We start from the raw sequence: 228,814 nt of genomic DNA, 5'->3' as shown, positions 1-228,814 counted from the left end.
CAGATACAAAACCTTTTAGAAATGCAAAAAATATTTCTACAGATGCAAATGAATAAATAAATCCAGATGCAAAACTTTTTTACAAATGCTAAATATATTTGACGGATGTCAGTGTGGAAAGGTTACTGCAGATCTTGGCTTAGGGGATGACCATGTAACAACTAAGTCTTAAGAATGTTGTGGTGGTGTGAGTAGGCTACAGGCAATGGATTTAATTAGTGGTTTTATTCTCCATTCTTGTATTCCGTCTATGGCATTATATGTCTATTTATTTTGTTAATCCTTTCCATTTATCTCTCACTTTTCTTTTTTTCCGTTACGTTGATATACCCTGACATTGACTCACTGACCAGTAGGTGGCGGTATGTACCTTCTCCTCAGCTGGCTGTGCTCGGCTAATTAAATCAAAGTAATAACTTTCCTTAGGTATCCCAATTTGAACTGAAAATGCCTAGTTCTTCGTAATTATTGTCTTGTTTGGACGGTTGTTTATATTTTAGTTTATTGTTATGAATTTTATTATTGTGTGTGTGTCGTTTATAACAAACAACCTTACGTTTTGTTGCAGGCACAAATACACTATTGTACTGTAAGATAAGTAGTAGATACTCATCTTTCATTCATTATTTTACAGTGATCATAATGTGTAATACGTTTCATCTATACCCCTGTGTCTTACACTGAGAACACAGGGACAACATATTTCCCTGGAGCAAGGCCGTAGCCATGGAGTCAACATCGGGGGGGACTAATTAAATTTTTTTATGATCATTTCAGACAGCGTGCGTGGTTGCCTGTCGTAGCGTAGCACATTTATATTTTTATATCAATAATATATATGGGGGGGAGGGATGTGTGTCCCCCCCATATATATTATGATTAGGGCCTTGCCCTGGAGGCCTGAAGAAAGTGGTTCACCACCCTGTATATTACAGTCTGGCCATTTATAAAGCACTACAGTGATGCTGGTGATTTATGTTACTGTGATCAATATGTATAACAAGTTTCCTCTATAAATCAGTCTTTTACACTTAAAACACAGGGGAAATATATTTCCCTGGAGGCCTGAAGAAAGTGGTCCCCCCCTGTATATTACAGTCTGGACATGTATAAAGCACTACAGTGATGTTGGTGATGTATGTTACTATGATCATTATGTATAACAAGTTTAATCTATACACCAGTCTTTTACACTGGGAACAGGGGGAACAGATTTCCCCGGAGGCGCGAGGAAAGTGGTTCCCCCCCCTGTATATTACAGCCTGATGATTTTGGACGCAAAACAGTGATGCTGGTGGTACACACTATATTACTAGTGTGTGTCTAGTGTCACTAGATGGATTAGCACTAGCTGTTACAGACTGTGAAAACAGGGACTGACTAACGATTGATTGCAATACAACTTACTATACTACTGTATTTTAGTGCAAATTAACTAACCAACATCAATAAATGTACCTTATGCTCATGGAAAGTAGGTAGAGTACACAATTAGCTAACACACGCGATAAATCACATTCAGCTCAACCAAGCAACAAGAGGAAACATGATGATTTTGCGCATGCGCTAGAAAGGGGGAACAGGGGAACTGAATTCTCCAGAACAACAGCAGGAAATGGTTAATCTTTTTGGAGGGGTGTTGAGTTGACAGACAGTAGAATGTAATTAATGACTTATTAAGTGATCTGACAGCCCACCTTTTTATCTTATCACCTCAAGTGGAATGTCTGAGCATTGGTGGGAGCTTCAGATGGTGCACATAAGACAGAAATGGCAAGGGAGGGGAGAAATTACAACATTAATGTGTCATAGAAAAGGGGTCACAAACAGAATACAAATAATATAGTTAAAGTGCACATAGACTAGTTTGTCAATCATGAAGCCTTCTACTAATTATTCACTACTTTATGGAATGGTTTTGGTGGTAATTTTTAATAGTTTTAAGCATAACAATCTGTCTACCAACATTATGGTTTTAGAGTTTTGTATGTTTTGCCACTTGATGGTGCTGTGCAGCAACTCTGATAATTTAATGGACTGTGGACTCTTGTGTCCATCCTATGGTATTGTGGTTGTATCTGCTTTTTAACAAATGCTTGATGTAATTCTGAACATTCTTTTAATTCTTTTAATTTGAGCTCTTTATACATTATATTTTCCTATCCGTCAGTGGTTTGTTGTACCACCATGTTGTCTATTTATGTTGATTCATTTTTATTGTTCTTCTCTTAGTGAAAGATTAAAGAGTTGTAACCCAGTGTATCCCTAATTCATTAAGAATGTGTAGAAGTTATTTCTTTGACATTTGGTATGATTTTTTATCTGACCAAGTTAAATTGATAGAATATTGAAACAGGTGGTGCCTTTTAAATAGTAAGCAACATGAGTTTTAGCAGTGTGTGGTCGGTATTAATGACTCAATTACAGTCCATCGGTTAAGCCTGTTGTCTCTATTGATACCAGCTGTTGCCATACCAGAAATGAAGAGACACATATTTTAGTACGAACAGATGCAAATTTCAAATTGCAAATGGAAGTTCTTCAACAATCCTAGAATAACATCAATGATATAATAATGTTATGAGATGTTAAAGATATATTCAAACTTTTATTTTCCTATTTTTTTTCTGTGATCCTTTTACCAAATTTTGTGAAAACTGTGGTCGAGTGTAATGGGGAAATTACATAATTTACACATAATTCATCTTCTTAGCACACATAGCTTATGTTATAGGGTTTGAACAGTCCGTTGGAGTATCTGGACTAAAATGCCAGAACTAAAGATTAGAATTATGGAGATAGAACTCAGTAAAGGTAACATCAACCAGTTCTTGTTTTGGTGAAGGACTACCATATTCAATTCCCATTAGCACCGTGATAAAGTGTTTAAACTATCTGTTGTCTTATTGCTTTCAAATTCAATGGACACAATGTGTAAATCAACATTTATTCTCTTTCAGATGGGGAAAAAGCGATGAGGTCATGTGCAAGCTCTCTTTGTGTTGACCTATGGTCCAAGCCCGATTATTAAAGAGAGGATCTTGGCAGCTGATGCAGTGGAGTAACCCCCTTGGCCCCCAGTCCTGAACCGAGAGAGAGGGAGGCCAATTTGCTGTTCACTGTGATGAAGCAGAGAGAGCAAGAGATATATATATATATAGAGAGAGAGAGAGAGAGGAGAGACAGAGGGAAGTGGGAGGCAGAGAGAGAGGCCCAATGCTGTCCATTGCATAGAGGGCAAGACAGAGGGAGAGAGCGAGAGGAGAGCTGGGTAATCTGTTGCAGTGTAAACACTGGCCTAGAAAAGCCCTGGAATGTCTCTGCAGTGGGAGTTAGAGGACGAGGTCAGACGGAGGCCAAGGCAGGTGGTATACATCAGCCCAAGAGTTGACGTCTCAGCACTAACTTATCCAAACAAGAGACAGGCGGTACACCAGGCCGCTCGTAGAGTAGGAGGAGGAAGATAAGGAGGAGTAGGAAGAGGAGGAGGTAGAGGAAAAAAGGAGGAGTGTAGAGATGGAAAGACAAGGACGGTGGTACAGAGCAGTCTGTTTTAATCCGGGCTTCCCTGTTTTTCCCTCCTCTATCCCAGATTTCACTAAACAGACGTTAGCATATGAGGCTAAACATGAAAGGGGACTATTGCCATATCAAAGCCCTTGAGCTTGAAATCCGCACTGATCTTGTGAACTCCGGCCACAAATCACTCCCAGCAGGTTTAGAGATGGTTTATACTGCGCGTCAGCACAAGAGATACAGCATCCTGGGCAGGCTGGAGGAATGTGGCATACAAGATGATCTGTTTCTCCACTGCCTTCTGGAGTGCTAACACTGGCCTATACACTGTCTCCTGAAGAAACAAACTTGCTCTTCAAACATCTTGCATTCTCTGTCACAGCAGTTGATCAGATATTTACTAATATGCACTAGCATGCACTAGCATAATAAGAGTCTGGTAAAGTCATATAAAGACTAGTTAGGATAATCTGGATTTAAAAAAAGGAGCCATTTTGTTGCCAAATCTCATAGAATTTGTAGTACTTTCAAGGTTGGTGGCCAACTGACAAGGTTGGTGGCCAACGTACCAGATAAAAAAAACTATGATGTGTCCAGTTTATAGGAACAAAAGCAACAGATAACAGAAACATGGAATTAGCTAACACTTTCTGTTCCAAATACCACATTTTTGTTTTCACATCATTTTGAAATGCACATAAAATAACTTTTTTCTTTGTATTTAACTTTGAAAGAATTACAGCTTATGTAACTCTCTTATAATATTTCTCAAATCAAGACTGACTTTTGGTTCATATTGATTCTAATTTACCATAAATGGGAATATTATTTCCATAGAAGTCATCAGTAATTACGAGCCTCTGGACTTGACCTAGTATGGAGTTGTATTAAGGGACTGTTTATACTGGCACATAATAACAGGTTGCATTGTGGGGAATCTTTTCAGAGCTTGGTGGAGAAAGAGGTGCTCTGTTCTTGTCTTGTTATGGCCAGGCAGAAACTTAAACTGAACCTTCATTGTATTCATTGTATCTGTGATTTTAGTTGAAAGGATAGGCTGAGCATTTTACATTATGCACTAATTGGTATTTTAGCTAGGACTGGTAAATATTTACGTATAAAATTAAATACAATAGCCAGACTGACTCCATCTCTCAGTTTATTTCTTACTTAGAACATACAGTTCTTCCTGCGATGCTAGTCTGTTTCTGCTCTCTGCTCCCACAGCTTGTCACCCATCACCAAATAAGGCAATGATGTAGCTACATGAGTTTCATGTGAAATTAGTCAGGTATTGTCGTGAGGCTGGAAATGTTAGAGAGACATTGTGAGTTTTGTCATTTGCCAAAATAATAATGATGATATGCCTTATGTCTGAAATGAACTGAGTGCTTTAAACTACCTACATCTTAATAAGTAACAGCACATAATGTTCTCAACATCAGAATTGTGTGTGCTGTCACTACAATTTAAAAGATAAACACATAATACTAAATACCATTGCAACTTAAATCAGTTTGATCATTTTAGATTTAAGTACACCATGACAGATAAAGACAAGTTGAGTATCCAGACTTTCATTAAGATGGTAGAGAGATCGTATACAGTGCAAGTGCATGCCTTCCTGTTTATGCTAATACTAGCTTGTTTTCCCAAATAATTACAGTCCAACTTAACCTTCCTGCATGCGTAAATCTTTTTATGCGACCCCTTGACCTTTTACAGTACAAAATCACAAGGGTTGATAGACTCTTCCTTGTCAACCTAATATCCTTTTTCTTACTGGTTGGTAGCTCTAATGGCTTGAGAGAGCGATCACTCACATGATACAGTACTTGTGCAGAACACAAGTCATCCAGTTTAAATGTTTTCTGACGTGAGACTTGATGCAATATCTACTGCATGTTGGACTTAAGAAGAGTAGGGTAGACCCTTGAATAACTTTCTCACAGAGTTTGCAGCAACGAAAACAGCAAATTTTTTATTCTGTTTGACTGTTGAGATTGTAATAAATGGGGTTCTGGTTCTCACAAAGGCTATGTTGCATCCTAAGACCTAGAACTATAGACATAAAAATTGTCAACACCTACTAGATTGACAGTTTAGAATGTTTACAAGTAGAACTTTAATTCAGGTGTTTCTCACCTTTTTGATTGTTTTGCTCTTCTACTGTACATTAACAGATTCCTTCACCTTGAACCGTTCATCTGTAGCTGTACTCTGTGGCTCTCAGCCCTTTGCTGTAAGATATTTTCTTCCTGGTTTATCACAGTTTAGAAACACTCACATATTTAAGGAATCCTGGATATGTACAGTATATGTAGTGTATTTCCTTCACAATCTCTTCACAGATATTTTCTGCAAAAATGTCCATTACAGTAGATAAACTATGGTTGACTATGATGCTGCGGAGACAATGACATTTTTGCACAAGTACAGTGAGACAAATCTTGTCAAAATGGTATCTGGTAGTTGTGGATGATCAAATCAAAATTTGTCTTTGTCTCTGATATTTTATATGGTAACTTTACCAAACTTTGACAACTCCTTGAGGGACGTGTAGCATTCAAACTCTTTTCTATGGCTACAAATGTAAATATATTTACGACTGGAATTTTAGACTGAACTAGAAAACTGTGTTGACAAAGGCAAACATTTCAAGATCCAAGCCTGTCAAGAATAGGAAGCTGCAGATGCATTAATACTGTAGATTGTCACAAATGGGTTTATTTAACTCACTCCAGTAAACAAACAGGGGTTACATTTACATTTAGTCATTTAGCAGACGCTCTTATCCAGAGCGACTTACAGTAAATACAGGGACATTCCCCCGAGGCAAGCAGGGTGAAGTGCCTTGCCCAAGGACACAATGTCAGTTTCCATGACCGGGAATCGAACTGGCAACCTTCGGATTACTAGCCCAATTCCCTCACCGCTCAGCCACCTGACTCCCTTGAGTTTCTTCTTTAGGCTCTGTATGAGTGTGCACACACATGCATGTTATTATGCCTCGTACATGTTACCATCCCAGTTAAGGGGAAAGTTTGAGAAAAAGTAGCAATTACACCCCCCCACATCCATTGTCTCAACTAGCTCATCTTCCATTTGGCCCTGAAAAGTACTCCCCAGTACCTCAGTCTGTTACATTTTTGATTAGCAATGGGCACCACACACACACCGGGTGGCATCTAAATTATGCAATGTCAGCATCCTCTTATGGGCAAAAGTAGAGTTTGGTCGAGTTGTTAGAGAGAACACGTCATGACAGGCCCATGCAAAGGGGGAAGGTGGGCATGAAATATTGATGGTGCTAAGTAAGTCTCAGCTGCAGGAGCTGAGTGGAGGTGATGGGGGACGATGTAATGGTGCCAGCCCATAGGCCGCCCACGGGTAATGCACTTCAATACGCCTCAGGAATGCTCCCTCCCCTCTTGGCCCACTCCACATCACTGCTTGTTAGTTGCAAGAACACCAGCCTCAACACTCATCACCCCCTTACATCGCTATAAAAATCTACTTGCAAGACTTTAGTTAGTAATAGTTCTTGTGAAACAACAGAGGTCACTTACAAAACATCTCAGAAGTCAAATGTAATTCTATATCAGACAATGAAGTACTTCTTCTTCTTTTTTTACTGGAAGTATCTGGACCTCGTTTCACCCATAATGTGAAATATACATTGGCGGGTAACTCTAGCTCAAGGTTTGGTACAGAGTGCTAGTTTATTTAATAGCCTCCACAGATTGAACAAACAGCACTTGTAATGAAACAAACAGTAATCTAATGAATTTCAAAATGGCTGCTTGTGTTTCACTTCCTGTACACTGCATCCCGTAATCCAACGGCCTACTCTTTTCTTTCAGACTGCAGGGAATCCCAGAGGACCCAGCTAGGCTGAACCAGTCGTCTAACCAGGTTTAATATTTGATGAGATTAGTTCTGCTCACTGGTTCTGCAGTGTTACTTCGGTTCAGTGCTTCACAGACCTAAATTGAGATACTGGTATTCAGATTGCTTTTCTGTTGTATGCCACGCCATATGGTCTTTATCCTTATCAAATGAAAACTTTTGTTGACAGTTTTTTAAATTAATTTTCAAGAATGCTGATAGTGGCCAGGGACATAGGTTTGTTTAAAAATGTGGGTTGGACAGCTTTTTATAATAACTAAGACTAACTCTATCAAATAATCATTAAATAAGATTTTCTTTAAGTGTGCCGTTTTCAGTAATGGTCTGTATAATTAAACCTACGCCCCTGATTGTGTTATGAAGTTGTCAAGTACCTAAAGCATTCAGTTGTAAGACAAGTTGACTCTAACTTTGTCTAGTTTGTTGTTGTGTTTAATTTTGCTTTTTAAATTTCCCTGCAACCTTAGCGGAAAGCACAAATTCCAAAACCTAGTGTTTGAGGATGAGATAGTAGACCAAGATGAGATTTGTTTATTTCGAGCAGATTGATTTACTCTGTCTAAGTGGTGTAGGACTGTGTCTTACTGCCACTATGAAGTTCTTGTTATTGTCCATTAGTATCAGAGGTTTGTAAGACAGATCAGAACAGGAGGCAATGGGTTAATCGTGTGTTTGGGTTTTAGCTGTTTGATTGATGTTTCACTGACACAAACCTTCAACATTGACTCCAGAGCTCCAGACTTGTAAAAGAAGAGGAAGGGATGGGTTTTTTTACATATAAAGTGGACCTAGTAAATGTCTATGTAGCCTTGCTAAAAGCAAACTAAGTAAAAGCTTTGCCACACCACATAAACAATACAAAATATGAAGTGGGATGAGTGGGGACAGCTTCTTGGTTGATTTACCTACATTTTAAAGCAGCCTTTTTTGTACTTGTTGAAACAATTGACTGGAAACATTGTCAAATTAACTACACAAGTACTGGACCTGAAGTAGGCTTACTTCCAATGGGAAACCCTGGGATAGAGTCAAAATGTCTTGTCCTTAGATTACATGACAATACCCTACATCCTTACATGGTAAGGAAACCAAATTATCTTCTGACAGGATCACACTTCGATAATATCATTACTCTCCGGTCTCTTGCAAGGCAGTCCAGTAATAACATCAACACAAACACTGCTAATTCTACACATATTTTGGGGGACCATGGCAACATCCAAAAGACATCTGACCTTAAGCAAAATGTCCTAATGCAAAAAGGAAAGGCATAAGGGAGAAATCCAAAATGTAGCTATGAATGTTTTTAAGATGTAGGTAATCAAGGAAAGGTACAAAATTATACATTTTCATATTACTTTAATACAATTCTATTTTCAGTGTCTTTGCCCACATTTTGAACTTTGTGTTATCCTGAAAAAGATAAATACATTAAAAACATAACACATAAATGAGCCTGTTGGTAGTTTTTGTAGTGGTTTCATGCCAGAAAGATGGCCAATGATAGAGTGGGTTATGTTTATAAACACAGAAAAGTATCCTTAAGTTGTCCAAATGTGATTTAATTACATGGAACAAGATAGGGCTGCCTCAAACCTTGAGAGCTATGCTGTTTGAGGGCGTTTCAATCACTGACTGCTGCGATTCTTATCCAAAAGAACTTCCTGTCTTTGAAATTACGAGGCTGGCAGTATGCCATGGGCCCGTGCCTGCTTCCCTCATAACAGCCATGTAACAACTGAGCATAAACATGCTGACGTCAGTGAGCGGTGGTTCACAATTACAGAGTCCCAAAAGAACAGGTTTCCTCTGTTTTCCTTTGAGTTCTCTCATTTGGTATCTGGAGAGATTTTTCATTTACAGATGGGGGAGTCGCAAGGATGGTGGTTCAGTTGTGTCATGCAGCTAATGTCATGTGTCTGGTTAAACCATCTTGTTTAGTGATACCAAGAATGAAGACTTGTGTAATTCAGCAATATGTACTACTTCTCTTCCTTCACACACACGACACATCCCACATACACACACATTCCAAAGCCCCTCCCCTTGAGAAACTGGCAGCAGGGTTGTAGATTCTACTAAGATTTCTTTTTGGGAATGTGTTGCCCTTTGATTGAAATAGCATTCCCCACTTTCCACGCACAAACAGGAAGTAAAGCCAATGAGGAGGACCGTTGCAAAGACAGGATGTTGCGAAATGGGTTTTGTTTGCACAGAATCTACTGTTGTTTTGTTATATTTCATTGCAAACATTTTTCAGTTGTTGTACTCTGAAAAGTTTTGTTTTTGTGTCATCCCGCAACTTCAAACCAAATACTTATCCTTTGTATTTGGTGCATAAGTAAGTGTGTGTAAATTATTTTGCAATGTCAAAGGTTGAGTTCATACAATACACATTTACCCAATGTTTACCCAATGTTTTAACTTGGCCACTTTGACCATGTTTTTCTCCAGATAATATGATCTCCCATCTATTCTACTTTTTAGATTCCATGTGAGAATTTGTCCTATTTTCACTCATCCCAAAGGACAGATTTTCTCCTTAAGCATTTCCTGTGCTGTTAGATGTTAGGAGTATTTACCATGGTGAGTTCCACGGTCGTTCCACACTCCATGATCTTTCTTTGCTAACTGGTTGAAAGGAAAGAAAAGGGAGTAACGTGAAAGGAATCTGTTGTTCTCTCTCTGTTTTACTGTATGCATTTTAGATAGTCACAGTAGTCCTCTGGATCTCATACTTTAGCTAGGACAGAGTTGAGGATAAAGCTAACATTGTGACAATTTTGCCTGTCATATTCCAACCCGGTTGTTGAATTTCTTTCTTAATAAAACAATAAACACAGTCAATCTTGGAACAGGCTTTGTTGTCATAGGGGAAAACAGAACAGCACTGAGGCTGAGAGGGGTTGGAGGCAATGAACTGAAGTTAGTGACTTTGCAAAAGGTTTTGCATCTCAAGAATGTGAAAGATGGCCAAGATGTCAAAGACTGCTGTGGTCTCTCAGCTGTGATGTGGACCTGATACAGCTGGGTGTCGTGTTGATGTGAGAACCAGGAGATTTTTACAAATGTTTAATTTTCTCATCTGCCCCATGTGACAAAGAGGACATTCAATAATGTATTATGTATGCAGCAATAATTGTATTTTATTTAGAGTAAATCTTAATCTAAAGTGACAATGTAGCTAGAGTACTTTGAATACAAAACTCTTACATCCACTTTTGAGACTTATGGCTGCTTTGTGATAGGCCATATCTATCCATCTATAGATAGCCAGTAATGGTTTTGGTCTCGTCTCTTTAGTTATCTAATGTTCTCTAAAATGACAGTGGCAAGCTGTCAAACCAGCAGCATGACCAGCTATATTAGCCATACATCGCCCGATGCTAGAGAAAACCTCTGATTACCCACAAGTATCCTTCAAAACATCAGAAAGGGATTTAGTGCAACTCTGTGTGGGTGAGAACTTCGGTTTCCTTGGACTTCCAAATGGATGTTTAGCCCTACCACAGAGGACACTGGGAACACAAGCTAAGTGCTTTAACGCTGGGTGATGCTAAAACGATGGGACAGGCTCAGTGTGGCGTGCAACCTAAGAGTGCTGTGTGAGGTGACTTATGGGACAATGGGGCCGCTTTCCGCAAATAAAACATGAATCTTCTCAAGAGCCTCTGAACTGTATGCCCAGGCTTTGTGTAGGGTGCTAGAAAAGAATAAAGAGACAAATCTGACTGAATGATCTTTAAAGGTTTCAGTATTGAGATCGCAGGCTTTAATCTGATGTTTCCATGACAGTTCTTACATCAGGCACATGTTTCAGAGCTGTGGTTGGAATCACACGAGAGTTCCTGGGTTCAGATTATGAGTTTGTCAATCTGTGGACATTGTCAAACTGGCTTGATGGTAAAATGAGGTTTGAAATTCAAGACGCATTGTGTTCCTCACATACCTAATTTGGACTATATGGACTTTTGAATGGACTAATTGAAAGGCAATGAAGTTAACCTATTCTTTGTCAGTACATTTTCTTTCTAAAGTTCAGTATTTAACTACACAAGGTGACTTGGACAATGCTGACAAGGAACAAACATCTGAGTTCAACCTTCAGAGTAAGCCAGTTCATATACATCAGTGTATTTATGCCATAAAATTCAGATATTTAAAATTATTTTTTAAATGCACAAGGAAACCAAATCTCACATTTATATTGTAATTTATCTTTTGTCAAATGTTATTGAAATTCTTTCCTTGGTCTGGTGCCAGTCAATTTGTCCCAAGTCTAATGCCTTCAATGTAATCAAGAATGTGTCAAACTGTCATAGTATTGTGTATGTGTGTGTATCCTTATCATCATACATGGTGATCCTTGTCTAGAACCCCAATTGTATAGGAGTCATGCAACATCCTACTATAACAAACAAAAACTTTGCCAATGTTAATGAATCACTGAATACTTAGCAATGGAGTCAATATTTTATAGCCAGTGAGTTTTGCTGCAATGATAGAGCGTAATGTACGCCCTATGTCCTCTTGACCTCTTAATTGGTAGTTTGAACCACAGTATACAATAACTGATTAGAATTAGCCTTGAATACAACTGATTCAAGGCTGGCAATTAGCGCTGATTTCTAAGTATCAATCATAATCATTTCCATAACAAGTTTTGATCTGTACCCTTCACTGTTCAGCATCTAGAATAGACTGTATGTAGACAGAAAGTATTTTTCAACTTTGCAAACGTAATGAGGCTGAAGAATCGACTGTGTGGAAGAAGTGCAGTGAGATGGAAGACCCTTGGAGGACTGCTAAAAGCAAGGCCTTGACTTCTCCAGATCCTCCTCCCTCCCCCCCCCCCCCCCCTCCCCCCCCCAACCCCTACCACCTAGCAGCAATCTATTAGATATTCACTGCCAAATGGAGTCCGGAGAAATAAGCTGTTGTTGAATAGATATTTTCCTTCTTGAGGTTTTGGAATCAAATCAATGTACATTTTCCACTGACGGAGCATCAGAAATATCAAAGGCAATTCTTATATATATGATTTATCTCTGTAGTTTTCACTTTCATTAAATCATATTAGGACAGAGTAGCTTAACAATAGGTTGTGGATCCTGTTTATGGTTGTCATAAGAAAAGATGTAGGTTTTTATTAATTACATTTCATAATAATAAAAAATAATAACAGAGACTGACAAAACATTCAACAAAGTTATATTACTAGGTAATACATGTCTGACATGTTCAAGACATGCAATTATGTGACTCACTAAATCCCTTTTTTTGTTGTATGGACAATTATCATGACTATATTCAATACATCAAGTATGAACTCAATACTGGTCTCATAACGTTTGACTCCTCCTTCTACAGTGGTACAATAATTTTGTTTGGCTCTCTGACACTAAAATGTCTACACATAAATATCTGGCCCATGGGATTTATTTGACCTATTTTTAGCACATAACTCCCAGATGCACAATAAACATTGTCAAAGACTGAGGGATACAAATCTTTGCTAAATTTAGACTTTACAAAAAAACATGCCAAATGTTCTGAAATGACAAAATATTTCTTTCGTCCAGTAGCCTACAGTTTTTCAACTAACTGTTACTTCTGCACAAAGTCAGGAAACTGCCTGCTATTTGAGATTCTGTCAAGTCCGGCTGAGGAATACAGCACACTGGGCATCCTTCCAGCACAAGACCTAAGTATACCACATTTCTTTTGTTCTTGTTTTAACCTAATTTTCAGCAACCGCATTTCTATTGAACTCTTCTAATACAAAAGATAACTTGAACTAGGCCTACTTACCTACGCTATAATATAAGAGGACTTAAAATCATACATTGTGAGAGTAACACTTGATCACATCCTTTTCCACAGTCAGGATGTCCAAAACAAAATGAGATGGTTTCATTTGATATCATTTGTTTGATTTCGTTTATTTCATAATTTCGTTTATTTATGTAGCAAGGCTATGTCTAATTTATGTCATGTTAATTGTAGGTACATTACGTTTAACATTGGTGTTATATTGTATTATTACCATAATTATTTTATAAACGAAATATAGAGCGGGGGCAGACAAAATAAAAAATAAAGATGTTTCACAAACGAATCCCCGTAGCCAATTGTAGAATGGCCCTTTTAGCCCCTAGATTTTGACGGTATTCAGAATTCAAAAAACATTGCCCCATATTTGTCATCTTATATTTTCCGTTCACATTGTTAAAATTCAACGAATGTTACACAATTCCAAACTGCAAGAACTATCAATCTAATGTTACAACATCCAAATCAGTAAATCATGCTATGAAAGTTTCACGTGTTTCATAATGAAACATAAACAATCGTTTGGATAGGCTACAACAAAATGTAGCCCCATAAACAAAACGACTGGCCTGATTTGAAAACTCCAATCTCAGTGTTAGGCTATTGTTGCATTACATTAAAGAAGAAATTTGATTAAATCATACTATATCCTACAACGTGAACGTCAGAGGAGTGTTCTTTTTCAGGCCTAGCAAAAATATATAAAAAACAAAAGAAATGCGAAGGCCTAGGAAAGGTTTTCTATTGGCTCATTGGGTCCCATAGAAACGATGATGAAGTTATGAAGGGGCTGGGTTTTGTGCCAGCTGATGCGAATCTTGAGCACGATTACAGCTCACAGAAGGCTGGAACATAATTGATGTCCTAATTGAAAAGCAAGAGAACAACGACGGATTCGAGCTCCAATGAAAAAGTTTACTTGTTCGCCCACCAGAGTCCCATTGCAACGACATTGATGTGAGCAGAGGGGTATTCGCGCACTTCTTTTCCCCTCTTCACCCTCACAGTGCACTTACCCACTTTCTCACTGTTAAGTTATAGTTTTCTTTTATGAATGATTCTCTCTCGCAACAATACATCCTTGGATATCTCCTCTTTAGCACGAACTCACTTCGGCACATCTTTCCTGAAGTTCAAACGCCACCAAGAATTCCTCTGCAAACGCACTTGGGGAAAATATCCAACAAGAAAAAACTTCACTTTTTCTCCAACTGTAGCTGAAGCTAGTCTCAAAATGAGCCTTAAATCAGATTCCGAGCCGAATAACAACGTATCCATTGAGGAAGAGGTAAGAGCGTTTTTAATAACATTAAGCCAGTTAATGTATTGTGGAGTTAGTGCTGGTTTCTTTGGTTTGGAAGTCGTAATGGAAAAGATTCTTTCTTTTGCTATACGACAGCGTAAAAGTTGGCCAATTATCTACAGTCATGTTTGAGAGCAGTCGTTACCAAAGGGCATACTATGGTTAAAAGGGTGTGCCTTCTAAAGCTCCCGATCTTATTAAACATTGTTTGGGCAAATAATTGAACGATTTAGGCATTGCGTGTGAATTAAAACCCGTTATTTAAAGTCTAGTGTGTAACATTTTTTTCACGTTTAACTATGGCCATACTTGTATTGGAGTTGAAGCGTTTGTATTGTCATTGACAGTCTTTTACCTAAGAATCTAGGCTATTGATAGGCTACTAGTCCTTTTCCTACTGAACGGTCACCGTGTCTGTAAGGCAAATGATTGGTCAAATAATGTATGACTGATCACTTGAATTTAGTTGACTTATTCCTTGCACGTAATTTTGACGAGACTAGGCTTGTGACGCAGTGTGCTATCTTTCATAGGCCTATAGTTTGCTTGTAGGATAGACACCTAATGAATACATCCTGAATTGCTATACATCTGCAATGCCCCATGAAGTCATTGCATTTTCTCATTGTGTCATCGTGGATAAACTCCTGGCCCTACCAAACCGCATTCTCTGCTGCACTAATATCTTACTGCGTGAGATTGACAAGTTCAACGGGTTTGCATCCTTCTGTGATGGGGTTACAGCACACAATACGTGTCGATTTGTATAGGGTCCCATGTATCAGCTGCGAGCCACCTGAAAAATGCCGTAGCGCCGTCGTGATCGGGCGCGGGTCAAAGGAAGGAAATTGTGTCATGCTGTGCGCTGTTGTCTACCGCTGTTCCTCTGGCAGTCCATTGTACTCTGTAGGCCTTCCTGTCGAGGAACTAAACCAATGGTCCCGTCTCACTCCTGTTTATTTCCTCTGCCACAGTAACACTTTCAGTCCATGTTTGTGTCGATGTTAAATCTATAACTTTGGTTGTATCTGATAAGTGTCGTCAACTGATGGAAGTGCGCAGCATTCCAAAAAAACTCAAAGGGGTCATTACTGAAAGGGACACGCCACTCAACATTAGTTGGTCCCAGTTGGTTATGATTTGTGTTTCTATTTGGATCCACAGGGCCTCTTGTGATTGCAAGAAACAATTTCTTAGTTGGATATTCCTAAGTGGTTTAAAGGCCTACATATTACCGAGTGCAATTTTTTATATATTTTTTTTGCTGATCAGGTGGCCTCTTGAGTTAAATGTAATTTATATTTCACACAATTTGTAAATAATTGATTTTATATTGTTCCAAATGTGTCCATGTGAAGGTTTATAGCGCATTACAGAATACATTTTGGTTTTCAGGTACGGACACTGTTTGTCAGTGGCCTTCCAGTGGATATCAAACCTCGTGAGCTTTACCTGCTGTTCAGACCATTTAAGGTAAGCCCAATGTAGCACTATTTTGGAGAAGATGCAGGCAACTATCCTTGAATGCAGTACATGACAGAACAGTGTGCTTCAACAGCTCCTTTGTCAAGACTTTCAAGTTCCAATTATCCTTTTTTCGATAAAACGTTATGCATCGTTTCCCCATCACCATGAATTTGTTACCAGATTATAAATTTACTCCGTCCCTTTCCCTTTTAAAACGTGAATATAAAAAAGAATGGAAAATGCGTATTTCAGTAACTTTAGCTCTACAAAAGTTTGACGGAAATCTACAAGAGCACAGTAACTCCCCATTGTGCGACGTCGGTAAATGTCCAAGGTATGGATGATTTTGTGCATCAGTCATAAATCGCTAGCTATTTACATAATGCTGAGAAGGCTGCATCGCTGTTTGTAATTTAGACTCACAATCCAATTCCATGAAGTATCCCCATACCAATGCCCCAAACATATCCAAATTGGAAGTGTATCCCTTACACATGGATGCCCCTGTGGAATGTGTAAATGAGTAGCTCAGCTATTGGCCAACCATCCCAGTGACCTACCTCCCTGTCCGCGAGAATACAATTTGTCAGTTTCTGGTGAATGGGGCCAAACATGGGCATTGTAAAAAGTACAATATAAACACATGCCGTTATGTTGGCAGTCTATTCCAAGTTCCTTGAGTTAGAAGTCGCATCATATTCTAGGTACAGGATATCTAAAACTAGTTCTTGTCTATAACATTTCATTGATGACTTGTCTATTAAAGGTAGATCCTAATCTTCTTACCCTAACAATGTTCTGGACATCATAATGCTGTTTTCTTGTCCTGCAGGTAAATGTCAGTTCTGGGATCTTTTTAGATATATATATATTTTTTTTTAAGAAGTATAAGTTGGCAGGATTTGACAAGGTTGCTTATGATTGTTAGACCATTTAGTTACATTTAGTGTAGATTTCAGTAAAAATAAATATTTTAATCCACAGCAGTGTCATTTAAATGTCCATGGTTGTTAATCAGTCTGTCCGCCGCCCCCCCCACACACACACACACACACACACACCATTCATCAGTACTTTTGTCAGGCAATAACTCGCTGACACATCGTAGGAATTTAATTGTGCCTGCACTGTAATTCAAGTCTCGGTAACCATGTTGGGAGAAACCCCTCCCTCTTCCAAGACTATTGTTTCCAATTTGCCCCATCAACACACAATGAAATGGCTAACATGCTCTCTGTGTCTGCTCGCCTGCTTGCCTTGCTGCCCCCTCCCCTTAAGATTAGCAGACACCATGTTGGCAGGTTTCTCCTCATATGGCAAGATGGGTTCATTCCCCCCTGCCTCTCCGCATGTGACTTCATGCTGCTTAATTGGATATATTTTCTCTTCGCAGGGTTATGAAGGTTCACTGATTAAGTTAACGTCAAAACAGGTGAGACGCTTTCCGTCCTTGTAGTGCAGCAACTTCAGGGTTTTATTCAGAGAACTTCACATGTATTGACGTGACTATTTGCATGCAGTTTTTTTTGCTACTTATGTATACAACACATGACATGGGTTTCTGTGCCTTCTATGATGTTGAGGTGTGCCGTTACAATGCCGTAGTTTAATGTAAATGTTTCTTCTCTCTTCCAGCCTGTTGGATTTGTGACCTTTGACAGTCGTTCTGGAGCTGAAGCTGCGAAAAATGCATTAAATGTAAGCCCCATGTTGCTGTGAACGTTCACTCGAATCACCATTTCCTTATTGAGGTCGTCTCCTGCAAGTCTGAAGCCAACGGTGCAGGATCCTCCTTAAGTGTTTGTCATGTTTTGTAGTTTCAGAGTTATTTCTGTAACAAGGGATGGATGGGGGATCACTGACCAAATTTCTCTCGTCCAGTCACTCAAAACCAACTATTTTGTCTCTCACAATTCAAGGGCAGGGCCATTTTTGGAAACTGAGACCAGAATCCTGTAGACTTACGGTAGTTTACTTTAACCTTGGTACACGTCTTTCATAGTCTGGTATTAATAGCCTTCCTAATTTGCAAACCACTGCTTAGCCTTAATTCTGTATAAAGACACATTGGTAGAGTTTTTGAACACGTGTCCTGTAGTGTGTGTGTGTGTGTGTGTGTGTATATATATAACCTCTTTGTCACTACTTGGCCACATTGGCAGTATCTAACACTTCTCTCAAAGCCTAGCTCTCCTTAAGTGAGCATCACTTCCTAGACACATGAGTAGTCACACACAGACACGCACACTGAGATATTCACCTGCATGTGGGCACAATGCTTAGGGCACAAAAAAGCAGGGTCAACCACACACACACCACCCAAGAGTCTTATCGACTCTTCCCTTTCCTAGTCTCCTTTCCATTTTAAGAACTGCAGTCAATGGAGTTCTAGCAGTGGAAGCAATGAGTGGAAATCAATCCATGTGCTGTACCCCTCATTTTCATGGGTAAAGGAGACAACTTGGTTCAGATACTTCATAAATGCCTCCTCCTAACCTTCCCTTTAGTCAGAGGAATCGTGTGTCTGACACAATTGGAGTGGTGAAAACAATTTGAATGAACTTGTTCTCTTTCAATCCAATAGCGTGCAGAACAGTGGTTGCCAAACGGAAGTATGGATGCATTTCCTAAGTATTAGAACAGGGCCTAGGAAAGGGGGGGGAGCTATGTAAGACTGAGATACAGCCACAGTCTCATCCCACCTCCCTTACAATACTGTGCCCCCCTCATGTCTCTCCCACCCAGGGCATCCGTTTTGACCCCGAAAGTCCCCAGACCCTGCGCTTAGAGTTTGCTAAAGCCAACACGAAGATGGCAAAGAGTAAGCTGATGGCCACACCGAACCCCACAAATATCCACCCTGCTCTAGGAGCTCACTTCATTGCACGGGACCCATGTAAGTGTACGGCTGCACCCCTTTAGGCTCTCACCCACTCTCACCTATGCAGTGCCGATCCTCAGTTCCCCTCAGTGCACCCATCGCCTCTGCAGGCCTGTTTAGGTATATTATAAAATAATTAAAAAAAACACTAGGGCAAGAATAGAACCCAAGAGCTAATGAAATAAAACTAACTCACATTCCACATGCATGTCATCCTTTCTGCAAAGAAACCCTTTCTGCATTATTTCCGACATGGAGTCTCCACCATTTCACATAGATGTCTCCCCCACTTATTTGCGCTCTCACCTTCCTGGTCCACCATTAGTTTAACATGGGATGCCACGTGGCTGGTTTGTAGTAGTGTAATATGAGGGGGGGGAAAGTACATTTTAATTGAACTGAAAGCCAGGGAGGTTTCAGATTTTAGCAAGGTACACCTTACCTGTTTCTTCAGTCTAGGCAATCTAACTTTTTCTAAGCCTCAATCTCTCCTTTCGCATCCTCAACAAATGTCAGCTGTTTGCATAAACAAATTGGCCTTTGTTGTTGTTGTTTTTTTGTTGTTTTTTCTCATTTTTCCCTTGTGCGCTCCAGATGACCTGACAGGGGCAGCCCTGATCCCGGCATCCCCTGATGCCTGGACTCCATACCCTCTGTACACCACAGAGTTGACCCCTGGGCTTCCCCATGCAGCCTTCACCTACCCAGCGGCTGCCGCCGCTGCTGCTGCCCTCCACGCCCAGGTGAGGGACCAACCGGTGTGTCTCCCCTCTTTTTCTATTCCATATGTAGCCCTAGAGTGCAGGCATGTTGGTCGTTTATCTTTGGTGCCACCGCAGTGGAGCCTGCACGAAGGAATGCAAGGTATTAATTTGGACCAGTTGTCAGTCATGACTGTCGTCACTGGAGGTGCCAACTTGCTGTCCACAACCTTGGCTGGAACATATGCTGTCTGTGTTGGAAGACAAAGAAGAAAAGGCTGCTAATTGCAATCCGGTGAAAGATTCCCAATATGCAGTGAATTCTCACTGAGCCCCTCTCTTTCCTAAGCTATGGATAACGTTCTATTACCTTACTTGATGGTTAGTGTTGCACTTTGAAGGACAACATAAAGTTTACCAAACAAGAATTTGAAGGCTCAACAAAATTGGGTCCCTTCCAACAACAACAACCAGTAGCATGTAAACAAAGTTAACTGATGCTGACTTCCATTATGTAACCAGGCTTGTAGCACAGCTATGGTATGGAAATGCTTATTGTTTAACCCAACGGTTACTCAGTGGCAATGAAGGCAATTGTGTAAATGTGGTTACTCAGTGAAAGTGGGTACTTTCCTAATGTCTATGCTTGTTAATTACTACACCAGCATTGTCTCCCATTGGGGCGCTATGTGACCCACATTCCGATTCCACAATAACCAGGGCTTATTCAGACTCCATCTAACCAACGCTTTTGATCTTCCACAATGTTCCGCTAATTCAAACTTCTCAATAGAGCGAGTATGTAAAACTTGGCTCAATTTATAAGCACATTTGTTTTCCGCATGCCAATAATATCCAAGCAACCAACTGCAGCCACGGTGTGTGTATATATTTGTTTTCTTTACTCCAGATGCGTTGGTACCCTACTCCCTCTGAGACTTCCCAGCCTGGATGGAAGTCCAGACAGTTTTGTTAATCTAGTAAGTTACCAAAACATGTACGTTTTTATTCTTATTTTTGCATGTATTAATTTAGCTGTTCCACTGAAGTCATACGGCAACCTCAGTCATCTGTGTGTGTGTGTGTGTGTGTAGGGAATGCAACAAGGAAGACATTTTAATGACGGAATGGTAATTAAATAATGAGAATGTCTTTCCCTTTTTAGACCTCCATCGGAACCAGATCTTCATCCAGTTGAAGAGAGGTTTGCCAAGCTCAAAATTAATCAGGTTTATTTAATGGACAAATATAAACATCCAGTATTTATCTCCTCTGGATATCTTCCTCGGGAAGTGAGAACTGAAACCATCTCACCGTTGACAGCCTGAGCGTATGATTCCTTTTTGGCAACTATTACGGTACAGTTTAGCACTTAAAAAAAAATCTAAAATCTAAAAACTTGCTCAAGTCTATGGATTATATTTGCTGTGTAAGATGTGAGTTAAAACATTATTAAGCTACTACTTCCATAGGTTGTCATGGCTCAAGAGGGAGGTGTCATGAGTGGAGTCATTGCATGTATTTTGGCATGAATTAGAACGAAGAGTTCTGTGTATCCTTGTTTCTTAGTGCTTGTGTTGCCTCTTTACCTGGGCTAAACAATGAAGCCCTTTTGTTTTCCTGTACAGTATATACCTGTTTGGTCTTGCTTCTGTGAAAGCTAGGCTGTTGTGAAAATGGCTTATCTTGCATGGAATTTGTGAATGCATCCCTTTGACAATCCCGGTCTTGCCCAAAATATTAATATTAACATCAGTTAAGAGTATATATGAGGAAAAAAGTACAAGTATTTTTGTACTTTTTCTTTTGCGTGATGTATATTTATGCATTTTGTGCAACTAAATGATGAACCTGTATAAGTTGGGTGTTTAGTCGTCCTTTTGTGTTATTTTGATCCTATAATCCTATTGAAGTAGTATAAGTGCAATTGTATTTGTCTAAATGGGGAGGGGAGTTGGGGGTGGGGCAGTGGTATCTTTGTTAAAGTACTGAAGTGTGCAGAATGTGTCCCATGTGCCATTCTGACTGCTAAAATGAGATTGCTGTCAAATGCTGATCTTTTCAGAATGTGAAACTGGACTACAAACATGAAGGGTTGTTTTGGGGTGCCATTTTTGAAATGGGTGGAAGGGTTGGATTGGAATTTCAGTTTGTGGTTTAGAACCTGTTTGTCTTTGTATCTGCTGTGCATAGGATGTAAAAAATATTCTCATCTTATGAATTAAACAAGCAAGTGAATGCATTTTATGTTTACGTTTTCATTTTTGAAGGGCTGGGCAGGGTGTTATTTTAAATAAAATGTAGTACTCACTTTGTTTATTTCTCAGGCCCAACCTTTTAAGGAGTGAGTTATTTTTCCAAAACGGAAGCTAGCTAGTTTGTTAGCTTCCGTTACCTAGCAACCTAGCATAATACTCGTAGCAATGCTACTACCTGCTAGTGTTACTTGTTAGCCTAATTGTAAATTTTGAAGCCATACTATAGCGTTTGTCATATAGTTTTTGTCTATCAGAAAATAGTCGGTTGGAATGTTCAGAATCACGTGTGACGCTACTCCTTAACGGGTTAAATATTTCATTCAAACACCCATGCTGATCTAGCATATATCCTATACAATCTGGACAGCTGTTTTTAAATTGCATTACATGTGAATTATTAACGTTATTACTGCATTAGTGTCGTTTTCCATCATGAGCAGAACTGACCATATACTCTGCCCTCAAGTGTAAGCAGTTCTGCTTAACCAACCATTATGACCTCTCAGGAGACTCTTAAGTGGTCAATTTCAATAGGAATAGCTGCTTAATTATAGTGGGTGGTTATGCTTACTAACTTGGCAAGGTTCAGTGAATAATGAACTGAATTGGTAACTTAAATGTCCCCAAGTTCAGAGCTTTGACCCTTACCTTATCTTGCAAGGGAGTAAGCCTATGATAATCCTATAGTCCGATATCTGATAGTCACCTATGTACAACTATATTCAAGGCACTAACACTGGACAATGCTTAAAACCTTGTCACATTTTAAGAATGGCAAAGCTCATGTTTATCAAGGCACTAGCACAAAACACTTCAGTCAGGAGAACTTTGAGGCCAAAATGGTTATCCCAAAGAATAGCCTACTTTTAATCATAAAGAATGGGCTACCTTTTTTGAGAGGTGTATTTGTCTTTGAAGAAAAGAAAGGCAACATAACTTTCACACCAGGAATGAACTGACAGGAAATCAATTAGACCTGCCGGGACGTGCAGGCTATGGATTAAAGACAACCGTGTTCCTGCTGTCATTTTAAATCGACAAGCAAACTTTGAGTTGAGCGCAAGGAAAAGCGCAACTGCACAACATATGACCAGTGCAGTCATACACATCAAACGGTAAAGCGAATGGCAGACTGGATAGGATATGCAAACACTGACATCTGTAAGATAGTGATTGTCTTAAAAATGACACAGAATAAAATGTTGTAGGCTACAATAAATCTATTTACTTAGTAGTATAGGCTGAAGTAGCTATAGTGGCCTAGTAATAGGCTAATCGCTTTGGATAAAAGTGGCTGCTAAATTAAAGACATAAATGTATCTTATTCAGTGAACGAATATTAGCCTACATATGAAAAGATAATTTGCTCAAAATACATTATTGTTGATATTTCCACACTACTAGCCTACTTGGGAGCTACTACTATAAATTAAAGTGAATAGGCCTACTGGCATTGATCAAGTGATGGCATCTGAAACGCTAAATAGGCTAATGTTAAGATTAATATTTTGAGATCTATTTTTTGTCAATATTTGTTTTGAAGATTCAGATTTTGGTATTAGTTGGGTGTTTTATTTGATTAATGGTTCATGATTAGAAAACGAAATCACGCCATTCAGTTGTCGGTTTTGTTAAGGACTATTTTAGGTAAAGCGGATACCGCATCGTGAGATGCTAGGCAAACCAAATTTGTTGTTTTGGGGAGGGCGGGCTGTTTAGAAGCGGATTGAAAGTACCCTGCACACAAATGTTCGAAGGACAATCTGTACAGGGTTGTTAGTTATAGGCCTACCCACAACCCAAAAATAATTAATCCCGTAAAAATTGACGCTAAACTCAGTGGCGGTCCTAGCACATTTCATTTAGCGCCCCGGACAAGGGGCAAGGTTTACACCTCCCCCACCATATGACGTGTCGCGGTTGGCGCCCTCTGCTGGTAGTGCATTTAAGTCTCAAGGATAACAGGAGGGTTAATTTAATTTGATGCATTTGGGGAATTGCCGCCCCCCTCTTTATGCCGCATCGGGCGCCTGCCTGGTTCGCCGGTGCCCAAAACCGCTACTGGCTAAACAACACCACCGTTTCAATAAGAGGCTATATTTTGCCCCCTCTTGAGGCGTGCTAGTTAATCACCATTTAAGCCACCTGCCACTTCCTCATTGTCCACAAGGATGCCTCCTTGTGGACAAATTAAAGAAGACTATTTTGAAGGCCTGACTGGCGTTTGAAGTCGCAATGAACGTTACATAGGCTACACTCTAAAATTAGTAAAGTCTCATTTTAGAGCTCCTCGAGGGGTCTCTGTTTAATTTGATTTGTTTCAGATATAGCAGCCAAGGCCAGTGTGTGATGTCTACTGTCACATGAAGTGGTTTCACAATCAGAAGACGCCTGTAAAAGAAAAGCCTAAACTTTAGAGCCATTTCCGTGACGAACCTGCAACACGTCAAAACGCCCAGTCTATCGAAGTCAATGTGCAGGCCTACACTCCAGCACAGCATGTGGCGGTAATGTGCCAATAACTGTGGAGGCCACCCTATTTTAAACATCCCTAAAGAAAGACGTGACAGAGGTGACGAAGGAAGCTGAAAACGATGGGATGATAGGGGTAGGTCGTTCATGAACTAGTTGGCTCTACATATATGCTAGGCCTAGCCTCGCTATAGGCTAAATATGTATTTATGTGGTGGGAGTTGTTTTCAATAAAGACGGTTGTAGATGAGAATAGTGTAGGAAGGCCATGACTGGCATTACACTCCAGCACAGTAGGTGGCGGTAGATGCAACTTAACGTTGGATTCGATCCACCAACCAAAACTCAAGAACAAAGTTCTAACAGGAAGAAAAAGGAGGATTGGAGCGATTTGTAGTTGTGTTTGACAGTCTTGATGCAACTCGAATTGAAAAATAATGCAGACGGTTGAACGAAAAAGACGAACCAGTGCAGCACAACCAACATTAAACCATAGGTTTGGATATTTAACATACACATTATATTAATCACTGGTTGAACTACACTTTGTTGAATGTAGGCTGTGCCCGGTTCACGAACTAGTCTGCACATGCCACAATGCGAATATAAAAAAACTAACATGATTCCATCCAAGTAAGACCCGAGTAGCCTATAGCTAAAACTAATAAAACGAATGCATAATTATAAATATTACAAACATTTATGCCAGCCTTGCATACTAACCGATTATAAAGGAGTCACAAATTTGTAAAGAGAATTTGGTGGTTAATCTTGTGCCCAGTTTACAGAAAAATTCCAATATAAAGTGGTTAATGGAATATTATTTTACATACCCACGTTTATTTTAAATACCCACAAACACAAAGCCTACTGTTGTAGTCCATCACGTGTCTCGTCCTCAACAGCAAATCGGGGGCAAAGGAAAAATGGGCATCGGAAAAAGAAAACTTCCACTTTGACATATGGTTCTGCCTGATGTTACAGAACTGGGTACTGGACTTCGGAAGGCCTATTGTTATGGTATGATCACTTCTCTTGTTTGTGTTCCAAGTTGATGTGGTGTGTATTGCTTGACCATATGGTTGTAACAGTAATAATGGTAACCAGAGTGTGTAACGTGTTTGTATTTTATATTTAGATTATCCTTCCTCTGGAGTGGTTTCCTCTAAACAAGCCTAGTGCTGGGGACTACTTTCATATGGCTTACAATGTCTTAACACCCTTCCTACTATTAAAGGTACAGTAAGACAAGGTCTATGTGTGTTTGTGTTTGGTTAAAGGACATGCCTTTGTTTTGTGTGGCTGAAATATAAAGAACAAGTCTAAACATGACTGGAGCACATTGAGGTTCATAATCACGAGACTAGTGTAACGGAGTGAGAACCGTGAAACTCGCTCCTCAGGTATGTAAGAGGCCACCCGTGTCAAAGAAGAGGTAGCTTTTCTTTGGCGTAGTTGGTAGTGGTCGCGCTTGACAAGTCGGAGGCCGAGCGTTCGAATCCCGTGAGTGGCAAACTACCGAGTCAGATGGAGCGTGGCTACGGCTCTTACAGACCCGTCACACTAGCAACACCAACCAGACCAACACCACAAACTCAGTGAGATTAACTGATCCTAAATGGAAGAGCTTGATGATGGTTCACACTTAACTAAAGCATTATTATATATTATAATCATTATTCAGTATAATTTAGGATGTCTTGTGTTATGACTATCTCCTGACCTGCGAACTTGTGGAATACAGAAAATGATTAACTCCCTCAGGTCCTTAACAGGAATGAAAAGTCAAGTGACAAGGTGAAAATACCCCCGCTTTGTTCTCGTGACCAGGGAGTGGGGTCTATCCATTTCACAGGTCATAAAATGGACAATGAGGCTCATTTAGTACTGTAGTTCTTTCCCTAGCCTATGTCCTGGAGCCTGGTTGTTTTTGGAGGCAGGTCAGGTCATGTTGAGCTCATAAACAGCTACTATGGTGAAAAGAACACTATCTGTGACTTACACATTTAATGTATGATTTACCGATTGGAATAAATAAATGAATGTGTTTTCTAGTGTGTGAAATATGTACACTTACGTTTCCTCTCACCAGCTGATAGAGCGCAGCCCCAGGTCTCTCCCACAATCGTCAGTTTACCTCTGCATCATCACATTTGTCATGGGCGCCAGCATCCACCTGGTGGGAGACTCCATCAACCATCGCCTCATCCTGAGTGGCTACCAGCTTCACCTGTCAGTCAGGGAGAACCCCATCATAAAAGATCTCAAACCCACCTCGTTGGTAGGTGTCAACAATTTTTAGGTCTACCTTTTTTGGAGGTTTTGTGCCTTTATATACATTTCTCTCTTTATGTTTAGTACGCATAATTTATTTGAGATATTTTGTCACTTTTGCCTTTTTATGTTTTCTCTCTTTTAGATTGATTGTTTTGAACTGCTTTATTATTACGATGAACAGTTGGGACATTTAATGTGGTATGTGGATGAAACTATTTTGGTGTCACATATGATAGAAGTAGATTTTGGTTGTCTTAAAAAAATAATAAATAAACTGCGCTTTCTGCTCCTTCCTGTAGGTACATTCCCTTTTTCCTTATACTCTTCCTATACTTCACTGGTTGCTTCACTCAAATCAAAGAGGAGAAGAAAATGCCCTTGTCTGGTTGGCTGTTACTCTGGCCCAGTGCTCTCTACTATTGGTCAGTTTCCTCCTCACATCCTCCTTTGCCTCTACTCCATCATCACAAACGTCACAATAATTATAGAACGGTTTAACCACAGCATTGGGTTTTGAATCCCTTAACTGTAAACTTGACAGTTGTTCAGTTCTGTAATAATAATGGAAAATATATTACCATGGTACCAGCTTTGTGTTGACTTATATGTGTATACATACAGTATCATCATCGCATGTAAATGCATAAAATGGCATCGAAAAAATCTGATAGATGTAGCTGATCTCTAGTTTGAAGGCCCCTTTCTCTGCATCAGCTCAAATGGTGATAACTCAGCTTTCAGGAGGCCAAGAAATACTATTTGGCTCCCTTATATTTTTTAAAGCATCTTGGCTTCTTATCGTCCTCACATCTGTCCATCATTAATCCATCATTCTTTAATCCCATCAGGTATTTGGTTACAGAGGGCCAGATCTTTGAACTTTTCCTTCTCAGCTTCCTTGCCATGGGTGCTTTGGTGGTGCACCGATGGCGAAAAGGCTCAAGCTTGGACAGCAACGGAGAGTTTCTGTTTTACAGTTTCTTTCTTACCATGGGCCTGGTGGCGGTATGGGTAACCTACCTGTGGAACGACCCAGTGTTACGCAAGAAGTACCCTGGGCTCATCTATGTTCCAGAACCCTGGTCTTACTACACTCTATACATTAAGGACAGCCGTTGAAGGAAGGAAGGTAGCCTGTGAGCTTTAGCATTTTTTTTAATGATCTGCCTGTTTCAGGGAGTATGATAACCACTGGCCTCGGTGCTAGATTATGTACAATTTGGTTTGATATTTCATTTTAGGATGATTAAGTGAAATTTTTTCAGCACATAAAGTAAAAAAGGTAAATGGCTAAAGTAGATAATTCATTGTAGACCTAATGGCTGTCTTCCTCTTTCTTCACAACGATCAAATGGTAAAAACAGCTAGGATACGCAATTATTATGTCATCTTATTTCTCTGTCTTAAATGTAGAAGTGGTCGTTATAAAGTATATGATACAAGTCTGCTAATGTTGATGTTCACATCCTTTTTCATTCCAGTTGCACTATTTAATTGCAAGTGGAATCTGGCTTGACCATCACTGAATCGTATCTGCCCTATTTGTCACAAAGTGCTTTAATGTTAACTGAGATTCAACCCAAACCCAGTGTTATTTTGTTATTCTTTTTGAGTAGCTATAAGCCATGAGTGGCCAACAATGTAGTCTATTCCAGTGTTTCTGTAAAACGTCCTGTTGCACTCCAAAGACATGCAAAGGTCAGAGATACTTGAACATATTCATATTAAATGATCAAAGTTTTTTTGTGTTATGTTTTATAATAAATACAAACATGCCACTTTTGTGTCTTGGTTTTTCTGAATTTAATAACTAATATCTAACCCATTCATAGATCATTAGAGTACATATAGTGACAATGTCACAAATTGCAACTACCTCAAAATTAACTCTGTAGTCAGTTAATTATGTGCATGGAATGGTATCTTGAGCCCATGAACCCAGCCTGTAAGGTGTTAACAGTACAAACTGGCAGCAGTGACTGTTTTCAGGTACCTTGATACTAACGGAGCAAAGTCTCAATGGGACAGCATATCTGAACATTGTTGCTGCTAAAATGAATCCCCTCCTGGTAATAGTTTACCTTTCATGAATAGGTCCAGTAGGATAATGCGCTATAAAGCAAAGAATGTAGAAAGTTTAATTTACTTCAGTTGAAATGCACATTCCCAGACAAAATGCTTTGGATGAGATGGAGCCGGCTGTTCACAGCATGAATGTACCGCCGCCCAATCTGTAGCAACCTCGTTATGCTGTCACATCAGCACTGACGATCAACTCCTTGGAATGTTTCGGATACTTTGTAGAACCAGCTCTGCAGACTATGGCTGTCCTGAAAGCAAAGATGGTCAGAAGTTGACAACATATATACTATGAAAAACACTGTGGTGTGCATCGTTGCCAAGTCCCTCTTACTTTGGATGTCATAAGACCATAAATGGCTGGTTTTATTGGAGGGTGGGAAAGCGTAATATGGCACTGGGAAGGCTGTAATTTGGTTTCCACAGCAACAGCCATTAGATTACGCATTCAGGAGGTGGACTTTGGAATCTGCACAGGTGAGTCACATCATTACAGGAAGCGAGAGACACAGCTCAAGACATGGTAAGAGAATTCTACGATTATCAATGTGATTTTCACAGTGAAGAAATAATAAGAACAAATAATAATACTGTCCTGTGAAATTGTTCCAAATTGTGTCTATTTTGCAGGCTAAATTCCTCACACAAACTCAAATTAATGGTGAGATGAGTTTTGTTGCATGCTCCTTTCACTTTGGGTATTTGAGGGCTATGTTAAGTAACAACAACTTTAAAATAGAATATCCAGTATTGTAGTCCTTAATAATAAATTATTTGTATAAAGATCTATACAACACGGAATATGTAATAAACTGAACACCTCAATCCTACACAGAGTGATAATGTAGTGTGCTATCCACCCTCCTAACAGAGTTCAAGGAATGTTTTTCCTTGTATGACAAGAAGCGTAAGGGAAAAATAGAAGTCAAGGACCTGATCACAGTAATGCGGTGTCTGGGCACCAGTCCGACCTTCAGCGAGGTGGAGCGACATTTACAGGTCCACAAGATAGGTAGGTATTCATTGTTTCGAACAATACATGCCCCTGCACTGCATATGGTAATCATCTCAATACTCTGAAATACTCTTCTCATATTTAGCTATTGAAACTAACATAAATAGGGGATACAAAAAATTATGACTGTGTTCAAGATCTGTCCATTAATACCAAATGTGTGAGGTATAGGGTAAGGCTTTACAATGTGCTATCTGAAGCCTTAAGGCAAAGGTTAAAATTAACACAGTAATTGTTCACAATAAAGCATTTAGATAACTACCTTAGTATTCCAGGGTGGAAGCACAAAATGCAACTCTGAGGAACACCAAAAAGAACCAATTGTTTATCTTAATCAACGAAGACCGTTCAGCCTACCCCCAAAATGTCCATACAAATATTAAAATGAAGTATATTCTTCATTTTGTCTAACTTTCCATCCAGTTCTGAGGGTTCTATGGCTGATGACTTTATAAGTAAATCTCAAATTAAAAAAATAGCTTCAGAAGGGGGAAGGAACACATATATAAAGCAATCAACACATTTACAAAACCACTTGAATTGGCAAAGCATGGCAAGTTGACATTAGGCTGATTCCTGTCCATTATTTTCACAGAGCACAGGACCTATGAGTTGTTTTGGAATTGCTCACATGTTCGTTTATCATTTTCTCTGCGTGAACACATCATGGAAAATGTGGCCATTGAGAAAAACAAGATTAGTGCAATTACCTAGGCCATTTATATTCGAAGAAAACATGTATTTAGTGTCTCTCAGATGCTCATAATTGTTAAATCATATACGTATTTATAAGAAATTGGGAGAAGGGCTTTACAATATACTATGTCCACTTTCCAAGTTAGTGCAATTTAACAAAACCTACCATGTCCTCCTAAGCACTTTTCTCCATCAGGCTCTGGCCCACTTTATCACAGCTTCATTTCATGGATGGTTTGTCTGCTGTTCCAACTCAACTTTGGGGCTTTTGAAGAAAGACCTTTAACACAAACACAGTCACACATGTTCTTTTTATTTTGTCCAATTCCACTTTGTATTATACATTATAGAGTTATTGTGGCAATAAAGTGCAGATGCTCAACTTGAATGAACAATGATATGTTATGTCCACATAGATTGAGTATAATGACGGATCCTCAACCATCAAAAAGCATCCTAATTCCACAAGTGGTTTCTCTTGTTCTTCCCCAGATAAAAAAGACGAAGTGGACTTCTCCACCTTCCTCACCATGATGCACAGGCAGATCCAGCAGGAGGACCCCAAGGCAGAGATCCTGGAGGCCATGAGGATGACAGATAAACAGAACAAGGGCTACATCCAAGCCTCTGAGCTACGATCCAAGCTCACTAAGCTTGGAGAGAAGCTAACAGATAAAGAGGGTAAATACAATTTTATGAAGCCAGAACGTAAACTTTTTTATTGTTGTAGAAATTGAGAATGAAAGCACCTTTACTGGAGCTCTCTAGTACCCTGGCTAGGCAATTTACTTCCTGAAATGTGATAGATCAGGCTCCCAGGGGTCATTTTCTACAATACTGAATGTATGAACATCCAATGGACATTAGCCTATTTGATGTTGCTAATGATATTTTCTTGGCTGTTCTTATCAGTTGATGATCTTTTCAAGGAGGCCAATGTCAAGTCTAATGGGAAGGTGCACTACAAAGAGTTCACCAGGATGGTGACTCTACCGCCAGTTGACTATTGAGAGCAGATATGATCTGCCCCTCTTAATCATCATGGCGACACTAGCAATGATGGAGTCGTATAGTCCATTCACTGGTCATCTATTAGTATGGACCATCCACCAACTAAAATGTGTGCATGCAGTATTTATGATCTTATTTTCAGAGGGGGTGTTCTGAGATACAATTATTGTTAATGTATTCACTCTGTTTTGATAAACACAATTTACAAAATATAACTGAAATAAAGGGTTTTGTTTTGATTCATTATTTATCTACAGATGCGCTAATACAGTAGAATTAGTTTCATGAAAGTAATTGCACTGAAAACTATTTCGACATCTAACATGAATATACTCATACAAGATTGAAACTTTATCTGGACTGTGGGTAAAATGTGCAGATTAACTGAGTGTACTTACAACTTCTACTTCTCTCTGTTTTGATTAATTACACACAAAACTGGATCGTGCGCTCAGAGCTGCGCATTCGGGTGTTGAATTGGAACTAATATATTTTAATTCAGGTTGCTTAAATCCTGGAAAAGCCAGTGTTTTGTCGGTTCAGTCTTCACCAAGAACAAGAGGCATATAGGATACTATTTATCCAACAGAATAATACTTACTCCAAAGTATTAATGAAGATAATGTTAAACTGAAACCACTGATTGATAAAGAAACACACATTTTTGATCAAATAAATCATAAGAAAATAAAACAATTCATAGATGTTTCTCCGCATTGCTAGCGTAAATAACTTTCCCAATATTGTCTTTTGCGTCTTTAGGCACATGAAACATCAGTCCTCACAAAGGCAAAGTTACAAAGGCGCATTGGAGTTGGCTATGCAGTAACACCAAACTCAAATCAATAAAGTCTTTATTACAGTTCACATTACAGACATAGCAATTTATTTTTTACATGCCTACCATATACATTCAAATAGGCTACTAGGTTTCAAACAATATACCACAAAATTAACACCTTAAAACTAAGCTTCCATAAAATTATCGGTCAGTGATGTTGACCAAACGGGTTATTAGCTATCTGTAGCATTTTGCAAGAGACTTGATGTCCCTATAACATTAAAAGTTTTTTTTGCGCAGGAAAATAATTAAACCCATTTGGTAGCCTAACCTTTACATAGATGTGTAAAGGTAACCAGAAATCATTAGATCCAGATTACGCAGCTCTGGCAATACACATACCCCAAAATATGGGCAGTTAATGCGTCAAATAAAGACTATCCAATCTAAGTATTTGATATCAACATTCACTTTGCTCAACTGAATTGCTTGCGAGTAGCCTTTTGGCAGTTGATGTGGTTTAGAATGTTTAACGTCTGGCACAAATACAGGTCCCAGTTTATGCGCATCGTGGTTTTCCGTTAATGTTCCTTGAAAGCGCGCTTGAATCACCTTTAGATGTGCGGGATGATGTTGGAGGCGGGTAAGCCTTTTCTGTCAATAATGGAAAGTCGACATTGTTCTGCATCTATGACGTTTAAAGCGATAACCCCTTGGGTGCCATCGCACGGCGGGTTAGAGGAACCCGAGAACGTGCGTATTGCGCAGACCTTAGAGGTAGCTGGAGACGACATTTTCCAAAACAAGTCCTTGAGCATCTTTCTAAACTCCCGTCGCATGAGACAATATAATACTGGGTTCAAACAGCTGTTGGCGTGCGCAAGGCACACAGTCACAGGGAATACATAGGTGTGGACCATGTAATAAGACTTGTCCCAATAAACTGCGTTGAATTTGACCAAGACGCCCCAGAAGGTGATGGCATGGTTTGGCATCCAGCACAAAAAGAAGGATAGAACCACGATGGTGACGGATTTGGTCACTCTCGACCTCCGCTTTGGGTTATTGTTGTTATTCATGCTTCTCAGACGGATGAACCGTAGGAGCATCAGATAGCAAATACAAACAATTAGCATTGGTATGACGAAGGCTATGATAATCTTCTGAATGTGGTAGAGCGCTAGCCAGTCGTGGCCCTCTGGGAACCGGAGAAGGCAGAGTTTCTCCCCAGCTACAACAGTCACAGTAGAGAAAATTGTCGTTGGCGCTGTGGCGACAGTTGCCGAGACCCACAATATTGCACAGATCCATTTGACTGAACACGATCTCTGTCTGACTCGGTTCTTCAGGGCAGAGGCGACAGACCAGTATCGAGTCACACTCATTGCAGTCAAGAAGAACACGCTTGCATACATGTTCATAACGGTGACCGACAGAATGATTTTGCACATGGCGTCTCCAAATGGCCAGCTGAAATCAAGCGCAGTGTCCACTGCCCAGAATGGTAGTGTCAACACAAACTGAAAGTCCGTTACAGCCAAGTTGATAATGAAAAAGTTAATACTTGATTTCTTTCTACCCTGTCTTAACCTCATGAGGAAAAATACTAAGAGGTTGCCCACTAAGCCTACTGCGCACACCACAGAGTACACAACAGAAATAACTATCCTAAGAATAGGGGTGCCATCTGCGGTCACATCAATATCCTCAAGACTGCCGAATTTGTCCTCGTCCAAAGAAGTCATGTTCAGTATCCCGCTCCCATTGTGGTTGAGGATCTCGCCCATCTTCACTGATAGGTAAACGACAACAGGTGCTTCGACTAGCACTTGGTCGTTAACCGATGGCATATCAAAGTCAGCATACAGTCTTCCCAACTCATGCCACACCAGTTATCATGGTGCGACACATGTTACTTGTATCATGTAAAGTCGAGGTAGTAAAGAACCTCTAGTCTAATTTCGTGTCGTAATTTTGGAAGGTTTCGTCTCTAAAACAGGAGACTGAAAACGCAATGAGAGCTAGATTAGGGTTTTATACAAGTGTGCGTTCGGAGTGCCCTCCCCCGCAAAGTAAGGATTGGTTTACAGAGAATTGACTGACGTTTTGAAGAGCACGGTGGGTAAACTGTATGGTTATGTGGGAAAATGGTAAGGCACACATGTCAACTGTAAGAAACGTCATTACAAATAGCAACATGATTAAAAAACAGTATCAAAGGCGGCGCTAAAGAGGTGTATTCTTTCTTTTTTTGTGTTACATGTGGGAGTAGCTGCTGTAAATCTCGTCTGTCTATAACAAGTCTAATTTCCCTGCATGGATATGATGACGAGATCTCCTGGAGAACTTTCTCTTCCGCTAGAGGGGGCAACAGATTGGACACTAGTCAATCCCTCGAGCACCTATAGTTCTTAACCTAAGCATGCGTTGACTGATGCACCTCGTAATTATGCCGTGTAGTTCTTACAAACAAGATAATATTGTCAATATCTAGATTAAACACATAACCTTGATGAGGATGGCCCGATATAAAATGGGGTTGAAAGCCGCAGTAGCTCGTCTAAAATATGCAACATTATTGACATTGTCAGTACACGTGTTTTCATTCAAACAGACAACCATAGAAAGCTAATTTTGTTTAATTTCCCCAGACTCACATTGAGAAACTTTCACATTGTTCTCTGAAGTCAACCCTCCCACTGCTTTAGAGGGCGGTTCTTCAGCTAAGTTTGGCTTTGTAAAGAAAGTTCTGAGCTGTCATGGGCTGCTTGAAGATACCGATGGATGGAAGAGGGGACAGAGTCTGGTCAGCAAATAACACAACCTGGTTAACATTCTTGGAATGCAAAAGACGCAATTGACAAGCTGTGCAAAAGGGAGAACAATGTCTCAAACTAATGAAGTTTGGTTGGGTAGTCACCATTTCTCGTAATGTTTATATTTATGGTGACCGAAGGACAGTTATTTATTGCTCATGGAAAGTATTTAGAGACATTTGTTTTTTCGTGGGGAAGTAATAGGTAAATGTTTCGTTTACAATCGTTCCACCAAGATGATTTACTTCTACCGCGGCCTTCAAGCTCGTGCACAAACTCTATCTCCGCTTCACTTTTTTGTCGCAGCGTTTTTTTTGTCGGTCATTGAAAACAACCCAAGTTTGGGATTTAACCAAGAGGCTGGTAAGTCAACGTTGTGAAATTCATGTTCTAATTCCTCGGCTTTAGGTTTAGTGGAAGATGTTGAGGTTTGTCTTTTGTGGTTGTGAAACAAAGCTGGGCTGTTGTACAGCCTCTTTTACAGCACATTCAATATTCTCAAATTCTCTGTAATGCTTGAGATTGGAGTAATTCTTTCTCAACAATGTTTTTTGGATACGTTGTCGATACAGTAGGCTAGGTCGTTGTCTCTAACATTATATGAGACATGCAGTAGTATTTTGTGACTGTCAGGCTACCAGTCAACCGAAGGACATATTAGCACATCCCTCTCGAGGCCTTAGGTAGTTGTTGATAGTCATGTATCACGCCTGTACAGCCCAATTACACTGCACACGGGATTATGAGAATGACATGTTCCACCTAGACTAGTTTAATGTGTTGTGAGAACCATACAACAGGAAACATACGCGCTTCTGTAATATCGAATAACACAACTCCCATCTGTATTCAAAATGAGAAAACCACCGGTATGACCTCAATCATAAAATAATAAGTTACACGACCTGCATATCTTTTTAACAAAGAACATGACAATGGGAAATGCAGCTAATGCATACATACATTTGAAGCCTGATTGTATGCAAGGACCCATGTATTTAGAAGGAGTTTGAACTTATTGCTCTTTGTCTCATTTAGGAGGGGTTTGTATAAATGTTTTCAGCAAAATTCAACATAAGAGTACATTACAGCTTTCAGAGGAATCACTGGGTATATCATTTCTGACTGTAATTCCCAGATTCTCCCTCATTAGTTTGAGCGCAAAGCCAAATCAGTCTTCTACTTTTGGCCTCTGCTCTATACTTTCTTGACAGACAACCGGATTATTAAAAAGAGAGGATTTGGAAAAACCTTAATGCACAAGATTCAAACTCTTATCACTTTTTAGTGAGTAAGCCAGCTTGTTAGTCCCCTCTATCCGGCCCAGCCCCATCCCATGTTGCAGATGACCTCTTTAAAATGTCTCCACAGTCTAGAGATGTACCCTCGGGATAGGTGGCACGGCTCCTACAAAACCAACCATAGCAAGTGTTTTTGGAGAGGCGAACTATGCTCCATTAGTTTGTTTAGGGCTGAAAGGGTTTTGGGTCACGGAGAAGACTGCATAGCACAGCATTGACACAATGGCACCCCTACAGGAACCATGAAACAAGTCCTACACATCCTTGTAGAAAAGTGCCCCTGTCCTGACATAGAGCTACTGCACAGAAAGACCTACCAACATGATGTGCGAATGTCCAGCATGAAAGTAAACAAAGTGACAATAAACTGTACATCGTAGGCTGTGTTGTAATTTGCCTGCAAGGGTTTAACCTCCCATATGTGCTTCTGTATGGACAAAGTGAAATGTATGCAAGTGTGTGTTGATGCACATACATGTATTTGTGTAGAAAGAGAGATGACTCATCTTAGCACAGCAAGATGTGCTTGTGTGTTTGCGACTCATTAAAAAGATCTGACTCGCACTCCACTCAAAAGTGAGCTGAATACTGAATGATACCAGAGAAAGTTGAACGGCGCATTCAAATGACTTTCATGGATTGCAAATACACTCAGAACCCCCACAGAGAACAGAGATACACAGCCATTTTGTAGTGGCTGAAGTGGCTTTTTGTGTGTATTTGCATGAAAGTGCTGTGTTTAGTCATATGAATGACTGCCTCTGTAGATTACCAGTCCCAAAATTCTTTCCATTCCTTCAACACTATTGTTTGTGTGTGTGAGTCTGCGTGCCTGCGTGAGTGCATGCAAACTGCTGTATTCAATGCTTGTATTATTGTGTGTCTGGTAAATGGTCAGTGGAAGGAAACATCGCTTGTGCGTACATACATACATAGCTATGTGTGTGAACTGACTCACTGAGCTAGCTCTGTGGACCCCCTCCTCTCTTTGTTAAAGCTTGTGCTGCTGCAATCACACTTGTTGCCATGACAATGACTCGCGCCGGGTCAAGATGAGCATACAAAGAGGAGGGGCTGACAACTGTGACCAAACATGAGATGTTCCTGCCAACCATGGACTTGCATGTGCACAGTGCATTTCGATTGACTTACTGTCAATATTCCCAGCTGAGATAGTGGCACAGGATCTCAAGCCAAATTTATCAGAGTTGGAAAACCTGCAGGATATGCAAAGCTTTTGGAACGTGTATTCCCTATATTGTTTTTGAGACCAGTTTAGATTCACTGTCCAACCCTTGTATTAATCTCTTATGGTGTTTTTGTGTGCACACCAGGGGTCACACTACTGAGATCTGTGCCATGTGAAACACCTCTTCAGTAATGCTCAATAATGTCATTACATTTACATTTATGCATTTAGCAGACGCTTTTATCCAAAGCGACTTCCAAGAGAGAGCTTTACAAAAGTGCATCGGTCGCTGATCATAACAACGAGATGCCACAAACATTGCGGGTAGCCAAACATGAAGCATACATTCTGAAAACTAAATAAGTCCCAAAGGGAAGAACCACAAGAGCATGTAGTTGAACAAGTTACAGTTAAACAATTAAACAACATGAACCTCAACAAGTGCAAGGGTGTACCTGTGGAAAAAAGCAAGCAACAAAAATATATTACACCGCAAGTACAAAAGTTCAAGTCAGTTACAACTAACTAACAAGAGCAACAAGTCTTTCAATAAGAGTCATTGTGATCCTGGAGGAAACATCAGGTCCAGCCAATCATTCCTAAGTACTGTTGTACTCCCGGAACAAGTGCGTCTTGAGCCTTTTCTTTAAGGTGGGGAGACAGTCAATGTCTCTGATGGAGGTGGGGAGTTGATTCCACCATTGGGGGGCCAGACAGGAGAAGAGCTTGTGTTGGGACCGGGCGCTCTTGAGCAGTGGGACCACCAGACGGTTGTCACAAGAAGACCGTAGGTGGCGGATGGGGGTGTAAGGCTGGATCATAGACTTGATGTAGTCGGGTGCAGTCCCGTTCACCGCTCGGAAGGTCAGTACCAGGGTCTTGAATCTGATACGGGCTGTGATGGGAAGCCAGTGGAGGGAGATGAGGAGTGGGACATGGGAGCGTCTGGGTAGATTGAAGACCAGGTGGGCTGCCGCATTCTTAATCTTCTGGAGGGGGCGGGTTGCGCATGCTGGGAGACTGGCAAGCAGCGAGTTGCAGTAGTCCAACTTTGAGAGGACAAAGTCGGTGGTGCTTGGTCATCCAGGCGGAGATGTCTGTGAGGCAGGCCTCGATCCTAGCTGAGATGCACATTTGTCTGAGCTTCCCATGGTAGTGTAGATACTAGGCATATGATGATGTCCAGACGGTTTTGTCTATATTTCTCTCATGCTTGTTTATAAACTCAAAGTCAATTAGTGGACAACGACCACACATCCTTCTCCTCTCTCTCTCTCCTTCCCACAGAGAGTTTTCTGAGGGAGCTCCAGCAATACGAAGTAGTTCACCCTTCTAGAGTGGATGCCAAAGGTCACTTCCTGTCCAACTTCCTGTTCCACCATGCTGGCCGGATACAGCGGCGGGAGGCCCCAGGGGATCCGGGAAGCTTAACGCGTGTGTTCTACAAATTGCAGCATGACGGCCACAATCTGCATTTCAACCTCACCCCTAACCCACACCTGCTGGCTCCTGGCTTTCTGACGGAACGCAGGTACGGTGGCTTGGAGGGCGCCAAAATACGTGGCCAAGGCTCTTTGCTGTGCCACCTTGCCGGAGAAGTTTGGGATGAGGCGTCTGTGAAGGGGAGTGCAGCAATAAGTACCTGTAATGGCTTGGTGAGTTTATGTACTGACTGATAATGTGTCAATGAGTGAAGAGGATGTAACCAGTCGGATGACACAAACAGGGCCTAAACGTCTTTGTCCAAACAGATGGGGATATATTTAGATATCAGTGTTAGTCTCACGTGGAACCCCGTTTCAAGCTATGAAATAATCAAGACACATTTATATTAAATCATAAATGTGAATCCCAATTTGTGATGGAATTTATAAGCTAACATATAATATAATAAACATCCTAAATATACAAAATAATAAACAATACAGTATACTAAACCTATAATACACGTAATATCCTACACTAACCTTATAACCTATACTAACCTAGAGACAAGTAGGGTACAATTAGTGCAATATTGCTGATTGTGCAACCAGTAGCTGAAAGTGCAACCAGTAGCTGAAGTGACAGTGTGTAAAGTGACTAGTGTGAGTGTCGACAGTGTATCAATGTCCACATCAATGTTCATTGAGAAGCCTGATGGCCCTTGGAAAGAAACTGTAGTCCAGTATGCGTGTGCGAGACCGAATGCTTCGGTATTGCCTGCCAGAAGGCAACGGGGTAAAAAGACTGAAGTGGTAACAGTCTTTTAGAATCCTGCCAGCTTTCCTGAGGCATCGTGTGTGGTAAGTGTCCTGTAGGGCAGGGAGCTTCCTGCCGATGATGAACTCAGCAGACCGGAACACACTACATAGAGCCTTGCGGTACCTGTCTGTGCAGCTCCCATACCACACTGTGATGCAACCAGTCAGTATGCTCTCTATAGTGCATCTGTAGACGTTAGTGAGAACGACTGAGTCCCTGCCAAACTTCTTCAGTCTCCTCAAGAAGAAGAGGCGTTTCCGGGCCGTTTTGACCACCTTGTCTGTGTGAGCAGACTAGGTTAGATCATTGCTGATGTTCACCCCGGGGAACCTGAAGCAGCTGACCTTTTCCACTTTGGATCCGTTGACGTGAAGGGGTCCATGCTTCTCCTCCTGCCGCCTCCTATAGTCCACAATCATTTCCTTAGTCTTGCTGATGTTGAGAGAGAGTTTATTGTCCTGACACCATGATGTCAGTGTATCAACCTCCTCTCTGTAGGCTGACTCGTCACTGTCAGAGATGAGGCCCACAATGGTTGTGTCGTCAGCAAACTTAACAAGGGGGTCTGAACTGCGTTGCCGCACAGTCATTCATGAACAAGGAGAACAGGAGAGGGCTGAGCACACAGCCCTGGGGGGTGCCTGTGTTGGTGATCAGTGTGGATGAGGTGCAGTCACCAATTCTCACCACCTGTGGCACATTAAAAAAGCGCCATTGTGTCCATAATCAGCAAAGCGCTTTCATTGCGTTTTATTGATATTATTGAAATTACATAGTTATGTTTACAGTGATTTATTGGGGACAAATCATATTTTTCCCAGGATGGGGAGGTTGTCCCCCCCCCCGGGATTTCCGCCTATGGCGGTGTGCATCGTCAGGGTGATGGCATTGTCTGTAGACCTGTTGGACTGGTAAGCAAACTGCATAGGGTCCAGGGTGGGAGGCAGCGAGGAGCAGATGAATGGTTTGACTAGCCGCTCGAAGCACTTCATGATAGCAGAGGTCAGTGCTATCGGGCGATAGCCGTTCATGCAGGTGATCTTGGTGTTCTTGGGCACAGGGACAATGGTGGCGAGGGTTGATCTTTTTGAAGCAATGCCTCACCTCAGCTACAGAACATTGATGTAAAGTATGATGAAAAAGGCACCATCTTAAAATGTGTCCTGGAGCATACCGCTGCTTTGAACTTGGGATGAACTCTGTTGTTCTATTAAGGTTGGTGTCTGAATAGTGGATTTTACTTGCTGCAAAAGCCTTGTAGTTATTGCCTGTTTTTTTTGCAATCTCTAGCATAACTTTTATTTTTCATACACCAATTGAATGTTAAGCTATTGCATCAAACTATACACTCTAATCCTCTTTTGGTGCTCAGGACATCACCTCTGTGTGTCAAGGATGTGTGGCATCAGTTATTACTGTCAAATCAGGTTCCATTGTAAAATAAGGGGCCCGTCTCTCTGTGATGCAGGTTTACAATAAAGCGTGTCTATCTGTGTGAATGTGTGCACGTACCAGAAAAAAGCCTTTCATTCTGCTTCATTTAGCAACTAAAGCTCAACTCAAATGAAACGATGTACGACGTGTGCAATTGTCTACATGGTCGCTCTGTTTATATCTCCTTGCCAATATTATCATCAGAGGGTGATTTCAGAGAGTGTCAGATGAACGTGCCTCATACAGAGCAAGGGTATAAACTAAAAACGTGCAATTTACTTCTCTTTTAGTCTTAATTCCATATCACATGCTATTATTATTGCTTTGTTGTGTGATTCTAGTACATTTAAAAAGTGTTTGTGCTAAGGATATGTGTTTACCACACTCGCACATCGTTATCAGAAGGGCATTGTGAAACAATGAGAAAAACTAAAACAACTGAAGCCTGCATGTTCCTGAGCCATTCGTCCATTCCTGTCAGAAGTGCACACTAAGGTTCCCTGCACCCACAGGGTATACATGTTTTAGTTCTTAAGATTAAGCTTGCCCCTCAGCTGTGAGGAACCAAGGTTGGATACTGTTTAACAGGATCTCGGGGGAAAAACTGCAAAGAGATGAGAGATTGAGATGGAATTAATCCTTAAGAGTTGACTGGCATAGCATAGCATGGCACTTTGAAATAGGCTGCACCAACCAATCCTCTGTGCTCCTTATTAGTATAGGGTATGCACAGTAGAGACACTGACATCTCTTTTCATGGGGCCACTATGATGTAAAGATTTTATGATATACCAGTAAAAGAACACTGGTACCTACACATTCAGGGGAAAAGAAAGGAAACATGAATTGTTATATTATCTGTTGCTTCATTAAGGAAATGTGACTTTTAGAACTTTCCAGTTGCCTGCCCAGCTCATTCTCAAGGGTTTAAGAAAAGAAGACTAAATGAATGGTGATGATCAAATGTAATTTTGTCGTATCATACTACAGCCTATCTTTGCCGCAAGGGTACTATAACTTCTTTGTTGCGCCCTGGTAGTGTAGATTAATACTTCTTATCCTCTATGCAGACAAAAGTACATGGTCTTTATTTAATCTTACAGTCATTGAGGGAATGTAGGATATTCTTATTAATATTATTTGAATACCACATTGGAAACTCAGATCTCTGATTTGGAACTCAGGATGTTTCTGGACTCTGTTTCAACATCCATTTGCACATTTTATCTTTACTCATGATGCATGACTATGTTAAACATATGGTCTGCATCTCTCTGTATCACTAACCGTCTCTGGAGGAGAGAATCCCTTACTGAATTGCTCCTCTCAAGGTTTCTTACATTTTTTGTTGAGTTTTCCTGTGAGTTTTTCCTTGTCTTCTTTTAGGGTTTAGGTTGGTGTAGGTGCAGTTCCGTACATCTAAATGGGCGTATGTGAAGGCCTCTGACATTGCTTGTAAATGTGGTCGCCCATGTAAAAAATTGTAGTTGGATGTAATGACAGGTCATGGCCCTGTAATTTTATAAATGTCCACACGGTTGGTGCAAGTAAAAAAAAAAGAAGAGTTATGTTCCAATTTATTCACTGTGTTATGACTCAATTTCTCTGTCCGCCTTTGGTCCCTGTGAGGCAGAGAAAATTATGCTAATAATAGTAATTTAATGAGTATAATACTGTATTCTATGGGTATTTAATACGCAGCTGAATGAATTGCCTTTTATTTCTTCTATTCATTTTGACATCTCTCCCATACTGTAGAATGTGCAAAAACACACGTCTGTGTGTAATGGGCTTGATATGTTTCTCATAACAAAATATTTTGAACCCCACTCCCACTTAATACTAAACTCCTCAAAAAAAAGTTAAGAAACGTTATTTCGGTCGATTATTCCTCCCCTTAAATAATACCAATTGGTATTGTATTTCATATCGTTGGAAAGCCTGATTAGTCACCTTTACAACGAGGTACTACTTGTAAGGATCGTGCATTCATGGAATGAGCAACACAGCTAACCGTATGGCTAGTGACCTAATTTGCCAAAATCCCACGCAATATTCTTCTGTTGGTATTCACTCTCGTTTTGAGTTGCTTGGTGGATTGGATGAACTCTCCCACAGTAATAAGGAAAAAACAACACATATTGGCCATTTTTACACTTTATTCATTTTACACTGTCAGGGACCTCAGTAGCGTGTGGAAGATCCATACGCAGCCACAACAGCTTGGCACCTCCTCCTCATGCTGGTCACCAGCCTGGTCACACACTGCTGTGGGATGGCCTCCCATTCCTCAACCAGGAATTGTCACAAGTCAGACAACATGTCTGCGTTGGTCACTCTGGCACGTACAGCACGCCCAAGCTGATCCCACTTGAAGCTCAAAATGAGCGTGAATACCAACAGAAAGATAATGCAGGGGATGTTGGCAAAAAGTTTGGGCCGCTACCCACACGGGTACCCACACATTGCTCATTCCACGAATGCACAATCCTTACAAGTTGTAAAGGTGACTAATCAGGCTTTCCAACGATATAATCCCAATACAATACCAATTGGTATTATTGAAGGGGAGGAATAATCGACCGAAATAACATTTCCAAACCTTTTTTGAGGAGTTTATGTTGTTCTCATTTCAGAGCAATCGAACCTTGCATTTCAAAATAATCTACGTTATCAATGTTCTTAGAATTTTCATTATGTCTAACAGCAACCAAATTTGATCCCCTCTTCCTCTCTGTAGACCGGACTGTTTAAGCTGACCAATGATGAATTCTTTATCCGCCCATTGGAGCAGTCCAGCGATGACTCAGGCAGGCCACAAGCCCACGTTATCTACAAACGTCATGCCTCCTCTGCCTTCAGTCATATTGTACAGTCCTTATCTGGAGAGCAGGCTTTCAACAGTACCTGTGGTGTCAAAGGTGAAACATACAATTACGACTTCAATGTGCACCCTCGATTGGATCTCAGTCAATTATTGTTTGTCTTTCTTGTCAGTTTGGTTGGCTGACCATTGGTTCCTTGGCACCAGGCAAATTCAAGCACTGCTAAAACACTTGTCAAAAGATTTTTATTTACCAAGAGCAATCCTAAATGTGACTCCAGAGGCAGAAATTGGATCTTTTTCAATCATATAACACACATTATCTTAAGGGACAGTAATTAGACAGTATAACTGAGCAGGTCAAATCATGAATCCTACCTCTGCAGTACCAATCCTAGTCATGTCTGTGAATATATTTTTTAAATTAAGACTATTATCTTAATGATTCCACATGCTCCCCTGATCTCTTTGAGAATATTTGATTAGCACACACTCAATGAAAAAGCACCCAGGCAGTTGGCTCATTACTTGTACAGCTGAAAATATGACGACTTAATTTAGCCTGAAACGAAGAAAAACACCCACAAGGTGAGACTCTGACATTGATTATTCAAGTGAAGCCTTTGCAGCTGGAGCTGAATGTAAAAAAAACTATAACATACCGCCGTAGGCTATTTCTTTGACTTACAAATTGGTTCTTGATTCTCTTTTCTATGAGGACAGAGAATAGGTCAGTTGGATTTCTTGAATATTCCACAAATGGCTTAGGATGGTTGAACTGGTTTGGAGGTTTGTCCGGTTTAATGCATTTTTATGGAAGAAAACAATTGCATAAAGGAATTTCCTACTTGAGTGTAAGGGATTGTTCTGGGATGAGACAGCCACCGTCTCTATGAGTGAGGTTGTGCATGTAGCATCTAATAGGGTGCCTAAAAGATGTTGGCATCTGTACTTATACTGTCTGTGGCTACACAGCCTTTAATACACAGTTTTCTGAAGAGGGTTCAGCAGACATGTACAACACAACTTACAAGACAGGGCTTGTGACCAGAAAATACCCTGTAGCACCCCATACTGTACACATACATTGCATGATCATCCAACATCTGACACCACACAATAATCCTGACTGTGCTGCTTATACATGAATGTCCCTGTTGGGGTCTCCTCCCCAGATCCAGATGTCGCTTTGGAGCGTTTTGAGAGGCAAAGGGAGCGCTGGGAACGGCGCCAGCGAAGGAGGAGGAAGATTCGCCAGCGCTCCGTCAGCAGGGAGAAGTGGGTTGAGACTCTGGTGGTGGCTGATGCCAAGATGGTGGAGTACCATGGAAGCGGGGGCGTGGAGAGCTATGTCCTGGCCATCATGAACATTGTGAGTTGCCAAGTAATATTAGCGCTAGCCAAGCCACTATGATTGTAGTTACTAATACTGTTTAAATGAGTGTGCAACCAAGGAAGGGAGGTTTCATTCCTTTTTCACATCCAATCACGTCTTATCTACAAAACCGATGGAGATGCCAGAAGAGGTAAACCATGATGTTTTCAGTGGTGATATTCCTGAATATTTAGTCAAGGAAGGATTTTAATAATTGATTTGAGAGTTGGCAGCCTAGTTAATGCATCATTATGTTATTGGCACCCAAATATCTTTCTCTCTCTCTCTCTCTCTCTCTCTCTCTCTCTCTCTCTCTCTCTCTCTCTCTTTTTCTCTCTCTCAAGTGTGAAAACAGCGTGTGGCAAAATATGTCTGGTGAATCTGATCCATCCTCTGATCTCTGATCCCACATTATTCATATGACCTTGTACCCATCAGAAGTCCCATTATACCTACTAAACATTCAACTATACCTTCTACAAACCTCACTGTCTATCTGAACTGTTCTTTCTGTGAGTTCACAATATATATATATATATATATATATTTTACCTTCATACAAATCATTCAAGATTCTACAGAAGTCACACACTGTAAGAATTTCAACTTGACAAATTGTAGTGCCCATTTTGATGTGTGTAAGTGGGGTCATTGACTTTCCTCTCTTGCCAAAAAACATGGTTGTAGCTGTAATTTACATGTTATCAGAGCATGATTAGATATATTCCTGGCAGATCTACTTTGTCTGTAATCTGTTACACCCCATCCCTTAACAACACACACAAGTATCCACACACGCAAACACACACACATACTTACTCTCATTTGTTAGGACAGGGGTATGCTCGATTTGTATTGGAGCTGCCTTCCAACTGTAACCTTCATACTCCCTTGTTCTAAAAGACAACAGCTTTCTGCCCATTGACCCTTGTGTTTTTACCACTTCCTGGATGGAGGCCAAGCTGAAGCCAGCTGACCTCTTCCATTGTCAGAACATTAGCTGCTTTTTCCAAAACACAGTGTGCTTGGTCTGGCCACAGCTGCTTGAATGGTCTAGCAAAGGATGCAATCTCAGGAAAGAAGACCGCATGGCATAGTATTCTCACGTTAGTTGGCTTCACAAAAAATAATACAGAAAGGAAGCAGCCTTTATCCTCCCCATCCTCCAATATCTTTTGTTTTTCAGCCCCCTGCATCTCCCCTTTGAACTTGAAAGCTTCAAACCTGTGTTTTGGTTGGAAACTGTAGCATATGGTTTGCAAACTCCAAACAAACAGAAATGGCATCATCTTCCTCTGGGCCAACCACTCTTTCATTGTCTAAGGATGTTGATCCAAAATGTGGAACTGTCAAAGGGGTTAACAATTTTATCAGGATGTTCGTGTCTCTGGAATGATCCTGTGGGCAAACCTAGCACCCACCTTGCAGGTTGAATAAGATAGTAGTGAAAGTCAAATGAAAATGGTGTCCTCATATTTTCTCGTATGATGGTTTGGTCTATAACTACAGTTTTCAAGAGATTCAAATGGGGTCATATCGACCTAAACACAGACACACTACGATACAAGTATACATGGGGAGTTACATTTATGCTCATGCTGTAGAATAAGTAAAATGTAAGCATAGCCACTATTGCTACGAAACAGGAGTCTTTTCACAAAATACTTTTAAGCTACAGAGTTGTCAAGGTGACCTGCGACTGTTATTAGAGGTCTGCATTTCCCTTTATTTTGTATACAGTAAGGCTAGGAAATAATGTTTTTCCAGTTCATGAAAATTATATATTTTTTATTTGTGGGGGTTGTGGACGTCTGTTAAAAGGCTTAAAAAAAATATGGTGGAGAAGTTGGGTCGGCACAATGCCTTTTCAACTGAAACCACAGTGCTTTCTGTTCAGTTTGTACGTTTCATCTTTTTAAACGGTCTTTTCTCCAGTTGAAGGCTGAGGAGTCTTATAGATAGACAGCATGCTGATGAATGACTTCCATTATACATTGTTTTGAAGCTATGCTGGTCTCCAGTGTCTCAATGACAAAGCCACTGCACAGACAATGTGGTGTGGACACATTTACAAATCAACGAGGACAATGTTTGGAATTTGACCCTGATGTTGGTGAAAATGTTGTTAAAAGTCAACGCGCATTTAAAAAGTTGGTTTTCCTTTACATGGCACCTAAAGTAGAGAAAAGTTTATGTTGTTATTTAGAAGAACCGAATAGATGTATGTTTTATGTGTTATAAGAAGTAGCAGCATTACTTTTCAGTTTTTAATATTATAGATTCAAGTCTTACATACTAATATGTACTCCAGTTTAATGTTAACTTTTACTCCTAAGATTGAACAGAATTGGAACTCACAGAACCAGGACAACTTTGCAAACTGAAAGACATAGAGAAAGACATAAAAAATCTTCTTCACAATCTTCTTCGGAGCTGAATGTTTTCAGTGCATGTTGCTTATCCCTTGTGTAATCTTCGGGTCATTCTGAGCCATCAGTCATTGTGACCCACCATCGTATTGCGACAACTTTACCGCATACAAAAACAAAGTGAAGCATTTTCTTTTAACCGTTGGGCTGTCTCAGACCCCCAACATTGCGAAGGTTAAAATAAAATTATTTTTATTTGTTTTTGTATTGGGTAAAATTGGGTAAACACAACGATGGTTCGTTATGAACCTTTGGGTCATGTGACCCGAAGGCAGCACAAGTGTTAACCTTCTGTGGTATGACTTATTGCCTTTTGACATTATTGTTTCCTAAACTTGTGTAGAACTTTGGGGCCTTGGAGTCCCCACAGGACTTTTGTTTAAGACTGAACTCACCTTTTTTATTTCATGACATTTTAGAAATATCCAATATATAATAGCTAAACTTGACACTCCTCAGCCCTTTGCCTCTATAGAAAGATAAGTTACAGAGAGCTGACCCTGTACAATCTCCCCTGCCTCAAGGGCATACCATCAGCAGCCTCTTGTTTGCATATGTTATTTAGGCTTCAAGGTGTTCTCATTCCTCATGTGCACGACTGCCACTCTGAATAGGGAACGTATTGTGTGATGGTTTGACTTCAAATACAGTAGCAAGGAGGGGCAAGGAAACCTTTCTCTGATGAGATTGGAGTTATATAATGAACCACTTAAAATGCAAGCGCTAAACCAGGCAGGCAACAGCACATTAGCAGTCCAGGGTGTTGTAACCTCCTCGTCGAGTGAAGGGAGAAGAGTAAGCCAGTACTCGGCCACTTAACGAGATGAACTCTCTCTTCTGTTCAGCAAGGCATCTTGCCATCCATGTGTTTGTATGTCTGTGTCTATGCATGCGTGCGCATCTGTGTATATGATCACATCTCCAAAACCATCAAGGTTTTGAATATTGGAAGATTCAGTTGAAGATTCTTTGTGAAGATGTTATTAAACGAGACTTGGAGTGTTATTCAATTTTACATTTGAAAAGAGTCCAAACAAATGTCTGCAGAAGTGAAGTGTATGAATATATATATATAATATTATATAGTATACGTATATATGTTGTTTCAAGGGGAATTTGTAAGTGGGGTGTGTGTGTGGAGGGGGGGGGGTCTTGGAGCAGCACCTTGTCTCCCCCTCGATCTTTAATATGACTCATCATCTTTTTGGTAAGCAGCACACTGTCTTGAATCAATAGTTTGCCTTTCAAGAGTTTGTGTAATGATATTTGTAAACCCTTTGCGTGGACTTGAATTGAATGAAGCCTTGTACTTTCCTGCACTGCATATCACTTGCAACCCATGGGATGCTCTCATGAGATCCATCGATCACATTCATCCCACATTTTTATTCAAGCGTTTAAGTCTGAGATGAGGCCTGTTCACTTGAGCAGCACATCTTTTATTCACCATTCAGTAGAATTGAAACCTTTTACGTAGTCCTAATAAGTACTGTTTTCTGTTTTTCCTGTTAGAAAAATGTTCTCACTGTACAAATGCAATCATATGAATTGCTATTTTTATTTTTTTTAGGTGTCTCTGATTTTTCGTGATGCCAGTATTGGCAATGCCGTCAACATTGTGGTGGTTCGTCTCATACTGCTGGAGAAGGATGAGGTAAGAGCAGTTTGCAGAAACGCACCATGCAGTGATCATTTTTGACGTGGTGATCAAAGATGGAAATTGATCCAACTTGTGTTGTGAAGCCAAAAGTGTTTCTCAATTTTCAGAAGCTAAACATTGCCTGGTTTTCAATACACCTAAGCCTAATATTTAAAGTGAATTTACACCACATTATTTGTTTGGATGGTATAAAATCCTGGGAAGAGGCCCCGGGGAAGACCCAGGACACGCTGGAGGGACTATGTCTCTCGGCTGGCCTGGGAACGCCTCGGGGTCCCCCAGGAAGAGCTGGTGGAAGTGGCCGGGGAGAGGGAAGTCTGGGCCTCCCTGCTTAGGTTGCTGCCCCCGCGATCCGACCCCCGGATAAGCGGAAGATGATGGATGGATGGTATAATTTTCTTATTTCTTGAGAATACAGTATAGTATACAGTATACATTATAGTATACAGTATATAATACAGTATATTATACAGTATAGTCAACATCTCATAACTTTAGAGAACCTTACAATTCAAGGCTGCTTTGATAGCTTCACAGTAAAAACTACAAATTGACTGGAATTAACAAATTGTTATTTTTTCTCAGATTGGCCTGACCATAACAGTTCTCACAGACGCAAAGAGATGGCAACATTTCCATGTTATTCTTTTGTTTCTAAAACACTGTCAGATTGACATTTCCTACTGGCTCATGTTAGAACCTTTCTGTGATTAATGTTTTTGTAGTCCCACATTCAGCAAACAGGAGATTCCTGTGCATATACATGAACTGGTAACACTTAACGTTGTTGCGTGGGATGAAAGGCATTGCGTAATCACATCATCCACGCACCCTGTACAGTACATGGCATGGAGATGATGCTTTCATCTACCGTGACCTACATTAACTTGTGAAGTTGAAAGACCTCAGCTGACCTCACACATACACACACACACACACACACACACACACAGTCAGTCAGTCAGGCGACCAGCAGGCAGGAAGGCAGGCAAGCACACCTACTGGACACATAGTAAAAGTAACTAAATCCCTGCACTACCCAGAAGAGAACTTCTGAAGTTCTTTCCAGACCAACTTATTTATGTTATTTTACAATTCAAAGTCAAAGAGAACCATACAAGTATCTGTCATTTTCTTTTTACCAGAGAGCAGTAATGCTTTCTTACAAGTGACAAAGCCTGAACAAAAAAGTAAAGCCAGGCTATAAATTTAAACACTTTGTGAAAGTATTAATGCTAATTATATTTTGCCAGTCATTTATGCTTCGTGCTTCATGCCCTATGAGTTATTATTCATTTCTGAAAACTAAACATGTATAAATTATAGTCTTACCACTTATCCAGTACCCAGTATTTCCATTTGTCATACACACTACAAGGACATGCTTGTGCTTGACAGGAGGAACTGAAGATCACACATCATGCTGACAACAGCCTGAGTAGCTTCTGTAAGTGGCAGAAACGTCTCAACATGAAGGGAGATGAGCATCCAGTACATCATGATGTAGCTGTCCTGCTCACAAGGTACAGAATGACATTGTCTTTTTAAGTCAACTTTAGCAACCTACCATTCAACTTCCCATTCACTTAATTCACCTAAAAAATGTATGTACCCTTTCTTTTTAATGTGGTTCCCTTGACTGTCAATGAGTTACAAATGACGTCTTTCTGAAATGGACTTGAGACAAGTAATTACAAGGAATGAATTGAGACAAGTTCCAGAGAGACATTCCAGCCCACACAGAAGATGGCCTCACCACTCCCTCACCTTTTGAGTATCCTAAGGCAATTGTTATTTTTCCATGGAGTGCTCAGCTGTCCTTGTTAACGTCACCTTGGTGTTTTATTCTGTAGCATTCCTGTTCATTCTACTAGGATTGCACTGAATCCTTTCCCCCATGGTAAACAGGATTGATGAGTAGTACTCTCATTCAGTTATTATGGGTGTTTACATTTGATAGGAATATATAGTTATATATAAAAACACACCCTGAAATCAAGCCATGTCCCCCCTATACAATTACAGAGTGGTTTTGTACTGGTATATCGTCTTCTCTTTCTTTGTGCCTATTTTCCTTTCTCTCTTTCTCTGTTATCCTTGCATGCTTACTCTCCCTACCTAATCTAGCAACCCACTCATGGCCGCTCATTAACTGACTGCTTGTTTGGTTTGATGCACGAAAGCAATTGAAGTCTCTCAAATTTTAGAAACATAAGGTAAAGGAAGTTCCAACAGTGTAGTCGACATTTCTTAACCTTTTTAGATGATACAGAGAGACAGAGATTGTCTTTGCCATGTCTGGATCTTGATTGGTTGTAGCTGTTTAATCCAACCATCTATCTTTTGATGTTTGTAGGTACACGTTTTTGTGCAATTTTGTTTTATTACATCTTGACTCATAAAAGGAGGTATCATACTACTGCACACATTTGAAAGTCTCTAAAACACATTTTAGAAGTGTTTGCAAATGTGTATATATATTACAAAACATAACTGTCTCTACAGCACTCCATCAGTCAGGCATTGGGATCATATAGTATAGTGACGGGTCATAATGAAGCCACTTCTGAGTAAAAAGCATGTTACAGCTCACTGTGAGTTTCCCAAATGTTTTTTTGTTGTTGATTAAAGCATAAGTAAAAGCATAAGGTGGACTGAAAAGACACATCTGGTTTAAACCAGGTACCATTCAGGAGCTGGATAGTACTATGCCTACGGTGAAGCAAGGAGCTGGCAATCTTGTGGCAGGGACTGGGAGAGTGTTCAGAAATTAGATAGTGAATGGTAGATAGTAAGATGATAAGATTCCCCTTTTAATATTATCCTCATACTCCCTCTCGAGCACTTCGGTCAGCTGACTATCACTCTGTACCCCTCTGCAAATTGAAAACCATCTTCTCATGCACACATCCTAAACTGTGAAACTCACTACCTGTTTCCATCAGAAATGCTACTTGGTAATTTTAAGAATTTGTTTAAAACGTACCTTTTTAATCAAGCTTTTAATTGTTCATTTAATTTTTGTCTGTTCTTATTGTTTTGTATATTATGTTTCATGATTGTAATTTTTACTCTACTGTAGAACCTTGAGTGCAAGAAAGAGCCATTATAAATACAATTTATAATCATTAATATAATTATGATCTTCTCGTGTCCTACATCTTCTTTTGTTCGCCATCATTTCTTGTTCTCTATCATCCTTTGTCATCTATCCTGTTTTTGTCCTTTCTTCATACCTTGTACTTTTTCACCCACTGACAGAAAGGACATCTGTGCAGCCATCAATAAGCCCTGCGAGACTCTGGGTCTGTCTCACGTCGCGGGCATGTGTCAGCCACATCGCAGCTGCAGCATCAGCGAGGACACGGGTCTGCCACTCTCCTTCACCATCGCCCATGAGCTGGGACACAAGTAAGGTCACTTCGCTCACCTTAGAATACAGATGCACATGCACAAACACGCACACTCGCAACTTGTACATGTGGTCACATGTACATGTGATTTCATATCCTCTTTTCAATTGATGGACCCTGTGTTTAGTAAAATAGTAAACACAATACTAAACCTTTGTGTTTAGTAAAATACTAAACACAATACTAAACCTTTGTGTTTAGTAAAATACTAAACACAATACTAAACCTTTGTGTTTAGTAAAATACCAAACACAAATTTCCACTGGTGTCGTGTACATCGTTAAATCATTCTTTCAGAAACCGAGTGTTGGGATCATGTTGTTAAATATTGGGATATTACATTTGTGAGCTTAGTAAGTGTTGTACTATTAGTGTTCAAAGAGCATTTCATATAGTATGGCATATGTTTCATGTTCCTTGAGGGTTTAAGTTGATTTAGGTACAGTTCAATGGACATCCTTAAAGCCCTCTGTAAAATTGCTTGTTAAAAGGGCTATACAAACAAAATGTTATTAGATCTAATCAATCAAATATATATAATGCATTAAGTCTTCATATGCAAGCCAAAATGGCATGTTGCAGAATGCGCTATGAGAAACCACATTAAAATACCAAGTATATTGGTGGGGGTGTCTGCACATTTCAGATGTTACGCAGAAATAATTTGTTCAGGTTTTCCAATATGTTAAATACTTAAATTATAACTACACACTAGTTTGTTTATAGTAATTAAACAAACAAGCTTAATGTGGTTAGTGTGCAAATAAGTCATGCAGAGCCACCAAGCAACAATTTTATTCAGACATTTCTGCCTATACAAGAAAAACAATTATACCACCAAAATGTCTTCATGTTATCGTCTCTAATGTGACTGTTAAAATAGATCTTTAGAACAAAAACACCTGAAAAACATGTCAGTCATCTGTCAGATATTTGAAGATGTGTAAAATTCATATCCCACTCACTGTCTTGGCTTGGAAATCCAGATACAGTCAACTCAGGAATTATTGACACCCCTGGCAAAGATGAGTAAAAGTTGTCAAATGTCATAAAATGAAACCTTTTTATAATTTAGTTTAATGTCACATTGAAAAAAAGGAGAACAATCTTTCAGTTCCACAATTATACTAACATGTTGCACTAAAAGTTCCCAAATCCAACCAGACAGGTGAAGTTTTAGTATAAAGAAATCCCTCAAAACAACCATTAGACGGATAGATTACAGCCCTCTTAGTGCAGTGTAGAGTAGTAGACAACCCAGTTTTTAGACACACATTCCAAACACTTAGTGTATTCCATATATGATACATTTCTCATACATGAGTCATTCTTTCTGCAGCACATCATTCACTTTGGTGTGCCACAACACTGCAACAGGTGCTTTCATTTTCAGAATTGCTGAAATACAATTATTTTGGATCAAGTATTAACTACTTTTTACAATAACCATTAAAGCAAGGCCTACAGACCTTTTGCACAGCAGCAATTAAATCTATGTTGGAAATAAATTCAATTTAGACTACTCGTATTGTATAAATATTGTACCTAATGTATAGACTGTTTCTGAAGCTCAACTCAATTCAACTAGAAATTATCGGAGACTGAACTGACTCTGACCTTATTATTTAGAAAAAGAGCTTGATCACTTCCAACTAAGAGCTTAGGAGCCCCTGTGTCCTGGCATGCTATAAACCTTTGTAAATGTATTACTTGTGAGGCCCCCTTTAACGATCAATTGTAAAGGGCATGCTCCAGTGCCCATAGGGGATAGTGACATTTAGACATTTAGTCATTTAGCAGACGCTCTTATCCAGAGCGACTTACAGTGAATACAGGGACATTCCCCCGAGGCAGGCAGGGTGAAGTGCCTTGCCCAAGGACACAACGTCAGTTGGCATGACCGGGAATCGAACTGGCAACCTTCAGATTACTAGCCCGATTCCCTCACCGCTCAGCCACCTGACTCCCTTCTAGTGACTCCCTCATAGTGGTGTCAGGAATGTCAGCATGAGGTTAACATCTGTCTGTGTTGATGAAATCAATGTCCTGTGTGTATGCAAACGCGTGTGTGGATGCTCCTACTGGGCCACCAAGCAAACACACGTTTTGTTAACAGTAAATAACCAGCTTTATTCTGTCTATACTCTGCATGTGTTTGCACACTCTCATAATCTCTGGGCATGTGTGCTTATGACAAATGAAGATTGTGATGATTGTAAACCAGGTACCCATTACCCCCTGTATGTTTGATGTAGGATATGCAAAGTGTAGCACACACCCCCTTTCTACTTTTTGACAGCAGTATTTAGTAAGACAGTAGTTGTGCCATATATTCTAGACTTTCCACAGTACATTGCACATAGTGCCTTCATATGTGTTCTACATTTTGCCCTGCAGTATCTGTCCCATCAAGCCCATCCTCTCCCTCACTGTCTCTGTGGGATGTGCTTCTTCTATGCCGCAGCTTTGGAATTCAGCATGATGGCAACGGCAATGACTGTGAGCCCATTGGGAAAAGACCTTTCGTCATGTCTCCACAGCTCCTGTATGGCACTGTCTCACCCAGCTGGTCACTCTGCTCCCGCCAGTACATCACCCGCTTCCTAGAGTGAGTGGCCCACGCTTGTGACATCCCTGTGTGTCTGTCTGTCTGTGTCTGTCTGTCTGTGTGTGTCTGTGTGTCTGTCTGTCTGCCTGACTGTTCCGTCTGGGTTTGTCTCTAGCTACAGTTTTTGTTTGTGTTGAGTATTTTGGTTTATCTCATGTTCTTCCTCATTCCCATTCCCTTTCTCTTTTTTTTATCATTCTCTCTCTCTCTCTCTCTCTCTCTCTCTCTCTCTCTCTCTCTCTCTCTCTCTCTCTCTCTCTTTCTCCTTCTCTCCTTGTCTCTCCACTCTGTCTCTGTCCCCACCTCACTTTGTTGCTGGAAGTTTCTCAGACTCTTTCTCAAACACTTTCTTTCTCTTTTGCTCTATCTTTCTCTACTTCTACCAAGTTGCTTTCTTTTCTACATATTCTTTGTGCATAGTCTCCAACCATGTTTCTTATCCACTCAAATTACCATTCTTTGAATTCTACTTAATTGCATTTTTTTTCTTTTCCATTCCATAATGACATAAGGCTAGAGGGATCTCACATTTCTTTCTCATTTGTAATATTCTATTTCATAACCTTTTCTCATGTGTCTTGTGTCATGTGTTCTTACGCAATCCAGTCTCCAATAGTTCCCATGTCCACTTCTCAGTCCTCCATCTCTCTGTTAACATACAGTCTTTCGAACCATAGCTTTTAAGTATATAATAAGGACCAACTCATCTCATCAAGAAATAAAAGATAAGCACTGGATGATTACAAGGAAATTGCTTTGTGCCTATCAATGCCTTATATGTTGGCCTGTTAGAGGCCCTTTCATACATTTCGATGATACTCTGCTAAAAGCTGCTTCAAGCATTCTGTTCAAGTGAACAGCATAACGAATCTATTTACAGTCTTGTCTAGGAGCCAATTCCTAGTATCTTGTAGAATTCTGTCTCAGTGTTATGTTTCTGGTTTCCAGATGTAGAGCCGACAGGTTGGAATCCCCTTTCCGCCCCCTTCTCAAAAAACATTGCGCATCTAGCCACAACGAGTCTGGGTTAAATCTCCTGTCAAAGTTGCCCTAGTTCCGCAGCTCAAAGCACCATATGGAATCCATTAAACCACGAGTGAGGGAAGAGGGAAGAGGGAAGAGGGAAGAGGAATAACACTCACTCATGGGAGTCCTTACACAAAGGCCTCTTACCGCCTGCATGGATGGGGGACTGTGTGCACGTACATGTGTGTGTACTTTGTATGCACACATGCGTGCATGTACAGTACGTGTATGTGTTTTGCAAGAGCTTGCCAACTAATCAATTATTTATCTTAACGCCTGGCCAGAAAACCCTTGGTCGCTTTCCCCTTCCAAGTGATTGGTCCCCTAGGATTTCTCATACTGCGAGAATCATGTTTCAATTATATAATCATTTGAATAGCTGTATTGGCACCAAGAGAAAAGCTGTGTTCGGAGTTTGCATCTGTTGGCTGAAAGTGAGTGAGTTAGAAATCTCAGAGAGTGTGTCTTTTGTTCTGCTTTTGTCTTGCAAGACTTATTCCTCTGTATCTGGCTGCCGTAAACTATTTGCTTGAATCCTGAATACTAGTCCAAAGCTGCAGTGCAGTTTAAATATATTTTCTTTCTTTGAGTCGGTAAAAAAATTAACTTGTGTGCAGTTACACCTGGGAATTGCGGGGAAAATAATCAAATTTGTGTGCTGTATTGCGATTGGGTGGAACTTCAGGGACTTGTGCTTGGTTTTATTAGACAGGAGAACTATGTGAAAGTTTTAAGTTGAGTTCCTGGTACTTTACAACTAATTGATTTTCACCCTTTATAATTCATAAATTTTTTTGCCGTTAACTGCCAGAATATTAGTCACAACAAAGTGACTGTATAAAATATTAAAACTACAAACATATTTGTGTGTTGACTCTGAAGAAAAGGCCTTTATGAATTACTCTTTGACCATGTTGGACCTTTTCAGGAAAGCTTCCATTTCTAAAAGCTGCTTTCAACCACCAGTATCCCTGTGAACCTCAATTCAGGAGACCCCATGCAGAGTACAAAGTCACTCATGGAGAACAGTTTAATTGCTGTCGCATAGTGGCCAGTAGTAGGTCTCCCAATGTGTTTGATTATTTGATTTGTGCATAAAAACTGGCCAGTGAAGCAGCATTGAGCAGGAAGTCTAGTGTATGGGTCAAAGTGAGGTGAGCAGGTGAAACAAATGTTGCCCTTTCTTAGGAAAACACTATGTGCAGTTATTTTAAATAGTGCTGCCCTGAGATTAACCCATTAATCCTAGTTAATTATCTGTAATTAGTGTGTGTTTTTAATGTATTTCTTGTATAGTTAGGTAGCTTTAGCTGTGACAGTAATATCTTGGTAACATTTATCTTAGATTTTACATATGCGCTCTGCTGTGTCAGCAGTTTGAGTATTTGACTATTTAGTCCAGCTGGCCAGAGCAGCTAGATCGCTTCCTCCGATTCATTTCAGCAATATGCATACTTTATCAAAGCCATGTTAGATCTAGTACAGGATTCAGGTCACTGTGAACCCATTCAGTCCAGGAAGTTTATTGAAATTCACCTCGTGCTTTTGGAGAAAACACTTAATCATGCTTTCTTGATAATGACAGGAGTCAGGAAATTGATTATTGTATGCAAATGCAGTTTTAGATCGTCACTAAGTTCTTGACTAGTAGTTTAAAGCTTCATCCTTCACGACAAGGTTAAATGGAAAGTATTGAGCTACAAAAAAAACTTTGGTGGGGTAGGCCATGGAGGGGTATGGAGTGTGTGAAGGCCTTGCTTAATGTGATATGTCATGGGAACTTCCGTCAAGTGTGTCACTTAGCGTTCTGTCAACCTGTCAAAGTTTTTCTAGCTATTTTCAATTCTGTCACTGTCAACACTGTCGCATAGAGTTCTTCAACTCCATAAGATATTAATTAATTAGAGGATTGACAGGCTGAATGCGAGTTATGTCCTGAATCAGTAGATATACAATATGTATGTATAGTATGTGTAACATAAAGTACTTAGTGCATGATTGCATATGCATGTGCCAGTGGTTTTATCCATGTGTGCCTACCATATATCTATCATATCTATGGTTGTGTACTCATCTCTACATGTCTTTTTATATTTATGTGTCTGACTTGCCTATAAAAGAGTCTGACTCCACTTTAACTGTGTATCATTGTCTCCCCTGAACAGTCGTGGTTGGGGCTGGTGTTTGGATGACCCCCCAATGAGAGATGAGCTGGCTCTGAACACCAGACCCGCTGGGGTTCTGTACGACGCTGCTCACCAGTGTCGACTGCAGTATGGCTCTGGGTCCTTGCTCTGTGATGACGTCGATGTAAGACACCTAAGCACTACCTCTATCTCTCTCACACAGAGAGACACACAGTACATGCACACAGCACATGCACAAGCTGCCTCTATCTGATACACACGCAAGCTCTCTTGCTCTAACACACAACACACATACAATGTGCACTGTTTCCCACACACAGCCTTGTGTGTCACATCCACACACAATCAAATTCTATTTTAGTCACACATACATACTGTACAAACCATGCTCACACAAAAGCACACCACACCAGCACACACACAGCTGTAACATTGTTTTTTCATACAACAGCCACATGTCTATTACCACTACACCCCTTCACCCTCCACTCCTCTCATCTTCTGTCATGCGTCATGCATCTACAATCTTTAATGTGACGCCAACAAACCCCCCACACTTTCCCACTTATCCGCCCAAACCCTCTACTTCATCTTCCTCTCCCGCTTATCCCTTTCTCTTTGAGGATCACCAGCATACCCTTAGATCCTTAATAGGATCCTCTGCACTCACTTTCCTCAGTTTGCTTCCACCACTTTCAGAAACCTTTCTAGCTAACATTGCAGGAATTTGATCGTTTTCACGCCACCTCAGATGCCTTTGCGCAGAGAACAGCCTTTGTTTGCAGAGTTGAACATGTTTTGGGGCATGGAGTAGGTGGCACTAGTTCTAGGTGTGTCAGGAGGAGGCCTCAGGAGGAGGAGTGATACATAAGAGGAGTGCCACACCTCCTCCCAAATAGCCTTTTCATCATTGCATGCAATCAATGGTATCAACACCCCGAGTTGTTAAAGAAAGAACATTTGGTGCATTCTAATGCATTTCTGATTTGATTATATCAGGGAGGGGGAACCTACAATACAGTAATCAATACAGTTTTCAAAATTGGGGCTATGGCCTGGACGCTTGGCAAAAGGTATTTTACTGACCATATGGGACGAACCATGTGTGTTAATTTAGCCTACTACTAATGGAGGGAATTGGCTGAGTTACCCACTTGCAACCTTAAAGCTGAACTCACGACCGTCTCGCCTCCGCAAATAACATTTTGGTCTGAGGTGGAAGCAAACGGGGAAAATGTATACTCACTTATCCCTGCTGGAATGACTGTGATTTAAGCTGGATTTACTGCAAGCGCCCCTGAAAATAAGAACACCATGTGTATTTGGTGCTTCGATACAGACAGTTTAAACTGTTAAAGCAACTGGATTGAAAAGTTGTGGAGGAAGGGCGATGAGCAGGCCCAGTGCTGGTTGCCGAGCTCACAAGTTGAGCTCATTGGACAAATACCTGGAGAAGTCATTACAATGTCAGGGATGGATAGTGTTCTTTTTCTGAGATTTAACTGAACTGACTTTATTATGGGGTGTCTAGTTCCATGATTGTGTGTGTGAGCGTGTGTGAGGTTTTAATTATATTAAGAAACAAACACGCTCTTGGTTGTTCACAGCTGTTTGTAACGTTTTTGAGAGGTTTTATAGTGGAGAGGGGGCAAGGAGAGGATGAAAAGAGAGAGTCAAGGGAGAAAGAAAACAAGAGACACAATGTCAACAAAGACAGCAGGAACACAGTACAATTAAGAAAGATACTGTAGTGAGAAGAGAAAGCCAATGCAAGGGGGAGGTAAAGGGTCACAAAGACCCCAGGGGAAAGACTGGATACAAAGAGGATAAAAGAGAAATAGACATGAAGCAGGGGATGATAGTGTACAAGGCAGGATAAGCAACAGAAAAGCGACAAAGAGAGTGGGCAAACAGGAGAGGGAGAGAGGTGTATCACACATCAAAGCTCCAAGCCAGAGGTAGGATTGATTCCATGACCATGAATACCATTAGTTTTATAAAGAAGCCCACTAGGACAGACACCTTTGGATAGACATCAGTCCCTGCTTTGCCAAGAATATGGTGCCAATGCCTGTAAACAAGAACGGGCAATCCAATTTCCCTGAATTGCCTGTTCACGGGTATGTTGGGGCTACATTTGTCATCCCATTTGTAAATATTTTGAATGAAAAGATTCTTATCAATCCATGAGCACAAACCTATGCGCTGTCACTTAATTTAATGCTTGATTAAAATGGAGAGTCAAAATGTATTTAGGGTTGGGCGTTCAAGCTGGGCTGTGGTGTAAAGATAGAATGCTGGCCTTTATACTTATCAATACATAAAGAGTTAGCCTTCGAAACAGTTGAAAGACTTGACATTAAGATTAAGCCTGATTGGCTAATGAGTGTTGAATATTTCAGCAGAAGATGTAAGGACATGTGTGTTGTTTATGCAGATGAGGCACAACAAGAAAAAAGGTGACATTATTCAATTATGCATGTATTATCGGCATGGTATGGCTACACACAGAATTTTACCTTAAAGTATTATCACTTCTCTTTAAATGCACCTTCCTTGTAGGGTATTATTGTTAGGCTTACTGCAACAAAAAGCAGTATCACTACCAAGGTATTGCACTTAAGGGTCACTTTAGGTTACAGTCACACCCTCCTTTATCCCTAGTTGTCCACCGTCAGCAGCATTTTCCGATATAACACATAATGTCACTTATATAAAACTGATTTTGTTGATTTTTGCTCTGCCCCCCTGGAAGGTATTGAATCATGCATGAGTGCTGCAATCTTTGACACAACTTTACTAAAGATAGAGGGGAAATGTCCCTCTCACATTTAGAAAAGTTGTTCTGTGTTTGTCCCCTTTACTTTTGGAATGGTATATTTAACTGATACACACCCAAATGATTGTATTTGGTTTTATAATAATACATTGGTACCAATGAATTGATGATTATAATGTTTTCTAGACACCATGCAGTACTCCTGATGACAAGCAACTGCGTAATGTATGACCTTCCTCTTCCCCTGTCCTGTCTCATTTTATCTCCATAGTTACCAGCCAACTATCAGTCTCACCAAACATATTGTCATTTAAATAGAAGGGCATCAGATCCTTCACAGCTCAGTACAATTATCTATTGTTGTTTTCCAGCTTCTGCAAGCCCAACAGACTTAAGTCCCCCAAGAGCCAAAGACAAAATCGAAAAACGCTCTCACAACCCTAGTCTAATCAGAAAGGACAAAATAGCCACCGGTTGTTTGCTCCAAATGTCACCACCTGAAAGCTACAACAGCCGCCTGAGAGCAACAAAAGACCAAGTTCCACATCTCAGATAATCTCCCAGCTACTGTCTCTGATAAAACTCGAAACTGACCTTTGGGCTCTTATTGCCATCTTAACGCACATACACTGCTAATTGAGGAAATAATCATATGTGATGATCATATGTGTCTCTCCCTCCCTTCCAAACATATTGTCTTGCTTTACTGCCCTTACAATCTCTGTTCCTGTTCAGTCCTTAAAATTAAGATATTTAACAGATCTGACATTGGCCATTTGCTTGGTGACAAGACTGAGCTGTGCAACTAACCACAGGGTATCTACCTTAGTAACACATAATATATATAATATAATATAGCTCTTTCTCAATATTATGTGGGGGTCAGATGGCTGAGCGGTTAGGGAATCGGGCTACCCATCAGAAGGTTGCCGGTTCAATTCCTGGCCGTGTCAAATGACGTTGTGTCCCTGGGCAAGGCACATCACCCTACTTGCCTCGGGGGAATGTCCCTGTACTACTGTAAATCGCTCTGGATAAGAGCGTCTGCTAAATGACTAAATGTAAATATTATGTATACCGAACAGAATTATTATCAAACCCTGCAATACACACATTTTCTGAAAGGCTCCTTTGACTGCAGGGCTGAGCACAAGCATACATGAAGGCATCATCAGCATGCATCGAGGGAAATATGAGATAATCTTGACACTCCAGGGTACCATTTGATGGACATTTGCAGTAAATGCTTAGATTTGGCAATTTCTCCTTCCATCGAGAAAGTATATAGAAGTAAGCCTCACGTCAAATCTTCCATTTTCTATCTCTAATCCGTTGCGGTGCTAAACCTCTAAGGAAATAACTGTATTAATGACAGTAAATATTTTCTGCAAAGGTCAATGCAGCATTTTATTGGGGAATGTAATCTTTATAATTTTTTTATGCAATACGTGCGCATACACAAACACATTTTATGTCCACTCCAAGTACTAAATAATGTCCATTCTGACTACTGTAAAATACAAAAAACATGTAGGTTTTAGATGGTTTACACATAGGGAGAGTAAACTGTAATTGATAGGCAATTGCTGTCCTTCTATAGAACATCTGTAGTACATTGTGGTGCACCGTGGGGACAACCTGCCACTCCAAGCTGGATGGGGCAGTGGATGGGACCAGGTGTGGGGAGGACAAGGTGAGAATTATGCATTCTGTAGCCACTAAATCAATTTTTCTTTTTACTAGGAACTCCTTTACCTATTGCTACTACTTGATGAAGTATAATAACTACTACATAACCATAATCCAAGGAATCATAACATACTTGTACCCCTACTGCAGTTGTAGTGCTTGCGACACAAATAACATGGTGTTTTATTAGCTTTACGTAACAACGCAGCGTGTTTCCCTCAGTGGTGTTTCGATGGAGAGTGTGTGGCAGCAGGTTCCCGGCCAGAACATGTCAACGGAGGCTGGGCGCCATGGAGTGAGTGGACATCCTGTTCTAGAACCTGCGGGGCCGGAGTGCAGAACGCCCAGAGAGACTGTGTCAACCCTGTGTAAGGTTTTTGACAACCCTAAAATATGTTTCAAAAACGTTTTCATATACATGGAGATGGACATGAATCTGATTCAGATTTCTCATAAGAACTCTTGGACAGACAGTAGAATGGCTTTCATTCTTCTCACTATTGTCACGGGGTCACATGTACAGATGAAGCAGAGTTTCTTTTGAACTTAAGAGGCAATTTTAGACTGCCCATCTTACTGCATGGGTGTGCTTCTATGGTTACTTCTTGCTTCAGCTCCGTTTTTCCCTATAGAACAAGCCATAATACTACTTCTGTAAAAGTATTATTTCTCACGGGATTGCAACCAACTTTGGAACTGTAAATGGTGAGATGTTTGTGTGTTGGAACTGTAAATGAGGAGACGGTAAGAAATACTTTATCATATTTTGAAAATGTGCAGTGGAATTGATACTTCATAAAAATGTTTTCATCATCTCAGTATCAGTAATAATCTAGATTTCTGTACCAGAATGCCTGTTGTCTCTAAGTTTATGGAATATAATGTAATTTAGGTGAAACCTAAAGGAAAGGACCTAAACCGTAGGAAACCTAAACCCAAACCCAAACCTAAACCCAAAGGACTGTCATCCTCTGAGAGGACGAGGCATTTTGTATTGATGGCAAGCAAGCAAAGCATCTGTATTAGGACTTAATATTGGTTTCCTGTCCAGTGGGAAAAGGGGGGAGCCAATTCATATCGTTTTTCCATTTCCTCTGAAGTGTGCGAGTGGAGAGAGGGTGGAGGTGGGACAGCTGTAACTGTCATATTCTTTGGTGGATAAACCATGTCTACACCTCCGTATTCCCTTACCCTGATTTTAAAACCTCTCATATTAATGGTTGAGTGTTAAGTTATGGACTCACTTGGAAACTAGGTATTAGTATTCAAAGATGTGAAGATATGCCACTGATGGCAACTGTAATTGCAAGTTGTAGCACTGTGCTAAACGTTCTACTGTGTCAGTTATGTAATGTCTCACATGGCCTATTATCATATTTGGTATGATAAAATACAATGTGTTTGTTCTTAGTTACTTTGGGATAATGAAGTGTTTTCAAAAGGGATTTGTGATATTGTGTTTTTCTGAAGCCACAAAGAACTTCTTTAACATATCAGAGCAACTTTAAGTATTTTATTGGATTGAAAAAGGCCTGTTTGTTTTTCCTTCTGTCTGATCTTCTAGACCAAAATATGGAGGGAAATACTGTGTGGGTGAGCGTCGGAGGTACAGGATTTGTAACAGTGCTCCGTGTCCTCCTGGACAGCCCACGTTCAGGCACATCCAATGCAGCCACTTTAACACCATGCCTTACAAAGGAAAGTTCTATAAATGGGTGCAAGTCAACAACAAAGGTGAGTGTTACCTTGGGACAGAGCTTGGCTTGTACACCGATTAGCCATAGCATTATGACCACTGACAGGTGAATAGAATCTAGTTATCATGGCACCTGTCAGTGGTGCCATATTAGGCATGAAAGTGAACATTTTGTCCTCAAAGTTGATGTGTTAGTAGCAGGAAAAATGGCCAAGTGTAAGGATTTGAGCAACTTTGACAAGGGGGTGGAGTGTTCCCAGTCTGCAGTGGTCGGTACTTATCAAAAGTGGTCCAAAGAAAGAAATCAGTGAATAAGTGGCCTCCAATTTCCACAGATTTCAATCCAGTAGATAGATACCACAGCACACCTTCAGAGGTCTAGTGGAGTACATGCCTCGACAGATCAGGGCTGTGTTGGCGGCATAAGGGGGACCTACACACACAATAAAAAATTGTCACACTTTAAGATGCATTGCTATTGATAGTTAAATAAAATGTGTGATGTTTTTGTTATCCGTTGGTCTTGTTTAGAGACGCTTTTATTGTCTCCGTTTGTCAGTGAACCCTTGTGAGCTACACTGCCGTCCTCTGAACGAGTACTTCTCTGAAAAGATGCTGGACGCAGTTATCGATGGAACCAAGTGCTTGGAAGGCAGCACAAGTCGAGAAATGTGCATTAATGGTATCTGTAAGGTAATTAGTGATTCAATTTAATTCCACCTCTACTAACCTATCTAGTATCTTACCTACATTATGCATGTATTACAATTTTCCTCATCTATCACCAGGTTGGAACCAGGGTCACTGCTGTTTGTTTTCAAGGTTATCCTGTTGACTCATTAATCTTATTCTATCATGGTGCTCATGGACTGCATTGGATATGTGCATTTTTTGTGTCAGTTTGCTGCTTGTTGTGTCTTTGGAGAATTGCACCAGATGTTTCGCATACTGTATGAAGATACTTTTGTTAGTTGAAAGACTAACAAAGGGTCTCGCACATGCTGTACTATCCTTAACTGTTATATGGAAATCAATGTTGCAAAGGTGTCCTGACTGGACACAGATGTAATGAAATTCATATTTCCCATGATAGTTTAGTCTGGTCGTTTGAAGCACGAGGAAAGGAGGTTTGTTATCTTAGCTACAGTTGAGCAGTTTGGCTTTGTTGTTATGGTTTCGGCTACACGTTTGTAGACTTAGTTACCAAGTTAGTTCAGAATTGATGTTATGATCCGTCATCCTTTATCGTCCATTTATGTGTTCTTCATAGCTCAAACTGATTATTTTAGACAAGTTACTCCCAGATATGATCTAAGGAATGGAAGACTACAGTATTGATCTACTCCAAGTTCACTTGGAAAAACCAATTAACTGTCGTTAACAAAAGGAATGAGAACTTGAGTAAAGTTAGTGAGATTGTCTTAGTTGAAAGGTTTAGACATTGACTCTAATACACTTTTATGAAGCAAGAGGGGAAACAATGTGGCCTTAGTTCAACTTTGAAATTATGTAAATGTTTGACAAATGTGATTTTAATGTATTAAAATGGTTGCTTTTCAACCAGACTATGCTCATTGATGTATCTAGTACTTTCAACAGCATACATTTTCTATGGTCTGACTTTTTAACTAACTTGGGAGATGATTATACAAATTGCTGTTTGTATGCTGTTAGCATGCTTTCCTAGCAGGTTTCAAATGTTATTCACACAAAATGTATGAATGTGTTTTGGAAAGCTTGTGTTAGTAGTTTGTATAGATCAGTTTTTCTGTGAATCTGACTCTAATGGCTTTCAGAAAATTGAAAGTGCAAAACATTCCTCTGTCTGTGGTGAACCTATACAGATGAACATGAAAGTACAAATCATAGCATTTGCACATTGTTATCATACTACACTGTATCCTCCTTGAAGACAGGCTGTCAATATTCAATGCTCACTGCAATTAGTATACCTATGTATGCATGTTTGGGTTTGTGTGTTACAGAATGTGGGCTGTGACTATGAAATTGACTCCAATGCTGTGGAGGATCGCTGTGGGATATGCAATGGCAATGGTTCTACTTGTGAGACTGTGAAGAAGACTTTTGAGGAGAGCGAAGGACTTGGTAAGACAGCACACTGTCTTCAACCACTGCTCAGTTTTAACCTTTGAAAAGTTCAAACTAAGGGCAAATACTATTTGCAGAGGCTGACTCCAACTGAGAGATACTAATAGATTACTACCCATGGGCATTTTTGGGGAGTATGCCATCCCATTCATAGTTGAAGGCACATCTTGAAAGTCTGTCTCTGTGATAATCCCTCAATATTTCTGTTCCACCAAAAAAAATTCCTGTGTGTCTTCCAGGCTACGTGGATATCGGACTGATTCCAGAAGGGGCGCGGGACATCCGCATTGAGGAGGTGGCTGAAGCTGGAAATTTCTTGGCACTCCGAAGCGATGACCCGGAAAAGTACTTTCTGAACGGTGGTTGGACTATCCAATGGAATGGAGACTACAAAGCAGCAGGGACAATATTTACCTATGAGAGGACAGGGCACCTGGAGAATCTGACCTCCCCCGGACCAACAATGGAGCCAGTTTGGATACAGGTTGGAGAGGCACACGTATGCACGCAAACACATGCACTCACACACACACAAGCCATCGTTAAACTAGTTAAACTGAGGACAATAAAACACACATTTGGTAAGTACACACCTGTACACACTGGCTATTTACTCAGCTCAGAGGTTCTTTAGCAATGTAATTATTCACCGTGATTATTATTATTCACTCACAGGCTCTAAAACTTTGCAGCTCTCTCATCTAATACAGCAAAAGAAATGTTGACTGATAGTTTCCCACTATGGGCATTAGTAAACAAGTAATTATTCTGAGTGAATTGACCTTTGAACTGAAGGCTTTAGAGGTGTTTGCATTGACTCACACTAACTCAGTGTTTGTCGGTCTCAAAGAGAGCCCATAATCAGTCAAGCAACCTACCAAAACTAACTGTGCCCCCAGTTATTGTTTCATGACTGTAATGAGGTTCTTGAGAAACATTTTAGTGTAGGCAAATTGCAACATCTTTGACACTACAATTTCTCCTTCTGGAAGTGAAGCTATTTAGCTCCCCCAGTACTTTTTTTCTGATGTTTTGTGGAACTGACCCCTTATCGCTTTTATTAATTATAGAAACTATGCTGAGGACATGTTTTTCGGGCTCTTTGAATTGAATGCAGCGGCTTCTGTCATGCCCACATGAAAGTGGCGGCTGGCATCATTAGTGGACTGGACCGTCCTGGGAGGGGTGGGGGTGGGAGGGGGGCAACACCAGGCGGGTGTACAGTAGAAAGAACTCTTTCCCTTAGTGGGATTTGAATCCCACTCCACACAAACTGCATATTGACACACGCACAAACATACATACATACCGTACTGTCAATATTTTCCCTCTCACATGCTGACACACACCCATGCTTAACGTAATCAAAACACACACACACACAATAACTGATGGGATAGATCATTCAGTTTCTGAATGCTTGTCAAATGTTTCAGTTCATTGTATTGTAGCATCTTACAGATTTTGCAAAGCAAATCATTGTTTTTCTGGAGTCTAGATGCCAGGGTTTGTTCTCGGCAGACTGTTAAGCTGGAGGGATCCCGTATTGTGCCCAAGCCTATAAATCCATGTTAGCTCAGTATTCACAGCCAAAAGTCTGTCTCTGTTTACTGGGACTTTCTCAGACTTTTAATGCAGTGTCCCAAGATGACCCCAGAGACTCTGTACTTTTGTTGGCATTAAGAGTGTATTTGAGACAAGCTCCATTAGGCTAGCAGGGACTCCCTGCAACCATTGATCCAAGAAGGTGAGTGAACATTGGGGCTTTGATTGAACTGTTCTATGGCTGAAGCTTTGATGGCTCTGGAGAACTAGGAGGTTACATGGACTATGGTCAGCATCCCCTGCAGTGTGTTTACCTTTATGGTATTCTCCTTAACAAGTGGCACCTAAGAACATTTCTATATGCATACACACACATGCATGCACCCCAACCCCCTCACATACACACACACACATTCACACACACACACCACTCACACACACACACACCCCACACATGCATGCACACACACGCACACACACACACACACTAAATGTAACCACATGTATACATCCCTAAATTGCTACAAGTGCACATGTAATCCCTACTGTAAGTACACAGTGTACTGCTGACACACATTGAAATTAGTATTTTCACAACATGCACAACACCTCAGACATACTCAACGCGGGTGTCAGCCTGGCAGACACTAACACATTGCACTCACTCTACTCTGGGGAATCTGCATAAACACTACCAGAAAATGTAGCACATCCTGCTTCTTCGTCATTAGAATAGTACCAGTGTTTCCCCTTGGATTTTGTTTGGAAATGTAACCTCCCCTTCATTTTCAATGGAAGTCACGTGACAGGCACCACAAGGCAGTGTGAGATACCTGGCAGCACAAACAGGTAGCCTAGCAAGAGAAGCGAACCCTATTCTATGCAGTTATTAGGGCATGACAAGCAACATCACAAATGCGGCCCGCCCCCAAACGCATACTACAAAACAGTACTGTTTGGGTGTGTGTTTTGGTGTATGTGTTTTGGTGTATGTGTGATGGTGTAGATGAGAGCCACATATAGTGTTGATCACTCAGTTTCAGTTTGTGTTATTTTGTGAGTTTATACTTCATAGTCCTTTGTTGATTATTTTCATATGCATTATAAAAAACCTTTTTTAAACTCACAAATCAGACCGCCCTGTTTCACACACATGTATATTGTATACGTGCAGATTTGTTTGTCACATATCATCACAATTTAAATACTTAATATTCTTCAGACTTAATTTTTGCAGATTCAGAAAATGACTACAAATGAAATAGAAGTTAATTCAGATGATACACTTTGCATTTGCCTTGTCCTAAAATAAATCACTCTTTGCAAGAAGCAAAATGGGTGCTTGTTGACAGTTCTATTGTGTAATATTTTACGTTATCTGTTTTTGTGCTTAAACAAATCTTAAATTCTCTGTGTTTCAGCTTCTCTTCCAGGAAACCAACCCTGGAGTCCGCTACGAATACACCATCAGTAGAGAGGTCTCTGAAGACTCTGACAACAACATCCCCAATTCAGATTTCTTCTGGAAATTCGGCTCATGGACTGAGTGTAGTACCACCTGTGGTATTGGTAAGAAGCTCTATTTTAACAACATATGGGTTGAAATGATAAGTAAAACATTTATTGATAAGATGACAGAAAGTCTTTGTCTATACTACTAGTGTGGTGTTGTGAGCCTGCTACACTTTTATTACAGTATTGGAATGTGGCAAAAGAGATTTGTTAAAGCTTTTTCTTCAGTGGTTAGTTGAGTGAGACAGGTGACCACTTAGCCTGCTGATTGGAAATATTAAATCTGCATGCTTACTTGACTTAAGTGAATAGTCATTAATGTAAATGTAAATACATTTTATACATTTCTTGTGAACATTTGTATGGATAAGTGTCCTCACACTATATTTTACCTCACTCCATCAATCATGTAGCTATTTTTACTCTCCATCTTTTTTCTCAAAAACATATATACAAAGGATATACACAGTTTCACTTAGTCACAACACATTTGCTAATATTGTGGATGAATACTCAAGGACATTACTTTTAGGTGTAAATGTGGACTGACTTGAGAGATTAGAGTTAATTGGCCAAATGTGTGGTCACAAACATTCATTCTGCTTGAAAACCAAGCACTTTAGAGGAATAAAGGTAAAGGCATAATGTGGTGTGCTGGTTCTCCTAGGGTTGCACAAGGATGTCTTTGGGACAAAGGCCATCTGTTTGCAAACATGGCTGGCTGGCTTCCTGAAATAGCTTTTGTAGATATTTTCCTAACAGGTATTTGTATTTTTAATACCAGCCAGAAGGTTAAACGGTTTGTTACACATAATAACCATAAGGGAAGTCATCCTTGAAGGAAGCCATACTGTTTGGAAAAGGGCAGGCACTTACAAAAATACTTGGCAGGTGATTGGCTGGATCTATCTATCCACATCTATCACAGACTTACTTCAACCACATCCATAGTTGGCAGTAGTTACTCATATGAAGCTGATTGGTCCAAATGACTGTGGTTCGAGCACAAATGGATAACTTGGGGATTGCCAAGAAAGATTCTTGCATGGTCGTTTGCCCGTGAATTTAGCCTCGCAAGGTTAAGAAGGTGGTACTCCAAACATGTTTTTACAGCAGCAGAATATAAAGTGAGGCCCACCTCACTTTCAATATATAACTTATCAGTTGGCATTTTTGTGATTTTTGTACATTACGTTGTTCTATAGTACTGATGTCAATGTGTAGCTATCATACACACTACAGCCTTCCATGTAGTAGAAACTAGAAAAACGTCTCACAAAAGTTAACTGTGTAAGGCTGGGTGTCAACCTGCCCCCACCTCTCATATGCTAAAATCTGGAGTTGCTCGACAGGGTCTCAACTTGATGGCTCTCACACCCGATGGTGTAACTTACTGTAGCCTTGCAAGTCATATGTTGATAAGTAAGGGTCAAGATTTGGTCTGATTGGTTGTTCTTGTGTATAAAAGGAATTGCAAAGCATTGTTCTGTGGATTCTTCATCTCCTGAGACATTCTCCTCAGCTCTGGCTTGTCCTTGTACTCATTCTCTTTTCACAACTCTGTCTCTCTGATTTACAATAATCATGGTAGAGTAGGTAAGAGTTAACCTTAATTTTGTAACATGTTTGCCTTGTAATTGATTTCATTCATTTGCAATGTTATTAAATGTTTATTTCATTTAACCTTACTTTGACCATTCTTGCTCTGATTTAACCCATAGTCAATTAACTATAATTCTATTTGTATTGGCATTATTTGGTTCATGCTAATACACTGTTCTTCCTTTAAACCATAGGGGAAATAGTTTTGGTTGTTTGGCCAATATTTAAAACCCCTTACAACTGTGATTTCAACTATATGTCTATGGTAGACAACAAAACCCGCCATTTAAAGGTCAGGTTATGGTTAAGTATTTCGTTTAAAAATAAGCTCTGTCAAGCCGATACTAGGCCAGTGTCATTTGGCAAGTTAATGAGGCGTAGATGATGGGTATCTATGTTGGTCCCTCTTCTGTTACACAATCCGGTGTTAAGGGGTTATCTGATGATGCCATTGTTTGATTGCATTATGCAAATATATTCCTGATAGTTACTGTCAAGCATCTCATTGCCCTATAATTTATTTTCATAGCATTCCACTCAGAATATAGGGCAAGCTTGCCCTTGCTTGCAATATAGCAATAGATAAGACACTAATGAGAACATTGCATAATTGCTTATGTCTTTATTAAGCGAAGCTTGATAATTGAAGGAGTTACAGTATACCTATGTATGCATGTAAGTTATCAACACAGATATGCAATTTTGAACGTATCTATTTTTATAATTTAGTACTATATAATTTGTTATAAATTCTCAGACTGTTTGTTACATAAATTACCCTCTAATCTTGGGGGACGGGGAAGTCATGCCATGCAGTGTTTGAATGGACTGACTCAAATCAAACTCACTAGTGTCAATACCTTCTGAGCTGGATAGATTGATACATTGCTACCGCAAACTGACAGTGATACTTCTTCATGTCTGAATAGATAGCCAAATATCTTAATTCCAGACACACTCCTAGCCATTGCTTCACCCTTGTTAACTTGAGGGCCAAACAATGACTGTAGTGGCTATACAAACATTTTGAGTTAGTTTTGGAACCATGTGATTTGTTTAAGTTTTCTAACATGTTTTAACATTCAGTTTTGTGTTTCATTTTAGTTTCCTGTGTCATAACAGTCTTAAAGCAATCTGCTTAGTGCACTGTTCTGGCAGAACTCCTTGTGTTTCCCACATTCATCGTGTACAGTGTCATGTTGTCTTTTTTACATTGGTTGGCTGCTTCCCACAAGAAATATCTTCTTTCTGTCTCAAGTTGTGAAAGGGCTACTTTGTGCCGGAAATTATCATCTTCAACTTCTCACCTTATGATCACCTCCAGTATATCACAGCACCATAGGTGGCAGATTATTCAACTGGCCCTTGGGATGATGGGATGATTTGGAGTTGGGGGCGGTGGGGCACCCCCCACCCCCTGTGCTCAATTTGAGTTAGTTATCTGGTTCTGGGACTCTTTGAAGGTTTCTGGATCATCTGCAGAGCCTTGCCTGTCTTTAACAGTTGGTTGAAAGGTGTAATGATTGGGTGGGAGTTTTGGTTTGGGAACTCTCGGGCACTTTCTAGTGGGTTAGGGTTAGATCAGGTCCTACGTGATACACTGCTTGGATTGGAAATAGATTAGAATGCAGGTAACAAAACAAGTGTAATGGCTTTAAGACAATCCTGAAGACATAGCTCCCAGGAACTCAAGATAATCCCCAGACCTTGTTGTGAGCAGTTTAACAATTTTCTTTCTACCAAAGATTTACATTTACATTACATTTAGTCATTTAGCAGACGCTCTTATCCAGAGCGACTTACAGTAAGTACAGGGACATACCCCCGAGCCAAGTAGGGTGAAGTGCCTTGCCCAAGGACACAACGTCATTTGGCACGGCCAGGAATCGAACTGGCAACCTTCTGATTACTAGCCCGCTTCCCTAACCGCTCAGCCACCTGACTCCTGAAAGATCTGCCTGAAGGTAAAAGCTGAAACGCAGCATAAAGAGGGTGGGGTTTTCCTCATAACCTGACCATCGTGTAGGTTGATAGGGTGACTCTGCTGGACATGTAAAATCTTACTACTACAATCTAGTTACATTATATTTGAGAGAAGGTAGACATCTCTAGGTCTGATATCTCCAAAACTTGGCAACTCACACCAAAACAATCTACATGGATACATAGTACTAGAGGTAAGAGTAAAAAAATTGGTATTTCTGATTTGGGGCGAACTGTCCCTTTAATTCATATCTACAGTGGGAAGGTATGCCTATGTTAACTTAAAACATAACTGTATAGACCCAACTTGCTGCTTCCATTAAAGATTCCCTTCAGGCTTAACTGTAAAATTATGTATATCTGCATTTTCCAGCTCCATATTCATAGTTCAGACCCAAGTATTTTTTCTTTAAGGCATCACTGGCACCTTCTAAAAACAAGCTTGCCTGACAGCTTCCTCTGTGACAGCAGGTGTTTCATCCCTCACAACTCATTGTGCACTTCCTCCAGTTTAGTTTTTCAGTTTTTCCATGGAGTTGTTTCATCATCAATAAAAGAATGTTAGTCTTCGGATGGATCTGTCTTTTAACTAGATGTACCATATGATATTTATTGTTTGTTCCTCATATCCGTAAGAGTGAAGAAGAATGCATTTGTCTTTTCAATTAGCTGCAAAAACTCACAGTTGACTGTCTAGACGACTCTTGGTAATTTCCCTGACTTTATTCTTAAACAACAGTAGACCAAAACATTGTTATGAGAATGCCAATTACTGCTGAGACTTGACAGTTGCTTGTTGTCATTGCTTCAGTGGTGTTGCTATACTATTCCCCTACACTAACACATAATTGATGAATGATGATAGGGCAGAATGCTCATTTGGTTTACTCCAGGCATCCCCTACAGAAAATCAGAATGATGAGTCCAGATAATTGGTTAGAAGATTGATAGTTTATAAAACCATTTACGGTTTAATATTAACATGTGGAAAACGTATTAAATTAAACGTTCAATTCAAATAAAAAAAACCTGTCTTTAGACAGAGGCTCAAATAAATAATACAAAACAAACAAAAGTGAATAACAATAATATAAAAAACCCACACAATTTGTGGGAGACCTATTAAATGTATATTAAATTATATTTGAAATGAAATACATTATGAAATAACTTCTCGCTAAGTACTCTCTGTGAATTATATTATTGTTGCTTGCTTTCCTCCAGATACACTCTGGGCACTTTCGAGGATCATGTTGTCTAATTGTAACTTGTTTAACTACATGCTCTTCTGATTCTACCCATTGGCTCTTATTTGTTATTTGCTTTTCACAATGTATGCTTCATGTTTTGGCAAAACACATCTCGTGGTTTATGATCATTGACCTAGCACCTTTTGCTTTTTCTTGTAAGTCGCTTTGGATAAAAGCGTCTGCTAAATGACTAAACGAAATAAACTTTTATTCTTTTTTTCCCAAACTGTTTGAAATCATCTTCTGTCTTCTACCTTATCCGGGCTTTACACCAATTTTATGTATCAAAGGAATAGTGAGTGAGCTATTGTTAATACTTGATTTCCTTCCTTATGTTAGTGAATCATGGGACAGTTTATATGGGGCGTTTCCATGGGGCACAATATTAATCCCAGAAGTTTTACTCCGCAAACAAGGCTTATCTACTTTCAAAATAGTTCATGCAATGTGTGTTTTCCTGCAGTGTAGCCTACATATTGTTAGCCCACTCCCTTGGAGGTTTTCTTTGATTGAAATAATAGCTTGATGAGGTCTAAAAATACCTCTGTTTTTCCTCATTGGTTCGCAACTTTTAATTAGCTCCGATGGGGCACCATATTAGTTGCTTGTTAATGACGTTAGTGTTGAAATTCACATTTCACTAGCCGTCTAAATAACAGCTCAGTTTAAACGTCTAGATATGTGAAGATAACTTTAGTTGTGACTGACTGAATAGGCCATGTTAGACATACAACACCATCTATGTGCCTTTGGTAATTACATATTGGTATAGACTATGTAACCGTCCAACTCTGTTTGGATTACTTGACCTTCTGTATAAAGGCCTGAAGTTAACATGCAAATGAAGCATGCACAACATGTGCATGGTACATTTCAACATGTGTAAACTATTCTGCTGTATCATTGTTAATTGCCAAAGAATAATGAACGAGAAGTTGTTTACAGAACATCAAATAATCTGAAATAAACAGCACCATGGGGCCAATCAGCACAGCAGTCTCTAATAAAGAGACTTGAGGCTTTAATCTTAGCAGTTGAATAATGGAGGATGTTTAGTACAGTACCTTGTTTACACAACTTCCTAGATATGAGGTGTGCTGACATATGCTGCACTGTTGTCTCATGTTTTCCCAGTGGGGAGGCCCTGCTAAATTAGAAACTTTTTCATTAAAACTATTTGACATGTCTCTTTGGGCAAGGATGCTCTGCTACCTTGTGCTAGTTTTATGAGAAATATAAATGGAGTTACTGATCTATTGCTCAGCTGGATTGATTAAAAGCAGTATACTGTATGTCCTGCCCACATACTGTGCATGTACTGCATTTCTGTTTGAGAGAAGGAGCTACTGTTTTACGAAACAATTTTGGCCAACACTTTACATTAAGGCTACATTAACTACTATGTAACTAAATAACAATACTGCTTTGTATTGATATTCATTACGGTTTAGTGGTACATTGTGGTATGGGAAGTTGGGATTTCCACCTGTAAGTGGATGTTAACATTGATCTATTTTTGGTAACACAACCTTCAACTCCCCTTTTACAACATCCACTTACCCCTTACACCCCTCCCCCATACTGTGCATTTACATTTAATAACCTATACCACTGAAACTTAATATAATTTCATGAATTAAACCAATGCCTATAGTATGGCCAATGTTTTAACTTTAGGTTCTGTTATGGCAGTTAATGTAACCTAAATGTAAAGCCTCTTTCCTGTGTGACCTTGTAGGATAAGGTTTTTTTTGTTTGTGTGTGTGTGCGTATTAGAAGAACTTAATGTAGATACTTAATGCATTACAACAATTTGCAAAGTTTGGCAATATGCAAACAGAACATACTCTACTACATCCAAGAGTCTCTGTTGTCATGGAACATCTTCACATATGTTTAACAACTACGGAACTTTAATCTGTTATTCAGCACCGCACAGCAAGACAGCCAGGACAGACCCATCAATACTACCACTCACAAAGCTGCATACACCTTTGTAAAAAACAAGGCATGTTGTGAAGGAGATGCTAATACGAAGATAATATTTAAAAAATCATTTTAACAGACCCCCAAGCTTCTTCTTGCCAAGTAAGGTTCAGGGGCGTAGCCACGTGGTGGCCAGGGGGGGCCATGGCCACCATTGGTCAGAGAATGGCCACCCTGCCGGCCCCCCCAACCTCACAAAAACAAGTTTTTTATTTTATTTAGTGGTGGGCTGTTATCGGCGTTAACGTGCGTTAACGCGCTGCGACTCTTATCGCCGATATTTCTTTTATCGCCGATAAGAGTCGCAATCTAGAGTTAATCTATTCTCAAAGTTGGGTTGGGAGCTGGGTCTATACTACGCAAGCTATGATGACTTTCACCTTGATATTTTAGCACGGATGTATACCTAGCCAAATTGCACTGTAGGGGGCGAGAACGAGTCTTCGAACCTGTGTGTATGCCTTGTGTATGAAATTATCACATCAAACGTGACGTGCTAACATGGATGCAGCTATGAAGCTGCCTGGTTTGCTTCAGGGAAAATGTATTTTTAAGAAGCTTCCCAATGGAAACCTCAAAAAGATTAAGTTTGTTTGCACCTTGTGCTATGCAGAATTTGTTTACTGTAGGAGTTCTTCCAGTCTCAAATACCACCTAAACGCAAAGCATCCCTTAGCTAATGCGGAAGATGCCGGGCCAAGCACTGATGTAGCGCAGGGTACGAGTCGTCGTCAAACTACGATGTTTGAGTGCAACCGAGGCAGCCCGTCAGCACAGCTCTATCAGCCAAGTTAACTAATCTAATAAACAGTTAATAAACACAAGTACATCTTATTGAACATAATTTATTTTTATCACCAATTATCATAGTAGAACAGCTTTCTCAAGCAGTTGTGATGCATTTTGGAAACAGGAGATGAGCTCCTGGTCTAACACGCCACCTGGCTTGAGAAACCCGTTCTCAAAGACTTACTTTTAGTCATTATTTGGGTAGCACACATATTCTGAATGCCTTCGGCGGAATTCAAATGATCCATTTTAATCTAGATTAACGCCAAGATTACAGTGAGATTAATCTAGATTAAAAAAAATAATCTATGCCCACCACTAATTTTATTTTTAAAACCCTCCTGAACAGAAACCGTATAAATCTGAAAAAATGCATTAATATTTTTTTGATAAAGTCGTCGTATATTGTCATTTGTCACGCTACAAGCTCCATATTCGCAACATGTTGGGCCACGCCCCCCATTAACAGCACAAGACGCAAACCAACGTACCTGCATTCTGACAGCGCTTCAATGGAGACTAGCAGCTAACCACTGGATATATACCGTTAGAAAACAGCTGCTGATTGAGCTGACAGAGTGATGCAGTGTGTGAGTTTTAAAATAGTAGTTTTTGACAATCAAGTGCCACCCCAAATAAAAGACTGGCCAGAGCTGGCCCCCCCAGAAATAATGTCCTGGCTACGCCCCTGGTAAGGTTACAGGTATACTCACAGTGGTAAATGGATCTAAAAGAAGATATTGCTCTGTTGGTGCCAGCTATTGTTTTTTCTATTTCTATTGCTATTTCAAACACGTTTAATTTCCTGCCATAGAAGGGGGTTTTACAATATGGCATTTATCATTTAAATTGTTCAGTTTAATGTAATATGACTCCAGGGCTCCACATTTCCTGCTATGGAGGGACTTTGCAGTGCCTGACTCTTGAAAGAGACAAGTGAATATTTGGGGCTAAGATTCCAATATGATTTAAAATTATCAGGGGGCTAACGTCCACATTGTGGATTTGCACTCTTTTATTGTGATAGTGTTAAAACTGGAAAGGGAGTGAAAACAGTGGAGACTCAGTATCTGCTAAAAAAAGGATTTCTACAGCTCAAGCATCAGACATTTCTCCAGAGCATTGCACCAATTGGCATCTCTGATAACAAAGCCCTCCAACACTTTCCCACCATCTGTCTTCTCCTGCTGCCTGTCTCCCTAGTACCTTATCAAATGACATTCCCCTTCCTCCCAGCAGTCCTCTTTTACTTGTCCTCCTTCTGTTAAGAGATGGACAGACACTGAAGAAGGCGACGGAACATGTGGTTAAGCCTGTTCCGTCCCTCCTTCATTTCTGTCTGTCTGAAGAGTCGTCTGTAAAAGCCTGAATGAGCTAACAGACATACAGTATTGTATAACCCTCAGTGGACCATGCTGACAGGAAGTGGGGAGGTGAGAGGAGGCCCCTGCTCAGCTGGGTCGGAAGCCCCTTAGGGGTAAAGGATAATTAGGGGGAGGAACATCAGAGGAAACAGATAAATCTGTGGCGACCCTGGGGGATGTGTCTTGACATGTGCTACTTTGTGCTGTTTGAAACCAACTCTCATCCCACCCTTTACTGGGGGTTTTACGCTTGCTCACGATTTGACAGAGATCTGGCAACCGTTATTATGTTATCTGAGGAATGTATTGCACTTTTGACCACAGTATGCTAAACAGACAGACATTTTTAGGATTACAGAAGTAATAATTTGCCAACATCAGCTTGCAAGGATGTCACCCTAGTATAGATTTTAAATTACATAGTCAGTTAGCTACAGCACTGCATACTACTTGTGTAGATTGTAAAAAAAAAAAGCTGACTCAAAGAAACAATTTAATTACATTATTTATTCACCAAAGTGGTGTCATTTTTTTTTTCTTTCTTATGCCCATGCATTTGTTTTTTACTTTGATGTCTACTTTTTGAGGTGAGAGTTTGGGGGTTCACTTCTGCAACTTTCTTCTATTGTCTTAGACAACCTATGTATAGTGTGTGTGTTTGTGCAAGAGTGTGTGTAGACACAATATCTGTATAGCTATACTATGTGTGAGAGTCAGGTGGCTGAGCGGTGAGGGAATCGGGCTAGTAATCCGAAGGTTGCCAGTTTGATTCCCGGTCATGCCAACTGACGTTGTGTCCTTGGGTAAGGCACTTCACCCTACTTGCCTCGGGGGAATGTCCCTGTACTTACTGTAAGTCGCTCTGGATAAGAGCGTCTGCTAAAAAATGACTAAATGTAAATGTGTATGTGTGTGAGTGTTAGTCTGTGTGTAACATTTCAGACATCTTTTCCACTCTTCCCTGGCATTCCAGGTGTCCAGCGTCAAATTGTGCACTGTGTAGAGAAGACCTCAGGGATAGTTGAGGAGCACTACTGTGATCCTTTGACCCGCCCCGATGACAAACGGGCCAGCTGTAACGAGGAGCTCTGCCCAGCAATGTGAGTTTATGGCACAAGCAGCCACGTACAAAACAAAAACTCAGTAAAACACACCAGTCATAACACACAGATACATACAGTATGCAAACAGTAAACAAGTGATGCACGCGCAGCATCAGCACCAAATTAGGACACCAATAAAAACACCTTTATCCAGTATAACCTTACTTCTCTCCACAGTGGTTCTGACACACACACACACACACACAATAAGAAAGTCAAATTCCCTTGAGCTTCAAAAGGTTAAACAACCCTAACAGGTTTGACATAATTCATCATTGAACAGACTTCCAGAAATGTCTCCCCCTTTACACTCCCTATTGTTAACCCGATCCCTCAGATGGTGGGTGGGGGAGTGGCAAAAGTGCTCAGCCCCTTGCGGGAGCTTAGGCCTGGCCAAGAGGACCGTGCTCTGCATCCAAGCTGTGGGTCTGGAGGAGCAAAGAGCCCTACAGCCTTCCCAGTGTCAACACATGCCCAAGCCTGTGCCTGTAGCATCTTGCAACACACACATCCCCTGCCCTGCAGACTGGACTGAGGGCAACTGGTCAGAGGTGAGGCTGTTTGATGTGAATGTAGGTCAAGTCAGCTCCTGAAGCTGTGGCGTGAGCCATGCAAGGAGGAGTGGGCCTGGGGTAAAACTAGCCTGTTCTTGTTGAGTGTGAAATGCATCTGTGAAGACTGGAACCTTTTTAAATTGTCTTCACCCAAGTGAAGTTTTAAAGTTTGAACAATACAGCTTGGTGTGCAGATACTGCCACATAGTACAGTGCAAAATAAGTTATTTAAATTCAATTAAATGTTTCTGCATCCTTTCCAAAACAAATAATTGACCGATATAGTTTTTTATTCTGGACAGTACAAACTCTTAAGTACATTCTGTGGTCATTCTTGACCATTCTATAGTGGTCTAAAATCTCAAACTCTATGTGCACATTGTATGTAATGATATTCTTTCCCTGTGTGTGATTTTAGATGTTCTTCAAACGTAGCTTGGATCAGAATGAGTTTTAATCTCAGTCCCTCCTCTGCTTCCTCACAGTGCTCACTAACATGTGGCAGTGGCGTGCGAACCCGGAATGTGACCTGCTCAAGAAATACCGGTGTCGACTGTGATCTCAGAAAGAAACCCAGTGGTGTCACTCCTTGCTACCTCCGGGACTGTCCCCAGGTCCTAGATGTCTTTGGTGGCAGTGACTGGTCTGGAAGTGGTTCGTTCAGCAAAGAAGTCTTCAACGAAATCAACTCAATCCCTGATGCCAATTCTCTGCCCAAATACAGCACAACACGAGCACAGCCAAAAGACCGCAACAAACTGTATAATAGAATAGAAGGAGATTTCTCCCCCAGAAATACAATTGAAAAGGCCCAAAACAAGCCCACTGACAATAATGTAAAGGTAGATGACTTCTACTATGACTACAACTTTATCAAATTTCATGAGGACCTTTCATACGACTTTGACTTGGGAATCATCGATCAAGCTGAAAAGAATAGTATTGAACAGGAACCTAAACCCAGTTCAGGTGTGGAACAAAATATTGACAGGGAAACTTCTCTTTTATCTACCTCACCGGTGCCTGAAATAACGACTCCCTATCATTTACAAGATGACAAACAACAGAAACCGAGTGCGGAGGATGTTGAGAATAGCAATTCATCACTAAAGAAACTCATTGAAATGAACCAGGAAAAGGAGGACGATTTATTTTCTGAAGACTATTTTCTGCCCGTTGCAAATACTCCCCCACCACCAGGTTCAACCACCAGTTTTTCAAAAATGTGGAAAGAAAGCAACAATAATCTTGGCTTGCCTCTGAACCCCAGCACAGCACACAACCTGGTATTGACAACTAAAGTGGCCCCTGTGCACATAATACGAGGCCAACATGAAGAGAAACCAGTTGGAGACAATGATTTTTTCCAAAATTTCAGCCAAGAAAAAAGCTATTATGGGAATATTGATGACACAGTCGAGGTCACTACACCAGTCAAAAAGGTGTACAAAAATAAGGGCCTCCCCTCAGTGATAATTGGTAGGGAGAAAGAAAAGGCGGGGGAGTTAGGCCACAGCTATTATGAAAAAACCACAGCAGTCCTACAATTCCCCGACTCCATTGGAGAAACAGACAGCAGGGCACCACATTCCCATTTTCCTCCTCCGGCCACCATGTTTGAGGTGAAGATGCACGAGGACAGCTTTTTCAGTACAACTTTGTCTGAGTGGGATAAAATGATGGTTGAGACTATTTCAATAACCACATCTCTTCCATATGCATCATTAAACCCAACTTCCACTGAAGAAGGCAATCATGATGTGCTTTCACCTGAAGAAGAAACACATTTTGATCAACAGGACTTCATCACAGATCCCAACACTGTTAACAAATATAATAATTTGGGAATCACAGAAGGTTACACAGTAACCTCACATCCGGTCTCTCAAGAGAAACCTCCTCCAACCCCCGCTCACCTCCATCCCCTCTCAGAAATCCAGGAGAACATCAACACCTCATGGACAACTAGAAAGGACACCCTACTTCCTACACATCTGGAAGGCACAGTATCTCCACCTCCGTCCATTGTGACCCAGACCCAGCCTGCTGCTGCAGCTAAGCCTGAGAAAGAGATTTACACACCCTCTATTCCTCATTATGAAGTCTCCCCTGGTCAAACAGATTATAGTCTTCTGACTCCTTCCAGATATCTTTGGAATGAGATAGACCACAATGAAATCCTGATCCCCCCTATGTTACAATTGAGTGGCACAGACCACCCATCCAGCACATATCAACCCTTGACAGATGCCGTCACCACGGTAGCTAACACAGCCACTCTCCAGGATGGTACGAGTCCCACGTCCACCACCCAGTCCCATCTGTCACTCCATTCTCTCATGCTACAGTCCCAAACCATCCCAACACCAACCCCAGCTGCTTACTGGGTTACTGGCAACTGGAGTGCAGTGAGTGACTACAACTATGTTCATGTATCCCATATAAATCCAAGGTGTAAGTGCAGTGGTGAGGAACAAGGCTCAGCAGTGTTGCTTCAGTGACAAGATAATCAGAATGGCAACATTTACAATGTTATAAATACCCCTGGCTTTTAAGACATCTGCCATTAAAATATATAGAATCCATTGGCTCCTGCTTTTTGAGATATTCTAGAATATGAAATACTAGATATGACTAATGAGCCATCTCAGAGTTAACACAGCCATTGTCTCTCCCTAGTGAATAGTATTGTCAATGCTCTGAGTTGAGTTCAGAAATTCAGAATCCTTATTACAAAGATTTGTTGTAAATATAAAATGGCTATGACACATTCAGAGCAACTCTCGCTCTCTAAAACGCTCTCTAACAAAAGTGCTATCACAGCAGGACAAAAAAAAAACAAACAGGTACCATATTTATTTAGTTAATTATTTTTGGTGCATACACCACTGAAAGAGTCACAGGGCTCAACCCCATCAAAATGGGTGCAAATTAGATACTTGTTATGCTACACAATCTCATTATTCCATGAATACTCAGGATATCGCACAGAGCTGCAGAACAACAGGTGTGACATCCCTTATTAGCTAGTTCTAATTAAAGTAAACAGTCAGCTGTTTAATTCAGTGCACACAAAACAGTTTGCCAGTGTCAATCAGCTTGATTCAGGGAGTACATTAAGCAAGTTACCATCATATTCATCCAAATCAAATACATTTTTACGTGGTTAACTAAAACTAAAAGTGGCCTATTGTTTAATATACTCCTACTACTATTATTTTTGCAGTGCTCAACCAGTTGTGGCCTGGGAGCCATATGGAGGATGGTGGTCTGCAGCTCTGGTAAGGACACAGACTGTGACCTAGCAAAGAAGCCTGTGCCGGCCCGTCGCTGCTACTTGCGTCCCTGCTCTGCCTGGAAGACAGGCCAGTGGAGCCAGGTAGGGTCCCATGTCTGAATTTTGTGTGATCCTTATTTTTCATGTCCTTTTCATACTGTAGGCAGTAGATTTACTTGAGTGTTTAATTTGAAACCAAATCTTCCGTAATATCTCTACATTAAACTAAATACATCGCAACTCCAAAGACACGCACGTAAAAATAAAATATATAAATTGTGGAATACCTCATCCCAGTGTTCCAAGAAATGTGGTGGAGGGGTGACCTTGCGTGAGGTTCAGTGTTTTGACACAAGAGATCAGAGGCCTCTTCGACCATTCCACTGCCAGCCGGTCTCCCCCAGGCCCACTGCACGCCTGCCTTGCAACCCCCAGCCCTGTTTGGAATGGTACAGCTCATCCTGGGGACAGGTCAGGACCTTACCTCCATCCACACTTTTCCTATATCACACCTTTTGGCTGATGCCCTCAGTATAGATACACAAGCAACCTCATGCCCTGGGACATGTGCTTAAAATAGTGTATGTAATAGTGTATGTAATATGTATGGTGTGTGTTTGTATGTCTATGGATGGCCAGTGCTCAGAGGTGTGTGGGGGAGGGGAACAGCAGCGCCTTGTTACCTGTCCTGAGGAAGAACAGTGCGATGAGGATGTTATGCCCAGCAACATCCAAGCTTGTAACAGCCCATCCTGTGCCCAATGGGTCACTGGCTCCTGGGGACAGGTACGGACAGATGGATGACGTATTGCATGACACACAGTATACAATGTACACAAAACAATATGTTAAACTGAAGTACTAAGCTAATAGCTTTTGCACTTCATCATATGAACAGTTATTCAGTTTAATTATCTGTAATTAAATTAAATGCACAAACCTCATCTTGCATCATTTATCCACCTGCAATTACATAACTTGCGTGAGGCATATGTCCCTTGAACTCCATCTCTCTCTAAAGCTTCTCTTCAAACATTTCTCCAGTTTAAGAGCTGACATGCCTTTGATCATGAGAGTCTATTTAATTCTTAAACACATCAGTACTGCCAGTAGCCCCCTCCAGTGCTTTTGTGTGCCATCCTCTAAAGTGCAACTGACCTCAGAAGCCCCCAGTCCAGTACGCAGTACACACCCACGCACAAGTTGAACATGACATACCAACAATCACACATACTGCTCAAATGTACACGTCCACATAATGCATTTTGTAGACATATTAATATAAAATTGTGTTCTTACATACATGCTATATGCTTTGAGGCTACCATAAACACATAAATAAACACCACACACAAACACCTTTCTTTCATTCCTTCAACACATGCTCAATCTGGCTCAACATGTGCTCACATATTTGCGGGCACAGAGACACATTCTAAACCAAGTTCTACTGGTGTGGGGTGTGTTGGCTTGCACATGCTCACCTCAAAGGCTTAACTGAAAGCGGTCTACAGTTTTGATTGAAGCATGGAGGTTCTGGCTTTGATGCTGGCTTTGTGTGATTTGGCCTACAAGACCATCATAAATATAGATGTAATTAAGAGTAAAACCTAGGCTCTATTTTTTTATAATATTTTAATTATAATTGTATTATTATATTATTATAGTTTAGACCACTGGTCTAAACTCTCAAATCCGTCAAAGAAAATTATTAATAGCCCTGTGGATTTACAGAATTCCTGGATGCTCGAAAATGTCCTTGGTTAAACAAATCAAAGCTTAACGTCTACACTTTAACCACAGTGATTGTATCATGTAAAATCAAAAGTGCTGTAGGATAGAATAATAAGACAAGTGTGTCACTGTCCAGGGATTTCATCACTGTCTGATACAGGGTTAAAATGGGAAAGACCAAATCACATGTCACTGTCAATGAAACTCTTTGTGTGAGTGCGAGGGAGTCTTTAAAGTGTCTCCTTGCCCGCAGTGCTCTGCGTCCTGTGGCAGTGGTGTGCAACGGAGACTAGTCAAGTGTGTCAACTCGAAGTCTGAGACAGAGGAAGAGGAGGAGCGTGCTCAGTGTGACCATGAATCCTGTCCAGAAAATACTCAAAAGTGTAATATCCAGGAGTGTGAAAACATCACGTTTGGTAAGTGTACTGTATGCAGTCATCTCTATAAGATAGGTTATCCTACCCATAAAGGTTTACATGACAAATATTTCTTTTAATTACTACATTAAGACAATGTGTTTTAGAGCAAAATTGATTATGGATTTCTTTACTAGCTAGTTTAAGGTTAATGTTAGGTTTCATTTTCTATAACATCTCTGGCCAAATTCTGTAACTGCTTTGTGTTATTATGGTGTGTCAGTTTTGTTCTGGAAAGTCCTGACATCACCATAATTAGCTTCATTTATCACTAGTTAATGTTGGCTGGCTAGCATTGGTAGGCAGGCAGTGCAAGTCAAACAAGCCACCATTCTAACTCAATAAGGATTCAGAGTATTCATCTACTGAGACGTTTACATAATTTGTTCGTCACTTAGGAACATGGTGGTGATCTGGAGAACAGCCTTGTGCTGTCATACATACTGTTTTCATCCCAAGCTGGTTTGAAACAGCATACAGTGTGTTACATTGACTTAAACAAAGGTGTGTTTATATGTTCTGAAAGACTTGTGTTTGTGTCCATATGTCCGTCTATGTGAAGATGATGGGTCTGCCTACCACTGTCCCTGCATACATTTATTCAAGTTTGTCCCTGTTCTGTTTTTTTGGTTTTTAGTTTTGTTGCAGAAATAAGTCAAATATGGCATTCAGTTGGCATAGCAGACAATTGTTCCTCGATTTGTGGTGTGTGCGTATGTGTGTTGAATGCCCGAGTGGTTCAGTCCAGGGTCAACCTGAATGCCATAAACATCCTCGGGCAGGGATTGAATGCTTTAACAGCACCATGACTGGTGAACTGTCCCCTTGCACTTCAGCTAGGTGTCTGATGGTCACCAACTCACAAGGTAACTGAAGCATACTGCCCACCACTACCAATCCAAACATTTCCTTTCCGTGGAATACTTCCCCCGTAGAGAAAGCTTGCTTGCCTCTAAGTCAGACACTTTGAAACTCTACCAAAACTATTTGTTAGTTATATGTTTATCAATTTAATAAAATGCTGCATGGAAAAGGGTGAGGAGGCAGTATCCAATATATGTTTGCATACTCTCAATCCTACCTGATTCCAGTCACGTCATTCCATCCATCAAAATTCAAAACCACATTCAAGACTTTTGCAATATGATTCTCATTACTTTACATTTACATTTTGTCATTTAGCAGACGCTCTTATCCAGAGCGACTTACAGTAAGTACAGGGACATTCCCTCCATGGCAAGTAGGGTGAAGTGCCTTGCCCAAGGACACAATGTCACAGCCGGGAATCGAACCAGCAAACCTATGTTTTATTTAAAACATAAAGAGAAAATTGCCTTAGCAGTTTTTGCTAATTAAAATCTGATTATTGTACAGTATAATGATGGGCAAGGGGTTCTGAATGAGAAGTTTATTGAGCCCCCATTATTACTTTCAAAGGCTACAGTGTTTTGCACCAAACTGATATTGTTGAAAGACAAGTCTTTAGGATAGAGGTAGAAGTTTAGAATAGAGATAGTTTCAGATCATGTTATCCCTCAACAGTTTCCACAGTATAAGTTCCACAAAATTCTGTGTAGAGCTGTATGAAACCTTTTTGAAGTCTGCCTCTTCCTTTCATCCTTTCTGTTTTAATTCACCCTCCCCTCACTTCAAGGGTCACTCATCTTTATTATTCAAGCATTATTAATTTCGGCCTACACTGAATCTTTTAGACATAAGTTCAATTTCCAATACCTCCAATACTCAAATATCCACAATGATATTGATATCAGAAGCTTTGCAGTATTAATTTAGATAATGTATTCCAATCAAGTTAACCTGTGACAGCTTATCCCTTGACAGCAAAGTAGTTTGAGTTGGAATGTCGTGTTTTAACTTTTTTCCTACCCTCTAGACGAAGTGTGAAATTATCATGACTTTTTTTTTGCTCCTCTTTTATACTTCATTGAAATGCATCTGAAGCTTTGAGTTTGATGTAAAGAGAAAGATAACGAGAGACAGAGAGAGAGAGAGAGAAAGAGAGAGAGAGACTCATGGTTGGCTGTAGCAGAATTCTGATTTCTTTGCTTTCACAAGAAGAGATGTATGAATGTTAATGTCAAAGGCTCACACCATTCTCAGAAGAGCTGTGATCTGGTATTGTTGCATTGCAGGATACTGTATATACCAAAGGGTGGGTTCCTGGAAAATCAAATCAAAGTATCAGAGCATGCTCATGCTCTGATACTTTGATTTTGCGTTGATTCTGACATTTGTCAGAATTAACTTAAGAAGTATTATTTGGGAATTTTACCTGGTCCTCTTTTGTGACATGCACACATGTATGCTATGTCCTTAAAAACAGTCCATAACTCTTTTATCCATGAGTCACAGAACAGATGTTTTCCGCTGGCAACAGCCATGGCCGGAGACATTATGTTTTGCGGATGTCTGTCTGTCCGTACTTATGTTGGTCCCATTCTCGTGACCGCTATAGCTCAGGAACGTCTTAAGGAATTTCTACATATTCTGCACAAACGTTCACTTGGACTCAAGGATGTACTGATTAGATTTTGGTGTTCAAAAAGTTAAAACAAATATTGGTAATTGAAAAGGAATAACTGGTTAAGTATGATTGTACAGTTTTTTTCTTTCATTTGCTAATTATTCCCTGGCTAATTAGCTTTGACAAGTGATCAGCATACAGTGATGCAGCGCAATCCAGGTAACAAACAGCAACAAACATGATATATCTCATAGCCTACACGTATTAACATAGTCGTTTGTGCAAACATTCGTTAAGAACAACCATAAGAAATATGAATTATTCAGTATTTATTAAGAATATTATTGAAGGGGAAGGCACATTAACTCTTTTTTTGGATGTCCCTAACCAAATAAACTACACTACATATTTTTTATAAACTTCAACTTGACTGAAGCTCCCTTCTGGCATAAAGCGAGGAAGCGAGCGAGGAAGATTGTGGCCGACTCCTACCACCGTGGATACTCCCTGTTCCAGCTACTCCCCATTGGCAGAAGGCTGCGGTCCATCAGGACAAAAACCTCACAACATAAGAACAGTTTCTTTCCATCTGCTACTGGCCTCTTCAACAAGGCCAAGGACTCCCACTAACATTAACTATGCACTACGCACAAGCCACCTTTTGCCCACTCATGCTGCTCATTCAAATTCTTATTCTTACATATTTTATTTTTTGAATTGTTTTATTTTTGAATTGTTTAGTTCTTAGAATTAATTTAACTGTTTTTGACTTAATTTAAGATCCGTATATGTTTGTCTGCACCTTCCTGCCACAGTAAATTCCGTGTTTGTGTAACATACATGGCAAATAAACCGTATTCTGATTCTTATCCAAGAGGTCAGTGATCCACTATATTTGCTGTGGCATTTGTATTTTTATTATTGCCAAAATAAATTGCTGTGGCTCAAGACCATAACCTCTCATCTTGTATTCAAGTAGTAATCCTGAAAAAAGGAGGGATGTTATTTGATATTCACCACTATCACATGCGTAGTTGATGTTTGTTTCGCAAGTCTCTGGAAGACATCATTTGTAAGGAAATTGGCATTGGCATTGCCTTCGCTCTGATGTTACTCAACCTGTTTGCATCATAGAAACACTGTAATTGCTAGAAGATTCAACTGATAGATGTTTGTGGCATGCAGCGTAAGTACTGTACTTGGTAGTTGTTCATTACCAAAACACTTTTAACCATCCTTTGCTTACCAAGAATCAACAACCCATGACAAACACGGTCATCATTAACATCATGACTTCATGAAGTCAAAGTATGAAACAAGTTCTGGTTAAAGTGTGAGTTGCCTTTGTACATTGTACTTTGTCCAGCACTGGTCACAATTCTCTTTCTTGTTCAAGGCATGCGTCATGCCAAAAATAACGTATTTTATATATATATAAACAATATTTTACAACGTCACATATTTTATATATAAAATATGACTGTTTGAAGATCAAAACCCACCCGCTCAGTGTGCTCACTTTAATATTACTTCACACAAAGCCTTTCATTGTACCTTCACACTTTAGGTTGGTATACCTTAGAGGAAGTACACAAAAATATGACATCCACTTTATTTGGCTAGAAAGGTGAGAGATTGCTTGGAGAATCGAAAACTAGCCAATATACACCATCAATAATGCTGGTTTAATGGCTCAGCTAATTGTGACCTGTGTTATCTCACGTGGACACCTGTTGGGTCTGTACAGTGAGATATTTGAGGTGGCACAGCCTTCCTGCTGGGAAGTCATTAATTCTCCCTCCATGTTTATCCCAGTTGTAGACACAGCAGGTGTTGTTGGTGAGAGACAGAAAAATATTGAGGCAGTATCCGGATACGTTTTATGTTCCAAAGCTTCAAACAAAGAGCATGTATTAAGACAATATCTGTAAATGCACGTGCACATGGAATACATGTGTTGTGAGAGAGAATACATATTTGTGGGTGAGGTGGCTTGTTTTTCTGTATGTGTTGGTTCCTGTCTGTGATCTATTTGAATAGATGAATACAAAAAAAAGAAAGGGAGAGGTGAGGAGAAGGATGACGGCAATACATTCTGAGATAAATGACCTGTTATCCCAGATAGATTGTCTCAAGGTCAAATTGGTTCAGTCTGTTAGAACCAGATTCTGACAGCTCTCAGTTGGGAATTAATAAATCCCTTAATTTTATACTCAATACTGAGATTCTACAGTGGCACGACCATGACCAATATACCCACGTAAACACAGAACTTATGATTGTATAGGTCCAAGTGATTTATGTGCACAGTGTAATAAAGGTCATCCTGAACAATGGAATTCTTACAACATGAAAGCAACAACAACATAGTAAAATAGGAAACATTCATTTGAAGCACTAGCAGCAAAATAAATAAAAAAATATCAAAAATAGCTAATTACAGCAAAAAGTAGCAGTACAAATAACACCATCTGTGGAGAAGGGGAACATATAATATAGTTACAACATAGAATGAAAGATTACAAATATAAGGTTTTGGAGTGCCGATGGATATGTACTAAATAGGCAAGGTTGCTAAAGTGTTAGGAGTGTTGATGGATATGTACATTATCCAGCAGATCTCAAACTTATTTGAGAAGGGGTTGATTTGGTTTTCAACTGGGACAATTCATTCTTAAACAGTAAAAATGGCTTCACAAGGAATTATGAAGAATTGTATATTGTGCTACTTTACACAGTGAGCTACCACATTTAGGTGGGAGTGTGGATGGGGGCAGACATGTTCACATGCGTCAGGGGGATAGAGCATTTAACCTTGTCTTTCCAAACGTCATCTGAATGTGCCTCCACTTTGTTGCCCTGGCCTCTCTTATCTCTCTCTGTCTCCACCATATTCTTCTTCACTCTTTTCCCTCCCCTTCTGTCTCTCCTGGAGAGAGTATTGACAGTAACAAGCAGCTTCCGTGGACCAATAATGAGGGCTACACTTGGGAGACTATACCTAGGGAGAGACATACCAACGCTGACAGACCGGAAGACAGGCAGACTGGCAGCCATGTCCCAGCTGCTCGTATTCTTTCACCAAAGCTCATCTACCAGCTAATATGACAGTTGCCATATACAAAAAAATATGCCTTTTTGGTTGGACATTTAAAAATCAGCTCCTGTTGATTAAATGACAGAGCATTGTTCTTTAGCTTCTCAGTTTCTATTGTGAACTTCTCCGCACAACCATAGGCTGTTTCTCTGACAGTCTAACCATAAAAAATTCGGGTAAGAAGAACCCTTACTTTTCTACTAGCAGTGTGGGATACGAGTCAAGCCAGGGAACATCAGCCCGAGATGAGTTTGAATATCCCCCTGATGCTAAAATAGCCAAGGTAACGGATGTAGTGGCCTTTAGTGGTGAGTGGGGAAAAGCTAGCTTTGCGACAGAGGAAGTCATTCTATTCTCTGTTGTTCACTGTTATGTGTGTGAGCCTTGGTAAGGTTTTGTGCGTTTAAAGGAGGTCGAGGGGTTAGTGGGGGAGTGGGTCCCTGTCATCTTACAGGAAATTCTGTGCGACTGTCTTGCAGCTGTGAACTCTGACCCTTCTGATGTCATCATTCTCTGGCCTTCATGGGAAAAAACATTAAGGATGTGTCCTGACAGCAGACTTTTTGAGACAGAGGATGAATTGGTGGCTGTGTGGAGACAAAAGACTGGCAAATGAATGATTTTCTATGGGAAGAATGCATACTGGACTGATTGACTAAATACACTGATCTCATGCATATTAATGTTTGGAAACTTTGCTATTTGTGCGATACTGGCATTTATTTATTGAAATTCCACATAAATTAACATGTTGGTTGGTGGATTAAAAATAAAACTTTTGTAGAACTGAGTATATCTACTCTGTCCTGTACATTCTTAAATCAAAACCTTTGCCTGTCCAATTATATATGGCTTGAAGGTGTCTGGCATCATTAAAACATCACCTAAGGACACAATTCTCCTTGTGCAGGTTTCTTTCTTGATAGCAGTCTTGATCTTCAAGAAACCCCTGAAAGTGGAACCCCTCGCTGACAGAAATTAAAACAATATATATTTTCCAACATTTTCAAAAATATGCAGTAAGCTAACCGGGCTATAGTCCATAGTGAGCTTAAGTTAACAATACCCAAAAAGTAACTGCCAAGCAAAACCTAACTCACCCGAGTCAGCTCAGGATTCTGGATGGTTCTAGTTATAAGAATAGCTTCACCCATATCTCAGCCAAGAAACAGTAATTTAATCTGGAAGGCTTTGACTGTGATGGAGTTGGGCTCTGGGTAGGGTTGTGCTGCCTAGTATTATATTAGGTTAAGCCTGCGGACTCTGTCTAGGTCAACTGCCAACCACTGTCAATCTAATTGGATCCCTGTTTTATCATAGGTATTGAAAATGTGTGTTTTCAAACACTAATATTCTGAAATATGATGGTTACTTTATTTTATGGCATAGGTAAAAAGTATTATGTAAACCGTCATTAGTGTAAGCATAATGTATATCCCTGTTCATTTTCTGCACAATGATGGGAACAGACTTTTCCTTTTTATTAATTCTCTCTCTTCTCTCTCGATCTGTTTCTTTCTCACTCTCTTGTAGGAGTGATGTGTGTTCGGGACCGGCTCACATTCCGGTTCTGTCAGACCCTTCAGTGGCTTGGCCGCTGTAACCTCCCCACTGTTCGGGTGCAGTGCTGCAGAACCTGCAGCCAGCGTTCCCGTGGCAACGAACGCACATCACGTCGCTGAGATTCTGAGAGACATAAACACATAGCCCTCCACATGTGAACACATAGCCCTCTATGCACATGCATAGTATGTGAATGGAGACATGGACACACACAACTAAGGTTCTGGGCTACCACACATTTAGCATTTGTTATCTGGAAGGTGAATCAGGATTACACTTTATTTAGGGGCCCTATCTATAATCTTTTCTGCACAATAAACCAAGTATTTTTGAATGCTTTAACAGGTAATAGTTAAGATTAATTGATAGTGTGCTGAATGTTTATTGACAATAATTTCAGCATTTACAGACTATTTCTAAATGTCCTCTCAGGTTAGTTTTTCTGGAATCAGTAGGTGAAAATGAACTCTGAGATTTGTGTGGATCATAGTAGCATAGTAAGACACTCACACTGTTTTACAATACAATCCATCCCAGAGAAGGAGGAGACACTGCCTGTCACCACTATACATGTTGGTTTTAATCTATTATCTCAGTTCCGAACCGTCATTGCCGTACAATCCTCACAAAGACTCTCTCTTGCAGTTTCTTTACTTACGGACCAGAGTTTTAAAGAGGAAGAATCGTGCAGCTAGCAATTGGTGTTTTAATTTAGGTCTGGCTCATACCGTAGCAGCATGGGATTTGACCAGGGTACTGATTTTAGCATCCAATACGTTTTACGGTATTAACTTACTTTATTAGCTTGTAACAAGGAAAGATTGTTCAGACAATGCTTTCTATCGCTAGCATCTGACACTATGCAGTATATCCAAAACAGACTTGGGAACAGAAAGGTGGGTGCAAGTCTGGAAATCCTCATTTATAAATCCTTCAATAACATACAGCTTTGTTGATTATTCACAGATATAACATTACGTAGCAGTTTTTTCAGTAGTAATTAGTGAAGTGCAGAGGGATCGATTTAAAAAAACAATTTTAATGTAATTGAACGAGTTATTCAACAATACATGCTTGTTAAAAAAAACATTTGGTGTATGGAAACTGCTGCAAAAATAACTTGGTGCTACAGTATAGGCAGTCGCAGGTTTCAACTCTTTCATGTCAGGTGTTGGGCAGGCCCAGTGCCTCTTCTACTTGAATCATAGTGTTTGTCTCAAAATTGCCTCAAAATGTTAATCTCAAGTCAAATGTAACTTTGACCTTTCATGACAACAGAGTTGTTTAAGAGAGTCATTTAAATATTGTGTTGAAGGCCCCTCAGGCCTTCCACACTTCCCTGCTCTAGGGGAAACATTTAGTTTGAGAAGTGTCCATTATTCAATGGCTTCTGAAGCTTCTATATATTCATAGCCTAAGGGGAAGTTAATTCCATGGTAAAAGTTGTGCAAACATCCCACTCTCAGTTATATTCAACAAGAAGGGTCGGTCTTCGCCAAAATTCAAATGCTATCCACTTGATTGTGGAAAGGAATTCATTCAGTTGATGCAGATCAACACAGCCATTCGTACATGTATATGTATATTATTTTGTCAAATGCTATTGCAGGGGTAACTTTAGGTTGTCAATAAATGATGTTATCACATGAAGTCAAACTATTAAAGAATGTGCTGGTTAATTGTATGATAAGGTGTAGAAGTATGTGTTTCCTAATTGCATTATATTTTAACTCACAACTGAGTGTAAGTAACACATTTTTTATTGTTTATTTAGTTAGCATAAAGTATGAGTTGTGAAAAGCGGGATCATAATATTGTCAAAGCTGAGTGACATGTTTTAAACTATTGATGACTAGCTTTTGAACAGCAGATCATTTTATATAATGAAACATGAACAAGACCATCTCTCTCCTCTTCTGAGGGAAAGCCATCCATCAGATTATTGAAATCTCTGTCACAGTCCTCTGTGAGCGCAAGTCATCACATTAAGTCAATTTCTGCTAAAGCAATTTCAGGCATGAGGCTTATTGTCAGTGGCAGATCTAAGGGGTGACAAGGGATGGCAGCTGCCACCCCAATAAAAAATACTGACTCTCCCCCAATCTTTTTATTTTCCTTTTTTTTATGCATTTAGCAGACGCTTTTATCCAAAGCGACTTCCAAGAGAGAGCTTTACAAAAGTGCATAGGTCACTGATCATAACAACGAGATAGCCCCAAACATTGCGGGTAGCCAAAACATGAAGCATACATTGTGAAAAAAAAGCCCAAAGGGAAGAACCATAAGAACATGTAGTGAAACAAGTTACAATTAAACAACATGATATTACATAACATTTCAATAAATAATATTAATGTTACTGTTTAATTTACACTACAATGTTATAGCCTAATCATTTACCATACGGAGTACTGTACCCCCCTACTTTGGATTTTGATTCGCCTCAAGGAGGCCACCAAACAACTTCCTTCTGCCACCCCATTGCCACCCCGAATGAAAATCTCTAGATCCGCCCCTGCTTATTGTAGCCTAAGAGAAACAGTGCCCCTTACTGTTCCCTTATGTCCATTACAGGAAGTTCCCTCCAATTGATCAAATTTGTGTAGTGGTCGGAAAATCTTAATATTGACTGATTCTCTTGTGTTTTTTGGCCAACTTGTACAAGTGTACAATTCATCAGTACAGCTTTGTCTAATCTCCAACTATAATTTTTCTGTATTCTGCATTGACAGAAAAGGTACAGATCGAAGGGAAAATTATATTTCATACATTTCTCCTCAGGTAGATTTTCTAATTTTCTTTACTTCATATCACAGGTCTCGAGGTTTCATTAAGGGATGCAAATATTCTCCTGGCAATGTGTCTAATGCTGTGTGTAATTCAGATATTAGAAATACCAACATCTGTTTCACGCACTTCAGTCGAGAGCTAGCCAAGCAGCATAGGGTTCCACCTTAAACTAAGACATTTGGGGCTCCAAAGCAATTGCAACATTTGAATGCAATGCCTTCTGTTAACATTCTCAGTATTAGTCACACACAGCCAAGGACATTTTTGAACCTTGAACAGTGTAGCTTTGAATCTCTGGTTAATTGTTATGCGTACTATATATCAGCTTGATTCCAGCCCATTAATTGTATTGGAAGGAACAAGGATATAATGTACAATAATCATAATGGAATGAAATGACAAAGGACTCGTCATGTGTGTGTACACTGGATGTCTTGCCTTGTTTCCACAGCTACAAATATAGCAAAACTGTTTAGACTAACAATGTAAAATACTGACAAAAGAGAAAAAGACATTAGCTATGGTGACACGTTTATGATGATTCATCAATTAGTCCATCATGGGTCCAGGCTCGGCCACCAGACGCTCGCCGGCGAACTCCCCTTGCAGGTCTGGCTCCACGGCTTTCCCTTTTCCGGGCGAGGTGCCGCAACTACTCCTTGACCGTTTTATACGGGTTCTAGTGCATCTAGTGACATCAATTTTTTCAGGCATTTACCCGACTCATTGCATTCATTCATTAATAAAGAACCCCCTTTGAAGATTATTCTAACAACATTGTGACAGGTGTCGTGCCAATGCACTTATCCCCGCCAGGAATTGCGTCCCCTGGCCGCGGGAGCATGCGTGCACTCAGAGAAGCAGAGTTTAACTGCTGCACTTCGAATTCACCTCTTAAATGGAACAAATAGCGATGTGGAAGACTTGTCCATAGTAACAAGGGACTCATTTATCTACATAAATACTTTTATTTGTCTGTTACATTAAGATGATGTGTGAATTGTTTAATGCGTCGTTTAGTATTGTGGATTAGGCCCAATCGACAGTGTTTTCCATAGTTCCATATTGACATGGACCTTAGCTACATATGGCGACTGATAGGCCTATCTATGTGACTCGACATCACATGCAGGTTTATGAAAAATATTTTTTCCTTTAATCTAGGCTACCTCCGTCTGTCCATTCTCTGCGGGTGTGGTCTGACAAGGATGCCCCGTCTTTGCTATCCCGTCCCTCCCTGCCCTCTAATGTGATTTGTTAGGGTTAGGCTTTAAATTAGTTTATATGGCTATTTAATTAACCGCTTATTGTTTTGGCCTAAATCATTGTTAGGCTGGTTTATTTGCATTAAAAATTATACTTTTGTGGAACAAAGGCTTCATTTCTATTTTGGGATTACCTACATGAGTGAGTTTGGTGAGTGTCTGCATTTCACAAGATGGGGCTAGTACCTGTAACCAGAGTAAGTTTCAGGCATGTAACACTTTACTAGTCAGAGTTAGCAAGGGGTGCATTTCGTGGCAAGAAGGAATACAAGTCTGCCATGAAATGCACCCCCCTCTATTATCTGTTCTGTATATCCCAGCATCAAATGATTCTTACTGTACACTGAAGGGACTAGTATGAGTAACCACAGTAAGTTTCAGGCATGTTACACTTTCCTAGTCAGAGTTAGCAAGGGGTGCACTTTGTGGCAAGAACGAATACAAGCCTGCCATGAAATGCACCCCCCTCTATTGTCTGTTCTGTATATCCCAGCATCAAATGATTCTTACTGCACACCGAAGGGACTAGTATGAGTAACCACAGTAAGTTTCAGGCATGTTACACTTTCCTAGTCAGAGTTAGCAAGGGGTGCATTTTGTGGCAAGAAGGAATACAAGTCTGCCATGAAATGCACCCCCCTCTATTGTCTGTTCTGTATATCCCAGCATCAAATGATTCTTACTGCACACCGAAGGGACTAGTATGAGTAACCACAGTAAGTTTCAGGCATGTTACACTTTCCTAGTCAGAGTTAGCAAGGGGTGCATTTTGTGGCAAGAAGGAATACAAGCCTGCCATGAAATGCACCCCCCTCTATTGTCTGTTCTGTATATCCCAGCATCAAATGATTCTTACTGTACACTGAGGGGACTAATATGAGTAACCACAGTAAGTTTCAGGCATGTAACAATTTCCTAGTCAGAATTAGCAAGGGGTGCATTTCGTGCATCTGTTATTTACACAGATAACTGACATTCTTCTCTTGAATTCTATAACAAAGAAATTATGATTTACATTTAGCAGACGCTCTTGTCCAGAGCGACTTACAGTAAGTACAGGGACTTTCCCCCCTGAGACAAGTAGGGTGAAGTGCCTTGCCCAAGGACACAACGTCAATTGACACGGCCAGGAATCGAACTGGCAACCTTCAGATTACTAGCCCGACTCCCTCACCGCTCAGCCATCTGACTCCCTGATGTGAGACAGCTGTCACTCTTCCGTTTGGTTGCTATATCAAGACGAAATCCTTCACTTTTTGAGAAGGATTTTTTGTGATAATAATATATATGAGAGAGAACAAAAGGTGTGCCCTTGCAGAAGGCAAGGCAAGGCACAACCTATTACATAGAACATGTAAAAGCAAAGCCTAATGTAAGCCTAGCGCCATCTACGGTTTTGACTGGATATAATGAATAATATCAATCAGTCAATGAATACGATGCATATTTTGACATTAACTACAGTCACCGCGCGGTAGGGTGACAGTGAATCTTCCCTAAGACGCCAGTATGTCATCGGCAAGTGCACGATGTGGCTGCAAATCACAAAGATATAACTATTTGTATTGTCTTACAGGATATTTAGTAGGGGGCGTGGGACAACTGATATCGTTTACTCCTTCGTCCCTCTTCTCATCCTATACCGCTTGGAGGTCTCTTATGTGTCAGGGGGCTGGCAAATATAGTCGATGTTAAACACTTCAAATGCTTGAAATATCTATTCTGCTACTCTAGTACTACTGAAACTCTACCTTAAAATGGGTTGGAATACGCTGCTATACATTGCAGCCATCGCATGTCTCTTGAAGGGTGAGTAAGGGTATGTTTTTAATTTCGTTTTAAGAACATGACTAGGCTATTTCGCGCTCTATTCATGTGAGCATGTCTAATATCAGCGTCTTCGTCATATAAATTATGTAATTGGAAATACCTTCATTGGCATGTTAGTAGGCTATGTGAGCTTCCAATTAAAGTTACTAGAAATTCAATTACCTTGTTCTGTAATCGAACCTATCAATGGAATCGAGAAGAAAACCATGACAGTCGGAGAAGGAGTCTTGACTTGACCCACAACAAGAATTTGAAGTGACGATCTGTTTTAATTCACTCTTCCTTGAAAGGTTTCACTGAATCAATTATGAGAAGGCTTACTTAATGCATTTACAGTAAACGTTTGTGAGTTTTAAGCCTGTCCTGTAGCTGTCATCTTTAGAAAATGTAAGTTGCATCTTTCATGCTAAAGATCAACAACACGCAATTCTGCATGCGAAAAATATCTGCATGTCCAAGATGGCTAAATGTTCAATTAAGTGGCCACTAAAATCTGTACACTGTACCTGGCAATGCATATTTCATCACATACAAGACTATAAAAACTCTACAGTTTACCTGGTAATTTCTATACACTGTGTGTTAAACATAATTGCAACGCCAAAATGTCATGGGTTCAAGCCAGTGTCCCACTGGTTATTGAACTGTCTTGCTTTTGTTTTTGACACTGTCAAATCCTTATGTCAGAATTTATGTTGAAAGTGTGAGCTTAAACACGGATGTTTCCTTCTGTTGTCCATCAAAACCACTATTCTTCTCTGTTTTGTTTCAGTTAGACATTGGGCCTAAAATAAAGATAAAGAAAAATTGAAAGACAAAGAAAGAGAGAAAGACTTGGTATTGGACTGCTGTGAGCTTTGTCCATCTAGTTAACATTTGTATGACCAGTGAATTTGATTGAGTTACTGGTAATGCTGTGCCTTTTATTGTGGTGCCTTGCTACTTCTCTCTCATATTGGCAAGACGCCAGAAATCTTTTTTGTATCTCCTTGCCAGTAATGCGCTCAGCTCGATGAATTAGATCTTTTGCACAATAGAACATTGATGTCATATTGCTGAAGGCAATACTGAAATTTGATTATTGGTCCGAGGGTTGGGGGTGAGTGCTGGAGAGTGAGTGGATGGCTTGGGAAAGATCCAAAGATGATTTTTAGTCCACAGGAACAAAGGCAAGCTTTTAAGCTATCTGATCTTTCAGTTACAGTCCCTTGTCTGTGAAACACATATCTGATGAGAGACACAGAGAACCAAAAACGCTTTGTAAAGGAGATGGAAACTATTTCTAAACAGTCTAGCTCTTTCTGGCTGCCCTTGCCAAATTAATGGAGCTAAGTGCGTTCCCATGGGTGTCTTCAGAGTAATTGTGCTACAGCCATTAGTAAAGTAAAGCAGTTGGCACAAATGCCCAATTTATTATCAGTGGGGTAAAATTTTATCCAAGGAGTATGCTCTAAAAGGGTGACAAAAGATCACAAATTTAGTTTGACAACATACAGAATCCTAATTTTTCCCTCATCAGAGCTGTCTCTTTGTATGTTAATGTTTATAGTGTCCCTACAAGGGGACTCTCAGCGGAGACTCTACAGAGATCTGATGGTCAACTATAACCCTCTGGAGAGGCCCGTCTTCAATGACACCCACTCCCTCACAGTCTACTTCAGCTTCAGTCTGATGCAGATCATGGATGTGGTGAGCTACGACTGGTCTGCAACATGCCTAGTACTGTAACTCACCTGCTGTCAGCTGATTGCCCTCAGAAAACAGTGGTCGGAAAATGCTGATCAACTCCAGCTTACCAACATGTGCTGTCGGCAGACTCACGGCTCAATGTTAGAGGACTGTGATTTAAAGCATTGAATATTCAGCAAGTCACAGTATTCGATTTCAAGGGATATTTGAAAAGGGATAGATATTTTGGGATTAAGCAAGCAAAAAAAAATTATTACTGTTTGAGAAGACAAGTACTGTAGCACAATAAATTGCAGAGATAAAAAAATATACTCTATGAAGGTCTGGTGTCCACATACAGGCAGCCATTCTGACCCTACCATGAGACTCTTGATTGCAATGTTTTGTTATCACAAGATGATGTTAACATGTGTCTTGATGCTTTAGGATGAGAAGAACCAAGTGCTTACAACCAACATATGGCTACAGCTGGTAAGACAATTTAACATAGGATTATATTTCCCTGATGGTCTGCATTGGTTGACCAACTTTAATCCAATATGTGAATAGAGAAAACAGGAGACCACAACTTTCTTCCCACATTCAGTATGTATTGTGCCCACTTTCCTGTCCACCAGGTACACAAGCTCTCCCACTAAGCTAAAGTTAGAAGTAGATCATCGTTTCAAGGCTGTATGTCCAGTGCATGACTCAATCATGTGAGCAAACTGTATAACACTGTTTTGGTGCTTTTAAATCAACTTTAGGATTGGAAAGACTCCAACAGTCCCTTCGGATATTACATCAACTTCAATATGTGGATTTGACGTCAGTATAGAAATACTTCAGACTAGCTGGAATGATGTCTGTGTGGACCTCGGGTGGGGATAAAGAAAGACAAATGTACTGTACAAAACATTACCATTTACAAAAAGAGTTTAATCTGTTTCAGTGCCAAGGGAAATGTTGATAGATCCTCTCTATGCAAGTAGACAGCTGCTTCAGTTTGTGATGTGGCTAGAATGTCAGTGATGTGAGCTTTCCTATGAACATTTCTTTTTTTCACTTAAAAGTGGATGGCTGTCTCTTCGCAATCAGTTACCTAATTTATCAAAATATTCAGTATTACGGGGGAATATTTTGCCTGTGTTTGCTTGTCTGTGTGTACAAATGCATGTAGAATTAAACATGCATTATGTCTGTCTCCCCAGTACTGGAATGATTATTACCTACAGTGGAACACTTCAGAATACGCAGGTGTTACCAATGTGAGATTCCCTGATACCCTCATCTGGAAGCCTGATATCCTCCTGTACAACAGGTGAAGCATGGAATTGCATTTCTTTTCTGCTCTAAAATGGGGGATTCTTTTCCGTAGTAACTATTCACACAGAATATGAACTAAAACAGCTTATGTACAGAATCTTCTGTGTTGACAAATGCATCTTTTATAACCAACAGACTTGTTTTCTGTGGCCATTGGCTAGAATAAGATTTTAAAAAAGGGGTTCTTCCATGCCAGTCCTATTCTAGCTTGTGCACTACTTTTAAATTGATGATTCAATTTCTGTGCTACAGAACTTGTTCGAGATTGTAAAGTAAACAAATCAACACAAGCACATACAACATCAAATTCAAATTGGACACCATGGAAAAGAATACAACACATTATCTCCATGCAATGCTGATTTGCAAGCAAATTAATCAGAGGAAAATGTAAATTAATATAAAGGGGGAATGTCAAAATGTTTACACTTTAACGAAAGAAAACACAGCTTCAAGCCTCATTCATCACTGTTATATTCTCCAATGTCGTTGATTTAGATGTGATTGCACCTCGGTGCATGAGCTGCTTTTTTTTGTCGGAACGGCAACTCTTTGAACTTCAGCTCACCTTGCTCTGTTTCAATCGAAACTCCAGGGAGTTAATTTAGAGGACTCAATTGTGGATGGCTGAAGAGTCAGGCATTCCAAGATAATTACCCTTTACTGCACTAGAGAAACCACTTACTCATGAGGTACCCTACGTGTGCCACTGTACAGAAATACACCTACTGTTTCAGAGAGGGTACATTTCCCTGTGTATTTTTTACTTCTATGAGCACCCGCTGCTCTACAGTGTTTCATTGCTTTATGGTGTTTGTTGCGACAATGTTATTACTAGTGTGTTTCAGAAGGTTAAATGAAGAGTCTGTTGTTTCCACAGTGCTGACGAGAGGTTTGATGCTACCTTTCACACCAACATTCTGGTCAACTCCTCTGGAACCTGCTCCTATTTACCTCCGGGTGAGATCAATCGGTTGTTTTCCCCCATATTTAGATCTTTATATTGTCCAGCAGTGATTGTAATGACGATATATGATTGGGAAATAACTTTATTTAAGTACAGGCCTAGAATCATTGGTCCATCACAGCCTAGTGCTTGTTGGTCAAATGGTGAAGTGGGAAGAATACAGAGTGACTTATGTAAAATGTAGTAAATAAGTACAAATAGTTTCTAGGGTACAGCAAGAGATGATTAATTCTCAACAAAGAATACTATTGTGTACATATATCATTGAATGGGTGTACCTGTCACAGGTGAGTGCAGGGGACCCAAAAGCAAGGAGACAACGGCAGGTAACAAGAACTTCATCAAACAAAACAAGAGCAAGGCAGGGATACTCACCTACGTAACATCAACACAACGACCGACAAGGACTGACAAAGGGAGCAAACATATATACAGGGGAGAGTAATCACACATGGACAACCGCTGGGTAGTTGGAAACGTGACACTACTGTGCAGGGAGCCAGGAGAGAGACACATAACCAGGACCAGAACACACAGATAGGGAGACGGAACACTACATTTTACATTTAGTCATTTAGCAGACGCTCTTATCCAGAGCGACTTACAGTAAGTACAGGGACATTCCCCCGAGGCAAGTAGGGTGAAGTGCCTTGCCCAAGGACACAATATAATTTTGCACAGCCAGGAATCGAACTGGCAACCTTCTGATTACTAGCCCGATTCCCTAACCGTTCAGCCACCTGACTCCCTACAAGCCTATACTACAAGCCTATACTACAGTCAGTCATTCCGTTTTAGCTGGGCCATGAAAGGGTGACAGATGCTGTAGCTGAAGAGGGAGAGAATAGTGTTTGAGCCCTTCTATTCAATATTCTGTTTTAAATACTGTTGACATCCAGAATACATAACCAAATTCGGGCTTTGATATCCTTTTCTGAAAGCTCCAATTTTAAAATATATATACTGTGTGAACTGTATATTTACAACTTGAAATACTGAACAATTCCTAGAGAATAGTGCAAATCTTACTGTAAGAAATCTTTGTCAGTGTTAGAGTCCTTGTGTGGTCTCTTTGCCAGTGAGTTTTAAAGGTATTGTGAGAAATGTGGAATCTGAATTCGATGTTTGCTGCTCAATTAGTTTAATTAATTTGAATTGGTTTTGCAGAAAAGCACTATAGTCGGATTGAACACATCAGTGTTTATTGCTGTGCACATTTTTGTGAACCTATCTTCCACTGACCCAGTCCTGTCATTCAACAAGGGCTCACAATGTTCATAACACTTGTCTTTGATCAGTCCAAACATACACAACCACAGACACACAATTAGCCAAAGAAGAACGATCTCCCCCTTCATCATCACAGGCGTTACCTACTTTGTTTCTTGACCAAGTCCACTCTCCCTTTTCTCCTGACTCAGCAGAAATACTTTGCCGGGCTGCTTTAGCTCAGCATCCTAATCAATACAGGTGTAAATAAGCTCCATCACAGGGTTTCCTCAGGATTGATAGTGGCCCTGTGAACAAATTGCTTCCTAACTTTTCAAAATGAATTTGCTTTGAATCCTACAAACCGTTGTGCCACGAAACTCTTGTCAGTACTTTGCTGCTAAGTCATCAAGCAAGGCCAGAGCAGTTGGGTGGGGTAAAGGAGGTGACAGGTTGAAGCCTTTCATTGAAATATCAGTGTTGGGGAACCAAATTACATTTTCAGACATTTGTCTTTAAAGTGACAGGGCTGTCTTTTCCTCCATCCATCTCCCTTCTCTCTGTCTTTCACGATTAATTTCCTTCTGCCTCTTCTTTTATTGCTTTTGTCCCCCGTGAGGGAGTCTGCTTGTTTACTACCGCCTGCTCATATTTTTTCTTTAAAATAATTGGGTTATTTCTGTGGCTGTCTTGTCTTCCTCCTGAAGGAAAACACAGCCTGGGTGTGTGATTAGACTTTACTGTTGTGTCTAGAATATTACCTCATATACTTATTTGAGTTGATAATTGAGTTTTCCAACTTCCTCATGCGTGTCATGTATTCATAACAGCCCCCACCACTTTTTCTTTCACTCTTCTCTCACCTTTCCTAAAGCTACAGTACAGTTCCTCTATTACTTACAATACAAAAAACAAATCTAACTCTTTTCCAACCCCATAGTATCTCTGTTAGTTTTCTCATATAGTATCTTTTGGTCTCTTCCTTCTCTCTCTCACACTCTTAATTCATGACTCTGTCACAGTGTTCCTTGTTGACTAATGAGACTCTATTATCCACACTTCTCTTTCATTTTTCACACACCAAGGCATCTTCAAGAGCACCTGCTACATCGACGTGCGCTGGTTCCCCTTTGATGTTCAGAGCTGCGACCTTAAATTTGGCTCCTGGACCTATGGGGGTTGGTCCCTTGACCTACAGATGGTTGAGGCAGATATAACCGGCTACATCGCTAATGGAGAATGGGACCTTGTGGGTAAGAGCTGTATGGCAGGGGGTTCTCTAAAATACAGTGCTTTTAAGTACTGTATTCCATTAAGTGAATCCTAAAAAAACAGTTTTCTTCAACTTGTTCAGTTTGTACAGCAGCTGTCTTGGATTTAATGACCACAAGACGCATGCTTTTAGGAGTCAAGAGTTAAATTTAGACTGCCAGGGCCACAAGAGGAGAGAGGAGCTGACTTACACCTCAGAAGTGTAGTTGTGAATGAAGTACCTCACAAACCTCTCCCTTTTCCACATTAGGAAAAAACAGTTTAACCTCCAACCATTAACAAATCATATCCCCGGTGGTGTGGGTTTGATGCAGAGGTCCCTGGACGGAGAAATGAACGTTTCTACGACTGCTGTCAGGAGCCCTACCCTGATGTGACCTTCACGGTGGTGATGCGCAGGCGAACGCTCTACTATGGCCTGAATCTGCTCATCCCCTGTGTCCTCATCTCCACCCTGGCCCTGCTGGTCTTCCTGCTGCCAGCAGACTCTGGAGAGAAGATCTCCCTGGGTGAGGAGGTTTTTTGTTTGTTTGTTTCTTACTTGCTGTTCTTAAGGCAGTCTTAAGCTCGAGTTGTTTTGTGAAATGCAAAACCTGAACAACTGTGTCCGTCCTGAATGCTTTTCCACTCAAAGATTTAAAGAGGTTTACATTTTTTTTATTGTATACAATTTTACCTGGGGGTCTTATTGGAAATCAGAAGAATTCTCAACAGTGGTTCAAACAAAAAGAAAGAAATATGAATATAATAATTGATATACAGCCCAGTTTATGAAATTAAGAGATTCCTTTATTCTCAGCTGGGACATCTCTTGTAGTTCTGTGGAAATAGCGCCCATGCTGTGTGGATCTGAGACAAGACTGAGGATCGATAAAAGGAGAGATGTAAATCTAAACCCTGTTTGTTATCAAACAGTATGAGCAAAGGATACACATAATGCAATGTTAAAAAAAATTGAGGCCATGAAGAGAAACAGGCAATGGAATCCATTAGATATAGATGACTACTGCTGTCATTCTTATCTTCTTTCTTCCAAACCCTGTCATTGTCCTTTCCTGGCATGCACTTGTGAACACCAATAAGCACAATCTTTTACATTTCACTAATTTTTCCTATTATTGCATTGGTGTTAGTGTAATTTTTAAAAACTTTATTCACACAATAACAGCTACCAATCAGACAGTCTGTCAGTCAGTCAGTTAAAAGTGGTTTGGGTGGCAACATTGTACATCAAAAAGAGGATAATATTATGATATTAGTCATTATCTTTAAACATTTTCAAATATCCATTGATCCTATTCCTCCATGAAGCCTGCAGTGAAATCCTCAGAGATGCCTGTCTTATTCATATTTTCTAATTATACCTACTGCTCTACTGTCGCCTTAAAAAGCACATTCTGCAGTTTTATGTCTAGTGAATTTATGTGCGCTTCTGTTAAGTCAGGTCTTCAGTTTATGTACAGGTGGAGAATGACTTACCATCCAGTACCCAGTGAGGAGTATTGAGAGTCTTATTACAAGTTCTACTCTCTGGCGGAAAGCCTCTGCTGACTTCAAACTGTATAAATTGTGGAAATTCTTCTTGGGTGAACAGAGCACACGCAAGGGTGGGGATTTATGACGACACATCTCCTTCGTAAGATTAGGGGCCTGCAATGCTGCCAGTTTCCTTAATTAACAAAGCAGTACTTAAGAGCCAGATGTGTTTGTGTGTGGTTCAGCTGTTTTGGTTTCTAGACTCAGTCAGGCCTCTTTAATCAAATCAGCAGGGAGAGGAGGGCAAGACGTAATCATGTTTGACATTTTATCAAACTTAAAATCAAGGGAAACATACTGTATGACTTCCTGTTATGTCTGAATGATTACAAATATCGGCAAGAAACAAAGATTGAAGTAGCAAGCTTTCTGACTAAAGACTTTAAATTATAACGTTTGATCATCACATTTTAATTATGGAATATTAACCTCTCATGAGAATCAAAGACAATAACATCTCTACATTACAATCATCACACTGTCGTCCAGGACTCATCCATGCATAAAAGGAAATATTTTGCAAAGACATTCATAGCTGCTACAATTTAAGTGTTGGGACAGAGTACAGTACCACAAATATTTTTGCATTAAAAAAAAGTATATTGAGCATGTGCCAGATATTAACACACATCCACACACACATAGATTGATAGACCCAATGCCTGCCAACATTTTGGAAGATGGACAACAGTATGCTTAAATCATGAGTTGCACTCAGGTAATGACAGGTGCTATTTTTAATGTATATTTGTCCATGATATGGTTCTTTAACCATATCTCTCCCTTTAACTTTAAAATGTTCAGTGGTAATGGATAACAATGTAACTTTTATTAAACAATTGTTAAAAATACCTGTTGACCATTTGATACATCATTTGTGGTGTCAGTCAAGAAATTGTTCTGAGGTTTGAGACTTCTGCTGACAACCCCTGAGGCTCTCAGAGGTCCTATTAGCTATGGGAAGAAGACATAGTTGTTGTCATTTACATTTACATTTATTCATTTAGCAGACGCTTTTATCCAAAGCGACTTCCAAGAGAGAGCTTTACAAAGTTCATAGGTCACTGATCATAACAACAAGATAGCCACAAAACATTGCGAGTAGCCAAAACATGAAGCACACATTGTGAACAACCAAAGTAAGTGCCAAAGGGAAGAACCATAAGAGCATGTAGTTAAACAAGTTACAATTAAACAACATGAACCGCTATACGTGCAAGTGTCATGGCAATGGAGAGGTAGATGTCTTTGTGTTTTTCAAGGTGTAACTGTGTTCTCTAAAAGAACTTGACACATACTTACTTGAAGATCTCCTTTCCCTGGTCTTATGCTGAATATCACTATTTTAGCAATACAGCAAGGTCATTAGTCAAACCCAACTGGGAGAGAGACCCTAAACCTTCCGAATCTGCCCACCAACGTTTGATGTGGTGGTAACCTCTCCAAGCCTCTCTGCCTTCAGGCATGTGCCTTTTAGTATCCCTTGTGTCACCAACACCTAGTCATTAATGTTTTAACCCTAAAAGAGAAGCATCCATCACTCTGAAGACCATCCTAATTAGCATAGACCAGAATATAATAGTTATATTACTGGCAGTAAAATGAAAGGTGACAATGCAACATAGGCTATACATTTCAAAAGAAAACTAATAAAATACAATGCTGAACCTGAGAGAGAACTTGTAGAAAAGACTGTTTGGTATTTAATTCCTGACTAATTTAATCCAGGTAAATTATAAATTGTCATTGTCACTAATGTTTTAACAATTATGTGCGTTTTGACTAGTTTTACATTTTTCATCTGACTATGATATGTTAAATGAAAATGGAATGAGAAATGAATGCAAGATCCATATTGGAAAGTAATTATGTTCAGCATGTTAAAGGAACCCTGAACTCCAATCTGACGGAAGCAAATACAGACGGTTGCAGCTTCTTAAAATATTAAATATCCATAATTTAGAATATGCATCGTAAACAAAATGTGGATATTGAATAACACCCATTTTTATTAAATCACCCCGCGATCACAGGACTTATTGACTCTATGATAAGGAGCTTCACAACCTATATATTAGACTTCTGGTGAGAAAGTCCCCAGAGAGAAGTGCTAGCGACAATACTTTAGGAAAATGCTAACTCAATTGTCTTGTTCCAGGAATCACAGTTCTGCTTTCACTGACTGTCTTCATGTTGCTGGTGGCGGAAATCATGCCGGCAACCTCTGACTCTGTGCCTCTAATAGGTAAGCCGCTGTGGGGAAGTCGATGTAAGACACACTTGAGTTACACGGTGTGCTTGAACCAAGGCCGTAGTCATGGAGTCAACATTGACAAATTAAATTGTTTATGATAATTTCGGATAGCGTGCGTGGTTGCCTGTCGTAGCATAGCACATTTATATTTTTATATCAATATATTGGGGGGGACATTTTGACCAGATTTTGACCAGATTTGAATATTGGGGGGGATGTGTCGCCTTGTACTTTTTACTCAGATCTAACCATCATTCTAATCATGCTTTCTTGCTTTATCTTATTTCTTTCACTCAACTCCCCCTTCCTACTTCTATCTTCAACCTTTTCCTTACCATTTTTAATTAATCTTCTCCTTACCTGTTCCATTCCTTTTTCATTACGCATTTATGTATATTACAGCACAGTACTTTGCAACCACCATGGTGATTGTGGGTCTTTCAGTAATAGCAACAGTTCTGGTTTTGCAATACCATCACCATGATCCAGATGGTTGCAAGATGCCCAAGTGGGTGAGTACAATACCTCTTCTGAGAAAATATGTTAGTCAATCCTATTTCTAATGATCCCTATTTAAAGTTGGCCTGCTGCCAATGCAGTTGTTATTTGTATATATAATTACATATATATTGAATATCAATTTACAAAGTAGGCCTAGGCCTTCTAAAAGGCTTTGTAGGGTACACTATTATCTGTTATTTGGGTTTTGTACAATAGATCAGCCATGTTCAATGGTTGACTTGAAGTGTTCCTGTTAAAAGCTTTACAATTAAATAAATCTGGTAAATGCGAGTAAAAAAAAAAAAGCTCAGGCACTAATGTTGCCTTGCTGTAATTTTTTGTTTTGTATCATGAATGAACATACTAAATGTGTTGACACTCATAACCTGTATAATCCTCTTATTCTCCACATGCAAAGACGCGAGTCATCTTGCTGAACTGGTGTGCTTGGTTTCTGCGCATGAAGCGCCCTGGTGAGGAGCGGGTACGCCCAGCATGCCATAACAAGCGTCCCCGAGGTAGCCTCACTAGTGTGGACCTGAATGGCAGCACATCGCCTCCCCAGTCTACTAATGGCAACATGCTCTATATTGGCTTCCGAGGCCTTGAGAGCATGCCATACTCCACCGCCGCCACCTCCCCTGACTCAGGCGTACTTTGTGGACGCCTACTAGGCAGGTCGGGGGAAGACGAAGTTCTCCTACCCACAGGGCCAGCCTCTTCGGTTAGCAATGTGGAGCCCGAGCTGGCCAAGATCCTGGACGAGGTGCGCTATATAGCCAAGCGCTTTCGTGACCAAGATGAGGAGGAGTCAGTGTGTAACGAGTGGAAGTTTGCGGCATCCGTTATTGACCGGCTCTGCCTCATCGCCTTCTCACTTTTCACGACCCTCTGTACGATCGGCATCCTCATGTCTGCGCCTAACTTTGTGGAAGCCATCTCTAAAGACTTCTTCACATGAGGACACAAAACATTAACCATAAGTCAGAAACACACTGCACGTCTTTTGTCGAAACCAATGGCTACCTAAGCTTTAACTTCAGACAGCCACTTCTCCCACCATATTTTTTTGAATTTTAACATTTGGTTAAAATAGCAGCAATAGCAGCGTGAGCCATGTTGTGGAGCACTTTTGTGTTTCGAAGGCATCTATTGCTGAATAGTCAATCGTAGAAACTCTCGATTAGACCTCTATAATTTTAAGTAGGTTTGATAGTGAGACCATTGTAGTAGGCCTACTTAAAGCCTTTCTTGTCACACAAAGACCCCCACACAAAGGCAATATCACTCAAAAACCATTACCTTGAGTTTACGTTTTGAAGTAGGCTACTTACTCAAAACATTTTACCTGCTATTGAAAGTAAAAATATGTTGTCCATATAATATCATAATTTTAGAACTACTGTACTGTTTTCCTTTTTCCTTGATTGATGTCAGAGCTCCATTCACATGGATCGCTCCTACAGACAGTGAGTCTTATGTCTGTGGCTTATTGAATAAAGCAGGCAGTACTAGGTCTTAGTTTTTATTAATATATATATTTATATATACTTTTGATTTTATTGCACATATATTATATATATGAATATAGGCTATGTTATATTGTTCTATATTGAACTATGGGGGTCATATATATATATATATATATGACCCCCATAGTTCACAGCCCTTGAAAGGCTGGCAATGAAAATATATATTATATACAAAATAAAAGATAAAAAGTTAAACCAACCAAGTATGCAATTGTCTTAAAATAAACTATGCCTTTAATAATGAAGCCATCAGAATAAAATGTATAGCCATAATTTATAGAGTTCTTCAGGACATAATAATGTCCATTATATAGCCTACATTAAATACAGTCTGCTCTGGGGGGAGGGGGGGGGGGGGCAGTATTGGACAATGTTGCTTACTGGATTATTTCAAATTCCAATGTTAAATGGCAATGAAAAATGCATCTAAATATCCCCCCCCCCCCTCAAATCCCCTACAATATTAGCATTGGATTAAATTCAAGATTAAGTTCTTGGGCAAAGATTATGGTTAAGATTAAGTACTTGAGTAAATTAGTTTATTGGGGTTTTTCATCCATTCTAAACTAAGCTCCAGATGATGCTATAATGTATTGTAAAGTGGTGTCAAAGTAACTGGGATAGTAATAATTGTGTATTGTAGTGTGTTGTGATTGTTGTTTGAATATATTGAACACTAGTGGTACAGTATTTTGAGGTTTCGCCACCATATTAACAAGGAAAAAAATATAACTTTATATACAGGAACAATATGTATCAGCATACTCCGGTTCAGGGTTGAATTGGAGGACATTTGGGAGATGGGTGGGCCCAACTCACAAAACAATGTGGCATGATTGTTCAACTCAGCATGTCAGTAAAACTAAGAGCTGCAGGAGTCGAGCTCCCCCATCAAACCCTAATATACTGAATCGTCAAGCTCTAATGCTATTGTTGTTTCATATATGTCATGTTTTGTTTTGCTGCAGCTGGAAGGTGTATGTACACCAGGAGCAAGTGTCACAAAACAACTTTCACATTTTTTTTCATGCTTTGTTAAAATAACTTTTTTCTTTAATTGAAGGCACAATGATGACAACATGACTTTGGTCTAGTTATCAACATTACATTTCTGTCACTGTTTGATGCTTGTTGGTCACTGTTAAATGCTTGTTTTTTCACTCTATAATCCAGCTGTGGAAAAGCAGACAAGGAGTCAGCGTCTTTGGGACGAAAGTGCACGAGGTCTTTACTTGTAATAAACAAGGTTTAACAAAAACAAGGGTGAGGAAACACAGGTCAGACGCCACACGGCCATAACATGAAAGAATAAGACTCCACAACGAAGTGGAAAACATCTCGGCTTATATAGCCGTCCTAATTAGTCCCAACATAAAACAGGTGCGCACTAGAACTCCGGTGACGCAGACTGGCGCACCGTCGCCGTACGCTCCGTGACACCAGCACTTGTGTGTTTTTGGTCTCTCACAAATAAATGTATTTTTCTAGATGTGAAAAATGTGTAGCCTATCTGATTTTTTTTAAACAAAATAACATGGCAGTTGTAGGCTACACTAGAGTTGTATTTACTAAGAAGGACACATTTGATGTAGGCTAGTCTACGTACTAAAACGACACAGTATTTCACAAGTTCACTGTGAATAGAAAAAGCCATACTTCATTTATAGAAAAAGAATTTCGTGCAGCTTTCATTACCTGCAATTAAATCAATTTATTGTTTTTCTTATGTTGTTAGAATAATTGTCCGCCACATAAATGACAGCCTTTTGCAAATAATAATTGACATTTAGAAAACCCCATAGGCCCTAGGCAACTTCTTTCCGATGCTCCATACATACATCCAATACCTCCACGTAGGGACGTGCCTAAAGTGTGGCCTGAAGTTTCCAGAGCAACATCCCATTGAGACCTTTGGCAGGGCCCCTCGGCGGGACCCCCAAATCTTTTTAATTAGCTTTTGTCAATGCCTGCTTCTTTTCCGTGGGATGGTCATAGTATTTATATAATATAACCAAAGGTATTAGGTTTCATGAAATGAGGGTTGTTATGCGAGAAGCTGTAAGACAACCACCAGAATCAATTATTTTACAATGGTTCAGAGCTTTAGCGCACGATGTCGTAGTACACTGCCATCTAGCGACTAAACATTTATTTATGAACCTAAGCCTGGACAGCCTATGAAACCTTATGAATCGATTAAGTTGATCCAAGTATACATTTTTATAGTGTTTCAGATTATAGAATATATATTTATAATGATATAGATGATTTAGAATTCATTTTTTACACTATTCTCACGACAGATTACCTTTGTGTTACCAGGGAACCTTTGTGTCCGAAGCAATGTTTTCGACAGGAAGACATTTATGTTGCAACGTGCACGGATCTTACTGTACTCCTACCTGACTCCAACTATTGCCTATTGCCTTGTCAAATTTAGTTTACATTCCATTATGTCGGATGCCTTGCTTCGTTGGTGTGTGGACCAATTACACCATACCTTTGGATTGGAAGCTTGTGAAGACATTGTCCAGTAAGTGATCTGTGTGTTTGAAAATGGTGTGTAAGCCAGCTGGCTCACTAGCGAACCCTAACACTAACCCTAACACTAGCTAGCTGTCAAAAAGTCTCACCAGCTACTAGCTAGTTTAGCTAGTCAGCTATATTAAAACCTGCAACGCATGCTAGATAGCCGGTGGAGGTACATATGTACATAGATAGTCTCCGTTTAGCTAGCTTGGCTACGATGATGGCTGTCATACCAGCCTACTTATTTTAATTACAAGCCTACTGTTAGCCTAGTATTAATGTTATATCACTGCGTGGGCGATCTCCAATGATGGCTATACGGCCACCAGAGGTAGTCAATGTAGCCTACATGTATGACAACATACATTTTTGTCCTTAGATACATTCTATCCATAGACAATGCAGATGAGATAGCTGAATATGTTGGCGACCTCCTCCAAGGGACGGACGGGAGGAAAAGACAGTTTATAGACGAGCTGCTGGACAGGTGGCAGAAGATTCTGAGACAGACACCAGACAACTCTGGGATGTACCTCCTCAAAGACTCTGTCACAGGAGCAGGTAACATACTTTCTCCCAACATAGTACATTTAACAGACATGCTGTTCATAATTTCTGTTGTGTACTAAGAATGTTTTGGTATGGACTTGATTTCAAACCTAATGCATAACACTCATAACACAGTGTACACAACCTCATGCTGCCAACCTTAATTGTTAAGAAGATGATTGTAACACAAAGTTTTTATTTTTACTTAATTCTACAAGTCAATTAATATCTGTGAGGGCTTGATGACTTTATACACAATATGGCAAGTCTTTAATAACATTTTCTTTCTTCTCCAGATGGTATAGATATGACCAAAGACTGTCAAAAGAAATCCAAACGCAAGGGCAGGAACAAGCAGGAGGTGATGGCAGTAAGCCAAGTGGAGATAGAACCTGAAGCAGTAAAAACTCCTATTGACTTATTGAAGGCTAGTATTCCTCACCATGCACTCATCACCATGCACTCATCATCACACACAGTAGTTCACATGTTATATCCTGACCACTTTCTGTTGCGTCTTGTATCTATCATTTTAATACGAATGTATCATGTTACCCACAGGCCCAAGAGAGTGGAAGTTCATCCTCACAAAAGAAAAAGAACAAGTTTGTAAATCTCTATGCCAAAGAAGGCCAGGACAAACTGGCCATCATGCTCCCTGGGCGCCACCCCTGTGACTGCCTGGCCCAAAAGCACAACCTTATCAATAACTGTATAAGCTGTGGTCGCATTGTGTGTCAGCAGGAGGGGTCTGGCCCCTGCCTCTTCTGTGGAAGTCTGGTGAGAGAGATTTTACTGATGAGTTAGAATCCGGTTTTGTGCTCTTCCCTGACTTGTGTACTTAAATGTATTCGTTGTATATATATACTTGATATTTATACTTTACTAAATGTAATTCAGTTAACCTCTTATTCATACACACTTAAAATCTGTTTGTCATTTAAAAAAACATATTTAGCTCTCTGTCATAATGACATAACTTACCATTGCTTGATCAGGTGTGCACCATAGAAGAGCAAGAAATCTTGCAAAGAGACTCTAACAAAAGTCAGAAACTACGCAAGAAACTAATGGGAGGTAAGAGGCAAAAACATTCAAAATAGTTGAAAGTACAATTTTAAATGTAGTAAAGAGTTGTAATCCAAATATATGTCTGTGTGAGCCAGAGGGGGATAGGGACCAACTTCCTCACCAGGAGGCTCGAATGAGTGCAGGGTTAGAAAAGGCCCTCCAGCACAAGGACAAACTACTGGAATATGACAAGAACAGGTACCTTATAAACATTATATACGTTCCAAATGTCTATCTGTGATATAATTGCTGAGTGTTGTTAGATAATTGCTGGGAATATGAAATAAAGTCTAATACCAATTATAGATTTACAACAACATGCTTTGAAAACCATATTTTTCATGTATTTTTAAGCATTTTAATCGTTGTCCTTGTGTTCAAAGCCAGGACATGAAATAGGCTTTATTTTGATTTTGTCATCATATAAACAGTGTTAAGAGAACCCAGGTCCTGGATGATGAGTCTGACTACTTTGCCACCGACTCCAACCAGTGGCTCTCGCCAGGCGAGCGCGATAATCTGAGGAAACACGATGAGGAGCTTCGTGAGCTTCGCCACGCCTCCAGGAAGGACAGGAAAATTACACTAGACTTTGCAGGCAGACGGGTGCTGGATGAAGGACAGAACCTTAACCAATACTATAACAAGTGAGACCATTACTTCCCCAATGACCTTCAGGGACTCCTCATGATTACGTGGTTGAACCTCCATGCGTTTGGTGTAAAAATACTTAACACTTTACTGTGTTTCATGTTTTATAGGTTGGATGAGACAGTAAAGGCTCTCAGCACAGGCTCTCAGGTGAAGTCACCACAACGCTTTGAGGGACCAGGAGGTCAACAGCACATGGGAGAGTTGGTTAACCCCAACATAGTGCAGTCTGCACCAGAGGTGAGTTATATTACAAATGTTACACAGTGAGTTCAGAAACAGATTTGTTAATTGATCTCTTTAAAACTTGCTGCATTGCCAGCTAATCCATTTCGAGATTGCAAGCTGTGGATGAATTTAACATAGCGCAACATATTTTACTATAACATTTTCAAAAAAAATTGGGTGTACTGTAAGAGCTGCTGTAGTACATATTTTAAAACTGTTCTACTTTGGCCGCTACACATCAAAAAAGAGGCACAGTTTATCCAAAGCAGTGTCAGACAGGGCTGAATGGCTACAAACAGCTCTCTATCCCTGTTCTCTCAGAGGGAATGCTGCATATGTTTGAGTTTGTTAGAGCAGCTTTTGAAGTTTGACAAGATGCTAAGCATGTGAACAAGCTTGTCCATGTGGTGCCAGTGGGTGAATGTAGGCTGTGGTGAGAGCTACCGGAAGAACCAGAGCAAAGGCCCGGTGCAGGAGGCTGCCAAGGTGGAGCGCTCCAGACTCCGTCTGCAGGACAGGGAGTTGCAGGAGATGGCTGACGGAGGCTGGTGCCTCAGCATGCACCAACCATGGGCCTCGCTTTTGGTCAAAGGCATCAAGAGGTACTGAAGCCATATGTTAGGAAGTTACTGATCATTATGTTAGTGGGTCAAAGACATCAAGAGGTACTTATACCACAGGGCATGTTAAGGAGTAATCTATTGTTAGTCAAAAGCATCAAGAGGTACTTAAGCCTCTTAAGTTTTTTGGTGAGTTTTTCCTTGTCTCCTCTGGGGTTTTAACTGTATCGGTGATGATCTGTCGGCTTCTGTGATGCCCTTTGTGATATTTCTTGTAAAAAGCGCTTTACAAATAAAGTTTTATATTAATTGGTTCATTATTCATTGATACCCTTCAATGATATGTTAATAAGGATCTTTACTTGGTTAAAGGCATCAGAGCAAGATACTCTAGCGCTGTGGTTAGAATACAGTGTGTTTGTGCGTGTTCATGCAGAGTGGAGGGGCGCACCTGGTATACTTCTCACCGGGGTCGTCTTTGGATCGCTGCAGCAGGCAAGAAAGCCACCCCTCAGGAGATCACAGAGGTGGAAAACATGTATCGGCAAATATTCAAGAGAGGTACACACAGAGACGGTGGTCAGATAGAGAACAACTGTAACTTGCAGTGTTATGAAATGGACAATGTTTAATGAAACATGTAATCATGCAATTTAACATTACATCATAGACTCAAATTCTTCAGAAGATTTTAGTGTAATCTGCCTTTTCTTGCAATATTTTACAGATGTCTCATTCACTGTTTTTCCGATTTCTACAGATCCTAAATTTCCTAAAGACTACCCTACTAGCTGTCTGCTGGGATGTGTCAACATGACAGACTGTTTGACTCAGGAGGACTACAAAGAACAGGTTAGTGTGCATTTATAAAGATCAGTACCAATACAAACACATATACACTAAAACGTTTGACACACTCTGCTTGGAAAGTTCCTCTCATCAATGAGAGGACGTTTAGCCTGCAGCTGTAGTTATCCTTTTGTTTTATAATGACGAAGGAGACATTACATTTAGTCATTTAGCAGACGCTCTTATCCAGAGCGGAAATGTAAACATATTCTCAATTCCTTAGCTGTTTATTTGAAGTATTACAATTAAGATCATTGTTCTGATCGGGTCTGGGGCCAGAGTCTCCATACATACATTTTTACTGCTGCTATGCTACATCCCATCAGTAGAGGGCATGCAGCTCCACACAAGTCCACTCTCAACCCTCTTTTTTGCACTGCAGACAACAACCACCCTTCTGCCCACCCACAGAGCAACAACACAATCCAGTCCCAGATTATACCTATCCTTTCACTACCTCCTCTGTAGCAACAATGAACATGAAACTCACAGATTACGATGACTCTTATGTGTGATCGTACTACATGCAGGAAAGGGCTTATTGCAGGAAGGTTTGGATTGACTTGGTTCCATTCTTGATGAATAATAAATCAATAGGCTCCACTGCTGCTCCCTGTACCCTTTTTATCTTTTGCCTTTCATGCTGTTTAAATGTCTGCATGCCTCCTCCTTAGACAATCCTTTGCAAAGAATGGTGTTGTCAAAACACAAATAATAAAGATGTTTCTAAAGCTGTTGTGTAGACAGTGACACTAAAAAGGGTTGTTAAGGCTTTTTTATATTTGTTATCGTTTTTTTATGGGTACATTTTACATTTGATTAGTTTAGTAGATGGTTTTATCCAAAGCGACATACAAATAATGCATAGTGCATTTTGAGAAGGTTATTTTTCCTTATATATTTATTTTCTTAAAGTGCCAGTCACTTTGTTGACCTACAAAGTCATCTGTGCTTCTTTAAACATGAAACATATGCTTTGGTCCTTTCGTTCACGTATAAATACATATTTGATCACATCCCTTTGTGTGGTTGCACCTGTGCTTGTGTGTGTGTGTTAGTGTGCGTGTGTGTGTGGCTGCCTGCGTGTGCCTTTGAGCAGATAAAGCCTGGCAAAGCATCCAGCCTCTAATTTACCTCGTTCTTTGTTTAATTTCCTCAATGTGATTGTGACAGTGCGAACATCTGTGCCTGCCTCCACCACATCCTTACTCTCACCCCCCCCCCCCCCCACACACACACACACAAACACACGCTACCCTCTCACACACATTAGCTTTAATGAGATATTGACACAGACACAGTTGTTGAAATTGCACATGGTTCTTTTCTGCTGAGACACAAACTGCACTAGGGAAATGTAATTGCCTCTGATTAGGTTGCAATGATGTGTGTGTGTGTGTGTGTGTGTGGGGGGGGGTGTCGACAGTAAGTAACCATGATACTGATCGTTCATATCTGACCTCATAATTTATGCAGACAGACATGGAACTAGCATGAATGTCTGATAAATGGGTGTCATGCTTCTGCTTATCTCCCAACCTGTTTGGTAAAGATACTTTGTGCTATATAGTATTTTACCCTGTATCCCCTAGGGTCTATTCTTCCCACCTCTTTATATTCTTTCAAGGGCCAGAAGATCATGGGTTTGCTGGCTGTGTGACTGCCCTTTCATTGTGTCGGTGTGTGTGTGTGTGGAGGGGGGGGGGGGGGTGCATAGGGCGGTCATAAATAACACCCCACTCCACCGTACTCCATGACAAAAGCCCTCAGAGGAAAGTAAGCGGGTGGAGAACAGAAAGCTCTTGAAAGAGAACGACATTGAGAAACAAGCTGACCAGTACTGGGGCACCGACGCTTGTAATTATAACCCTTACTGTGTACTCAATGTACCCAATACCAAACATGGTCGAAATAGCATGTAGCAGCGAATGTATCACTTTTAACTCTTGTTTTTGTTAACTTATTTTAATACTTAAGTAGTGTATGCTAGGAAAAATAACGTGTCACTAACCCTTTTAGTCGTATGTTACAGGCAAGCTAGCTGCTTAATTGCGTTTGTTGGGGATAGGGAGTGGAGTAAGTGTGTGTGTGGTCGGGGGATGGTTAAAATGGAGTCCTACGAGACTGAGGCTGCAACACATGTTAGTGCCTGTGTATAGGAAACATATGAAATGCATGATGCAATCAAAGTATGAGAACGTCTTTTGTTTTGAATTCACAGCAACACTTTACATTAAGGTTGCATGAACTACCATGTAACTACATAGCAGGACCTATAGTAACAACATTGTAGTAAGATATGAACTTCTATGTAGTTACACTTGATTACAGTTTAGCTGTACAAGTTATTACACAAGTAAAACGTGGTATGGGTTGGGTTGGGCTTTCCGTTGGGAAAACTTGGGCAGTTGAGAAAGGGGGTACCCGACAAGAGGGGTCTATTTAAGTGGTATGATGGAGCAATATAGATGAATCTCAGTGGAGAATGTGCTTTAACAATAGTGTGTTAAGTAGAAGGGGTCTATTTGTCCCCTCAGGCAAAAAGGATTCACATCGGCTTGACCAGACCAATCCTTCCTTTCATTAAACCATACCGCTGTATTGATCTTCTCCCTACGTCCCACCGTCTCTGACTCTGCCTTCCTCCCTCTATCCCTGCCCCCCCCCCCCCCCCCACTGGTGATGGGAGGCCTGTATGATCTATACCCCTTCCTCTCCACCTCCATCTCTGTTGTGCTCACCCAGCATGGGAGAAAGGCATGCAGTTTAATGCACGTTTGGCAAAGAGAGACAGGGAGCCATTTACAAAGCACACAAAGTGAGAGTCAGAAGTCCCTTCTCATTAGTCTAATTGTGGTTTATTGAATTGGACTGAATGTTTTGTATTTTTCCCCCCAAATGGATCTATATTACATTTATTAAACATTTCAAAGCCAGTCAATGCTTGAGAGATCAAGTTCATTTAATATCTGACAGATAATCGGAAAGATCCCATGTGTTAATGCACGCATGTAGGGTAGGCTCCCCAATGTGTGCCCAATCGTGCATGTGAGCTCTGCATCTCCAGCTCATTGCACATCCTGCACACTCAGCCTCACACAGCCTCACACTCGGCCTCGCACTCGGCCTCGCACTCAGCCTCGCACTCAGCCTCACACTCAGCCTCACGCTGCGCTCCAATCTATTGAAGCAGCGTCTCCATCTCCATACTCATGTCAAATGGAGTTGATTGATCTGAACTGGTAATAAGGCCTGAATTTACTCTCTCTGCTGCATAGCTTAGCTAGGCTTTAAATGAAAATGAAAAATACATTCTTGAGTATTCCCAGTTTGGGATCATACACGTTGTACACCAAGTTTAAAAATATATAAATTCAGATGCTTTTAAGTGTCTAACCTTCCTGACAATTCCTTACAAGGGTTTTATGGGTGTGGACTTTGTATGCAATAAGCACCTTGCTTCGGGAGGAGAGAGGAATACATGAATGAGGTTATTTGCACACAGACAAAGGAGCAGGAGAATGTAACAGTTTACCTGTTTTTTTAGTAGAACATATCGATAATTGAGATGAGGTCTCCTCAATGTCTTTTCATCAGCTGATGTCCGATCAAGTTCAGGAAATTAAATCACTCAAAAGACTTAACAGCAGTCTTTAAAGCAGTATGGAAACTGGAGGCAGCGCAGTGTCTTGTACTGTTTAAGAAGACACATTGAGAGCACTAAGGCCCTATTTCACCATCGGTGAGAGCTGAGTGTTTGTATTGATTTGTATTGACCATGAGGGAGCTTCAGTCTGTTTCAGGATAGAGGTTCTACAGTGCTTCTGTGCATGTGTACGTGTAAGAGTACATTTATATGTGATAGAGTAGCTTTTCCCCAACAATCTTTGTTGATTAATAACACTTTGGGAAAAAAACATTTATAGCTTAATGACCCCCTATCTCTGTTAGCACATGACCACACGGTGATGAATATATCAAAAGGTTTGCAGTAAGTAGCATTTTGTGGGCATGGCACATGTGATATTTAACAGAGGTAATAACATGTCATAAACTAATGCTTAACTGTTATGCATTAAGCAGGCGAGTCTTATTTGGGACATTCCGTATGGCTTGTCAGTGGTCAGACCTCTAGAGAGGCTCTCCTTGTTAATGCAGCCAAAGGCTCCAACTGGTGCATACATTTCTTTGTAGTAATGTAATATTTATATGTTAAAAATCCCATCCTTACCAAACACACACAGACTTTGACACACACTCTCACAAACAAGTACACACAGACACTCTCACACAGTAGATATATTGGAGAGAGTCCAAAGGAAGTCAGGCAGGCCTATTTTCTCCTCTTCTTTTTTTCTCTTTAATGCTGTATGACTCTTATGTAGGCCTGCTGTCTTTCCTTGCCCCTGTCTCTATCTTTCCATCTCCTCATTTTTCTCCCTCTCCTCCTCAAGAGAAGACATTGGTTTTCCTGTTAGGGCCATGAGTGTGGACGTGGTCACGGGAGAATTCAATTTTGCCTGGAACAGGCTTCATTATGTCTGGTGTGTGTTTGCGTGTATGCAAGCTCATACTTGAGGAACAGAGGGAGTGTGAGTAGAAGCACGTGCATGTGAGTAGAGTGTTAGCAAGTGAGACAGACTTGGAGCAGTCACCCCAATTTGTACACCCCCCCCCCCCCCCCCCCCCTCTCCCAACCTCGACTACAGTCTTGTGAGCACACACACACACACTTCCTCTCCGTTTCCATGCTGGGCAGTTTGCCACAGTGGAGAGGTCAGACAGCATGTGATTCTGTCATGTGTAGAATGCATTCAGCTAGGATCTCTGCCACAGGACCACAACACCAAATCGCATAGGGCCATCTGCCAGAGTAAGTAGTGTAGTTGTTTTCAATTTCTCAGACCACATAACGTGGCTTGCTTGCCATTTCAGTTTGTGGAAACTTGTCAGTTGGGGTCTTTTGTTTTGTCTGGCACTTTCACATTAGTTTACCAGTGACAGCTGAGGAGTTATTGATGTGCATGCCTTTCATGGTGACTCACTTTAGCAGTGAAGCTAATGCTTAACTATAACCTCCTAAGAGTTTACTAGACGTGAGTTTTATTAAATATGCAGTGTAATCTGTACAAATGTGGCCTTTAATTACTTGTTTCAAAGTGTATTGTAACAGAGCTGTGTTGACGCATTGCAATGTTTTGTAATAGAGCCACATAAGTTATACTTGTATTTCCCCTTAACTGTCTCTGGGTACAAATGTGCTGGACCCTAAAATGCTAACTTAATGGTTTACTAAGGGTCTATTAATTCCGTTTATTCATCTTTTTCATACACTTCAATGCAAATATCCAGGGAGGAAGAGGTTAATGTCTTCATAAAACTTGTAGACTAACAAGGAGAAGAAAACAGGAATTCCTTTGCCTGAAATGCTGCAATCCATCAGAACCTTGCCAAAGGCTAAGCCCCCCCCCCCACACACACACACACACACACACACCATCCGTTATATGCTTTTAATGAAGCAAAGAGTCAATATGTTAGCTGTTCTTTTCTCCAGTATCTCTCCACATCTGGCTCACACACTGGAGGATGCCCTAAAATGTATTGCTGTGAGGCCTGTGTTTGTGCCAGTTTTCTGTTGGTAATGTTTAATGGAAGATGGTGAGTCTATGTATCCACCAAACAGACATTTGTCCTACTATTTACACTAATTGGAAATAGGAAATGTCTGAATATGTGCCTGTGTGTACTTTAGCTTTCAGTTTCACAAAATATGGAAACATGTACATGTATGTGCAGTGTAAAATTTTTCACGCAGTTGACATAGCAGTCATTGCTGCCTCGTTTGACGCTTGACAATGCCTAATCTTTTACGGAGGGGTGTGTCATCATCACTAGCCGCTGATTCCTGTCTCAGAGTAAGATTGTACCCACAGTATAAATCTATCTGACATTTTAGCATTGTTATTTGAGTCAGCAGCCCACGGGTACTGGCTTTAACATCTTTTCAACTCAAGGGAGACAGCTGGACAGTCACAGTTTGTGTGTGCTTGGTCACATATTATTTATTTATTTTAAACTTTTATTTATTTAGCTGTGGATGAGATATGTTCATGTCTGTGTGTGTGTGTGTCCATGTGTATTCATAGGATGGGTGCAGAGGACATCACCCTGTCAGGCCTCCGCCCAGTAGCATCACGACCACAGGCATCTGTCTTCATGACACGGGCGGGGGGAGAATGAGAGGAGAGATAGAGGAGAGAGGGCTCGGGAGAATGAGAACCTCAGGGTCAGAGATTACAAACTCAATTGTGTTGTGGCGGCTAAGGGTTGTCTGCTCAGCAAGTTCCTCCCTGAGATAGATCAGAGGGTTGGAAAGGAACGAGTACGTCCGCCTCATCTCTTCCTCCTCCTATCTCTCTGTGTGTCACTTGCACAGTAAAGATATCCTGCCTTCATTGAATGCTACAGGTTTGTCCCAGAGGGAAATGCTCTTGTAGTCAAATCCAAGTTTATAACATTTCTTCTCATGCTCACATACACTTGGAATGGAACTTGAAAGGAAACAGAGTAATATTATATTGATATGATAATACTGAGAAGTGTATTGTAAATGTTTGTGGAACATGGGTAGTTCCATTTGACAAATTCATGGGTAGTTCCATTTGACAAATTCCATCTTAAGGGATCCTTTTCTGACAGGATATTTTTAATTATTGTGTGTAGTTTTCTTGAGCTGTGTTCCTTGTGGATTTTTAATCAGTTTAAGAATCAACTTAATATGTTCGGCTCTGTGGAAAGATGAGAACGACATTCCCAAACTACTCATTGTGTCAGTCCTTGGAGATGTGTTAACAACCAATTATTTTACCATCTCACCCTTTCTGAACTCCAAAGCCTCACTTGAACCATAAGGTCAAATAAATATGAGTCCTTTAGAATCATGTCAACTAGATCCTACTGTACATCTGTTTTCAACAGTTCCATGTGCAAGCTGCCAAAAAAAGAAACCCAGACAGAGAAACTGAGAGAGGGAGAGAGAGAAAGCCAGCTATTACCCACTGTGTCTGAGTGAATACAGATGGGGGGGCCATCAAAAAAAGAGAGAAAAAACAAGAATCAAAGCAAATACTCACCTCAGGAGACAGATGTGTCATAAAGTCCCACTCCTTCTCTATTTCCATATTATGAAATCAAAATGCCCGCCATGAAACGGTTTGTTACCTGACTTGAAATTGGATCCATTCGACTGACAGCGGCTGCGCTAAAAAGGGATGGATTTGTGGTGGCGATAAAAGCACATTGGGGGGGAAAATAAGAAGTTAAGTTTTAATGCTTCAGATTCCCATGGGGTTCTTTGATGTCTGAGTTGGAAGGTAGACATGGTAATGGTCACCAGGGGAGAGGTATGTGTGTGTTTGTGAGTTGTGTGTGTTAGATCAGTGTGTAGGTGTGGTAGGTAGAGGAAGTGGGTTAAAGGCTCGTCCTAGGCAAAGAGTTTAGACTACCTATCTGGCTCAGCTGTAATGGGATCCAGATGGATGGTAAGTCAACAGCTTAATCAAATGTGTGCCATTATCCAATAATTTAAAAGTGCTTTTTTCCTAGTACTGTTTCTATTACTTTTACCATTGCTACGTGTAAGAAAGAGCATTACAGTAAGAGTGTTGGAACATGTGCTATACTTCCTTTCCACATTGGCCTAAGTGCATTAACTATCCAACTACTGTGCCACAAATAAAAAATGTTGTCCATATGTGTACAGTAGATATTATTCACTCCATGGTTCTTAGACACTTTTCATATCCCTTAACAGTGGATCAACTGTGTGTGTGAGACATAGCCCCATGCCAGGGAAAGTTCCAGCACTTTGACTCGCTAAGTCTAAAAGAGCTTGACTGTTGTGAGGCAGTCTTGTTTTCCTACTGCCTCAAGGCCCACCACGGGAGGTGAAGTCATAAACATGGCTGGGAAAAGTGGAACCGGGCTAAGCGAGGCAGCCTGTGTAAATCTCCCTCCTGCGCAAACACATGACTTCACTACACCTGTCATCGCCAGAGCTAGCTAAATGGCTAATGTTTGTCTTGTTCTCGAGGCAAGGTCCTCTTTGTAAGTAAATCGTTTGCTGAGAGGAGAGGTAGAAAACGAGCCTCACCGCTAATTAACAGGAGACATTTAAAGAAAATATTCAATTTGTAGCAATGACTCTTATGTTGTGCATATAATGAGGCTTTAAGTTGAAACTGACTTTTTCATATCATAAAAAAATGATATTCCTTTATTTGAAGCACTTTTTATGAGCATATACAAGCTAAATGTGTACTTGTGTCTAGTTTGATAACAATGACAGTTATCCTAAAACAACATAATCTTTCTTTTATGCCAGTAGGCGATGGCTGCCTGTAAGATCAGATATCATTGTATATATCCTTGAATGGCTCAATGGGGTGTGTTTTTGCAGTTGAGTAAATTGACACAATGGCAGGAAAAGAAAAAAACAATACTAGTGCTGAGCTCTTTAGAACTAGACACGTCTCTCCTCACGTTGAGGGTATTAATAATGTAAATATTCAAGAGCCTATGTTGGGCGCTCTTCGATAATTAATGTTCACTCTCCAACTTGACACCAGTTGATTCTGTGGCTGAGGGAGTGTGTTGAATTATTAATTCTCATCTCTGCAAAACTCAATATGACGAGTTGGAGAAGGACTGCCCAAGCTGCCCACTCTGATGGAGCAATTTTATATTGATTTGAATTACTCTCTTGTAGAGTGGTGATAGAACAAAGAAATCTATAATAAAAATGTTCAGCCCCAACATATAAGTGTGTTTATATGCTGTTGGCTCTCTCAAAGGGAATGAGTTAGGTTTTTAATTGGGTTTGCGGGCTTGTAAAAAAATGGGATGGTTGCATTTTCGGTTCCAAATCTATTGTCCTTCTTGCCATAAGTTTTTCAGTAAGATCTGACATATTGATCCTTGATCCAGCAGTTTTAGACATTTCAGTGGTCTACATTATTGTTACGAAACAATCACTTCCAGTTTTTAAAACCATTAGTATGTCAAATACAGCATATCCCCATTTAGCTACACATTAGGATAAGTTAATTTATTATTATGGCACTGTGAAAGATAAATGTAATAGGATATTGGAACATTGTAAAAATGATATGGATAAAGCAGGCCAGCTTTACCACCGCCTCTCATCCTTTCATGAAGTGATCCCCCGAGATGTTAACACCCTCTCACCACACAGGCGTCGCTTATCAACAGGGCTGAGTTGGATCCATCTGTTTCTTCATTCTGAGGGTTAAACCAGCCTTGACAGAACCCTCTACTTATTATTTCACCTTTTCTCTTCCTTCCCTGGAGAAAACAACTCTCCTTTTCACCCTTTTTTTCGCTCCTACTCTCAGTGACCCCACCTGTATTTCTCCCTTGCTGTCTAATCCCAAATCTCCCTTTGTCTCTTACCATCCTGTCGCACGGCTCCCTCTCCCCGGCTCTCTTCTCCTCTCTCTTCTCCTCTCTCCCTCTCTTCCAGCCCCAACCCCTTTCCACATCATCCTCATTTTTTTAAAGCCTTTCACCACATGCTGTCTGTTCCCCTGCCTTGGTAGCACTCAACTGCCAATGAAGGCTGTGTTCATTGGGCTGAGATTGAATGCAGTCAAGCGGGGACGTGGCTAGGGCTGGGGGCCGAGCCAGACACACAGCCCTCCTATTACCACACAGACACCTGACCTGGCCCCACTCTGCCCTCCCCATCTCCCTCCCACTCTACCATTGGTGAAGGAGATTGTTTGTCTGCCTGCCATAATTGCCATCAGCAGAGTGTGTTTTTGGACTGTCCCATGACTAGTTTACACCCAAAAGGTTCTGGGTTCTTGTAACCAAGAGTAAACAGTTCAGGGCATTCTTTTTCTTAAATTCATATAAACATTCTTTGTTGTCAATTATCCTAGACCTGGAACAGGAGCCTACTTGAGTGTTGTAGAAAAAGGTCTTGGGTGGGCCACTGAGGTGGCTGTGTCCTTTCTCTGCCCTCTGATGTAGTATGACCAACATCTCCCCCTCAACCAGACTTTCCTCTTTGTACCATGTTCTCTCTTTCCTCAGCAGACTCTGTAAATTTCATATCATTCCAGCCGGTTATTGTTGCAGTCCCACTGGCAATATCCCAACAAATTGAAAAGAATGGGTTTTTGGAGAAAGAATGGGTCAGTTATTGACTTCGCAGAGTTGACAGAGGCAAATGGCAAATGTTTTTTTCCCCTTCCACTGCTTCATTCGCTTTCTTTCTCTCTGTTTATTGGGCTTGAATTTTCATTCAATAAAATCCTGAGCTGCAGCAAAGTTGCGTTCCAACTCTAAGGAGCAGCACATGTAGGTTACAACCTTTATGTTGACTAGACACTTAAAATATCATGAATCTTGAGAATCTCAGTCTGCTGTTGTGATAGCTTTTAACATGGTTTGAGCTTGTCTACAAGAAACTGTTTTCTACAAATTATTATTCTCCAATAATGGTGTCCTTAAAATGGTAATTGGCTTTCATAGTTAAACAGTTTTATATGAATTTTGTATGTGTGAACTGTGTTTAGCAGTTTAGAAGTGGTTCTATGACCACTCTCTTCATGGAAGTGTATTCGCTTATTGCCTATGTGATTTGAGTAACAGCCACAAACGCTTCCCTTGTTTCATGCCCTTTCTATTAACACAATATAGAAACAATTCAATGGGGGAGGGGAGGCAGAGTGTCTAGATTCAACATCTTTAAATGCTAATTAGCTAATGGAGGATGAAAGAGCAGGCAGAAAGAGCTGCATTTAACATGAGCTCACTCGGCCACTTTGAGTACAGTTACACTCCATTCGTTATACTTTCTTTCACACCCAAGAACGTATGGATTTACCATGAAAATGTAATGAAGGTTTAACTTGGTTTAGATTCATTCAAACTTAACCGATGACACGGAAATGTATTGTGTTGTCACAGTCCAAAAGCACATGAGAAATTATTTGTTGTCACAAAAATTGTAAATTGAGAGCTCTCATTTTGGGAACTTCCCAACTAACCATTGTTTCTTGCTTCTTCTTTGTGATTTTTTACCAATATACTGCTGATAATAACCATGCCGATTTTTTCATGGCACAAGCTGTTGTCTACAGTCACAAATGGGATGTTTCACCATAATGCGTCATTCACTGAAGCAATGTGAAGGAAACTCACTGATTTCCTGTTTAGAAGCCATGCATGGTCAGCTCACTATTGACTCATCCATGTTTTACCTGTGTTATTGAGTGTGAAAGGGACATTACATTCACAGACCAGCAGTACTTTCATCACCATTTTGTTTTCTACAAAACATACAAAAATAGTAAAATATTTCTAGAACTTTATTTGATGTGTAGCGTCAAATAAGGAAAATGTATATATATATATATATCCTTTTTTAAATCCTGCCTGAACAACAAGGATCACAAGTGTTTACATCTTTTATCACATAACGGGTATTACAGTAATCCCTCAACATGGACTGCAATCTGAGATAAACAACTCCACCATCCTTCTCACTTTGTTAGGGACCACACAGAGAGACAATGTGCTTGTCGATTTTCACCTTAAAGCTCTTGAGTTTATCACAACCTGCAGTGCTCCTTTGAGAGGGAGAGAGACACAGAGACAGAGAGAGATTGAGACAGAGGTTGTAAGAATAAAAAAAAAAAAGCATGCAGTCATAAAAAGCTGATGCTTCCTGGCTGCGAAGATGCAATCATTGGCACTATCTGATAGCGGTGGAGGAAATTGGATGAGCTGAAAACTGTTAGCCCCAGACAATTTGGAAAGATGACTCCTTTGTCATGGACGTGTCAGTCAACCCCTCACCCTCAGCACCACTCTCATCGGAACAGCCGATAAATAAGACAGAGAAGAAGATCTTTCTGGGCTACATTGCAGTCTTCGCAACGTTTGGGTCGAATAGAGTTGCTTATTTTAGATCTTGTTGATTTGGCATTTAGTGTATTGTGAGGTGGTGCAAGAAACCACTCAAAGTAGGTAATCATGTCTTTTGACAACATTGTTATCCACCTCTTGTACACAGAAAATTCATTTATTTTAATACAGACATGCTCAAATTTGTTGGTACTCTTACAGCTCATTGAAATAATGCTTCATTCTTCCTGAAACGATCTACCTGAAAGTAGTCGCTGTGTCGTTTGGTATCATTATGACCCAAAACACACAGCTAAGAGAAGGCACCCATCAAACCTGAGGGAGCAAGAGCAGTTTTATCAGGAAGAGTTGGCCAAACTACCTGTTAACAAGTGCCAAAGTCTCAGTGAGAGCTACAGAAAACGTTTGATGGCAGTGATTGCCACTAAAGGTTGTGCAACAAAATATTAGGTTGAGGGTCCCATCATTTTGGTCCATGACATTTTCATTTGTTTTATTATTTACAATATTATGTTGGAAAACAAAATCAAAAGCAAAGTCTGATTTCTATTCAATATTGAATCAACAATGGTGGATGCCATTTACTTTGGTCAGTTTCAAATGATTTCAGTGGCAATTGTGCATTCTTTGTTTTTTTGTGGAGAGGTACCAACACATTTGAGCACATTTGTATGTTTTGTCTTCCCTCTATGTTTTTCCATATTTGTGACACGATCACTTCACCCGCGTATACGGAAGCACTGCATTTTCAAGTGTGTTTAGTGGAGAAACAGCTCTGCGAGTTGATAGCTCACTACTCAAATCCCTTAACTGTCTCCTCCCTGTAGTTTCCCAACACCTGTGAAGAGTCGGCATCTCCATTTGTTTTCATCTGCACCAACCCTCAGGAGCTGGTAGTGAAGTTCCCCATGAAAGGGAAGCACAAGATCTGTAAGTCCTTCTTCTCCATGTCACAAATGAAGCTGTTGAGATGTATTTTATATTGCACGCTAATGGAAACTATACAAATAATATATATACCGAAAAGATACAAGACAGAAAGCATGTGCATAAAATACTCATGTTTTGTATGGGATCTTGATTAATATGCACTTGTGTAGAAGATAAACGCCTTCTCTCTAACACACAAAAACACATTTTTATTATGCACGCTAGTGCCTTTCAAAAAAGCCGCCTGTAAGGGCAGGATTCTGTTACCCAGGCGACGTGCAAGGCTCAATTTCCGCGATGTTGTCAGTGCATTGTGTGATTTATAATGGGCTGAGCACATTCCCATGTGGTAGCTAGGCCAGAAAAACAATGTACCTGCAGGTGATTTTCTTAATGTTTCAAAATCTCTCAAGAAGCAAGAGGCAGTGCATGCTCCTTTTTAAGGTCCTTTAAAGTTCAACTGTAGATTTTTGGAAGATTTATCATAAAAAGGCTTGATATGCCCTTTTGCTCAAATAAATAATGTTTTCTTGAGATGAATGCCAAGGTTTGAAATCGTGGCACACTTCCAAAGGGTAAATGTCCTTATGTCCTGCTTGAATCTACTGAGCCACAGTACATACATCTGAAAATAACATGCCTTGAGGGGATACTTATCTTTATTCTATACCTTTTGTGGTCAGTTCTGATCGTATATTAATAATTAAAAAGCATGCTTTCTGTAACAGCGAAATCTTGAGGTAAAATGTGTATTTGTCTTTTTTAGAAAGTTTCCATGAATATGTACATCTTCTGCATATGTCAAAAAAAAAAATCCTATACTTTTTAGAAATGTTTTCACGATTTACCTTTTCATAGCAGGAGGGTAATGAAGGAATTTGGCTGAACCAGCCAACTCATGCTAGCTGAAGGTTTAGTGCCTGTTAGCTGACTAGTTACTCAATTTCATACTGATTTGACCACTTTTGTATCTTGTTGTGTATGCCAATACGGGGAAATGCGAGAGTGTGCTTTTGTTAGGAAGGCTCATACGAGGTGCTGCATTTTCCTTCATTTATCCAGTTACACGGACTGCATTCCACTCTAAACCACTCACCGCTTCATTTCAGTGTTAAAGCTGAAGGTCACCCCAAATGTCTAGAGCTGTTGGGTATTCGAGCAAGTGTCTCTGTATTGCAATCTCTTTATCCTTTTCTTTCTCTCGTCTGTGTGAATATGACTTGTTAGAGTAAGAGAGCACCCTTACTATACGTGATAGGGCTAGTAATGGACCACACGTACGCACACACACATACACACAAAGCCTGGTTGATTTGGATCAATTTTGCTCCCATGGCCAAACAAGAATGACCTGTCAATCAATCTGTCAGTTAGGGAGCACCGGAGAGCCAGGTCATTTTATCAGAATCTGGAGCTGAGACCCACCAGTATCTGCAGTTTAATTTGGGTCAGGTAATAGTGTGCAACACCATTTACTCACAGTCACTGTATTAGCTGGGCCTCCTTTAACATGGCTTTTAATGGTTTAGTTCATTCATTTGGCCCATAATTATATTTATGAAACTAATGAAAATATTTATATTGATAAAATTCCATCAAAGTTCATCTAATCAAGTTCATCTTCAATGGATTGACTGACATTTTAGATTGATACTTGCATGTTAGTTGCTTCATCTAGAAACATATCTGTATTAACATGTAGTGTGCTTTTTTATGGACAAAGCCTGTGGGAATACTGTGAGAATTCATTTTGAAGCATGTTAATCTACCATAGGCCTATATTTACTTGTCAGTTCTTAAAAGCTACATGTCTTGGGAGTTGTGAGTACATCACAAGCAATGTTTACTTGTTTACTCCGTTTGTATTGTTGGATCCCATACATTCTGTGCTTTTCTCACTCTAATCATAATGTAATTTGCATTGTTTGCTTACATTAACAAGCACTGCAATATTTATGGATTTGATCCCTTAGGTGCTGGCTTGCATACAGAAATGCCGGGTATTTCCAATGAAGTTGTGAGGAGAATTTGTTGTAGTAACCATCAGTTGTACTATTACCTCGTGGCTACCCTTTTGTTTCACGTGTGAAAACAAGGCACCATGGGATTGAAAACAAAGAAAGCCAATTAGCGAGCCAGCGTCCAGCTTTTCTCCTGAGGTGGTCATGATTTTTTTCTCCTTCTTCCCATGTCCCCTATCTCCTTCTGTCATTTTTTCCATGCTTGTCTTCTGGGGACACAGAGAGGGTTTTAGAAAAGGAGGAAGTCCTTTTTTCGTTATGTATTCATGGATTCCATTTAATATTCATGCCTTTTCCAGGGCTATCTGGGTGCTGAGGAGAATTTGCTGCCTTGGAGGCAGCTGGGCCAAAATCTGGTTTCAGCTCCAATGAGCCTAGCTGATGAAGGGAAAGAAGGAAGCGCAAGAGAGAGAGAGGAAGGTGGAGGGTTTTATGTGTTCTCCAGTAAATGCGAGGCAGGCCTGAAAGGTGACAGGCTGTGTTTATTACTGAGCTGTCATGCGGTTAATAGGGAGAGTAGAGTGGAGCTTGGCTGCCAGAGAGACTCGACCAGCCAGTCAGCTAAGCTAGTAGATAGAGAGGGGGTGGGGACCAGCAATAGGAATACGGGATTGCGGTTGACTCCTCGAAGGACAAGGGATTTTATACAATAAATCCTGATATTTATCTCTTCTTCATCTCTGTTACATGTGATCTGTGATAGTCCAATTTTCATTTGTGATGACAAATTCTTGATTCCTTCCCACTCCTACTGTCTATTCTCTCAATCCCTCACTTCACTGTCCTTTCCTCTCTTCCCATCTTCCTTTCTCTCTCCTTATCTTCCTCTCTGCTAAGCCCTTTGCAGTAGATCGATCCTTGGTCAGAGCTGTGCAGGCAAATGTAGACAGATGTGGTTGATAGTGATCAATGACCTTGATTAGCGAGAGATTATCCGGGTGTGAGGCAGTACTGGCCCAAGCTAACATTGATTGCACTTAGGCCACTGCCTTGTTTTTGTTAATTTCTCAGGTTAGGAATTGAGGATCAATAGCAGGTTTATTTGCCTATACTGAGCAGCACAAGGGATGAGGATGTTATTATGGTCTTTTCAATTGGTCACGGTTACTGACTGGGCTGGGATATAGTTTAGGGCTATAGATTTCAATAATTGATTTCAATACATTTTCTGTAGTTAATCATGATTATTCTCAAATGTTACATTTGCTTTGGGGCTCTAAATAATTATAGTATTGCTTATAAAACATTGTGCATTCAAGCTCAAGAAATCTAACAAAGATTGGTACGTGTTGCTTATGACCTTGTCCATGGCCCTACAATGTGAAAATAGCAGAATATTAGCCTGCTGCATTTTCCCTCTTCCTTTTACGTGGAGACACAGATGCAATAGCTATTAGACTCAGGCAGACTTCACAGCCATGTCAACATGGCAAACCTTTACAGAACAAGTCAAAGTAAACAGCGCTTGTGTAGGGCCCTGTGTGGCTGAGCAGTGATCCTGGAACGTGGTCGACATTTCCCTGTGACTCCAAACAGACCGTGACTCCAGTCCTCATTACAAGAGCGGGTCAGACCACCTGAGTAGGGAAAATAAATAATTCAGAGATAATCTGACTGCTGCCACCTCACTGACACCATACCCAGTCCACCCCCGCTCTTTGCCATGTGGTTGAACCCAAACCCTGGTGGAGTTACAGGACATACTGTAGTCAGTAAACCCATTATTTGGCACCTCATTTTACTGTACTTTCTTTTTGTATCCTTGCAATGGTTGATGGCAGAACACCTATGTTACCTTTTTCATCACATAAAACACATTTCAAGCATACCCAGAGATAGACACATGACAATGATGTTTGGCACCTTGACCATGCCCTTTTGCTGATATGTTTCTCCACCATATTGCACCCCTATACGGGTTCCTGCTTGTATTGGCAATGGCCAAAAGCTTTGGTCTGAAAAAAACCCACTGTGCAAAATTCAGTTCTTTATCTTAATTCAATCCTAATTTTCTCCAACTGAGGGAATGAAAAGTCCAAGATAACATAGTTGCAATTCCCATTAAGTCTTATAGCAATGGTGAGCTGATAGTGATATTTCCCCCTGTTTTTGCTTTGTCCTTCCCATTTATGTTCAGCTTTGAAAATGTATTTCCTACTTTGTTATTAGAGGCAAGAGCCCTTGACTTGTTGGCCCCAGCCTCTGCCAAGACAGCCATTTAAGCTGTGATTAAAAATGTATATCTGAGTGAGAGGCTGGGATGAGGGAGGGAAGTGGAGGGAGAGAAAGACTATTCCATGGCGAGATGAGAGTACACATTTGGAGAGAGGAGCAGCCCAAGCAGCAGCTGCTCCCTGATAGCGGGTTGGAAGGTCTCTTCAGTACTCGGCCGTGTTCAACTGCTCGCCTCATGCCCCGCCATGAATATTGCATTAGACAACTACAGGGCCCCTTGTGTTAGACCCAGAGAGCAGAGTAGCAGCCATGGTACTAGAGTGTACAAGTGAAGATCTCACACACTTACTCTCCCTACCCCCACTGAGCACCTATCCATGTTCTGAATGCACTGGGTTGACACGGCAGCAGCCAGACCGGTTATAACACCATATAATCCCCTGACTGGCTCAGAAGGACCCCTGTCTTGTAATGTGTCAAAGGCAATTACATTCATGTGCATCTGCAAAAATGTTTGTCATTTGCTGTCATTTCCAGAATGCGTGACTTGATTTTTATCCTGTATTTTTGGGTAAGCATAGTTGTCTTAGTGTCTTTAAGGAGTCGTACGTTTCTGGCTCTGTTCAGAAATAAGCATTTACCATTACAGAGCAAAATAGCATTTGAGAATATGAGGGTCAAGGCTGTCATTATGATAAAACCCAGTATTTTTTATAAATGTTCATCTCAAGGGTAATTGAAAATTTGCATTTCTTTGAACAAGGTCACTGGAAGCGGAGGGACGGCCATATTTGTAAACTAGCCTGTATTACTATTAGCCATTAGCCTGAAACCTTGGCCCTTGCTCTGAAAGCTAAACACAAACACCTTGGAGCCAGAGGGGCCTGACCCTGAGTTCAACCAATGATGAGCAGAGGCTTTCATGACCCCCTGTGTTCTCCCACCTCCCCTTTCCCCTCCCCCCTCCCCTCCCACTCTATAGTCTTTCATTACAGTGTTTCACTGAGTCCATTACCCAACCGTAATGTGCACTTAGCTGCCTAATCTCCACCGACATGCGACTCCCCCAGTGCACTACACACACTGTTTCTCATTTGAACGGGGACATCCTCTGAGGACGGCAATTTACAGGTTATTCAGATGAGGAATGCGTCCCCTCCCCCCTTTCCCCAGCCAGATTTCTGTTATTGCAGTCTATCTCTCCCTCTTCTTGCTTCTTACGTAATTTGTTAATTCTGTCCTATTTCCTTGTGGCTGCTGCTGCTGTTGCCGCTCAAGGTGGTGTTTGCAATGCTAATGAGGCAAGCAACGGTTTGTAGGGGGAGAATCTATCTGAAAAGATGGGGATATGGTAATACAGCAATCTCAAACACAAGAGAGGTGCTCTAGAGAAAGCTGTACATTCTGTTCTTTTGTATGAGACGTTTCATATAAGGAACGTTCAGAGAAACCAGTCTTGCATATTTCTGTTAATTGTTCAGGACTGTTGGTTTTTATTTATATTTTAACCATTGCAATGTTCCTGCTCAATTTTCTCCAATTTGAATGTATTTGATTTTTTTGCGCCAGGCTTTTTATCTGGGGTTAATCCCCCTTCTCCATGCTGAATCAGAATGAATGTTAGAAGCCAGAGGGTTCTCCACTGTGGAGAAGTAAGGACATGTCAAAGTAATTGTAGTTCTTTCTCAAGAGGTGGCACCTGCAGGCAGTTCCTGCTTAGTGTTTCCTCCCCTTAGCTTACCACCAATCAGGTGATTGGTGGTAAGGTGAAAATAACTTCTAACTGTCACGAGAGCCTAAGCAAGGACCCCTCAAGTGGATTTTTGAAAAATAACAAAAAATATTTTGTTATATGTGACTGTGACTCAGCGCATTTTGAGACTGACATCCAACCATCAACTTCTTCCTGACCTGGATGTTAAGACTCTAGAGATCTTCCTGAGTCCGGAAGTATGTTATTCCACATTGTTCCATGGAGCATATTTATTCTTCGAGCGCCTGAGCTAACTACCTTAGCCCTGGATCAGAGGCTTGAGCAGGATAATCCTACGTCTGGCCTCCCCCTCCCCCACCCCCTATGTCCATGTTGGACTAAAAAGCAGTAACTGCCACATCCTTGGAAGAGAGACACTTAGAAATGCCCTCCAAGCACCACTTAACACTATCTCTCTTGATGGCGACCCTAACCTCATTCTACCTCAGGGGGAAGGGGAAACTGACCTCATACTTCCTTCTTGCCAGAGCTGACAGTATTGGAATTGGTTAATGCTATGTTTTAGCCTCCTTATGTGCGATGGGTTTTAAACATCATTATTTTTCTATTTTTCGAACCTCACCGTGATTACTTTGTTTTCACGTTCCACTTTAGGTCTCAGGAGCCCTATCCCTCTACACAGTTTAGTTGCAAGGGTATTAAGCCATGGCTTTATCTATCTTCTGGTTTCTATAGTATGCCTTGATTGTAGACCTGAAATGTAGACCTATTTGCTTAGCCAACTACATATGTAAGTGTTAGTGGTTAAACCTTCAAATATTACTTGTGCTGTCTGTCAATGAACTGAGGAGCAATAAGCAAATTCATTTGAACAGGAATTCCATGTTTGATACCCGCCGGCTTTTTGGAATTGTTCAGTATGCAGGGTTCTCAAAATGCACCGGCACAATAAACAACACACAAACCTGTCAGATGTGACTCCTACATATAAGACTTTTACTGCTTGAAGTGAAGTATTTGAAACAAACGACAAGACACAGACTGTGTGCAGTGAATACATAGACATAACTGCTCTTGGCTGACTTTACAGCAGTGAGCTTTGTTCCCATGCTAGAAAGCAAGAATCAAGTTTGTGTATATGGAAAGTAATGTGGAATAAAGTGAATGGATAGGAATGTTTTGGTAAAGGAAAGGCTAGTTTTAAAAATGATTTGAAAGGATAAGTAGGATGTGCTCTGTGTAAACTCTCTTTGAAGGCATGTGATTTCAATCCACCTGTCTAACTAAAAAGTGTGAACACCAAAACACAGACCATGGTACCACTGGAAATCAATCATTACGTCAAAATGTTTCTCAGTTGAAAACATATATAAAATTACTCTTATAAAATATTTATTTAGTTAACAGGGTATGGGGATTTTATTAATCCCTTATTTTAAATTGCCTTATGAATGTATTTGCTATGGCATTCACATTAAAATATGTTACATTCTGACCCTCTTTCCCTTCATATAAAGGGATATATAACAGTAATCTTTTATGTTTAAATATGCTAAAAGCTTGTTTAATCCCTAGTGCAGTTTTTATGCACTTCCTTCAGTCCCCTTTTAATATTAAGATATTCAATATAGATTTTTTTTTAATGTGTGCTTCATGTGAAGGTACACTATATATTATCTGTAGGGAAAAAAATACTAAGCCTTGATTCTCAAAAATAAAATCTAACCAATATAAAACTGACAGTAAAAACTGCTGATATAAACTTGGAATATTAACTAAAACATATGCTACCCTCATGTTTTGTTACATCTAGCAAAAAACAACAACAACTAGGCGCATAGATACTGTAGGTGCAATGTAACATGCCACAATCATGTAGGTTATTGTTATTTTAAATAGTGCATCTGCCTACCTCTTTGAAATGCAATCTATTGTATTAGGTTTTACCACAACTTTGGTTTGTGAGTGCTTGTGATGTAGTGAGACACCCAAAGCCATTTTGACACATGATTGACAGTGATTCTCTTAGGGTATCCCACTTGAGCTGTACCCTACATCACTTCCTGAACCATCTGACCGAAGCCACTTTTTCCACATTGCCCTGTTTATGCCATTTTGCACTTCTCCTGAGAGCACCTGAGCTTCAGGGGGATAAGCACAAACATGTGTCACACAGCTGATCCTCACTTTACAGTGTTGTTACAACAGCATCCTGGAAGCAGTCTGATTACTTATAGTGGGGAAGGAAATTGCCTTGGGCGTAAACAAGTCAAGTCCAATGAGATACACACAAAGGCCACACTGTCATCACTTACTGTCACTAATAGTTTACTAATTGTTTCACTCTTTCAAAGGGTTCACATAGTTTACCAATGTGGTGGATTAGTCCTGTTTATTCTCAAGTTGTTATTGTCTACCTCTTCAATTTTGTCAAGTAAAACAAAGTATGTCCTTTATAAGAACCATTTCAACCCACTGTACTCCCTACTAAACACCCACTCATTCCCTCTCCTTACTGCCCACCTCCCCCTTACCCTCCTCCCCCTCCCACTCTACATGCAGATTCTCTTCTGGATAATTATTGAGCATGCTGCCTGCTCGTTAAGCTTTCCAGGAGCAGGGTTGACCCACTTTGCATGTGGAGAGAGCCAGAGGGCCCTGAGTGAACGGCTTTGCTGTCTTAAATGAACCTCCCTGCCACATAGTAGGAAATATAACCCTTGCACTCACTGCAGGGGTCTGTTACCAAAGGAAGGGCGAAATGTACACACTGTTGTAATACTTCTTTATTGCAAAGTCTAGGTTTAAAGCAAGTCTGAAAGATGAAAACAGGGAATTTAGGGATATTTTGTCCCGGACCAAAACGTGAGATTTGGATCTCCACATCAGACATCACACTGAGTATTTTGAGTCAGTAAATGAAACCATTGTATACTTTCATTGTCCATGCATTGTCCACATTTTGTTAAATATTTTGAGAGGTCACTTATAAGATGGGACCCTGCCGAACAAACAACACATAATGGCATACAACATGTAGAGACAGTACTCACAATGTAATACACACATCCTGAAAATATCATAAACGGACACAAAGGAAAGACAGATGGTCATAACAGTAAATATATATATTTTTTTTTAAAGAAGCCTGCTTGTCTCTAAAAACGTTAATAAATATGATGCAAGGTTGCTCCCTTGAAGAGATGGCCACCCAAACTTTTGAAACTGTCCTAAAGCTCTCCAGTAAGTCATTTAAGGACTTTGTGGTGGACTGCATCAGGCAGTTTTAAAGTGGATGCTGTTGAGTGCAAATAAATTCTCACTGTAAAAGGTTGCCTGAACCCTTTATATTCTGCATTGTATTGTATTTATTTCAGTAGAACAATCTGTGTTTTACTTTCAATATCTTTATTTAATTAACATGGGTTTTAATAGACAGTTTATCATCCAGGCATCTAAGCATTTCAATGAGGATATCTGTTGAATTTGGATCCCACAAAAACTCCACTTTAGCAATAGATAATGGGTTTTCATTGTAGATTCAACAAGCTGACCTGATGCCAAACCCAGCTTTCACGAAGAGACGATGGGAACACCCTGCACCAATGATCTTATCTGCCCTGCATGTGCCGGCCAGAACTGAAGTGCTGCCAAACTAGCTCTCAGAACAATTATTGCCTCGTCATTCGGAGGTCACACACTGGGCCATCATAACTAATCCATCTTTGGCTTTGTCGATCGCCAACAGCACAGTTCTCCATAAAAGCATGTAGTCCTCTTCGAAAATGCGGACCATTAGATACACCCCGTCTAGATACAAACCCCCATCTACGGAGAAATCAATGTCGGCCGATGGTGCACGACTATGTCTGCTTTGTGGCTAAGAGCTGCAAGGAGCCAGAGGTTGGGCTTGATTGATTAAGTATCGCACCGGTTTTTAGAGATGATGGATTCAGGAATGAGACGACCAACCTTGGCCTCTTGCTTGTTTCTCTGACGACGATAACTATGTATAGATATTAATTATTTGTTCCCTTTCTACTGCAGGTAATAATTGGCCTTCGGTGTACATTCATTACAGACTACACAAAAATACCTGTGACAACAATGTTATTGTTACACAGGAACTGCTCTTTAAATGTGTGAAATTAGTGGAATAAGAAGCGGAACGGGATATGGAGGAGAAGAGTGGGCGGCTTTTCGTGATGGAGGTAGAGATTCTAGTTTATGTCTGTAAATCTAGACTCCATTCCATGAAAGACCTCTATTTCCATTTCTCTGTTGTCCTTTTTTCAATCTCCCTTATTATACACAGTGTGCTACAAAGGTTGTCAAGAATGTGTCAACAAATGTAATGTGTAAGCTGCAATCAGTTCCTTCGCTCATAGTCTCAGTACTGTCATAAGCGTTGTCCTTTAATAAGCATTTGACGTGAAACAGTGGTATGTTAACGATGAATTATTATGAGAGAGCCAATTGCGTGTTGTGGCATATTTTCCTTAATTATCACTCACCACCACTGCCACCACAAAAGGCGGATTGAATTGTTAACCCTCTTAAGTGTTTCATTTGGACACATGACAGAAAACTGGTAATCCGGAAGAGGATTTAAGAAGTCATCCCTCTTCTTTATCTCTGTCTTTTTATCCCTCAACGCCCCCCCCTTCCCATCCATCAGTTTTTTTACCCTTTTATTTGCTTCATGCGCTACTTTGTCTGAGGAACACAATAATAGTTGGAAGGTAAGACAGTAGTGTGTGTCTGTTGTCTGTGCATCTATGCATTCACGCCTACTTCTCGTGTAGGACTGTGTGAGAGCAGCATGGCTCAATTTCCATTTTTATTAACAATCCGGTTACCTCTGTCTGGGAGACGGATGGCAAAGGGGCCTGCCGGATCAATGTCATCATGCCTCTAGCATGCCAAACAGCCTTGCCCATTGTGTTAACCACTTCCTATTCTCCTTTCCACTTCACTTCACTACACGATCACACACACACACTCGCTCCCCCTCTGCCCTTTCTCACCAATCAGTGGTCTGGATGGAGATTGACAGCCCCATCAGCACTCCCTCATAGAGACAGGGACACGTCAATTGCCTTTAGAGACTGAAACCTAACCTTGAGCTAACATACCCTTGGGCTAAATGGGCTACTTAGTCTGGGCCAATGGATCTTCATATTTGGCACTGTTCGGCATGCTGCATTCATAAATACCAAAAGTGGCCTCTTTAAAAACAGAATTTACTGTAACTTGAGGAGTATATAAAATTTCAGAAATCAATCTCTTCAGATAAAATTTTATGTTTCGCAGCGGTGCCCTCAAAATATCAGTGGTGCTGCCATAAAAAACCCCATTGCAAAAGAACAAAATATTACTGTTAAACTACTTTGCAAAAATAGCTTTTGTCTCAATTTTATAAAGGTGGTGAGTATATGCCATGAAAACTTCAATGGTGGTACTAAAACATAGCATTTTGAATTTCTTTATTGAGTTTCAAAACTGTAGGCCACCACAGAGGAGATTTGTATAATCTATTTAATGTCCTGGGGTTTGAGTGTCAAAAACTGTCAGCTGAATCCTGACTAAAAGACAGATGAATCTTGTTTAAATCTGTGTGCAAGTATCTGACACCCACTCATGGACACAATGGATGGACAAACAAACACACACAAACAAACACAGACACAATGGGTGTATACATACACCCTGGGCAGACACTCACAAACACACACACTATACGAGAGCAGGATTGTATGTGCTGTTGACCTGAGCAAAAAAAATGCTACTGACAGTCTCATAGAAAGAAAGCATGTATAAAGCTTCCTATCTCTTGGCCTTAAGCCTGTGTGTGCGTAATGCATGTTGTGCACACATATACTGTAATTTTGCATGTCGATATACTTACCACTGTCCGTGTGTGTGCATGTGTGTAGACGCAACTGAAGAGTATGCCTGTAGGGGTGTCAGCAGAGGTTTAAGATATTCAGCTAGCTGTCAGCACTGACACATTTCTACCTCTGCACTGCTGCACAGATATGCAAATTCAGCTTCCCCCCAGAATGCAGAGCACTGAAACAGCTTCAATTTATACCCCCTACCCCCACCCTGCTCTGATTCTTCTCTCACCACTCTCCCAGGCTTTCTGTTTGGTCTTGGCTGCTCTGCTCATGTCATATGCCCTCGACAAAGAAATAAGGGGAAAGAATCCACCGAGACCATGAAGCACAGGCTACTGAGTCTCACATATGTAGATGTCTGTGTGCACTATACACACCGCACGCACGGTTCTCCAATGGCAGTATAGTATTAGGATTGTGTGGGTGTTGTACACAAAGCACTTCTCCCCACTCCGCCTCTCGCGAATTAACCATGATGCAACACTGATAGCCCTTACTGCCACTGGTGAAATGCAATTAGTCAGTCACCAAGCCTCTCCAAGAGGCTATCTCACCAGCACACGGTGTCATCAGTAATCTAGTCTCTGCCTAATCTAAATGCCAATGTCTATCCCCAGTGATCCATCGCAAGCCCACGGTACATTTGCATTCTAATTAGATGTGGGTAGGCGTCTTTTATGGTGCCTTTCCTAATAACGGGCAAGATTCACCTTTTCAGAGTCCCACAGAGGCTGTTAGAAGTAGGCTACACTTTATGATATTCTGTCCCTTTGACATTGAGGCTGCCGAGGAATTAAGGAACGCTTTGAAACCACCCAGCGCAATTGCATGTAGCTTGATGAGACGTTTCCTCGAACGTCACATTAATTCACATAATGCGTTCACTGCGTGGGAATCCTGAGAAATATATAAAAGGGGTTCAGAGACCCTTTTCAAAACCACTAACCCCATTCATATGACAACCCTTTCTTTCATCAATATTCCCATTCTTATACGAACATATCATGAACATGCGAAGATAGATGTGTCACATAAGCAGTATGGTCATATTTTTTGAATCGTCAGTAAGCTCATTATGTTACAATCTTAAGAAGTCTGCATTGCTTTATTTGAAGACTATTCATAATGAGAGACCACTTGTGAGCTGCGAAAACTGCATTGCTAATCATGCAAGTGTTTAGAAGGGTTTGAGTGTCCCTACTTTAGGATATTAGCATGAACAATTTGTGAGCTAACGATAGGATGTTATTCATGTGAAAATAATAAAACCTCTAAATGTTGCTGAATTGCCAAAGGCATTCAGGCAGGAATGACACGATGATCCAGTTTAAAACAGGAAAGCTTCTTTGTACAGTCTGCAGTCTGTGCTCAAGAACAGGATGACACACCATGAGCAACCACCATGAAATCACTTGAAACATTATACATAATCACATATGAGACAAGGAGCATGCCTTCAAAACAAACAACACCAGACGCGATTCCAGTCACTATCGTCTTCATCATTAAACATAATTAAAAGATTTCCATGTTCTTAATGCTGCACATGCTGTTATTCAACAAAACTCTCAATGAGAATCCCATTTCTGGGTGGGCCCAGGTTTAAATACAGGAATCGGTTGATCAAGGACACATGCCATCTCCTTACATCACAGCGCACTGTATCAGAACACACTGCAACTAAGCGCTCAAGTCTCTCTCACGGTGAAAGCCTGAGGTGATTGATAACCAGCAAGGCGCCAGCCCCCTTCCAGGAATTACTCATGGCCGCAGGAGGAATCTGCTCTCTCTGTTGGGGAACATTAACTCGGGCTACCCTTTTTACTGGGAGATTTTTCACTCCTGTTGCTGAAGACAGCAGGTTGGTAAAATAGAAGCTGAGAATTATCAGGTAGTCTTGGACACTGGATCTGGGTGAGAAGGAGAAAGGGTCATAGATGTTCATTTTGAGTTGTGGAAAGAAAAAGAAGGATTCTGAGAAATTCTGGCAAGCTAACAGATTCACATCCTCATTATTTTGTATCATATTTAAACAGGGACATACAAAGCCTATGTTAACAACCTGGTGTCATGCCATTTGGGCATTCCAACTATGTTTTTGTGAAGAGTCTGTGTCATGTTTCAATCTATTCAGACTAACCTCAAATACTGCATTTAAAACATGGATATCAACATACATCAAATAGATGGGTAGGATGGATGTTATTCAGTAAACAACAAGCCTACTCAAGTCTCACACATGGCACCGTCCTCTCTATAAATTCACCAGCCAGAGTGCATGTTGCAGGAAGGGAATGTTAATTAGATGTGACTAACAGCAGGGTGGGAATCCAAGCTCCCCCCACCCAAACTCCCCTTCCCTCGCCATGGAAAGATTTGTTCACCTCGACTTTGCTGCAGCTGAGCTCCCTGGGGTATGTTTGGTATGTAGGATAGTTCACTTTCTGTGTACTATTGGCTCAAGATTGGTTCTAGATTAAAGAGATGGACTCGTTGTCCTATTTTTGTAAAGGGGTTAAATTGAGTTGCACTGACTCTAAATTTTGATGGTGTTATCGTTGATATGTGCGCTTTGTCATTTTATGGCTTACATGGTCACTTTGTTTTACCCATAGTCATTTCTCACAGTTCATATTGACTTCAGATCAAAGTGTGTCATTATCTATAGCTATTTAAAGTTGCATATTAAATCCACCCCAGTGAATATGGATCATTCTCATGATAGATTTTCTGATTCCTCACTAGGTAAAATGCATTCCTTGCAGACATAATAGCCCCATATTGTGATTATTGCAGGGTCAAGGCTAATGTACTTCAGTACGCTGAAAGGGGATCAATAGCTTTCTTTTTTTAATATAGATGCATGTAAATACTGTACATGCATCTATATTTGCTCTATATTTGCACTGAAAAATGTTTAAAAAAAAGTTTGTATGCTTTCAGAGTATGGAAGTTATTCACGAACATTCTCTTTATTCAAATGAAAATGCATTTTTCAAATGGCAATTCAATGTGCAAAGTGGCAATGCAATCCGCAATTCAAATGGAAAGAAGTTGTCAAATTGCAATTCAATGTGCAAATGGAAATGCAATCCTCTATTCAGTTAAAATGACAATTCAATGTGGCAGCGAAACAGCACCCCCAGTCTATTGCATTAACATTTACTTGTCATCACACTCTTTTTGGTGCAAAATTAAAATGGAAATGAAATCAGTCAATCCTCCCATCAAGGCGGGTTCCCACCCGTATTCAGGAGAAGACCCATCCCTACTCTGCTTCTGATTGGCTGATTGGCACTGAAAACCCAGTCATAAAAAGAAACACTGCCGAAACTTAACCTAGCCAACAAAGGTAATGAGTACCAACCAATCAGAGGCAGAGTAGCATCTTCGTTTCTTCGTTGCTAACAGCATTATGGCGATGGAAGAACTTGTTGCAACGCTCCCTGCCTTTGCAGTTGAATTGAATATCAATTGAATTGGCATTTGAAAAATGCATTGCTATTTGAATAAAGAGTTTAATAAACTTCCACAGTCAGAGTAGTGAAGTATAGCTACATGTCAATGTGCTGCCTGGCAGGCAGTGCGTCTGTGTGTGTGCACATGCTCTGGGGAGTGTATTTTACTGTCTTGATGATTGAGAGCTAACCCTCTGTGAACACCCTGCACCTATTATACGGCCCCCTCCCCAGCTGCACTGTGAGGGCAATAAACCTCTCTACAGCAGGCCCCAAACAGAGTAGCAATCAATGGGAAATTATCTCAACCGATCGATGAGCCAGGCTTTCTATCTCTCCCTTTCCTCCCATTGCTCTTTCATTCTGTATGTATTTCTGCCTCCCTCTTTCTCAGTCTCTTTTTGCTCTGTGCTCTCTATACCGGTCCCTCTTAGCATCTGTTTGATGTCCTTATGATTCACTCACACACACACACACACACTGTATCACAAATATGCTCACACACACTCTTTACTGTTTCTTTCTCTCTCTCCATCTTTTGGCTCCTCCTCAAAAAGACTATGGCTCAGTACATCCAGAACTATTAATGCCTGTTCAGACTGGTACAGTTATCACGTCCTTGAAACAATCATCCCCGCTGGTAAAACACAGCTCTTAATCCAGCATTTGAGAGGTGTACTATCATCTGTATTTAATGCATTTCAACATTTTTGAGAAATAGAGTTTGATGTAAAAGTAATTGAGGTGAAAGGCATGATAGGCCTAATCTATTTTAGGATTTTATATCACTTGATTGATTGGTTTATTTAATCTTCATTCAAAAGAGAGTTTTTGAATGCAGATTGTAATTGGCAGTAAGGTCTCCAAAATATGGATGTTTATCTATTAAAGAATATAACACTAAATGCACTTTGAAATTGTTGAATGTTTTTGTACTATATTCGGCAATCACACATAAAAGAAGTAAGCCATTTTGATGTCCATCTTATAACCAGTAAACATGTTTTAGATCCCCTACATTTTGACCAGGATAAGTCACACTCCTTTTCTGAATACAGCAAGATGCATTCCCTTTGCTGTGTAAGTTTTGCTCCAGGCATAACAGACAACACTTTCCGAAAATGCTGACAGTATTTTAGACAGTATTTTCAAGGATGAACAAACAGTGTTCCTTTCTAACACCTTGTTTACACTGCCACTACCCAGGTTCAGAGTTTAGTCTTAATGCGATGAGATGGATAGCAAACAGAAGTGACAACCACAAACACTGCTTGATACACTTACATCATGTTTTTCCTAACTCACCCAGTGGAAAATACCTATTGTCAGAGCTAAAGTTTGGAATTAAAGTTCAAGATTTTTGTGTTCAATTATTCACAGCTGGTTCCACACAGGTAATCTAATGCCCCTTTCACACCGAGAACAAGGGTCGTACCTGCTATTTTGAAGTGGGTCAGACCACTTGTCTGGCCATTTCAAAACGAACATGCAACACCTGTAATTCCTTCCTTTTCCAGTTCCTACCAAAGTCTGTATGTCAAAAAAGGGCAATTTACAGATCACCAAAATCAGGAATTGCAGTTTGTGGGAAGACACAAACTGATTGATATTAACCCAGTGCCCTACAGTATGGGTTTACGCTCCTTCTTGACCCATGTTGCTTACCCAGGTCAACCAGCGTTTCCATTTTCTCTGCATTTGTGGGTTATGCTTAAATGTGACAAACTAAAAGTTAGCACAGCAAGCAACTGAAATCATGGCAAGGGCAACATGTGAGTTAGCATGTGCTAAAGCAGTGGTTCTCAATCCTGGTCCTCAAGTACCGCCTGTCCTGCATGTTTTAGATATTTCCCTGTTCCAACACACCTGATTCAAATGAATGGTCGTTAGCAGGCTTCTGCATAACTAGATAATGACCCATTCATTTAAATCAGGTGTGTTGGAGCAGGGAAACATCTAAAACATTCAGGACAGGGGGTACTTGAGGACCAGGGTTGAGAACCACTGTGCTAAAGGGCAGTCTTGACAATTTAAAGGTTAGCAACTATGGAATGGGTGAATAATTCACTTTAATCTATTTATGTTGTTCTTCAGCTATTGTTTTTGTTGGGTTCAATAAAAAAAGGATACAGAAAGATGAGAGCCAATAAGCGCTATCAATCTCAATTAAACAATGTAATCTCATATCTGGCTTGCTTACCTCAAACTTCCTTCTATATTTGTTATCGTTATGATAATAAAAGAAAACACAAAGCATTGAAATGATCCTATTGTAGTCTATTTCTAAGTAAGACATGGTGTTTAAACTGTGTACTACAGATCTTGGCACTACTCCCAAAAAGATGGCTTGCTAAGCAATTCGTTAAGTGTTACGTAAGATGGCTGAAAGGCCACGAAAGTAAAGCTGCTCCTGTAAGATAAACAGCTACAAAAAAAGTCCTCAGGTTTCCTGCAGTGGAGCAAGGCACTAGAACAGCTTCCCAAGTTGTTTTGTCTAAGCTAAAGACCAAGCAAAAGTTTATATTTATCTTTCAGCTATAACTCCTTGTGTATGAATCACTTAATAGAACATGTTTTTCCATACATTTTGCTGATAAAAATGCCAATTACAAAGTTATTCAAAGCTATAGGAACAACACTATAGTCCATTGAATGTAATATGTTAATACAGCAGATAACACAAGTCAATAAACTCAATTCAGGAGATGGAATATGACTATATACTATCCAAACTGTAATTTATAATTAAATAAAAAGTTTGTATTCCACTCATGTACAGTTTGAATGAGTGGACTGTCACCTCTTATCTCCTCTTTCCCAGGTTGTTAAATTATTCCTACAATTTACTGGAACTTTCCAAAACAAAGCTCATTAGTACTACTGCTACAGCTTCATGTCAATATCATAGACGAGTGTCTATGAATTTTCTTAGCATCATAATTGAGAAGCTACATCTGCCTGGCTGAAAGACATGGTTTAACGTTCCTACAGCTAAAGACAAGGGGTTAATCTCTGTTAGCAGTAGGATAAACAACCTCTCTGGCCTTTTCTCTAGCCAACCCCCCCTCTGTCTCGCCTATCTGCCGAGGCTGCCTCTAATCAGTGGGCCTTGAGCCCTCAGAAAGGTCACACTGTCCCTTTGATGGTACTTTGATTCATCCCTTCCTCCTCTCTCTTCCCTCCTCCCTTCCCATCTCCCCTTATTTTACCCCCTCTCAAACACACAGGGAAGCTGGAGAGCCAACACCACCAGGGTGCCAAAAAGGGGCTGGTTCCATCGGCAGCAGTGTGAATTCGGAGAGACAGAGGAGGAGAAGAGTGAGATGGCGTGAGATTGCGTAGGCAGCCACAGCTGGAGACGAGACGGAGGTTGACAGAAAGAGAACTACAGACTCCAAATCATCTGTCTGTCCCCTGTGTTTTTATCAGGATGGACTAGCATGAATAACTGCTTCAAAGCCAGCTACATCTAATCAGGGGTTTTACAGTTTAAGAAAGTGACAGTGGAACCATATCAGAAAATAAAGCGAATATTTAGCCAAATTACATTGCCTTGAGCAGCTGTATTTTCTTCATTAATAAAAATATATATATCTTCAATTTGTTTTTGCCTTTTACTGCCATATACACTCATTCTTTAATATCAAAATGTGTCCATCCCCTTTCTTGGTTTAATGAGGCAGCAAAGGCTAGGACATGCCATTTCTCTGGTGACTATAAAGTACCAATTGGCCATAAGAGCGATTAAGTCCCTGTTCCCTGTTCATTATTTCTGCAACAATGGCTGTCAGAGGCAGGCCTCTTGGATTCCAGGCCTTGGTGTGATTGAGAGTCCTCTTGGTGACAGCAGCGTCTTTACCTCAGTGAGAAATGAACAAAGGAGCCAAATGAACACCATGACTCCATACAGAGACTGAGCCTGGGTTAAGCTGGAAGCCCTGGAGCCATTTATTATATTTGATTCAGTGTGGTTTTGCCACTTTAACCTTCAAGATCATACAAAAGTTGTCAAAAGTCTTGTGTCAAAACAGACTCAGTTGAGTTATTTGCCACAACATTTCAACTGTGGTATAACTGCTTGAGATGTGGTCTGTTTATCTCAACTCAAATGTTGTGAGTGGTTTTTTGACTGTTTTCTGCCCAAGGGTGTACTTTAATGTGATTTGGACGACGTTGCATGGATCTCCAGTACAGCCCATCAAATGCCATAGTTTTTTTGTGTATCCCCATGCCTGGCATTGTAATTCCATTGATTGGCAAAGATTTACCCTTGTTTGAGTTGCAGATTAGCCAACAAAACCCTGCTCTGCAGCATTCAGCATGAGACCACCTAATTGCAGCAATACTCCCAGTCATATCAGCCACCCAGTGCGTGTAAGTGCTCTCCTTTGTGAAGTTCCCCCACAAAAGGTGTTTTCCTGAAGGGGTGTTCAAGAATTTGTGAAATTCAGCCTCAGTGAATCAATGATGACAGCTTGCCCTGTGGGTGGCCCTTATTCCTTCCTCCCCCAGTTCTGGACATTTCACTGGAAAAGAACAGACAGCAAGTTCAGACAAACTGATTGTTTGTGTTACCCCGACAATCAAGCATTTGCAATTTTCTCTAACCATGTTTAAATAAACATGCCGTATATCATTTGTTGACATTTTTCACGCGCAAATGACTGAGATCTAATTATGGGCACAAAAGGCTTTGTGAGAGCCATTTGAATGTGAAAGGACTGCACTCACTCCAAATAGAATGAACTCTCACGGATGGTATGCGAGCAACATCAGCTCTTCCTGTTTCTCAATCACGCTAGCTTCCTCAGGGCTCTTTCTCCCACTCCCTCTGTCCTTGCCGAAACTGCCTTGATAGCTACACTACTTCACAATAGCCGTATTCTTTTCTTACTCTAATGGTTGGGAAACAATAATAAGTGTACTTGAAGCAATGAAAATGGGGCTACCGTCCAGCCCCCTGAGGAATTGGTATACGCATGACCACTGGTCATGCGTATACCAATTCCTGGTTTAGTGTCCAGTTTTATTCATTCCAATGCAGCACCAAGGGTAGATAATTAAACAGGAAATACAAACTAATTTCATGTTGGACATTAGATTTCCATTGGAATGACCGTGTTGTCTAATACAATTTCCAGATAAAAGTAGAATGTACGTGACTTGAACCAAACAAGAGTACTCAGAGCAGTTGCTTCTGCTTGGCCCCCTGTATGGGTTGATTGGTGAACATCCCCCCACACACACAAACACACACAGTCTGGGATTGGAAACCACCCAATCTTCGAGAAAGTACATTTCTGCTCAGTCTTGACCGTTCAATGAAATACATTAAAACAAACATTTCACATTTGCTGGGAGTCAGGTGACTGAGCGGTGAGGGAATCGGGCTAGAAATCTGAAGGTCGCCAGTTCGATTCCCGGTCATGCCAACTGACGTTGTGTCCTTGGGCAAGGCACTTCACCCTACTTGCCTCAGGGGAATGTCCCTGTACTTACTGTAAGTCGCTCTGGATAAGAGCGTCTGCTAAATGTCTAAATGTAATGTAAATGAATATAGATTGTTGTAAAACAACAACAACAAAAATAAAATAATTGTAAAGTACTGTGTTTGAATCATGCTTCCCAAACTTGCAAGAACACCGAGACCGTCATACGGTTGTATGTCTACTTCAATATCTTCTATTAGGTATTGTACATGGAACGTCCTCATCCTCATCACACCCATGGTTGCCTGTGTATAGGGTGTGCCACAGATTCTTTGATGTAAGACCAGGCGTGCATCGCTGTTAAGTAGAGCAGAAGTCCTGTCGGCAGCAGAGGCCTGCCATCTCCTGTGTTCATCTGCGGAGCCTGCGGTTTGGCTCATGACTCGTTGGCTTTGGTTAGTCAGGGGGTCTAAGCCATAGATGGTTGGAGGAAGTGAAGCATGTGAACTTCTGAAAGCCTGGTTCCCTCAAGCTAAGTGCGTAAAAGCGAGATGAGAAAACAGTATATACAACATATTGTGTCTTCACAAGAAAGACAGGTGGCGATCAGATTTTTTTGTCTTCAAGGGTAGAATTGAGCTACGTAGGATACCATTATCTATACTTGTGGTTGGCTGCTATTGTCTAACTAGATGCATTATTCATACATTTACATTACATTTAGTCATTTAGCAGACGCTCTTATCCAAAGCGACTCACAGTAAGTACAGGGACATTCCCCCCGAAGGAAGTAGGGTGAAGTGCCTTGCCTAAGGCTGGGAATCGAACTGGCAACCTTCAGATTACTAGCCCGACTCCCTCACCGCTCAGCCATCTGACTCCCCCATACAAAATGCATGGAATTGGTTTTGTTGTCAGACAATTCAAGAGATCTATTGATTAGTGATAATTTTGCTTCTTAACATATTTATCTTAGTCACTCAAATGAAAAAATCCAGAACAATAGTCTAATGTATCAATAGGGCGATTCTGGAAATTGTGTAATCCTACTTTATAATAAAGACAAAAGTATCAGCAATCAAAGTCAAGCTAAAGGTACACAAATATAAAGAAAACATAATCTCAGTTGAATGTGGATAATGTAACTCAAGTAACAATCTTAAATTTTTACTCTTAAGATTATTAATTTCTGGTTTTCTTAAAGTTTATGAATGCTATTTTGCTACAGCTGTGAAAGAATCTGCCCCAACAAGTCACTTCAATTTCTCCAATTTGAGAACCCTTCGGTCAGCAGAAGTGTTTTTCTGATATTTCATCAAGCTACCAGACTCCTCAGCTCTTGAAAACCTGAAAAAAAGTAACCTCAAGGCTTGTATTCTCTTGGGGGAAGGGATCATACAGGAAGAGGTAGGCTAGTGTGGTTATAGCATATTTGTATATTATGTCATTTTTTAAATCACCAGAATGATTGCTAGCATAAGTGGTGCTATTTAGTTGAAGGGGAGAGTGAACTGGATGGGAAACATCACTGTGAAATTATCATCCTCAGGAGTCCTTTATTTTTCACAGCTGTCAGAGAGATAAAGTAAAGTATGTGGTTTGTGTTTTTTTTCTTATTTTCTTCAAACTGCCGGATTGTTTTCAAAATTTTCAGTCATGGAAGAATGGTGTTTCTCTTGAGTTTTGACACATCCTTAAGGAATACTGAAGTATACTACTGAGCCAAGACATTACACATTACATTTTGCTTTGCATTTTAGGGTTTCAGTTGTGAAATTCAAATTGCCAGTCCGGCCAAAGAGGCTATACAACAAAAACATATACAGAACTTAACAGTATTTTCCCTGGTATTTAAATAGCATGACTTGAATGACATAATGACCATCATTCAAGTACTTTACATACTGAACTTCTAGACTTGACAGAGTGATAAAGCATACAAAACAAATCAAGCCAGCTGACTTGAATATTCCAAATGACTGATTGATTAGGCATAGCCATTTTTGCGTGAATGGAAATACATGTTTTGGACACTGCTTGTTCATTTTGGGTTACGGCTGGCATACCACTGTCACTCTGACACAGGGGCTCTGTTTGAAGCCTCTGACTAGAAGACCCAGTCATCAGTGATCTCTCTCCCCACTGTGCCCACTCACTGTTATTTAGCTTTCCGATGAAGGCTGGCTGCTCCCTTGGGGAGCCATGAGTGTTTCTGCCAGCGGAATCGCATGGAGGTAATGGAAAGAGGGAGGACAGGGACTGGCTGCTGCTTCTCCCTCTGTGTGAAAATGAGACCATTAATTCAGCTCCCCCTTCTGCCCTCCCTATGCCTGTTGTCTCTGTTTGTTAGTGAGATGATTCCTTCTGTCATGTCAAAGGCAACATTATCATATTCTTGTTGCCGGGGAAACCAGCTGAGAGAGAATCTCTTTAAGCTGCCACAACCACGTTTGAAGTGGGTAAACATGATAGTTTATCTGTGGAGCTTTAGGAAAAAAAGGAGTCTTGACACATTTTTAAAGTGTCCTCTAACTGTGAATATTTTGCATCATTCTATGAAAAATTCACAATTCTTGAAATGTGTCTAATGGACTCAGCTTGTCCACAGGATTTATTATTCAAGTTTCACGTGATCTTTTATTGACCTGACCTTCAAACAGAGAATTAAGACCTGAAGGAAGCCGCCATTCCACTAATTAATTTTGCTACATGGGTCTATGTTGAGCACAGACCTGTAGTGAAAACTGCCACCTTACTTTAGTGAATTAGATGTTTCGTATATCTCACGATGAACAGTTAGACCCAGCCATGATGTTTAAACACAATTGGGGTAACTCAGTGAGTGGTCTGTTGAAATACAAAGATCAACTCAAGATGCAAATGTTTTGGTATGTTCGCTTTAAGAAAAGAATCCCACATTCTCACTACTCCACAAAACAAATAAGTGATTAGGGGTGTATGTGATAGATAGTGATTGTATGTTACAAAATCCACAAGGAAATAGTTCCTCTCTCTAACAGTGACAACACATCTACCACAGCGGATGTCTAATAATGTCTAAGAGTCTAACAAATATTATCTGCTTGTGATTGTACAGTAGGTGGCTAATATAGCCTACCGTAACCTGCACATTAAATTGAAACAAGCACACATGCTACAGGGGTCAAAAGTTAAAAGAACGTGTAACTGGAAAACATCCATGAAATTATAGGGGTCTGTAACATTCCCATTGCTTTAATGTAGAAGGTATTTTATCATATTAAATACGAATTTACTGAAAACATGTTTAAGATACATTTGAAGCTATACGACAACTAAGATTGTGCATAATTATCTTTTGTAAAAGATCTAGTTGAACATTAATAAATTACTTATGAAGGGAAGTTTTTCTAGATTCTCCTTAGTCATAATCAGTGCCAAAATCACAGTCCCTTTTACGATCCAGTTCCGTCTCTTTTTACTCGAACGCGCCCCTTCTGACAGTTCAATCCGAGTAGAACATTTGTCCTGGATTTCCCAACCGCGCGCGCTGCTTGTTGGTTACATTGTATCAATCTCTACTGAAGGAGATAGCTGCGAGCAACCAACAAGACTGTGCACGGAAGGACACATCGAAAGCTGAGGAATGATCCTGGGTTGGAATCGGTCCTTCTATGTTGGATTAATTATGCAATGAAGCAAGAAAAAAATATTTATAGCTTGTTAAATTTAACTTAAAGATGTCCACTCGAGCTGGTATGTTCTATTTGGAACGGGGAAGTATGACGGCAGGAGTCCAGTGAATCGCTGGCCTCTCCTTCCCTTGCCGTTTCGTTGGATTTCTTGGGGAGTGCATTGGTCCTTGGGCATTAAGGCTGATTTTGACATAATTTGACCAGATTTTCGTGAATAACTTCCAGTCATCTTTATCTATGGAGTGTACATAACGAGACGTCGCATCGGAATTAGAAAGGGGTAAGAGTTGTCTTAAATATCCCGTTGTTGTTTTTGGTCCAATGCTAGCACTACTAGCTATGAAGCTGCCATGGAGGGCTAGCTAGCTAGCAAGCTTTTTTTGTTGCTATCTAGCTAGTTAGCTTAGCACACTAGGAGGAAGCTAGCTAGCAAGCCATGCAGTTTGTGTCTACTTTGGCTTTGCCTCCGATCTCATTGTTCGAAATAACATGCTAGCGCGTTTTCGAAAAGTTCATTGCAGTAAGCAAGTTGAATAAGGTTAGCATATTCCGAATCACTACCAATGCTCTCAATGTAAAATGGGTTTCTACATAGGATTTCTATGAAGATTCAAACTCTGTTATAGTTAAAATTATAATGCTACAAGCTAGCTTTGCATATTATACTATTATTGTAGCTAGCTAGCTGGCTAACAAGCCTATCCTAAAGCGTACTAGCTTGCTACCGAGCACAATGCCTGATAGCAAGAAAAGCTTTAAACATAAAGTAAGAGTTCCCTTGTTTACTTATCACCAAACAAGTTATATCTAATGTAGCTGGAAATGTCAGGTTTTTGGTCTACAATTATACATTAGATGACTTAACTTGGTATATGAACCCAATGATTAAATTCTGACTTCTCATTGTGGAGCACGTCTGAGTCCATTGAGCTGTTTTAGGACATGGGCTTCAGGCTTCTTGGTAGTGACCCAGAACGAAGATAGAATTCATCCAATTAGCCAACAAATTATTGAAATGTTGGAAAATACTCCCCATGTGCTCTTTGAAAATCCACAGTTTAACTATATAAGTCATATGTTCCTTATGCATACCATTTGAGCAGAATTATTAAATATATTTTATTTTGATGCAGACACACCACATCACCACTGTAGAGGCCAACAAATGTAGGGTTTGGCACAAGTTTTATAACACTTGGGTTAGCCATTTACAATTGGAGGTCGACTAAGGTATGTTGTGAGTAGTTGGCTGGCAGTGCCTGAAATTAATCAAGGGGATTTCCAGCATGTGTTTTGGAGCTGTAAGTATTTGAAAGTAGTTGTATATTGGTAGGAAGCTTTACAAAGTTAAGTAAAACTCCAATCATCTCATGCCACTGCTCCAGTTGATGACATACTCGTGATGTACACATAAAGGTAATGCAAGTCTGCGATGTGAAAACACTTTGTAGACTTATGGCGACTTGAAGTCCCTATAAGGGGTAACTAAATGTGAAAGACAAGGGCTACAATGTAAACTTGCAAGGGTTGGTCAAGATGACATGAACAGCTTAAATCAAACTATTCATTTGTTTTAAGGGCATGTTGCATGGACAATCAACATGGAGGGACCTACTTCTCCTTTTATCCTTTTTTATTGATTGAAACTTGTTGTTTACAGATAGTTGGTGAGAACAACATCAGCAATCCAAGAGCGTCATTGCTAGCACTTTGTTCATATTTAATTGTATAGGGGTGTAGATAAAAATGCAAAATCCTGCATACACACAGTTGCCTGATTTGCAAGGCATAGTTGAATTGACAGACATCAAAATGGTACTGGTTACTTGAGATGGTAGGCTGCACATAATATCAAGATTCTTTTTAAAATTTGTATCAATGCTGTTGGCTAGCAGTGGATGATGGAGTTTACTAAAGAAAGACGGACGACTCAGTTGTGCAATTGTAGAATTCAATCTTTTGAATGTTTGTGCACATGATATAAAGCTTGTGTTGGTATGACAAAGTGCCCATTTCAAGGTCTGTTTTTGGGCATGCAAACCTTGGGATTCTACTGTAGCTGAAGATTTCAGCGTCATTACGTCAGCAACAGTCCTCAGACATAGACAGCTAGTCTCCCCCTCAATGAAAAGCTACATAATTTTTTTTTATTGTATAAGATTCCGAGCAACATCTCACTGTTCTCACTTATTTCTGTCAACATTGTTTTTGAGAGATGTAGGCCTATTCACTAATGCGTAATTCTTGGCTAATTACAAAATAATTTTAGCTTGTATACACACAGACCCACAAACGGAATGCTTCGTAAGATTATGCTACGACACTTAAATTGGGCACATTGGTTGTGAAAACCCCAAATTGGCTGGCAGGACAAACCAATTTACTATGGTTAAAACCATATGAATATACCTACCATTACCTACAAGCAGGTGATGAAATATTTGAATGTGTGTAAAACATAAAATCACATTGAATCAACGACAAAAACATTCCAGAAAAAAACATTCCTGTTCGATAGATTTACACCCCCCAAAAGAAGTGTTCTGGAATACTCAAAAGGTAGACGTGCATGGGCAGTGAATTTGGCCCCCCCAAAAAATCCCACGTTATAGAGTAGTTCATTTGTAGTGTATTTGCACAGTAATTTGTGTATCAAAGTGAGAATGATGGCTGTAGGCAACAACAAAATGTAGGATATCTACTTTGACGCATTTTGAATCACTTAGAAGTAAGTAGTGAGATCTTTCTATTGACATTATCAATATATAATACTCTGGCTCACATTATCTGTCCCAGGACCCTTAAATGTGACCCTCTACTGGGACACCTTGGTGGCTCGCTAGACTAATGTACTAGAATCTAGTTCTTATTTTTTATTTGTAAATGTCTTAAATTAAATTATCTGTTTTTCAATATACTGCACAATGCCTGGACTATCTTTTGAAAGCAGTTTATACTTTAATTTTAAAGGTTATATTGAAATATGTAAATTTTTACGTCTTAAAAAAAAAAAGCATAACTACTAAGCATGTAACAGGGTTTCCCGCAGCACTTTGCAGCCAAGACGGCCGCCTAAGCAACACACGCCTGCCGCCTTAACGATGGCGTAAAAAAAAAGAGGAAAAAAGCTTGGATTTCCCAAGCTAGGATGTGTGTGGCTGTGTTCACTGGAGCTATACAAAGAGGAATATGCAAATGTATATGAAAATATTAGTGCCAGTGGTGGATACAAAGAATGTCAATGCATATTCACTCGACCTAATGGAAGTGAATCTTAGCTCGATAACTGTCTACACAATTACCCACCATTAAATTAGATTGGTTTTACGTGTCCAGCCAATATAGGTAGGTAGCTAGGTAGACTAATTATGATTCCATTGGCCTGTTTCTCGACAGGTGTTGGGAATGCTGACATCCGGTTAAACTAAGGTGCTTGTCTAATTGTATGTTGAACTTTATCGCTTTCGTAATGTGTATATGTGAGGTAGAGTAATCAGAGTAATCCTCTGGCTATGGCTTTAATAGGGGTTTTAATCCTCCCCTTTCATAAATCACTTTCATTGTTTGGGTCTGACCAAAATAATTTGTTAATTTCCATCATATGTGATGTCCTACATTCATTTGGTCTCAGTTGGCATCAGTGTTTTGTTAGTTTGTTAGGCTTGGCCTAGTGTCTTCAGGCTAGATGCTGAATGTTTAGATTGAGATTGTTGAGATCAGGGGTGGAACGGTACATGTATTCGTATTGAACCGAAACAGTACGGGCGTCACGGTTCGGTGCATGAAATTGGACGGAGAATACACTGTATAAAAATAAATAAAACTTGCGTGCAAATTAATTAATGTAATGCAGAACTACTGTTAAATACTCCTGTTCTTTAGGGACACCTAATCTGTTGCCCCGCTTTAGCTCTGAAGCTCTGATTGGCGCCGCCATGAGTCACAGATAGCTAGCAACACTAAGGACGAGTATGGCGAGTGGTGGCGACCTACGAGAGATGGAGGACCCGCCAGCCTCTTTAAGATCGCAAGTTTGGGAAAATGTCGGTTGCCCATTCAGTTACAGTAGTAACCTACAGGCGTGAGAGTGTTGGATAAGACAAGCACTGTGTGTCGGCGTTGTTCAGCAGTTATGGGGTATGTGAGTGTAAATACATCTAACCCGCTAACACATAACGCATCTGGCGTGTGCTAAATGACAAAAAATATCCAACGCCATCACCCAGGTGTGCCAATCACTGGAACGAGTGATTCTCTTCCCTACAGTGCTTAACCAGCCTTTAGATACACATACAAATAGGGCCAAAAAAATCACTGACGCAATCGGAATTTACATTTCATCTTCAATGCGCCCGTATTCACTCGTAGAGGAACCTGGTTTGTTTTGCTTTTCCCTCCGTTGTACCGAACTCGTACCGAACCGTGATGTATGAACCAAACCGTGACTTCAGTGTACCGTTCCACCCCTATTAGAGATGGAAACATGGTTTGGAAGCCTCTTTGGACACAAAAGACACCTGATAATGTTTATTATCTTTATTATGATTTTATTAAGTTGATAAAAACAAGCTACATTTATCATAGTTGGCCAACAGCTCTCCAGAGCAGTGGTTATCAATCCTGGTCCTCAAGTACCCCCTGTCCTGCATGTTTCCCTGTTCCAACACACCTGATTCAAATGAATGGTCGTTATCTTGTTATGCAGAAGCCTGCTAACGACCATTCATTTGAATCAGGTGTGTTGGAGCAGGGGAAACATCTAAAACATGCAGGACAGGGGGTACTTGAGGACCAGGGTTGAGAACCACTTCTCTAGAGAACTGATATGTTTGCAGATTTTCTGCCTGCTCACCTTTTTGGTTGTTAGACTCATTTAAAACTTGGTTGCAGCAAAGCATCATTATGTATTATTTTTTGCAAGGGACAGTGCCATGTTGGAGAATGGGCACATCTCCAATGCCACCTAGGCCCAGTCGGCATCAATAAGCATCCACAATTATTGTGTGACCTATTACCGGACTATTACGTTTCCTACCAGTAGACTAGGTGCAGGCCCTAGGATGCTGATGTTTTAGGTTGATGTGAAAAAATGATTTCCATCCATGCAGTTTATGCCGTTGTCCTAGCCTAATTGCTTGGTTTAAGTACCAGATCCATAGGACTCAGAACCTTGGTTAGACTACTACTTGGTTAGTATGGTTCAAAGGCCGATTTATACTTCTCCGTTTTTACGGAGACTGACACAGGGAACGCCCTCTCCGACGAGGAATTCCCTCTCCGTGCCCTCTCCGAGCCCCTCAGAGAGCTCTACGTGCACCTCCTGATTTTCCTGACTATCCGTCTGTCCGTCCGTCATTTTACGGATACCCCTTGGCTGTGATTGGTCCGTATTAAGAACCGCTTGCGTCAGGGGCGGGGTTGCCGTGATAAACAGGACGAACAGAATCCTTTGACCACCATTGCTGTAAGATTTTACAATTCATATTTCATCTAAAAGGTACATGTAAATCAGCATCTGAATTAAAATGTGACGAGAAATGGGCAGTGTAGTTGCTGAACATGTGTGTATTTTATTGATGAAACGGCTAATTTGTAAATTTGCTTCGACTTCTCGATAACCTAGGTAAATAAACACTCGACGATGACTTTAAAAAAAACGTTGCGCCACCTACTCTTCTGGCGGTGAATTGTTTTCAGCACCCACAGCCCTCGGAGTACTATAAATTCAACCAATCCGTCCGACTCCGTCCGTCCGTCTGTCCGTAACTGAGTCGAAGAAGTATAATTCGGCCTTAACAGGCATCATTGAGAGTGTGGCAAATTTACATATTGCTCTACACTGAGATGTACTGCTATAATAGGATTGCCAATGAAAATGTTGGTATGACATTGGCTATAAAAACAAAATGAAATGTTGTCCCAATCCCTCTTTTTGCCTTACTACTCCTTCGTGTTCTATCTTGTAAAACTGAAATGCTATTTTAAACCTTGTTTTGTGGACATGTGAACAAGCACAGGAAAGTACATTTAAATGTATAAGTCACTTCTGTTCATGGCTGTCTGGTTGCCTGGTTGTCTGACTCAATTCACTCTTACCTCCAAGCATAGAAACTTGGTTAGTGTTTTCCTTTATAGTCATTGAAAGTTAGGTGGCCAGAATGAAGGAGAATATGAAAGTAAAATGAAGAACAGGACATTAAAGGACAGAGAGAAGAATGCAGCTGTTCAGGCATGAGATCATCTCTTGAAATTATTCAGGAATCGTGTCTGGATGCCATGGGGACTGAGGCTGTAAATGGAACTGCTCTTGTCACTGCCGAGATCCTTTTTGAGCACAGAAAAAAAATCGATATGGCAATTTGTCAGACCCTAAAGATAGGACTTTCCTATCTAACTGCTGCCAGTGTGGTATTTTTCCAATTTCCTCCATCAGTTAGGTGGTGATATTTGGTTAACTGCAAAATATCTGATGAAAATGTAGACAAAATACAATTCAATTTTCACAAAACTTCAGATGAAAATGTACATACATGCCGGATTGGAAATGTGTCTATTTAGCATTACAAATAGATTTTAGGGTCAGGTACAGGACTCGTTTGAACACATTTTATGTGTCTGATACAAAAGCTATTTTATTCATTACTGTATTTAGAACTGTCTTCATGCACACTAAACACATTTCTACAGCCTGCTCTTTTTTTAATAATCTTGGTTTTTGAAGCCCAGATTCCCACTTGGTTACGAAGTAAGATGCTCCTGTATTGACATTTGTTGAGATTGATGCTGGCTGACCCACAGGCTCCTGATTCCCATCACCTGGAGCAGCCCTGTGCATTTCTATTTTGGTAACCAGCTCAAGCACACAATCCAATTACATGGAGGTTACTGTGTGGCTCTTTGGAAGGGACCTGTCTTTAACCAGCAGGGAGAGAGAAATTGCATCCTGGTCAGACTCTGCACATTCAATTGGGTTATTACTCTGCCACAGTAAATTATTGGGCTGTTCATGGCAGGTGCCACAAAATATCTTTATAATCTGCTGACGACTCTGTCAGCTTTCTCTGTGGCATACCCCTGTGACTTTTAGCGCAGTGGTGTTGTTGAGTGTGTTGTATAGGAGGTGGGAATACTTTCTTTTTTTCATGGTTCTTCAAACAACGATATTGTGTTGAGGAACTAGGCCATCTGAATTGTTCACTGATGTTGAGATTAATGTTTTGATATTCTGCTCACATCACCCGAGTAACTAAGCAGCTTTAACACTAGATCAATTCCAATAACACAGTGTGCAACAGAAGAACAACAGAATGCAGTGCTGTGGTGGTTTTACTTGTCACTATTTCTATTCAGGCACTGTTAGATCCTGGTTATCCATGACTGATTAGGGCTAAGTGTGCTTGTCTCCAGTGTATGCACAGATGGTGCTCTCTAACATTTAGATGTAGAAACTAGATTAGACCATTTAATTAAAGCAATTCAAAAACATTTCATTGAATTGAAAATATTTAGTAGTTTTTTTGTTGTTTTCTTATTGTTTTCGTTTTTATACTCAGCAGCAGAGATAAAATCAAGCCGACATGGCTTCTGTGATGTAGAGGAAATCGGATCTTTGAATGAAAGGACAGGCTCTAAGGGAGGTACTCAGCCCCATGCCTTTTGGTCAACACGCTGCTCACTGGGACGTTTCCTCAGCAGGCTTTTCAAAAGGGCTTGCTCTGCAGTTCTCACTAAGGGCAGTACAGTAGGTCAACTGCCGATAGAGTTACAACCCCTCTTTTGTGGAGGTGTCGGACAAATTAGACCCCGCAACTGTTTACCCAGCCAAATGGGGACAGCTGCATCTCCCTACCCCCAACCCCACCACTAGCGCCACTTCACCACTGACTGTTCTTCCCATGGGGAGCCATCTGCAATTGGTGAGCAAGCAGGGAGATCAAATGGCAGTTGCCCAGTTTTACCTCAGTTGCCAGTTGTAATGAGAGTTCCATGATTCACTACATGTTGAAAACCTGGTGAATTGTGTGCCTGCCAGTTAGATGTGTAGCAGCCTTTGCATAAGGTATTTTTATGTCACCCGAATCATGTAAGCTAGACTTTTATTCTGCTTTCTTTCTTACCCCATGTTCCAATGGGTCAGTAGTGACTAGCCAATACAAGTAAACAGTCAAAATGGCAGAAGTAAACATTATTAAAAGGATCACTAGACCAATATATTAAGGGTCTACTCTGCATTGGACAACTATTGAAGATCCTGTTCAGTTTCTTTGAGAGTAGAAATTAAGACAACATAGTAACAATTACCTAAGACAGGAACACAACAAAGATACCACAACCAATGGGTTTCAACTCATCTGTCCACCAGACTGCAGAATGTTTTTCCTTAGTGCACTAGTGGAGGTCATCCTCTCTTTAGCTCAGTTTATGAGAAAATCATTGACAGAAACTATTAAGTAGGTTGTCAGTAAATGTAAATTTGTTTCAATGTTATTTTCTTAAACTGTAACCTATATCTACAGTTCTGCCATGGCAACCAGCTCACAAAAATACTTAAAGTTAGTTAGGTTACGTTTTAGACTATGACTGATTAATTATTCCATAACCAGTCTGCCACAGAATGTTGAGTCTTATAGACAGGCTACACCCACCAAAGAGACAGCCTAGTCTTTTAGTCTGTTTCTTCTGAGGGTGCATTGAATTGGTGTGCCGCGGCCTTTAGGCCTTGTATATTATCCGGTGTCCTCTCCACAACCGGGTCATGGAGATTATTTGACATGGTTATTTTTTGTTGTTCTCACTATTCTGCCCCATGTTTGCAGCACAAAGAACATAATCAGAATTCAGCTCTCTGAGGGTGTATTGATCTCACCTCCCTGGTTTCTCTGAAAAGTCTTTTGTGATGGGTTTGTTTGCTCCTGCAAGTCCCTTATCACAGAGGGAGAGGAGCACTACAGATGTGAGTGTTAATTATTTACTTCTTGGATTGGAGTTTGCGTTGGAGGGGTTGTGAGTGGCCAGGGGTCTGCGATGTTCAGAAAGGGGACAAGGTCCTGGCCCCCGCTCAGCCCACCCCCTGCAGGGCTTGAAATTGCAACCATTTAGGTCACATATGCTCCAGGAAATGTGTTTGCGACCTAAAAATTTGAGAGCATTTGTGCGAGTGCAAATAATCATTATGGTGTAACTTGTTTTAATTTCTTACAAAACGCTCGCTAATTAGTCTACTACTCAGTATGTGCCTGCTGTGAGCTGATACATTGACCGGTTCACCGTTCTATCCAATGTTTCATAACCAATTCAACGTAATCTTTACGTTCTAAACTTTAATGCAGATTTTAGTTCGCCTAAGATTAGCCGTCAGTCAAGTCTCACGAATTTGCTGTGAGATTCAAACATTTCTCACGCTCTCACGCAACACATTGTATTTCTCACGCCGAGAAGCAAAGGGATAACTTGTCCTACTAAAATGTATGGACAGGGTGCAGGCATACTGAGGATTTGTCTGCCGTGTTGAGAACTGTCTCAAGTTATACAGTCAATCAAAAACAACCCCCCTGAAGCCCTATAAATCTATAACATAATTTGTTGTTATTTCGGTGCTCCTTAATATTCGGAGGGTGCTCCTAACAGTGATTTTTGCTGGTGATTCTAACTTTTTCAAGTTGGGAGCACCAGTGCCACCAAGTAAAAAAGTTTATTTCAAGCCCTGCTATGTTCTGTGAACTGTGAAAGACAATTGTACATTTGTAAATGGATGTTATTTACAGTCATTGTAAGTATACCAGTATCATCAGCAAACAAGCCAAAGTCTGTAGTTGCGTGTGTTTTGGTGGGTGTGGTGGGGGGTTGTCAGGAGACAGTCAAAAGGACCACCTGTTCAGAGTTGGGGAACTTGGGCATACCAAGCGTAGTTGTTTGAGCATGGTAGGTAAGCCTTTGAGATTAGAATCGTTATGTTGTCAAATAAATCAATGGTGTATCTTAAATAAGGTTGCAAGGGGGCGAAAAATGCTCTGTAAATTTCCAAAACTTTCTATGGGAAGTTAATCTGGGGAAATTTGAGGTGGAAACTTTCAAAATTAAAGGGATTTAATTGGAAATTTGGGATAATTTATACAAACTATAATACATATAAACACAGTTTGATAATGTATCTTTTATTTAATTTAATTTATAATTTGAGTAGAACCGTAATCAAATTTCATTAACGAGAATTGTTTGAATGACTTTATAGTCCTTGGGCTCAAATGCATAGTGTGGCTTCAATACTGTAGTATTGTAGTTGGGCTACTTTTTTTGCAAAGCTCGTTCTGTCTGCATGCTAGGGTGACAAGTAAAAGTCCATTCATCATAATCAATGTTGTGTATCAATATGTTAATATGAAAATCCTTCCTTTTTAAATGAAATGTTGTGGGCAAGTCATATTGAAAAAGAGGTAGGCAACAGCAAATTTATAAGTGCAGTAAATTATTTGCAGAATAATGCAACTGCTTCAGCCAAATTGAGAGGGCTCCATCTTAAAATGGACATGGATATTGCGCGTGGCTTAGACCGTTTTTGAACAGATATCGGGTTAATGTTTTGGCCTGCCTTCCCTGATGTAATTTTATTTGAAGTGGAATCAGTGAAGCAGTCTTCGGTCTAAGGAAGATGGAACAGAGAAATGATACCAAGAAATGCTGCCAACGTCTCACAACATGCTTCAAAATGTTTGTGAGCCTGTTAGAACGAGAGTCCAGCAGCAAGACATTACTTTTAACAGCTCTTAGTTATACTTATTTAATCTATATGAATGTAAAATTAAATTAGATTTATTTGTCTCCCAAAACTAGACATATTTCACTTAATTTCATGTCACTGCTGTTATCTTCAGTCAAATGTTTTTGAAACAACAAAGAATTCTGAGTTTTCATTGTCCACTTCAAATAGCATGTCTTGTTTCAAACCTCTGAAGGTGAGTGACAATGGTTATCTGCAGATTTGTGTGGCGAGAGAGCCGGACCTCAAAACAATTGGGCCTCATTGTTCGTCAGTCAGGATTTGGCCTTCACTTTCTTATGGTTGCCATAGTAACCTTCGGAAGGTCTTAAGATATCTGAGCTAGGCCATTGGGATTCCCATGGATCTTGCCCAGTGGTTATATTATTGTGTTTGTAAGGAAAATTCATGTAAATACTATTTTCAGGGTTGACTAGACTGCAAATTACTTGGACTTAACCTTGGACTGGAAAAGTATCTGCTTCTGCAGCCAATTTTTTGTAGAAGTGTTATCACAGCTAACCCTGTTTTTCTTTTTCCTTCAGGGCAAAAATGTGGGTAAATGGGAAAGGAATACCTAAACCGTAAGGATTCTGTAACCCCTGCCCTAGTGCCCCAACCGTCTGAGAAGGTGTCAGACCTCATTGAGGCAAACCTGGGCCGTTGGCACTAAAATGTCCCTAAGTGGTGGCACTGCAGGCGGGAAAGGTGTGGACTCAAATGCGGTGGACACTTACGACAGCGGTGATGAGTGGGACATCGGTGTAGGAAATCTAATTATTGACCTCGACGCCGACTTAGAAAAAGACAAACTCGAGATGTCTGGCACCAAGGACGGAGGGTCCATGGCAGCACCGCCAAGCGCTGTGGCAGCATTGCCTGACAATATCAGGTTTGTTAGTCCTGTGTCTGGCCCTCAGGGCAAAGAAAGCAAATCCAAATCTAAACGCAGCAAGAACTCTAAAGACAATGGTAACAAGGCCTCAGCTGGAGATGGGGCCAAGAAAGAAATTTTGGGACGAACCCAAGCAGAGCCAACGGGCACAGTGAGTAGTGCAGGAGCCCCTGCCAACAATTCCACCACTGGCAAAAGCACAGAAAAGGGTGGCAAAGCCTCCCGAGGAGTGCTTAGTGGTAAAAAAGACAAGGAGGGGGCAGGTGGGAAAAGTAAGAAAGAGAAAAGTGAGGGAGGCCCAGTAGTGGCAATAACTGCTGCTGAAAAGGAGGTTGTTTCTCAATCCCAAGCTACTATGGGGGGTAATCGCAGTGCCCCCTTTGAGAACACACAATCGACAGAATTGGCTGGAGCCGATCAAATGGGGAATAATGCACTTGAATCTGTTGGGATAGTCCCAGCGTTGACCATTAAAACTGAACCAGAGGAACTGGAGAATAGTAATAATGAATGCAGAACACTGAAGAAGGTGAAAAATGAAAAGGTAAGTTACTTTTTTTATTTGCTGCTTTGGATCATACTCGTTGATGTTTTGTGAATCCAAAAGCAATTAGCTGAGCTGTGAGCTTTAGTTGTTGTAGCCCAAACATTGTAGGCCTTCCCGAGGGTAAGAGTGCTGATGAGTTTATCCTTTTAGACCCTTTTGGTTGCCTGGTGTGGCTGGAGTTATATTTGAAGGTTGTAGATGCATCATTAATCAAATCATCCACCTGTTATTTCTCCTTTATCCCTTTTGAAACCATAATATCATACAAGATCAAGTAGCTGGACTACAACAGGGCACATTGTGCCTCTGGGGATTAATCTTGGCTAATGTCAAAGCATGTTTCTCTCAACATTTTATGAAAATAAATCAATGAAAGTCCTGATAACTAGTGCTACTTTTGGTTTACTAATAACTTGCTTTGCTTTCTCCCATCTGAACGGTAATGTTGTTTTAGTAAAAACGAATGAACAGTTTCTTAAATATTTACCCACACATATCCTGTCTCCTTATTGAGCTGGTTCATCAGTGTGTGTGTATTGTGCACAGCAGAGCAGCCTTTTCATGGTCATGCAGTACAAAAGCCTGCAGTGCTGGGAAGTGCTGGGGACTGTTTTGTCTGTTGTTGGGCTCCATTCTTAATCCCACAAGCCCAAGTAATGCCTGCTGGAACTGGGTGGGGGAGGGGTGAGGCCAGAGCGCGCCTTGGCTTTCCCTGCTGCGTAGAAAGTGAAGTGTTAGGGGGAAGGGCTGAAAGTAGAGGCCAGTTTGACTCCTTAAACCCAAGTTCCCCATGTCAGGAATGCTTCACAGTATCCTCAGACAACTCAAACATGGAAGGAAATCTAAGGGCAAATGCAACCAGAAAAAAAAAAAAAATTGAACAAAGGAGTGGGGTCACCACTGGGTTCAAATTGTTTTTTGAGTCCATAATAGTAGCCTAATTTGTCCTGTGGATGTTTTCCACCTTCAGATGTTTTATATATAATATGCCTAATTTCTTTCTAATTTCTGTATCAGGACATGTGGTAATGCCTTGAAGTATGTTGCACATGAATCTGTTGTTCATGTTCCATGAACTTAAGCGCTATCCGTGCCAAGTAAAATAGACAACACGGGCTAATTTGGATTTTTCATAGTTTTGGGCATAAGGCATACTACATTTACATTTAGTCATTTAGCAGACGCTCTTATCCAGAGCGACTTACAGTAAGTACAGGGATATTCCCCCCGAAGCAAGTAGGGTGAAGTGCCTTGCCCACAACGTCAATTGACACGGCCGGGAATCAAACTGGCAACCTTCAGATTACTAGCCAGACTCCCTCACCACTCAGCCATCTGACTCTATATACTACTAATAGTTGTAATTTTTGACCAGGCCTAGATTTTTTTTATGTGATTGTCTTACTAATCATCCCAAATGCAGTTTTCTTATGATTAATCACTCAGACTCTTAGCTAGTGTTTTAGACTGTGTTCTTCAGACAATCTCTGTCCTATGACAGAGACCCTAAAGCATTGGCTCTTGGTGCTGAAATAAATCATCTCTGCTCCCTCAATTCCAATACTGCTTCCCCCTCCCCCATCCCTCTCCCGCCTCTCATTATACAAGCCTGGAGAAGCCAGGCACCCGTCAGCTGCCTCAACGTGATGCTGGCCTTGACGAATGGAGCAGCTCTCATGGAAAATTACATTGGCAATGTCAGTTCAAAAGAGGAAGGAGTGAAAAAAGGCTGTGCTTAAGAGTGAAAGAGCATGGCCCCCACTCAGTGTAGCTGCTGATGTGCTGTTTGGGGAGAATGGGGTCTCATGAGAGCTTGCTTGATTTCCTTTTCTTGCCTGTGACCGACTGACTGGTGCTATTGTGTTACAGCACATTCCTTTTAACTAGTGCCAGGGCTTTAAAGGGCTCTGAAAGGAGATGAGTGGGTTTTGAAGAGAGGGAGTACATAGAATGTCTTCCCCCGACAAAAAAAAACGAATTCTCGTCCCTGTGTCGTTAGGTGTTTTCTTTGCAGGTTTGTATTCGTACACTACCGATTCCACGATCCCTTTTCGCATATTTTTTTTTTTTACACGTTTGACAGAATGTTTGCTTGGTCCTGTTGGGTTGCTTTCCCATGAAGCACTTTTTTTTAACCTTGTGGCCACATATCTTTTGTCTATCTCAATATGTTGAAACTATTGCCTAAAGGCCTTATTGAATTCAAAACATTTCACCAAATGTAAGCTATTTCAACTAGGGTTGCACATTTTGTGCGTTTTCCTTAACCGATAGTTGAACAAGTTAACAATCAATAATCAATTATTCATTTAAAGGTTGTGTTGGCAAGTTGTGCGAAGCTAGCTATTAACTTCAATTCCAAACGATTCGAACCATAATATCCCACTCCCTCCCTTCAAAGCCACTCCCACAAAACTATAGTAACGCACATTGAGTGCGGGGGAAGGTAGACAGACAGATGGCTCGTCCAATCATTAGTCAGGGTACGGCTTAATAATTGGTTGTGTTTATTACAGTCTTGCGTCGCCCACAGATGTTGGATTAATTTCATATTACCGTCAAACCTTTATATGTATTAGTTGCTATCAAGATGTTAAGTTTATTTAGGCAAATATGACTTGAAGTTCCCAACAACATTGCCTACCCTGCCTTTAGGAACAAAAATACAAAATGCACATAGCACAGATAATTTTTACGAACAGCCGGAGTTCGCTAGCTACTAGTAGAAGTGCAACTGTAGCTAGCTAAAGTTAGTGCTAGCTGGTGTCCTGTACTATCCTCAACCCTGTTTGTCACTGCCTGACTGAGCGAGCAAAAGTGTTTTTCTGTAGGCTACTCGTGCTGTTGTTTATTTGGTTTCAGGACTTTGCAAGTGATTGACGTCCTTTCACGGTTCCAGGTGCTCATCCTCTCAAGTGGAGAGAGAATGGAAGACCGTTTGAGTTCTGTGGACTGCACAGCTCCACAGTCGTATAGCTTTGTTATTCTTAATTAAACAAATCCAGTTAAGCATACCTAGTACTCAGAAATGGGCCTATTTAGAGTTAGAATGGGACTTAAAGTTGATCCCTCAACATTGCCAAAATCAAAAAGCCTATAGCGCCATGATAAGACCGGGTGTCTATTCATCAATGGCTTCTATAAAAATGGAGAACCTCAAAGCCCCAGCCAGTATCTCATTGATGTACCTAACCCTTTCCTTTCCAATATTAGAGATTGGTCTATGGCCTATGGGTTTTTTTCATGTATTTTTCCAACTTTTGCAGTGCTTTGCCACGGACCGTGCATCTCTGCTTGCATGTCTACACTCTTCCATGTTGTATGTTTTACATTAAGTCTCTGTAAACGTCAGAAGTAGTTTATACAACCGAACGATAAAGCCGAAAACAAGGCTCCTCCATTTGTGCAATACTGGTTGTAAGGATGCGGAACATTCATACCGGTGTATTTCTATACCGTTCATACCATCCACACCTATATGGAACCGACTTGACGTTGAAAAGGTTTTTAGATCAATTGATGTGAAAACAGTGGACACAGATTTTACAAAGGAGACGGACAAGATACAAAACTTTGCAAGAGCCAAAAACTCTTCTCAGAATTTGCGAACAATACCAGACTGAACACAGTGTCGTTAACAGACAACAAAGACATGCTTGTTCTAGAAACTAGACTGACTTCTAGTAATGATTCAGAAATCGACAAAGAACTGATGAAAACATCAGAAAACAACATACAAGATGAATATGCTTCAAGCATTTATGGTGATGTTTTCCCAGTTTAGTAGGTGTCCTCTCAGTACATATCTTTGGACATGAATAGTTATTTAAAACATTATGCTTAAATAATAAAACGTTTCTCCCACCTCTTTATAGTTTACAAACTAGCGTTGTCTGTAGTGGTTTTACTTTTGTGATTTTGACATTCTGTTGTTGTGCATGTAGGCATGTTTTAGTAGAAGTAGTTTTTATTTGAACTGAGAAAGATCAATTGAGGCATTTTGCCTATAGCTGCAGAGATTCTTACACGACTGCTTCTGCCATTTTTAAACAGTTGCCCCTGGGGAGCCCCTCACTACTTCAGCAAAAACACTCAACACTAATTGTTTTCCACATGTCTGCCATTAGCCTCTGTCTCCAAAACAACGTTAACGGCTTTGAGGTTACAGGCAAAGCACAAATACAGGTCTCTAAAATGGGAGGTATTAAAGGAAGATTTTGAGGGACGGTTTGTTGGCCTCCACTCTGGACATATGGTTTAGGTGGTTGTTGATCTAGCTGTGGTGTTGAGGATCTGGGATTGACGGTCAAACATCTTGACAAAAAAGAAGAGTAGAGCTTCGACTCTGACTTCCATATTGCAAATCTTGACTTTGTACTTGTTTTGTCTCTTTTTGGACACATTTTATTCATTAACCTATATCTTTTTATTTCCCTAAAACACTTGATGCGAACTGTTAAATACCTTTGTTCAGGTTCCCTTGCATTTTACAGAAGCAGTTTGGAATGTAAAATGGATGCAATATTTTCTTATTAGACTTGGGGAAAGAAGGGATTTAAAAGGGTAGAATACTGTAGTTTTGGTGGGGCCTATGTGCAGCAAGTTTACAAAAACAACCTACAGGGTTCTTTACATTGTGTTCAAGAAATGTGTTTTGCCAATTAGGTCTTGTTTCCTCTCCAACTTTCCAATGAAAATCTAGTCATTCGAGTACCACTCGGTGAACAGAAAGAATTAAAATAGACTCAAAGTTTGAAAAGCATTTTAGCTGGTTGACTTCAGTACATTGTGTCTGCCTATTACAGAAAGGCTGAAGCATAGGTTACTCCCCATCCCCCATCCGCCATCCCCCACCACAGAGCAGAAGCTCTGCTAGTGAATGGTCATGGCAACGCTGCGGGCCACTGAGTTTATAGTCTTGTCGGACAGTGTTCCAGGAAATCCTCGTCAAGAGTCACGAGAGACCCTTGTGTGGAAATATTTAATATTGGAACCTGGTCCTTTCTGGCCATAAACAGTGTCTGTAGACATTTAGCGGTCTCCTTGACCTTAAAAAAATGCTGGTGCTTGATTTGTGCCCTCATGCTCTTTCCTGAAGGCTCCTCAGTGGTGCAAGTTCTGCTTTTGTACACAAAGGAAAAGATTTAGCCCAAGTTACTTTTAAATGGCAAGATGTTTCCACCAAACCTTTTTGAGATGGAAAGTGTACAGTCAAGCTCTATCTACAGCCCTGAATGCCCCTGCCAATCTGCAACTATGAATTCCAGGCAATGCATCTTAGATGTTTAGACTGTCAACAAATTTACAAAAAACAGGATCTTCCTCATTTAAATGTGTAGGTAGCAAACAGTTGTTTATCTGGCTCTGGTACAATCCTTAATCCAGGGCATTTTGAAAAACAAACATGACATTTTCTGTAATCTACATTTACTCAACATATGGACTCATTGTTAAAGGAGGCTGTTCCAGTTTTTTTTTATTTGCGCCTAAAGGTGTTGCAATAAACTGTTGACTTTCACAAAGCTTGTTGAAGAGCCTATGAACCTTGCCACATCATGCTGGGTGTCCACATGCTATTTTGTTCCTACTGTATTACGATAACAAGGTGACTTTGGCAGGAACATTGCAGCACTGCAGCTTTCAAGCTGAAGGATGGTAGTTCTTTGCCAGCATTTTCTTCCATGCTAATTTGGCAGTTGGTCCCCAAATTAACAAAATAAGCCTTTTTGTGACCCCTTTGTTCCAAAATTGTGAAATGTTAGACGAACAGTTAACTGAAATGGAGTAGGCTCACTATATTGATTACTCGTCTTTTTTTCTCAGGTAGGTTATTGAAATTGTTCTGGAGTGTACACAACAGTAATATTCTCATTAAAATGGATGGGGTTGGCTACATGGACACAAAACATCTTGAGTAAGTCCTGCAAAAGTGATCACAGATCTGTCAAACAAAGCCCTGTCGTGCCTAGTCTTTCCTCTCCCTCTACTCCTTTCTCTCTTCAGCTTTGTACAAGGCGTGTGTGCATTTGTGTCTGGATCAGGGCGCTGCGAGAGAGGCATGTTGGGGGAAGGGTGAGAGGCGAGCTTGCACTGCTAATTCAGCTCATGAAAGACTTATGCAGCAGGAGCAGCTGTCTTCCATTGTCAGCTAGCAAATTTCCAACGCGCCTCATTTCGCCTCTCAATGCGTGAGTAGCAAGAAAGCAAGGGAGGGGGGGAATAGGGTGGAACAAACAAAGAATCAAAGGGAAAAGGGAGAGAAAGCCAAGATTTGAGATTTTGATTGCTTCTTGTATTGTATGTATTTTTTCTCTTTAAGGTTGAGTTAGGTATAGGGTTAGAAAATGCTCAAGTAATAAACAATGAATCTTATCCTACCCCTGCTATTCATGGGGAAATAAAATGGCTGTGCTGTGGCGAGAGTAAAGAAAGGGCACATGAGTGGTAGAGGAAGAGTGTGAGGGGGAGAAGACCTGAGGTTAAGGAAGGAAGGAAGGGGGAGGAGAGGACTGTGTTATGAATGGTTGAAGTCTTTAACCCCCTACACACTGAATAGTTTGTTTGTGGTCCTTCAGCTGCATGGGGCTGGTGGAATGAGAGGGAAAGGCTGTTGAAAGGGCTAGTCTATTAAGGCAGACACAGTTCCAGGCTTACTGAATCCTTGAGGCATGTGGTCTGATTAGCAGAACAAAACCCACACAGTGGGGAGGGGCAGACATGGCTCTTTCCATTGCATGGAATGTTCTGCCTTGGCTCTATAGGGAGAGCTGGCAATACGTTTACTCCTGAACCTGTGTGGTAAACCATATTCTGTGACTCTAAATATAAAAAAACACGTTACCTTAAATCTCAAATTAAGTCATGTCTAAATAGTTTTTCTTTAAACTTAATCTATAATTAAATCAGAGGCTAGTTCAAATATACGTGGTACATGATGAAATGCTGATTATGTTATCTGCTAGTGTTTATTTATCACCCATTTCTCTTGAGGGACTACTGTATAAGCCGTTGTTCTCCCACTCTGTCTCAAAGCTCTATAATTAGTCATTAAACGTCAGATTGAAAATATCTGGTTTCAAACAAGATTAGCTTAATTTAACTATTTGCCATTTATGCTTTCTGAGAAAGAGAACCCTTGGTCTTTTACTGTTGTCTAAGTGCGGGTTCACACGTAAAGGTCACTCTAATCAATGTTAGAATGATACATTTGTTAACATTTTCCAATTGGTCTGGTTTGCGATCACAAAGGCCAAATTCTAACGGTCCAGAAATGAAAAAGAAAAGTTGTGGTTAGAAATGTAGTTCAGTTATTGGTCTTACAGTTACAAACCGCATTGAGGGGGTTATGCTCCAGGATTCGGTTGAACCAGACTAAGCAAGGCTGGTGTGAACACTCCCTTCTATTCTATCCAATTGGTAAATTCCATAAACTTGGCTCCCACTGAACCAGGGTTGCAAATGACCTCACATTTCGCCCTCATACTGAAACCACTACAGACTATTTGTAGAATGTCAGTGTCTCATAGTATAATCAGTGGTAAGGTGCATTGACAATTGTGATAACATAAGACCATTTATTGGTCTAACAACATTAAAGTGACATGCCTGTCTGTCCGTAAACAAACCACAATCTCAACTAAACTTGTTCCCATTTTCCATGAATGACGAATGTAGTCTATAGTGTAAATTATTCTTAAGCATTATTGCAGTGCAGTTATTGAGTGTAAACTAGATCATATGCAGCTTTCTTAAGGGCTTGATAGACCTAGTGGCCCCTCAACACAAAGTTAAAACCAATCAAGTAACCAATCCATGGTCCATTGCAAAGTCGATATCTTGCAGTGTAACAGGTGCACCGATATCAGTCTTGAGCTGTGGCTTTGTGGTTTAAACTTATTTTACTCTAATGAGGTTAGTGTCACAGACAGGAATCCGTTAATGTGATTAAAAGCATTCTTAAGTACAGTAAATAGAAAGTACACAGGTTTGTGAGGCGTGCGATTTACTTGCAGATTATTGTAATGGGAGTAAAATTGATATTGTGTTGACTTGAATCATGTTAGACAGGGTCAGCAAACCCATTTAGTGGCCTTCTGGTCCTCATTAATTACCACAAGCCTTATGTAATGGCATTGTCTGGATAAGTTGTCATGAAACAGTTACAGTCAACCAATTTATGCTTATTGAAGAAATCATACTCTTAATAATAACAATCATCTTAATAATGAATAAACTGTGAACGCTAGCCTCAACAGTAATCCTTGTGAGCATGTCCAGGACATCTTTGTTCCAACAAGAGGAATGTTGTACAAAGTAAACAGGCATATAATTAAATTATCTGTATTTCATTTCAGGAAAGTACACAACATTGAGATGTGCTATACCAGCAGGAAATTGCTAGTAACAAACTAGCTATGTGCAGTAGCGTCATCACCAAGGTTTTGGGCTACCTCAACTCAGTACAAATTAGTCATGTCAGTGTGTGGGCTGAAATCCAATGTCATTGGTTTGTCAGGTTAAGTGTGGTGTCTGTTTTAAGTTTATTTAGATACTAAGATCTTCCTTCAGGATCAATGAAGGGAATTGAGTTATCTCATTACACTTGCATATGTGCTCTGTTGTTGCAATTTAACTATGAGCAGTCATTAACCTACACACTTGTACACTTCCATCAAATACCATGTCTCCAAGCACAATCATTGCATCTCCACAATATTGTCACTGCTCTCAGGCACATGACTGCTTACCTGTGCAATCACTAGGCAAGTCTTTTGGGTGATTTAAGGTGATATGTCAACCCCTTGGTGCTTGGGTGATTAAGCCCTAATGACTTTTCCATACCAGTTGTCTTTATTCGTATCTTTGTATGTATTTAGCTGGGAGGCCAGAGAACAAAGATTTCATGGGGCTTTACTCCAATCTGGTGATAAAACACAGGCTAATTGAATATCATTTGATTTCCCGAGGAATACAAATATATTTTTAAGATGAAAATGTATAAGTGACTTCGCTGCTTCCTCTGGCATCTGTTTGTGCTGTGTAAATTCTTTATAGCTGGGAAGTTTAGATCTGAGATGAAGGGATTAATTTTTTCTATTCTAATCCATGTAGACAGCTAGGCCCTTGTGATCATTGCCACCCCTTCCCTCTCCACTCATCTCTTTGAATACAGGGCCTTTCTAAATCACCCTAAAAAGGGTTTCCAATGGGATTATGCAGCTGATGGAAATGAAAGAGAACACTGTCTTCATTGGGAGCTGTGTCAAACATTTTGGATTACAGTGCAAGAGTGTGTAGTTAAAATTATGGGATTTTATTTGGAGAGATCATTACTAGTGCCTTTCCATCCACATTCAACGAACCTATAACTGTTAATGTAATGACTGGAAATATTATTATTTGTATTTATTTTTTAAATGGGTTGGTATTTACTGTCTAACATTTATTTTAATTTAGGGATGGACTCCCTTTAGAGGCTCCCTTTAATTGCTCTTACTCAACAAGGTCTTTTTCATGTTACTTTTCATTGTTCTTGTCTAGGGCTTTGTGATGCTTTTGTTTTGACCTGTGTTTTAAATCCAGTTCACCATTTCCTTTAGTGGTTCACTTTCACTTGAAAGCCCAAGGTGAGGGTGTGCGGACCACTAACACCACTAACAATTTGCTATTCTCCCCAAAAATAGAACCGTGTGCCATCAAATGCACTCCTCTCCTACCTTGAGCTTGGTAAACTACAGCTGAGTATCAGCTAGCCTTATATCCTTTTCAGGATTCCCATTTCCACACATTTTTGTAAAAAATACAATAAAATGGCTCTTGACATAAAAAAGTTTGCCTTTTCCTGGCTTAGTGATATGGAACCATTTGAAAGGTCCGCTGGCCAGTCAGTGTTTACCTGAGTTACATTAAAGCAGTTGGTAGTCTCCATGTCACCAGGGTAAACTTGGTACGTAAATAAGCAGAGTGCATTAAACGATGGCTAGTAGAGGAGTACAGATGCAATACAGGGGTCGACTATGTGACACTCAGACTGTTATGATTGAGACTGGTGGGTGAGCAAGAGTGTGTGAACTATATAGACAGTAAAATTCTTCGAACAGTAAGCTACTGCCATACTCATGCAATAACATGTTTACACAACCCAGGTGAATCGCAATCTGCTTACAGGTAATATAGGTTTTTTCTGCAAGACCAACATTTTGAGGAAACTTTTTTTAAAGAACTCTTTATTCATAAGTGCAGCATTGTCTCCTTGTATTTGCTGCTTGATGCATTTCAAGCAGCCAGAATTTCACAACACAGATTAAGATACATGTAGTTGCCACAATCTTTGAATGTCACTTCACAAAATAACATATGTTTCTTGTCGTTTTTATGCACCTTTCTTCAAAACTTGGTTGTGTGCCATGGAGTTACAATGTCTGAGGTGCTAGGAGCTTTGATTTTCAACGTTGTTATCTTCCTCAAAAAGATGGGTCCACTTCAAAGTCGTAGCCTGGCATAGCCAGACCCAATCGGAAGCTGTCAGTTCATTTGAGATTTCCTGTTGGCGCTGACAAAAGTGCTCCTGGATGCGATTGAATTGAACAGTGCAACAAAATGTGATTTTAGTTACTGAAAATGCCTCAACATCAGTCCTCTGTACAGTCAATGAATTATTATGATCATCATATCAGGAAAAACAGTTGAGATCTGCCGAAGCAAATATAAAATGAGCTGTCAGATTCGTACGGTTCCCAGGCTATTAGTCATCTTGTTAGAGAATAACTCAATGAAGACTAGTGAAATGTCCTTGAATTAATTAGCCCCAAGCTTACCATCTTTTTAAATAAGAAAGGCTTGTCAAAATATTTTTGTGTCTTATCAATGCACTTTTCCCCACTCCTGAACTGACCTTGTTGTCCGGACATTTTAAGTAACACATGACAATTTCTGCTGATTTACCTTTTCAGGTACCTTTTTACGAATCCACAAAAATCCAATATGATTTTTGTGGGAATTGAGGAGCAATATGAGTGGTAACTTTTTGTGTCCATTTGTCTTTTGGTAATGCTAAATGGACAAACTGATGTGGCGTTTGGTTTTGCCTTATAGAACATGTAGACCTTGCCCAGAATGTGCTGGGCTCATTTGATCATGTACTGCCAACAAATAGTGTCCCATTATTTCCCCCACATAATTTGTTTACACAAGTAATCATTTCCTTCAACTAAGAAACGGCATTCCAAAAACAGATGGATTTGCCTGGCAGGATGTGAAAGAGCTTGGATCAATGAAGGAAAAGTCTGTATGGTAATGAGATCGTCTTATAAAATAGGCTAGGGAGTAACTCAGTGGTTGGATTATGCTGAGCTCTCAATTATGTGTTGTATGTGGGGCCTCTTTCTCCACCTGCAAAACAACATTATTTTTAATCATATCAATTAGTTTAAGGTATGCCTTAAATAGAGCTTGAGCGCCAGCAGTTAAATGTCTTCATTCATATCAAATTAGACTTTTTCCACTGCCAGAGCTAATACTCACAAGTTCCTGCCGATTGGTGGTTTTTGGACTAATAAATCATGGTATATCAAGAGGAAAATACTTACAACTGCAACAACTGCAACAATCGCAACACCTTCTGCCTGTGTTGTAAAATCTCTTCATATAACCTTTTTCATATTACACCACAACACATTGTCAACAGTCACTTACCTGTGCTCCCTTTAACAATTTCTCACTTGGGATTGTTGAACAGCTGTAATACTCAGTGCTCACCCCTCATCTTTCTCTGCGAGTTTGCCAGCAAGGTCTGGTGCCAACCACAGTCTGTGCGAGATTGGTTTACACAGACTGTGCACCGACAGTGCTCCCTGGTAAATGGAGATGGCGGCATCGGCTGTGCCCATGGATAGCAGCTGTGTGTGGGGGGTGGCTTGCATGGCCGCCTTGCCTGTTTATTTTTATCAGGGCATTAGCAGATTAGGCACTCGAACTAACGAGGTCATCAAACTATGATGGCTGGGCTGTAGACTTCTGCTTAAGGGACCAGTAGAGAGGAAATGGGAGCTTTTATATTCCAGTGAATTAAATTCACTTTCACTCCCTTGACATCTCCTACCGACCTCACTGTTCCTTAATGATCCGAAGGGCATGCAGATGTAATTTGTTTAGTGAGATCCCCTACCAGTGGTCCATGACGGCCTGCTGTTTTTGAACTGACACGTTTGCATGTGCCTCGATTATGCAGCTGTCTCTGGGATTTCTGAGGCCTCCATCTGATATCACAGACACATGTGCGTTGTCACTCGGTTAATCTCAAGTACCCCTTTGGTGAATCTAGTCTTTTAGTTTAGATTTAACAGCACCATAGTTCATGACTAGCATTGTGTTTAAATTCAGATTTTCTTTAGATCATGAGGTCTGTCCTGCCTGAGTTTGAGGTAAAACATTTAATTAATTAATCCAATTAATTACTACACCATGGACCTCACCACTTTTCAAAGTTAGAAAGAGCTGGATTTTGCAGACTATTCCCTTTTATCATATATTCTTTAAATGCTTCAAGGGTGCTGAATGGACAATTGTTGTGCTGACTACTCAGTGCTATTTGGTGCAGTGTGTGCTTGTGTTAATGCAAAGGAATGTGAACCCATAAATCCCAAGTTCAGGAACTACTTGAAGTGAGTATTAATGTTTATCAACTTATGTGAAGCTTAACATGACTCAATGGGACTGTTTTGAAATGTTGGGCTTGATTCCAAGCAGCAAGTCTTGGCTAGTTTGAGAGAGTGAACAGGCTTATGTGTGTTGCCACTATGCTATTTGTAGACACCACCCATCCTACTCAAATGGTATGGTACTCCCCCAACTCAAGACCGCATCTGACTTTTGATTAAACAGTTCCAACCTACTTGGAATAGAGTGGAATAACACGAGGCCAGACTGTTGTTTTAAGTCACTCTATATAAATGTTATATTATTATTTCTTCTGTACACACACAAAACGGTCCATAGCACAATACAAAACATGGCAAAAGACAGACAAATACAAGGTAAAACACATACAATAAGAAATTAGTACAACAGTCAGAGTTCCACAATACATAAAAAGAATGTTCAGATATTAGTGTAGACTAAAACGCCAATGGTTCCACAATCTCGAAGTGAACCTAACCACACTCATAACAGGGTTCTCTGGTGTTGCAATGATGTTAATCTACACATACATCTGTACATGAGATTCCTGAGTACAGCAGGACAGGCAGATACATCAAAACTTACAAACATTTGGCTTCTTATAGTGTGAAACTGTCATTGTTGAGTGATTTTTTTTACAGATTTTGTGCTGGTTGGCACGCATTACTTTAGCCTCCATTTTAAAAGTGAAATGCAGCTGAAAGTCAATGGCATACATTGACTGGCAAACACACATAGTTCTAGTGAACCTATGTTGCAAGGGAGCATGTTTAATGCACTAACATTTCTCAATGCAAGGCAAATACATTTTTGCACTTTTGATAAGTATACTAAATGTAACCCACCAGTATCAGAAAAATAATCAACAAAATAGTACACACACTAGGTGTAGGTTGTTATTTATTTACTTTTAGTCATTTAACAGACACTAAATGACTAATGGAATAATGTAAATAATTTGATGAGCAAAAGTTTTGTCAAAAACATTGTTTCCAAATTTAGTCTCTGATGGGGTGAAAGAAGATAAATATGTAACCTACTCAGACTGTTAGCCTGTAGGCCAATATCATTTTTCTGTTAAGTTTGTACCTATACCATAATTACTCAGTAAATATAGCCAACTCACTTATGTTCAACTAACACAAGGGTTTCTTCTGAGTGGTTTGAGAAGGCACCACCCACAGGGAGCCTCTGCACAAGGGAAACGGGCAAACACAGAACTTCTATAAATAGTTTGTCGTTGTGGTCTCCTGAGAAATATCACAGCCTGAATAACAACTTGTTTTCCATGTCTTATGTGCAGGCGATACTTAAACATCCATTGTGCGTAGTTGGTTGTGGTCCTCATAAAAATGCTAGTGCTTTGTATTGTTTTAAACTGGAGTGTCCAGTGCCTTCAGGCTGCCACTGTTTTGGAAAAAAATGAAAGTATATTAAGGACTCAAGGACATGAGGATGTATTTATGAGGCACCAGTAGCAGACTAATTGTCTATTCCAATGTAACTTTGCACATTATTAAACAGCAATTTTTTGGGTGAAGAGTTTGTGTCAAAAGCCCTATGGTATGGTTGGCTTGCAGGTGGATAGAGAATACATGAACCTGTTACTTTGATTAGCACATCACTGCTTGTTTTTTTCTTTTGTATTTGATCCACCAAACATGTCTGTCAAAGCTGTGTTCACATCAAGATATAAAGGGAATAATCATTGGGTGTTTGGATGGGAATTCAACTGGGCTGAGCTGTCAGTGGCAGCTCCAGAGTTTGGTTGTAAGGTCTCCCTTTTGTGTGAGATAAGGTTTATTACTATGGAGGGCTGGGGAGGAAGAAATCCTCTGAGGCTCAGCATGGCTTATCTGGATTTCTGCTCCCAGTTCAGCCTCTCTCTTTCAGAGCCAGAGTGGGTGACCTTGACAAGAATGTGGCTTATTATTGTAATAGATACCGTTGTTGCTGAATGACTTGCGGTCAGAGTAGGAGGCTATGAGGGGGGAGGGGTAGTAGGAGGCTGGGGGATGGAATATCCAGTATTTCACTACACAGATGGAACTTTGTCAAAACGTGCTGTGAGATGCTAAAATTCAGTTCAATTCAAATGTCATCAGTTATTTGTTTGACTTGAACCAATAGCAATCTGCTTGGAACTGCCACACTGAAACTTAAAATCAGACAAGGGAAATATGTCCTGTTTCTGATACAAGAATGAGGGAGGAATGGTTGCAGGCAATTTCCCAGACAGACTTGCCTTTTGCCATTGCAGACCTTTCTGATCTGCAATGGACTGTAAATGCAGTTTTCTGAGAGAAAATACATATTTCTGCCTGGGGACTCTTCATTGCTGACAATATCCAACAGTCTACAAGAATTTACACCTACCCCACCCCCACCCACAGCCTTGCCAGCTAGCAAACAATACTAGGCACAGGCCCAAGGCAGCCAGCTGCATCAGAATAATGAGTAGAATTGAGGTGGTGGGGGTTGGTCGGGCAGGGTCAAGTTAGATCTAGCTATGACAAGAGGCCAGTGTACCAGAACACCTGCTGATATCAAGCCAGTTAGCCAAACAGTCAGCAAGACAGTCTGCCTTCGAAGAAGAGGATGTTCAGCAATCCTCAACCATCAATATATTTCGTGAATTCAAAATAGGCCACGTGATGATCCAGTACTTGTTATAAAGGGAGAGCAATGATCACTAAAAATTATTATTATTATATATATTTTTTTACTTACTTTACCTAGTAGCTAAACCTTGACACTTGTGGCTATTTATTTGATTTATTGACTCAACAACCCTTTGGCACAGTTATCTTTAGCTGCTGTCTGGTCATCCTTGAAGGACCCTCTCTAATATTCCAAAAATGTATTTTGTGAAACCGCTTTCTCTACTACCTGATGATTCAATGAAGGTTTATAATTCAGAGTACAGTTAAGCTGTAAGCTTATCCAAACACCTTATCTCAGACAGTGCCCCCCAGGGATTCAGGCTCCTCTCTACCCAAATATCTTGTCATGGCCACACAGTATTAAACACTGCTGCTTCTTTCGCAAGGTAAAGCACAGTTTTTTAGGGTCATCAAAGTATTGTGTACACTTAAACCGGCAAAAGTTAACATAATAAAATATATTCAATTATGAGCAACCGTGCCCCCAGTTCTTGTTTGAACTTCCTTGCTTTCTTTGAGCTGAAGTTCGATTGACAGTGGTTTCCCAAAGTGAGTCAAGGAGAAAGGCCTGCCTAGCCTAAGGCTGGAACTGGATTGCTGGAACATAATTGGCTGGAAAGCAGCGGTTCTCTCAAATTTGTAATTGACATTCCTCTGGCACTGAGCTGTTAGTGTTGATAAACAACTCTTAGGGCCTCATTAGCTTACACAACATGTTTGTAGAGGACAAAACATTTCTTTTTCACTGAAACAATCTTACCTATTGTACCTTTAGCCCGTTATTGTCAATGCATTTTTACGTTTGTAGTAGTTACATTTACATTTAGTCATTTAGCAGACGCTCTTATCCAGAGCGACTTACAGTAAGTACAGGGACATTCCCCCGAGGCAAGTAGGGTGAAGTGCTTTGCCCAAGGACACAACGTCAGTTTGCATGATCGGGAATCGAACTGGCAACCTTCGGATTACTAGCCCGACTCCCTCACCGCTCAGCCATCTGACTCCCCCTGTAGTTGCTGTTAGTGTTGTCACAGTACCAAAATACCAGTACTGTATTTTTCGGAAAATAAGCCGCACCCAACCAGAATGGTAGCTTTGTGTTTGTAAATCGGATTATAAACCGCACTGGACTATATGCCGTACTTGATATGGGAACAATGATACCAAGCAATGCACGCCGTTGTGTAACACTTCGAAAACAAAAGTAAGTCAGCGCGTAACGCCTGGGACACACTGGCTGCAAAGCGCCTGGACGCGCCGCGCCACGATCAGCTACGACTGAGCAAAAGCTGTTCACACCAGACTAGTGATGGGAAGTTCGGATCATTTTACTGATTCGGTTCTTTGAATTTCGTTCAGTAAAATGAACGAATCTTTTTTCGAGTCATTCGTTCATTTCAAGGGGGGGGACGGGGGGGACGACGACTATCCGTCCACTGCAAACACGTATCATATTCTCATGTAGGTTAGTGCACCATCAGATACTATTTTAAAAGAAATTCCTGCATTAAAATAATGTATCATGACAGTATGTATGATTTGGTCATTTCTGATCACACTAGCATTTAATTATCACGGCAAACAATTACACTGCACTAAACTAAGTGTAAATGTAAAGTGAAAATAACAAAACCAGTAGCTCAAGTCATCAGAATGATGACTTGAGCGAATATCATTCACGTCTTACTGAAACAGCGGCCACGCGAAAGGGAATGAGGAAACTGTTTCCTCTACAAAAAAATACAATGCGGGTCACGTGAAAAAAGGATCCAAAGACTCGTAGAAAGACCGAGTCGGGAAATGAACGAATCGTTCGTTTCCTCTAGCTACCACTACAGAGCCTATGCAGGTCACGTTAAAAATGATCCAAAAACTCGTACTCGTACTCCCGACTCATACCCGAAGACCAAGTCGGGAAATGAACGAATCATTTTTGTTTACTTGGACGAGCCTATGCAACAGTCCCGATGCGCGGCCACGAGAAAATGAACGAATCACTCTTTGAGAGGACTCGTTACTCCCGAGTCCTTGTAAGGATTCGTTCGCATTACTCCGTGCCGGTCACCAAGCCTTTCAGCTACTCTGAGCTTTCCTTTACGCTGACATGGTACATAAACATGGCATTGGCTATATCCCAGCATTGATCCTTATCTATGTTGTCCTTGTAAAATTGTTGCTGACATACAACAACTCCCTGTGCTTTTCAACTTCGAGAATTCACTTGATGCTGATTTTAGAAATCGACTTGGGTGTTCTCTCTTGGTAGGCTATGTCTGCGTGTGTGTTGTGTGCGATTTCGCAAGTGTCTCACGAAAAAATTCGACCAGCTGCCGAAATGATCGCTGCAGATCTCAGGCAATCGCGGCGCTTCGCAGCCAGTGTGGTCGGTCCCATTTGATAACATGGGCGCCGAAAGAAAAAAGGAGGCGCTTCCAGTGTCACAGCCGATCGCAGGCAGTGTCCCAGGCGTAATATATGTTTTCTATTGCCCGGGAATTAACTATTTACCTTTTAGACATGTGAGTTCAAAATATTTCCGACGGTCCCCAAAGCGCAAGTTATTTTTCAGAAACGGTAGCTAGCTAGCTTTAGTTAGCTTCCGGGTAAAGTTAGCTAGCATAATACTCGTAGAAATGCTACTACAATGCTAGCAGACATCCCAACATGCAAAAACGAATTTCTGGGAGGTGGCTTCTAGCCTGGCTCTGCCCTCCTACGTACTTCCGCTCAATTTAGATATTGCTTCTGTAGGTCTGGGAATTTGGCACAAGTCGATTTTCTCAAATACATTTTTTGTAGGGCCAATCAGCGAACAGAAGGAGTGGCTGAGAACAATGACGTTGATGTTGTGTGCTAGTTTGAGTTGTAGTTCAGTAATGGCAGTGGAGAAAGATGCGAGCGAAGCCATTCATTCGGTCCGTTGTGGCAACGCTGCCGAATATCCAAAAGTTAAAGGCGGAGCAAAAACAGTAGTTTGCTAAGTTTTGTTGGTGGCCATGATGTTGTGGCCGTCCTCCCCACGGGGTTCAGGAAAAGTTTGATTTTACAGCTACGGCAGCTAGCTCCGTTACAGTAGTGGTGAAGGAGTTGGCTAAGGCGATTGTAGCAATTGGTTATGGCAGATCAGAGTGGCTCTTGGCAGATCCAATAGTTTTAAACAGAGTACCCGCCTTCAAGGAAGTTAACGCTTGTCAATGGCGCGATCCCAGACCCTCTGTACAAATTAAATGTACGAGGGTCTGGTTAGGACCAGGCTAGGTGGCCCACCGGCTACGCATATTCACCTTATTCTGGAAGTCACGATGGGCGCGGCCATCCGCGTAATCTCATTTCCGGTTTAGTTACTTTCCGGTTTATAACGGTACTAATTTAAGGCTAATAGAGATGGACTGTGCAGTTCGCCGCTGCCATAACAGCTGGAAAAAAACGTAATCCGACCCTGTTTTATCATTGTTCTGAGCATGGAAAGAAGACGTCTGAGTGTTGTGGACCGACATACTTTGCACCGACCTCCAATCAAAGTTGTTGTGTAATAAGAGATAAACTAGCTACATTTTAGTATGTTTTAGTGTTCTCTTGTTCACTTGTTCCTTTCATTGCAAAACCTGATGTCTATTTAGATTGAATTCCTCTTGCATCCCTTTCTGGAGTGTCTTTACTATCTCTTCAGTAGGCTACCTACTTCTACATCTGTGCAAATCCCTTCAATCGCAATGCTCATTGTAGCCTCAAGCTACAATGTAGTTCACGTAGACGTGTGCTTTGTTTGCCCACAAGGACAGTTCATTTGATTTTCTTCCATTCATGTTTTGGAGTAAATGCCAAGATTCTTTTTGATTAGTAACAGGTGAGCTGCAGCCCAAGATGTTGCTAAGGACTGAGAGATTAAAGGACAGTCAATTCAAGGCATGTGCCTCTACTATTTTGGGGGGGATGTCCTGTTATTTGATTTTACAGTTTTAATCACTTCTACAATGAGTTGTTGTGGCTTACAGTGCTTAACCAAACAAATGGTCGGTCTGCTCCTGTTTTTTTCCTCAATTTTAAGATAATCTGTATGTACTCCAGAGGAAGGCTATAATATAATGTTTTGCTATTTCTATTGTCAGATATCTAATGAACCAGCATAGCTCATTTCATCTTAAGAAGGCAAAATACAATCGTTAATTGATTAATAAATACAAAATACAAAATGAATATATGAAAATGGTCTCCATTTACCCTTCAATGCTTTGATCCCTCTCTCGAATACTTTGTTTAGAATGACAAACTGGCTCCTTAATGGTTTAGAAACATTCTAGGTCTAGTTTTATTTTTGTGTGTGTTTTTGAAAGGCTACAATTAAAAGCTGAAACCGAGAGTTGCCTGGAAACTGAAAGTGCCCTTTGCCAGCTGCTGGTATCAGCAAGTGTTTGTCTTTCTATTGTCTTCAGTTGTTTGGTAAATGTAACTAGAGGTTGCATCAAAGAAGTACCATCTCAGTGGGCAAAGGAAATGGTAGTAAAGAGACATGTATTGAATGCAAAATTAGATTAGAAAAAATTTAATAAGAATGAGGTTAAGCTACAGCCAAGTCATTGTGTTTTTTGTATCTGATTTGCATTTAATGTAGTAATTTTGCGGCCTAATTATCGTTTGCCATGCACATTGTAATGCCTCTAGATGAAATATTTGACATTCAAATCCTCTATTTGTCTTGTTTGAAGTTGATTGTATTTACAGGCTGTTAAGTAGTTCCAGGAAAATGTGGTTTTCAAAGATTAAGATTTCACTGGAGGCCCTATTTTGATCATGTAAACTGTCAATTTGGCAAAATAATTTCATGCCACCTCATGTATTTGCATGCGTGGTTAATGAGAGGGTTGTAAGATGTGTTGTATGAAGGGACGTTTCAGTTTACATATACATTTGCACATAGTTTTTGGTCCTAGACATCCTACACCGTCTTGTGGACCTAAGCGACAATGAAGACGTTAGTCTCTAATGCCCTGTGATGTACTACACATAGCTCCTGCTTCCTACCTGACTGCCCTGTAGCTGAACACCACCCAAACAGACAATGCAGAACACTGCAATGCTCTACTAATTCAGAACTCTGAATGTCTGGGCATGCATTCAAATGTTAACTTTTATTTCTATTCTTACTGCATAATTGTGTCCTGCCTATTATTTATTTTTTATCACCTAGCGTCTTTGTAGAATGGGATACTTCACTAAATTGCCAAGGTTTATTCCATTTTCCTTGTCTTCCTTGAGGGTTTTAGGTTGGGTTAGGTGCAGTTTTATGGGCATCTGTGAAGCAATTTGTGACATTGTAAAAAGGGCTATACAATATACACAAATATCTAAGAGGTTGCTGAATTCCACATCTTAAGTGGTCCAATTATCTTTTTTTACAATGCTATGGTTACTATATGACAATATTACAATATTATGTCTCAATTATGATTCAGGTCGGGCAGTTATTCTGAAGACTATCTGATTTAGCACTTCTAATGCTCATATTCAATTCACATTTTCCAACAAGGTAAATATTTAACTGGTTTGCCAAATTAAAGTGAGAAATAAATGAGTGACTCAATATGACACTACCTACTATCTCTTTGTAATACTTGCTCAAGCCTTGCACTTGGTTTCTTCATTCCTTCCTCCCCCCCCCTCCCCGATCCATAGAAATCTGTTTACTGTCACTGTGGCTTTTCTTATTTCTTAGAAAATGGCAGGGGACTGTTCTTGTAGGGAAGGCTTGCGTGACTATGCAGAAACCTCTCCAAATCTTGTGGGCTGGGGAGATTTCTGTATAACCAGACTGTAAATCCAGCCTTAAGATTTACAGCTGTTTTGTGCAGCTACAAATGCAGCTAAAGTGTCGAATGGAGGCTTGTAAACAAAAGTCAGTTTTGTAGCTCGTTTGCATGCGGATTCTGCTATCCAGATATGGACAAGCAATCCGCCACATGCTTCTACGCACTGGTTTTACAAAACGTAAGTGGTAGTGTGTTGAGAATGGGGAAACCTCAAAATAGAGAACCAGGGGCCTCTACACTGTCGTGGAGGAAGTCTCAACCACAACCATTATATTTGGATTATATGCTGAAAATATCTAACTTTTTCAAGATGGTTTACGTGGATTCAGAAGTTACCCTTTCCTGTCTACCTGAATGTCGTTAAGTTTGAAAGTAGTGTCATGAAATGTATGGTCACATACAGAGTAGAACACAGGGACATTCTGGGCAATTACATACTTTTGACATGGCAGACAACAGCTATGTAGTGGCAAAAAAAGGAAAAGAATATATCTGATACAAAACACAAACGAAAAAAAAAAAAAGCAAATAGCAAAACGTTTCAAATAGCAATATAGCAATACAAGAATGGCAAAGTTTTATAGATATCAAATGAAGAGTGCCGGTGAGTGGCTTATATTAAGTTACCCTTCCTAGAATCGGTACACCTTGTCGGCTAAATGTAGTATCAATGTGTCTATGGGAAGATCCACACCTAGTTTTTCAATAAATGGTGGGGGAAAGGTATGTAAATTAAGCGTTTATTCCACAAAGTAAAATCTGACTAGCGATAAGCATGTTACAACAATTTATTTTTGCATTTACAGTAATCTGCTGACAGTTACATTGATGTTTAGAACACCAGCATAGATTAAATGTTCAAGAAATTAATTTGTCCATAAAATCTATGAATAGTAATTTTTCATGGTTACATATTCATTTTGTAATTGTCCTACATTGAAGTCTAAAAACATGCTACAATTTCTGATTGCAGTCAGATCAGAGTATGTCACCTGAATTGACTGGGATAGTCCTAGAGCTATGCACCTCTTGGTATAAAAGATACAGAGGTATTTGTGAAGGCTTTGGTTCCACACCAGTCCTTCTTAGGCTTAGTGTATGCAGTCTGGGAAATCCTTTTCATTCATCACTTCCTGGAAACATGCCGTCCTGTTGTCATTGTTTTTGTTCTATGCAATAGTTCGTTTCCCATGGAGTGTAAAATGAAAATGTATGATTCCTTGTTATTACATAGCTGTGATAGTCTCAGTCCATCTTTAGTAAACTTGGTCTACAGTCCCAATAACCTAATAGGTTTACAAAGTGATTCTGGATGATGCATGGTTCAGGTCAACTCAGATGTAGACCTACACTCAGGGATTATTGCAAGATTAGATTGAAACACGTTGTTACCTTTTGACACCCAGTTTAAATGTATAGCTTGAGTTTAAGTTGTTGTAGCAGCATGTTGGAACTGGTGAGGTTTCAGGAGAGAACCGTGTGAAGGATGTTTGTGGTGACAGCTCAAAAAGCGAAAGCAGGTGTAGTGGCCTCACTCACTCGCTTTTTTTCTTCTTCTTCTTTTTTTTTTTTTTTTTTTTTTTTTTTTTTTGCATTTCACTGCATAGCTGTCACTTTGAAGGAGGGTTCATTGTGCGGGCTTGTCGACCGAACACTGCACCTCCTATAAGGACTGGGAACAGAGCAGGTTGACAGCTCGGATGATTACGTGTCCTGTCCCATTCACTCAGCCTAGCCCACAGCTTGGCCATGTCATGCGTCATAAACTGACACAGAATGATTACGATGTCATTAGGCCCCAGCTCATTGCAACTTCTGCCACCTTCATTTGCTTGCTTGATCTCCAGGGTTGTCAACAAAGATTTATCAGAAGCCTATATCCTTTCAAAATGTTGGAAGAAACTCATCCGGTCTACAGCATACATTCTTTATTGAATACAATATAGGCAAAAACAATTTTTTATCCCAATATGTATGGTTTGTTTGTGTCTTTGAAAATGTTTAGATTCTAAACTTAAGAACATCAAAAATGTTAGGCTAATTATTTCTGTAGTCTCAATCTGTAACGGGATGTCAGTTGAAATGTATTCAAAACCTGAATAGAATCCATCATTGGCAAAACACTATTCCCAATTAATGGATAGTGTTAGGCAGTGCTATTGCTTTTTTCCACTGCTAATGATCTGAAGCACTTTAATATAGTCTGCTTTGAATAGTGAGCTCTAAGCCTTATTCCACCATGGAGCTTAATTCAGACTGTCTGAAAAGACCCCCCCCCCCCCCCCCCCCGTGCTTGCATGTTTGTTGAGCGCATACCCTTTTTTCCCTCCGCCATCTCAGTGCCTCTGAACAGGTGGACTCAATTACTGGGCCCTAACAGCCCCCTTCCCTCACCACAACTAGCTTCTTAATTGAGCAAATTAGTGAGTGATCAGTCCATGAGATGATGTGGTGTCAAGATCTGACTGTGTGGCAACAGAGGGGGAGAGCTTGCAGAAGGAAGAGGGAGCATTCACAACTCCCTCACCTTTGTAGGAGTTTGAAAGGGTTCAGTGGCCTCTTTGCTAACCAGCTCGTGGAGTTGGGGGAGTAGAAAGGTCATGCAAGCGCAACAGAGCTCATTTTGTCTAAACTAATCTATGCATCAACTTTACCTTGACAGACTTGCATACCTGGGTCTCTCCTATGCATTGAACAGTTTTTCACTTCCTCTTTTTTTGGCATTTCCTCATCAAGAATCTGCTGACACATGTTTACATTGTTTTTATTGTAAGACAAGCATCTAATGTCGTCTTTTCCATCTCGCCTCCAGATGGACTCTCCAGTGTCCACGCCAGCCCCTCCACCTCACCACCTCATGACCGCCGTGGGCAACACCGAGATTGCCTCGCCATGCGAACAAATCATGGTTCGTACACGCTCCGTGGCTGTGAACACTACGGATGTGGCGTTGGCGACGGAGCCAGAGTGCTTGGGGCCCTGCGAGCCAGGCACAAGCGTTAACCTGGAGGGCATAGTGTGGCAGGAAACAGAAGACGGTAAGTGCAATCCAAGGTTTAACCTTACAAGACTGAGATTATTTGCGCTCATAAGACTGGGGACAGATAAAACTGCTTTGTTGGGACTTCAATGTAAACAAGAGGCCATTTTGTGTCGTCTGGCTCATGAATATAAATTAAAGCAATTAGGGCTGCAACAACGAATCGATTAAATCGATTAAAATCGATTATTAAAAGCGTTGGCAACTAATTTCATTATCGATCCGTTGTGGCGCGATTATTACGCCACTCAATATGTCGCGGAGATGTTTGAGTATAAAAAAAAAAAAGTTTAGTTGAGCGCGGAGCGGAGGTAGAGGAAAGGCCATCGGAGAGACGTTGTTGAGTAACGTTGTTCTGAAACACATGGCGGAGGCAGAGAAATCAGTACGACCCAAGTCATCCAAGGTGTGGGAGCATTTCACACTAAATACATCGAAACAGTGTGTTAATTGACCAAGGTGAAGTTAGTTTCATATTCGACATTCGTCTTACATTCGGAAAACGCTACTTTGCACCATTGCGTTAGGGACCGGGTGAAAACAACCCATACCATTTTGAAAAATGTTGACTTTTAGAATATTTTTAGGAATATAAAACCTCAAACAGACACCAGAGTATCTTAACAATGTCTGGTATACTTCCACAGCCTTTACTTTTTCAATGAAGTGTCAAATAAAATGATAGAAAATAACTAATCTTTGAAAATAGCTTAATCCTCGCAAATATTAACTTTTTTCAAAATTGTGTCAAAAAATCTTAAATATACACCAGATTATTCTAATAAAGTCTGGCCTACACAACCTTTCAATTTTCAATAAAGTTTTAAACAAAACTCAAATAAATTGCTCATCTTGGAAAATAGCATTACATCCACGCTAATATTAATAACACTTTCAAAAGTGTATGCCTGTTTGTGCACATTCTGAAGATTTTTTGCACTGTCAGCTGCAGTTTTTGAATAAAGGGTTGGAAATGAATGCTTTAAAAAAAAATCCAATTCATCGATTAATCGAAAAAAGAATCGACAGATTAATCGATTATTAAAATAATCGTTAGTTGCAGCCCTAAAAGCAATTGATAACCCATTGGATCAGTTTACCTGTGTTTAATATAATATCAAACGGCTTTAGAAAAATATCTTAACTCTGACAGATACAATTATGAGGGATAAAAGGCAAAGGTCTGACATCCTGAACATTTCCTTAATGGCATTTCCAGAGCAGGTATTTAAAAATCAAGCAACAAGGTGAATGTAAGTCAGTTTCTCAGTGGTCTTAATTTTGTTTGGTTGAGGCATACATAGACCATTTTCAGCAGTATACCTCACAACACAAACCTCTACTTCTAAGCCAAGAAGGAATAACTGGATTCCCCCCAACAATGTTGTTTGGTCCGAGTGAAATAAAGATGCAGAAGTCCTCCCTTTTGATGTGTTTTTTTTTTTTGGTATATCACTCGCAGGCCCAGTTTGTCGGTTCTGAATAACTGGCCTCATTTTCAGTTGTGCATGCAAAATAATGCAAACACCTAATCTTCAAAGAGACTCGTGTTCCATCGCTCTGCAGGCACGCTGGGTACAAATCACCCACGCAGACACTGTGACTGCTGGTCTTTTCGCAGCCACTGTAGAAAGGTCCCTGCCTCATCAACATTCCCACAACACAGTCTTCTTTCAAGTGTTTTTCTTATTTCTCTCTTCTTTCCCTCTCCCTCACACGCTCTTGCTCTTTATCGCTCTCTCTCACTCACATCGCTTTTTCCTCTAGCCGTGGGCACTGTCTGATTCTCTCTCCAGCCTGTGCACCAACTAGTCTTTCCCTCACTCAGTCTTCAAGCCAAGGAAGGGAAAGCAACTGCAGGGTGGGGGTTGGGCACGGTGCAGGCGGTAGACAAGGCCATGTCTGTTAATGACACGACTGTGGCAGTGAGCCAGCCAGAGTCTGTGTGCTGTCTTTTTCTCTGCTTCCCACAGAGAAAGTGTGTCTCCTCCTCCTCTCTTTGGTGTCTTTCTCCCTTCCTCCCCTCATTCTCTCAAGCAGCTATTTTGGCTGCTGAAAGAGGTAGTGGTTAAAGTTGACAGACCCCTGTTTTTTCATCTGCCTCTACCTGGTTCAGCAGAGTGATTGGTTTTAAAGAGTGAGGGGGCAAAGGCACTCTTGTTCTGCAGGTGTGGAGGTTACCACAGTGCTCAGAGCTGTAGAAACATAAGGGTTGTCAGTGTGCACATCCCCTCGTTTGAAGCCTTTTTTTAATCTTCTGAAGCAGATCTATATCACAGTCGTTGCGCTTGGAAACCTATGTGCTTTGTTAGAGGAACTTCCCTTTAAAAAGGCTGGTTAAAAATAGATTCCATGGCATTGTTACATATTTAGACTGAAGGCCGTAATCATAATACATATTGGGGGGACACATTCCCCCCCCCAATATTCAAATCTGGTCAAAATGTCCCCCCCAATATATTGATTTATCAGCAATGTCTTCCTCACTCATTTTCTCACTCCACTCTGTTTCTGTTGTTGTGTCACATTTCGATGGTGCCACTGAACAAAACAATGATTGCCTGTTTGAGAGTGACTTGTAGCACACACCATTATCAAGGGATATGAGCCAGGGAGCGAGCATATTTGGAGTTTGTTCGCAACTAAACTTTACAAATGTATGTGCCTTCCTGGTGGTTTGAATTTAATGCATTTAAGTTCATTAACATATTTATCGATCATTCTATCAAGCAATTTTCTTATTGCTATTGATGAAATGTGTATCACAGGACATATGGTATATGGCTTTTGTTTTTATTGCCCAGGACCTAACACAATTAGTAACACAATTATAGGAAAGACCCTTATTATCGTCTACCTCTTTACTATGAGACACTTGAGAAGCGCATCTCTTATGTTGTCAAAGCCTTGAAACTTACAAAAACCAAACAAGGAAGTCGGGGCTAATCTATTCAGGCTGCTAGGAGGATCGACATTATACAGAGGCGCCACTGCCATTTGAGATGCAACCTAATTAGTAATGATGCTCAGCAGTCCTCTACCCCCTTCTGCATGACAAGACTCATATTGAGCTGCTTAGGCATGCGATGTGGTGTGTGAGTTCTGTCGAAGCTCATTCAGCATGCCCAACAACAGCTGCTACTTTACCTCTGCCTTTCGCCCTTGCAAAAGTAAACGGACAACAGACTCAAGCTAAACATCAACACCTCGCCAAGAAGTAAAATGCAGAAATACCATTCCCTGGTAAATTCACCTTTTGCCCATGCAACAGTTAGCATTCAAGAGCCACAAAATTAACAATTTATTCATTGTAATGTACCGTTAAAGCAGTTGACGGTGAAACCTTTTGCAATGGATTTGACTAGCAAATGTCGACCTTTAAAGAGTCGTATGGATCTGCATGCGAATCAATGAGATTTCATTGTGTTTCCTTGTATTCTGGAGGTCTAATGCATTCAACCCTTGACAGGAGGAAACTAGTAAGAGACAGGGAGAGAGATCCTGTCACGTAAAAAAACCTTGAAGCACATGAAACAAAGACCAGGGGAGAAGCAGGGTTGGTATTTTAAGGCTGAGCTTTGACACAAATCCCTCAGCACAAGTGTGGCAATGTTGTCGTCAGTGGCAGCTCGGGGGTTGTGGGGGTGGCAGCAGCGAGCCAACCCGTCTCAGGCTTAGCATGCTGATACCTCCAAATGTCATCTCTAAAACGCTCGGGAAGTTTATTGCTCTTGAAGCGGGTCCCAGAAAGCTCTGGCTCAGGGAACACAGAGAGGGCCCATCTAGCCAAATACTCCAGACCTATGCCAATATCCCTCTGCCTCCCCTTCCACCCTATGTCATACCCATCAGCAATGCATGCCAGCTGTTCACTAGTGGGTCCTCGAGGCACTGTAGCATCTTAAAAGATTAATAATACAGGCTGAGAATTGTGACATCAGTGTTCGCTTTATATTATGCTATATTATGTTGTCAGTGGAGAAAGAGGTTAATATCATACTAATGATTTCTTTTAACCGGGACACTTGGAGAGTAATATTTTAGCCACAACTGACTTTTATTTCAAGCTTCTTGTCAGGTTGTTGGAAGGGAGTACTTTAGTCTGAAGCACAATGCTGGCCATGCTTCCTTGCTCTTTTGAACACCACCTGTCAAAGGCCTCATTGAAATGTTTTTACAAGGGGTTCTACCTTCTTACAGCAAGCTTGCTTTACCATTATGCCCTTGAAATATGGAGTGAACACTGACAAGTGGCCTGCAGCTGTCGACACAGGCCAAAAAGGAAAAATAAAGTTGAGATATCTAACATGAACAACCAACTTGTTCTAACAGTAAAGGAGATGTCCTAAAGAATGGAAAACTGAAATCCATGCGCCACATCTCAATGAGCCTTGTATTCTTTCATCTAGCATTTGAATAATGCTCCTTAGACAAACCCTTCTTTGCTTTATCACTTTGTCATCTAATTTGAAGGATAATGCTCCAGGGTCTGTTGATGAGGGACAGTGAATTTGCTCGTCTACATATAAACCCTTTTCTTCAGTGCTGTAATCATATTCCATGTAAATGAATATCAACAGTACACAGTGGTCCTACTCTCTTCAGAAATTTCACTGCCGTATTTAAATAGGCTTCTTGCTAAAAGGTGTTAAACACTCCCATGATTCATCAACATGAGCTGATGTTCTGGATGAATACAAAGTGCTTCTTATAAGTGCTGCTTATAAGTTCTTATGACCAAATGAAAAAAAAAATACTACTGTGCAAATTTCACTCCACCTGATGCAGTTATGTCAGTAAGTTCATGGAAAATACAGCTCCAGTAGACTATTGGTTTTGGTATGTGGATATATGACTCATAACCCATAAGAATGTCCCTTTCTCAACACAAGTCTACAGCTCATTTACCCAGCAGTCACTCACAAACTTGGAGTAAAGGGTCAGCAGCTTCAAATTCATAATGAATTTTGGCCTGGTAGGTAAGAAAATTGAGTCGATATGAATCTCCACGAGCTCTGCTTCCCCTCAGGGTATGTAACTACAATTGTGGAGAAACTGAAAATGGCAGTGGATTTTATATAAATAAAAAAATAACCTCAGTAATTTAAAATGCGAGGACATGTCAAGATGTCAACATTGTTTTTCCACAACATGTGCTATCCTTCTTGCAAGCAGTCATCCCGTTTCTCTTAATCATCATCCATTTTTCTACCTACCAAGCATAACAACTTCCAGCCCAGCCCCCCTCCCCCCTTTCAGTTCTCACCTCCCATCGCCACGGAGCCTTGAAGAACAGAGCTCTTATTACAAAATGGCTGGTGTGAGCACAGTGCAATCTCCACAGGGACACCGAGCACTTGCAAACCTTATTAGTAGCTCGATTTACATCAGCAGCTTGCGGTGTTGCAGTGTGCGTAATGATAATTAACCTTTGCTGAAAGTGCGATTATGTTGTTTATGAGAGTGATTGCTTTCTTGCTTAAGGTTCACAAACAAGTTATTGTTCGGATAAGCTATTATGCTGACTTTATGATTGCCAAGTTTTCATCTTCTATTGTATGTATGTATGATAATGGTGTCATACATTTTTAGTTGTAGAGACCTTTTCTTGACTGAACACTGAAATGCTGTTAGAAATATGCACTTCTTATGCTTGATCTTCTGCCGTACATTTGGCACTATTTGTACATACCTTTGGATAATAACATCTGCTAAATTAATAAAATGTCAAATGTCATGTAAACACACTTGTTTTGTGTCCAGTAAGCCTAAAGGGGACAACCATTTTTATTTTACCACAATGGTCAGGGAAAATGGTACAAACCAACAGTCTCATTGAGTCTGAGCAGACCAGAGGTCAGACACTGAAACCCTAGCCTACAGCCGTGACCAGCAGCAGGGGACATGATTATGTAGCCCCAACTGGAACCTAATGAAACACATTGTCAGTAGGGGGGAGCCAGTGACCCATGCAACCGGGTACAACCCCCATCCCCTTCAACTGGTTTTCCCTGCCTTTAAGGTCTTATTAAATAATAGTATTCAAGGGCGCCTGGTGGAAGAGGGCCGCTGTGTGTTCCTCAGTGGCATTTGAGAGGAAATGAGAGGTGAAATTACAGGCCAATTCCCCTCATTAATGTTGGCTTCACTCAGTCGGCCTTAGCGACCCTAATGAGGTTGAAAGGAAAGGGAAAGGAAGGGGGATGTCTGAAATCACCGTTGTGCCTTTTCTTACTGGACTTCAATTTTAAATACATTGTATCGTTTTGTGAAACCCAGTATGATCATTCCTTCTGCAAACAAGTTTCAAAAATTTAAGTGAGATCACTCATACAAACATCCAAATTCATGGGTTTCTTTGTGTATAGATACATGAAGAATCATTCTAAGGCAGTGGAGTTTCTCATCAGAAATGCTTGTTTAAAAAAAAATGGAAGATCAGCTTCAAAGTAGAATTGTGTTTTCTCATTTTAGTAAAAAAAAGTGTTGGTATTTAGACTGATATAAAGCTTGTAAAACATATATTTTTTCAGCTTGAAATTACTGCAGTCTGTCAAGGTTGAATTTCATGTCAATATTAAGACAGTGTCATATAGTCCCTGTATAAAAAGGCTTCACAGAGGTATAATCCTTTTTAAAGGTGGTGCAAGACTAAACTCAAAGACCTTCCTTACTAGTACACACTTATTTGCAGTTCACGCCAGTCAAAAGGGCAAGGACCAGAGACGTCCAGTCATGTTTACTGTCTAGAGCAGCAAAGTGCCAGTGGCCCAGTGTCAGCAAGTTCCTGTAAAAGTATATAAGTGCCCTATGCACCATAACGTGTTTCACACAAGAGGCAGTAGTTCAGTGAAAAAAAATTACACTTGAACTTAGTCTTGTCAGGGTAAGAAAAGCTGGAGGAGCTTATGAACTAGCCTAGTGAGGAGTGGGTGGGCAGTTTCCTGAGCTACTAAAATGCAAGCCGGAATGGAAGCTGCCAGCCAGCATTCTTGAGCCATTAGACAAGTTACTTCACTGCAGCCTCCGGTTTCTCTGCAGTGCTGAGGTGGCACTCTGAGATCACCAATGGAGAGAGGTAATACATCTAGATCATTTTTATAGTGAGACCACTTGGTATTTTCTAAAGCTATGTTGCTCCTTGTCATTATTTAGTGCTTGTATTGAAAGTCCAAAGTTTGTTTTATACGGAACAGTTTCTTAATGATCATTATTATGTAACGAAGTACATTTGCCTATCATTGGCATTAAATCCTTAAGCAGCCTGCCCTGTGATGTTTGAGAAAGATCCATAATGAGATTAAAAATTGCTGCTTGCTGATCCACTTAGAGCTTCAATTAAGTACCCTTTTTGAATACTCCATGATTAAATAGAAAATGTACATTAACTGCATTAACTAAAAAGTATGTTCACAAATGCAATTCATGGGAGGCAGCAGATCTCTAGTAGAGGAAGAAACAAAGTATAACATTTTTGCCTTGTTATGTACTGACAATCTTGCCAGGTCAAGTGTCAGTCTTCGCTGGTAATATCTTTACAAGTAACCTGGTGCTGAGCCAAGTTACACTTGTGAAATGGAAATACAGAAGCCAAATAGTAGCCTAAGCCAAAGATACCGTACCAGCAATGTCAAGGATATGTATCAGATTCAATCTTCACTGTGCCAGCCTGCTGATGCTGTAACTGACATACATTAGTTTAACTTCTGTGTGCTCTACGCTGTGCTTCACTGGCAGAACTATTAAAGCTTGACTTGAGTTCTACAAAGTGAAAATGGACCACAGACCTAGTCCCTTTAGACTTTTTTCTTTCAAATAATTAAAAGGGGCAGAATAAAAACTTTACAGATGGTAACCCACCATTTGTATACTGCTTACTAATATAAGTCTGGTAGACAAGCAAAATCTTTCATTCAGCTAACAACTATTGGTATAGCTTAAATGGGATTTGAGGCCTACTGCATTATTGTGTGATTTAAGTGGTCTTATAGACTGTCACATAAATGAAAATACTAGTAAGCAAAGCTCAGACATTGTTTCGTTTTTTTTCTTATCATTTACAGGCATGCTGGTGGTTAACGTCACCTGGCGAAACAAGACGTATGTTGGCACCCTTTTAGACTGCACACGGCATGACTGGGCTCCGCCAAGGTAAGATTTCTCTCCTTGCATGAAAACCAGGAAGCACCAAGTGTCCATTGAGACTCAAATATAGACTTAACAATATGCTGAACAAGTGAATCATATGATACTGCAGTGTAAGACACATCAGGTTGTTGGATTAAAATCAATAGAAGTCTACCTTACCACCATGTTTTATATTTTATTTACTGTTCTTCAACGATGGTGTTGAATTTCCAAGAAAAAAAAGAATTTTATTTTGCAGACTATCATCACTCACTGCTCTCACTCTATACTTTATCATACCAGCACTTAGTTGCCTGAACTTTTCATTAAGTGCATCTCATTAATCTGTTAATATCAGCCCTGAGCCTGGTCTATGCAATTTAGGCCTATTTCTTGAGGTGCTGGTGTTTTTATATTTATTAGAAAAGTATTTTCATGTAACAGTATGTAACATTTGACATGTAACATTTAACATTTGTAACATTTGACTCACAAGCACATCTACTTTTTCTCTTTTTTTAACTTGAAAAATAGATTTGTCAAACTTAGTAGACTGAACATAATCATTTTCCTGTTTCAGATAAGTAATGAGTCTTAAATCTGAGCCTCTGTCACCCTACTGATGTATTTGCATCTCCTGCTGCTGTTGAAATTGTTTGTCAAGAAACTCAGGGAGGAAGCTATGACTCATTGCAGCCTAATGTCTATTTGTCACAGATTACTAACCTTCTCTGTTGCTCAGAAAGATAATTACATTAGAATTAAAGAGACATGGGGATATGAATGAAGTTATGATTACAAGGCAGGTGTGAAGAGGCCTCGTTTTAGCATTTCATTGCCATGAGTAAGGAATTGATGTTGTTTTCCTATTTTTCTTTGCACACTGTTGTACTAATACTTATTAGTTATTGTTGTGTTGCATGTTGTCCTAATGTTCACCTGTAAAACAATTAGTAATGCATTTGATTATAAAGAATTATTAAGTCATCACTCCATTTGCAGTCATTCTTTGTTCATTCATGTATTATACCAATGTATATTTTTCACGCATTTAGGTTCTGTGAATCCCCCACCAGTGACTTGGAAATGAGGAATGGGCGAGGACGAGGCAAGCGGATAAGGCCTAACAGCAACACACCCATAAATGAGAACAGCAATTCATCGGACAACAAGGGCAACAACAGCAATAAGACCCGGGCCGCGTCCAACAGTAAGGGCAGACGGGGCAGTCAACCCTCGTCGGAACGCCGCACGCCACCCAACAGCAACACAGAGGATATCAAGGCCAGCCCCTCCTCAGCCAGCAAGCGCAAGACCAAACCCACCTCTGACATGGAGCCCAATTCCAGTTCAGAGGACACCAAAGGCAACAAGCGCATGCGCACAAACTCCAATAGTGGAGGCGCCATACTGCCCTCTGTCCCCATCCCTTCTATTAAGACTGAACCCCTCCCACCACCCCTAGACCGCAATTGCCCTTCGCCAGCCCTTATTGACTGCCCACACCCCAACTGCAACAAAAAGTACAAGCACATCAATGGTCTCAAATACCACCAAGCTCGTGCCCACAATGATGATGACATTAAGCTGGACCTGGATGGGGATAGTGAGTATGGGGAGGATTCCACTCTCCATCCTGATCCAGGAAACTGCAATGGAGCCTCCATAAGCCAGAAAGGCTGCCTCTCTCCGGCACGGTCGGTCACTCCCAAAGGTAGAGGCTTTGACGCACAGAGTCAGTCCCCATCCCCCGGCAAGTTTGGCTCACGGTCAGCCAGTAAAAAGAAGAGCGGTGAAGCAGACCCAGAAGCTGGTGGAACACCAATGGAAGGTTGTGACGATGGGCCTTGTCTGACTGATGAAGCTAGCAATGATGGAATGGAGGAAAAGCGAGGCTCAAAAAAGTCCAGCAGTGGCGTCAAGTCTGACAAACTTGCACAGAAGACTATGAAGACATCCAGGCCCCCCCCACCACAAGGCACTGTAGCGTCCCAGCAGCTATACTCCCTCCAGGCCTCACCCTTCTCTGCAGGAAACCCCAATGCTTCTCCAGGGATGTCTCCAATGATGCAGGGGGTTCCCAAAAGCCCCCAAATGAAAAGTACTCAGCCTAAACCCCCCAATATGGGAGATCCTTCCCTGAACCCTGCATCTAATGGCTCCAAGGACAAGAAAAAGAAGGACAAAAAGAAAAAAGATGTTGGGAAGGAGGCAGATAGCCCCAAACCTCCAGGGAAAGGCGGGAAACCAGAGGATGGAAAAAGCCCATATTCTGAATCCTCCGATCCAGGAAGCAAAAGTGACGGACTCCTCAATGGCTCCTCTGACCCCCACCAGAGTCGATTAGCTAGCATCAAGGCTGAAGCTGATAAAATCTACAGCTTCACTGACAATTCTCCAAGTCCATCCATTGGAGTGGCCAGTCGAATTGATAGCACAGGGATGCCACAGCCCTTAACACCACTCCATGTTGTAACCCAAAATGGTGCTGACAACTCCTCAGTAAAGACCAACAGCCCAGCATACTCTGATATATCAGATGCTGGAGAGGATGGGGAGGGGAAAGTAGAAGGTGTCAAAGTCAAGACTGAAGACCAAGCCATCAGGGAAAGCGCCAAGAAAACCCTATTCCCCAACCAGACGTCCAATAAGGATTCCCCTTACTACGCTAACTATGAGACATACTACTCGCCAAACTACACCAACGCCAGTCCGGGTGGGCCCAACCCAGGAACACCAATGGCAGAAGGTCAGGTCAAAGTCAAAAGGGAGGAAGATCAGGACCAGGGGGAGGAGAAGATAAAGGTTGAACCACATGAAGATCGCAAAGCTGACATCATTGCTTCTAGTCAGCCACAACATCAACCCTCAGTAATCCAGCAGCGATCCAACATGTACATGCAACCACTGTACTACAACCAGTACGCTTACGTTCCCCCATATGCATACCATCCAGACCAGGCCTATCACAACCACTTACTGAACACTAACCCAGCCTACCGACAACAGTACGAGGAGCGGCAGCGACAGGTGGCCGAGCAACACAGAGCAGCAGAAAAGAAATCAGATGCCATCATGAAAGAGCGAGAGGTGTCCATGAAAGAGGAATGGAAACAGAAGGCATCCATGCCTCCTACCCTCTCCAAAGCCCCAAGTCAGTCCGATTTGGGCAAAGGACCTCAACCTCCAGGCAAGCCTAGGGATTCCCCTTTAGAACCTTCCAAGTCCATTGGAGGCATTAAGGGAGAAGACTCAAAGTCCCAGCAGTCCGAAGGGCTAAAGATAAAGCTGAATGAAGGGGGACACCAGGGGAAAGAGGACTCCAAGCCAGGTCTAGATTACAGAGGACAGACGGGAGTAGAGCAGTCAATGTGGCACAGACAGGTAAAATGTCTTCTTTATCATATTATCAGAGATGCACATGTCATTAGCACAACATATGTCTCACTAAACATTTCTAGGATCCTGTATTCATGATGTTTACCCTATGGATATTAGGTTATCAGTTTTTAGACCTTTATATAGGATTGTATCATTTCTGTAGGAAGGCAGCCCATTTTAATGCTTTAATATTGTCTACCTCAACTAGTACGCTGAGAACCAGAAGCCCCAGCAAGAAGATGACCAGCAGCAGCAGCAGCAACAACAACAACAACAACAGCCTCGATGGAAAGACGAGAGGGACAGAGAACGTGAGCGAGACAGGAAAGGAAAGGACGATAGGCCCAGACCCAGCGGTGGTCCCAAAGAAGAGGGCAAAGAGGGCTCAGACCCTCGTGCAATGTCTGAAGAACACCGGGGCATGAGTAAAGACCCACGTGGCAATGCCCACATGCAGTTCTCATCCCCCCTGGCACAGCACCAGGGGTACATGCCCTACATGCACGGTTACCCCTATGGCCAGGGCTATGACCCCAGCCATCCTGGGTACAGGGGAATGCCCTCAGTAATGATGCAGAACTATCCAGGTAAGAGATTTGATGCTATATAAAACCCACTGTTACTCACATTGCAAATGGAATTTACTCCCCCAACACACTTCAATTTAGTTGATAGCCTTATAGTGCTGTAGGTCTCTGAGGGTGTTATGACCCAATATTAAAACCAAGACGACAAATGAGCGTGAAAGCAATACTGACGAGCAGCACAGTAATCTGTTACTTAATCCATGGACTTACTCCAGCATTTCACTTTCAGGGTCATACCTGCCTGCAGGCTACCCATTCTCTCCTTATGCCGGCAAGATGGCCGCAGGCGAGGAGGGCGGTGACAAATCCCGTGCAAGCCCCACCGTGAGCAAAGCAGCCTCAGACTCCAAAGCCCTGGATATCCTACACCAGCATGCCAGTCAGTACAAAAGCAAATCCCCCACGGTGGGTGACAAGCCTTCCCACGAGAGGGAGAGAGAACGAGAGAGAGGAGGTGGAGGGGACCGTGACAGGGAGAGAGAAAGGGAGAGGGACGTGGACAGACCTCGCTCCTCACCCTCCCAGCGCATCATGCCCTCTCATCACCACCTCGGCTACCCACTGCTCACGGGGCAGTATGATCTGTCCTACGGCACAGGTCAGTCTTGAGATGAGCTCTGATCATGATACTGTTGTTGTTTTGAAGGGGTTAAAGTGTTGGAAGGTCCCCCTCCAAGTTAAAGTTGGTAAAAAGGTTTCAAACCTTAAGAGGTCTGCAGATGTCGACTATCTTTCCTTCCTATTCATTTTAAGTTCTGGATGGTAGGTCATTGGAGATTTCCACATAACTGATACAATTACTACTGATATAAATACTGATATAGGAGCTATAACTGACATACAATCATGTTCCACCTCGCACAGGTCTCTCATCATCCGCTATTGTTGCCAGTCAGCAAGCTGCAGCCCCCTCCCTCTACCCACCGGCACGGAGGTGAGAACGGTAAGGCCCATAGCCAGACAGACAGATGTAGACACATGAACAATAGTACCCATATATTAACATATTAGTTGGAAGAGGCAATCATCAATATTAAGTGCATTCGGAGAAATTCTCAAATGACAGGCCTTTTTAGTCTTTGTCTTGACTAATATGCATTTAGGAAACTGGGCCACAGTTGTCTGAGTAAAGTACACTGTAATGAAATGTAATAGATCAGAGGAGTGCTTATATACACATTTATATAATAAAGAAACTATTTATGAACGTAGACAAGAACTGTAAAGCAAAGACTGAGATAGAAACAAGCGGCGGGACGACACAAATATGCAGTGACACACTTGTAAGCAAAACAACAGTAATCTCAATGACAGATGTGCTAGGGCGTGGAGGGAAATGCTGGCCAAAAAGGGTCCTAGTCAGACATGTATTGTTGTCAACCCTGTAGTCTGCAAAAAAAAATCACCCAACCTTGTGAAAAAGAAACGAAGCGGTTGGTGTCTCAAAGCGCCCATCTCTGTCTGCTGACGTTATACCAGTCTCAGCCGAGGCTCCCAGAGCACTGAGCAAGGTTCTAAACCAGCTCTCAATGCACCAGAGAACCCACCTCAATATTCAGTGCAGCACTTGCCCCCTTCAGTTGTTCATCCGAAACAGGTCTTTTGAGGACAGCAGCTCAATACAGTGGTGATGAGGAGAAATTGTAGTGTGATACTATACAACAGTCACAGCGCTATCATAGCCTGCACTGGCCTCTAGTGGTAGAACACATTCTCTCATTGTTCTGATTATGATCCTTATGGATGTGGCTTGTATTAGAGAAGGCAATGGTCTCATACTCTAAGGACAGGGATATTGAGTTATTTATATATTGTTTGAATAGTTATTTAAATCTAGCCCTTTAAAAAATGATTGCAGAATATATATTTTGTATTACTGTTTACTAAACACAAACAAACTAGTTATAGATTTTTTTCAAAGATGTTTTCGCCTGAAATGTGTGATTTGGTTTATAATGAGCCACATGGAAACATTGGGAATATGTTAATGGGGGTTTTGATCTAAATATTGTATCTATGTCTGTTTGTTTTGTTAATATAGGGAGACCTGACCGACTCACCTCAACGCTGCAACGATTCATGTGACTGGATCACATGAGCGGAAGTCCGTTCCCAGAATCCATTTTAGACATCAGTTGAATGGTGTTTCTATATTTTTAGTTCTCTGCCGGGATTTTCTGGCAGAGGTCTTTTTTTCTTTTTCTTGCATCCCCTAGCATCTCTTAACTCGTTACTCCCCTCTCCCAACCCCAGACTTTAATAGGACTGATACACTCAACCAAGGTTCCAAGCCATCACTCTCTGTCAACTAGGCAGACAACCAACCAACTGCTGATATCTTCTTGTCTTTGCACTGTCGACAAACACATGCAAAAAGAAACTTGACTGGCTGCCTGAACAGCTAAAAAATGTTTTGACTGCGTTGTTTTTTTGTCATGTGCAGAATATGGCAGGGGATTGGGCTCGGGTGGCCGAGAGAAGGGGGGGGGGGTCAAACAAAATAAAGACTGACAAAAAAGTAAATCATGTTGAAATGATTGAACTTGATGTCCTTGGTTTGTTGCTTAAGATGTAAAAGTTTATCCTTACAAAATACAGGTTACATGTTGAGAAAATAGTTTGGAAAATACAATCCACAGACAAAATCTTTGAGATTTTGAGTTTGCATTTTACCTTCTACTTCCAATGATTCTTCATTTGAAAAGTATGATAAACTCAAAGTTCATTTTTCAGGGAATAAGTCATATTAGAGGAGATTGCAGTTCACACAATCTAACAATATCTAGGGTTTTTTTCTTCTGTTTTACTGACATGTTTATTGTTGACTTACGGCATGACTTTTTACCCTTTGGTTATGATTCCTTCATGTCCTCTGTCTCAGCTGGTATCTCAATCCCAATACCCTCTTCTTACTCTGAAACACCAACATCCTCATACACATCCACACCAACACACTAGTCAAGATGGCACTTGACAGTTTGAACTCTGTCTATGAGTTAGAGACCTAAAGCACTGAGCATTTACAGTCCTGTAGCTCATGCTAACTTCCCATTTGTGCAGAAAGAGTACTGGCCCACAATGGCAGTAGTGGAATCAAAGAATCAACAAACAGAAGAGGGGAGATGGAAGCAAGCAATGGAAAGCAAGAAGAAAAGAAAAAAAGGACCACTACAACCAGCTGCTACATCAAGGATAACAGCATCCTGCTGACTGCACCACTGTTATGGAATACATTTTCCCAGCCTTGTGTTTAGTAACTCCACCAGACATGGAGCCGATATAGATTCAACCATGCCTGGATGGCGTACCTGTTGAACTCTTGATAGATTAAGGCTCCAGAGGACGTACCCCAAAAAACTGATTCATGGTCATGTTACAGCAGGGCTCCTCTACTGGAAATCACTCGTACTTACTCCTCTTTTAACTTCTCACATTATCCATGTTCAATTGCAAGTCTCTCCTCTAATCTATAATTATCATTGGTTCATGGGCTGCTGCTTTTGGGTGTCTTTGAGAAATTATACTTTTTTAATGGGGAGATGGTATATTTAATCTACTTGTCATCAAATTGCAGGCATTAATGCCATAGCGTTGCCTGGTTTAGGTGGCTGTGGGCAAGCTTGGTAAAGTGTATTGAGTGCTTTAGAGGTGTATTGGGTTCAGAAATCTCCACTTGGGAAGGGGAAGGGTGGGATGGAGTGGGCTGTCTCCCATACATGCTCAGTACGGTAAAATACAGTACATTGAAGCATCCAGCAGGAAACTTTGCCAGTTGAATGAGCTTTCTGTGGCATTGGGGCCACATCTTAAATGATCATTAAACCTTATCTATTAGCCTTTTTAATTAAAGTGGCACAGACTTGGTAGACTACACATATTTTAACATCATGCGCTTAGAGTAATGCTTAGATATCTGAAGGAGCAGTATAGTCAGGTGGCATATTCACATAATTGGCAAGACTGTTCATGTTACACCCCTGAAACAGCATGACTTACCCCAGAAAGATTCATTCCAAGACTACAAAAAGTCTGGGTGTATTTCTACTAGCTTGTCTCTGTTGTCAGAGTGATTATTAAACAGATTGATTGTCCAGCCTGTAAATCTGAATGTGACAGTGTTTTGACATGTAAGATCTCCTACTGTAAATAGTAGGGTTATGGTACATAGGCAGCTGTGATATTGTCCTGTAAATCAGTGGAGTATAATTCTAAATGTACCTGAGAAGGTGGCAGAAGAACGTTTCTCTACATCAGATAAGGGATACACTGTATTTGGAGGGTTTCCTTATATGTTCTGTAAATGTCCAACTCACCACTTTCCCTAACCGTAACCATGTTTAATATCAGATTTGGTTTGTTGGTATTTTGAGTGTCTGTAGATTATCTACAGGGGCAACCTCAATTGAAGTATTGTCTGGATAGGGATTAAGATATTACCTGTGAAATTATCATATATGGTTTAGACAAGTGCAGTTAATCTCAATTTAAGAAAAGAGAAGTTGATTTGTAGGCGAAACAAGTTGAAAATTAAGCATCATAAAATGTATGGAAAAGCCAAACGTGTTTATTCTCTTGGCGAATGACAAGAGAAATTGATCACTTTATTTCTCTACTTTGTCATTACTCCTTTATATAAAAAGTGGCACAATAATTTTCTCATTTGGCTCCTGCAAAATGTAACCTAAAAACTAGGAGATATTTTCTGATGCCATTAAGGGCCAAAACGGTGCATGTTACAGACCCCTCCACCCTCCTTTCTTGGTCCTCCCAATCACGTCTCTCGATACCCCAAATATCAGTCTTCGGTACTTTCAAGGATGTTTACAACCCCTTTCTCTTCTTAGTGAGGAACTTAGCACTCAGCATCCTCACCAACTCTACTCTGTTTTCCCCTCACCCCCCACTCCCCCGTTTGTGTAAAGTGTACATTATCATGGTTCTTTTTTATACAATACTGTAACTTGCCTTGTGCAATTGAGGCAAACAAATAAATCTTTTTATGAGACAATCATATCTGTTATTATGTGAGTGGATCCCTTCGTATTTAAAAGAGAGAAACTAAACAGCTGTGCTAATTATATGCAGCTATAATTATTGCGAGCCTCTTTGTACTTTATACAATATGCAAGTTATTTAAAAATGTTCCTGGGAACACCTTATGACTAAAGTGCAGAGCTTTCAATTGTCTATTTTTGAGCAAAGTGTCATTCGCGTTCACTGCATTTAGGTAAAATAACCACTGGGGGGCAGTCTTAATGTGTGTATATGTGATCCTGAGAAACGGTCAGGTCATACAAAACAGTCATCTTTTGGCCTTAAATGTGACTTCATAAGCTGAGCCAATGACTTGCTCCTTTAACTGTGATAGTATTAATCATGATGCACTTTAAAGGACAGTGCTTGCAAGGAGTTACTTTTGAGCATAAGGTCAATTGCATATTTTGAAGAGAAGCCTTAGAATTCATGGCCATGAAAATCCAGTCAGATTGAATACACTGTTTTTGAACAGCCTGTATCAGTATTTAAAAAAAACAGTGAGACTTACCTGATACTGAACCACAATGTCTATGCAACACAATTATTTTCACTTGCAAGTTGCAATTTTCACACTATGCACAAATGACCTCTTGTTCTCTTTCCAAAGTGCCTCTATTGGAAACTAAAGCTCCCACACAGGGCGGTGTTCTGTGTCCGAGAGCAACATGGTGATGCAGTGGCAGAGAGATTATGCAAGGGATGATTTTGCCGAGTGTAAATGTGAAATCTGATTATCCCCTATGCTCTTTGGAGGGAGGACAAGGGGGGTGGGGGATGGCGACAGGGGTTGGCTAGAGGAGAAAGAGGCGACGGGGGAGGAGAGTGAATAGAAATGTGCTGAGGCAATGGCTTATCCAGAGGACAGCTCTGTGCCAACACTGTATTTGACAGGGCGTCGCCGGGACGGACACTGCAGAGGGAGGCTCTCTCCGGGACATCAAAGGTGTTCCGAGGGCAGACTCCAGGGGGGGGTTCATGGGATGCACTATCTATGCAGCCAGCCCTGAGGCCCTGACTGTGGACGAGGCCACGGGCCAGGACCCACGCCAGCACTTAAACCAGCACCACCCACATGGTACCTGTAGCCAGAGGATAGCAGCCAGCAGAGCCAGGTCAGTCACCTCCAACTGTCAATCCAAACTTTGTCTGCCACAACAAAGCAGTAAACATACTCCCAAATTAATTTCACTATCGGTATGTAAAAATCCCTTAAATCCTAAGATTGTCCAGAGGTTGCTGTATATGAACCTGAAGAGTAGTGGAGCCCCCACTCAGAAGGTGTTAGACAACCTGCCCTTGACTTTTGTATCCCATAGCACTATTCCCTCTATTAGATGTATGCAATAGTGTGTGAGTGCATGCAAACTTTTAAAAATTGGGCTGCAATTCCATTTAATAATACATTATTGACCTTGCCTCAAGACAGTCTTCCTACATAGCTTGTTGGGATATCTTAGCATGAGTCATTTGTTTTTAAGTTTACTTAATTTAACCTTGCTTTGTTCCATGATTAACAGCCTCACGCTTTGAGCATGAGCGTGTGTTGTTGACAGAAATATGAAACCCGTCTCTGACCTCCACAGAACAATAACCAAAGGGCAAGTTCCTCACCAAAAACAATTTTCTCTGATGGTACTATCTCTCATAGACATTACAAACACTTTACAACTTTGACCAGTGTTTTTCAAAAGGAAACTCCTAGGCTTTTCCCTTCATTTCAACTCAATTCGATTTGTGGTCATTTCAATTGAAAACCTGCAGCTACTGTAAACTGTGTGGCAAATGATTGCAAACTTTAAGACTTCAATTTCATATCATAATAGACCAATAATGTCAGAATCGTTTCCCTCTTGAAAAATCTATATGCCTACTCTTACTGGATTTTTTTGTTTTTACAGAAAAGGGGGCACACATAGTAATCTTATGAAACCTGTCTACTGTAGTACATCATAATAAAGGGATTAAGTGGCTGCCAGTGTACAAATAATGGAATTCCTCTATAGTGGGGCTTTTCTATGACAGAACGAAGTGTTTAATGCCTCTGATTTGATACAAACAAATAGGATGCTTGAGAACTATATCTAAAGTTTATATATTTGGTTACATTTGTGTATTTTGCAATGTTTTGAATATAGTTATTATAGCTTAGCTTGTCTGTCTATTATTGCCCGTGTCTAGTGGGTTACGCTACACTGCCTATATCAGACGTGTTGATAACAAGCCATTATCACCACTTTACGATAATCCGTATGTATGGACCGTACAGTCTGGGTGAAGAGGTGCCACGTGAGAAGACTAGTTTATTTGCGGTGATTCAGCACCAAGTCACAGTGGACGAAAATAGCATAAGTAGCCTACCTGTACTGTATACTATTAGTATTTAATCCTCTGACCGCAACTACACGGATACCACGCCATGTAGGTTGTAGCTCAACCCACCTTGATTTGTGTGGGCGCAACAAATTGACTCGATCAGCTTCTGGTTGTGGATCTCAAGGCGCGAAGAATCTTTAGAATTGTGAGTGACATATTGTAATGTTCTGCCTATTCCTCGTGGATATTCATATTTCTGTGATTATGTACTTCCGTTTCCTCGAAAGTCTGTGCATCATGAAGGATGATGGCTATCTTGTCGTCATAAACGCGTAATTTCACAGGTAGGCGATGTTGGCGGAGGACTAGACAGATTTAATGAGTTCGCTGTGCTGTTGTTTCTTTCATACTTTTGACCTATTACGACATTGAAAGATACCAGTTTACATACCTATCCTATACCAGATGCTGGATTCGCTCCTCATGTAGTCTATCTGTCATTTTTAGCATTGACCGTAGATAAACAGCACTTGGTTGGATCAATGGTTTTACCATTTTGAATGATCAAATAGTAGCAGCAGTAGTTTTTTTTACTTCAGAAGTTTGTCAGCATGGAGAACTGTGTAGACAGCAAATACATTAGCTACCAGGAGTCCCAAGTGGATACAGCTGATGTCTGAAATGAATCAATGGACAGTATTAGAAAAGGCCCAGACAAAACATACATATGCAGAATTTGTATTGGAATAATCTAAATCCCAAATATATTGCAAAACAATGTTTAAACCTCTCTGTTTGAAAGGTGCATGTTTGTTTTCAATTTTAATAGACACCTGCCTAATTCTCACCCTTTCTCAGCTAAACAGGTATTATTGTCACACTGAGACATACTTTTTTCTAGAAGGAGCTGCTAGGCAACCTATTGAAAGCACCACCATATCGTGTCTTTCCATGACAAAGAACAAACCCGCAGGTGTTCACAGCTTCAGCCCATTAGTTTTCTCTACCAAGGTGAGCAGAGGTCCAAGAAGGGAACTGTCCCTCGAGGATGATAATCACCACACGGCAGGTGAAAGGAAACTCAAGTGACAGCTTTTTTCAGTCATTTATTAGGTTACCTTACATTCAGTTTTTGGACACTGAGAAACACCAAAAATGTATGTAGCTCATAGTGTGTGCAGAAAGGGTGAAGTTCACATAGATTACATTCCATAGCTCAGTTGAGCATATAATGTAAGATGTCATTTTGAAGCTGCACTAATCTTGTATTTTATGACCTTGTGATTGAAGTTTAGTATTCAATAAAAATGTTTACCTCCCATTTCCCCGCTATTGATTATGGTTACCTAAATGTGGACCTTGTAACACTTCTGAAATCTTCAGTTCCCCAGGATTTGTTTACTCTCATAAAGGGATGTGGAGTAGTATTGCAGAGAAAGGATAGTGATGATCCTAAATGAAGCTCTCTACTTCCTGTCTGAACCTTTTTGAGTCTTTCTTCTTAGTTAGTAAACTGACTCCAACATCGTGCACCTGTGATCAAGGGACCATATGTCAAGAGCTGTCCAGGTGTGTGTGTGTGTGTGTGTGTGTGTGTGTGTGTGTGTGTGAGTGTGAGAGAGAGGAGAGAGAGACAGAGAGAGACAGAGACATATCCATTCTCAAGTTGTCCACAACCCTAAAACTCTGAGCTTGTGGATTTGAGGGAGAAAAAAGAAGAGACAAAGAATACGACTATGTTTGGCCCAACATCTTGTCTTATTCACACTGCTTCCATCAAGTTGCAGATACATATCTCTGGCCTGGACATGCAGTTTTGTTCCCTCTGCCATAGCATCATTAAATAAAACACCCTTGTAACTTGCATAGGGAAAGGTTATATGTATATGTGTCATGTAGTTGTAAGCTCTGGATAAGAGCGTCTGCTAAATGACTAAATGTAATGTAATCTACGTGTTTATGTGAGGCTGTACAGACTGTGGCAAAACAATTCCTTGGTCAAGGACGGTAAGCAATCTATTCATCTGTCCAGGAGGAGCACTCTATCAGGTTGACTGATACTGTGCCATTTCATTTTCTTTCTCTTTTACTCTGTACACAAAAATACTTTTGAAAGAGTGAAGAGGAGGTGGAAGGAAATATGGTGCTATGCACCTTTAACAGAAGTCCCAGTGGCTGCCCAAAGTGGCTTAACAAGATTAGGGCTAATTGGATTGCAGGCTGTCTTGTGACGTCCCAGTAAATGTCTAAGAAGGACGAGAAGGAGGAAGAGGGGAATGAAGGGGACAAAGAATGACGATTAACATTCATTTGTATGGAGGACAGTCAGCCTGTGGAAGGACAGGTCAGAGAAAGGAGAGAGAGAGAGAGAGAGAGAGAGAGAGAGAGAGAGAGAGAGAGAGAGTTTGTATTACTATTATTTATAACAAAGGTTAATTTATAAAAACTTCTACAGATACCACTACTCCTTTCTTTTCATTGTGATGGAAAATGTGTGGACCAAACATGCTATGGAAAGACATAGTTGTATGTAATGGTCAACGGGTATCAAGCAAGGATGTTACATACATTCTGTTACACATTCCATTCCAGTAAGAGCTGGGTCTATAACAATGTTTAAAAACTGTGACATACTTGAGGTGAGACTTTTCAATTACCTTGTAAAATCATGTTGTGCAAGTGAAAACGAAATAATTTTGGTCTGGCTCAAGTTCAAGTCTGCTTTCGGGTATAGTCGATGTTGATAATTGTCCCTGATACTTTCAGTATGCCTTTCAGGGCATATTCACATAAACTGAGTCTGCAAATAAACATTAACCAATTAGTGGTGTTTCAACCTCTCTCTTGAGAATGGATTATATCATTGGTGCCTCAAAAACAGGTATGCCGCCAGGACTAAAAGCACATTTTGATATCATATCCTTGTCCTGTCCTACACTGCAACTATTTTTTGTTTTCAATGGGGCCTTCATTGTGGGACATTTACAATAAGTGTAATGCACTTCTGAAGGATTTACCTAGGCTCACAGCAGGGGGCCAGGTGTCTTCACCAAATTGAGATTTTTCAGGGAAGAGCTTTTTTTGGTCAGTGGGGTCTAAAGGGTGTCATTTTAGAACATTTTTTATCACTTTGATTAAAATAGCCGTTCTCCTCCTATTCTAAAAACAACATTCAGGCAGTAACTGAAACAATTCCACTAAATATATGTGATATAGAGAATCTCTCCAGGCAGAACTTGAGAAACTTGGATCAATGAACATTCCCCCAATGGTAACACAAACTACTAGTTAACCGACTGTCTGTCTTAGCTATTATGATACTTTGGGGAAATACAATGTAAAATATGCTAACCTTTGACTTCTAGTAACAGAAAGAGCCTTGTATCTGAGACAAATAGATATTGGCCAAGGTGAGCAAGTTCTAACAAGTTAGAGCTAATAAAAGGAACCTCGAATTAAGGCAGAGAGTGGTGACGAGTCAGTGGTTCCTCTTGGGAAGACCAATTAAGAGATTTTCGGTCACACCTGTAACTATACAGAGTGGGGGATATCTGCTGACCCTGTCTCAGCAGGAAGTGCTGTGTGTGTGTGTGTGTGTGTGTGTGTGTGTGTGTGTGTGTGTGTGTTTGAGGGTTAACAGTACAAGCAGCTGTATGACCTTTATTTAAAAAAAACGTGGAAAATAAAAGAGAGACTGTTTGTATAAGTCTGTGTTGTTGATTCTTTGACTTGTTTGTGTGTTCAGGCCCAAGACCATGACTGAACACCAGGAGCATAATGAAGAGACAGGCCTCTTGTCACCTCAGGACCTGGAACCTTCCAAGGAGGAGGACTCTCATGGACCACCGCAGTTCAGGCAAGCTGTGAACACACGCTACATTTTGTATTCCACCTGAGGAGGACAAAACAACACCACAGCATAGTGAAATCATATACACACTCCACCAAACCTGTGGTCCACTCTGGACCACAAGCTCAAACCCCAGACGTTCTACACATGTAGCCCTCTTACTTTGTTTATCACTGTGATAAAAAAAACACACCCTGTACATTCTGTGCTTGGTCATGGGGTGAAGCCCTTTGGGTTTGGTTTAAAGATGGGGTATTTTTTGTTCTTCATTATCCTATATGTGATGTTAACAATGGTTCATTCCCCACAGATGCATCCATAGAACAGAATTACCCAACAATAAGTACAGAGGAACACGTATCCCTAATCACATAACATCTGCTTCTCTACTGATAGCCAAGCTAGACAATGTAAGGACATTTCTGGCGTACTGTTTGTTTGTTTACGTGTCTTGGGGCTCTTTTTTTAACTTGACTCCATGTGATGGGCCTTGTGTTATCTGTGTGTGCGTGTGTATGTGTACATGTGTGTCAGAAAGAGAGAGGGCCTTACATAATACGGATTCAAGGCAGTAACATTATAATCCCAGGGAATCTGTCCTGGGATTGGATATGGTGCTGCATCATGATGCAATGTGCATTCACCTCACCACTCTAAGGGAGGGTGTTTCCAGCGATGTTGTCCCTGTGTCAATAGTGTGCCATTGGCATGTACAAGTCATGAAAGTGGAATGTATATCTACTGTGTATAAACAAACACTTTTTAAAAGTATGTTTATTTAGTATGCCAAGCACAGTGTGATAGCAGAGTTTTCTTAAATCCTTACAAGATAGTCCTTAAAACCATTGCCATTAAGATGTGTGAGCATTAATATGTACCTTTGAATGTGAAAACATTAATAGTGTGGATATAAATCTCCAAGATTTGAACCTCTGTAAAGCTAGAGTGAAATGTAATCCCCACAATATGGGGGTGATATCCAATCGACCAACATACATGTTTTGTAAACATACATGATATACAGTTGAAAGTGTTTTTTGCCATTTAGGATTTACCTCTAGATATTCAGTGATCAGTAATATAATTGTAATATCAGCAAAATAATTTTTTGGCGTCCTATCTCCTACCACGTTCCTCCTAACTAAACAGAGAATGAGGTTGCCTTTTATACCTTTAACTTCTTCCTTCAGTGCTGTTTTTTCTTTCTTCGTTTGCATTATTGACTGTATGGGTCTCTCCGCTGGCAGCCGTTGGGACGTATTCACTTTCTAATTTAAGATTCCTCTGGCTTGTAATTAGCTACACTATTCAGGGCCACTGCCAAGGACACCTACTGTAGGGGTAGAGACACACACAGTCACAAGCATAGAGACACACACACACACACACACACACACACACACAAACTCTCGCTCTCTTTCTCTCTTTATCTCTATCTTTCTCATTCTCACATGCTCATTGACATACACCCACATTCACACACCACACTGCAGGCTCAGTAACACTTCCCCCATCTCACATGAAGGTAAAGGGCACCCGTTCATGACTCTCCAGGTCCAGTTTGTTTTCCATGCCTCAATTAGTAATAAGACATTAGCAAGTGAGGCTAAGCGGGGGGAGCCAGTTGTCTGATCTTGGACCATGGCTTTATTCAAGTAAACCCCATTTGACTTTAAATCTCTACAACGTGTGCTTGAACCGATATAGATTATATAAGATTTTTCTTTTTACCCGGGAGAGTTATATTTATAACCGTCTTCCAACAGGATCAGACTCACATATCAACATCTACCAATGACATTGTAATTTTTATACACGCAGTGACTGTTGTCTGAGGGGAAATTCTGAATTTACTGATGGAAAATAGATGTCATGATCATAAGTGTGGAATTGCTTGCAAGCCTACATGGGTGTTAGTGTGTGCAATAGAGATATCTGTCAGTGCCTATTGCTTGTACCGGTATGTATTTAACAATAACAATGCAACCTTGCCACAATAGAGAGGGCGCTAGATAAACTGAACCGCTCTGGGAGATCAAAAACTCAACAACTTCAAGCCCTTGATGCTCTGATGGGCTTCAGTGTGGTCACACCACCGTCACAGCAGGGTCAGGGGTCCCATGGTTCCGGCCCTCTGTCTCGACCCTGTCCCTTCCACCCAGCTGCACTGCTCAAAAGAAAACAAGAGGTTTGGAGTTCCCACACGCACACAGCAGGAAGTCACAGTGACTCTGTCCTCTCTTCCTTTGTAACCCATTCCTCAAGCAACCTCCTAGTTCACGCCCACATCTCGGTCCACTGTGCTTAGTAATAGGGTCTTAAATTGTGTGTAGGATTTGACCCTCTGTGGAGTAGGATTCTATACTTTCCTGTTTCTCTTTCAGTCTGTCACTCCCTTACTCTCTGCCTTAAAATATGTCAAGCATTTCTTTCCTGTCTGTAATTCCCTCTATCCTTATCTCTCCAATCCCTGTCTACCTACCAGAGTATTACTCAACCCTCCCTTCCATCCCCCTTTTCCTCCTAATATTCTTTCCCTTCACACTCAAACACACACTCTCATAACAGATGCTTGACCTTGATACTACCCAGCTGAGCCAGAGGAGTCTTAGCAATACTCCTGAGTGGATGCAAGGAAGAGAAGAGTCATGAGACAGGATATGCCAAGGAACAATCATGTTTTACTAGCGGAGTCTGAATCATGGTTAATAGGCCGACCTTGAAATTATTCACCAATAGTTAGCACCACTCTATGATAACAAGTTATAGAATGACTTGGCACAAAGGTGCCACTGTTACATTATTGTGAATTTACCTTGAGGTTATTTAGATATGATTGAGAGATATAGGGATGCTAGAGAGGAGATGAGTAGAGCATATGTAAGTACATACTGTGGGAAACGGACTACACATTCTTGTGCTACGAGAATCAGAACATAATAATAGCTATTTAACAATCTATAATATGTATTTACAGACACTTTTATTAATGACCTCTGCAGTCAAATGCTCTTTCACTGAATAATACCCATCCCTGAAGTGGGGTAAATGTGTGATATTGTTGAATTGTGATGCGTCATATGGCTCTTAGCACTGTAAATTCTGGAGCCAGTTCATAATAACAGAGCGCTGTTGTTAAAGTCACGACTTTACAAAGGTTTGTAAGCATTCCAGGCCCTCTGGGTTGATAGAGTGAGTTTGCCTATGTTAGGAGTAGTCATGAGAGCCGTGGTGTGATTATGTATGCCATTGGTGTGTGTTTTTTTTGTGTGCACTGTCTTAGTGGTCGAATAAACTTTATTTGCACTACGGTGTAAGTCATAACCTTCTTTAGAGACTACTGCTTGTCCTCACTTGTACTCAGTGGTGGAAAAGTTGAATACAAACGTATTTAACTGCCTCAACTTGCTCAACAAATCAGTTTCCTTGGCTAGTTAGATCAAGCTCTTTTAAAATGCACCCTCAGCAGTCTGTGTCTAGCCTATTTCTTTTTTTCTTTAATCTTTTTTTAAAAGAACACGATACAGCCGCAGTTAGGCTTGTGTTATCTTTTTGTACATCTGTATCTGTCTTTGCCATGTAAAGTTTGTTTTGTGTGTGGGTGTGCATTCAGTTCTGTACATTGATGTGTTGTATCTGTCTGGCAGCCTTGACCCAACCTTGAACTTTACCAACATTGTACTGCTATAAACAATAGATACACATAGACACACAGACATAAACACACACACACACACACACTGCTGTTTGATAGTATTCCAAGGTAAAACGCTCTGATATAGATAAGCGACTCGATCTGTTTTCACTCACCCATCCTAAAAAAATGATACAGATATTCTTTGGGGATACATTGTACTTTAACAGTGTCCCAATGCATGAAAAATGATGTTGAAAAAAAATGACCATATAATTAGACTGTGGTGACACACTTTGGCCTTAGCTACTGCAAGGGGTTTTGACAAAAGCTAATTGAATCACTCAAATAAACTTCATATGTCCTTTTTCTTTGTATTTCAGGATACAGTTGATTGACGACCTATCATATGAAGATTTAAAAAAATGTTACAGAGGTTCGGTAAGTGAAGTGCTTGTAGCATTACTTTCAAAGCTTCATCTTCATCAGCTATCTCCATTCTCTTTATAGTGGCATTGATATTGTAAAGATATGCACATTTGTTTAAAGGTTAATTATTTTAAGTAATTTTCTTTTTCAGATTCTTTTTATAATTTTTTACAATGGATTGTTGAATTCATGACTCAATGTTTTGCCCATGACCTATCATTTGGAAAACCTGTACAGACTAAAATGGGCACTGTTCTGTAATGCCTCCCCTTTACTTTAGAACCATGAGGAATTGTGACACATGAAGCCCAGGTTTAGGTGCTAGGTCAGGTAGGAATCTCAAGGGAAGATCTAAGAATCAACATGGTGAATGATCAAGCAACTCCTTCGATGTCCTTCACACTATGATAGAGCCAAGGTTTCATCCTTCCAAGCACTCGTCACTCTGCTCGGATCTAACATTAATAGTAGGGTCAGGCCATTAAATATGTAATACCCTGTGATTTGATTGTAGTGCACCTACTAAGCCTTCACCAGTTACACAACAGCCTAGAAGGTTAACCATTAACTATGTCACTGCTCTTCCGAGCCATTTCAGTCCATGCAGATTAAAAGACCCCCGGCTATGAACATTATTGCCCATAATAGTCAGGGCAGAAGGAGATCTGTACGCAGTATACCAGATACTGAGAGAAAGGAGCCGGTGGAGATACACTGGAGCAGGGTCCTTCACAGTAACAGAGCGAGGCGGCTGTGGTTTTGTGGTGGAGAGAGAGATGCAGTAATCGCAAAAGTGAGAGAGAGAGAGAGAGAGAGAGAGAGAGAGAGAGAGAGAGAGAGAGAGAGAAGGAGTGAATCAGGTTTTCTCAACCACGTATTCCTTGTTTTTAAGACGACTAATGAGAGCAGGAGCGAGGACTTGATGTAGACGCAAGGCTGTTTGTGAAGACAAGCAGGAAATAGTATCATGGTGTGGGGTGACACATGGTGAGGAGTAGGGGAGGGGAGTCACCCTGCAGAGTCATTTGAGCAGACAGAGAGAAAGAAGGAGGGAGGAGAGAGAGAGAGGAAAAAGCTCTGGCTTTCTGGCTCAGAAGGACAGGGTGTGTGAGAGAGGGAGGGAGTGTGTGGGTTTTTCCGTGCAGCAGTGAGAGGGGATTAGGGGATGTGTTTGTATGTAAGGAGGAGAAAGTGTGTGCATGTGAGTCAGTGTTTTAGTCTGCCGGTAAAAGAGGAATCAACTGCATGAAAGGAAGACCTCAGTGAAGCTAAACTGACATGTACAGTGCATGTGTGTGCATGCATGTGTATGTGGTCTACTTGTTGAGGTGTATGTGTGCGTGCATGTGTAGGTTAGCTGGTAGTCAGTAGCACACCTCTCTGTCATAGAACGTCAGTGACTGACTGCCATCTGGGACAGTGTGTGTCTTGCAGCGGGGTGCTCCACGCCATCGATGTGCGTGAGTGTGTGTGTGTGTATGGTGCCAACATGCTGAGTCTGGTGCAGAGCACTCGTCCTCTGAGGGAGAGGGTCGTGGCGGCAGCGACGGCGGGCGGTGTTGGTGGTGGTGTTGGTGGTGGTGGTGTTCAGGCACGGAGCCAAGCCAAGGAGCTCCTCATGACTCTGCCCTGTCCCTCTGCGCAGACTGTCAGCAAGTACAACTCCCAGTACCACAAACTCTTCCAGTGCGTGCCCAAGGAGGAGATCCTCATGAAAGGTACTGTTGTCAGCACCCTAAACATCCAGACTATTAGTTATCTAGCTGCTTAAATGACTTAAAGCAAAATATTTTTGAGCTTGTTCTGTTTCTTTTCAGCATAACAGGCTAATCTCTGTACCATTTATGTATCCTATGCTTTAACTTTCTAGGCTTATTTGTTATATTGTCCTTTACCTGTAACGGATTTTACATTGTTGTGTCTTTCTAAACTGGTTTTAGGCTTACAACATATGTGCAGAAATGTGCACAGATCAGTTACATGACAATGCATGCCATGTAAAATGCAGCAGACAATATTTGTTATTTGTTACTATCCAATGATAAAGTATCAACTCTATCCTCCTTTAATTAAGGAAGTTGGAACTTAAGACACTTTTTGTGGTAAAGTACAACTGAAAAGGTCTCAGGTTAACCACATCTGCACATCTCTACGTCATTTTGCACAGGAAGCACGGTTCTTGTTTTGCTTCATTTACTTTGTGGTTAGGATGGTAGTGTTTGTCCCTGTTAGCAGATATATTCAAACCCTAAATGTCTAGCCTTGCTACATAGATTTTAACCAAAGACAGTTTCTGGTGTGGAGTCAAATCAAATGAGTTTGTCAAGATGTTAATATGTGTAATATTTATTTTCTCCCTCAGTGTACTCATGTGCCCTGCTAAGAGATATCCTCCTGCAGGGCAGACTCTACATCTCAAGAAACTGGCTGTGCTTCTATGCCAACCTTTTTGGCAAAGACATTAAGGTGAGACATGACCAGATTGATTAGCCTTCTCTAATCAAACAGAGTGGGTTAAGTTAAAAGCGTGTTGTACCCGATACAGCTGTTACCAATCCAGTCACTTTGGATCGATCTCTTTCTGTAAGGAAGTAAGGATTGAAGAAAGGGTGCTCGACAAACAGGACCATAGACAGGAAGAGGAACCAGATAAACATACTGACAGACTCAAGAGCAGACAGGCAGGCAGGCAGACAGACATACCATCCATTTTCCGTTCGTCCCTGACAGATAGGTGTGTGTCTTGAAATCCAAGGCCTGCCAGTAAATACAGTAGTTTATCCACACTAACTTTCGTACCTGGCCTCATGAGGCTGTGTAGTAATAAAATAAATAATTTTAGGACCTATGGTGGCTGTTAAACAAACTAAAATCCATGGATCGTCCCTCACCCACACACATACACACAGTACACAATTACAGCATTGGCAGACACTCAAGTAAGGATTGCGTGTGTGTCTGGCTGTGTGTGTGTATGCATGTACTATGTGTACTGTCTATAATAACTGCAGTGTACTTCTGGATTACATGTTCTCTCCTTTGATTAATTGCTTGTTCCTTTCACTCTCTGAGTGTTGGAATGCCAACATCCCCTGACTCCCAGGCACAATAAGCTGCTTAGTTTGAGGGAATTCCTTGTATATTAACTGAAACCACAAATTTGTCTTTCTTTTCCTTTTATAATGTTTTTCTCTCAGATACTGCAATTATTTATGTCTTTCCTTTCAGTAGTGTAATAGTCTTAATCTAGCCTTTTTTTTGTTGCATCTGTTTCATTTACTCTCCAATGCCATAGGCTTATTTAAAGTTCAAGTACAATAGTGATGTGGTCAGGTGCTAAAACAACCTCTCTCCATAACCTTCCCTTTAAATTATATCTCTTTATTGTACCTATTAGCCTTACTTATCTTTTTGCTGCATCATCTCACCTTTGTGTTTCTTCAGTCACAGCATGGTAATGTGATATTGTTGCTCCTTTTGCCTCCTTCCCTTTTGTCCTCCTCAAGGTTGCCATCCCTGTGGTCTCTGTGAGGCTGGTCAAGAAGCACAAAACAGCTGGCCTGGTTCCTAACGGCCTAGCCATAACCACAGACACGAGTCAGAAGGTGAGCTTAGCAACATGGTTAGCCATGGTCACTGTGAATGGAAACATAGCTGACGCTCGTTGGAGTACTCTAGCTTGATGTATTTTTATCCGGTACAGACAGAAGTAAAATACAACAGTGTGCTATGCTAACGTGCTAAGCTAGGCTGATGAGAATCGAAGCACAATTCAGCAGTAACGAAAGGGTGTCAAAGTCATGGTCTATTTTGGTTGTGTTTGGTCTTCCACTTTCCAGTTTGTGGAGGTGTGTGTCTACATGCTTTTGTGCTTGTGTGTTTGTATTGATTAGAAACAGAGTACAGTATGGATCAGTATATGAACTGTAGGCTCACTCATAAAATATGAACTGACGGTTTGACACAAAGCATAAACAAAAGGCTATGTTTCTTATGTGTTGGTGTATGTTTATGTCACTGTGTAAAGCTCAGCCTACAGTTGTTTTCAATGATATTCCGAAAGTGATTGCATAGCTTTGGGAATTTATGCCATGAAGCTTTCAAAATGTTCTATACATTATTTCTATGACATCATATTTTAGTTTTACATATAGCTTTGCGTAGTGGAAAGATGTTCTATGCCACAGAGGTGCAATAAAGTAAGTAGGTTAAGTTCCTGCACCTGGGACAGGAAACACTTCAAGGTCACCTGAGATATGTTCTTCCAGTAAATGGACACCTTATGCTCAGTATCTTAATTTGCATTTTATTACCTTTTATCACTCTCACCTGTCTGGAAGTGTAACGTGTTTTATAAGGCTTGGCATCTGCCATTCACAGTTATTTTTTAAAGAGTAATGCTAAGAGAGTTGAATAAAATAGGTGGAATAAAATATAAGAATGTATGGCCCTAGGTTTTTCTTAGTCTTTTGAGTTGAACTGTGTTTATACTTTAATCCTTAAACTTTAGGTTATGGTTTGTTGGTTTAGCCTCAGTGAACACAGTAATAGCTTATTTCTTGAAAATAATTATCTTTTTTTCCCCAGTAATAGGATTATCATTTTTCAGGGTATGTGTATGACCATATATAGACATAACTAAACTGAGTCTGTGTTCCATATGTCCCACATACTGTAGGTACCTAGCTGAGAACATTGTGAACATGTTTGTCCAAATGTGTGAATAAAGTAGGTCAAATGTTTCATTTTCTTTCCCCACAGTACGTGTTTGTGTCTCTACTGTCCAGAGATAGTGTGTATGATGTCCTCCGAAGAATTTGCACACACCTTCAGGTCTTGAAACACACAGACAATTCCTTAATCCTTCAAAACTACATGTTACATTCAAGTAATATTCCAAATAATATGTAAACACTGATGCATGCAAGCCTCTTGACATTTCTTGTAATTCCCTCCACAGGTCAATGGCAAGAAGAGTCTGAGTTTAAAACAGTACATGGAGGAACCTAACTCCCTATCTCTGGTAAGACTGGATAGATAATCAAAAAAAGAATAGAATTGATAACAAAATGAAAAATGTCTGCCCAGAACACCAGGCTACTAGATTTGATTTAATTAGATTAGAAATACTTTCGCTGAGAGGAAATTGGTTTGTCGAAACCAGCAGAATATTATTGCCTCGTTGATGTTTATTGCAACTTTTGCAATATTGGCTACTGTTCCAACACTGTCAAACACATTTTAGCCTCTGGAAGAGGTCTGTGGAGATTCGGATGGGTTATGTTTATTTGTGATGTGGTCTCATAGCATTTTTATCTGTAGCCAGTTGTATCGTGACTGGTAAACTGTATTGTATGAATGCAGGCTTGTGATATATTCTAAAGGGCTACAAGATAAATGTACGATACTATATTGTCAGCACTAGTTAAAGGATGGAAGCACGTAGTAAAAGGAAGAAAAAGGGACGGTACTGTTTTTCATTTATTTTGATTTAGTCAAAACATTGTCCTATTTTAATAGTTTGAAAAGCAAGGTAGTTTGAGCTCATATCAATCAGTGAAATTATTGATTAAACACGTTAACAAAGGCTCAGACAGGTCTCTAATGGCCATATACAATAATATTATTAGCTATGACCAACAAATACAGCTGATCTTATCAATGGTCTACTGCTAAGGAAGAGGAAATGGAGATAATTGATCATGCAATCAATCTCCTTTTGATTAAATTACAAACTGGGGAGGCAATATCCAGAGCCTCGCCTTCTAAGAAGTATCAATAATTATGATCCGATTTATAATGCTATACTTGGTGGTTGCTTTTTGAATTGAGGATTCTTTGTGTTGTAAGTTAGACAACTTTTTTGGTTTCATGACCTGTTAATGAAGAACTTATGTTATTTTCAACTGCTCACAACATGACCAATGTACAGTACAGTGTTGTGTGTAACAGGATGGGTTGCTATGAAACACCCTTTTTTCTTGTCCTTATTCACACATTTTGGGGTGGGGATGATCTGATCCTTCATCGTCACGGTTGAATGCGTCTACATCACCCAAGAGATTTTTACATAGGTGAAAAAGCAAAAAGAACGTTGATAATGCCAGTCTACTTATCTGTTCTCCACCTTGTCCCTTACTGCAGGATGAGTTCCCGGCCCCGGATGAGTTCCCTGTGTCAGATGAGTACCCCCCGGTACTAAAATGGAGGAGGAAACCGTCCGTGGTGTCGGTGTCCTCGTCCCTGCCCGACCTCCTGGGCAACTCCACTAGCAGCTTGAGCGCTGTGGACACGCCCTTCCAGACCGATCAGCCCTTGGAAGGTGAGGAAGTGTCTCATTGTTGCAATATTGTTGGAGGATGAGGGAGGCAGTGTTGTTCTTTCATCCCTAAGAGAAGAGGTTCTCTGCTATTTGAGATTCATATGTACTGTATCTTGAGTCGGACATTTGGGCTGGTCATGCATTGATGTCAACAGATGGATTTTCTTCCGAAACAAAAAAACATCTCTCATACTATACAGGGCATCGCTCATAAACACAACACAACGTGTTACATCATAGACCTGGATTATCATAGATTTGACACAAGGTGATCTTTGGCAGACGTCCATTATGATATTGGTTGCAGGAGTTGGCTTTTCTGGATATAGACAGGGGGGGGCACATGTTTGTAGCATGGTCCTTTTTCTGTGTGTGTGTGAGCATGTGCTTGTTCATCTGCGGGTGTGTGTATACTTGTGTATAATGATGTGCCTAAGTGTGTCCCTCTCTTCCCTTTCCTCCTTTTCTTTTCTCTCCTTCCTTTTCCTCCTTATCTACACTCTCTTCCTTCTCTTTCTTCTCTTCCCTCTCTTCCTTCCCTTTGCAGTTTTTGCTCTCTTCCTTCTCTGTATGGATATCCCTCTCTTATGCAACAACATGCTAAGCTCCAAAAAGAGACTTGCAGAGACTATTAAAATAGCATGCCTTACTCCAAGCTATACTTGAGACTTCCTGGAACATGCCTGATATTCTCAATCCAAAGGGCATGTTGAATAATTCTTTTTTTTCTCTTCAAGATGGAATATTGATGATATTTTGGTCTGTAACATTGCTCATGATACTAAAAAGATCGGTTTTGACATGTTTAACCCTTCCCCTAGATCGATGCTCATTCATTACGCCACATTTTTTAATTGTTTAAGATGCATTTCTGATGATGTAACTGTCTGGTTGTGGGAGCAGTGTAAAGAAACACTGTATTTGTACACCGTCCAAAACTTTCTGCACAAATACAGTGTGATATAGACTGCTTTTACGTTTCAATAAAATTTCATGCTTGGGACATGAACCCATGGTTTACTTTAAGATTTTTGTGCCATATTGGTATTTTATTGTTATCGATGAATGCATAAAACATGTGTAATCTGCCCTCACACGCTCAAACACTAACTCATCAACTATGTGCTGTAGAGCGGGGTTTGCAGACAGAGAAGAGTTTTCTATCAGAGCCTGTACCAGAGCTTGGCCAGATGGAGTATCAGCTGCTCAAGTTCTTCATCCTGCTGTGAGTACACACACACACACACACACACACACACAAACACAGGCCACCAGCACATCTCAGGACCAGCTGCCTCACATCAAGAATTTCATGAATATAGTGATTTAACTGTTTATATGACGTAATTAAAGTGTATATCTCTAGGCTGGATAAATTGTGTAATGAATGATGGACATATGGGATTTCCTGGCTGAAAGCATTTCAAAAATAATGTTTTTTTTGTTGTGTTTTTACAATTAAATATTAATGTTAAAATTGATAGCTAAAAACGTTCTTACTCTAGTGTAGTTTTATTTTTGTAGATTTGAACTTTATGTTAATGACACTAGGTCATGCATATCCGAATAAGCAAACTAGTAAAAGGGCGCCACCTAGTGTTGGGTTGCATACTTTACATTTCCATTCAACTCGTTTGTTTATGTATACACAACATATATATATATACAGAATGTTGCATTTAAAAAATACTGGATGATTTCAATTTAATTTCAATATTTTGATCTTTTTCCTTTTCTTAGTATCATTCTGCTTATCCTGTCCTCATGTTATCTGGCCTTCCGTGTGTGCAGTCTAGAGCAGCAGCTCTCCTTCCTTAGTAATCCTACGTTGCCCCTTCGGGAAAGGTGAGAGTCCACAGCTGCACGCTGCTCTCACTCCCTAAACCTGGCAGTGGGCTGACATGAACTAGCCCAGGGTTTCAACAGCTGCAAAGGGCATCTAGGAGAGGAAAGATATTGACCTTATGTACTGAATTAAATCAGAGAAATGTATTGACTCTGCTAGTAGAAATGTATTCAAACGTTTGTGTATGGTTTAATAATAAATGACTTGATTGTTTTATTTTATATGGAAAGCCTAGTTTTAACCCTACATTTGTGGCCCCCTCTTCCAGGTAACCACTGCTCAACTCTGTGATCCACTCTGCAAAGAATTGTTTAACCTTTATCGACCCAGGAAATGTTGTTGCCCATCAGTTTAGACTGGGCATCTGTATAGATTCCTACAATTAACTATGAAGACTCCATGATCAACTTCAAGACACATTCCACTCTGGCATTGCTTCCAAACTATGCAAACAGACTCCTTATTTAGTTATGGTTTAAATACTGTATAATGTGATAGTCTTACAGTCATGTTTACTGTTGTGCGGGCCTCATTGACAGTTTACAGAGACCATAAAAGAAAGCAAATTACATTCAAGGATATCATGAATGAACTCTGAAGAAATCTGGCAAAAGAGTGACAAGGAAGAGGAGTTGAGGCCAAGATAGGGTCAAATTGGTTGATGGACTGACCGTGCTACGAGAAGATAGCTTGTTCATTTTTGACTCCCCTGCACTTTTCCCCCCTTCAGCTCAACCAGACATACTGTAAATCAGTAAGAAATTCATTATTCACAGACTATCAACTTTGCTCATGGCAAAATAGTTATTTTGGTGCATTATCAGGGAGTTCACAGTATACTGGTGGGTTTGTTTGTGTTGGGGCATTTGTGCACTTTTGCAGATTTGTCAATCAATCCAATTGAAGGCACACATTGAAAAACATTGTGTGCCAGGCAATGATGTTTATGTATTCAGTCTAGACTGAATACATAACTAACATAACTGTGTTGTTCCTGTGACAGGTGTGTGTTTACCAAAGAGAGTTAGATGAATGGCATGTTTCATGTAAGAAACATAATTTTACTTTAATGAAAGTAGTTTATTCTAGATGAACTATGCTCTCCTAAGTTCCTTGAACTTAAACAGAAAGCCATTTAAACCATCCACAGTGTTTATTTACATACAGTACCATCAGGGGCGTAGCCAGGACATTATTTCTGGGGGTGCCAGCTCTGGCCAGTCTTTTATTTGGGGTGGCACTTCATTGTCAAAAACTACTATTTTAAAACTCACACACTGCATTATAGGGTTAGGGTTAGGGTTAGGGTTAGAGCAGCAGTTTTCTAACGGTATCCAGTGGTTAGCTGCTAGTCTCCATTGAAGCGCTGTCAGAATGCAGGTACGTTGGTTTGCGTCTTGCGCTGTTGATGGGAATATGGGGCTTGTAGCGTGAGTGACAAATGACAATATAAGACGACTTTATAAAAAAATACTAATGCATTTTTTCAGCTTTATACCGTTTCTGTTCAGGAGGGTTTAATTTTTTATTTTTTTCATAAATAAGTGAGGTTGGGGGGGCCGGCAGGGTGGCCATTCTCTGACCAATGGTGGCCGTGGCCCCCCCTGGGCACCACGTGGCTACGCCCCTGAGTACCATGTTTTCATTATACTTTAAAGTTAAAGCACCATATTATGTGACAGAATTTGCAATCCACTCTGATAATGCTATATATTTTTTCCATGAAGAGCCCAACTTTTGAATATTAAAATAAAGCAAGATTGTCAAAGAAACAATGAAGCTATGTTTAGTGGAATTTGTCTATGTGCTAAGTAGGTGTGCTTTAAAATTTTAGACACACTGACAACTTATTTTCCATT

General features: G+C 40.5%; 9 protein-coding genes across 14 annotated transcripts; 8 read left to right on the top strand and 1 right to left on the bottom strand.

The window, feature by feature from the left end:
• Positions 1–14,091: 14,091 nt before the first annotated feature.
• rbpms2a (RNA binding protein, mRNA processing factor 2a) lies at positions 14,092–21,851 on the top strand. 3 transcript variants are annotated; one of them, XM_067249377.1, is made up of 9 exons: positions 14,094–14,214; positions 14,358–14,545; positions 15,956–16,033; positions 17,421–17,459; positions 17,663–17,725; positions 18,773–18,923; positions 19,503–19,666; positions 20,520–20,589; positions 20,775–21,851. In XM_067249377.1, exons 2-8 carry the CDS (start codon positions 14,492–14,494, stop codon positions 20,583–20,585), a joined length of 615 nt encoding a protein of 204 aa, XP_067105478.1. In that variant the 5' UTR covers positions 14,094–14,214; positions 14,358–14,491; the 3' UTR covers positions 20,586–20,589; positions 20,775–21,851. The 3 variants fall into 3 exon arrangements, with proteins under 3 accessions (XP_067105476.1, XP_067105478.1, XP_067105477.1); XM_067249375.1 differs by having other exon boundaries at positions 14,092–14,545; XM_067249376.1 differs by having other exon boundaries at positions 14,094–14,545; positions 19,503–19,651.
• Positions 21,852–24,714: 2,863 nt separating this feature from the next.
• On the top strand, positions 24,715–27,851 carry LOC136955508 (ceroid-lipofuscinosis neuronal protein 6 homolog). Its single transcript, XM_067249226.1, has 7 exons — positions 24,715–24,835; positions 25,245–25,359; positions 25,478–25,576; positions 26,432–26,620; positions 26,759–26,814; positions 26,916–27,038; positions 27,465–27,851. The coding sequence occupies exons 1-7, from the start codon at positions 24,777–24,779 to the stop codon at positions 27,733–27,735; spliced, it is 912 nt and encodes a 303-aa protein (XP_067105327.1). The 5' UTR covers positions 24,715–24,776; the 3' UTR covers positions 27,736–27,851.
• Positions 27,852–29,166: 1,315 nt separating this feature from the next.
• Positions 29,167–31,637, top strand: LOC136954932 (calmodulin-like protein 4). Its single transcript, XM_067248459.1, has 5 exons — positions 29,167–29,218; positions 29,326–29,356; positions 29,567–29,707; positions 30,899–31,087; positions 31,319–31,637. Exons 1-5 carry the CDS (start codon positions 29,216–29,218, stop codon positions 31,414–31,416), a joined length of 462 nt encoding a protein of 153 aa, XP_067104560.1. The 5' UTR covers positions 29,167–29,215; the 3' UTR covers positions 31,417–31,637.
• Positions 31,638–32,710: 1,073 nt separating this feature from the next.
• On the bottom strand, positions 32,711–34,048 carry rxfp3.3a2 (relaxin family peptide receptor 3.3a2). Its single transcript, XM_067248458.1, has one exon. The coding sequence runs from the start codon at positions 34,046–34,048 to the stop codon at positions 32,813–32,815; it is 1,236 nt and encodes a 411-aa protein (XP_067104559.1). The 3' UTR covers positions 32,711–32,812.
• Positions 34,049–35,064: 1,016 nt separating this feature from the next.
• On the top strand, positions 35,065–94,881 carry LOC136954933 (A disintegrin and metalloproteinase with thrombospondin motifs 7). The gene is made up of 24 exons (XM_067248460.1): positions 35,065–35,377; positions 38,792–39,159; positions 43,923–44,103; positions 45,182–45,378; positions 49,381–49,464; positions 50,869–50,993; positions 52,732–52,881; positions 55,348–55,491; positions 58,683–58,827; positions 63,044–63,136; positions 63,355–63,500; positions 64,697–64,866; positions 65,388–65,521; positions 66,814–66,934; positions 67,177–67,421; positions 69,904–70,051; positions 79,942–80,068; positions 80,409–80,622; positions 81,111–83,033; positions 83,852–84,004; positions 84,200–84,373; positions 84,542–84,688; positions 85,890–86,052; positions 93,168–94,881. Exons 1-24 carry the CDS (start codon positions 35,251–35,253, stop codon positions 93,314–93,316), a joined length of 5,628 nt encoding a protein of 1,875 aa, XP_067104561.1. The 5' UTR covers positions 35,065–35,250; the 3' UTR covers positions 93,317–94,881.
• Positions 94,882–98,920: 4,039 nt separating this feature from the next.
• chrna7a (cholinergic receptor, nicotinic, alpha 7a (neuronal)) lies at positions 98,921–111,188 on the top strand. Its single transcript, XM_067248461.1, has 10 exons — positions 98,921–99,061; positions 100,632–100,771; positions 101,198–101,242; positions 101,962–102,071; positions 102,957–103,036; positions 105,338–105,505; positions 105,839–106,033; positions 109,219–109,305; positions 109,717–109,826; positions 110,234–111,188. Exons 1-10 carry the CDS (start codon positions 99,010–99,012, stop codon positions 110,774–110,776), a joined length of 1,530 nt encoding a protein of 509 aa, XP_067104562.1. The 5' UTR covers positions 98,921–99,009; the 3' UTR covers positions 110,777–111,188.
• Positions 111,189–113,690: 2,502 nt separating this feature from the next.
• Positions 113,691–149,540, top strand: trip4 (thyroid hormone receptor interactor 4). Of its 2 annotated transcripts, XM_067249092.1 has the most exons (13): positions 113,691–113,880; positions 114,256–114,437; positions 114,722–114,852; positions 114,987–115,205; positions 115,424–115,502; positions 115,592–115,694; positions 115,928–116,143; positions 116,258–116,387; positions 116,790–116,977; positions 117,372–117,496; positions 117,696–117,787; positions 130,570–130,672; positions 149,168–149,540. In XM_067249092.1, exons 1-13 carry the CDS (start codon positions 113,714–113,716, stop codon positions 149,230–149,232), a joined length of 1,800 nt encoding a protein of 599 aa, XP_067105193.1. In that variant the 5' UTR covers positions 113,691–113,713; the 3' UTR covers positions 149,233–149,540. The 2 variants fall into 2 exon arrangements, with proteins under 2 accessions (XP_067105193.1, XP_067105194.1); XM_067249093.1 differs by lacking the exon at positions 130,570–130,672.
• Positions 149,541–154,921: 5,381 nt separating this feature from the next.
• Positions 154,922–206,003, top strand: LOC136955634 (zinc finger protein 609-like). Of its 3 annotated transcripts, none has more exons than XM_067249371.1 (9): positions 154,922–155,104; positions 166,345–167,238; positions 191,202–191,427; positions 199,493–199,580; positions 200,612–202,940; positions 203,146–203,524; positions 203,754–204,122; positions 204,389–204,467; positions 205,566–206,003. In XM_067249371.1, exons 2-8 carry the CDS (start codon positions 166,474–166,476, stop codon positions 204,460–204,462), a joined length of 4,230 nt encoding a protein of 1,409 aa, XP_067105472.1. In that variant the 5' UTR covers positions 154,922–155,104; positions 166,345–166,473; the 3' UTR covers positions 204,463–204,467; positions 205,566–206,003. The 3 variants fall into 3 exon arrangements, with proteins under 3 accessions (XP_067105472.1, XP_067105471.1, XP_067105473.1); XM_067249370.1 differs by having other exon boundaries at positions 154,922–155,323; XM_067249372.1 differs by lacking the exon at positions 204,389–204,467 and having other exon boundaries at positions 154,922–155,323.
• A 3,403-nt stretch (positions 206,004–209,406) lies between these two features.
• LOC136955410 (GRAM domain-containing protein 2A-like) lies at positions 209,407–226,958 on the top strand. Its single transcript, XM_067249116.1, is given in 12 exon segments — positions 209,407–209,523; positions 209,525–209,673; positions 214,620–214,730; positions 218,742–218,799; positions 220,433–220,505; positions 221,150–221,253; positions 222,294–222,392; positions 223,549–223,620; positions 223,748–223,810; positions 224,932–225,109; positions 226,241–226,334; positions 226,850–226,958. Coding segments are annotated over 12 exon segments (1,227 nt in total).
• The last annotated feature ends 1,856 nt before the right edge of the window (positions 226,959–228,814 follow it).

This window comes from Osmerus mordax, chromosome 13, assembly GCF_038355195.1.
Source record: "Osmerus mordax isolate fOsmMor3 chromosome 13, fOsmMor3.pri, whole genome shotgun sequence".
Classification (NCBI taxonomy): domain Eukaryota; kingdom Metazoa; phylum Chordata; class Actinopteri; order Osmeriformes; family Osmeridae; genus Osmerus; species Osmerus mordax.
Note: the sequence above shows the minus strand (reverse complement) of the source record. Positions and strands in the feature narration are given on the sequence as shown.

Excerpts from the sequence above, each read along its gene's own strand:
- rbpms2a (XM_067249375.1), top strand. The coding sequence starts at position 14,312 with ATGATTCTCTCTCGCAACAATACATCCTTGGATATCTCCTCTTTAGCA. Across the intron at positions 18,924-19,502 it reads CTTCATTGCACGGGACCCAT|ATGACCTGACAGGGGCAGCC; the intron begins GTAAGTGTACGG and ends TGTGCGCTCCAG. Across the intron at positions 19,667-20,519 it reads CCCAGGTGAGGGACCAACCG|ATGCGTTGGTACCCTACTCC; the intron begins GTGTGTCTCCCC and ends TCTTTACTCCAG.
- chrna7a (XM_067248461.1), top strand. The coding sequence starts at position 99,010 with ATGGGTTGGAATACGCTGCTATACATTGCAGCCATCGCATGTCTCTTG. Across the intron at positions 101,243-101,961 it reads CCAACATATGGCTACAGCTG|TACTGGAATGATTATTACCT; the intron begins GTAAGACAATTT and ends CTGTCTCCCCAG. Across the intron at positions 105,506-105,838 it reads TGGAGAATGGGACCTTGTGG|AGGTCCCTGGACGGAGAAAT; the intron begins GTAAGAGCTGTA and ends GGTTTGATGCAG.
- LOC136955634 (XM_067249371.1), top strand. The coding sequence starts at position 166,474 with ATGTCCCTAAGTGGTGGCACTGCAGGCGGGAAAGGTGTGGACTCAAAT. Across the intron at positions 167,239-191,201 it reads AGAAGGTGAAAAATGAAAAG|ATGGACTCTCCAGTGTCCAC; the intron begins GTAAGTTACTTT and ends TCTCGCCTCCAG. Across the intron at positions 204,123-204,388 it reads TGATCTGTCCTACGGCACAG|GTCTCTCATCATCCGCTATT; the intron begins GTCAGTCTTGAG and ends CACCTCGCACAG.
- trip4 (XM_067249092.1), top strand. The coding sequence starts at position 113,714 with ATGTTGCAACGTGCACGGATCTTACTGTACTCCTACCTGACTCCAACT. Across the intron at positions 114,438-114,721 it reads AGACTCTGTCACAGGAGCAG|ATGGTATAGATATGACCAAA; the intron begins GTAACATACTTT and ends TTTCTTCTCCAG. Across the intron at positions 115,695-115,927 it reads CTGGAATATGACAAGAACAG|TGTTAAGAGAACCCAGGTCC; the intron begins GTACCTTATAAA and ends TCATATAAACAG.
- LOC136954933 (XM_067248460.1), top strand. The coding sequence starts at position 35,251 with ATGATTTACTTCTACCGCGGCCTTCAAGCTCGTGCACAAACTCTATCT. Across the intron at positions 64,867-65,387 it reads GGTGCAAGTCAACAACAAAG|TGAACCCTTGTGAGCTACAC; the intron begins GTGAGTGTTACC and ends TCCGTTTGTCAG. Across the intron at positions 65,522-66,813 it reads GCATTAATGGTATCTGTAAG|AATGTGGGCTGTGACTATGA; the intron begins GTAATTAGTGAT and ends TGTGTGTTACAG.
- rxfp3.3a2 (XM_067248458.1), bottom strand. The coding sequence starts at position 34,048 with ATGCCATCGGTTAACGACCAAGTGCTAGTCGAAGCACCTGTTGTCGTT.
- LOC136955508 (XM_067249226.1), top strand. The coding sequence starts at position 24,777 with ATGCAGACGGTTGAACGAAAAAGACGAACCAGTGCAGCACAACCAACA. Across the intron at positions 25,360-25,477 it reads TCGGAAGGCCTATTGTTATG|ATTATCCTTCCTCTGGAGTG; the intron begins GTATGATCACTT and ends TTTTATATTTAG. Across the intron at positions 26,815-26,915 it reads CAGTTGGGACATTTAATGTG|GTACATTCCCTTTTTCCTTA; the intron begins GTATGTGGATGA and ends TCCTTCCTGTAG.
- LOC136954932 (XM_067248459.1), top strand. Across the intron at positions 29,357-29,566 it reads CACACAAACTCAAATTAATG|AGTTCAAGGAATGTTTTTCC; the intron begins GTGAGATGAGTT and ends CCCTCCTAACAG. Across the intron at positions 29,708-30,898 it reads TTTACAGGTCCACAAGATAG|ATAAAAAAGACGAAGTGGAC; the intron begins GTAGGTATTCAT and ends GTTCTTCCCCAG.